We start from the raw sequence: 288,358 nt of genomic DNA, 5'->3' as shown, positions 1-288,358 counted from the left end.
TTTAGGCCGGTTTCACATGTCCGTATATTTCGGTATAAACCGGTACCAGAGATATCCGTGTCTCATGTTTCCCTGTGTGTCACATGTGGCAACCATGTGCCACCCCTGAGCAGCATCAAGATCACACGGAACGGTGCCTGGGAATCACTGTACAGTTAGCACTGTTCCCATGCGCGGGGTGCTGAACACTGCCCTCATCATGGTTCCTACCGGTGCTGCGATCAGCACCAGCAGGAGACAATGATGAGGGTAGTAGTGTCTGCTCCCGCAGTGTCCACCTGTAAAAATAAGAATAAAATAATAAAATCCTTATACTCACATGTCCTATGTGTCCCTAGCTTTAATTCTCTGACCGCTGATGCTGAGGAGCCAGGGATAATGAGCCGCACCAGCGAGCGGGCCCCGGAGCTGAGCTCAGGAGCGGTGTCCTGTCACTCAGTGAGCCCAGCTCCGGGGCCATGTGTCTATAAATTCTTAGTGGGGTTTTTCCTAAAATTGTCAGCCGTTGGACTCACTGCATACCCTATAACTGTATAGCAGACTCTCTCCTTTCTAATGGGAACATGTCGTACTTGTTACTGTGGCCCTGTTCCATGTGTCTTTAAATTCTTAGTGGGGTTTTTCCTAAAATTGTCAGCTGTTGGACTCACTGCATACCCTATAACTGTATAGCAGACTCTCTCCTTTCTAATGGGAACAAGTCGTACCTTGTTACTGTGGCCCTGCTCTGTGTGTCTTTAAATTCTTAGTGTTTTTTTTCCTAAAATTGTCAGCCATTGGACTCATTGCATACCCTATAACTGTATAGCAGACCCTCTCCTTTCTAATGGGAACATGTCGTACCTTGTTACTGTGGCCCTGCTCTATGTGTCTTTAAATTCTTAATGGGGTTTTTCCCAAATTTTGGCAGCCCTTGCAGTCACAGCATGGGCATTACCACTTATAGGAGACCCGATCCTTTATAATGGGAACATTTTTTTACTGAGACCCTCCTCTATGTCTCTTCAAAGGGGTATTGGGTTGCATCCAAATTTCTGGCAGCCCTTGCAGTCACTGGATAAGCTATAACAGTATAGGAGACCCACTTGTTAATAATGGGAACAACAAAGCATAGCCGGCTGATGGCTCTCTAACAATAGCTAGGGCCGACTGCTGGCCTTTTAAGAATAGTAAGGGCCATCTGATGTCCCTATAAAAATAGGCTTTATGACTTTCAGAGTCCCTCCATCATAAATAAAACAGGAAGTGTCTGATGATGTGTCACACACCACATTACCAGCTAAGGTTGTAAAATGTTAAAATGACATTTCCCGGTGAATGCATTTGTCTTAAAAAAATACATAAAAAAAACAAAACAATAGGATCTTTCTTTAGTATAAAAAACAGCGTCACCAATTTAGCAACAATGTAATCACATTGTTCAGCTCATGCACCTCCTCCTCCATCTCCGAAATGACCACATCAGTCACAAGCTGACAGCACTGCAGCACTGTCTTGGCCAAGCAGCAACAGGCTGTGCTGAAGATAACATGCTTAATACTTAATTGACAAACCGCCCAGCGCTGCAGAGTTGTTGAAAGCTGTAACACAGCAGTCTGATCTGTGGCTCTCACCGCTGAACATACAGCCAGGCATGGTCGTGTGTGTCAATGTCCGGAACCTGGTGACGGAGAAATGACACCCAGAATAGATATGGTTTCCCTCTATGCCAGACCTTTCGCCGAGCTAAATACAACTCTCAGCAAAAAAAGCTGTGGAGTGGCTCCATACCATCCCTGGCCACATTCACCTGTCCACGTGTTTGTGGTTAGGCGGTCCTTCCCAGTAAGTGCACTGGGGAGGGCACTGGTAATGTTGTGGGACCCATGCTTGTGGAAGGCGGAGACGACACCGGGAGAAACAGTGGCGGCTGGGGACCTAGTATGGACACCCGACCCCCGCAGGCATGAGGTTATGAAAAGCTTCCGCCTCCACGAGCCTAAAAGGCCACATTTCAAGTGCAAGCAGCTGTCAAAAATTTGGCAGTATAGTATTGCAGCCTGTGGGTGGGTGGCTGCCTGCATACTTGCGCTTGCATTCCAAGGAATGGGGTAGGGAAAACTGAATGCTGCACTGGGACAAGGACGTGGACGGTGATGTCTGCAACGACAGGTGCATGGCGGGAGGCATCTTCGCATGCGCCAAGAATCACTTATGATGGGCACACTTTTAGGCAGTGACCTGGGAGTCAGAAATGGTTCCAGAGGTCTTCCCCATGCTGGTCCCATGTCTTTTCAGCACTGTATGCATGTGTCTGATGATGTGTCACACACCACATGGCCAGATAAGGTTGTAAAATGTTAAAATGACATTTCCCAGTGTATGCATTTGTCTTTGCTGAAAGCAATGCAGAAGTGCAAAATCGCATCAAAAACTACGTGTGAACATAGCCCAAGGTGTGGAGGAGTATTTTTGGTTTTGGTTATTTATTTTGCCATATATACAAGTCATTACCCTGGAAAGGATGTTCCTTAATATATTTCCCAGGAAAATCCATTTTGGTTTTGTTTTTGTATGTTTTATTGTGAGTCCGTAAAAGTGGCGTAATACTCTGACAACGTTGTTGACAGCAGTGACTTGGGAGTCAGAAATGCTTCCAGGGGTCTTCCCCATGCTGTTCCCATGTCATTTGGGCACTGTTCCCATCGATTTGGGAAATTTTTAGGCCCTCTGCAGACCGCCGGGTGGAGCCGCCTGAAAAATGCTCGAGTTTCCCATAGACTTACATTGGGCTCGTTGCTCGGGTCGAGCACCCGAGTATTACAATGTGCTCGACCCGAGCAACGAGTACCCAAGCATTTTAGTGCTCGCTCATCACTAATAATAATGCCTACACACTGTAGTTCACTCCCAGAAGATTTAGGTCTGAGCCGAAAATACAACAAACAAGCGTTTTTAAATGAAAAAAAATTCTGTTGTTTACCCGAGAAACACTCAGGTAATCCTACCTTAAGTTCTTCATAGCATTCTGCAGGGTATTTACTCATGTACTGCTGAAGATCGGCAACCTCCAGAGTCAATCCTTTCAAGCATTGAGCAAGCTCCTGGATGGTACACATACTGAAGATAACCCAGGAAGAGGAGAGGAGAAAAAAAAAAAAAACTTTTTTTTTTTTAAACAGGGCGGGACATACTGTTATGTACTGCAACTTAGAACTAAGGAATAGGAGGGAAAAGCTGTCCCTTCACGGAGACTCAGCTTAACCCTACGCTGGAGTGGGTGCCCTATTATGAATAGCCGCACCTAAACTCCTGCACTGAACTCAAACGAAGACATGAAGGAAGGGGAAAAGGGGTCCCTAAAAGATCTAAGGACTGGGAGCAAAACTGGAGACCTCCTAACAGAAAAGTTAGTTGCAGAAACGAAGATAAAAGGGAACAAAACTGGTGGAACAAGAAGTCCCAAGCAATCAATTGTCCAAAGCACAAAGAACTTAACAAGGCTACTTAGCCAGAGCACAAGCGTAACAACACTGATGTGCAGCATGGAATGGGAGACAGGTGCTAAGTAATAAAGAGTGAAGAGATCACGTGACCAAGACACCCAGCACCAGAGGAAAAGACTAGAAGCCAGCAAACCACAACAAGATGGCCGATAGTAAAACAACATAGATTCTAACAGCCAGACTGCCAACAGCCAAGACTTCCCTTTCCTGACAAAGAGGACGACTGTCCATGCTTTCCTCCTCCTCATCCTCCACCTTTCCACCTCTTCATTCTCCCTCTCCTCACGCCATCCACGCTGACCAGGCGGTATGAATGTTGTGTGGGTAGTAACATCTGTAGCGCATGAAACCAGCTCCTGTTCCTCCTCCTGTTCCTCCTTCTCCTCATTATCACCCAACCTGCATTGAGATGAGATGAGGCTAGGCTGTGTAGCATCAACCTGTATAGTTCCTTGCTCCATATCATGCTCCGCCTGCAATGCCTCCTCTTTAATTGTGAGCAACAAGCGTTTCATTAGACAGAGAAGAAGGATGGTGACGTCATCGCCGCTCACCATCTTGATGGAGTCCTCAAAGTTTTGGAGGATGGCACAGATGTCAGACATTTATGCCCACTCATCAGCTCTTATGTGTGGAGGCTGACTTGAATACCGACAGGCGTATTGAAGCTGGTACTCAACGACTGCCCTCTGCTGCTCACAAATCCTCCCCAACATATGCAAGGTTGAGTTCTACTGTATGGTGACATCACACACCAGTTGATGAGCTGGAAGCTGCAAGCGCTGCTGAAGCACAGCGAGGGTGGTGGAAGCTGTAGCTGACTTTCCGAAATGGGCAGACTGACGGCGTACTTTGACAACCAGCTCCGGCAGATCCGGGTAAGTTTTGAAAAACCGCTGAATCACTAGGTTGAGCACATGGACCAGGCATGGTACTTGTGCGAGGTTGCCAAGCTTCAGAGCCACCACCAGGTTCTGGCCATTGTCACACACCACCATGCCTGGCTGTAGGTGCAGCGGTGACAGACAGAGTTCTGCCTGCTCTGTTAAAGCTGTCAACAACACCATAGAGGTGTGCGGTTTGTCCCATAAGCATATCAGCTTCAGCACAGCCTGTTGCCACTTGGCCGAGGCAGTACTGCAGTGCTTCCAGCTTCCTACTGATGTGGTAATTTCGGAGATGGAGGCTGAAGAGGAGGAGGAGGTGCAGGAGCTTTATAATGTAGGGGCAACCCTGATTGACCCAGGGCCCACAATCCTTAGCGTCAGGAGGATGTGTTCCGTCCGACTGGGTCCCGGCTTCCCCTATTAACCCAGTGTGCCATCAGCGAGATGTATCGTCCCTGGCCACAAGCACTTGTCCATGTGTCCGTGGTTAGGTGGACCTTCCCTGTAACTGCATTGTTGAGGGCACGGCTAATGATCTGGGACACGTGCTTGTGTAAGGCAGGGACACCACACAGGGAGAAATAGTGGCAGCTGGAAACCGAGTACTGAGGGATGGCCGCCACCATGAGGTTGAAGAAAGATTGTGTCTCCACGAGCCTAAAAGACAATATTTAAAGTGCAAGCATTTTAGAAATGTGGCAGTTTAGTGCTATGGCCTGTGAGTGGTTGGCTGCATATTTGCGCTTGCGTTCAAAGGACTGGGGCAGGGACAAATGAATGCAGCCCTGGGACAAGGATGTGCACGTGGTTGCTGATGGTGGTGGTTGTGAGTGTCAAACTACAGGTGCAGGGCGGGAGGCATCTTTGCCTGCACCATGGACAGAGGATTGGTGTGCACGCACAACAGCGGTACAGGCAGTATTGTCACCCTTAGACACTGTTTCTGGACTCTGACATTACTAGTCGGGTGCTTTGCTGTCATGTGCCTGAGCTTGCTGGTGGTGGTCAGGCTGGTAGTTTTGCTGCCCCTGATGATGCTGGCATGGCAGATTTTGCAAATAGCCTTTTTTTGGGTTAACTGGACAGTTTTTAAAAAAGAGCCAGACTCTGGAAGACCTAACAGTTGGACTGGCAACTTTCCTCGTGTTAATGTCCCGACTCGTCTTCCCCGTATGCACCCTGGGCCTCCTTCTGACTCGCTGGCAATTGTGTCTCATCATCATCATCCACCTCTTGCGACAGTAATTGCACTTTTCGACCGTCGCCTTTATGTAACCATGGCTGCTCAAATATTTGGGCATAGCTACATGTGATCTCTTCTTGCCCCACTTGAAACGGGCCAGGAGAGAGGCCCAAATCTATAAATGGGAAAGTAAACAGCTCTTCTGAGCGTTCAAGTGTGGGATCAGCTGTCTCTGGGCACTCGGCATAGTGGGAGTAAGGAGGATCAGGGTGAGGAATATGTGGTCCATACTCATGGCTACTGAGACTGGACAGTGTGAAAGACGGTGGTGGTGGTGGCAAAGTGACTGGAAGCATTATATGCTATCCAACCAACAACCTTTTCACACTGCTCTGGCTTTAAGAGTGGGGTTCCGCTGCCCCCTACAAAGTGGGACAGGAAGATAGGGTGACCATGATGTGAGTGCTTGTTGTGCTCACTCAGCAGACATAATTTCAGCTTGCCCACGGCATAGGCCTTTGCATGCACCATCACCATTACGTCCACTTCACTGTCCCTTGCCAAGCGTTTTGCCCATTTTAAATGGAGTGTAATTTTTGGCCCGCTCCAAAAAATGTCACGATTATAACTGCAGTAATATCGGATCACGTCTGATGACCAGGGTTTTAGGCAATGGCCTTATAGATGTGGTATTGGTCAGCGATCAAGTGTGAATAGGATGAACAACACACAACTGGCAGACTTTAAATGGAGGGTAATATGTAGCTTGCTCCAAAAAATGTCACGATTATCTCCTCAGTAATATCGGATAACGTCTGATGACTACGGTTTTAGGCAGTGGCCTTATAAATGTGGTATTGGTCAGCGACCAAGTGTGAATAGGATGAACAACACACAACTGGCAGACTTTAAATGGAGGGTAATATTTGGCACGCTCCAAAAAATGTCATGATTACCGCAGTAATATCAGATAACGTCTGATGACCACGGTTTTAGGCCTTATAGATGTGGTATTGGTCATAAACCAAGTGTGAATAGCATGAATAACACACAGCTGGCAGACTTTAAATGGAGGGTAAAATTTGGCATGCTCCAAAAAATGTCATGATTATTACAGCAGTAATATCGGATAATGTCTGATGACCATGGTTTTAGGCAGTGGCCTTATAGATGTGGCATTGGTCAGCGACCAAGTGTGAATATGTTGAACAACACATAACTTGCAGACTTTAAATGGAGGGTAATATTTGGCATGCTCCAAAACATGTTACGATTATTACAGAAGTAATATCATATCACGTCTGACCACGGTTTTAAGCAGTGGCATTATAGATATAAATAATCAGGATTAAGAGCAAAAAAAAATTTGGATGTGAATGTATTTTAATGCACATCTGAAACACACTTCTTTTTTGTGTAGCATCATGGGAAAGTGTAAAGAAATCAGCCAAGATATCAGGAAGAGAAATGTGGACTTTCACAAGTCTGGCTCATCCTTGGGTACAATTTCAAGATACCTGAAGGTGCCTCGCTCATCTGTACAAACAATTATACATAAGTACAAACAAGATGGGAATGTCCAGCATTCATACTGCTCAGGAAGGTAATGGGTTCTGTGTCCCAGACATGAACGTGCTTTGGTCCAACATGTGCATATAAATCCAAGGACAAAAGCAAAAGACCTTGTGAAGATGATGGCAGAAGCTGATAAGATTGTGTCAATATCCACAGTGAAACGAATACTGTATCAACATAGGCTGAAAGTCCATGCTGCCAGGAAGAAGTCATTACTCCAAAAGAAACATAAAGAAACCAGATTAATGTTTGTAAATGTACACAGGAACAAAGACCTTAATTTTTGGAAACTTGTCCTGTGGTCTAAAGAAACTAAAATTGAACTTTTTGGGCATAATGACCATCGTTAAGTTTGGAGGAAAAAGAGAGAAGATTGGAAGCCTAAGAATACCATCCCAACTGTGAAATACGGGGGTGGCATCATCATGTTGTGGGGTTGCTTTGACAACCAGCTCCGGCAGATCCGGGTAAGTTTTGAAAAACCGCTGAATCACTAGGTTGAGCACATGGAACAGGCATGGTACTTGTGCGAGGTTGCCAAGCTTCAGAGCCACCACCAGGTTCTGGCCATTGTCACACACCACCATGCCTGGCTGTAGGTGCAGCGGTGACAGCCAGAGTTCTGCCTGCTCTGTTAAAGCTGTCAACAACACCATAGAGGTGTGCGGTTTGTCCCATAAGCATATCAGCTTCAGCACAGCCTGTTGCCACTTGGCCGATGCAGTGCTGCTAATTTCGGAGATGGAGGCTGAAGAGGAGGAGGAGGTGCAGGAGCTTTATAATGTAGGGGCAACCCTGATTGACCCAGGGCCCACAATCCTTGGCGTCAGGAGGATGTGTTCCGTCCGACTGGGTCCCGGCTTCCCCTATTAACCCAGTGTGCCATCAGCGAGATGTATCGTCCCTGGCCACAAGCACTTGTCCATGTGTCCGTGGTTAGGTGGACCTTCCCTGTAACTGCATTGTTGAGGGCACGGCTAATGATCTGGGACACGTGCTTGTGTAAGGCAGGGACACCACACAGGGAGAAATAGTGGCAGCTGGAAACCGAGTACTGAGGGATGGCCGCCACCATGAGGTTGAAGAAAGATTGTGTCTCCACGAGCCTAAAAGACAATATTTAAAGTGCAAGCATTTTAGAAATGTGGCAGTTTAGTGCTATGGCCTGTGAGTGGTTGGCTGCATATTTGCGCTTGCGTTCAAAGGACTGGGGCAGGAACAAATGAATGCAGCCCTGGGACAAGGATGTGCACGTGGTTGCTGATGGTGGTGGTTGTGAGTGTCAAACTACAGGTGCAGGGCGGGAGGCATCTTTGCCTGCACCATGGACAGAGGATTGGTGTGCACGCACAACAGCGGTACAGGCAGTTTTGTCACCCTTAGACACTGTTTCTGGACTCTGGCATTACTAGTCGGGTGCTTTGCTGTCATGTGCCTGAGCTTGCTGGTGGTGGTCAGGCTGGTAGTTTTGCTGCCCCTGATGATGCTGGCATGGCAGATTTTGCAAATAGCCTTTTTTTGGGTTAACTGGACAGTTTTTAAAAAAGAGCCAGACTCTGGAAGACCTAACAGTTGGACTGGCAACTTTCCTCATGTTAATGTCCCACCTCGTCTTCCCCGTATGCACCCTGGGCCTCCTTCTGACTCGCTGGCAATTGTGTCTCATCATCATCATCCACCTCTTGCGACAGTAATTGCACTTTTCGACCGTCGCCTTTATGTAACCATGGCTGCTCAAATATTTGGGCATAGCTACATGTGATCTCTTCTTGCCCCACTTGAAACGGGCCAGGAGAGAGGCCCAAATCTATAAATGGGAAAGTAAACAGCTCTTCTGAGCGTTCAAGTGTGGGATCAGTTGTCTCTGGGCACTCGGCATAGTGGGAGTAAGGAGGATCAGGGTGAGGAATATGTAGTCCATACTCATGGCTACTGAGACTGGACAGTGTGAAAGACGGTGGTGGTGGTGGCAAAGTGACTGGAAGCATTATATGCTATCCAACCAACAACCTTTTCACACTGCTCTGGCTTTAAGAGTGGGGTTCCGCTGCCCCCTACAAAGTGGGACAGGAAGATAGGGTGACCATGATGTGGGTGCTTGTTGTGCTCACTCAGCAGACATAATTTCAGCTTGCCCACGGCATAGGCCTTTGCGTGCACCATCACCATTACGTCCACTTCACTGTCCCTTGCCAAGCGTTTTGCCCATTTTAAATGGAGTGTAATTTTTGGCCCGCTCCAAAAAAATGTCACGATTATAACTGCAGTAATATCGGATCACGTCTGATGACCAGGATTTTAGACAATGGCCTTATAGATGTGGTATTGGTCAGCGATCAAGTGTGAATAGGATGAACAACACACAACTGGCAGACTTTAAATGGAGGGTAATATGTAGCTTGCTCCAAAAAATGTCACGATTATCTCCTCAGTAATATCGGATAACGTCTGATGACTACGGTTTTAGGCAGTGGCCTTATAAATGTGGTATTGGTCAGCGACCAAGTGTGAATAGGATGAACAACACACAACTGGCAGACTTTAAATGGAGGGTAATATTTGGCACGCTCCAAAAAATGTCATGATTACTGCAGTAATATCAGATGACGTCTGATGACCACGGTTTTAGGCAGTGGCCTTATAGATGTGGTATTGGTCAGCGATCAAGTGTGAATAGGATGAACAACACACAACTGGCAGACTTTAAATGGAGGGTAATATTTGGCACGCTCCAAAAAATGTCATGATTACTGCAGTAATATCAGATGACGTCTGATGACCACGGTTTTAGGCAGTGGCCTTATAGATGTGGTATTGGTCATAGACCAAGTGTGAATAGCATGAATAACACACAGCTGGCAGACTTTAAATGGAGGGTAAAATTTGGCATGCTCCAAAAAATGTCATGATTATTACAGCAGTAATATCGGATAATGTCTGATGACCATGGTTTTAGGCAGTGGCCTTATAGATGTGGCATTGGTCAGCGACCAAGTGTGAATATGTTGAACAACACATAACTTGCAGACTTTAAATGGAGGGTAAAATTTGGCATGCTCCAAAAAATGTCACGATTATTACAGAAGTAATATCATATCACGTCTGACCACGGTTTTAAGCAGTGGCGTTATAGATATAAATAATCAGGATTAAGAGCAAAAACAATTTGGATGTGAATGTATTTTAATGCACACCTGAAACACACTTCTTTTTTGTGTAGCATCATGGGAAAGTGTAAAGAAATCAGCCAAGATATCAGAAAGAGAAATTTGGACTTTCACAAGTCTGGCTCATCCTTGGGTACAATTTCAAGATACCTGAAGGTGCCTCGCTCATCTGTACAAACAATTATACATAAGTACAAACAAGATGGGAATGTCCAGCATTCATACTGCTCAGGAAGGTAATGGGTTCTGTGTCCCAGACATGAACGTGCTTTGGTCCAACATGTGAATATAAATCCAAGGACAAAAGCAAAAGACCTTGTGAAGATGATGGCAGAAGCTGATAAGATTGTGTCAATATCCACAGTGAAACGAGTACTGTATCAACATAGGCTGAAAGTCCATGCTGCCAGGAAGAAGTCATTACTCCGAAAGAAACATAAAGAAACCAGATTAATATTTGTAAATGTACACAGGAACAAAGACCTTAATTTTTGGAAACTTGTCCTGTGGTCTGAAGAAACTAAAATTGAACTTTTTAGGCATAATGACCATCGTTAAGTTTGGAGGAAAAAGGGAGAAGCTTGGAAGCCTAAGAATACCATCCCAACTGTGAAATACGGGGGTGGCATCATCATGTTGTGGGGTTGTTTTGCTGCAGGAGGGTCTGGTGCCCTTCACAAAATAGATGGCATCATGAGAAAAGAAGATCATGTGACAATACTGAAGCAACATCTCAAGACATCAGCTAGGAAGTTAAAGCTTGGTAAGAAATGCGTCTTCCAAATGGACAATGACCTGAAACTGTAATGCACACGCCCGGGCTGAGCGGCGTGTGCGTGCGATTCCACTGGACCATGCCGGAGAGTGAATGCCTGGAGGGGCGTAACTAGGTATTCACCCGATCCGACCAGGGTCGCACGACGGCATACGATGCCAGTGCACCAAGGAGGAACCGAGCAGAGGGACCAGGTGCTACTCCAGGACAGACCCCGGACACAGCTGTTGACCCACACAGGGGAATACAGGAACAGACAGGTTAGGCTGGCACACAGACTGGTGGGTATAGGCAGGCACGACTGGTATGCAGGCAGGCGGGTATGCAGGCAGGGGGGTACAGGCAAGCACGGCTAGAGTGCAGACAGGGAGGCGCTAGCAGGTAGGAACACAGGCGGGATAGGACCCAGTACACAGTGGGACTCAGGAACAGAACCACAGATGTGGCGGACAAACACAGCAGAGTGAGGCCGCCCAGAGAGGCGAGCGAGAGCAGGGCAGGACGAGACCGCCTAAAGCGGCGAGCGAGAGCAGAGCAGGACGAGGCCGCCCGGAGCGGCGAGCAAGAGCAGAGCAGGACGAGGCCGCCTGGAGCGGCGAGCAAGAGCAGAGCAGGACAAGGCCGCCCGGAGCAGCGAGCAAGAGCAGAGCAGGACAAGGCCGCCCGGAGCAAGAGCAGAGCAGGACGAGGCCGCCCGGAGCGGTGAGCAAGAGCAGAGCAGGACGAGGCCGCCTGGAGCGGCGAGCAAGAACAGAGCAAGACAAGGCCGCCCGGAGCGGCGAGCAAGAGCAGAGCAAGACAAGGCCGCTCGGAGCAAGAGCAGAGCAGGACAAGGCCGCCTGGAGCGGCGAGCAAGAGCAGAGCAGGCTAGAACCGCCAGGAGCGGCGAGCAAGAGCAGAGCAGGCTAGAACCGCCGGAGCGGTGAGCAAGAGCAGAGCAGGCTAGAACCGCCAGAGCGGTGAGCAAAGGCAGAGCAGGCTAGAACCGCCGGAGCGGTGAGCAAAGGCAGAGCAGGCTAGAACCGCCGGAGCGGTGAGCAAAGGCAGAGCAGGCTAGATCCGCCGGAGCGGTGAGCAAAGGCAGAGCAGGCTAGAACCGCCAGAGCGGTGAGCAAAGGCAGAGCAGGCTAGAACTACCAGAGCGGTGAGCAAAGGCAGAGCAGACTAGAACCGCCGGAGCGGTGAGCAAAGGCAGAGCAGGCTAGAACCGCCAGAGCGGTGAGCAAAGGCAGAGCAGGCTAGAACCGCTGGAGCGGTGAGCAAAGGCAGAGCAGGCTAGAACCGCCGGAGCGGTGAGCAAAGGCAGAGCAGGCTAGAACCGCCGGAGCGGTGAGCAAAGGCAGAGCAGGCTAGATCCGCCGGAGCGGTGAGCAAAGGCAGAGCAGGCTAGAACCGCCAGAGCGGTGAGCAAAGGCAGAGCAGGCTAGAACTACCAGAGCGGTGAGCAAAGGCAGAGCAGACTAGAACCGCTGGAGCGGTGAGCAAAGGCAGAGCAGGCTAGAACCGCCGGAGCGGTGAGCAAAGGCAGAGCAGGCTAGAACCGCTGGAGCGGTGAGCAAAGGCAGAGCAGGCTAGAACCGCCGGAGCGGTGAGCAAAGGCAGAGCAGGCTAGAACCGCCGGAGCGGTGAGCAAAGGCAGAGCAGGCTAGAACCGCCAGAGCAGTGAGCAAAGGCAGAGCAGGCTAGAACCGCCGGAGCGGTGAGCAAAGGCAGAGCAGGCTAGAACCGCCGGAGCGGTGAGCAAAGGCAGAGCAGGCTAGAACCGCCGGAGCAGTGAGCAAAGGCAGAGCAGGCTAGAACAGGGCTCTGTTCACACGGAACAGACAGGAAGGGAAAGGCAGAACCAGATACCCACAGGGTACTTGTAGTGAAGTAGCGAGTGGACCACAAACTCACAACCGGGAGTACAGTGACAACGAGCAGGAGTTAGGTACGAGTTCAGACTGTGCAGAAAAAGGAAAGGTACGGACGTAGAGAAACACGGGAAAACAGGCTAGAAGAGTATACAGACAAGAACAGACACAGTAGCAAGATACAGGAGCGGGTCTAGGAATGCAGCCCCTAGAAGGTGGGAGGAACAGGCCAGGAGCGTGTTCAGACAGGACAGACAAGATACAGGAGCGGGTCTAGGTATGCGGCCCCTAGAAGGCGAGACGAACAGGCAAGGAACGTGTTCAGACAGGCTTGGAAATACAGCCTCCAGGATAGGCAGACAAGAGAACACAGAAGGGGACCTGGCACAATCAGAGTGAAAGACCACACTGAATGAAACACAATGCTCAGGCAGGGATTCATTGGAGTAGCTGGGTTAAATAGCAGATGACAGACAGCAATAGGCTGAGAACACACAAGGGGTGTGCCTGCAGCAGGTACAAGAAACAGGAAGTGATCGGGCGCCGCCCTTAAGCAGCAGACACAGAGGCAAGCAAACAGCATGGAGGGAAGCCAGGCTAGCAGACTGGACTGGAGATCAAGTGCGCGCTCTTGCACAGTGGGAGATGGACCACTATGCAAGGACGCCGCCAGGTATGTTACAGAAACATACTGCCAAAATGCTAACAAAGTGGCTTAAGGATAACAAAGTCAATGTTTTGAAGTGGCCATTACAGAACCCTCATCTCAATCCTATTGAAAATTTATGGGCAAAGCTGAAAACGCAGGTGTGAGCAAGGCGACCTACAAACCTGGATCAGTTACACCAGTTTTGTCAGGAGGAATGGGCCCGAATTCCGACCAACTATTGTGAGAAGCTTGTGGAAGTCAGATCCAAGTCATTCAGTTTAAGGGCAATGGCACCAAATACTAATGAAATGTATGTAAACTTTTGACTTTGTAGTAAGTAATAAAAATGCCTTAAAACATTCTCTCTCTCTCATTATTCTGGCATTTTGGCAAATATTAAAAATTATGGTAATCCTAATTGACCTAAAATGGGAAAGGTTTATTCTGATTTCAAGTTATATATTGAGAAAAACATGCATATGTGTCTTTTTATATAGTGTATGTAAACTTCTGGTGTCAACTGTATATACAACTCCAATTTATAAGGAGGTTTTTCTCTAAAATTCTGCAGGAATCAGAGTGGAAAAGATTGCATTAATTCTAGGGGAGAAAATCAACTTAAATACAACACATAACATTCATAGTACAGCAGGTCCTATTTCACAACTTCAAACTTTTACAGTCAACTTTTTACAGACTGATGATGTCATAACAGTCATGACAAATCAAAGGCTGTCCTAGAGACTCCGAATGTAAGAGATCCGCAGGCCTCCCGTCTACCTGCCAGGTGCCACTGCCCTGGAACATGAACCGGAGTCTTGCAAATCGATCCGCTCATCTCAAATTGGGACTTGGATTTATTTTTGTCATTTTTAGTTGTATCTGAAGCGCCCCCTGGGCCGTGGGGTACTCGGTAGCCGGGTCGGTCGATGCTGGGGATGTCATGGTGGCGGTGACCCGGTCCGCGACCCAGAGCGGTCAATTAAAGGAAAAGTAAAACGGGAATAAAGTTTTTGGAGAATAATATTTTGTGACGCCACCTGTGGTATGCGGCTATATAGGGCTACCGCTGCGGTGCAGATCCACTGGAGCCGATGGTGACGCAGCAAAGTTGGTTCAGTTCTCCACAGGCAGAGCTTAGCTCCAGGGCAGTGTAGATGGTGATTTTATGAGGTAGATGTTGTCGGTGCAGTGTAGTGCAGGGCAGTTGATGGCGCATCAATTATTCAAGGACACAGTGGGTCTTCAGGTTTTACTCACAGTTGTTCAAGACTCCAGGTTACAGTTACCGGTGTGTAACATCGTCCTGTGTCCTCCGGGGTAGGGGTCCAGCAAACCCTCAGGTATCTCAGGAGCACTTACACGGGACCCCGTTCTATGTACCTTTTTCGGTCGTCTCACTGCGCTGGCTCTCACCCTCCTGCCCTGCACCTCACAATCAGTGTCCCAAGCTAGTGGCCTCGGGTCTTGTCGGGCGACGTGCTCTCAGTCCCCTGGACCCTATGCGGCCACCTTTTCGGCGATGTAATTGTGGATTTTGGCTGCAACACCTTGAAAATGCTGCTGCCTCCGGTTGGCTAGCTGAGAGTGGTTGTTCTCAACTAGTTTGGGGCCGGTCCCCTTCTGCAGCCTGATCCCTCCACGTCAGCGTGAATTCGGGGTCACGGGTTGCCTCTGCACTCGCCGTGCCTCTGGGATCCCTTCTGTCTTCCTGGAACCCTCCTCACTGCTCCTCTCTTCTTTCCTCTCTCTCTCTCTCCTCCTTGCTCTCCTGAGCAGAGCTCCTCCTGAGCTCTCACAGACTCCTCTCCACTCAACTCTTTCTCCTGACTCCAAGTCTGTGCTCTACTGAACTTCTTCCTCCATCCACACAAACTACATGGTTCCCCCTCTCTTGGTTCCCCCCCTTCCAGCCAGGGACAGGGCTCCGCAGTGAACAAGTGCATATTGCACCGCCTGCTGGTCTGGCGTGGTGTAGTGTTGGATGTAGATGTGTGGGTCCTGGGTAGTACTCCATCCTTACCTAAGAGTGGGGTACCACACCTCTGGGTGAGATGCAGTACCTCTGTGGCAACTGGACCTGCAGGGACGCCACATTAGTCAGAACTCTTTCATTTTTACATAAGCATCACTATATGACATCTGGCTTTTTTGGTGTCTTTAAGGCCGAGTTCACACAGAGAGTAAATACTCATTATTGCATTTTCGCTGCCTTTTTTATGAATTTTCTCCCTTATTTGATGTGTTTTTGGTGTAGATGTTGAAGCTGTATTTTAAATGTGTTTTTATAATACAGGAAAGCTTTGATTCTGCACGTATTTGGCTGAGTGCAGGCGCCGGGCAGCATAATAACGCTGTTATCCTGCAGATTAACCCCATATGTGCAGGCTAATAGCGTTATTTCTGGTGACGGTTTCCCTTTAAGCTGTGTATCTAATCCTATCATGTGCAGTTCAATCAAATAATACAGTCTGCTGAGCTGTGTATCTCATCCTATCATGTTTAGTCCAATCAAATAATGGAGACTGCGTTCCCCTTCATCTGGTATTAACCAGAATGCCCTGGGCACATTGCCATTAGGCTGGAAAAGCTCCTCGAAAATAATAAAAACATATGAAAAAGATGACAGCACCGGGGTCTTTGAAAAATTGATACAATGTGGATTTGTTACTACCACAAAGTGCCCATATACAGATATAAATATAGGTCAAGACTACATTGATTATAGTATTTATTAGGAAAAAAGTGAACGAAGAATGAATTAATAAAGATCACAAAAAAATTATCAAACATGATTCATAATAAGGGCTGGTTCGACAGGTAGGCAGGGTAGGCACTAGCCTAGGGCGCTACCCCTTGTCTCCCCGAGGGGGCTCAGTTTAAAAAAAAAAATGACATTGTTTCGGCCCCTTCCTCCAGTCACAGGCATTCAGTGAGTCACTAACACCGCTCACCGCCTGTCGCTCCCTCTCTGCACTGAATTGTATTTGCCTCTTTAAGACAATCTGAGCGCTGCCCAGGACAAGAGCAAAAGAGCTGTAATCAGCTCCCTCCCCTGCCGGTAACTCCAACAAGACGCAGGCTACTTCCGGTGTGTTCTCTGTTACAGGATGGCGCCACACAGGAATACGGCACTAGAAACGCCATCAGTTTTGTTACAAGTTGCATCTAGAATCATAGAATCATAGAATGGTAGAGTTGGAAGGGACCTCCTGGGTCATCTGGTCCAACCCCCTGCTCAAAGCAGGATTCACTAGATCATCTCAGACAGATGTCTGTCCAGCCTCTGTTTGAAGACGTCCATTGAAGGGGAACTCACCACCTCTCGTGGCAGCCTGTTCCACTCATTAATCACCCTAACTGTCAAAAAGTTTTTTCTAATATCTAATCTGTGTCTCCTCCCATTTAGTTTCATCCCATTGCTTCTAGTCTTTCCTTGTGCAAATGAGAATAAAGATGATCCTTCAACAATGTGACAGCCCTTGACATATTTGTAGACAGCTATTAAGTCTCCTCTCAGTCTTCTTTTTTGCAAGCTAAACATTCCCAAATCCTGCAACCGTTCCTCATAGGACATGGTTTGCAGACCAGTCACCATTCTGGTCGCTCTTCTCTGAACTTGCTCCAGTTTGTCTATGTCTTTTTTAAAATGTGGTGCCCAAAACTGTACACAGTATTCCAGATGAGGTCTGACCAAAGAGGAGTAAAGACCGATAATGACTTCACGTGATCTAGACTGTATGCTTCTGTTAATACATCCCAGAATTGTATTTGCCTTTTTTGCTGCTGCATCACACTGTTGACTCATGTTCAGTCTATGATCTATTAGTATACCTAAGTCTTTTTCACATGTACTGTTGCTTAGCTCTATTCCTCCCATTCTGTATATGCTTTTTTCATTTTTATTGCCCAGATGTAGTACTTTGCATTTTTCCCTGTTAAAAACCATTCTGTTGGTTGCTGCCCACTGCTCCAGTTTATTTAGGTCTTTTTGAATCCTCTCTCTCTCTTCTCTAGTATTAGCTATCCCTCCTAGCTTTGTGTCATCAGCAAATTTAATCAGTTTACCCTCAATTCCTTCATCTAAATCATTGATAAAGATGTTGAACAATACAGGTCCCAGGACGGAGCCCTGTGGTACCCCACTTGAGACATTCATCCAGTTGGATGTGAAGCCATTTACAACCACCCTTTGAGTCCGATCACTAAGCCAGTTATGAATCCACCTAACAGTTGCCTGGTCCATTGCATACTTGGTCATTTTTTCAATAAGGATGGTGTGAGATACTTTGTCAAATGCTTTGCTGAAGTCAAGATATACTATATCTACAGCATTTCCCTGATCCACCCAGTCAGTGATTCTGTCATAGAAGGAAATTAAGTTAGTCTGACATGACTTGTTAGTTACAAACCCATGCTGACTCTGGTTAATCACTTCATTCTTTCAATTAAGGTCATCTGTCACATGACCTTAATTGAAACCCACGGCCTCCATTATACTAACAGCTATATTAGTTTCCATCACTATCCTTGGGTAGGACATTTAAAATATAGAATATCAGGGATGAATATCGCTATTTGTCCCTTGTAATGTGTAATTGGTCCACAAACAATGAACGATTCTATATAGAACTTTGACATTGCGCTCCCTTTTAAGCCTCATCCCTAAAGTACGCCACATTTTTTTTACTTGTGCTGGTATTTTTTTGGTGAGAAAAGTAATAATTTGAGTGGAAGTGGTCGTCAGAGATTATTATCGGGCTGATCGGAGGGAGGAGGTGCAGTATTAGGGGTCCTGTTACCTCAGTTTCTTGCCTATTCCTTTGGTGGGGGTCACCATAGGCTTCATTTGCCTAAGGCACCAAAATACCTTGTCCTTATCATGATATTAATAAAAATAACAAAAAGCAGGTCTGTATATGAGAAGAATTTAACCAAACGCACAAAAGACACTTAGATGTTTTATATATACATATATATATATTTGTGCAATAAAGTTGTTACAAATTTGCAATGATGATAAAAGAAAGTGTGTAGATACAGTGACTTTCTATAGAAAGGAGCAGATGATTCTGCTCCTCAGGCCTCGGCTTACACTTTTGCCGCTTTTGGACATCCAGGTCTGGATCACACATGAGAGAGGAGAAGAGCAGGAATGTGTGACTTGTGATCTGTATAGTTGGAGTTTTCCTGGATTCCTTCAGCATCGCGATTAGCCATATGGCCTTCTGTCTGACCATGGTCAGGAAGGTGAAGGAGCAGCCGCTTCCTTCTGTCTGACCATGGCCTGGTAGAGGAAGGAGCAGCCGCTTCCTTCTGTCTGTACATGGCCAAGTAGGAGAAGGAGCAGCCGCTTCCTTCTTTATGTCCATATCTTGTAGTTGTCTCCTTACCACCACATTGTAGATGAGTCGTCCAGATGGTGACATAACAAGTATGGCTGAAAGAAGTCCTTCAATTTCAGCCTTTAATTACTTGCTATGTTGATCCAGAGGAAGGCGAAAAATAACCCTGAGGACTCGTTGCTGGATCATCCTCATATCAAGGGAAAAAAATTCCTTCCTGACCCCAAATATGGCGATCGGAATAAATCCCTGGATGTTTGGTGCTCAAATCTACTTGGATGTTATGTGGTGGAAGCTTGGTAGGTTTGTCACAGACCGGTAAATAAGAAAGTCCAGTGTAATTGTCTCATCCGATTAATGTAAATCTTCATTCCTGGATGTTGCTGGAATGGGGCTGATTTTTATCAGCCTAATACTCCTGCTGGAAGAAGAGAAATATACACGTCTGAGAATCAGCCCCTCACATACAGTATATACAGTACTAGGGGGATATAGCGATAAGGTGTATAGTGGGTAAGTGTGTTACTGGGTAGTGATAACACTATGGATGTCTGTATGTGTTGTACTTACATAGCAATATGGGAATGGTGGGTCGGCTCTGCCGGACTCCACATCGCTCCAGTCTATAGAATAGAAAAACGGATGCGATCTGATGGATGATGTAATGGCAGATCGGGCAGATGGAGATTTGCAGAGAAGCTAGAAAATGATAGAGACCATTAGTCATTATATTATGTATTATTACTGACAAGTTTTTACACAATGTCTATGGACTATTCCCATCTTATCTTCTATCTCTTTTAGTAATCCCCCCATCATACTTATCCATCTGATCTTACTCACCCCTTTTATGATGTCCATGGTATGACAGCAGATCCCAGGTGGAAAATAAGGGATGTCATCACGCAGAGACTGGTGGTATTCATCCATTGTGCCTTTGCAATAGAATGGCTGTTCACCTACACTCATTACATATAAGATGACGCCGAAGGAAAAGGAGTCTGCCAGATGGTTGTAGCCTTTACTGTCCATTATCTGTGGAAACATGAGATTGGAGAGGAGCTTAATATACCGGGAAGGGGATTTACACACAGAGACTATGAGGACCGGTCTGTGATTAGATATCAGCAGGATACATTGGGATCAGATTATCCCTCAATCCTACTATTGGCATCAATCACACAGAGATGTTCCTTACCTCGGGCGCTATGTAACCCTTAGTGCCAACCTTGTTCTTCACTATGCCATCCTCAAATACATTCATGGCTGCTAAGCCAAAGTCGGAGATTTTGATGTGTCCGGTGTCTTGGAGGAGGATGTTCTCTGGCTTCAGGTCACTGCAGGGAGAAGGAGCAGACACTGATTGTGAGGACAATTCATGGAAAGAACTTTCTACAATAGATATGTAAGGAGACAACAGAGAGTCACAAGTGACAGATTTATGAAGGTGAAATGATTACCGATGTATGATGCCGCGTTCATGCAGGAACTGGAGTCCGCACACCATCTCTGCCGCAAAGAGTCTGTGGAGTAGAAAGGATGGATCAGTGGTTACATGCACAATCATACAGAGAACATGAGGAGATCACACACGTGTCCTTTTCATGTCATTATTTTCTCCTGTTGTCGTTGTCCATTGCTCTAGGACTACAGTGCGAGGGCAACGGATTATTAATATTCAGTATAAGACATTTACCTTGTTGTCCTTGTGTTAAACAGCATTGAATCTGCCATGTGGTCAAACAGGTCTCCTCCGGCCATATAGTCCATGGCTATCACATACTCCAATGGTGATTCCATAAACGCCCGCATAGTCATTAGGTAGGGGCATCCTGCTGCCATTCTCAGGACTTCTAGCTCTGTAGAGAATATGTCCTCTCTACAATAACTTCTGTCCATGATTTTAATGGCCTGAAGTCCTTCATTAACCAGATCTAATGCCAAGATGACCTGGAGAAAAATCACAACAGATCAGACCAAACTCCCATCTATTAGTGTGTAGTAGTTCACTAGTTTATCTCATATATCATTACATATGAGAATCCTGTAATGAATATGTACAACCCTCCTGTGCATCTGGTGCAGGATACATTGATGAACATGGTGGAGGATAAATTCACACTTACATTTCCGAAGCCTCCCTTTCCAAGAACTTTCTGGAAGTCAAGGCTGTCAAAGTCAATAGTATTATTAGTGTTGACCACTTCTCTCAGGGGTGAAATACAGATTCTAGCATCACCGTGGTCTTCTGCTGGCATGTCTGCTATGTCAGGGGGTATCATAAGGCCTCCATCTGCTGAGAAAATACAAGATATATTAAACCCTTTGCGAACACATAATGGAAATGTTTGTCATGTTGTGCATAAAATGTATGAAGCGGGCTCATTAGCTGAGCATGCACCATATCAGGCAGATGCTGGCTGTATTACATAGCTGACACTTGCCTATAACTGCAGCGACTGGAGCACACTCCAATTACTGTAGTTTAACCATTTCAATGCTGACAGTGATATTTAAATGAAGCTATTGCCGATTTGAGTGCACCAGCACCTATTAACCCCCCAGGACACTATTGCAGGGGGTCAATTGTTTAAAATGACTACCTGGGCCTACTGCTGAAAGCCCCAGTCTGTCACTTTTGGCCTAGTGTTAAGACCAGCCTGGCTTAATTTCATACGAGAATGTCAATTTATCTATATACAGTTCTACCACAGTATACAGTACAAGCGATCAGAAAATCACAGGTTTAAGTCCCCCAAGGAAACTAAAAAGTGAAGTAAATAAAAAAAAATAGTTTAGAAAAGAGGGAAAATGTAAAAAATATTTGAATCACCAAATTGACATAATTATAATCATATTTATAAGCACATCTTGTATCACGACATCCGCATAAGTCCGATTTACAAAAATATAAAATTAAATATTGCAAACAGTAAACACTAACATGATAAAAAAATTAAACATTAGAATTGCATTTTTGGGGGGCGCTGTATCCACCTAAAAAATTGCAATAAAAAGATATCACAATGTCCTGTCTACCCAGGAAAGGTATCAATAAAAGCTACAGTTCACCACGCAAAAAATCATCAAGCCCTCACACATCTCCATCCAGCGATCACAATCACACAGTTCCAATGTCTCAGAACATGGCCACACAAAGCATTTGTTTAAATAAAATTCTTAAGTATTTTTTAGAAACCCCTATGCAAGTTCAGCAGTATCATAGCTGTAACTGACATGGAGAATCATTTTGTCAGGTCATTTTTACCACTCAATGAACATCTAGAAAAAAACAATGTTGGAATCACTTTTTTTCCACAATTTTACCACAGATTAAATCTTTTTCCCCGTGCTCCAGAACATTGAATGGTAAAATAAATAATGTTCAAAACTACAGCTCGGCCACTAAAAAAACAAGTCCACATACAGCTACATTGCCAGAAAAATTAATAAATAAATAGTTATGGGTTTTCAAAGGAGGGGGAGAAAAAAAAAGGTTGCCTGGTCAATAAGGGGTTAACAAATGTAGCTCCAGAGAAAATATTATAATTTTAAATGGCATTATGTAAATGAGCAGGAAATGTCTAATATTTGGGCTCTCATTTATCAAAACTGTCCAATAGCAAAACTGTCCCTGTTGTCCATAGCAACGAATCACAACATAGATTCCATCTCTTAACATTCTATGGAACAATGAAAGCTGCATTGTGATTGGTTGCTATGGGCAACAAGGACAGTTTTTCTGCACTTTTGATAATTGATGCCAGTACATAATATTAGGAGTATAATCCTCCTCACCCCCAGTCTTATTACACTGAGCAGATCCATCTTACCTGGTCCATCTGTATCCAGTGATGTGTTTGGTGGAGAAACGCTCAGCTGTTTGTTCTCTGGGATGGAGATGTTTTCAGCTGATGACCTCGACCTCCGTAATGCACCATTCCCATTTATAATGGATTTAGCGTAGATGAGACGTCTTCTACATTGGACAACCCAGTCTCTGCTGTTCCTGATCCTCTTCTGGGCTGCCGCTCTTTGTAGTTTCGGTGCCTCCAGACTTTCAGATCTGGAGGATGTGACTTGTCTCGGTGTCTCTTGGAGAACCTCTTCCAGCTCTAACTCTGCGCTGATGTTTCTCCTCTTATTGAGGATGACATCTTTGTTCCTCCTCCGTATTTCAGGGACCAGATCTCCGAGTTTTTTCAAGGCGATAAGTATGGCCCTCTGAAGCTCAGCGGACGTTGCAGAGTGAGACTCCATGAGGGTCTCCATTTTCCTTCTCTCTGTAAGGATCTCATGTCTTTTGGTCTTTCTCATTTTGTCCAGAGTTTGACGTTTGGACGCCATTTCTGAGGCGTCAGTGTCCACGTCCGGTAGTATAAAGCCTTTTCGCCCAATAGCGAACAATAGTACCTGCTCTTCATTTAATCCTCTCCTCTCACTGAGAACCCGATCTCTATGGGCTCTTCTTCTCTCTTTATCCATTTTATAATCAATTTTTGCTTCGTTCGTGACGAAAAACAAAAGGGGCTGTCTCACCCTTGGGAGTCTGTAAGGCAGTGATTTCCCTTAGGCCGGAACACTGGGATATAGAATGCGGTGATGTCATCACATCACTTGTGACATCATTTTCATTCTGATCTCACCTCACAATGAGATAGATGGATAGATAGATAGATAGATAGATAGATAAGAAAAAAGATAAAAAACAGCACAAGCAAAAAGTTTAGGTGAAAAGCCCCCTGTTATATACCAGTCCTCTTATATAATCCAAAAATATGGAGGCAGCACACAGATGAAGTAGAAAAATTTATATTATGTAATAGCCCATGTAGCTTCAGAAAGGTGCACAATACTGGACCGAAACGTCGCCACATGGGCTATTAAATAATAAAAAAAAAAATTTCTTCAACTGTGTGCTGCCTCCATATTTTTGGATTAGATAGATAGATATCAAATTTGGAGGATGCTGAACCAAACTTTTGCTTATAAATAAATAAATATATATATATATGCACTGTGTGCTCAATTTGCATTTTTGATTATTCATTTTAATATTGAACAACTCCAGTGCAGTCGGTCAATTTAAAACGTTAATAAACCTGAACCCTGAATATTTAGGAAAATAAAAGTGAGGTTTTGTCTTTCTTATGAGAATATCTATGTGTGCAGAATTATTATTGTTTTTTTTAAACTCGTTTCTTGAAGAATTCTTTATAATAAATGTTACAAATATACAGCAATAAGATAGAAATCCGAATCCTGTTATAAACATCAGTAAATATCCATTTTAAAACAATGTTGCAGGTATTGTATCACACGTTTAACAATAGATAACTGCAATACAGTAAAATATTTAATATATATAATCGTCTTATCCTGTCTGTCTGTCCAGGAAATCCCACGTCGCTGATTGGGCCAATCAGCGACGCGGGATTTCAGAAAAAGATGGCGGCCGTTAGCGGCTCATCTGCCGGACGGAAGTCAGCGGCGATGCAGCCGGGAGATGAGCGGCGCTAGCTGCTCATCTCCCCGCTGCTGGCAGCACAAGTACCCCGACGGGCGGCGCCGCTGACCTCCATGCGGCTACTGTCGGGAGATCAGCTGCTTGGGCCGCTGATCTCCCGACGGCAAGTGTGAAGGGAGGGACGGCGACGCTGCCCGGTCCTCAGTAATACGGTTCGCTGATTTAAACACCGCTCTGCTGATTGGTCGCGGCCGCTACCAATCAGCGAGATTGGCGCCAAATTTAAACAACGCTCTGCTGATTGGTCGCGGCCGCCAGCAGCGAACAATCAGGGAGATTGGCGCCAAATTTAAACACCGCTCTGCTGATTGGTCGCAGTCGCCACCAATCAGCATTATTGGCGCCAAATCTAAACCCCGCTCTGCTGATTGGTCGCGACCGCTGGCCGCGACCAGTCAGCGATATTGGCGCCAAATTTAAACACCGTTTTGCTGATTGGTCTCGGTCGCGACTAATCAGCGATTTTAGCGCCAAATTTAAACAAGCTCTCCGGTCCTCACTAACACAGTTCGCTGAATGGTCGCGGCCGCCACCCGCAACCAATCACCGATATTGCTGCCAAATTTAAACACCGTTTTGCTGATTGGTCGCGGTTGCCGGCCGCGACCAATCAGCGATTTTGGCGCCAAATTTAAACAACGCTCTGCTGGATGCACCCGGTCGGCCGCGTACATATTATAGAATACCCGATGCGTTAGAATCGGGCCACCATCTAGTATTAATATATAGGACATTGAAGTATCGGAATTATGTGAATATTACAGAGATCAAAGTATTTATTATTCAAGACAGGAGGACAGTCTTCTTGATCCATTTTATATCAGGAATCTCATCATCCCATGTATTTAGGAACCTGGAGCACATCGGGCTGCTACATATTTTTTAATTTCTTTGATTATTATTATTTATTCTTTCTGAATAACCTATTATTTTTTATTCCTTATGGTTCATTTTTCATTATTTTTCTTTATTTTTCATCTTTTATCTTTATTTTTCCCCTTTTTTCATCTTTATTTTTTTATTTTATTTTATTTTTTATTAATTTTATTTTTTCCTTTATTTTTTTTCATTTTCATTTTTATTGTATTTTTCTTTCCTCTTATTCAGTCTTTTCCTATGTTTTTTTCCCTTCCTCTACACTTTTTATCTGCTCCTAGCATGGTTTCATTTTCCACCTCTTTCTCTCTTCTGTTTTTTTATGACAATAAAACTACCCCTCCTGCTTTCCCACCCATTCCTCATGTTCTGCTCCATCCGTTAGTGGCCTGACATACAGTACAGACCAAAAGTTTGGACACACCTTCTCATTTAAAGATTTTTCTGTATTTTCATGACTATGAAAATTGTACATTCACACTGAAGGCATCAAAACTTTGAATTAACACATGTGGAATTATATACTTAACAAAAAAGTGTGAAACAACTGAAAATATGTCTTATATTCTAGGTTCTTCAAAGTAGCCACCTTTTGCTTTGATGACTGCTTTGCACACTCTTGGCATTCTCTTGATGAGCTTCAAGAGGTAGTCACCGGAAATGGTTTTCACTTCACAGGTGTGCCCTGTCAGGTTTAATAAGTGGGATTTCTTGCCTTTTAAATGGCGTTGGGACCATCAGTTGTGTTGTGCAGAAGTCTGGTGGATACACAGCTGATAGTCCTACTGAATAGACTGTTAGAATTTGTATTATGGCAAGAAAAAAGCAGCTAAGCAAAGAAAAACGAGTGGCCATCATTGCTTTAAGAAATGAAGGTCAGTCAGTGCGAAAAATTAGGAAAACTTTGAAAGTGTCCCCAAGTGCAGTTGCAAAAACCATCAAACGCTACAAAGAAACTGGCTCACATGAGGACCGCCCCAGGAAAGGAAGACCAAGAGTCACCTCTGCTTCTGAGGATAAGTTTATCCGAGTCACCAGCCTCAGAAATCGCAGGTTAACAGCAGCTCAGATTAGAGACCAGGTCAATGCCACACAGAGTTCTAGCAGCAGACACATCTCTTCAACAACTGTTAAGAGGAGACTTTGTGCAGCAGGCCTTCATGGTAAAATAGCTGCTAGGAAACCACTGCTAAGGACAGGCAACAAGCAGAAGAGACTTGTTTGGGCTAAAGAACACAAGGAATGGACATTAGACCAGTGGAAATCTGTGCTTTGGTCTGATGAGTCCAAATTTGAGATCTTTGGTTCCAACCACCGTGTCTTTGTGCGACGCAGAAAAGGTGAACGGATGGACTCTACATGCCTGGTTCCCACCGTGAAGCATGAAGGAGGAGGTGTGATGGTGTGGGGGTGCTTTGCTGGTGACACTGTTGGGGATTTATTCAAAATTGAAGGCATACTGAACCAGCATGGCTACCACAGCATCTTGCAGCGGCATGCTATTCTATCCGGTTTGCGCTTAGTTGGACAATCATTTATTTTTCAACAGGACAATGACCCCAAACACACCTCCAGGCTGTGTAAGGGCTATTTGACCAAGAAGGAGAGTGAAGGGGTGCTACGCCAGATGACCTGGCCTCCACAGTCACCAGACCTGAACCCAATCAAGATGGTTTGGGGTGAGCTGGACCGCAGAGTGAAGGCAAAAGGGCCAACAAGTGCTAAGCATCTCTGGGAACTCCTTCAAGATTATTCTAAGACCATTTCCGGTGACTACCTCTTGAAGCTCATCAAGAGAATGCCAAGAATGTGCAAAGCAGTCATCAAAGCAAAAGGTGGCTACTTTGAAGAACCTAGAATATAAGACATATTTTCAGTGGTTTCACACTGTTTTGTTAAGTATATAATTCCACATGTGTTAATTCATAGTTTTGATGCCTTCAGTGTGAATGTAAAATACAGAAAAATCTTTCAATGAGAAGGTGTGTCCAAACTTTTGGTCTGTACTGTATATGATAAGGTTCCGCTTTGTATCTTATTTTACAGTTTGGGATAAATTAGTTCTAGATCAGGACTCTCCAGTGGACTTTGGACTTGGGGCTTCTTTGTGACCACCATTCAATCCCCCCACCTTCTATGTACCATCTGTTTCATTTTTTATAGTCCCATGTTAAGTATTGCTTATTTCTATTTTGCGTTGTACCCTGCATATTTATTTCCCCATAGAGACATAGTATCTTCTACACTATATATATTTTGGAGTTAGGGACCTGCCTACCTCCAACCCTGGTCTTCATGTATATTGTTTGGTGGCTCTTACAAACTGCAATACATATATATTTTTCACCATTGCTCATAGACTTGGTGTCTGTATCTGCCAGATCTTGTGGTCCTCACTTAAGCATTACGTCATATCTATCTTTATAGTTTCATGTTCTGTATTATATTTCTGATGTTAAGTCTTTTGTTTTTTTATTTGTTGTGTGGCGCCCCTGAGGGTTCAGTCGCCACAGGGGTACTGCACGTCAGATAGAGATGTGGTATCTCCTCTCCCAAGTAAGGATGGAGCATCACTCAGAACCCCACTTCGCACTCAACACTACACCACTCCTGTCCTGTAGGGGGCCTAAATGCACCAGGGTGCTGCCCTGGCCCGGGATAGAGGAGATGGGGGGTAACCAAAGATAGGGGGAACCAAGTAGTGGGTGAGGGTGGAGGAAACACTTACAGGAAGCACTTATAGAACCATATATAATAAATGGCCATCTTTAGTTCAAGGTCTTTTGATTGTGGTCTTCTGTCAGGGTCCAGCAAGAGTCTGCAGCTGGCTGAAGATTCACGGTCCTCGTTCTCTGGCCTTGAGACGAGGAGCGGGTCAGGGTTAACCAGTTTCTCTGCCCGGTCAGGGTCCTGTTCTAAGAAGGCCTTGGAGGGGAGCAGAGGAGATAGGCTCCACAGGCAAAAGGATCCCAGGGGAATACGGACGGAGCGGAGTCGCCACCTGTATTCTTCACTCTGGCTTAGCCAGGGGGATTCCTTCTGCAAGAGGGGTGACCGGCTCCCGATATCTGACTGTGTACTTCACGTCACTGTTGGAAAAGCCCGGCGGCTTAGTGGATCCCAAGGAGGAACACAAGCGGGAGGAGAGAAAAAGGAGAGGAACACACCAGCGGGGTCTTGACAGGTGCCCTTGATCTACCTGGGAAGTGCTGAACCCCCTACCCGGTGGCCGCAGTACGCCGTGTGTAGCAGAGAGAAGCTTTGCGGCTGAAAGTACATCTAAAGTGAGTAAAGACCAGGATGACTTCATCCACCGCCTCCGCTTGTTTATTCCTGCGCGGCACTGCACCCACCATACCTCCACACAGATCGTTCATTGATCACTGCCCTGAGGCCTACTCCGCCTGTGGGGAGTAGTACCAAACCGAGCTGCCATAACATCAGCCTCAGAGGACTGTTGCAGCGCTCGTGGCCTTCACCAGAAACCACAGGTGGCGAAGTCAAACAACCACTCATCCAATTGCCCATATTTTTCATGTGACAGCCCTGGGCACGGAACGGGCCAAGGCCACGACTGCATCCCCGCGACATCTGCAAGGCCCGGCTCCGAGTATCCCCCATAGCCCAGGGAGGGCGATTCAGTTACCTCTACAGTATATGTTTGACAAAGGTCTTTGATGATGGAAACGTTACATGTAATACACACTGTCCATATGGACCACTGCAATAAAAGATTCACGTTTTTCACTCTACTCACCTCAGAGTGACGGATTCTTTCTACTATTTGATTGATACAGATTGGGATCCTATCCGGGGACCTACAATTACCAGGAGTGCTGTATTTTATTGCTACTACTTAATAACATCACTGTTTTATCTGCGGCAGATCTAGCGGTTCTCTGAATGCTGAGCTCTGTATATCACCGCCCACACCACTGATTGGCAGCTTCCTGTCTACACTGTGCATAGGCAGAAAGCTGCCAATCAGTGGTGGGGGCTATGTTGGATTACCTGGCAACAGGTTTACTAGTCATCTAATGATAATTTCCTGCTGATACTATTGTAAAAAACTGGCAAGTCCTTCGGTCGACAAAATGGACCAAGGAAATAGAGGTAGAAACCACTGTAGCACATTCTATTATTATTATGATGATGATTCAAACGTGAATAACTGCATTTATAATTCTGCTGGTAAGTTTTGGAAACAATCAGAAAGCTGGATGGATTGATGGCTCCCAATCAGATGAGCTCTTGTAACGCAGAAAGGTATTTTGTTATTCCTATATCAGATGAATGTACAGAGGCTGATGACATCTCATTAATGCAAATGATCAGAGTAAGCTCCGCACAGACACTGAAGTGGCAGGGAATGCTGGGGGATTTCAGCTTTACAGAAAGACTTCAGCTTTATCTACTGTCATGTAAAGCCCTTTCCTCATTAGCCTGAACACATGAGTGAACAGAGTCACAGCCTCCAGTATCCCTGAGTGCAGTTTTTCTAGTCTGATTTTCTAGTCTGTTTTGCTTCAATTTCCTATAAAATGAAGGTCCTCTATGATCCTAACCCTATAAAAACAACCCCAATAAGGTCATAGGATTAGACCACATCCATTTTGCTGGGATATCCCAGAGTGAATACTCATTGTTGGTCTGATGTATTGACCAAGCTCTCAATATGGCTAATTTATCCTTCACCCCTGGTGAGCGGGTTCTTCAGACCTGGGTGGTGCCAATGTGATTTGGAGATCTACGCAGGGTGATGTGGATCCAAGGAGGCGTTTCAACCTATGGGTTTATCCTCTGCTTAGCCAACAGGTCTCTAAAGGCCACTTCTTACTGGCTGTATGGGGAGCTACAGCGCAACCCTGACAAATTGTTCTCATTTTGCCGCATGCACCTTGTAACCATTGATCGCCTGTTGGAGGAGCTTCATCCTGGCCTTTAGTTCCTAAACACAACAATTAGGCGCTGTATTTCGGTAGAGGAACATCTTTTTATCGCCCTCAGGTAAGTTTAAACTGTGCCATTTGATTTGATTCTAGTGGTGCTTAATTTATAAGGAGGTGCTGCCGCCCTTCCTTTGCGGAGTGCTATGGCTCCTCACAAGCTTGCCTCTGTCTTTTGGTAAAACGTTCCTGTAAGCAAACCAAGAGATTTGTGCACAATCAGCTCTGCTAGGCCACATAAATGGAGCCAGTATGGCGGGCCTTCATCTAATTTTATATATGATGGGTTCTGGCGTCCATGTCACTTGTAGATACATAAATGTGTTTTTTACATTTTAATAGCTTGTGCAAATACAGAATGATTTGACTCACATTATGAGATGTCCTTCCCCTCCTATTAATTATATACTGTGGTTACCAGGCTCCATATAATTGCCATCAGTCCACATAACAATTGTTCCACTAAACCACCCAAAAAGCAATATAATGTTCAAGCACCTTGTGATTTATAGTTGATGCCAGTGTGGCCCTAAACAGTGGTGTGATTGGAGGCAGTTGGGCCCCGGTGCAAGATTTGGATGGCCCACCATCCTGATTTTTAATATAGGTGTATATATATATATACAGTATATACTGTACATATATATACAGTATAGTGAAAAGGCAACGTTTCGTTCCAAGTGTGGAACTTTCTCAAGCAGTGCAATGGTATATATTGATATATTAAATAGGTGCAGCAATGATATCAATAAATAAACATTCCAGCACATCATAAAAATTACATATATAAAGTGCTTACATAAGATCCTTCCATTTTTGTCCCAATTCCACAAAATGCTTTCACATAGGTAAATCTAATTTCTTTTTCCTAATTGTATATCGATGGTGGTTTATTCTAGTTTTAAAATCCCAAGTTGTTTTCCCCACATATAACAGTTTACATGGGCATTGTAAAACATAGATAACATATTCAGTATCACATGCCATATAGAACTTAGTATTAAATATTGTTTGAGACATGGGATTGTTGGAAATTCTCACCCTTTAACATATACATGTTACACGCACGCCTCTAGGTTCAGGTAGGGGCGAAACAGGTTACATCCTGGGGGAACAGTTACTCAGGGAGACCATAGACCATGTGCTGCAGCTTCTCTCAGGCACACAGGGGTATTGACCCTCAGGCACAAACACGTAGGTTGTTTCACTTGGTGACCAGACACACTTGACAAGAGTCCTTATAAACGGTAGAACAGTAGCTTTTAATAAGAAACCGCACAGCCAGTGCAAGTTAAGTCTTATGAGCAACAGACTCCAGTAACAAACAATACAGTTTCCTTAGCAGCACAGCAGTGCACAGTCTTCCCAGTAGTACAGAACAGCACAGTTCTAATGCAAAGGCACATTAATGAACACAGCATTCTTTACAGCAGAGGGAGATGGAGGAGGGGGGATGGGTTTGCTGAGGGAGATGATCCCTGTGACACCATTTCTTACAGTCCTTATCTGTCTGCCTGACAATACTCTGCACTGTTAGTTCAGGAACTCTTCCTGACCTGTGCTTAGCTTCACTCCTGACTTGAATCCTTTTCACTTGCAGTGGTGCTTCTGTGAGATACAGAACACACACACCACCTTTCTCTTTGGCTCCAGCCAGACAGTACACAACTTCCCCACAATCCCCCTGGGGCTCTGCTAAAACACTCCCCTTCTCCTGTGACTGTGTTAAACCCTCTAGTTGCTGGATGCTTCTGGAGCACAACACTTCCTGTCTCATGTACCTGTGTTACTTCTAATAGTTGCTGAATGCTTTTAAAGCAACAGCCCTACTTCTGCATGCCACACATTTCCCTCCTTTTTGAATGTCGTCCTCGACATTCGTCTTAATTGATCAATCTAACCAATTCTGAGACAGTGGTGAAAGTTGAATAACTTTATATGCAAATTGGCATTGTGAAATTAGTATAACGTTCATAAACATTGATAACAACCTAATCTTATAACCTTTTTCTTGTAGGATGCCTATAAGAAATAAACAATTAACACAATTAAAACACTCAGCATCTCTTCAGCTGGAGCTTTTCGTACGTCTTCAACCAGCTCTCTCTCTCTATGCTTTAACAGTTCTTTGTTTCTACAAAGTCTTTTAAGGAAAATCAAAGCATGAAAACAAGTCTTTCCACCAGGCAACATCTTCAATACTGCCTCACGTTGGTGAATACCACTCAAGTGGGCTTACCTAGTCCACAGGCAGAGATACCTGTTTCCAGTCGACAGTCCTTGACACTTGACTCGGTTCAGCAAGTGTCTCATACGTCAGCATCATGGGCTTCCTCACTTCTCGCGTCGACATCCTCCTGGTGGGTTGTTCCTCAGAGACCACGGGTTCTTCGGTCACAGAAGTTTCTTCCGCCGCACTCATTTCCCGTGCATCCTCATGGAGCTGCCTCTGTAAGTTCCTGTACTTCTCCTGAGTCGCTTGTTTCCGCACAGTCTGGTAATTTTGCTCCTCCTGAGTCTCTATCGGTCTCTTCAGGAGCCAGTGTGCGATCATCAGATCTGAATTGGACTTCATCTATACTCTTTGGTACGAACTCTGGAGCCTCAGGGTTTAGTTAACTCTCCTGAGGATGGTACAGCCCTCTCCTTGCTGGTCCGAGAGATACAATGGTGTGTTCTTCTCCATCGGAACTTTCAAGGTCACTATTCACCTCCGGAGCTTCAGTCTGTGGTGGTCTTTTAGTCAATCTCGGACGATGTCAGTCTACTTCTGGGAAGTCTTGTTGTGGTGGGAGATAGTCACAGGGTAGTAGTAAATTCCGATGGACTATTCTGGTTTTCTTGTCTCCCATTTCCAATCGGATTTCATACACTGGGCTGTCATCAGCTTTTCTTCTTACGACCACATACACCTCGTCTTCCCAGTACGAACGTTTTCCTGGACCGCCTTTCTCACGTACTTTCTTGACTAGCACCTGGCTTCCTGGTGCCAATTCTGCTCCATAACATTTTCGATCATAGTACTCATTACTCTTGCTCAGTCCTTGCGTAACTACTTTGGGCGCTATATTGTATGCCCCTGCCATCCGTTCCTTCCATTTCCGAACGTACTCCTGATACAATCTGTAAGTCTCTGACACCGGAGTATGGAACATGATGTCGATTGGCAGTCTTGGCGACCGTCCATACAATAGGAAAAAGGGTGAGCAACCCGTTGGACTTTGCACAGTTATAGGCATGTACCACTTTTGACAGAGAACTCTTCCAGTCTTTCTTCTCATCAGCAGTTAAAGTGCGCAACATTGACAATAATGTTTGGTTAAAACATTCCACTTGTCCATTACCTTCTGAGTGATAGGGCGTTTTGTGGGATCTCTGAATTCTACAGTACTTTCCGAGCTTGGCAAAGAGCTGGTTCTCAAATTCTCTTTCTTGGCCGTGGCGTAACCTTGTAGTGAACCCAAACCTCACAGCAAAATCATTGAAGATCTTCTCTGCCGCTGTTCGACCCGATGTATTGGTGGTGGCATATGCTTGAGCAAATCGTGTAAAATGGTCCATCACCACCAAGATGTATTAGTAACCACCCTTGCACGTCTCGAGATGTAGAAAGTCTATTGAGACCATCTCAAATGGATATGTAGTTTGGATGTTTCCCATAGGTGCCCGGGTTGATGTGTTGATGCGTTTCAGACACGCACACTCCCTGGTCACGTACCTCTCAATACCTCTCTGTATGTACGGCCAGAAGAAACGTTCATGGATCAAGTTGGTTGTCCTTTCCACTCCCAGGTGTCCCATGTTTTCATGGAGTGCTTTGAAGACCAACCTATGGAATACTCTGGGTAGTACCAACTGCCGTTTTTGTCCTCCTTTACGATACAGGATACCGTCTTCAGTGAGGTAGAGCTTCGTCCACTCTTTAATTAAAACAGATACTGCTGATGACTCATTGGCTCTCTCTCGTTTACTTGGAAACCGATTTTGGTCCACATAAAGTAGTATTCTACCAATTATCTAATCTTCCCGTTGTGCTGCTGTTTTGGTAATTGTTGAATAGACCGGGGGTGATCTTGTGCTCTCGTTTTTATGGTGTTTTCCACCATCAACGGATACCATAATTGTGTGTCTTCCTCCTGATAAGCTTGTACTGCTTGGGTACTGATCTCAATTGCTTCCAGACTGACTTCCTCCGAGCATTCTTGCATGAACTCCTCAGGCTCTAGTGGCATTCTTGACAATCCGTCAGCATCCACATTGCATTTTCTTGGCCTGTACTTGATGCTGAAATTGAAGTCAGCTAGTTCAGCAACCCATTTCTGACCCGTTGCAATCAGTTTGGCTGTAGTAAGGACATAGGTCAAAGGGTTTTTGTCAGTGCATACCTCAAACTCTTTCCTCTAGTAGAACTAATCTCTAAATCGTTCTCAGATAGCCCATTTCAATGCCAGGAACTCCAATTTTCTGGAATGTAGATGGTATTTCTTCTCGACATCTGTCAACGTTCTAGAACCGTAACCGATCACTCTCATTTTTCCATCTTGATGCTGATACAGGGCAGCTCCCAGTCCAACTTGAGAAGCGTTACAATGAAGAACAAATGGTAAATTGAAATCAGGATATCCCAAGGTTTTACCAGGTAGTCTACTAGTTTTTCCAATACCTCCTGGTGGTCGGCTGTCCAGAGAATGGGCTGATGGGATGAAACAGCGTTCTTTCTTTTAAGCCATGTCCTACCCGCGTTCTTCTTTTTCTCCGTGAGTGTTGTTGTCTCTGTTATCCCCCCCAAGAGGAGGTATAGTACGGCGACAATCCTGGAGAAGTTCCGAACGTAAGTATGATAGTAGGAGAGGAATCCTAATATCTGCATCAACTCCCCGACGGTCGAGGGCTGCCTGTCTTTTAAGGTTAGTACAGGAGCGATTTCTGCTGGGTCCATGGTATATCCTTCTCTGGACACAATTTTCCCTAGAAAGCGGACTTGTCTTTTGAACAGTTCACACTTCTTTGGGGTCAACTTAACTCCATGTTGTTGATATCGTTGAAATACGGTCCTCACGTGTTCAACATGCTCCCGGAAGGTTTTGCTGTGTACCACATTGTCATCCAAGTACGGCTGGCAGATATCGTCCCTCAATCCTTCTAAACATGACTCCATGCTCATCTGAAATTATGCTGGAGCTGAACTGAGTCCAAACGGTATGCAGATCCACTCATATAATCTCCACGGTGTGATGAATGCTGTCAAAGGTCTACTGGACTCTTCGACAAACCTTTGGTGGTATGCCTTACTCTGATCGAGGACAGAGAACCAGGTGCTTCTTGATTGGCTATCCGTCATATCTTGGATCTTTGGTATCGGGTGTCGATCAGGTACTGACTTTCGGTTTAGCTCCCAGTAATCACAACAGAGTCACAACGTACCATCCTTCTTCCTAACACAGAAAATTGGAGAGGAATAAGATGACTTCGACTTTTGGACCCAACCTCTCTTGATGAGATCTTGTGAATATTCTTTCACTTCACAATGTAATGGTTTTAGCACAGACATGTCACTTCTGGTTACTGGGGTCGTGTCTTTCAAATTGATTTTCAAATGCAATGACGGGATACTGCCTATATCAGAGTCATATCAGAGTCATCTTTGGAGAACACATGACACTATTCTCTCAGCATTTGTTTTGCTACCGCTATATCTTCAGCACACAAGTGTTCCAGGGGTACTGGGGGATCCCAGGACCCCGAGGTGGGTTGCACAATTTCCTCCCCTGGGCAATATATGGGGCCATTATACTGTATGGAGCAATATATGGGGCCCATTATATACTATATGAGGCCCTTATACTGTATTGAGCAATTTATGGTGCCCAGTATATACAGTATGGAGCAAAATATGTGGCACATTATATACTATATGGGGACATTTTACTGTGCAGCAATATATGGGACCATTATACTGTATGGAGCAATATATGGGGCCTATTATACTGTATGAAGCAATATATGGGACCATTATACTGTATGGAGCAATATATGGGGCCTATTATACTGTATGAAGCAATATATGGGACAATTATACTGTATGGAGCAATATATGGGGGCCTATTATACTGTATGAAGTAATATATGGGACCATTTTACTGTATGGAGCAATATATGGGGCCTATTATATACTATATGGGGCCATTATACTGTATGGAGCAATATATGGGGCCCAGTATATACTGTATGGAGCAATATATGAGGCCCAGTATATACAGTATTGAGCAAAAAAAATGGCCATTTATATATTATAAGGGGCCATTATACTGTGGAGCAATATCTGGGGCTCAGTATATACTGTATGGAGCAATATATGGGGCCCATAATATACTATATGGGGCCATTATACTGTATGGAGCAATATATGGGGTCCAGTATATACTGTATGGAGCACTATGTGGGGCCTATTATATACTATATGTGGTCCAGTATATACTGTATGGAGCAATATATGGGGCCCAGTATATACTGTATGGAGCACTATATGGGACCTATTATATACTATATGTGGTCATTATACTGTTTGGAGCACTATATGGGTCCATTATGCTGTATGGAGCAATGTATGGGGCCCATTATATACTGTATGGAGCAATATATGGGGCCCATTATATACTATATGTGGTCATTATACTGTATGGAGCAATATATGGGGCCTATTATATACTATATGTGGTCATTATACCGTATGGAACACTATATGGGGCTATTATGCTGTAAGGAGCAATATATGGGGCCCATTATATATTATATGGGGCCATTATACTGTATTTTACAATTTATGGAGCCCATTAAATACTATATGGGGCCATTATACTGTGCAGCAATATATGGGGACCAGTAAGTACTGTATGGAGCAATATATGGGGCCCAGTATATACAGTATGGAGCAATATATGGGGCCAAGTATATACTGTATGGAGGAAAATATGGGACCCAGTATATACAGTATGGAGCCAAAAATGTGTCCCTTTATATATTATAAAGGGAAATTATACTGTGCAGCAATAAATGGGGCTCAGTATATACTGTATGGAGCAATATATGGGGCCCATTACATACTATGTGGAGCAATATATGGGGCCTATTATATGCTATATGGGGCCATAATACTGTATGGAGCAATATATGTCGGCCATTATATACTATATGGGGCCATTGTACTGTATGAAGCAATATATGGGACACAGTATATACTGTATGGAGCATTATATGAGGCCCATTATATACTCTATGGGGCCATTATACTTTATGGAGCAATATATGGGGCCCATTATATACTATATGGAGATAATATACTGTATGGAACAATTTATGGGGCCCAATATATACAGTATGGGCCAAAAATGTGTCCCTTTATATATTATAAGGGGAAATTATACTGTGCAGCAATAAATGGGACTCAGTATATACTGTATGGAGCAATATATGGGGCCCATTATATACTGTGTGGAGCAATATATGGGGCCTATTATATGCTATATGGGGCCATAATACTGTATGGAGCAATATATGTCAGCCATTATATACTATATGGGGCCATTGTACTGTATGAAGCAATATATGGGACACAGTATATACTGTATGGAGCATTATATGGGGCCCATTATATATTATATGGGGCCATTATACTGTATTTTACAATTTATGGAGCCCATTAAATACTATATGGGGCCATTATACTGTGCAGCAATATATGGGGACCAGTAAGTACTGTATGGAGCAATATATGGGGCCCAGTATATACAGTATGAAGCAATATATGAGGCCAAGTATATACTGTATGGAGCAAAATATGGGACCAGTATATACAGTATGGAGCCAAAAATGTGTCCCTTTATATATTGTAAGGGGAAATTATACTGTGCAGCAATAAATGGGGCTCAGTATATACTGTATGGAGCAATATATGGGGCCCATTATATACTGTGTGGAGCAATATATGGGGCCTATTATATGCTATATGGGGCCATAATACTGTATGGAGCAATATATGTCGGCCATTATATACTATATGGGGCCATTGTACTGTATGAAGCAATATATGGGACACAGTATATACTGCATGGAGCATTATATGAGGCCCATTATATACTCTATGGGGCTATTATACTGTATGGAGCAATACTGTATATGGGGCCCAGTATATACTATATGGAGCCATTATACTGTATGGAGCAATATATGGGGCCCATTATATACTATATGGAGATAATATACTGTATGGAACAATTTATGGGGCCCAGTATATACAGTATGGAGCCAAAAATGTGTCCCTTTATATATTATAAGGGGAAATTATACTGTGCAGCAATATATGGGGCCCAGTATATACTGTATGGAGCAATATATGGGGCCCATTATATACTGTGTGGAGCAATATATGGGGCCTATTATATGCTATATGGGGCCATAATACTGTATGGAGCAATATATGTTGGCCATTATATACTATATGGGGCCATTGTACTGTATGAAGCAATATATGGGACACAGTATATACTGTATGGAGCATTATATGAGGCCCATTATATACTCTATGGGGCCATTATACTGTATGGAGCAATACTGTGTATGGGGCCCAGTATATACTATATGGAGCCATTATACTGTATGGAGCAATATATGGGGCCCATTATATACTATATGGAGATAATATACTGTATGGAACAATTTATGGGGCCCAGTATATACTGTATAGAGCAATACATGGAGCCCATTATATACTATATGGAGCCATTATACTGTATGGAGCAATATATGGGGCCCATTATATACTATATGGAGATAATATACTGTATGGAACAATTTATGGGGCCCAGTATATACTGTGAGGAGCAATACATTGGGCCCATTATATACTACATGGGGCCTTTATATTGTTTGGAGCTATTTAGAGGACCCAGTATATACTGTGTGGAACAATATATAGGGCCCATTATATACTATATGGGGCCATTATACTGTATGGAGCAATATATGGGGCCATTATACTGTATGGAGCAATACATGGGGCCAATTATATACTATATGGGGCCATTATACTGTATAGAGCAATACATGGGGCCCATTATATACTATATAGGGCCCATTATATACTATATGGGGCCAATATACTGTATGGACAAGATATGGGGCCAATTATATACTGTATGGAGCAATATAAGGGGCCTATTATATACTATATGGGGCCATTATAGTGTATGGAGCAATAAATGGGGCTCAGTATATACTGTATGGAGCAATATATGGGGCCCATTATATACTGTATGGAGCAATATATGGGGCCCATTATATACTGTATGTAGCAATATATGAGGCCATTATACTGTATGGAGCAATATGTGGGGCCTATTATGTACTATAAGGGGCTATTATACTGTATGGAGAGATATATGTGGCCATTATACTGTATGGAACAATATATGGGGATCATTATATACTATATGGGGCCATTATACTTTATGGAGCAATATATGGATCCAGTATATACTGTATGGAGCACTATATGGGGTCCATTATATACTATATGGCACCATTATACTTTATGGAGCAATATATGAGGTCCAGTGTATGCTGTATGGAGCAATATATGGGGCCCATTATACTGTATGGAGCATTATATGGGGCCTATTATATACTATATGTGGTCATTATACTGTATGGAGCACTATATTGGGCCATTATACTGTATTTAGTAATTTATGGTGCCCAGGATATACAGTATGGAGCAAAATATGTGGCAGATTATACACTATATGGGGCCATTACACTGTATGGAGCAATATATGGGGCCATTATTTACTATATGGGGCATTATACTGTGCAGCAATATATAGGGCTCAGTATATAATGTATGGAGCAATATATGGGGCCCATTATATACTATATGGGGCCATTATACTGTATGGAGCAATAAATGGGGCCTATTATATACTATATGTGGCCATTTTACTGTATGGAGCAATATATCGGGCCCATTATATAATATATGGAGCCATTATACTGTATGCATCAATATATGGGGCCCATTATATTCTATATGGGGCCATTATACTGTGGATTAATATCTGGGCCCAGTATATACTGTATGGAGCAATATATGGGGCCCAGTATATACTGTTTGGAGCAATATATGGGGCCTATTATATACTATATGTGGTCATTATACTGTATGGAGCACTATATGTGGCCATTATGCTGTATGGAGCAATATATGGGGCCCATTATATACTGTATGGAGCAATATATGGGGCCCAATATATGCTATATGTGGCCATTATACTGTATGGAGCAATATATGGGGCCTATTATATACTATATGTGGTCATTATACTATATGGAGCACTATAAGGGGCCATTATGCTGTATGGAGCAATATATGGGGCCCATTATATATTATATGGGGCCATTTTACTGTATTTAGCAATTTATGGAGCCTATTATATACTATATGGGGCCATTATACTGTGCAGCAATATATGGGGCCCAGTATATACTATATGGAGCAATATATGGGGCCCATTATATACTATAAGTGGCCATTATACTATATGGAACAATATATCGGGCTTATTTTATACTATATGGGGCCATAATACTGTGCAGCAATATAAGGGGCACAGTAAGAAGTGTATGGAGCAATATATTGGGCCCAGTATATACATTATGGAGCAATATATGGGGCCCAGTATATACTGTATGGAGCAATTTATGGAGCCCATTATATACTATATGGAGCAATTATATTGTATATGGGGCCCAGTATATACTGTATTTAGGAATATATTGGGGCCCAGTATATACAGTATTGAGCAAAAAATGTGGCCCTTTATATATTACATGGGGCCATTATACTTTGCAGCAATATATGGGGCCCAGTATATACTGTATGGAGCAATATTTGGGGCCTATTATATACTATATGTGGCCATTACACTGTATGGAGCAATATATGGGGCCTATTATATACTATATATGGCCATTACACTGTATGGAGCAATATATGGGACCTATTATATACTATATGTGACCATTATACTGTATGGAACAGTATCTAGGGCCCAGTATATACTGTATGGAGCAATATATTGGACCCATTATATAATATATGGGGCCATTATACTGTATGGAGCAATATATGGGCCTAGTATATACTCTATGGAGCAATATATTGGGCCCATTATATAATATATGGGGCCATTATACTGTATGGAGCAATATATGGGGCACAGTATATACTCTATGGAGCAATATATGGAGCCTATCATATACTATATGAGGGGGTTATACTGTATGGAGAAATATATGTGGCCATTATACTGTATGGAACAATATATGGGGCTCATTATATACTATATGCGGCCTTTATACTTTATAGAGCAATATATGGGGTCCAGTATATACTGTATAGAGCACTATATGGGGCCATTATACTGTATGGAGCAATATGTGGGGCCCAATTATATACTATAAGGGGCTATTATACCGTATGGAGCAATATATGGGGTCCATTATATACTATATGGGGCCATTATGCTTTATGGAGCAATATATGGGGTCCAGTATATACTGTATGGAGCAATATATGGGGCCCATTATACTGTATGGAGCACTATATGGGGCCATTATACTGTATTGAGCAATTTATGGTACCCAGTATATACAGTTTGGAGCAAAATATGTGGCACAGTATACACTATATGGGGCCATTATACTGTATGGAGCAATATATGGGGCCATTATACTGTGCAGCAATATATGGGGCCCAGTAAGTACTGTATGGAGCAATATATGGGGCCCAGTATATACAGTATAGAGCAATATATGGGGCCCAGTTTGTACTGTATGGAGCAATATATGGGGCCCAGTATATACTGTATGGAGCAATATATGGGGCCCATTATATACAGTATGGAGCAAAAAATGTGGCCCTTATATATTATAAGGGGAAATTATACTGTGCAGCAATATATGGGGCTCAGTATATACTGTATGGAGCAATATATGGGGCCCTTTATATACTGTGTGGAGCAATATATGGGGCCTCTTATATGGTATATGGGGCCATGATACTGTATGGAGCAATATATGTAGGCCATTATATACTATATGGGGCCATTATACTGTATGAAGCAATATATGGGGTCCAGTATGTACTGTATGGAGCAATATATGGGGCCCATTATATACAGTATGGAGCAAATAATGTGGCCCTTATATATTATAAGGGGAAATTATACTGTGCAGCAATATATGGGGCTCAGTATATACTGTATGGAGCAATATATGGGGCCCTTTATATACTGTGTGGAGCAATATATGGGGCCTCTTATATGGTATATGGGGCCATGATACTGTATGGAGCAATATATGTAGGCCATTATATACTATATGGGGCTATTATACTGTATGGAACAATTTATGGGGCCCAGAATATTCCGCATAGAGCAAAACATGGAGCCCATTATATACTATATGGGGCAATTAAATTGTATGGAACAATTTATGGGGCCCAGTATATAATGTGTGGAGCAGTACATTGGGCCCATTATATACTACATGGGGCCTTTATATTGTTTGGAGCAATTTAGAGGACCCAGTATATACTGTATGGAACAATATATAGGGCCCATTATATACTATATGGGGCCATTATACTGTATGGAGCAATATATGGGGCCCATTATATACTATATAAGGTCATTATACTGTATGGAGCAATACATGGGGCCAATTATATACTATATGGGGCCATTATACTGTATGAAGCAAGATATGGGGCCCATTATATACTGTATGGAGCAATATAAGGGGCCTATTATATACTATATGGGGCCATTATACTGTATAGAGCAATATATGGTGCGTATTATATACTATATGAGGCCATTATAGTGTATGGATCATTAAATGGGGCTCAGTATATACTTTATGGAGCAATATATGGGGCCCATTATATACTCTATGGAGAAATATATGGGGCCCATCATATACTGTATGTAGCAATATATGGGGCTATTATACTGTATGGAGTAATATGTGGGGCCTATTATATACTATAAGGGGCTATTATACTGTATGGAGAAATATATGTGGCCAGTATACTGTATGGAACAATATATGGGGCTCATTATATACTATATGGGGCCATTATACTTTATGTAGCAATATATGGGGTCCAGTATATACTGTATGGAGCACTATATTGGGCCATTATACAGTATGGAGCAATATGTGGGGCCCATTATATACTATATGGGGCCATTATACTTAATAGAGCATTATATGGGGTCCAGTATATACTGTGTGGAGCAATGTATGGGGCCCATTCTATTGTTTGGAGCACTATATGGGGCCTATTATATACTATATGGGGCCATTATATTGTATTGAGCAATTTATGGTGCCTAGTATATACAGTATGGAGCAAAATATGTGGCACATTATACACTATATGGGGCCATTATACTGTATGGAGCAATATATGGGGCCCATTATATGCTATATGGGGCCATTATACTGTGCAGCAATACAGTTATATGAAAAAGTTTGGGCACCCCTATTAATCTTAAGCTTAATGTTTTATAAAAATTGGTGTTTTTGAAACAGCTATTTCAGTTTGATATATGTAATAACTGTTGGACACAGTAATGTTTCTACCTTGAAATGAGATTTATTATACTAACAGAAAATGTGCAATCTGCATTCAAACAAAATTTGACAGGTGCATAAGTATGGGCACCCTTATCATTTTCTTGGTTTAAATACTCCTACCTACTTTTTACTGACTTACTAAAGCACTTTTATTGGTTTTGTAACCTTATTGAGCTTTGAACTTCATAGCCAGGTGTTTGCAATCATGAGAAAAGCTACTTAAAGTGGCCACTTGCAAGTTGTTCTCCTGTTTGAATCTCCTCTGAAGAGTGGCATCATGGGCTCCTCAAAACAACTGTCAAATGATCTGAAAACAAAGATTATTCAACATAGTTGTTCAGGGGAAGGATACAAAAAGCTGTCTCAGAGATTTAACCTGTCAGTTTCCACTGTGAGGAACATAGTAAGGAAATGGAAGAACACAGGGACAGTTCTTGTTAAGGCCAGAAGTGGCAGGCCAAGAAAAACATCAGAAAGGCAGAGAAGAAGAATGGTGAGATCAGTCAAGGACAATCCTCAGACCACCTCCAGAGAGCTGCAGCATCAACTTGCTGCAGATGGTGTCACTGTGCATCGGTCAACTATACAACGCACTTTGCACAAGGAGAAGCTGTATGGGAGAGTGATGCGAAAGAAGCCATTTCTGCAAGCACACCACAAACAGTCGGCTGAGGTATGCAAAAGCACATTTGGAGAAGCCAATTTCTTTTTGGAAGAAGGTCCTTTGGACTGATGAAACCAAGATTGAGTTGTTTGGTCATACAAAAAGGCGTTATGCATGGCGGCAAAAAAACATAGCATTCCAAGAAAAACACTTGCTACCCACAGTAAAATTTGGTGGAGGTTCCATCATGCTTTGGGGCTGTGTGGCCAATGCCGGCACCGGCAATCTTGTTAAAGTTGAGGGACGCATGAATTTCACTCAGTATCAGCAGATTCTTGACAATAATGTTCAAGAATCAGTGATAAAGTTGAAGTTACGCAGGGGATGGATCTTTCAGCAAGACAATGATCCAAAACACCGCTCCAAATCTACTCAGGCATTCATGCAGAGGAACAATTACAATGTTCTGGAATGGTCATCCCAGTCCCCAGACCTGAATATCATTGAACATCTGTGGGGTCATTTGAAGAGGGCTGTCCATGCTCGGCGACCATCAAACTTAACTGAACTGGAATTGTTTTGTAAAGAGGAATGGTCAAAAATACCTTCATCCAGGATCCAGGAACTCATTAAAAGCTACAGGAAGCGACTAGAGGCTGTTATTTTTGCAAAAGGAGGATCTACTAAATATTAATGTCACTTTTCTGGTGAGGTGCCCATACTTATGCACCGGTCAAATTTTGTTTGAATGCAGATTGCACATTTTCTGTTAGTACAATAAACCTCATTTCAAGGCAGAAACATTACGGTGTCCAACAGTTATTACATATATCAAACTGAAATAGCTGTTGCAAAAACACCAATTTTTATAAAACATTAAGCTTAAGATTAATAGGGGTGCCCAAACTTTTTCATATAACTGTATATGGGGTTCAGTATATACTGTATGGGAGCAATATATGGGGCCCATTATATACTATATGGGGCCATTATACTGTATGGAGCAATATATGGGGCCTATTATATACTATACGTGGCCATTTTACTGTATGGAGCAATATATGGGGCTCAGTATATACTGTATGGAGCAATATATGGGGCCCATTATATAATATATGGAGCCATTATACTGTATGCATCAATATATGGGGCCCGTTATATTCTATATGGGGTCATTATACTGTGGATCAATATCTGGGGCCCAGTATATACTGTATGGAGCAATATATGGGGCCCAGTATATACTGTATGGAGCAATATATGGGGACCATTATACTGTATGGAGCACTATATGGGGCCTATTAGATACTATATGTGGTCATTATACTGTATGGAGCACTATATGGGGCCATTATGCTGTATGGAGCAATATATGGGGCTCATTATATACTGTATGGAGCAATATATGGGGCCCATTATATACTATATGTGGCCATTATACTGTATGGAGCAATATATGGGGCCTATTATATACTATATGTGGTCATTATACTACATGGGGCCATTATGCTGTATGGAGCAATATATGGGGCCCCTTATATATTATATTGGGGCCATTATACTGTTTAGCAATTTATGGAGCCCATTATATACTATATGGGGCCATTATACTGTGCAGCAATGTTCCCAGTATATACTGTATGGAGCAATATATAGGGCCCATTATGTACTATATGTGGCCATTATACTATATGGAGCAATATATCGGGCCTATTTTATACTATATGGGGCCATTATACTGTGCAGCAATTTATGGGGCCCAGTAAGTACTGTATGGAGCAATATATGGGGCCCAGTATATACAGTATGAAGCAAAAAATGTGGCCCTTTATATATTATAAGGGGAAATTATACTGTGCAGCAATATATGGGGCTCAGTATATACTGTATGGAGCAATATATGGGGTCCAGTATATACTGTATGGAGCAATATATGGGGCCTATTATATACTATATGGGGCCATTATACTGTGCAGCAATTTATGGGGCCCAGTAAGTACTGTATGGAGCAATATATGGGGCCCAGTATATACAGTATGGAGCAATATATGGGGCCAAGTGTATACTGTATGAAGCAATATATGGGGCCCAGTATATACAGTATGAAGCAAAAAATGTGGCCCTTTATATATTATAATAGGAAATTATACTGTGCAGCAATATATGGGGCTCAGTATATACTGTATGGAGCAATATATGGGGCCCATGATACACTGTGTGGAGCAATATATGGGGCCTATTATATACTGTATGGAGCAATATATGGGTCCCATTATATACTGTGTGGAGCAATATATGGGGCCTATTATATACTGTGTGGAGCAATATATGGGGCCCATTATATACTGTATGGAGCAATATATGGGGCCTATTATATACTATATGGGGCCATGATACTGTATAGAGCAATATATGTCTGCCATTATATACTATATGGGGCCATTATACTGTATGAAGCAATATATAGGGCCCAGAATATACTGTATGGAGCAATATATGGGGCCCAGTATATACAGTATGGAGCTAACGGCCGCCATCTTGTTCTGAAATCCCGCTTCGCTGATTGGTCCGGCCGGCAATTCCTGGACGGACAGACAGACGGGATAAGCCAATTATATAGTAGATGGGGCCATGATACTATATTGAGCAATATATGTCGGCCATTATATACTACAGTGGTGGCCAGAAGTATTGGCACCCCTGTAATTCTGTCAGATAATACTCAGTTTCTTCCTGAAAATGATTGCAATCACAAATTCTTTGGCATTATTATCTTCATTTAATTTGTCTTCAATGAAAAAACACAAAAAGAATTGTCCTAAAGCCAAATTGGATATAATTCCACACCAAACCTAAAAAAGGGGGTGGACAAAAGTATTGGCACTGTTTCAAAAATCATGTGATGCTTCTCTAATTCGTGTAATTAACAGCACCTGTAACTTACCTGTGGCACCTAACAGGTGTTGGCAATAACTAAATCACACTTGCAGCCAGTTAACATGGATTAAAGTTGACTCAACCTCTGTCCTGTGTCCTTGTGTGTACCACATTGAGCATGGAGAAAAGAAAGAAGACCAAAGAACTGTCTGAGGACTTGAGAAACCAAATTGTGAGGAAGCATGAGCAATCTCAAGGCTACAAGTCCATCTCCAAAGACCTGAATGTTCCTGTGTCTTCCGTGCGCAGTGTCATCAAGAAGTTTAAAGCCCATGGCACTGTGGCTAACCTCCCTAGATGTGGACGGAAAAGAAAAATTGACGAGAGATTTCAACGCAAGATTGTGCGGATGGTGAATAAAGAACCTCGACTGACATCCAAACAAGTTCAAGCTGCCCTGCAGTCCGAGGGTACAACAGTGTCAACACGTACTATCCGTCGGCGTCTGAATGAAAAGGGACTGTATGGTAGGATACCCAGGAAGACCCCACTTCTTACCACGAGACATAAAAAAGCCAGGCTGGAGTTTGCCAAAACTTACCTGAGAAAGCCTAAAACGTTTTGGAAGAATGTTCTCTGGTCAGATGAGACAAAAGTAGAGCTTTTTGGCAAAAAGCATCAACATAGAGTGTACAGGAAAAAAAAGAGGTATTCAAAGAAAAGAACACGGTCCCTACAGTCAAACATGGCGGAGGTTCCCTGATGTTTTGGGGTTGCTTTGCTGCCTCTGGCACTGGACTGCTTGACCGTGTGCATGTCATTATGAAGTCTGAAGACTACCAACAAATTTTGCAGCATAATGTAGCGCCCAGTGTGAGAAAGCTGGGTCTCCCTCACAGGTCATGGGTCTTCCAGCAGGACAATGACCCAAAACACACTTCCAAAAGCACTATAAAATGGTTTGAGAGAAAGCACTGGAGACTTCTAAGGTGGCCAGCAATGAGTCCAGACCTGAATCCCATAGAACACCTGTGGAGAGATCTCAAAATGGCAGTTTGGAGAAGGCACCCTTCAAATATCAGGGACCTGGAGCAGTTTGCCAAAGAAGAATGGTCTACAATTCCAGCAGAGCATTGTAAGAAACTCATTGATGGTTACCGGAAGCGGTTGTTCGCAGTTATTTTGGCTAAAGGTTGTGCAACCAAGCATTAGGCTGAGGGTGCTAATACTTTTGTCTGGCCCATTTTTGGAGTTTTGTGTGAAATGATCAATGATTTGATTTTTGCTTCATTCTCTTTTGTGTTTTTTCCTTGCAAGCAAATTAAATGAAGAGAATAATAACAAAGAATTTGTGATTGCAATCATTTTCAGGAAGAAACTGAGTATTATCTGACAGAATTGCAGGGGTGCCAATACTTTTGGCCACCACTGTATAACCTGTAATATTATACTTTTCAAGAAAGGCATCCATGCCCTTCTTAAATTTTAATAGTGAATCACTCATTACAACATCATGCGGCAGAGAGTTCCATAGTCTCTCTGCTCTTACAGTAAAGAATCCGCGTCTGTGATTATTATTAAACCTTCTTTCCTCCAGACGTAGAAGATGCCCCCTTGTCCCCGTCTCTGGTCTCAGAGTAAAAAGATCAGTAGAAAGGTCTTTGTACTGTCCCCTCATATACTTACTTGTACATAGTAATAAGATCACCCCTAAGCCTTAGTTTTTCCTCAGTAAATAACCCCAAGTGTAATAACCTGTCTTGGTATAGCAGACCCCCCAGTCCTCTAATAACCTTGGTCGCTCTTCTCTGCACCCGCTCTAGTTCAGCTATGTCTTTCTTATACACCGGAGACCAGAACTGTACACAGTATTCTAAGTGTGGTCGCACTAGTGACTTGTATAGAGGTAAAATTATGTTCTCCTCATGAGCATCTATGCCTCTTTTAATGCATCCCATTATTTTATTTGCCTTTGCAGCAGCTGCCTGACACTGGCCACTAAACGTGAGCTTGTCATCCACCAATACACCCAGGTCTTTTTCAGTTCCAGTTTTGCACAGTGTTTTTCAATTAAGCATATAATTATACAATTTATTTCCTCTGTCCCAGTGCATTACCTTACATTTATCCCCATTAAAGCTCATTTGCCATTTATCAGCCCAAGGTTCTAGTTTACACAGATCCTCCTGTAATATAAAATTACCCTCCTCTGTATTGATTACCCTGCAGAGTTTAGTGTCATCTGCAAATATTGAAATATTACTCTGTATGCCCTCTAAAAAGTCATTAATAAATATGTTAAAAAGAAGGGGGCCCAATACTGACCCCTGTGGTACCCCACTGTTAACTGAGACCCAGTCTGAGTGCGTTCCATTAATAACCACCCTTTGTTTCCTATCACTGAGCCAATTCTTAACCCACTTACATATATTTTCCCCTATCCCCATTGTTCTCATTTTATGTATCAATCTTTTGTGTGGAACTGTATCAAAAGCTTTTGAAAAGTCCATATACACAACATTCACTGCATTTCCTTGGTCCAGTCCAGAACTTGCCTCCTCATAAAAACTAATCAGATTAGTTTGACAGGAACGGTCCCTCGTAAACCCATGTTGATATTGGGTCATGAAGTTATTCCTCCTCAGATACTCTAGTATAGCATCTCTAAGGAAACCCTCCAGGATTTTACACACAATAGAGGTTAAGCTTACTGGCCTATAACTTCCAAGTTCAGTTTTTGTCCCCTTTTTGAATATTGGCACCACATTTGCTATACGCCAGTCCTGTGGTACAGACCCTGTTATTATGGAATCTTTAAAGATTAAAAATAATGGTCTATCTATGACGTTACTTAATTCCTGCAGTTCTCGTGGGTGTATCCCATCCGGGCCCGGGGATTTGTCAACTTTAGTGATTTTTAGACGCCGCCGTACTTCCTGCTGGGTTAAGCAAGTGACATTTAATGGAGAATTTTTGTTATCACTGACTTATCATGTTTTCTGTCATGCGATTTTCTTGTGTAAATATGGTTGAAAAAAATCATTTAGCATATTGGCTTTTTCCTCATCCTCATCCACCATTTCACCCAGACTATTTTTAAGGGGACCAACACTATCATTTTTTAGTTTTTTACTATTTGTGTAGTTAAAGAATATTTTGGGATTATTTTTACTTTATCTGGCAATGATTCTCTCTGTCTCAATCTTTGCTGCCTTGATTTGGTTTTTACAGAATTTATTTAATTTTCTATATTTATTTAATGCCTCATCACTACCTACTAGCTTTAGTTCTCTAAATGCTTTCTTTTTGTCACTTATTGCGCCCTTTACAGCTCTATTTAGCCATAGTGGTTTCCTCCTATTTCTAGCATGTTTATTCCCATAGGGTATACATTGTGCAACGGTCCTATTCAGGATGCTAATAAATGTCTCCCATTTGCTTTGTGTAGCTTTATGTCTCAGGATATCGTCCCAGTATATTGCACTAAGATCATCTCTCAACCGTTGGAAATTTGCCTTCCTGAAGTTTAGTGTCCTTGTAACCCCTCTACTACCCATCTTATTAAAGGTTACATGAAAACTTATTATTTTGTAATCACTATTACCCAAGTGACCCCCAACTCGTATATTTGATATGCGGTCTGGCTTGTTGGTAAATATTAGGTCTAGCAGTGCCCCCCTTCTTGTTTGTTCCTTAACCAGTTGTGAAAGGTAATTGTCTCTCATAGTAGTCAAAAACCTATTACCTTTGCTTGAACTACAGGTTTCTGTCCCCCAATGTATTTCAGGGTAGTTGAAGTCCCCCATAATAATGAGTTCTCCTTGAGTCGCTACTTCATCTATTTGCTTTACAAGGATATTCTCCACTGCTTCCATTATTTTTGGAGATTATAAGAAATATTATAAGAAATAAGTAATTTATTATTTTTTCCCCTTCCCCTTATCTCCACCCACAGGGACTCTACATTTTCATTATATTCACATATATTCTCCCGCAAGATGGGTTTTAAGGATGATTTTACATATAAACACACACCCCCCTCGCTTGTTTGTACGGTCATTTCAGAACAGACTATAGCCCTGTAAGTTAACTGCCCAGTCATGGCTCTCGTCCAGCCATGTCTCAGATATCCCCACCATGTCATAATTATTTTCCAACAAAATTAATTCTAATTCCTCCATTTTGTTGGTGAGGCTTCTGGCATTAGTGTACATGCATTTTATGTATCTCTCTGTACCTCTATTCCTTCTTACTTTATTGACTGTTCTAACCCCACCCCCAATTTCTTTATTTGTGCCCAGGTCATTCTCTGCACTATCTTCCCCAGCTATAAAATGAACACCCTCCCCCCAATCCCTAGTTTAATCACTCCTCCAACCTTCTAGCCATTTTCTCCCCAGCACAGCTGCACCCTCCCCATTGAGGTGCAGCCGTTCCCTAGCGTAGTCGGCCCAGTTCTCCAGGAACCCAAATCCCTCCTTCCTACACCAGTTCTTGAGCCACTTATTTTTCTCCCTAATCTCCCGTTGCCTCTCTGGCGTGGCACATGGTACAGGTAGTATTTCCGATAATACCACCTTGGAGGTCCTTGCTCTAAGCTTGCAGCCTAATTCCCTGAAATCATCTTTAAGGACCTTCCACCTACCTCTAACTTTGTCATTTGTGCCAATGTGCACCATGACCGCTGGGTCCTCACCAGCCCCTCCCAGTAATCTGTCAACCCGATCAGCGATGTGCCGGACTCGAGCGCCAGGTAGGCAGCACACTGTTCGACGATCCCTGTCTTTGTGACAGATTGCCCTATCTGTTCCCCTAATAATTGAGTCCCCCACTACCAGCACCTGCCTGACTTGCCCTGCTCTCCTATTTGCCCCCTTACTGGAGCTGACACTCCTCCGGCTTTCAGGGGACATGCCTTGCTGCAGCAGTGCTACCCCTGTACCGACACCCCTCTCATCTGCCTTCAGTCTTCTCTTCAATCCTGTTTAGTTGCCTTCTGTCAGATACACACCACCTCTCTCTTCGGCTTGAGCCAGACTACAATAACAAGTTCACCACAGTCCCCCTGGGGCTCTGCTAAAACACTCCCTGCCTCCTGTGACCGTGTTAAGCCCTCTAGTTGCTGGATGCTTCTGAAGCACAACACTTCCTGTCTCCTGTGCTTGTGTTATTTGTAACAGTTGCTGGATGCTTTGGAAGCAACAGCACTGCTTCTGCATGTCACAATTATCTTTCCACCATCTCATTCAACCCCTTCAGCTGACCTATCCATCAAAGTCAATGGCTACCCACTCTCCCCAGTCCTACAAACTTGACTCTGATCTTACATAGTTACATAGTTACATAGTTTATAAGGCCAAAAAAAGACAAGCGTCCATCCAGTTCAGCCTATTTCTTGTGCACTGCAGCTATTCCGCAGCGTTGATCCAGGGGAAGGCAACAAAAAACCATGAGGTATAGGCCAATTTACATCACTGAGGAAAAATTCACTTCCCGACACCAATCTGGCAGTAAGATTAAATCCCTGGATTAATTAACTAAGCATAAGATGTAATTTTATTGTTCTCAAGAAAGGCGTCCAGGCCTCTCTTGAACTCTTTAAGTGAGTTGGACATCACCACTTCCTCTCCCAGAGAGTTCCAGAGTCTCACGGCTCTGACCATAAAGAATCCCCTTCTATGCTGGTGCAGGAACCTCCTTTCCTCCAGACGCATAGTGTGCCCCCTCGTCTTTGTCACCATCCTTGGTATAAACAGGTCATGGGAGAGATCTCTGTACTGCCCCCTGATGTATTTATACATGTTTATGAGGTCTCCCCTAAGCCTTCTCTTTTCCAATGTAAATAGGCCTAATTTTGACAACCTCTCTGGGTATTCTAGTCCCTCCATTCCCTTTATTACCTTAGTCGCCCTCCTTTGTACCCTCTCTAGCTCCAATATGTCTTTCCTGAGCACCGGAGCCCAGAACTGTGCACAATATTCTAAGTGCGGCCTTACCAGCGCTTTATACAGAGGAAGAACAATGTTCTCATCATATGCCCCTATTCCTCTTCTGATGCATGCCATGACTGTATTTGCCTTCGCAGCTGCTGCCTGACACTGGGCACTCCAATTTAATTTGCTGTTAACCAAGACGCCCAGGTCCTTCTCCATGTCAGATTTCCCCAACGGTTTCCCATTTAATATGTATGGGTGACTGCTGTTTTTCTTTCCCATGTGCATGACCTTACATTTATCGGCATTGAACCCCATTTGCCATTTTTTGGCCCAACTCCCCAATTTATCTAAATCCTCCTGTAGCTGTGCCCTGTCCTCATCTGTATTAACTACTTTACAAAGTTTAGTATCATCTGCAAATATTGCTATTTTACTATGCAACCCTTCCACTAGATCATTAATAAATATATTAAATAATATAGGGCCCAAGACAGACCCTTGAGGCACCCCGCTAGTAACCCTGACACACCCTGAGCTTACTCCATTGATAACCACCCTCTGCTTTCTATCACTCAGCCAGCTATTTACCCACTTGCACACATTATCCCCCAGACCAAGCATTCTCATTTTATATACCAACCTTTTGTGTGGCACGGTATCAAACGCTTTGGAGAAGTCAAGGTATACAACATCCACTGACTCTCCCCGGTCCAGCTGTGAGCTCACCTCCTCGTAGAAGGCCATCAGGTTTGTTTGGCAGGAGCGATCCCTCATGAATCCATGTTGATATGGAGTTAGACAGTTATTATCATTAAGATATTCTACAATAGCATCTCTAAGAAATCCTTCAAACAATTTACCCACAACAGACGTTAAGCTGACTGGTCTATAGTTCCCAGGGTCACTTTTAGACCCCTTTTTGAATATTGGTACCACATTTGCTTGGCGCCAGTCTAGTGGGACAGTCCCTGTCCATAAAGAGTGCTTGAATATAAGATACAGCGGTCTGTCTATCTCATTACTTAATTCTTTTAGTACCCGGGGGTGTATGTCATCTGGGCCTGGTGACTTGTCTATTTTGATATTATTTAGGCGTTTCTGAACTTCCCCCTGGGTTAGGTGGGTGATATTTAGCGGAGGATTTACTTTATCACTCTGCATTTCCTCCGATAAATTGTTTTCTTTTGTGAAAACAGTGGAGAAGAAGCTATTGAGTAGGTTTGCTTTACCCTCATCGCCCTCTATGATTTTACCCAGGTTATTTTTCAATGGGCCAACGCCATCAGTTTTAATCCTTTTACTGTTTATATAGTTAAAGAACAGTTTGGGATTCGTTTTACTTTCCTTGGCAATTAGTCTCTCTGTCTCCTCTTTTGCTATTCTTATTTGTTTCTTACAGATTTTGTTTTTTTCCCTATAAGATATTAGCGCTTCCTCGCTGCCTTCTTGTTTAAGTTTACCGAAAGCCCTTTTTTTGTTTTTCATTGCCCTCTTGACTTCCTTATTTAGCCACATTGGCTTCCTCCTATTCCTAGCCCTTTTATTCCCATAAGGTATGTACCTTCTACAGTGACTATGTAGAACTGTTTTGAAAATGTCCCATTTTCTATCCGTGCTCCTATTACTGAAGATACTATCCCAGTCTATAAGGTGAAGGGCATCTCTTAGCTGATCAAACTTTGCCCTCCTGAAGTTCAGTGTTTTTGTGACTCCCTTGCTGGGCACCTACTGAAGCACATGTGGAATTGTATAATGTTGTGGTCACTATTTCCCAGGTGCCCCCCGACCTGCACCTCAGTTATTCTGTCTGGCCTGTTAGTTAATATTAAGTCTAAAAGGGCCGTCCCTCTAGTTGGTTCCTGCACAAGTTGTGACAAATAATTGTCTTTGATAATTGACAGAAACCTGTTTCCTTTCTGAGATCTACAGCTTTCGGTTTCCCAGTCTATATCGGGGTAGTTGAAGTCCCCCATAATAAGCACCTCATTATTTTTTGCTACTTCGTCTATTTGTCTCATTAATAGACTTTCCGTGGCTTCTGCTATATTTGGTGGTTTAAACAGACTCCTATGATAATTTTATTATTGTTTTTTGCCCCATGTATCTCCACCCATAAGGACTCGACCTCCTCATTTCCCTCCCATACATCCTCCCGTATTGTAGGCTTTAGACACGTCTTTACATATAGACAGACTCCACCCCCTTTCCGACTTCTTCGATCCCTTCTAAACAGACTGTAACCCTGTAAGTTAACTGCCCAGTCATAGCTTTCATCTAACCATGTCTCGGTTATTCCCACTATGTCATAGTTACCTGTAGATATTTCTGCTTCCAGTTCATCCATCTTGTTTGTCAGGCTCCTGGCACTTGCTAGCACGCAGTTTACACGATTTTGTTTTGTTCCAATCTTCTCCCTGTGGATTGTATTAGAAATTTTCTTACCTCCCTTCCAAGTATCTTGTCTTGGACCTTCTTTGTCGCACTTCATATCTTTCATTAGAATGTTCTCTGGTTGCATGATCGTGTCCGGCGTTTTTCTTCCCATCCCCTCTTCTTCTAGTTTAACCTGAGATCTAGTTTCAAACCTGAGATCCAAGCACTTTCCACTTCCTGCCGACTCCAACTCCAAAATATCTCTCTGATCTGCACATTTCTCAACCATGAATCTGCAAAAGCACTAGTGCACGCCCTCATTATCTCCCGCCTCGACTACTACAAGCTCCTGCTCTGTGGCCTCACTTCTAAAACTCTTGCACCCCTCCAATCTATCCTAAACTCTGCTGGCCGACTTATCCACCTGTCAATCCCTGTACTGGCTCCCTGTTGCCCAAAGACTCCAGTTCAAAACCCTAACTTTGGCTTACAAAGCCATCCAAAATCTGTCTCTTCCATACATCTCTGACCTAGTCTCCCAGTGCTTACCTGCACGCAACCTCCGTTCCTCACAGGATCTCCTTCTCTGCTCCCCTCTTATCTCCTCTTCCCACAATCGCATACAAGATTTGTCCTGTGCATCTCCGCTACTCTGCAACTCTCAACCCCAACATACATGAGACTCTCGCCTACCGTGAACACCTTCAAAAGGAACCTGAAGACTTACCTCTTCGGACAAGCGTACAACTTGCAGTAATCCTCACTCCACCATATCGCTGCACGACCATCTCTACCCTCACCTTCTGTATCCTCACCCATTCCTAGTAGATTGTTTGTGAGCCTTCGCTTGCATGGTCCGCTCTCCTCTTGTACCAGTCGGTGACTCTTTTTTTTGTTCAAGATTATTGTACTTGTTGTTTGCTATGTATAGCCCTTTTCACATGTAAAGCGCCATGGAATAAATGGCGCTGTAATAATAAATAATAATAATTATACTATTTGTACTGTGGGTCAATTGATGCCACTTTTCCTGGTGTCTGCAGCTAATTTGAGCTGTTTTGGCAGCTTTTGGGTCCCTTTGAAGGTGTTGTGTATGCTTTTGGTTTTACCTTTCATTGAATGCAATGGGATTCGGATTTGCTCGGCGAACCGTTCAGCGAACATCGGGAAGTTCGCCAAGCAGAACCGAACTTTGAAAGTTTCCTCATCTCTAGTGTCCATCTGGTGTGTTTCCTGTAGTGCAAGGGGAGTAGGTCCCCATTATACTATTTCTACTTTGGTGAAATTGATGTCACTTTGTTGGTGTCTGCCCCTATTTTTTCAAAACATGGAGACTCCAAGTTGGGTTTCCATCTGCTGGGTTTCCTGTAGTGGAAGAGGTGTCGGTCCCCATTATACTATTTTTACTCTGGTGAAATTGATGCCACTTTGGTGGTGTCTGCCTTTAATTTTTTTAAATCTGGAGACTCCTCTTTGGATCTCCTTCATGTGTGTTGCCTGTAGCGCTAGGGCTCTCAGATCGAAAGGCGTGCACTTACTTTCAGTCAACTACCTGTGTTACTATCCTTACATTTTTCTATCAATAGTAGTCTATGAAACTGATGTTTGTGCCACCTGAGTGTGGCTGACCAGAAAAGCAGGTTGAACTGTTGCATGTGGTATCAGGGCTCCCAGCACAGCAGGCCTACACCGATCCCTCACCCACCCCGTCTTAATTTGAAGTTAAATTCAAAGCTATAAATGCTGGCCCATACCCTGATACCTCATGCATGGCCCATGGCTGACTGCTGCTGTGCCATTATAAAATTTGTACTGTGGGTCAATTGATGCCACTTTTCCTGGTGTCTGCCCAAAATTTGAGCTGTTTTGGCAGCTTTTCGGTCCCTTTGAACGTGTTGTGTATGCGTTTGGTTTTGCCTCCCATTGAATGCAATGGGATTCGGATATGTTCGTCGAACCGTTCGACGAACATCGGTAAGTTCGCCGAGCAGAACCAAACCAACCCTTGAAAGGTTCGCTCAATTATGATATTATTAAACATACCAACAAGCAGTTCTGTATATAAGAATAATCTAACCAGAAACACCATAGATGTTCAATATATATATTTGTGCATATAAGTTGTTAATAATATGCAAAGATGAAAAAAGAAAGTCTGTAGATACAGTCACTTTCTATAGAAAGGAGCAGATGATGATTCCGCTCTTCAGGCCTTTGGTTGCACTTGAGCTGTTTTTGGACATTCAGGTCTGGATCACACATGACGGAGAGGAGAAGAGCAGGAATGTGTCATCTATGCAGTTGGAGTTTTCCTGGATTCCTACAGCACTGCGATCAACCATACGGCCTTCTGTTTCACCATGGCTAGGTAGATGAAGGAGCAGCCGCTTCTTCTCTCTGTCCACAGCCAGGTAGTAGAAGAAGCAGCCGCTTCATTCTGTTGCTACATGGCCAAGTATGAGAAGGAGCAGCCGCTTCCATCTCTCTTTACTTGGCCAATTATAAGAAGGAGCAGCCGCTTTCTTCTGTCTGTCCATATCCGGTAGGTGAAGGAGCAGCCGCTACCTTCTTTTTTTCCTGTCTGGTAGGAGAAGGAGCAGCGGCTGCCTTCTGTCTGTCCATATCTGATAGTCGTCTCCTTACCACCACATTGTAGATGAGTCATCCAGATGGTGACATAGCAAGTATGGCTGAAAGAAATCCTTCAATTTCAGCCTTTAATTACTTGCTATGTTGATCCAGAGGAAGGCGAAAAATAACCCTGAGGACTCGTTGTTCGATTATCCTCATATCAAGGGAAAAAAAATCCTTCCTGACCCCAAATATGGCGATCGGAATGAATCCCTGGATGTTTGGTGCTCAAATCTACGTTGATGTTATGTGGTGGAAGATCGGTAAGTTTTCACAGTCCGGTAAATAAGAAAGTCCAGTGTAATTGTCTCATCTGATTAATGGAAAGCTTCATTCCTAGATGTTACTGGAATGGGGCTGATTTATATCAGCCTAATCCTCCTGTAAGGAGAGAAATATATTCAAAATAAAGAAAGTTAGGCGATTCTGCACTATCATAAAGTCTGAGTACAATGTTGCGAGTTGCACAATTAAGAAAGGGTTCGTGGACCACAGTAGTGCTCAGCTAAATACACCCCAGACTGGGGAAACAATTGCTGTCCAAAAATAGAGAAAAGCGTCACTCACCGTATAAAATTACTTTTTCATTAATGTGCTTTAAAACATATTGTCGGGTCTGTCTGACCAGCCACACCTGCTCCTTCTCTCTCTCCCTGCTGATATGTTTTAAAGGACATTAATAAAGAAGTAATTTGATATGGTGTGCGCCGCTATTCTCCATTTTAAGACGAGAAATATACACATCTGAGAATCGTCTCCTCACATATATAATGTATACCGGGGGGATATAATGATAAGGTGTATAGTGGATATGTGTGTTACTGGGCATTGATAACACTATGGATGTCCCTATGTGCTATACTTACATCATCGCCCCATCGGAATGGTGGGTCGGCTTCGCCGGACTCCACGTCGAACCAGTATATAGGGTAGAAGAATGGGCGCTCTCGGATGAAGGATGTTATAGCATACCGGGCAGATGGAGATTTGCAAAGAAGCTGGAAAATGAGAGAGACCATTAATCATTATATTACGGATTATTACTGATACGTTATTACACAATGTCCATGGACTCTCCACATCATATCTTATAGCTTTCCTTATAGTCCTTCATCTTCCTTCTTTCTCTGATCCTACTTACGCCTTCTAGGATGTCAAGGGCATCGTTGGGCATCCAGTCTGGAATATCTGGGACGTCCTCCTGCAGAGACCGGTGGTATTCCTCCAGTGTGCCGCTGCCATAGAACGGTTGGCTCCCCACAATCATCATGTACAGGATGACACCAAATGAAAAGGAATCTGCCAGATGATTGAAGGCTTCTCCATCCATTATCTGTGGGAACATAATATAGGAGATGAGGTGAATATACCGGGGAGGGGATTTACACACAGAGGCCATGAGGACCAGTCTGTGATTAGATATGAGCAGGATACTCAGATTAATACTCAGTCCTACTATCGCCATCAATCACACTGGGATGTTTTTTACCTCAGGTGCGATGTAACCCTGAGTGCCAACTTGTTCTTCTAATAGGTCATCCTCGCCCATATTCATGACTGATAAGCCAAAGTCAGAGATTTTTATATGTCCCATGTCATCGATGAGAATGTTCTGTGGCTTGAGGTCACTGAAGGGAGAAGGAGCAGATACTGATTGTGAGGATAATTCATGAAAATAACTTTCTACAATAGATATGTAAGGAGACAACAGAGATTTATGAAGATGAACTGATTACCAATGTATCACGCCATGTTCATGGAGGAACTGGAGTCCGCAAACCATTTCTGCCGCAAAGAGTCTGTGAAGTAGAAAGTAGAGGATGGATCAGTGGTTACATATGACGCGCCCCTGGGCCTGTGTCGCGCTGCGTTGCGCACGCGGGAGCCCACCCGGAGCCGGATCAGTGGAGGGTTGTAGTCTCGTGGCGGTGACCCGGTCCGTGCCCAGGGAGTCAAAGTAGACGGCAGTCTATTAGTAGTAAATAGTTGATGACTACGCCACCCGTTGAGTGCAGCCAGGAAGCTGCTGCTGCAGGGCAGACCGCTGAGGCCGGTGGTAGGATTGTGCAGCGTGATAGTATAACCCCCAACGGGAGGGGTATGGCCTCAGGGCAGCCGACGTGGATGATGGGGGTAGCAGGAACCACTCAGAGACGGTACGGTGTAGTTCAGGGTCTTTACTGGTAACAACGACAGACCCTCCCGGAGTACTTGTTAGCAAACGGGGCCTGGTCAGTCTTTGAGCAGATGGGATCTCCCCTGGCCAGGCGTAGTTGTAGGCCTCCCAAACTGACTGTACTCTTCTGGCTACCTTGCTAGAAGCTGATGTAAGTAGCCCACGTCCCTAAGTGTACCGTGTGGTGCTCACCCGTATGGCCGGTGACTCGGGGCCTTCTAATGGCTTCCGCTCCACGATGGCGGTGCTGGTCCCACGCGTGTGACCGTGCCTTCGGGCTTCTGGGCCAGAGGACCTGAAATCCCCTGCCTGACGGATTCTGCTGCTGGGTAGGAGTTAGTCCCCACAGCCTCGGACTCCGGGTCCGGTAAAGAATCTTCTTAGTCAGGGCGAGCTCTGCAGCTGCCAGCCCCTGACTCCTTGTAACTCTGCTGTTTCCTATGCTGCTTCTTGTCTCCACTCTCCTTGTCTGACTCACCCTGCCTCAGCCCCGGGTTTATACAGGGGAAGTCCTTCCCCTCCCAAGACTGGGCAGGAGGTGTGGCATGCACAGGATCCCTGACCAAAGGACCTCCCACCTGCTCTCAGACATAACATTACATTACTGTGGAAAACCAGACCCCTGGGGTGCCACACATACACTCTAGGACTACAATGTACGGGCAGCAGATTATTAGGATTTGGCTGTTAGAAGTTTACCTTGATGTTTCCATATCAAATGAATTAGATGGAGCCAGGTGGTGAAACAGATCTCCTCCGGCCATATACTCCATGGCTAATATATATTCTAATGGTGTTTCCATAAACCCCCGCAGAGATGTTAGGAAGCGGCAGCCAGTGGCCATACAGAGGATGTCTAATTCTGTAGAGATTGTGTCCTCATCAATACGACTCTTGTCCATCATTTTAATAGCCAGCAGTTCTCCGCTGACCGGATCTGATGCCAAGAGGACCTGGAGAAAAATCAAAGGAGATCAGACCAAACTCCCATCTATTATAGGGATCTGTGTAATGGATCACTGGTTTATCCCAATCACCATTACATATGAACATCCTGTAATGAATATGTATATCCTCCTGTGTATCTGGTGCAGGATACATTGAGGAACACAGAGAAGGAGAAATTCACACTTACCTTTCCAAAGCCTCCCACTCCAAGATCTTTGTGGAATTCAAGGCTGCACAGGTCAACAGGATTTTCCATTTTAACCAGTTCTCTCTGGGGTAAAAGAAGGGATCTGGCATCAGCATGTGCTGGCATGTCTGCTATGTCAGAGGGCATCATAAGGCTTCCACCTGCTGAGATGATACAAGATTTGTTAGTCTCTTTGAGAAGACATAATGGAAATGTTTGTCATGTTGTGTGGTAAGTGTATGGAGCGGGCTCAGTCGCTGAGCCTGCATTTTACCAGGCTGATACCGGCTGTATTACATAGCTGCCACGTGCCAATAAATACAGCGACTGGAGCACACTCTGATTACTGCGGTTTAACCGTTTCAATGCTGACAGTGGTATTTAAATGAAGTGATTGCCAATTTGCTACCAGCACCCATTAGCCCCCACCAGGTCACAATTGCAAGAGGTTAATTAACTGTAATGACTATCTGGACCTACTGAAAACCCATATCTTTCACTTTTGTCCTCCTGTTTAGACCAGCCTGGTTTAATTTCTTATGATAACATATAATATAGCCATATACAGCGATACAGTTCCATTATAGCACATACAGGTGCTTCTCACTAAATTAGAATATCATCAAAAAGTTAATTTATTTCAGTTCTTCAATACAAAAATAATACCTGGTTTAAAAACAACACTATCACTGTGCTTGATTGGCCAGCAAACTTGCCTGACCTTAACCCCATAGAGAATCTATAGGGTATTGTCAAGAGGAAGATGAGAGACACCAGACCCAACAATGCAGACGAGCTGAAGGCTGCCATCAAAGCAACCTGGGCTTCCATAACACCACAGCAGTGCCACAGGCTGATCGCCTCCATGCCACGCGGCATTGATGCAGTAATTGATACAAAAGGCGCCCCGACCAAGTATTGAGTTCATTTACTGAACATACATTTCAGATTTTAAAATCATTTTTCAAACTGGTGTTATAAAGTATTCTAATTTACTGAGATAATGACTTTTGTGTTTTCATTGGCTGTAAGCCATAATCATCAACATTAACAGAAATAAACACTTGAAATAGATCACTCTGTTTGTAATGACTCTATATAATATATGAGTTTCACTTTTTGTATTGAAGAACTAAAAATAAATTTACTTTTTGATGATATTCTAATTTAGTGAGAAGCACTTGTAGTACAAGCGATCAAAAAATTGCAGGTTCAAGTCTTCTAAGGAGACTAAAAAATTAAATAAATTAAAAAAATTAATAAACCCAAAAAATTATTTAAAAATATAATTTGAATGAAACAACTTTCCTAATGAATAATAATAATAATAAAAAATGAAAAATAAGCATAACTGGGATCACGGCATTAGTATAAGTCCGTTATACAAAAATATAAAAATAATTTTCCCAAACAGTAAATACTAAAATGAGAAAAAAAAATATCTAACAATAGCAATAAAAAGATATCGTAATGTCCTGTCTACCCAAGAAAGGATCATTAAAAGCTACAGCTTCATACACAATAAAGAAGCCTTTACACTGCGCCATTGAGGTATCACAATCACAAAGTTACAATGTCTCAGAATATGGAGACACAAATCAATGTTTTTTATTACATTTTTAATTTTCTTCCACCACTTATGTAAAAAGGGAACCCATGCATGTTCAGCATTACCACAATTGTCACTGACATGGAGAATTACTTTATGAGATCATTTTTACCACACAATGAACACAATAGAAAAGAACAATGTCGGAATCCCTCCCCCCGTCCCACAATTTTACCACTCTTTGATTTTTTTCCCCTCTTTTCTAAATAATTGAAAGACAAAATAAATAGTGTTCTTCAAAACTGCAGCTCGGTCCACTAAAAAAGCAAGCTCACATGCAAATAAAAGAAAAGTTATGGCTTTTCGAAGAAGGAAGAAAAAAAGCGAAAGTTTTTCCGGTCAAAGGGGGGTTAATAGATATAGCTCCAGCGCATATATTATAATTTTAAACAAAGCTATGTAAATGAGCAGGAAATGTCTAATATTTGGTCCTTCATTTATCAAAACTCTCTAATAGCAAAACTGACCCTGTTGCCCATAGCAACGATTCACAGCACAGATTCTATTTCTCAACATTCTATAGAACACTGAAAGGTGACTGGTTGCTACGGGCAACAAGGACAGTTCTTCCATTAGTCAGCATTTATAATTGAGGCCTGTACATAATATTAGGAGTATAATCCCCCTCACCCCCAGTCTTATTATACTGAGTAAGTTTATTTCTTACCTGGTTCATCTTTATCCATTGATCTTTCTGGTGAAGAAACACTCAGATGGAACAGAAAATCCGGGATGGAGATGGTTTTGGTTGATGAGTGGGATCTCCATAGGGCACCATTCCCATTAATGATGGGTGTAGCATATCTCAGATGTCTCCTGCATTGGACAACCCAGTCTCTGCTGTTCCTCATTCTTTTCTGGGCTGCCGCTCTTTGCAGTTTCAGGGTGTCTTGGCTTTCAGCCTTGGATGAGACCTGTCTTGGAGTTTCTTGGAGAACTTCCTCCAGCTCTATCTCTGCGCTGATGTTTCTCCTCTTATTGAGGATGGCTTCTTTATTCCTCCTCCTTATTTCAGGGACCAGATCTCCGATTTTTTTCAAGGAGATAATAAAGGCCCTCTGAAGCTCAGTGGAGGCAGAAGAGTCAGACTCCATGAGGTTCTCCATGTTCCTTCTCTGTGTAAGGATCTCTTGTCTTTTGGACTTTCTCATTTTCTCTAAATGTTGTCGTTTGGACGCCATTTCTGAGGCGTCAGGGTCCATGTCCGGTAGATTAATGTCTTTTCGCCCTAAAGCGAACAACAATACCTGCTCTTCATTTATTCCTCTCCTTTCTCTCAGAACCCGATCTCTTTGGGCTCGTCTTCTCTCCATTTTAGAATAAATTTTTGCTTCGTTCGTCACGAAAAACAAAAGGTACTCCCTCACCCTTGTAAGTCTGTGAGGCAGTGATTTCCCTTGGACTGTAACACTGGGATATAGAATGTGATGATGTCATCACATCACTGTGACATACTGTAGATTTTACCCTGATGTCATAATGAGAGAGTGATAGGTAGATAGACAGACAGACAGGTGTGAGCCTCTCAAGTATTAATAAAGTGAACATAGTGAACCTTATATAGTATAACAATTACAAATAGTGTTAACAGTAATTATACAAATAGGAGCATATCATATAATGGAGATACGATATACAAGGAGTGAATGGCAATTCAAGTATATACAATCAAGTTAAAGTTCATTATAGTGCCTGTGCTGTGAAGATAACATATAAAATACATGAAAAGAGTCATTATTATTATTTAAGAACAGCTTTATATGATTGATCACTTGATGACTCACCCCATACAATTTGTGAAAAAAGCGCCAACATCGGCGTCCTGCTGGGTACAATGCGCATGTCAAAACAGAAAGGTAGTGGAAAACAACCACTTTGCGCATGCGCGAGCATGCTATGAAGCTTCCCAGCTATTAAATCACCGTCAAAGATGCAGGGAAGTAGCCTAATTGCATACAGCAATCCTTCAAACTTCACCAGCTTTTTTTTCACCAGGTTTTATTTTATTTTTGCCTGTACATTTATTCTATATGCATTCTAATAAAGGACAATTCTTATTTTCTTCCAATCCCCATATATAATGCTTAACCCCTTTACAACCTAAGGTGGTTTACACATTAATGACCGGGACAATTTTTACAAATCTGACCACTGTCACTTTATGAGGTAATTACTCTGGAACGCTTCAATGGATCCCCCTGATTCTGAGATTTTTTTTTCTTGACATATTGTACTTCATGATTGTGGTAAAATTTCTTCGATATCACTTGCGTTTATTTGTGAAAAAAAAGGAAATTTGCAAAAATTTTGAAACTTTAGCAATTTTCAAAATTTGAATTTTTATGCCCTTAAATCAGAGAGATGTCACACAAAATAGTTAATAAATAACATTTCCACATGTCTACTTTTTTTTTATTAGAGAGCTATAAGGGTTAAAATTTGACCAGCGATTTCTAATTTTTCCAACAAAATTTACAAAACCATTTTTTTAGGGACCGCATCACATTTGAAGTGACTTTAAAAGGCCTTCATGACAGAAAATACCCAAAAGTGACACCATTCTAAAAACTGCACCCCTCAAGGTACTCAAACCATATTCAAGAAGTTTATTAACCCTTCAGGTGCTTCACAGGTAGTATATAGAGGATCTGCCCGCTCTCCTGTGTGGTGTAGTATATAGAGTATCTGTCAGCTCTCCTGTGTGGGGTAGTATATAGAGGCTCTGTCAGCTCTCCTGTGTGGTGTAGTATATAGAGGATCTGTCAGCTCTCTTTGTGGTGTAGTGTATAGAGGATCTGTCAGCCCTCCTGTGTGCTGTAGTATATAGAGGATCTGTCAGCTCTCCTGTGTGGTCTAGTATATAGAGGTTCTGTCAGCTTTCCCGTGTGGTGTAGTATATAGAGGATCTGTCGGCTCTCCTGTGTGGTGTAGTATATAGAGGATCTGTCAGCTCTCCTGTGTGGTGTAGTATATAGAGGATCTGTCAGCACTCCTGTGTGGTGTAGTATATAGTGGATCTGTCAGCTCTACTGTGTGGTGTAGTATATAGAGGATCTGTCAGCTCTCCTGTGTGGTGTAGTATATAGAGTATCTGTCAGCTCTCCTGTGTGGTGTAGTATATAGAGGATCTGTTGGCTCTCCTGTGTGGTGTAGTATATAGAGGATCTGTCAGCTCTCCTGTGTGGTGTAGTATATAGAGGTTCTGTCAGCTTTCCCGTGTGGTGTAGTATATAGAGGATCTGTCAGCTCTCCTGTGTGGTGTAGTATATAGAGGATCTGTCAGCTCTCCTGTGTGGTGTAGTATATAGAGGATCTGTCAGCTCTCCTGTGTGGTGTAGTATATAGTGGATCTGTCAGCTCTCCTGTGTGGTGTAGTATATAGAGGATCTGTCAGCTCTCCTGTGTGGTGTAGTATATAGAGGATCTGTTGGCTCTCCTGTGTGTTGTAGTATATAGAGGATCTGTCAGCTCTCCTGTGTGGTGTAATATATAGAGGATCTGCCAGCTCTCCTATGTGGTGTAGTGTATAGAGGATCTGTCGGCTCTCCTGTGTGGTGTAGCATATAGAGGATCTGTCAGCTCTCCTGTGTGGTGTAGTATATAGAGGATCTGTCAGCTCTCCTGTGTGGTGTAGTTTATAGAGTATCTGTCAGCTCTCCTGTGTGGTGTAGTATATAGAGGATCTGTCAGCTCTCCTGTGTGGTGTAGTATATGGTGGATCTGTCAGCTTTCCTGTGTGGTGTAGTATATTGAGGATCTGTCGGCTCTCCTGTGTGGTGTAGTATATAGTGGATCTGTCAGCTTTTCTGTGTGATGTAGTATATAGCGGATCTGTCAGCTCTCCTGTGTGGTGTAGTATATAGTGGATCTGTCAGCTCTCCTGTGTGGTGTAGTATATAGAGGATCTGTCAGCTCTCCTGTGTGGTGTAGTATATAGTGGATCTGTCGGCTCTCCTGTGTGGTGTAGTATATAGAGGATCTGTCAGCTCTCCTGTGTGGTGTAGTATATAGTGGATCTGTCAGCTCTCCTGTGTGGTGGAGTATATAGAGGATCTGTCAGCTATCCTGTGTGGTGTAGTATATAGAGGATCTGTCAGCTCTCCTGTGGGGTGTAGTATACAGATGATCTGTCAGCTCTCCTGTGTGGTGTAGTATATAGAGTATCTGTCAGCTCTCCTGTATGGTGTAGTATATAGAGGATCTGTCAGCTCTCCTGTGTGGTGTAGTATATAGTGGATCTGTCAGCTCTCCTGTGTGGTGTAGTATATAGAGGATCTGTCAGCTCTCCTGTGTGGTGTAGTATATAGAGGATGTGTCAGCTCTCCTGTGTAGTGTAGTATATAGAGGATCTGTCAGCTCTCCTGTGTGGTGTAGTATATAGATGATCTGTCAGCTCTCCTGTGTGGTGTAGTATATAGAGGATCTGTCAGCTCTCCTGTGTGGTGTAGTATATAGAGGATCTGTCAGCTATCCTGTGTGGTGTAGTATATAGAGGATCTGTCAGCTCTCCTGTGGGGTGTAGTATACAGATGATCTGTCAGCTCTCCTGTGTGGTGTAGTATATAGAGGATCTGTCAGCTCTCCTGTGTGGTGTAGTATATAGAGGATCTGTCAGCTCTCCTGTGTGGTGTAGTATATAGAGGATCTGTCAGCTCTCCTGTGTGGTGTAGTATAAAGAGGATCTGTCAGCTCTCCTGTGTGGTGTAGTATATAGAGGATCTGTCAGCTCTCCTGTGTGGTGTAGTATATAGAGGATCTGTCGGCTCTCCTGTGTGGTGTAGCATATAGAGGATCTGTCAGCTCTCCTGTGTGGTGTAGTATATAGAGGATCTGTCAGCTCTCCTGTGTGGTGTAGTATATAGAGGATCTGTCAGCTCTCCTGTGTGGTGTAGTATATAGAGGATCTGTCAGCTCTCCTGTGTGGTGTAGTATATAGAGGATCTGTCAGCTCTCCTGTGTGGTGTAGTATATAGAGGATCTGTCAGCTCTCCTGTGTGGTGTAGTATATAGAGGATCTGTCGGCTCTCCTGTGTGGTGTAGTATATAGAGGATCTGTCAGCTCTCCTGTGTGGTGTAGTATATAGAGGTTCTGTCAGCTCTCCTGTGTGGTGTATTATATAGAGGATCTCTCAGCTCTCCTGTGTGGTGTAGTATAGAGAGGATCTGTCAGCTCTCCTGTGTGGTGTAGTATATAGAGGATCTGTCCTGTGTGGTGTAATATATAGAGGATCTGTCAGCTCTCCTGTATGGTGTAGTATATAGAGGATCTGTCGGCTCTCCTGTGTGGTGTAGTATATTGAGGATCTGTCAGCTCTCCTGTGTGGTGTAGTATATAGAGGATCTGTCAGCTCTCCCGTGTGGTGTAGTATATAGAGGATCTGTCCTGTGTGGTGTAATATATAGAGTATCTGTCAGCTCTCCTGTGTGGTGTAGTATATAGAGGATCTGTCGGCTCTCCTGTGTGGTGTAGTATATAGAGTATCTGTCAGCTCTCCTGTGTGGTGTAGTATATAGAGGATCTGTCAGCTCTCCTGTGTGGTGTAGTATATAGAGGATGTGTCAGCTCTCCTGTGTGGTGTAGTATATAGAGGATCTGTCAGCTCTCCTGTGTGGTGTAGTATATAGAGGATCTGTTAGCTCTCCTGTGTGGTGTAGTATATAGAGTATCTGTCAGCTCTCCTGTGTGGTGTAATATATAGAGGATCTGTCAGCTCTCCTGTGTGGTGTAGTATATAGAGGATCTGACAGTTCTCCTTTGTGGTGTAGTATATAGTGGATCTGTCATCTCTCCTGTGTGGTGTAGTATATAGAGGATCTGTCAGCTCTCCTGTGTGGTGTAGTATATAGAGTATCTGTTGGCTCTCCTGTGTGATGTAATATATAGATGATCTATTAGCTTTCCTGTGTGGTGTAGTGTATAGAGGATCTGTCAGCTCTCCTGTGTGGTGTAGTATATAGAGGATCTGTCAGCTCTCCTGTGTGGTGTAGTATATAGAGGATCTGTCAGCTGTCCTGTGTGGTGTAGTATATAGTGGCTCTGTCGGCTCTCCTGTGTGGTGTAATATATAGAGGATCTGCCAGCTCTCTTATGTGGTGTAGTGTATAGAGGATCTGTCAGCTCTCCTGTGTGGTGTAGTATATAGAGTATCTGTTGGCTCTCCTGTGTGATGTAATATATAGATGATCTATTAGCTTTCCTGTGTGGTGTAGTGTATAGAGGATCTGTCAGCTCTCCTGTGTGGTGTAGTATATAGAGGATCTGTCAGCTCTCCTGTGTGGTGTAGTATATAGAGGATCTGTCAGCTCTCCTGTGTTGTGTAGTATATAGAGGATCTGTCAGCTCTCCTGTGTGGTGTAGTATATAGTCGATCTGTCAGCTCTCCTGTGTTGTGTAGTATATAGAGGATCTGTCAGCTCTCCTGTATGGTGTAGTATGTAGAGGATCTCTCGGCTCTCCTGTGTGGTGTAGTATATAGTGGATCTGTCAGCTCTCCTGTGTTGTGTAGTATATAGAGGATCTGTCAGCTCTCCTGTGTGGTGTAGTATATAGAGGATCTGTCAGCTCTCCTGTGTGGTGTAGTGTATAGAGGATCTGTCAGCTCTCCTGTGTGGTGTAGTATATAGAGGATCTGTCAGCTCTCCTGTGTGGTGTAGTATATAGAGGATCTGTCACCTCTCCTGTCTGGTGTAGTATATAGAGGATCTGTCAGCTCTCCTGTGTGGTGTAGTATATAGAGGATCTGTCAGCTCTCCTGTGTGGTGTAGTATATAGAGGATCTGTCAGCTCTCCTGTGTGATGTACTATATTGAGGATCTGTCAGCTCTCCTATGTGATGTAGCATATAGAGGATCTGTCAGCTTTCCTGTGTGGTGTAGTGTATAGAGGATCTGTCAGCTCTCCTGTGTGGTGTAGTATATAGAGGATCTGTCAGCTCTCCTGTGTGGTGTAGTATATAGAGGATCTGTCACCTCTCCTGTCTGGTGTAGTATATAGAGGATCTGTCAGCTCTCCTGTGTGGTGTAGTATATAGAGGATCTGTCAGCTCTCCTGTGTGGTGTAGTATATAGAGGATCTGTCAGCTCTCCTGTGTGGTGTAGTATATAGTGGATCTGTCAGCTCTCCTGTGTGGTGTAGTATATAGATGATCTGTCAGCTCTCCTGTGTGGTGTAGTATATAGAGGATCTGTCAGCTCTCCTGTGTGTTGTAGTATATAGAGGATCTGTCAGCTCTCCTGTGTGGTGTAGTACATAGAGGATCTGTCAGCTCTCCTGTGTGGTGTAGTGTATAGAGGATGTGTCCTGTGTGGTGTAGTATATAGAGGATCTGTCCTGTGTGGTGTAGTATATAGAGGATCTGTCAGCTCTCCTGTGTGGTGTAGTATATAGAGGATCTGTCAGCTCTCCTGTGTGGTGTAGTATATAGAGGATCTGTCAGCTCTTCTGTGTGGTGTAGTATATAGAGGATCTGTCAGCTCTCCTGTGTGTTGTAGTATATAGAGGATCTGTCAGCTCTCCTGTGTGGTGTAGTATATAGAGGATCTGTCAGCTCTCCTGTGTGGTGTAGTATATAGTGGATCTGTCAGCTCTCCTGTGTGGTGTAGTATATAGAGGATGTGTCAGCTCTCCTGTGTGGTGTAGTATATAGAGGATGTGTCCTCTCTCCTGTGTGGTGTAGTATATAGAGGATGTGTCAGCTCTCCTGTGTGGTGTAGTATATAGAGGATCTGTCAGCTCTCCTGTGTGGTGTAGTGTATAGAGGATGTGTCCTGTGTGGTGTAGTATATAGAGGATCTGTCAGCTCTCCTGTGTGTTGTAGTATATAGAGGATCTGTCAGCTCTCCTGTGTGGTGTAGTACATAGAGGATCTGTCAGCTCTCCTGTGTGGTGTAGTATATAGTGGATCTGTCAGCTCTCCTGTATTGTGTAGTATATAGAGGATGTGTCAGCTCTCCTGTGTGGTGTAGTATATAGAGGATCTGTCGGCTCTCCTGTGTGGTGTAGTATATAGAGGATGTGTCAGCTCTCCTGTGTGGTGTAGTATATAGAGGATCTGTCAGCTCTCCTGTATTGTGTAGTATATAGAGGATTTGTCATCTCTCCTGTATTGTGTAGTATATAGAGGATGTGTCAGCTCTCCTGTTTGGTGTAGTATATAGAGGATGTGTCAGCTCTCCTGTGTGATGTAATATATAGAGGATCTGTCAGCTCTCCTGTGTGGTGTAGTATATAGAGGATCTGTCAGCTCTCCTGTGTGGTGTAGTATATAGTGGATCTGTCAGCTCTCCTGTGTGATGTAGTATATAGAGGATGTGTCAGCTCTCCTGTGTGGTGTAGTATATAGTGGATCTGTCAGCTCTCCTGTGTGGTGTAGTATATAGAGGATGTGTCAGCTCTCCTGTGTGGTGTAGTATATAGAGGATCTGTCAGCTCTCCTGTTTGGTGTAGTATATAGAGGATCTGTCAGCTCTCTTGTGTGGTGTAGTATATAGAGGATCTGTCAGCCCTCCTGTGTGGTGTAGTATATAGAGGATCTGTCAGCTCTCCTGTGTGGTGTAGTATATAGAGGTTCTGTCAGCTTTCCCCTGTGGTGTAGTATATAGAGGATCTGTCAGCTCTCCTGTGTGGTGTAGTATATAGAGGATCTGTCAGCTCTCCTGTGTGGTGTAGTTTATAGAGGATCTGTCAGCTCTCCTGTGTGGTGCAGTATATAGAGGATGTGTCAGCTCTCCTGTGTGGTGTAGTATATAGAGGATCTGTCGGCTCTCCTGTGTGGTGTAGTATATAGAGGATGTGTCAGCTCTCCTGTGTGGTGTAGTATATAGAGGATCTGTCAGCTCTCCTGTATTGTGTAGTATATAGAGGATCTGTCCTGTGTGGTGTAGTATATAGAGGATCTGTCGGCTCTCCTGTGTGGTGTAGTATATAGAGGATCTGTCAGCTCTCCTGTGTGGTGTAGTATATAGAGGATCTGTCGGCTCTCCTGTGTGGTGTAGTATATAGAGGATCTGTCAGCTCTCCTGTGTGGTGTAGTATATAGAGGATCTGTCAGCTCTCCTGTGTGGTGTAGTATATAGAGGATCTGTCAGCTCTCCTGTGTGGTGTAGGATATAGAGGATGTGTCAGCTCTCCTGTGTGGTGTAGTATATAGAGGATCTGTCAGCTCTCCTGTGTGGTGTAGTATATAGAGGATGTGTCAGCTCTCCTCTATTGTGTAATGTATAGAGGATCTGTCAGCTCTCCTGTGTGGTGTAGTATATAGAGGATCTGTCAGCTCTCCTGTATTGTGTAGTATATAGAGGATGTGTCAGCTCTCCTCTATTGTGTAGTGTATAGAGGATCTGTCAGCTCTCCTGTGTGGTGTAGTATATAGAGGATCTGTCCTGTGTGGTGTAGTATATAGAGGATCTGTCGGCTCTCCTGTGTGGTGTAGTATATAGAGGATCTGTCAGCTCTCCTGTGTGGTGTAGTATATAGAGGATCTGTCAGCTCTCCTGTGTGGTGTAGTATATAGTGGATCTGTCAGCTCTCCTGTATTGTGTAGTATATAGAGGATGTGTCTGCTCTCCTGTGTGGTGTAGTATATAGAGGATCTGTCCTGTGTGGTGTAGTATATAGAGGATCTGTCAGCTCTCCTGTGTGGTGTAGTATATAGAGGATCTGTCGGCTCTCCTGTGTGGTGTAGTATATAGAGGATCTGTCAGCTCTCCTGTGTGGTGTAGTATATAGAGGATCTGTCAGCTCTCCTGTGTGGTGTAGTATATAGAGGATCTGTCGGCTCTCCTGTGTGGTGTAATATATAGTGGATCTGTCAGCTCTCCTGTGTGATGTAGTATATAGAGGATGTGTCAGCTCTCCTGTGTGGTGTAGTATATAGAGGATCTGTCAGCTCTCCTGTGTGGTGTAGTATATAGTGGATCTGTCAGCTCTCCTGTATTGTGTAGTATATAGAGGATCTGTCAGCTCTCCTGTGTGGTGTAGTATATAGAGGATCTGTCAGCTCTCCTGTGTGGTGTAGTATATAGAGGATCTGTCGGCTCTCCTGTGTGGTGTAGTATATAGAGGATCTGTCCTGTATGGTGTAGTATATAGAGGATCTGTCAGCTCTCCTGTGTGGTGTAGTATATAGAGGATCTGTCAGCTCTCCTGTGTGGTGTAGTATATAGAGGATGTGTCAGCTCTCCTGTATTGTGTAGTATATAGAGGATGTGTCAGCTCTCCTGTGTGGTGTAGTATATAGAGGATGTGTCAGCTCTCCTGTGTGGTGTAGTATATAGAGGATCTGTCAGCTCTCCTGTGTGGTGTAGTATATAGAGGATGTGTCAGCTCTCCTGTGTGATGTAGTATATAGAGGATGTGTCAGCTCTCCTGTGTGGTGTAGTATATAGAGGATCTGTCAGCTCTCCTGTGTGGTGTAGTATATAGAGGATCTGTCAGCTCTCCTGTGTGGTGTAGTATATAGAGGATCTGTCAGCTCTCCTGTGTGGTGTAGTATATAGAGGATGTGTCAGCTCTCCTGTGTGGTGTAGTATATAGATGATGTGTCAGCTCTCCTGTATTGTGTAGTATATAGAGGATGTGTCAGCTCTCCTGTGTGGTGTAGTATATAGAGGATCTGTCAGCTCTCCTGTGTGGTGTAGTATATAGAGGATCTGTCAGCTCTCCTGTGTGGTGTAGTATATAGAGGATCTGTCGGCTCTCCTGTGTGGTGTAGTATATAGTGGATCTGTCAGCCCTCCTGTGTGGTGTAGTATATAGAGGATCTGTCAGCTCTCCTGTGTGGTGTAGTATATAGAGGATCTGTCAGCTCTCCTGTGTGGTGTAGTATATAGAGGATCTGTCAGCTCTCCTGTATTGTGTAGTATATAGAGGATGTGTCAGCTCTCCTGTGTGATGTAGTATATAGAGCAGGGGTCTCAAACTCGGCTGGGTATATGGGCCGCACATGGAAAAAATTTGAATTTGGGGGGCCGCATTCTTTGTTCAATGTGACATTTTTAGTGATACCATTTTTTTTGTATACACCTTTTGAACATTTTTTCCGTGTTTATTTTTTTATGGCTTGGGTCGTTATGGATGTGGCGATAATAAACGTGCACTTTTTTGTGTTTACTTTAGTTTACATATAAAACAGCATTTTTAGCGCCCAATATTTTTTCATGCTTTATTTTTATTTTTTTGATTTTTACAATTTTGTTTCCCCCAATTGGCCACATTCAGTAATATTGTCTTACAATTAGCATCATATAGTAATAATGGCAAACATCTTGTAGTAATGTTCCCCATCCAAGTCCCCATCTTGTACTAATGTGCCCCATCCAGGTCCCCATCCTGTGGCTATGTGCCTCATCCAGGTCCCCATCTTGTGGCTATGTGCCCCATCCAGGTCCCCATCCTGTGACTATGTGCCCCATCCAGATCCCCATCTTGTGGCTATGTGCCCCATCCAGGTCCCCATCCTGTGGCTATGTGCCCCATCCAGGTCCCCATCCTGTGGCTATGTGCCCCATCCAGGTCCCCATCCTGTGGCTATGTGTCCCATCCAGGTCCCCATCTTGTGGCTATGTGCCCCATCCAGGTCCCCATCTTGTGGCTATGTGCCCCATCCAGGTCCCCTCTTGTGGCTATGTACCCCATCCAGGTCCCCTCTTGTGGCTATGTGCCCCATCCAGGTCCCCTCTTGTGGCTATGTGCCCCATCCAGGTCCCCTCTTGTGGCTATGTGCCCCATCCAGGTCCCCTCTTGTGGCTATGTACCCCATCCAGGTCCCCTCTTGTGGCTATGTGCCCCATCCAGGTCCCCTCTTGTGGCTATGTGCCCCATCCAGGTCCCCTCTTGTGGCTATGTGCCCCATCCAGGTCCCCTCTTGTGGCTCTGTGCCCCATCCAGGTCCCCATCCTGTGGCTATGTTTTCCCTGTGCTGTTCTTCACACACATAAAAAAAAAAAAAAGATGATTCTCACCTGTCCTCCGTTCCCTCGGCGGCCTTCCTGCAGATGTGGCCCGCAGGCACCACAGAGTCCGACCCCTTGACGATCCCGACCTGGTCCAGGAGGAGCCGCCGACAGCAGCGCTGCATTGCCGCACAGAGACTGTCTCCCAGCACTGCATTTTCAATGTCAGCCGCCGGCCAATCAGAGGCCAGCAGCTGACATCTGCATATGGCAATGACGTCATACTCGCTGCGCCGACACGCAGATATCAGCTGCTGGCCTCTGATTGGCCGGCGGCTGGCATTGGAAATGCAGTGCTGGGAAACAGTCTCTGTGCGGCAATTCAGCGCTGCTGTCGGCGGCTCCTCCTGGACAAGGTCGGGATCATCAAGGGGTCTGTGCCTGCGGGCCGCATAAAGCAGCCTCAGGGGCCGCATGCGGCCCGCGGGCCGCGTGTTTGAGACCCCTGATATAGAGGATCTGTCAGCTCTCCTGTGTGGTGTAGTATATAGAGGATCTGTCAGCTCTCCTGTATTGTGTAGTATATAGAGGATGTGTCAGCTCTCCTGTGTGGTGTAGTATATTGAGGATCTGTCAGCTCTCCTGTGTGGTGTAGTATATAGAGGATCTGTCAGCTCTCCTGTATGGTGTAGTATATAGAGGATCTGTCCTGTGTGGTGTAGTATATAGAGGATGTGTCAGCTCTCCTGTGTGGTGTAGTACATAGAGGATGTGTCAGCTCTCCTGTATGGTGTAGTATATAGAGGATCTGTCAGCTCTCCTGTGTGGTGTAGTATATAGAGGATGTGTCAGCTCTCCTCTGTGGTGTAGTATATAGAGGATGTGTCAGCTCTCCTGTATTGTGTAGTATATAGAGGATCTGTCAGCTCTCCTGTGTGGTGTAGTATATAGAGGATCTGTCAGCTCTCCTGTATTGTGTAGTATATAGAGGATGTGTCAGCTCTCCTGTGTGGTGTAGTATATAGAGGATCTGTCGGCTCTCCTGTGTGGTGTAGTATGACTCGCCCAGGGGGAATATGGGTGACTCGGTACCCGGGCCTTTACCTTCTTCGGATGTCACGGGCCCGTACCCTGGGGTCACTCTTTAAAAAAAAAGGGTTTGTTAACAGTTTTGTCTCGTGACGCCACCTGTGGTTCCCGGTAATGAGTACCGGCGCTGCTGCAGACCTCTGAAGCAGATGTTAGGGCAGCTGGGTTGGCATGGCTCTCCACAGGCAGAGCACAGCTCCAGGGCAGTGTAGATGCAGATGGTGATGCTGGGCGTTGTAGTGCAGGAGCGATAGCGTTGTAGAAATAACTGACAGAAACAGTGGGGTGCAGTCATCCGAGTTTACTCACAGTTCTTTAGCTTCCTCAGGTGCACTGTACAGGTGTCAGCCTCCCATGTCGCGCTGCGTTTACCAGGCAGGGGCTCAGCACTCTCCCACGTACTTCAAGAGCACTTAATGGGACCCCCTTTCTGTATGTTCCTTTCTTAGCTGACTTCCCGCGGTGGGTCTTCTCCCTCCTGCCATGCGCCCCGCCACACAAAGTGCAGATCTGTTACCTTGAGATCCCTCTGGGCAACTTGAAGTTCCCGGACCTTGCTTGGTGCCCTTCACGGCGGCTTAGGTGAGGTTGTGGCAACTGCACAATGAAAGTTTTCCAGCCGAGACCTGAAGTAACTCGGCTAGTCCAGGGACCGGTTCCCTTCTTGCAGCCTGATCCCTCTGACACCTGGCAGATTCGGGCGTACGGGTGCCGTCCTGCACTCACCGTACCCCCTGGGATCCCTTAAGTTACTGGAGCCTTCCTCCCTAGCTCCCACTCCTCTCTCCTTCTTGGGCATGACAGGCCGAGCCTGCCTGCCGAGCAGAGCTCCTGCAGAGCCCCTGCTCCTCTCACTTCTCCTCACTGAATCCACCCCTACACATGGTGATGTGACGCTCTCAGCCCTGCCCTGGGAAGATGGGGGTACTCGGAGTCGGGTCAGATGTTGAGAACGGGGGTGCAGTCGTGGCCTGGACCCGTTCCTTGCCCAGGGCCGTCACATTGAAAATGATGCTAGGGCTTTCCGGGTTGAGTGGTAATTGTCGACTACGCCACCTGTGGTGTCTGGTGATGCGCCACCAGCGCAACTACAGTCCGCTGAGGCCTGGAGTCATGGCGGCTAAAGTTCTCGCCGCTCCCCACAGGCGGAGCGCGGCCTCAGGGCCGGTAAAGCAGGATAAAGGGGGGGTAGTAGTGCGGGAGTAGGGACGCGGCGTCGCACGGAATGGCGCGTAATGAACAGTCCGGAGGCCATAGGGATGAATTTCCAAGGCTTTACTCACATTAGAGATGGTAGAAGGAAGGCGACTCCCTGCTCCCCACGGAGTCCTGCGGTCACCAGGGACCGGGGTCCGACAACCTCCGAGCAAGTCCAGCATTCAATCGGGACCCGGCACCTGAGTGTTCCTGAACTACAGACCGTATCCTCTCCTGTCTGTGTGTGTGTAGATAGGCCGGATCTCCCTCTGAACTCCTCTCAGAACAAGGGCACGGGTGGCAGCTCCGCTCCTTCCTATACCCGATGGGATCCTCTGGGCCTACCGGGCTTTACCAACCAGGACATGGAGTAGCAAGGTCGGGTGTCGGGGGCCGGTACCCCTCTTGCAGCTGGACTCCCTCTGAATATATCAGGTGGTGAGGACAGGTGGCGTACACTGCTCCGTCTGCATCCTCCCCGGGATCCATTTGCTGTGGAGCTACACTCTTTAGCTCCGGGCCTTCTTGGTCGTGGTCCTTGACCGGGTTGAGACATTCCTTGTCTGCAACCTGCCCCTCGTTCCAAGGCTGGGGTATGAGGGCTGTGTCTCCATCCACTGCAGGTCCACACAGGATCCACGTTCAGGGTGGGAGATCACAATACCTCACAGTAATTAACAGCACAAAGACCAAAACCAAAGATGGCTTTTTATTAAATATGAAATTTAAAGTGTCACTAAATTGTAAGTCCTCCACCCTCACCCACTAACTGGTTCCCCTCACTCTTGGTTCCCCAGTCTCCCTGTAACCAGGAGGGCAGCACCTGGTGCATACTAGCCCCCTCTGGTGGAGAAATGTGGTGTTGGATGCAAAGGTTGAGTCCCGACCATCGCGCTGTTCTTACCTCGGAGGAGGAACACTACACTCCATTACAGAAGTGCAGCATCCCTGTGGCGGTCGAACCTTCAGGGGCGCCACAGTTCTACAGTGGGATGAGCTACATAATGAAGTTTCTCTTAAGGGGCACTTGGAAGGGAAGATGTCCTTATCACCCCGGTCAGTAAAATCTTTATAGTGGTGGCAGGATGAGCCTAACCTATCTCGAGGGGTTCCCTGGGTACTTAGGGTCACTAGAACAATTACCACAGATGCGAGTCCGAGAGGGTGGGGAGCCCATCTGGGAGATATGGTAGCCCAGGGGACCTGGTCAGATATCGAAAAGGGTCTCTCCTCCAATGCAAAAGAACTTCTGGCGGTAGACAAGGCGGTGAATAATTTCTTACCTTTCCTTCAGGGCCAGAATGTAAAGATCCTCTTGGATAATCTAGTTGCGGTAGCATATGTGAACCACCAGGGGGATACATGGTCAAGATCGCTGATGAGAGTGACAGATCATCTCTTCCAGATTACAGAAAGTCACCTCCTTTCCCTGATGGCCCTCTATATAAGGGAAAAAGAAAACATGAGAGCAGATTTCCCAAGCTGCTATCCTCTGATGCAAGGGGAATGGGAACTAAATCAAGGAATTTTTACCCAAATAGCCGAAGATGGGGGGGGCCTCCGGTCAGGTAGATCCGTTTGCCACAAAACTAAATCGGAAGACAAAGATCTTGTGTTCCCTAAATCCCCTAGCTGTGGACGCTTTCCTGATACGTTGGTATTTCAGGATGGCGTATGACTCCTCCCCCCCTGGTTTTCTGTTCTTCTCATGGTAATAAGAAAGATCAGGGAGGACAAGGCCAGGGTTCTGCTGATCGCACCCTTTTGGCCAAGGAGGCCCTGGTTCTCATGCCTGAGGAACATGTCCATCTCCGATCCTTGGGTTCTTCCAGAGATTCCATATCTCCTTCTCCGGGGTCCGATATTCCATCCTCAAGCAACTGGCCTCCACTTGACGGTGTGGAACTTGAAAGGACACTGCCAAATCAGAAAGGTTTTTCCAAAGGTCTAGTAACCATCCTGCACAGGAGAAAACCTGTTACAACCCAGATTTATGCCACAAGTTGGAGAAAGTTTTTGTCTTTCTCTGGTTCTGGGGTTCATGGGGAGGGGGTGCCAATAGAACAAATCTTTGGAGTTTTTACAAAAAGGTCTTGAACTAGGGTTATCCACCAGCACCCTTAAAGTACAGATTTCTGCCTTGGGTGCCCTATATAGCTGTGATGTAGCTTGTAACTACTGGGTTTCTCGGTTCATTAAGGCAGCTTTTAGATCTAGACTCATTATTAAAAGCAGCTTGGTTCCCTGGTATTTAAATTTGGTTCTAAAGGCCTTGACTATCTCGCTGTTTGAGCTAATAGTCAGCAACCCTTAAATCCCTCTCTCTTAAGACCGCTTTAATATCTTTAACCTCGGCCAGGAGCATTAGTGACATCCAGGCCCTGTCTATGGCCTCGCCGTTTACTCAAATTCTGGATGATAGGCAGGATCTGGTCTAAAAATCACTCTCTCTCCCTAAGGTAGCCACTCGTTTCAACAGACTTCAGGAAGTCCTCCTACCCTCCTTTTGTCCACATCCTAGTAACCAGAAAGAGGTGGAGTTACATACGTTAGAAGTGAGGAGATGTCTGGTTAGGTAACATTCAGTTACCAAAAGCTTTAGGAAAGATAACTCGTTGTTTATATCCTACCAAGGGGCTAGGAACGGTCTAAGGTCACGAAGTCCACCATAGCTAGATGGAATTGGGAGGCCATTTCTCTATCATATACAGTATAGACCAAAAGTTTGGACACACCTTCGCATTTAAAGATTTTTCTGTATTTTCTTGACTATGGAAATTGTACATTCACACTGAAGGCATCAAAACTATGAATTAACACATGTGGAATTATATACTTAACAAAAAAGTGTGAAACAACTGAAAATATGTCTTATATTCTAGGTTCTTCAAAGTAGCCACCTTTTGCTTTAATGATTGCTTTGCACACTCTTGGCATTCTCTTGATGAGCTTCAAGAGGTAGTCACCGGAAATGGTCTTCCAACAATCTTGAAGGAGTTCCCAGAGATGCTTAGCACTTGTTGGCCCTTTTGCCTTCACTCTGCGGTCCAGCTCACCCCAAACCATCTCGATTGGGTTCAGGTCTGGTGACTGTGGAGGCCAGGTTATCTGGCGTAGTCCCCCATCACTCTCCTTCTTGGTCAAATAGCCCTTACACAGCCTGGAGGTGTGTTTGGGGTCATTGTCCTGTTGAAAAATAAATGATGGTCCAACTAAATACAAAGCGGATGGAATAGCATGCTGCTGCAAGATGCTGTGGTAGCCATGCTGGTTCAGTATGCCTTCAATTTTGAATAAATCCCCAACAGTGTCACCAGCAAAGCACCCCCACACCATCACACCTCCTCCTCCATGCTTCACGGTGGGAACCAAGCATGTAGAGTCCATCCGTTCACCTTTTCTGCGTCGCACAAAGACACGGTGGTTGGAACCAAAGATCTCAAATTTGGACTCATCAGACCAAAGCACAGATTTCCACTGGTCTAATGTCCATTCCTTGTGTTCTTTACCCCAAACAAGTCTCTTCTGCTTGTTACCTGTCCTTAGCAGTGGTTTCTTAGCAGCTATTTTACCATGAAGGCCTGCTGTACAAAGTCTCCTCTTAACAGTTGTTGAAGAGATGTGTCTGCTGCTAGAACTCTGTGTGGCATTGACCTGGTCTCTAATCTGAGCTGCTGTTAAACTGCGATTTCTGAGGCTGGTGACGCGGATAAACTTATCCTCAGAAGCAGAGGTGACTCTTGGTCTTCCTTTCCTGGGGCGGTCCTGATGTGAGCCAGTTTCTTTGTAGCGCTTGATGGTTTTTGCAACTGCACTTGGGGACACTTTCAAAGTTTTCCCAATTTTTCGGACTGACTGACCTTCATTTCTTAAAGTAATGATGGACACTCGTTTTTCTTTACTTAGCTGCTTTTTTCTTGCCATAATACAAATTCTAACAGTCTGTTCAGTAGGACTATCAGCTGTGTATCCACCAGACTTCTGCACAACACAACTGATGGTCCCAACCCCATTTATAAGGCAAGAAATCACACTTATTAAACCTGACAAGACATAACTGTGAAGTGAAAACCATTTCCAGTGACTATCTCTTGAAGCTCATCAAGAGAATGCCAAGAGTGTGCAAAGCAGTCATCAAAGCAAAAGGTGGCTATTTTGAAGAACCTAGAGTATAAGACATATTTTCAGCTGTTTCACACTTTTTTGTTAAGTATATAATTCCACATGTGTTAATTCATAGTTTTGATGCCTTCAGTGTGAATGTACAATTTTCATAGTCATGAAAATACAGAAAAATCTTTAAATGAGAAGGTGTGTCCAAACTTTTGGTCTGTACATCTAGCGGCGAGGAAGGGCCAGAAGGGCTGAAGGCTCATTCCACCCGGGCTGTGGCGACCTCCTGGGCTGAGAAGACAGGTGTCTCGATAGAAGACATATTTAAGGCTGCTACCTGGTCCTGTCCCTCTACATTCCATAGACACGATAGGTTAGATATAGGTGTATCGGCTGACCTCACCTTTGGGAGAAGAGTGTTCCAGGCTGTGGTCCTTCAATAGATTACTTCATCTCTGTAATTCTCTCGTGGTGCTGTCATGGTCGACCGATAAAATATTAAATTACATACCGGTAATGGGATTTTTCGGAGACCATGACAGCACCCTTATATTCCCTCCTTTCACGTTTGTGGGAACACTCCCGTTTTATTAATTATAATCTCACACTCAGTAGGTGTCGTCTGGTATGGCAATTTTGTGATTGTTTGCTGTGTTTATTAACCTGGCGGTCCTCTCAATGCTCTGTAATCCAAACTGAGGCGGGAGAGAGGTGGCGCCCTTTTATGTCTGTAGGTTTCCTCTCCTTGGTGGGCGGATCCCCTCTCTCGTGGTGCTGTCATGGTCTCTGAAAAATTCTGTTACCGGTAAGTAACTTACGACTATTCATTTGATGGAGCAATCAAAAAGTTGTACCCCAAAATGGTATTAAAAACGGTCTTAGAAAATTGGAACACAAGCCAAACAATTTGTTTGCAAAGTTTAGAATTTTTTAAAAGCAGTAAAATGTTTTTGTTTTCTTCTGCACCATTTCACTTTATTTGGAATTCATTGCCCTTTTTTTTCTATATGTTGCACAGTAAAGTGAATCGCGTCTTTCAAAAATGCTGTAATTTTGTCCCACAAAGTACACCTCAACCCTGCTGTATTGAATAGTGTCTGTGTTATTCACTATGTGATATGTGTTTTTTTATTGTATACTAATGTATAGTGACTAGTGATGATCGAGCGTGTTCTATGAACCCATTCAGCGAGCACGCTAACAGCCGTGACACTTGCAGGCACGGCGACCTTAAAAGAAATGCCGAGCATGCCAAAATACTCGGCGAGCACCCGAGCGTGCTTGCCGAAGGGGTTGATAGAACACGCTCGATCATCACTAATAGTGACCAGATGCCTCTAAGGAATCTTTTTTGGCCTCTGTTTTACTGGTGCTTGAAGTGCAATTTTTTGTAGCTCTAATGATTAAGTAATATGCAACTATGTGAACTGCAATTGCCAATTAACAATTTAAGGGAATCCATCAGATATACCCCTCCCTCCAATTCCCATTCATGACCATGCAGGATTTGGAAAGCTAAATCCATAGACACCTCTATATCTTTTATCTGTTGCTGCATTTCTGAGTGCTCTGGGTGTAACGGAGCACTAACCAAGCCTCAGCCTTCCAAGGTTGCTTCCCTGCCCAGCACCAGCCTCTGTATCTTGATTGATAGCTCACTGTCAGCTTTTTGGGACGTCAGGCACCAAGCAAGGAAAATCAGTGAGCTAGACACTAGCACTGGGAACTTTCCCTCCGTACATAAACAAAACAAACCAAAAAAAAAGCAATTTGGCACGTTACTTAATTTATGTAGATTTATAGAATGAAATGTTGGATTTCGTACGAGCTCGATCCTTGTTTTTCACAGAACTCATATCTATTATAGTCTAGGGCTCTTCACATATTTCTGCGGACCGCGTATTTTTCACTGAAACACGTTGACCTGTCGGATTTTGATCCAAATCAAAGTTTAGAGCTTCTCGGATGCAAAACAAAGCTGATGAAAGTCTGAATGAGGCCTTACTCTATTATTTATTTTTTAAGCAGCGTTCATTCCAGGCTGCTGTACACATGAAGAGGGTTTACACACCTAAAATACATATATAAAACACAGAAACAAGCTACCATTGACAGACTAGTATGGAGGGGGACACTGCCACTACGAGCTAACAGTGTGGATTCTGGTGTCTCGCTCCTTCCCTCAGGGTGTATTCCAAAAGCCTCCTCCAATAAGCAAGTTCTGGACAAGCTGCAGGTGGAGAGGGAGCGCGGGATTACGGTGAAGGCCCAGACTGCGTCTCTGTTTTACACTTACGAGGGAAAGAAGTATCTCCTGAACCTGATCAACACTCCAGTGAGTGTGACGTTTCTTCTTGATTTGTTTCTCTGTGGTCTTGTTGCGGATGTTCAACAGGTCACGGCGGTCGCATGACCTGTCACATGACTAAATTACGTCATGGAAGATCCTTTCACTCCACCGCAAGCCATACAAGAGATCGGACGCAGTGGAGAAAAGACCGGGGGCCATCAGAAGGTAAGTATAATGTTATTTTCTCCAATCCCCTCCATGACAGCACACCTGGAGGTAGCATCCCCATCCTAATTAGGGACAGGAAAACAAGAGGTTAAATAGCCCCTTCCCCCAACAATCCCCAGTGTTTTCCTGTCCCTATGGGATGAAGAGGTTACCTGGGGTGCCTGCGGCCGGCAAGCAGGGCCCTATTAAATTTACCTGCCGGGCTGCAGGGAGCGATCGCCTCCGACCTTCCTTCCTTTGCAGCTCCCGTGTCTCCTTGAGAGCGGGACCCCCCACACACACACTCGCCTGCGTGTAAAGCCGAGTAGGGTTTTGGGGGCTGGGGGCCTCCTGTTGCTCCCCGGCCGGAGTCTCCTCTGTCCTCCATGGCGGCGTGCCGAAAGTCAGGCTTTTGGCCAGCGGGACGTCACTTCTGGTGCGTTCCACCGTGGAACGCATGGGGCTGCGGCGGGAAATTCAAAAAGTGAAGCCGCGGTTTGCCCTGAAAATGAGGATCCTTCACTAGATAGGTGAAAATTTGGCACTGGATCTCGGTCTCCCCTATAAAAGACCCAGATGAGAAGACTCCATTAAGGTAGGACAGAATATTCTGCTACTATGGAGGGTGCTGTTCCAAAGCCTGCGTCTGCAGAGCCCAGCACTAACCCAGCCCCAGTAAGTACTAGGTCCTAGGTTATTCCCCATTCTCTTTTGAGCAGGATCCTAAATATATTTTAAATCTCCCCTTTTTTTATTTTTAATTTAGGGAGACAAGGATCCTGCACCGACAGTGGGAGAAAGCACTACAGTTCGCAAATGTGCCATCTGTATAAAAAAAGCTAGCTTCAGGGCATAAGAAACCCCTCTGCTGGAAATGCACTGACAACATTGTGAAGGAAGAACAGCCTTCCCTTATGGAAGAAGTCAGGGGAATGGTTCGGCAGGAAATACAATCTTCCCTAGCCTCCTTCTCACAAGCCAGAGCTGAAGGTCCATCTCCCCCCAAAAGGAGAAAATATACGGTTAGGGAGACCTCTGATTCAGAATTAGGGTCTATGGAGGAACCGGAAGAAGGGGTCCTAAGTGAAGATCATGAGGAAGATAGGAAATATTACTTTTCGTCTGAGAATATGGAGGAATTGTTGTCGCAGGTGAGAGACACGATGCAGGTGGAAGAGGAGAAGGAAACCAGTACAGTTCAGGATGAAATGTTTGGCGGTCTGAAATCCAAGAAGAAGGTAGTGTTCCCTGTGCATGACAACATTTGGAGTCTTATTTTGGATGAATGAGAGTCACCTGAGAAAAGGCTTAGTATGGCAGGAGAAATGAAGGATAGATTCCCTCTAGATGAAAAGGCGGCTAAGCTATGGATGGAAGTCCCGAAGGTTGATGTACAGGTGACAAGGGTTGCGAAGAAAACAACCCTTCCCTTTGAAGACTCGTCACAGCTCAAAGATCCTATGGATAGGAAGATGGAAAGCCTTCTAAGGAAGGCATGGGAAACATCGGCGGCTTCACTGAAGACTAATATCGCTTCAACTTGTGTAGCTCTTTCCATGTTCCTCTGGCTCCAACAACTAGAGGAACATCTCTGGAAAGGTACCACTCAAGAGGACCTCCTAGCATCTCTTCCTTTTCTGCAGAAGGCCACTGGATTCCTAGCGGATGCCTTGGCGGAGTCGGTCAAGATTGCGGCAAGATTGGCAGCATTATCAAATTCTACAAGAAGAGCTTTGTGGTTGAAGATGTGGAGTGGGGACAACGCATCAAAATCTAAGCTTTGTTCCATTCCATTTAAAGGAGAGTATATGTTTGGGGCGGTCCTAGACGAGTTGTTGGAGAAAGCATCCGACAAGAAGAAGTCTCTGCCAGAGCCAAAGAATCCAAAAAGTTTCAGAAAGAGACCATTTCTTCTCCCTCAACAACAACAGCAGCAAGCATTTCAGTACAGAGGCAAGGGTAAAACTGGTCGCTGGAGTTACACAAAAGGGGGAAGAGGTAGGAATATCTTTCAAGGTTCTAGGCAGGACAGACAATGACGCCAAGAAGGTAGGAGGCAGAATTGCGAGCTTCCTTCCTCAATGCCAGCTTATTGATTGGAAAAGGATTTGTCGTGGCAACAGTAGACCAGCCAGAGGCTTACTACCACGTGCCAATTCATCCGGATTACAGAAAATTTCTCAGATTTGCTGTAACTCAGAACCGAGAGGTACTTCATTTTCAATTCAATGTACTCCCCTTCGGCATTTCGTCAGCACCCCGCCTGTTTACAAAGATCATGGCAGAGGTAGTAGGTTTATCTAAGGAAACTGAATAGCTGCATCGTCCCATATTTAGACAATTTTTTGGTGATGGTTCCCTCGGTTTCAAGTTTGGAAAGAGACCTCCAGATGACCCTCCAGATCCTGGAATCCTTGGGATGGTTGATAAACTACCAAAAGTCAGATCTGATTCCCTCCACCAGGAAGACCTCCTTGGGAATTCTCCTGGATTCTCAGCAACAAGCCTCTTTTCTGCCAAAAGAGAAGCAGATTCAGTTGAGGTCGAAAGTTTATGCACTAAAGAACCAGAGCGGAGTGTCATTAAGATTCGCCATGTCCGTCCTCGGGTCCATGACCTCATCTATTCAGGCGGTACCTTGGGCTCAAGCGCATTCAAGGGTCCTTCAAAACTACATCCTTTCCTGTTGGGACAGATCTCCAAGTTCCCTCTCCAACAGAATTCATCTGCAAGAGAAGGTGAAAGCATCTTTAAATTGGTGGCTCTGTCCAGGAAATCTGGAGAAAAGTTCAGCATGGATTCAACTTCCTTTGTTATCCGTCAAAACAGACGCAAGCAAAAGGGGATGGGAGCAGTAGTCTCCCACGTGGCCTTCCAAGGGGTCTGGTCGCAAGAAATAGCAGAGCAGTACTCAAACTTAAGAGAAATGAAAGTGGTGGAAGAAACCCTATGGGCAGCCACTACTGTGCTTCAGGGGTCGCATGTCAGAGTCTACTCGGAAAATATGACAACTGTAGCCCACTTGAGACATCAGGAAAGTACAAGAAACAGGAGGTTACAGATGAGATCCGAAAGAATCTTCCAGTGGGCGGAGCATAATCTACTATCCTTATCGGCTCTGCATCTGAGGGGCTCCGACAACTATCATGCAGATCTTCTGAGCAGAAAAGACATTCATCCAGGGGAGTGGAGCATGAACTCGAAGATATTTCAGATGATTGTTCAAAAGTGGGAATACCCAGATGTGGACCTGTTTGCGAACCAGGAAAACGCAAAAGTAAGAGCCTTTTTCTCTTTGAAACCCGAGGATTCAGCAACAGGGATAGATGCATTCGCTCACCCTTGGAAAGTTGGGCTCGCTAATGCTTTTCCCCTGATTCTGTTAATACCAAGGACTTTACAAAAAATCAGGTCGGAAGGGGTCAAGACTATCCTAATAGCTCCAATGTGGCCAAAAAGAGCATGGTTCGGAACATTGAGCAGTCTAAGAATGGATGATCCATTGATGCTTCCTCGAATCCACGATCTGCTGCATTAGGGCCAGATTTTCCATCCGGCCCCTCAGAATTTGGCTCTAGCTGCTTGGCTTCTGAGACCGCCCTCTGAAAAGCCAGAGGCTTCTCAGTACAGGTGATCCAAATGTGGCACCCTGCTGTGCATTGGTGCCACAGAACCCAGAAGGGTGCATGGATGGATTTCTCCACAAGAGGCCCTCACTACATACAAACACCTCTACCTTCCAACTCATACCAGCAGAGGGAGCCCAGATAGAGAGAGAGCCTGAGAACGTGCCGACGCTCAGATAGCGGTGAAGACGCAGCACGTCAGCTGCCTAGTAGTGAGGGCCCCGAGTGTGGCCGACGGCAAGGAGAAAAAGGGGAGTGAAACCAAGGTGGCAGAGGAGCACAATAAGCTCACCCCGTTATATCTACCGGACACCGGGTCCGCGCCTACAGGGACCCTTTACACCCAGTGGGGATAACCGGAATCCCAGGAGGACTACAAGTCCCTGGCAAACCTGAAGGCTAGACACACACAGGATCAGGAACCACGAAGGCCCCAACGTCCAGGGAAAGTGGTTACCAACCAGAGGTCCTGTTTCTGAGCATCTGGTGAAGTAAAAGCAGGACAGATAAGCTATGCCCAGTTGCAGGCTGGCCAGGAGCATACATAGGGACAGACACGGATCAGGAGGCCCTATACCCGCTCCCTGGGGAGAAGTCCAAAAGTGCGCCCTTCATCTGGAGTACCCTGGACCGTACCTAACAGCTGTACCAGTAAAGGTAATGAAGCAAATCCCCTGTCTCTGTCCGTTACTCCTGCTGTGCCATCGCTTTCCCTGCACCACAACGCTCAGCGCAACCTGCATCATTTATACTGCCCTGAGGCCTGCTCCACCTGTGGGGAGCCGTTCCATCTCAAGCTGTCCTGACATCTGCCTCAGAGGACTGTTGCAGCGCTGGTGATCCTCACCAGACACCACACGTGGCGTCACGACAAATTCCCTACAAATAATTCCTTTTGGCACTGACCGCCCTGGGCCAGCCACTGCGATAATCCCCGCAGGCAGTCTTAGGCCCGGCTGCCGGGTGCCCCGCGACACCCCTGGGGGCGAGTCACATACACTGCAGAAAAGCAGAAAACCACCTATTTTGATGCTGATTTGGCCCAAAACAGACAGATGGATTAAGAGGTTCATGATAGCTGCTTCTCGGATTAATCCAACAAGAGCTAAAATAGTTCCACCTTGGGATCTCAACGTAGTTCTTAGAGGTCTAACTATGCATCCTTTCGAGCCAATAGCCGAGGCACACATAGACAAATTGTCTTGGAAAGCGGCATTGCTTGTAGCTCTGACTACAGCCAGAAGAGTGAGTGAAATCCAAGCCCTGTCTATCAGAGAGACTTATTGTCGTATTTTGGAGGACAGGATCATCCTCCAGTTGGATCCTTCTTTTCTACCTAAAGTGTCGTCTAATTTTCATATGTCTCAGCCCATAATTCTTCCGTCATTCTGTCAAAATCCATCAAATAGCAAGGAAGAAGAATTCCACGCGTTGGATGTAAGAAGGACTATAATCCGCTATTTGAGGCAGACTGAAAGCTGGAGGAAGGATCAGAACCTATTTGTCCAATATGGAGGCCCCAATAAAGGAAAGAAAATTGCAAAAATACGCTAGCAAATTGGATTAAGAAAGCAATTTGTGAAACATACATAGTTCAAGATTTGCCTCCTCTGGAATCCTTGAAAGCTCTTTCTACTAGTGCTATGTCGGTCTCCTGGGCGGAAAAAGCTAGTGCATCCATTGAGCAGATTTGCCGGGCAGCTACATGGTCGTCTGTCCATACCTTTGCTAAACATTATAGACTAGATGTAATATCTAATAGAGACTTAGCATTTGGAAGGAAAGTCCTTCAGGCTGTTGTCGCTCCCTAAAATTCATTCTTTGGTATTACTCCAGGTGTGCTGTCATGGAGGGGATTGGAGAAAATAGAATTAGACTTACCAGTAATTCGGTTTCTAAGACCCTCCACAACAGCATGGGTAGTTCCCTCCATTTCTTTATTGATTGGAAAAATCCTTAGTGTTAATAAATATTTAGAGCATTCATACTGTGTGGTCCTTTGAAAACACTGGGGATTGTAGCAGGGAGGGGCTATTTAACATCTTGTTTTCCTGTCCCTAATTAGGATGGGGAGGCTACCTCCAGGTGTGCTGTCGTGGAGGGTCTTAGAAACAGAATTACCGGTAAGTCTAATTCTATTTTTCTTTTTTTACCATTTTTATTCTTTTTTTCAACTATTAACTTGGTCACACTATATAAATACATGCCGGTTGCAAGGATTTATATAGCGTGACCAAGTTGTCAAGCACTTTCCAAGTGATGCTAAAATCGCTTGGAAAGCAGTTGACAACCCGCATGCGGACATGCATGTGAAAAACGCTTCACTTACGTTTGTCCCTGGCAGGAAAAAAGCATGTAAAATCTGCATGTGTTTTTTCTGCCAGGGAGATGCAGAAACACTCAGGAAAATCCGGAGCATTTCTGCATCGTGGGCATGTGGCGCCCCTGAGGGTTCAGTCGCCACAGAGGTATTGCACCTCACCCAGAGGTGTGGTGTCTCCCTTCACTCAGGTAAGATGGGAGTGCTGCAGAGAACCCCCCAAAACACCTGCATCCAACATTACACTGCTTCAGACCGGCTGGAAGGGCAACATGCGGAGCGCAGCTGCTGAGCCCTGTCCCTGGCTGGAGTGGGGGAAACCCAAAGGTAGGGGGAACCAGTAGTGGGTGTGGGTGGAGGAAGCAGTTAGAAGGAGCACACAGTAGGTATATAATGGGAAGCAATCTTAGGGTGGCAGTTCAGAACAGAATGGTCAGTCAGTACAGTACAGACGGTCAGTGAGGACTGTCTGGGAGCAGAGGCTCAGCAGGAGCTCTGCTCCACAAGAAGGGCCCGGGATAGAGGCCCCGGAGGGGAGCAGGGAGTAGGCTCCATTCTAAGAAGGGATCCCAGGGGTACGGCGCGTGCAGGACAGCACCCGTACACCCCGCATCTGTCAGAAGACAGAGGGATCGGTTGCTGCATTCTAATCTCCAGGGGGTGAGGTTGGTCCCGGATCCGACGTATAGGAAGGACTTCAGCATACCCGAGCGGGATTGAGAGTGGGCAGCGCAGGGCAGCAGGGAGAAGGACCTAGTGTGAAGACGGTCAAAGTAGGAACACGAGAAAGTGGGGTTCTGCCAAGCATTCCTAAACTTCCTGAGGAAGGATTGAACCCCTGCCAGGGTGACCACGGCGCAACGTGGGAGGTCTTCACCTGTAACGTGCACTTGTGTGTTTCCTGAAGAACTGTGAATAAAAATCTTGGACGACTGCACTGAGTTGCCTCCGTCTATTCCTTCACTGGTGCCATTTCCCTCCCTGCACTACAACGCCCAGCGCACCCTCCATCAATTTACACTGCCCTGAGGCCCGCTCCACCTGTGGGGAGCCGTTCCATCTCTAGCTGCCCTAACATCTGCCTCAGAGGACTGTTGCAGCACTGGTGATCCTCACCAGACACCACAGGTGGCTTCACGACAAATCCTATAAATAATCCCTTTTGAACTGACCGCCCCGGGGAAGCCACCGTGATATTCCCCAAAGCAGCCATAAGGCCCGGCTGCCGTGTGCCCCGCGGCCCAGGGGGCAGCGAGTCACCACTTGGCGTCACGAACAGGAAACGTGACCAGCCCGCCATCTGCGGGTAATGTGCGCCTAAAGAAGTGTTTTCTGCCTTGAATGTGGCGCCCGCCCCAGAAGAACGGGCACCATTATGTGCGTGCTAAAGAACAACAGAATGGAACCTCCCGTCGTGGGCCGAGTCCCAGAATGGCGCCAAAAGCAGGCCCTGCCCCTTGCAACAGTGACTGTCCGCATAGATGTGTCCGTCAAAGCGGGGAGGCCGACACAGGGAGTGACCGACAGCAAAGTGCCATGGGACCGCCCCCGAAAGAGGAGAGGAGGTGGAGAGAAGCTGCGTAAAGACCGGGAGGTGTCAGGCCGAGCTGACGCAGTCGCGGGAGCAGGTAGGAGTGATGTCCCTTTCCCAAATGGGGCTGGCGCTGCTCCATCCCTGGTCCCCCTGCAGCCTGAGGCTGATGACCAGGCTGGGTCAGCCTGCAGAAACCAGGGGTTCCCCCGGAGGGGGCCCCACTGTTAAACTGTTTTAGTTAACTGGACTGTACATAAGTTGCCCGGAAGGGTGCAGTTGACTTCATGTTTGCTACCCAGTTACCCGTCAGGGTACAGAGACTGACAGGCTGAGGACTGTGAGAAGCCGGACGTTGACATTGTACATAGTTTAGCACTTCTTAAAGTGCATCCTATTGGTTTTATAATTACAAATATACCTCAGAACAAAAACCCGTTTGGCGTGGCGGAAGACGAGGTCCAGGATTGGATTGTCTATGCCCTGCAGCCATGCCCAGGGCCTACATTGAGGGTTTGTGGACGGGTCCCTCATGCTGCTACTGTTGCACCCTGGTGCTGGAACTGTCTTGAAAATTGTTTTATATGACAATGCTCTTATGATGTTTTATAATGTAACCAGTAACGTTAAAAGAAATGTGCCTCCCATAAAGGGAAGAAATGTTGTTTTATGGTCTTATATGCGGATGCATCTTAAAAATTTTGCATGTCAGTTATGCCTGGTTTTGCTCTGTTCCAGCCCGCGGACGTGCTGTGTTTTACCGGGGGGGGGGGAATGTGGCACCCCTGAGTGTTCAGTCGCCACAGCGGTACTGCACCTCACCCAGAGGTGTGGTGTCTCCCTTCACTCAGGTAAGATGGGAGTGCTGAACGGAACCCCCCAAAACACCTGCATCCAACATGCAGAGTGCAGCTGCTGAGCCCTGTCCCTGGCTGGAGTGGGGGGAACCCAAAGGTAGGGGGAACCAGTAGTGGGTGTGGGTGGAGGAAGCCGTTAGAGGGAGCACTTATACAGTAAGTATATAATGGGAAGCCATCTTAGGGTGGCAGTTCAGAACAGCATGGTCAGTCAGTCTACCATTGGGCCATATAAGACGTTCTTCATCTCCCGTTGCAGTGGGGTTTTTATTTGTCAAAAAAAAGACTGGAGGTTGCGCCCCCGCCTTGATTTTCGCGAGTTTAATCGGATCACGGTCTGGGATGCATATCCTCTCCCTCTCATCCCCGACCTCTTTAGAAAAAAATTTGGCTCCTACGATTTGATTAAACTAGACCTCAGGGGGGCTTATAATCTCATTCACATTGAGGAGATGAGTGGAAGATGGCCTTCAATACTCCTGAGGGGCACTATGAAAAACTTGTGATGGCATTTGGGTTGACTAATGCTCCCGCTTTCTTTCAACACTGTTAGTGACATTTTTAGTCATCTGGCAGGTAGATCACAACAAACCAATCTTGATTACATATTAATTTATTTACCTCCAGTCACATCAGGTACATGTCAGGCAGGTCTTACAGATACTCAAAGATAATAAATTATTTGTCAAACCAGAGAAATGTATGTTCTCCATTCAGGGTTAGTTCTTATCATTCACCGTTTTTGCATGGATCTGGCCAAAGTCCGGACGGTACTGGATTGGTATTATATTCAAGACTTAAAGGCGTTACAAAGTTTTTTGGGTTTCGCCAGCTACTACTGTAAGTTCATCAAAAACTTTTCGGTAGTGGCCAAACCTCTGATGGACGATTTTGCCAAATAGAAAAAAAAAATTAAGATTTTATTATTTTACTTTCCATTCTTGTAGCAAAACACAATCCAGCTAAGTTTAAAATTCAAATGAAGCCCCTGTACCCCCCTCTCTAGGTGCTTCTGTACCAACTCCTCCCTGGTCCAGGATGGTCTCTATATCACGGCCTCCAGCAAAAACCTATTGACACATGATTGTGGCAGCCCTCACGTGCTGATATATCACACTGCCAATAGAAGTGGGAAGCGGCACAGAAATCACAAAATAAAGGCAGTGTTTGTGGTAATGCAAGAATCCAACAAGCAGAGTAATCCACACGTCATACAACAGCCCAACATGGATGATGAAAAGCTGCGAACGTCGCGTCTTCAGGCGTCTGTGTAAGAACATCACATTTTTGTTTTCCTTCCAGAATAAGCACCAAATGGAATAGCTGAATGCCAGGATACAGAGACCGGCGGGGGGCAGGGAAGCGCTGTCCGCTGGATTTTGTGTTGGTTTCACAAGCGGTCACCCTGCAGTTTTCTCCGGATAATGCTGTGGAGACTTTTCACAACACATCTAATAATTGTGAACCTTCCACTCACATGTTTATTATCTTGTCCGCTGGTCAGACTGGGGGGGATGAAAGCTGGACAAGGGATGAAGAATGATCCTTATTACATATAATGGGGGCACTGAGCGATTGTGAAAAGTTGCAGAGGACTGAGAGCAGAAGGGCAGAGGGTTTCCTCTTCCTCACAGGGACCAGCACAGAAGCCGGAGCTGAAGGGCAGAGGGTTTCCTCTTCCTCACAGGGACCAGCACAGAAGCCGGAGCTGAAGGGCAGAGGGTTTCCTCTTCCTCACAAGGACCAGCACAGAAGCCGGAGCAGAAGGGGAGACAAGGGCTGAGCCACTTACACAGACAGAAAGCTGAGGAGAGGAGGACATGTTATTACTCCAGGATCCGCTCCATTCATTTCCTATGTGGCATTCAAGCGCTGAGCTCGGCTTTTCCGGAGCCCCATAGAGAATGAATGGAGCTGCAGTTGATCCCTGACTTTCCACTCCTTCCCGATCAGACGATGGCTCGCAGCGGTCAGACCCCACGATCAGTAAGTGATCACCGAGCCTGTGGATAAGAGATAACTTGTTTTCTTCAGACATCCCCTTTAAGTAATGGAGCATGCCAGCAGAGAAGGTGGGAGGAGGCGCTGGTTACACAGGAGACTTTACCTCTGGAGGCCGCATATAGGGCATGTGAGGGGAGGACACTTCCCATATTCATCATTACTGAACCCCCGCTCTGTGCGGCTCTTATCTGAGCTGCAGGAGACGCAGCAGTTACTAATCAGCCGCTCTCCGTTCACTTGCAGCCGTCCGAGCTCTGCTGTGCCTGTTAGGGGTGAAGTTCGGGTCCTTCGAGGCATCTACTATGCAGCCTGCACAGCAGATCACGGCCCGAGCACAGCGTCTCCGGGTAAATCTCCACCTTGTGAGTTGCTTCTTGTGCAGCAGCCCCATGCAAGTTGCTCTGCTCTCCTCGGCCAGCTCCTGCTGAATACTGAGCTCCTCTGCCCAATCTAGGAGCTCAATAGCCCTGATCACGTCAGTGGTAGCCCAGCGCTGCTGAATCAGATTTACAAATGGCAAACTAATCAGCCCTAGGTATTTCTAATATGTGCAGAGCAGGCGACATAAGTCTGACCGGTGTCCTCATAGACCTTTCCTCAGCCGGGGTCTAATAGGAGCAGTAAGATGGCCGTTATGGGGTCCATTGTTAGATCTCAGCTGCCATAGAAACTCATTGGCACCATGATCATGCCTCCCTCTCCTGTCTAAAGTGCCTAAATGCTGTGGAAGCCCCCTACTGTGTCATACAATGGATTAAGCTGCCAGGATCAAGGTTGGCTCCACTGTGGGCAGCTGAGGCAGGAGCAGGACTGTGTTACACAGCCACACTTCTGCCGCAGATCTTGTAAGGACCTGCCTGATGATAATGTGTCCTATAGAGCAGGTCTTGGTACCGGACTGCCCTGTACATATTTACCACTAGCTGGGAACCAGTTACTTACAAGGTCTAGTTTCGGATGTGTTTCCAGGATCTGTAGTTATCAGCATTTTATCCTTAAGGCCGAGTTATAATATCACTGTAACACTCTCGCCCTGTACCTGTATGCCTGCCCTGTGTGCTGCACAAAAGTATATAACAAAATGTGTGTACACAGATATCTATCTCCTGAATGGTATTACTGCTAGATCTCCTGTACATAGAAATATGAGGTTCTTAGCGCACATTTTGAGCAAATTGTGCGACCCCATCTGCCAACGTCAAGGCGACCTCTTCAGATGGGTCCCTACACTAACATTACACTAACTTACTAACTGGGACTAGTTTTTTGTATTATTATTATTACCACCATTTTTACTATTTATTATTATTGCATTAATGCAATTAATTGTAACTGTTATAAAACTAATTAAAAAAATGTAATTCTAATTTTTTTTTATTAATCTTGTGATTCTAATAATGGTATTACTAAAATCCCTATGCCTAAAGCTGTTGATCCAGAAGAAGGCAAAAACCCCAGGACACCTTCAGCCAATTTGTGTCATAGGGGAAAAATTCCTTCTTGACCCCGGGAAAAGGCGATCAGTCCTAGGACCCTGGATCAAACCTAATAATGTTATTACAAGTTATATAATATTACACTAATTATTGTACTACTGGAGTTATTTTAATTTGTTTTTATAAATCTATTTGATATGGTTATTATTACATTGTGCTATCTTATTACAGTATTATTCTTCTTTCCTATCACTATTAATACTGCCCTATACCTACAGTGTTGATCCAGAAGAAGGCAAAAACCCCAGGACACCTTCAGCCAATTTGTGTCATGGGGAAAAATTCCTTCTTGACCCCGGCAAAAGGCGATCAGTCCTAGGACCCTGGATCAAACCTAATAATGTTATTAGAAGTTATATAATATTACACTAATTATTGTACTACTGGAGTTATTTTAATTTGTTTTTATAAATCTATTTGATATGGTTATTATTACATTGTGCTATCTTATTACAGTATTATTCTTCTTTCCTATCACTACTAATACTGCCCTATACCTACAGTGTTGATCCAGAAGAAGGCAAAAACCCCAGGACACCTTCAGCCAATTTGTGTCACAGGGGAAAAATTCCTTCTTGACCCCGAGAAAAGGCGATCAGTCCTAGGACCCTGGATCACACTGCTATTCTACCTACTACTATTACTACTGTTATTTTATTACTTTCTTACTATTATCACTAGTATTATTACTCATATTACACTAATATGGATATACTACCACTATATTACTACCATCCCTTTCCCCCTAGGGATCTTAAGGTGCAGTTCTGTCCTCCTCCTCCTATTCTGTCCTCCTCCTCTTCCATCCTCCTCCACTTCCGTCCTCCTCCTCTTCCGTCCTCTTCCTCTTACGTCCTCCTCCTCTTCCGTCCTCCTCCTCTTCCATCCTCCTCCTCTTCCGTCCTCCTTCTCTTCCGTCCTCCTCCTCTTCTGTGCTCCGCCTCTTCCGTCCTCCGCCTCTTCTGTCCTCCGCCTCTTCCTTCCTCCGCCTTTTCTGTCCTCCGCCTCTTCCGTCCTCCTCCTCTTCCGTCCTCTTCCTCTTATGTCCTCCTCCTCTTCCGTCCTCCTCATCTTCTGTCCTCCTCCTCTTCGGTCCTCCTTCTCTTCCGTCCTCCCCCTCTTCCGTCCTCCGCCTCTTTTGTCCTCCGCCTCTTCCATCCTCCGCCTCTTCCATCCTCCGCCTCTTCCGTCCTCCTTCTCTTCCATCCTCCTCCTCTTCCGTCCTCCTCCTTTTCCGTCCTCCTCCTCTTCTGTCCTCCTCCTCTTCCATCCTCCGCCTCTTCCGTCCTCCATCTCTTCCGTCCTCCGCCTCTTCCGTCCTCTTCCTCTTCCGTCCTCCTCCTGAGACGTAATAAATAGCATTAAAGCTGCAGTAATTGTTTATATTATATATACACACTGCTCAAAAAAATAAAGGGAACACTCAAATAACACATCCTAGATCTGAATGAATGAAATATTCTCATTGAATACTTTGTTCTGTACAAAGTTGAATGTGCTGACAACAAAATCACACAAAAATCATCAATAGAAATCAAATGTATTAACCAATGGAGGCCTGGATTTGGAGTCACCCCCAAAATTAAAGTGGAAAAACACACTACAGGCTGATCCAATTTTGATGTAATGTCCTTAAAACAAGTCAAAATGAGGCTCAGTATTGTGTGTGGCCTCCACGTGCCTGTATAACCTCCCTACAACGCCTGGACATGCTTCTGATGAGGTTGCGGATGGTCTCCTGTGGGATCTCCTCCCAGACCTGGACTAAAGCATCCACCAACTCCTGGACAGTCTGTGGTGCAACGTGACGTTGGTGGATGGAGTGAGACATGATGTCCCAGATGTGCTCAATGGGATTCAGGTCTGGGGAACGGGCGGGCCAGTCCATAGCTTCAATGCCTTCATCTTGCAGGAACTGCTGACACTCTCCAGCCACATGAGGTCTGGCATTGGGCACAACCCCCATCTGTGGACGTCTGGCCCTCATCCCACTCTCATGGAGTCGGTTTCTAACAGTTTATGCAGACACATGCACATTTGTGGCCTGCTGGAGGTCATTTTGCATGGCTCTGGAAGTGCTCCTCCTGTTCCTCCTTGCACAAAGGCGAAGGTAGGGGTCCTGCTGCTGGGTTGTTGCCCTCCTATGGCTCCCTCCACGTCTCCTGGTGTACTGGCATGTCTACTGGTAGCGCCTCCAGCCTCTGGAACTACGCTGACAGACGCAGCAAACCTTCTTGCCACAGCTCGCATTGATGTGCCATCCTGGATGAGCTGCACTACCTGAGCAACTTCTGTGGGTTGTAGAGTCCGTTTCATGCTACCACGAGTGTGAAAGCACAACCAACATTCAAAAGTGACCAAAACATCAGCCAGAAAGCATTGGTACTGAGATATGGTCTGTGGTCTCCACCTGCAGAACCACTCCTTTATTGAGTGTGTCTTGATAATTGCCAATAATTTCCATCTATTGTCTTCCATTTGCACAACAGCATGTGAAATTGATTGTCAATCAGTGTTGCTTCCTAAGTGGACAGTTTGATTTCACAGAAGTTTGATTTACTTGGAGTTATATTCTGTTGTTTAAGTGCTCCCTTTATTTTTTTGAGCAGTGTATATTTTCTCATGTCCATGTATTTACTACTAAAAGTAATTTTTTACATTTAGGTTTCATTAAGTGTTTTTCACCGGCTATTACAGACTTATTGTTTCCCTGCACATTCAAGTTTTGTGTTTTCTTTGGGCATAGATCAGCTAATAGGCACTCAGGAAAAAAAAACAGATGAAAGATCTACAAACTCTCCCTTAAGACTAAGGAGCTCACTGATAGATTCTCAGTTAGCTAATTTTGCAGCCAGCAATAGACAGTGCAGCACAGATGCTACAGAAGGCAACATTTTTAATGAAACTCAATTACAGAAATCAATTTTAGCCCCAAATACTTGCATTAAAGTAAAAAAAATGGCCCCAAAGTTGGACAACCGCTTTAACTCCTTACCAACATCTGCCGTACATGTATAGTATAAGTCAGTAGCGGGTGTATGGAGCAGGGTCAGCTCGCCCCGTACATGGCAGATAATGGCTGTGACAAACAACCAGGACCTGCCTCTAACAGCTGCGAGTGGAGCGAAGATCTGCCCACCACTGTTAACCTGTTCAGTACTGCTGTCAATCTCTAACAGCAGCATTAACAGTGCGCCAGCATTGGGACGCGTCGTTCCATACGCCCACCGGCGCTCCTGTGACGCGATCATAGGGCGCCGATGGACTGCTATGACATCCGGGGGTCTGCTGAAGCCTCCGTGCCTGTCATCATAAAGCTTCATTTGGGCTGTAAAGAAGACCGTGGTTTTGCTATATGGAGCATTACTGTGGTATCGCTGTATATAGCACAAGCAATCAGATGATGTATACAAATACAGTGAAAAAAAGTATATATATATTTATTAAAACCCCACACGTTCAACTCACCTCCCACTAAAAATAAAGATAATAAAAATATACACATTTTGTGGTATGGTCTCTTTCAGAGAAATACAATCTATCAAAATATAAAAAAACAAAACAATCAGTGAACACAGAAAAAAATTCAAAAATACAAAATTGCATTTTTTCGTTCGCCTCAATACTGCAGAAAATCCTGTAAGAAGCGATGACCATGACATATGTGTCCCAAAATGTTATCAATAAAGTCCTCTTGCCCTTCAAAAAATAAGCCCCCACACAGCTCCATCAACCCGGAAACTGAAAATGTTACGGGTCTCAGAAAAAATGGTGACAGCATCAAAAAAAAGTTTTTTTCTTTTGCCAAAACTATTGGAGAAGTTTGGTCTTGCTGTAATCACACTGAGGAGTAGGATCCTATTACCAGGTCATTTTTACCACACAATGTGCGCCGTTAAAACCGTTCCCAGAAAAACAATGTCAGGCTTTTTTTTCCGCACTTTTACTGCACTTGGAATGTTTTTCCCGTTTTCTAGGACTATGTGGTAAATGAATGGTGTCATTTATAAGGACAGCTCATCCTACAAAATAACAAGACCTCACACTATGTGGACAGATATCAAAAAGTTATAGCCCTTGGAAAAAGCGGAGGAAAAAACAGAAAAAAAACATAAATTGGTTATGTCGGGAAGGGGTAAAGCTGAAGAAACGCATGTAAGAGCAGAATATGGAGGAAGGTCAGATATCACAGACTGGTGGATACTACCTGCTCCATCGCTGGCAGAATACTCCACCCCCATGGTGTCCGCTGATATCTTCTCTTGTAGCAACGTCTCCAAACTCTATAAAACATCGGGAACAGTCAGCAGAGGGTTTGATGATTGGCTCATATTGGCGATATACTCAGGGGCATTACTGGGGCCAGGGAAGATTGGGAATGAATAGCGTATTCACTGTTAGAGATGTGATCTCTTCCATTAAAGGGGATGTCTAGTTGGAACAAGTTATCACTGATCTCTGGATAGGTGATGACCTGTCCCAGTGGGAGCACCCCTTTATTATGTGGTATATATGGAGGATGTGATATCATGCAGAGTTCTAGCAGTATTACACTTCGGTCCGTTCTGCGTGCATCTGGGCCATTCCCTATGGAGGAGCGGAGCTGGGGGGAAATATCAGGATCTCGTCGCTGGATCCATCCAGATGGGAGATGTAACGAGTGCGGCGCCCCCCACTGGTGTCTCAGCGTATCATGTGTTGGGGAATAATAACTTATTGTCTGGTAAATGTGCTGATTCCTGTGAGTTGTGGTCGCTGAGTGCGTGTGATGGGATGTGGCTCCGTCCGTTATATTATATCACGTCTTATACCTATAATCTCTCGCTGATCGCAGGTGTCTGTCTTCACACTCAGATGAGAAGGAACAAACTGACGATATAGGACTTTTTTTTTTTTTTCAAAATTCAAACCGAGCAATCCTATTGGCTGAGTATGAATGCAGTTACCATGGTGACAGAAGTAGCAGCAGATTTAAAGGGACAAAACACTAATATTGTACTAAAGTATATTTTATTATATATTTCACATAACTGACTGGGTACACCTTGGTGTGGGTGGGATGGCTTTTTTTAAATTAAAAACCATGTTTACTAAGTACCCTATATTATATATATTCACTATTGCTTTTTACTTACTTATAGCAGGGTATGTGCTCATATTGTTTCTATCCTAAGTTTGTCTATTTTCTAATAGAGACATGACCAGTACTCTTTAGAATTTTATAGTGACCCCATTGAGGTCATGGACTGATATTGGGGATTGCAGAGTTGGGGCAAGGTGACAGGTGACAGTAAGTGACATCAAATGAAGGCTATGGTGCATACACAGTAAATCAGTCGTGTTATTCCACAGAAATGCTGTTCTATAAAACACAAAATATCTTCATATGGTGAGGAGTTGTGTTGTGTTTTCATCATTTACATTCTAGCGTGGTGATCACATAAAATGTAAAATTCCTATTAAATAATTACTGAATGACAGTAGCCTGTATCCCTGGAGGACAAGTCATTTACCGCTTCACCAGGTTTGATGTTCTAATGCATTTAGATGTTTCAGTATTTGTATATATGTATATATATATTTTTTCCCCTCTTAAGGGTATTCAAGCGCAGACGGTGACCAACTTCTTCCTCGCCTTTGAAGCACAGCTTTCAATTATTCCTGTCGTAAACAAGGTAAAAAGCTTAGAGCCGAACACTATCAGACTCCTTCAGTCCCGCAGCAGGTAAATCTGTGAACATCGCCGGCACTCCTGCTGTTCCTAGTACCGATCCCTCTATGAGCGGCTGTGCAGTAATGAAGGCAGGATTCACCCCAAACTTGCTCGTTGTTTTTTTCGATTTCCAGTTCTGGTAATTAGTTATACACATGTATATATCCAGTGGTCAACTCACAACCTGTGTATGGAAAATGAATTGTTTGCTGTATGCATCGCATTTGTAGCATGCACACTGTTCATTTCATTATGGAGCGGAGTAGGAGGAGACTTTCATTACTGTTCCCTTTACTTCCTCCCTGCTGATAGGAAATGCCATGCTGTTTGCTTGTGTCCTGTGATTACAGCAGCCTGCAACAGTTTTCAAGCGTGCACTTCCCAGCTCAGGCATCAAGCAGTAAATGATAAAATTAAAACGCTGCTATCCCTTTGTTAGTCACTTTTTTATCTTCTTCCCCCTTCTACGAATGCTGTAGTCCGTTATTCTAGAACTGCTCTGAAAATGGTTCTCTCTGGAGTGTTGGGATTTGGGTTTAGGGTGGGTTAGGGAATTGAAGTTCAGATACTTTGTTCATGTTTTATACTATGGAATTACTATGTCATGTATGTTATTTGAAAGATGGAAAATTTGTATTTGGAGTTTTTCAATAAAAATGATTTGATTAAAAAAATTATGAAATTAAAATTCCTCCCGTTCTTGAGAAAGAATAGGATTTTTACTAAGAGGTAAATTGCACGTTCCTTGTTTTACAGGCACTTTACATTTTTGCTAGTTTTGTTCGATTACACAATCCCTTCTAAAGGCCAGTGCCAGTTGTACATCTCTCCCTAAACTCTTGCTCAGCACTATATTTTATGCCAGTTTTATTATATGGTTTCTAGATTTTGTCCAGCTTTGATAAATAATTAGTATTTATACTTTTGCTTTTAGATAGACTTGAAGAATGCAGATTCGGAGAGGGTGGAGAAACAAATTGAGAAGATGTTTGACATTCCCGCTAGTGACTGTATCCGGGTACAATGCGCTCCAGATCAAAATCATTCCTGTAGGCAAATTTAACTTCGCTGTCTGTACCTTGTCTTTTATTTTTTTTTTCTACAAAATTTGGCTGGAAAAGGGGCAATGTAGCGAGGAATTTACATCAATTTTTGATGTTAAAAAAACACGAAACTCTTTTGTGATGCATCATTTTTGCGCAAAAATGTGCAGCTTCCTATTTTACAGCACTCTTGCAACTTTTAGAAACTTGGCTTGGTAAGCTACACAGGTCTAAGAATGACTGGTGACGTTAAAAGTGGATAAAGATACTCGGTGGCTCAGTGGATAAAGATACACGGTGGCTCAGTGGTTAGCATTGTTGCTTTGCAGCACTGGGATCCTGGGTTCAAATCCCACCAAGGATGACATCTGCAAGAAGTTTGTTTGTTCTCCCTGTGTTTGTGTGGGTTTTCTCCAGGTTCTAGGGTTTCCTCCCCCACTCCAAAGACATACTGATAGGGAATGTAGATTGTGAGCCCCAATGGGGACAGCGATGATAATGTCTGTAAAGCGCTGCGGAATAGGATGGTGCTATGTAAGTGAGTAAAATAAATAAATAAAGATGGAAGTGCTACATAAACATTTATCAAACATCGTGCAACTCTTTGATACATTTGGCACAAATAATGGTAACACAACCACAAGCAAAACTGACCTGAGGAAGTCGCTTTATGATACATTTTTCGGAAAGAATTTGAAAGATTTAAAGCGTTAGAAATGAACAAGATTATCCAATATCACAGAAAAAGGAAAAGTCTCCAGATGTTTTTATGCCGGATGCCGCTCTGTGTCCATACCTAAAGAAGAGCTGTCAGAAGAATGGGTAAGGAATCCTTTAGTAAACATAAATATCCATAGGGGTTTTGAGTGTTAAAAAAAAGATCATATAAAAGATTTTGTGATCTGCGTTTACATGATTGTAATAACATTACAGCCCCATTCAGACTTACAGGTTTTATCCATGAGAAACTGATTAGAACGATATATAGGTTTGTGGGAGAAGATTCAGTATAAATTGTAATTCATTCATTAGATTTGAGAGTCCTCAGTGGTTGATACCTTTAATGGCTAACTGAAAAGATGGTAACAAATTGCAAGCTTTCCAAACTGCTCAGGCCTCTTCATCAGGCAGACCTGAGACCTGAGTAGTCTGGAAAGCTTGCAATTTGTTACCATCTTTTCCGTTAGCCATTAAAAGGTATCAACCACTGAGGACTCTCAAATCTAAATACTCTTCTATCTACTGGCTAACACAGTACAAAGATAGATATTTTTCCTGTATCAATTTATTCAGTGGAATCCTGCTGTTTGTATAGATGAGTCCAGTGGGCGGTCATGCTAGTGATTGACAGCTATCTTTGCCTGCATGGTCATACAGGGAACTGTCAATCACTTAGGACCGCCCACTGGACTAGTGTAAATACGGCAGGACTTTCTCTGCATAAAATGCAAGTCTTACTGACTCTCTTCCCACAGATATGTCTATCAGTCTGATCAACTTCTCTGCTCTACAACATCCCCCTACAGATCTTATACCATTTCAACATGACAGGTTCCTTTAATCACCTGCAGATGACATAAGTAGCCATGTTCTGTGTGGCTTACGGAGGGGCTTGATTGCTTGTCAGCTTCAAACAGGTTTCATTTCTTGTGATTCATTGGAGCCGAGTTCTAAACTGTATTAAGAAATTAATTTCTCTGTTTATTGCTATTAGATCTCGGCGAAGCTTGGAACAAATGTGGAAAGTGTTCTTCAAGAAGTTGTCAGGAGGCTTCCACCGTGAGTATGGACTAATGCGGCTCTATCCATCTTCTCTTTATTAAAGGGAACCTGTCACCTTGAAAAATGCTATGTACCTGCAGGTATAGGGTTAATCTACAGATAAATATTGTTACAATGTTGCCCGGCCGCCTTATTGATAGTGCAGGTATCGGGAGAAAATTAACTTCTTTCCTGCCTGCAGCTGCCGGCCTTCACTCATCGTTGTGCACGGAGCGGCTACAGTCTTGGATCACAGCACCGCTCACTATATCGGAGGTGACGGCTGTAAACCTGGCCCGGATTTTGATTGACAGCTTGCTCTGCACAGATGCGCTGCAGAACCACTTAGAATCTGAGTGAAGGAGTAGTATGTTCACAGATAGAGAATATGGCTCATCCACGTGCGGATCTGCTCCACGTCCGATTACATATTTGTGGGAGAAACCCTAGTGGCAGCCTCATATTTCTGACATGGATCCTCTAGCACTATTTGTGAAACTGCGGCTCCCAGCATAACTTGATGAGAGACCGTCAGCCTGCTGGGATCTGTAGTTTCACAAGCTGCGGACCTCACTCCAGCACTGGTTGTCATTTTCAGCACGTGAACGTACGCCATGCTTTCCGGAGACACAAGGGTGTAGATAACTTTATCAAACCCTTGACTGTAAGTTTGCTGAACCCTAAGTGGATTCGATTGTTCCCACAGTTTCATTTTTGGACCATTTAAGGGGAATTTACAGGGTTCTGGCCACTGACCAGGGGGATCAGTATCCCTGTATGTCTTTGTATATACTTGATAAAGACCTATAACAGGTCGAAACGTTATGGGATGGCAGAATAAACTTTGTCTATTGGAATTCATCACCCCGGACTGAACGCGGTTTACTTACCTTTATACCCCTTAACAGGATGTCTTATTTTTGTGTTTTAGTCCCAAGATTGAAAAGGGCAGCCCTCTTAAAGCCCTGCTGTTTGACTCAACGTTTGATCACTACAGAGGCGTCGTAGCCAGCATCGCCCTGTGTGGAGGTGACGTGTGTAAAGGCAATAAATCGTGTCTGCCCACTCTGGCAAGTGCTATGAAGTCAATGAGGTTGGTATACTGACCCCAGAGGAAGTACCAGCTGAAAAACTAAGTTTTTTTTAATAATCTTATTAGCCTTTCCCTCTGTCTTCACCAATCAGCCCTCTGTATTGATGATCAGATCAAAGATCTAGACAGGGAAGGTCTCACGCTGCATCTCCTTCTTGATTGTATCACTGAGAAGACAGAAGCTGCCCCATCCCATTCTCAAAGAAATGCAGAACCCAATGCATCTGCTGTCCGTGATCCACTTATTGTCAGAGGACATCATTAGGGACTGCATTTTCTCATTGCTTAAGAAATTGTTGGGGGATCCTGCTAATCGCTGAATAATAAAACTGCAGCAACGCTCCATTTAAGGCAGTGTTTCCCAAACTCCAGTCCTCATCGCCCCCAACAGGTCAGGTTTTCCCCCCAACAGGTCATGTTTTCAGGATTTCCTCAGTATTACACATGTGATGAAAGTATCATCAAGGAATCAGGAATTCTCTCACCTGTGCAATACTATAGAAATCCTGAAGACATGACCTGTGGGGGGCCGTGGGGACTGGAGTTTGGGAAACACTGATTTTAAAGGGACTGTCAGCACAGAATGACTGTTGAAATCAAGTACAAACGCTTCATGGATCACGGCGTGGGCCAATCATTTATATACACCTTCCAGCCTGCTTGTTTTACCTCTGTCTCCTTCCTTCTATGGTTCTATGAAGTCAGAGCTGTCAAGCAAAGAAGAGGAGGGTGTGGATATAGGGAAAACAAGCATGTGGGAAGGTGTATATAAATGATTGGCCGCGTCATGAAGCACCGAGAGTTGGGACTTAGTTTGAACAGTCATTCTGTGCTGACAGTCCCTTTAGGTGGACGAGATCCAGATGCAGCTCATTTCACCGCGTAAGGTTGTTTGCCCACTATGCGCTCTCCACGGAGTCTCCAGACTCTGTTACGTCTGTCGCATGAGCTCAGTGTGATCCTGCTTTCATCTATGAAGAGCACAGGGCGCCAGTGGCGACTTTGCCAATCCTGGTGTTCTGTGGAAAATGCCAAGTGTCCTGCACGGTGTTGGGCTGTGAGCACAACCCCCATCTGTGGACGTCAGGCCCTCATACCACCCTCATGGAGTCGGTTTCTAACTGTTTGTGCAGACACATGCACATTTGTGGCCTGCTGGGCTCTGGCAGTGCTCCTCCTGTTCCTCCTTGCACAAAGGCGGAGGTAGCGGTCCTGCTGCTGGGTTGTTGCCCTCCTACGGCCCCCTCCACGTCTCCTGGTGTACTGGCCTGTCTCCTGGTAGCGCCTCCAGCCTCTGGACACTACGCTGACAGATGCAGCCAACATTCTTGCCACAGCTTGCATTGATGTGCCATCCTGGATGAGCTGCACTACCTGAGCAACTTCTGTGGGTTGTAGAGTCCGTCTCATGCTACCACGAGTGTGAAAGCACAGCCAACATTCAAAAGTGACCAAAACATCAGCCAGAAAGCATTGGTACTGAGATGTGATCTGTAGTCCCCACCTACAGAACCACTCCTTTATTGAGGGTGTCTTGATAATTGCCAATAATTTCCATCTATTGACTATTCCATTTGCACAACAGCATGTGAAATTGATTGTCAATCAGTGTTGCTTCCTAAGTGGACAGTTTGATTTCACAGAAGTTTGATTTACTTGGAGTTATATTCTGTTGTTTAAGTGTTCCCTTTATTTTTTTGAGTAGTTTACTTTTTTCCTCATTGTATTTAGAGAAGATGCACAGCCCAAAAAGGGTGTTCTGTGTACCTATGTTCCCTGGAACTTGTAGGGTCTTATCTGTGGACCTAGGAAGGGGAATATATTAAAAAATCCCCAAATCACCTCCCAAGTGACCTCTTATACTCATTGTTGTGTATCCCGCCATTATTCTGACATCAACATCTGGCAGGGGTGTCATGCGAGCACTACTTCTTCTGGCTTAGATGAAATATGAATGCTGCAACCAATCAGAAGCTGCAACACTCATGCGTTGCCCCCACCGGTTGTTAACCTCATGTAACCAGTGGGGTATGCAGCGCTGGACTGGAGATATCAATTTCTTTTAGTTTTCTCACCTCCCTTGGCCCATCAATAGTTGGTGTCTAGTAGTGGATAACCCAATTAAAGGGTTATTTCCCTCTCAGATATATCCACCAAATAAGCCATAAATGGCTAATAGATGTTGGCTCCACCTCTGTAGCCCCCCGCAGCTATCGAGATAAGGCTATATCTCTAGTTAATATGAACATAGAAGTGGCTGTGCATGATAGGCTTTCTCCATTCACTTCTATGGAGGTTCAGAATAAAACAAAGGGTTGTAGATGTGTTAATAAAGACTACAATGGAAGTCTACTAACAATACACGGGCACTGATTCCCTGTGGGCACCTGAGATCAGCCACTGAAGCTGTAGGGGGCAGTGTTAGCTTATATATGCACATTTATATGGAGGGTGTTTGTACATATCCCTATGGACCTGTCCCACATCTATGGATTATTTTACATACAGTACAGACCAAAAGTTTGGACACATCTTCTCATTTAAAGATTTTTCTGTATTTTCATGACTATGAAAATTGTACATTCACACTGAAGGCATCAAAACTATGAATTAACACATGTGGAATTATATACTTAACAAAAAAGTGTGAAACAGCTGAAAATATGTCTTATAGTCTAGGTTCTTCAAAGTAGCCACCTTTTGCTTTGATGACTGCTTTGCACACTCTTGGCATTCTCTTGATGAGCTTCAAGAGGTAGTCACCGAAAATGGTCTTCCAACAATCTTGAAGGAGTTCCCAGAGATGCTTAGCATTTGTTGGCCCTTTTGCCTTCACTCTGCGGTCCAGCTCACCCCAAACCATCTCGATTGGGTTCAGGTCTGGTGACTGTGGACGCCAGGTCATCTGGCGTAGCACCCCATCACTCTCCTTCTTGGTCAAATAGCCCTTACACAGCCTGGAGGAGTGTTTGGGGTCATTGTCCTGTTGAAAAATAAATGATGGTCCAACTAAACGCAAACCGGATGGAATAGCATGTCGCTGCAAGATGCTGTGGTAGCCATGCTGGTTCAGTATGCCTTCAATTTTGAATAAATCCCCAACAGTGTCACCAGCAAAGCACCCCCACACCATCACACCTCCTCCTCCATGCTTCACGGTGGGAACCAGGCATGTAGAGTCCATCCGTTCACCTTTTCTGCGTCGCACAAAGACACGGTGCTTGGAACCAAAGATCTCAAATTTGGACTCATTAGACCAAAGCACAGATTTCCACTGGTCTAATGTCCATTCTTGTGTTCTTTAGCCCAAACAAGTCTCTTCTGCTTGTTGCCTGTCCTTAGCAGTGGTTTCCTAGCAGCTATTTTACCATGAAGGCCTGCTGCACAAAGTCTCCTCTTAACAGTTGTTGTAGAGATGTGTCTGCTGCTAGAACTCTGTGTGGCATTGACCTGGTCTCTAATCTGAGCTGCTGTTAACCTGCGATTTCTGAGGCTGGTGACTCTGATAAACTTATCCTCAGAAGCAGAGGTGACTCTTGGTCTTCCTTTCCTGGGGCGGTCCTCATGTGAGCCAGTTTCTTTGTAGCACTTGATGGTTTTTGCAACTGCACTTGGGGACACTTTCAAAGTTTGCCCATTTTTTCGGACTGACTGACCTTTATTTCTTAAAGTAATGATGGCCACTCATTTTTTCTTTACTTAGCTGCTTTTTTCTTGCCATAATACAAATTCTAACAGTCTATTCAGTAGGACTATCAGCTGTGTATCCACCTGACTTCTGCACAACACAACTGATGGTCCCAACCCCATTTATAAGGCAAGAAATCCCACTTATTAAACCATACAGGGCACACCTGTGAAGTGAAAACCATTTCCGGTGATTACCTCTTGAAGCTCATCAAGAGAATGCCAAGAGTGTGCAAAGCAGTCATCAAAGCAAAAGGTGGCTACTTTGAAGAACCTAGAATATAAGACATATTTTCAGTTGTTTCACGCTTTTTTGTTAAGTATATAATTCTACATGTGTTAATTCATAGTTTTGATGCCTTCAGTGTGAATGTACAATTTTCATAGTCATGAAAATACAGAAAAATCTTTAAATGAGAAGGTGTGTCCAAACTTTTGGACTGTACTGTAAATGAACACTGTCCCATTGTGCAGCAAAGGTCTATACAATAAGCTGTGTACACCGCTGTCTAATGAGGATAATAGAACTGTACTGGTTATTGTATCATTATGGGATCTAATTGATGGCTGTCGTAGCGCAGTGTTTTAATAATTAATTTACTACATCTTTTTACAGAAAACCACATTGGCAGTATGGAATATACAGTAAAATGTTACATGCATATCACATCAAGTGAAAAATCCCCATGGAAATGCCTCTACTAAAGCACGCTGCTATAAAAAACACTCTGTAAAGTAAGTCCACGCTGCAGCATGAATATAACGGGCCAACTAGAAAACAGGTTTGGCAAAAAAATGTATCCATCAGATAGATGTCAACTGTATACTTTTATAATATAGATCTGGACAAGGGTATATATAGCATAGACAGGATTGGGTTTATTAAGGATTGCATTCATACGACAACCCTACAAGGGAACCAGTCACGTGAAAGAAAGGCTATTAACCTGCAGATATGCAGTTAATCTGCAGGTTAATGGTCAAATGTATATAGAGGTCTCAAAAAGTCAGAAATCATAAAGGGATCTAATAATAAAATGTAACCTTTATTTATACAATGCTAAAAAGACATAAATATGATCTAGGACATAAACAAAAACTGCACCCAAAACGTGAAAACATATGAAAGAAAAATATTATTTTTAAAACCAATTCAAATAGCTGTATGTGAACCTCTCTGATGACCCTCAAATGCTCCCATGAAGGGAGGAAAAAAAGCCCCATGTTTAGGAAGTTGGTGAAATGACGTTGAAGGGAAAGGATCTAGGCTGAGGTCCTGGACCCATGGATGAATGGCCTATGGAGTTTGAAGATCGGTTGATCACTGGGCTGGATAAATGTGCTACAGTTGTGGAATCTGTCGTCTGGATTTGATGAACTTTCTTAAGGACTGTTGCTACTGGATACCTGTGTCTCTATTGTTTTATCTTGTCGTCTGGAGGAGCGAGGAATGTGAATACAAACTATACTGGTTGGCGATACGAAATCTGTGAGCCAACCAAAAGTTGGGAAACAGTGAGTATCGCCTGGTACAAAGGCAGTTGAACTACCGCCCCAGGAAGGGTATCTTGTGCACTGGGGGCAATGTATTTTGGCCATTTACCTAGAGTTGTAGTAAAACCTTGGATGTAAGAGATAAACTATTGTTGCATCGTTAACTTGTCTAGGTGATTATTGCAACCCACAACCTCAGATCTTCACATACAGGATTAGAAAAACATTATTGTTTTCTTTCAAAACCCAATATCACATCTGTCTATAGATTGTGACTGGCATTGGACTTCAGCTCTACTGAAATAAATGGAGCTGAGCTGCAATACCACACAGAACCTGTAGACAGGTTGTGGTGCTGTTTTTAGACAAAAAACACAAGTTTCTAATCATGGACAACACCTTTGAAGATTTAGGCTGCGTGTTCACTATGCGTTTTTCAAGTGTTTTTGCCGCCGAATTTCCGCAGCGAAAACACTTAAAAAAACGCTTGGTAATACGTGCCGCATGGTCCCCAATGATAATCCGCATGTGCTGTGCAAATGCTGCGGAAATTTCCACTGCGGATTATCATTGCTGAAAAATACGCAGCATGTCCATTAATTTTGCGGACACGCAGCGTAATTGCCGCCATTGACTTGCATTGAATCGCTTAATATCTGCATGACTACATGTGCACATGCGGATATTAAGCGATTCAATGTGCGGATGGTACCCGGGTCTGGAGAAGAGGGGACTCGGGTACCATAGAACGTCGCGTGACCTGTCACATGACTAAATGACATCATGAAAGGTCCTTTCACACCACCGCGAGCCGCACAAGAGACCGGACGCAGCGGAGAAATGACCGGGGGTCATCAGAAGGTGAGTATAATGTTTTGTTTTTTTTACCATTGTTATTCTTTTTTTTTAACTATTAACTTGGTCACACTATATAAATCCATGCCGGTTGCATGGATTTATATAGTGTGACCAAAATGTCAAGCACTTTTATAAGCAATACTAAAATCGCTTGGAAAAGCGCTTGATAACCTGCATGCAGAAATGCATGCAAAAACGCTTGACAAACGCTGCTACCTGGCAAGAAAAACGCATGTAAAATCCGCATGCGTTCTTCCTGCCAGGGAGATGCAGCATTTCTGCATCGTGGGCACTTAGCCTTATGCAGTACTTCTCTCTTTTGTCAGATATTCAGGTGTAAAGAAACACTGCTGTACTCCCAGGAATAGCATTCACATTTTTACATCAGGTTCCCAGGGTCCGCCCGTGGTGTAGAGCTCCAGAGACATTTTTTTCTCTCTATTATTAATTAACGCTTACAATATTCTAAATCCAGATGTAGCAGCCACTAATAAGACAGCTGTAGTCCACTACTAGCGCACAGTGATGTGGTGCGCTCCACTATTAACATAGCACAGCATATGGCGGCTGCTATATCAGTACTCTAGAATATAAAAAATTATTTCCATATTCTAAATATACATGAGTGCAAATAATAATTATATTATAGCGCCAACATATTCCGCAGCAATTTACAATACTTGTAAAAACAATATCAGACATTACATTGTAACACATAATTCAACAAAAACTAAAAGGAGTGAGGGCCCTGCTCGCAAGAGCTTACAATCTATTAGAAAATAGCGGGATGAGCAAAAGGGGCTTGTATTGTATAGTCCAGTCGCCATTGTAATAAATAGGGGTATTCACATAACGCTTCATAAACCAGTCATCAGCCAGTACCTGTATAAGGACAGATACAAAGTGCTACTGAGTGCACGGATTGTTGAGAATAGATGACAGAAGGTACAAGATTCTAAGAATTTAAGAAGAGAGAACGGGCAATGATTAGATTAGTGAGGTACTGTGATAGGCTAGTCTAAAGAAATGTGGTTTTGGAGCACACTTAAAACTGTAGATACTGGGAATTAACCAGATTGTTTGGGGTAATGCATTTCAGAGAACTGGAGCAGCATGAGAGAAGTTTTTGAGTGGGAGGTTTGGATTATAGAGAATGTCAGGATACAGTCATTAGCAGAACAGAAAACGGAGATAGGGTGGTAGACAGAGGTGAGGGAGGAGATGCAGGGTGGTACAGAACTGTGGAGAATGTTGTGGGTGATATTGATAAGTTTATATTGTACTCTTTAGCAGATGCAACCAGTGCAATGACTGGAACAGGGTGGAAGCATCGGTGTAACAGCTGGACAGAAATATGAGCTCCTCTGACGCATTTAGGATGGATTGGAGAGGAGAGTTTAGTAAGAGAGAGAATATTTAGTAGAGTTGCAGTAGTCCAGATGAGAATGAATCAGAGCAAGGGTTTGAGCATATAAACTATTATATCGGACGAGTGTTATCCTTGATTTTCACGGATAGCCCTAGTATCCATGTTATTATATGGGGCTGTGCACTTGACCCAGTCATCCGAGGGGAAAAAAAAAAAAAAATTGGTGACGTCATATTTTCATCCGAGTGTTGGATCAAAATTGGCAATGCAAGTCTATGGGTCCGTGGAAAACATCTTACCTCACTCGGTAGACATCCGAGTGCAGTCCGATGTCCATGGACTGCCATAAATCGAGAAGGGTGAACAACATATTTTTTCCCACCTCTTAATGTGACTGGAAAGCCTAAATGGCAGTGGATCAGGCCTTCCCTTGGCCTCCGGCAGCTTATTGGTACCCCACAATCGCCTTAGCAGGAACTGCTCCATTTAAATGCCGCTGTCAGAAATTGACAGCAGAATCTAAATGGTTAACAGCTGCATTTGATGCTTAGCTCCGGCAATTGCTGTTTGAGACAGATGCCAGCTGTGTTACAGTCAGCGTTTACTGTGTGTGAACCAGGCACAGCTCCTGATCCCGCTTCATACACTCGGTCCCATTCTAAGGCAGAATTTTTAGGCGGGCATCTCACAGGGCAATATTTTGCCACCCATTGAGATAAACTTCTGACCGTCACCTGAAGCGAGATGCTAATCTGCAGTATATGTATAGAACCAGCGACGGACAAATGATTGGTGCAACCTGTGCAGCTGCACAGGAGCCCAAATGATAAGGGGGCCACTACCACCTCCAAAGCAGCTTCTGTCAGGCACATTGAGCCATATACCTTTTGTTTGTGTTTGTGTGACAGTAATGGGGCATTGCCTCGCACCACTATCAGAGGAGAGATGGTCGCACATGTGCAACTCACTCTCTTGTCTGCTATGACCTATGGAATCTGATTGGGCAACTGCTCCACTATTCCATGGCACTGGGTGTGACGAGTCACCCTAAGGGTGTGTGCACACATCATCATTTTCGGGTGGAAACTAGAAAGTATTGGCTCCTTCCAGGTCCTGACTGCAGGACCTGGGAGGAGCCCATGCATTCTAGCGTCTTTACTAGTGAGCCAGCTAGAATGTATGGGCTGTAGTCAGGACCTGGAAGGAGCCCATACAGTCTGGAAGATAGCAGAATCTATGGGGTCCTATCAGGTTTATATTATTGGAGGCAGCAGAATGTATGGGCTCCTGTTGGGTATATATTATTGGAGGCAGCAGAATGTATGGGCTCCTGTCAGGTATATATTATTGGAGGCAGCAGAATCTATGGGGTCCTATCAGGTTTATATTATTGGAGGCAGCAGAATCTATGGGCTCCTGTCAGGTTTATATTATTGGAGGCAGCAGAATGTATGGGCTCCTGTCAGGTATATATTATTGGAGGTAGGAGAATGTATGGGCTCCTGTCGGGTATATATTATTGGAGGCAGGGGAATATATGGGCTCCTGTCAGGTATATATTATTGGAGGCAGCAGAATGTATGGGCTCCTGTCGGGTATATATTATTGGAGGCAGCAGAATGTATGGGCTCCTGTCGGGTATATATTATTGGAGGCAGCAGAATGTATGGGCTCCTGTCGGGTATATTTTATTGGAGGCAGCAGAATGTATGGGCTCCTGTCGGGTTTATATTATTGGAGGTAGTAGAATGTATGGGCTCCTGTCAGGTATATATTATTGGAGGCAGCAGAATGTATGGGCTCCTGTCGGGTATATATTATTGGAGGCAGCAGAATGTATGAGCTCCTGTCAGGTTTATATTATTGGAGGCAGCAGAATGTATGGGCTCCTGTCAGGTATATATTATTGGAGGCAGCAGAATGTATGGGCTCCTGTCGGGTATATATTATTGGAGGCAGCAGAATGTATGGGCTCCTGTCGGGTTTATATTATTGGAGGCAGCAGAATGTATGGGCTCCTGTCGGGTATATATTATTGGAGGCAGCAGAATGTATGGGCTCCTGTCGGGTATATATTATTGGAGGCAGCAGAATGTATGGGCTCCTGTCAGGTTTATATTATTGGAGGCAGCAGAATGTATGAGCTCCTGTCGGGTATATATTATTGGAGGCAGCAGAATGTATGGGCTCCTGTCGGGTATATATTATTGGAGGCAGCAGAATGTATGGGCTCCTGTCAGGTTTATATTATTGGAGGCAGCAGAATGTATGGGCTCCTGTCGGGTATATATTATTGGAGGCAGCAGAATGTATGGGCTCCTGTCAGGTATATATTATTGGAGGCAGCAGAATGTATGGGCTCCTGTCGGGTATATATTATTGGAGGCAGCAGAATGTATGGGCTCCTGTCGGGTATATATTATTGGAGGCAGCGGAATGTATGGGCTCCTGTCGGGTATATGTAGCGCCCCGAGGGTTCGGCCGCTACAGGGGTATTGCACCTCAGACTGGAGGTGTGATGTTCCACTCCCAGGTAAGAATGGAGTATGGACCAGGGCTCAGTTAGCTGCATGCAGCACACACACCCCATTTCCGAGGGACAGCTCAACGGTGCTCCCACTAGACATAAGTGCAGGCACGACCGACCATGTCCCTGCTGGAGTGGGGAGGGAGGGGTGGAACAACCAGTGCTGTAGGGGCAGATAGGGGGCGGTTCCTGAGCGTAGGAAGGAGCCCATTGGTTGCTGGTCACCTGGGCTCATGGCTAGAGGGAGGTATAAAAGGTGGGCACCATCTTAGCTCTAGGAGAAGTTCGTTCTGTGGAGAGGAGAAGACAGGGAGCAGCAGCTCAGGCTGAGTGCTGCTCCAGAGGCAGGCCTCGGAAAGAGGCCGGGGCCTGAGAGGAGAAGGAGAAGTGGGCCTGGAGAAGAGGCCGAGGAGGAGGTGAAGGGGAGCTGAGATTCTGGCTCATCTCAGCTCCAAGAGAAAGGAACAGAAACAGAAAGGAACTGCAAAGAAGGAGAGACAGAGAAACAGAAGGGCTCAGGAACAAGAAGGTGGAAGGGACCCTAAGAACCCACGAGAATCCAGGGTGCAGGGTCAGGCAGATTAAGGGTACCGGATCCCAAGTTGGTGGAGGAGAAACTACCCTCAGCCAAAGACCGGTCGTCGTGATCATTTATTGGTGCGACACCTCATCAAACCTGCTAGGAAGGCACCATATAGGACAGCGGAGGACGGGGCCCACGTTTAACCGCACAGGTCCGCGGCAGCTGGACAAAAGTGGGTCACTGGTGAGGCAGGCCAGAGAAAGGATAAAAGGGGGTCCTGTGCCATGCTCCTGAACTGCCTGGGAGTTGACCGAGCCCCTCACCTGGTGGACGCAGCACGGCTCGGGCGGTCACTGCTGGCCGAAGTGACCTGGAACAAACGAACTGTGAGTAAAGACCCTGGACTGTAACTTGTTGTCTGTGTGCTCCTTCGCGCCTCCAGCACTATCAGCACCGGGACTCGCACTACCATCACTCCCAACATCAACTACACTGCCCTGGGGCTGCACTCTTCCCGTGGGGAGTCACATCACCTCAGCTGCACCCATTATCAGCCCCAGCGGACTGCCTTGCAGCGTCGGTTCCTAATAACCGCAATCCACGGGTGGCGTAGTCGGACATTATTTGGAGCGCATAGCAGACTACCATTGACCTGACCACCCTGAGCCGCGGGACCGGGCCGCCACTACTACTACCCCCATCGTTCCCCTATCGCCCGGATCCGCGTGTCCCACGGCCCAGGGGACGAGTCATATATATTATTGGAGGCAGCAGAGTGTATGGGCTCCTGTCGGGTATATATTATTGGAGGCAGCAGAATGTATGGGCTCCTGTCGGGTTTATATTATTGGAGGCAGCAGAATGTATGGGCTCCTGTCGGGTATATATTATTGGAGGCAGCAGAATGTATGGGCTCCTGTCGGGTATATATTATTGGAGGCAGCAGAATGTATGGGCTCCTGTCAGGTATATATTATTGGAGGCAGCAGAATGTATGGGCTCCTGTCTGGTATATATTATTGGAGGCAGCAGAATGTATGGGCTCCTTTCGTGTATATATTATTGGAGGCAGCAGAGTGTATGTGCTCCTGTCGGGTATATATTATTGGAGGCAGCAGAATGTATAGGCTCCTGTCGGGTGTATATTATTGGAGGCAGCAGAATGTATGGGCTCCAGTCAGGTATATATTATTGGAGGCAGCAGAATGTATGGGCTCCTGGCGGGTATATATTATTGGAGGCAGCAGAATATATGGGCTCCTTTCGGGTATATATTATTGGAGGCAGCAGAATGTATGGGCTCCTACCAGGTCCTGACTACAGCCCATATGTGGCGCCCTGCTACGCCTAGGTGCCACAGAACCCAGTAGGGTGCATGGATGGACTTCTCCACAAGAGGCCCTCATTACATTCATACACCTCCACCCTTCCACCTCACACCAACAGAGGGAGCCCGTTAGGGACATATATATAGGGAAGGTGGAGCCAGGAGCTGAGTTAGTTCGGAGTTGTGAGAGAGTGTGCTGGCACTTAGACCAGTGAAGAGTAGAGTTGAGCCACCCCCGTAGAGTTCGGGTTCGGTTTGGTTCATCGAACACCAGTATTTTCGCCGAACTGTTCGTCAAATTCCGTCGAACACCATTAAAACCAATGGCAGGCATACAAAAACACGTAGAAACACGTAGAAAACACCTTCAAAGGTGTCAAAAATCTGACAAACTGCTCAGAAGACACAACTAACACATAGGAAAGTGACAAGTACTTATAGTCATGCGAAAAGAAAAGAGGTGGAGGAGTAAAAGGAGGGGGAGACACAGATATCGGCATGTCATGCCCTTCTAAAATCAAGAAAGGCTGGAGTAAAAATCTAAAATCAGCCTACCAACACCCAGACGTCGTGACAAGAAAATTAAAAAAAGAAATATTTTTAGGTAAAATGGCTGTTCCATTCAGAACACTTTCCTTACAAGACGTAGTGGTATCCTCGTTGTGAGATGTGCCAAAAACGGAACCCAATACATTTGGACTAATCCACCATTTGTCATATCCAAGGGGCAGGTCAGTAAACGACAACATCGACGCGGATCCAAGTACAGTAGTATATACTGTACATCCTTTGACAAGGCAATCAGGCGGATTAAGAAGTTGGGAAGGGTCACCCTAATGGCCAAAATAGACATTGATGCGGCGTTCCGGTTACATACTTCCTGTGCCTCCGAATAGTGTCCACCTATTGGGCTGCTTCTGGGAAGGAGCATACTATATAGATCGCTGTTTTGCCCATGGGGTGGTCCAGATCCTGCTCACTTTTTGAGGCGTTTAGTTGCTTCCTCGAATGGGTTGTAATGAACGTTTCTAAGGGGGCACATATTATCCATTACCTCGACAACTTCTTATCCCTGGGCCCAAAAGATTCGCTACAGTGTGAATACACGCGGTAGTCCGTCTGTGAGAAGGAGAGAGCTGGAGGGAGAGCGGACACCACAGAGCCGAGGGGTTAGATGGAGAACGGAAGAAGGAAAGAGGGCGAGGGAGGTAAGGGAGTACAGTGGAAGGCCGACCTGAGCTCCCCCACGTTCCTGCTGGGTGGGGAACAGCCCTGGGAAGAAAAGCCGCTTGCGCATCCCTTTGAGGTTACGGGCGCGAGCGGGCAGAGGGTCTACGCTGGAGTGCGAAGCCGACACGGCCAGTCCGTTCCTGCCCGTGCGACCTCCGTGTCTCCGGGTTTGTGCCAGAGCAGCCGTGGACCCTGACGGCCAGCCCCCCCTCTCCCAATACTGGTGCCTGTCCGCTGGTGGGTCGAGCCCCCCTTCGGTGGGGGGGGGAGTAACATCTGCAGAAGAAAGACCATCTTCCAGCCAAACTAAGATGTCTACTTCTTTTCGTGGACAATGTGATACGATCCCTTTCTTACGGACACGCCCATCGCTACAAATTCCAGATGAGGCACAAAAACAGCAGGTGCTTCAACGGATATCAAGTGCTCCTTCATGTGGGCTCTCCTCCACCTCAACTTCAACATCACAAATACTCGAGTCCTCAGAGGTGTCACCCCAATCACACTTGCTTCCTCACAGCTCCCAAGTCTCCAGCTGCCGGTCTGAGTATGGGGTAACACAGATGGTTGAGTCTGCAGATCTGTTTACTCATACTATAGCCTGGGAAACAGAGGTCTGCTCCAGAGCTTCTGTTAATCCAGATGAGGAATTGATCTGCACTGATGCCCAGAATCTTTATGAGTCAGATCCAGGACCAGATGAAGAAGGTTCTGAGCATAATGTAGACCCTCGTTCCCAAACTGTAGCTCCTGTTGGTGGAGACAATGATGAAGACGATGATGAGACTCAAATACCTGATTGGAGCGACAACTTGACTTTTTGGTCAGGGCAGGAAGAGGTTGGCTCTGAGGACGACGGGTGTGAGAACACACAGGGTGATTATGACGAGGTTGGAGATCCCACTTACTGTCAACCCACAGTCAGCCAGTCGATGAGGTCAGCAGAGGAGGTGGAGAAGGATGCTATTGATGACGAGGTTAGGTTGCGCCTTCCTGGACAGAGATGGAGTACTGGAAGCACGTCAACAACTGCATCCTCAACCACAACTCTGCCTCTGACCACGAGTCGTGGTGGTTCTTCAGGTCACATGGGCTCTAAGCCTTGCATAGCCTGGGCATTTTTTCAGATCGATAAGGATGACCCAACTCGTGTTATCTGTAATATTTGTCACCAAAAGCTAAGTAGAGGCCAAAAAATCCATAGTTTGAGTACTTCATGCATGAACCGTCACATAGATATGAAGCATAAGTTGCAGTGGGAAGCTCACTGTGCTACAATGTGGCCTAGCGGGCCGGGGCAACCACCGTCTGCCCCATCTTGTCCATCCACGGCCTCTTCATCCTCTGTGGCTGGGGGGACAGCAGTCACACATGTTTTTGGACACAGACCTGCCACCTCTTTACCCGCAACAGCCAGTGTGATTGGCAGCTCATCATTTCATTTGGAAGTGGAAACACCAGCTGGTGTTGAGCGCTCTCCGACATCGAGAGCACCACCTTTGGATCAAGGCAACATAACTTTTCTGCCTGCATCTTCCTCACAGACAGGCAGTTTGCCGGGGCACCCTACTCAACCCCGTCTAAGCACAACAGCCAGCCCTCGGTCCCTCAGATGTGGACAAGTAAAAGACCATTTCCTCCTAGCCGTGACAAAGCTAAGAGGTTGAATTTCACCATCTGCAAGCTTTTGGCTACAGAAATGCTGCCTTTCCGCCTGGTGGACACAGAGGATTTTCGAGAACTTATGTCCGTCGCAGTGCTCCAGTACCAGATGCCCAGTCGGCACTACTTCTCAAAGAAAGGTGTGCCTGCGCTCCACCAGCATGTCGCACACAACATCACCGCTTCTTTGAGAAACTCTGTGTGTGACAGGGTGCATTTCACCAAAGACACTTGGACGAGTAGGCATGGACAGGGGCATTACATGTCGCTGACTGGGCACTGGGTAACTATGGTGACAGCAGGACAAGGGGCTGCTGTGCAAGTCTTGCTATCCCCACGAGTTGTGCATCAATCCTCTTTATCTAGAAGTTCCTCCACTGCTTCTGCCTCCTCAACCTCCTCTCGGTCCTCCACCTGCACCCAAATCCTGTCTGGTAATGCCACCCGCTTTCTAACTGCGCAGAAGGGATCCTGCACACCTCCTTACTATGCTGGCAGCAGGGTTCAATGGCAACAGGCGGTGTTTACTTTGAAATGTCTGGGAAATGTGAGTCACACAGCTGAGGAGTTGTGGTCAGCTCTGGATACCCAGTTTCATGAATGGTTGTCTCCACTGGACCTGCAACCAGGGAAGGCCATGTGCGACAATGCTGCAAACTTGGATGCGGCCCTTCGCCGGGGCAATGTCACACACGTGCTTTGTATGGCTCACGTGTTGAACCTGGTTGTCCTGCAATTTTTAGCCCACTATCCTGGACTAGATGGCCTTCTGCAGAGGGCACGGTCGCTGTGTGCTCACTTCCGCCGTTCGCATTCCGCAACTCAACGACTTACATCTCTACAGAAGTCGTTGGGCCTGCCAGTTCACTGGCTGAAATGCGATGTGCCGACACGGAGGAATTCAACTCTGCACATGTTGCAGCGACTGTGGCAGCACCGACAAGCCCTGGTGCAATACGTTCTGACGTATAGCCTGGGCCAACGAGATCCAGAGGTGGGGAAAATCACGCTGCAGGAGTGGTCTCAGATCAGGGACCTATGCACCCTTCTGCACAGTTTTGAAACGGCGACGAAGATGTTTAGTGCTGACGATGCCATTATCAGCATGACTATTCCGGTGATTTACATGCTGGAGCACATGTTAAACAGAATTCGGAGTCAGGTGGTGGGACAAGAGGAGGTGGAGGAAGTAGAGGAGGAGTCATATGCGGAAGGGATAACATCTCCAAGGTCCAGACTGCCGGCAGCACAAAGGCGGCAGGCATGGGAGGGTGGGGGAGAGGGATTAACCAGGGCGCATGGTAGCAGCCAAACAGTTGAGGAAGGTGCAGGAGCCGAGGAAGAAGTGGAGGACGAACTGGCGATGGGCATGGAAGACTCATCAGATGAGGGAGACCTTGATCACATTTCTGTTGTGCGAGGTTGGGGGGAGAGGGCAGAGGAAGGAAGCATGATTCTTACCTCGCTACCAACACAACAAGGACTTGGTCCTCCTGGATGCGCAAGACACATGAGGGCCTTCTTGCTGCACTACCTGCAACATGACCCTCGGATTGTCAGAATTCTAAGTAATCCCGACTACTGGGTTGCCACACTCTTAGATCCCCGATACAAAAGTAAATTTGCCGAAATAATTCCTGCCATAGAAAGGGATTCACGCATGCAGGAGTATCAGCAGAGGCTGTTGCAGAATCTTACATGTGCTTTTCCACAAAACACCATTGGTGCATGTAGTGAATCTCACAGTTCTAACTTGCCAACCGTGGGACTGTCGAGTCTTCATCTCTCAAACCGTAACAGTAACACAGTATCTGCTGGTAACAGCAATTTTGTGGAATCGTTTCACCACTTTTTTAGACCATCCTTTGCAAGGCCACAGGAGACAAGAAGTCTGACACATAGTCAATGCCTAGAGAGGATGGTACAGGAGTATTTCCAAGTGAACATCGAAGCCATGACTGTGTCACTGGACCCTTGCTCATTTTGGGCTTCCAATCTGGAAAAATGGCCGGAGCTCGCCACTCACGCTTTGGAGATCTTGTCATGCCTTGCAGCCAGCGTTCTCTCTGAACGTGTGTTCAGCGCTGCTGGTGGTGTGCTGACAGATAAGCGCACGCGGCTGTCCACTGAGAATGTTGACAGACTGACGTTCATAAACATGAACAAATCATGGATCCGCAAGGACTTTTCTACCCCTGTGTCATCCTGGGGAGACTAAAAGCTTGAGGATTTGGTAAAATCACCTCACCAACCATTTTAAGCAACTCTGGGGCAATTGATGCCACTTAAGTGGTGTCTGTGCCACAATTTTTGGAAAAAATGGAGACCCTTTTTGGAGTCCCCTTGCTGTGTTTTACGTGACGTTGGCATCGTCAATTCCAGGTGGGTTGGGTCGCTCCCCCCCCCTTTTAACCGTAAGAAACTACATACACTATGGCTTGGGGTAACACAGATGGTTGAGTCTGAAGAGCTGTTTACTCAGAGGTCTGCTCCAAAGCTTCAGTGTCTGCTAGTCAGCGTAGTAGCCCAGCTCTGAAGCAAGCTACACCGCCTGTGTATCTAATAAGAATTTTTAACTGCATCTAGCCTAGACAATACTTTCAGCGTAGTAGCCCAGCTGTGAAGCAAGCTGCACCGCCTGTGTATCTAATAAGAATTTTTAACTGCATCTAGCTTGGGCAGACTGTGGGGACCCCCAACCAAACCCAGATGCTCAGCCCCCCTACCGCCCTCCTTTCCTTGACAATACAATAATGTAACTCTTACAACTGGATGGGTGAGGATCGGTCACAGCTTTACTAACTCTTTATACTCATTCCATTAGAAAGGCATTTTATTTCTAAAATAATTCAGCTTGTTGCAGCATGCCCTGTGTCTCCACACCGGCAAGTTGGCCAACACGTGTAACTCTCCAACATGTCCTTTCTATTTCCAGGCCACGGAGGATCATGCGTACTCATATGCAGGACTCTGACCCCCATCCATTACTCTTAACGCTTGTTCCACTCCATCCTGGAGTCCTGACAGGAATATGTCCAGTCCAATATCCATTAAGTGAACACCGTCGGGCTTTATCTCCTTCCAGTTGTCGGTGTCGTATCACTACACCGCCTCTGTCTCTTCTAAATTTTGCCATCCAAATATTTATTACCCACCTTGTCCATTCGATGGCCGTGATATCTCGCGCACCTTGCCATACCGCTATCGGCACAATCTCTAACCATACTATAGTTAGTTTTGTGAAAAATTCTCTGAAGCGCTCAGTGTCTAGTTTCATTATTGCCATTAGTTATGCGCTCTTATGATGACCTGGGTAGTTTCCCCCGGCATGTATAACTAAGATGACCGGACCTCTTGCCTCTCTCCCTACCTTGATTACTTTCATTAGTACCTGTGGCCATTGCAGGCCTCTAATACCTCTCCAGTTGAAATATGTGTTATGAAGCTCTAATTTCCTCCCGCCTGGGTGGACTTTCACCCTTTTTTCTGCCCAATATGTATACGAGTGGGCTATCACCCACACTGTTGGCTTAGCGTCACCTGTAAAAGAAACAAACCACGTTAGGATAACAAGTTGGGTCTTATGTATCTCGCCAAACACGTGGATCGCTATCTCCCTATCCTCTGAACTTCCGTTTCTGACAGTCCTGCTCTTGCTGCTTCCGTGGCCGCGCCTATGCGGAATGAGTGTGTCCCGTAATCTTTGGGGTGGTTCCCTGCCAATATTAGGCATTTATTAAATATAGCTTGGAACTGGTATCTTGATAATGGCGTTCCATCAATGTGTGATAGGAAGAAATTACTTTGTGATCTGATGGTTATATATGTTTTTACTATTGTTACCCGACTCAGTGTACCGTTTGTGGGTTGTAGAAGTACCCAAGTGCCCCTGCCCGCTGGAACCGTTTTCGATTTGTGTATGCGTAGACGTATTGTATTATTGGCTATGACTACGTCCTGGTGTAATAAGCCTCCACTGGTGGTAATTTTGAATTGAGGGACTAATTCGCTTATGCATAGCGCCCCGAAGAAAGTGATCGCAAATGCAGTAGACAGTAGTGTTGCTTCAAATTGTGAGTGCCATGTTAATGGTGTTAGGGATATGATGTGAGAAATCAGTTTTAGTGACACGGGACGAGACATCTACACTCCTGACTTGGCTGACCCCTTTTCCACCCTTTTATGGATTGTCTGATGATGAATCTCTTTGTCACATCTTCCCAATTCAGTAGTTGGAAGTGAAATGCTACTCCGGTCAGACACCGTAGCACTGACGCCCCTGATATGCCCCTCATCATTAGCTGGTGGAGAAATTCTATGGTGACTTGTAATCTGGCTTGTTCACATTGGTCAACCCGTCTGCCTGCTACTAGTCGTGTCCACTCTTCCCATGCCTTACCATATGCTTGCCACGTCGATGCTCTGATTAATGGCATCAACTATTCGCCACTAGATCCCATAGGGAGGGTGGGCAACTGTTGCCCGATGTGTGGGAGTTGGGGAGGAGCTCTGTGAAAATCTGCCAATTGAATTGTGATAAAGCGTTAGCAGCAGTGTTAGACCCCTCAGCATCGTGGCTAGTGCGGACCCATGCATTGTGTTTTAGGCACAGGAATGCTAGCCGGCGTAGTAGGCCTAGCACTGGGAGAGACGATGATGCCATCTTACTAATGCAGTGCGCTAGGCTGGTGTTTTTTGTTATGAAGCGTATATTTTTGTTAGCCAGGTGCGCGCCCCATATTTCTATTGCTGCCACTATTGGGAAGAGTTCCAAGAGTGTCTGTTTTTTTGTCAGCACTTGTTCTGCCCAATACGGAGGTTATAAGCTTGTGCACCATTGGTTATTTAGTATCGCTGCATATCCGTACAGATGGGCTACTCCAATGAGTAACAGACACTGCTACAGGCCCAAAAGGTTTTACTTGGCTAGATGCAGTAAAAAATTGTTATTAAATACAAAGGTGGTGTAGCTTGGTACAGATGGGCTACTCCAATGAGTAACAGACACTGCTACTATGCCCAAAAGATTTTACTTGGCTAGATGCAGTAAAAAATTGTTATTAAATACAAAGGTGGTGTAGCTTGGTACAGATGGGCTACTCCAATGAGTAACAGACACTGCTACAGTCCCAAAATTATTTACTTGGCTAGATGCAGTAAAAAATTGTTATTAAATTCAAAGGTGGCGTAGCTTGGTACAGATGGGCTACTACAATGAGTAGCAGACACTGCTACAGGCCCAAAATTATTTACTGGGCTAGATGCAGTAAAAAAATGTTATTAAATGTTATTAAATTCCCTAGAGCCCCCACAGGTGTGCACCATCACCCCCCCCCCTTCCCAAGAGCCCCCACAGGCGTGCACCATCATCCCCCCCTTCCCCAGAGCCTCCACAGGCATGCACCATCATCCCCCCTTCCCCAGAGCCCCCACAGGTGTGCACCATCACCCCCCTTCTCTAGAGCCCCCACAGGCGTGCACCATAATCCCCCCCTTCCCTAGAGCCCCACAGGTATGCAGCATCACCCCCCTTCCCCAGAGCCCCCACAGGCGTGCACCATCACCCCCCCCTTCCCCAGAGCCCCCACAGGCATGCACCATCATACCCCCCTCTTCCCCAGAGCCCCCACAGGCATGCACCATCACCCCTCCTTCCCCAGAGCCCCCACAGGTGTGCACCATCATCCCCCCCTTCCCTAGAGCCTCACAGACTTGCACCATCACCCCCCCTTCCCCAGAGCCACCACCGGTCCGCAGCATCCCCCCAGAGCCCCCACAATCCCTCCAGAGCCACCACAAGCCCGCAGCATCCCCCCAGAGCCCCCACAATCCCTCCAGAGCCACCACCATCCCACAGCATCCCCCCAGAGCCCCCACAAACCCACAGCATCCCCCCCAGAGCACCCACAAACCTCGCAGCACGTCCCCAGAGCACCTACAAACCTCGCAACATGCACCCAGAGCCCCTACAAACATCGCAGCATGCCCCCAGTGCCCCCACAAACCTCGCAGCATGCCCCCAGAGCACCCACAAGCCTGCAGTGTCCCCACCAGCATCCCCCCAGAGTCACCACCAGCCCACAGCATCCCTCCAGAGCATGCACATACCAGCAGCATCCCCCCCCAGAGCACCCACAAACCTCGCAACATGCACCCAGAGCCCCTACAAACCTCGCAGCATGCCCCCAGTGCCCCCACAAACCTCGCAGCATGCCCCCAGAGCACCCACAAGCCTGCAGCGTCCCCACCATCCCCCCAGAGCCACTACCAGCCTGCAGCATCCCCCTAGAGCCCCCACAAACCCGCAGAATCCCCCCAGAGCCCCCACAAACCTCGCAGCTTCCCACCAGAGCCCCCAAAAGCCCCACAGCGTCCCCTCAGGCCCCGCAGCATCCCCCCAGAGCCCCCACAAACCTTCAGCATGACCCCAGAGCCCACAGCATGACCCCACAAACTTTGCAGCATGGCCCCAGAGCCCTCACAAACCTCGCAGCTTCCAGTCAGAGCCCCCACAAACCCTACAGCGTCCCCACAAGCCCCGCAGCGTCCCCCCAGAGCCCCCACAAACCTGCAGCATCACCCCAGAGCCCACAGGATGCCCCCACAAACTTTGCAGCATGGCCCCAGAGCCCCCACAAACCCGCAGCATCACCTCAAAGCCCGCAGCATCACCTTAAAGCCCACAGCATGCCCCCAGAATCTCTCCAGAGCCACCACCAGCCCGCAGCTTGCCCCCACAAACCTTGCAGAATCCCCCCAGAGCCCCCACCAGCCTGCAGCATCACCTCAGAGCCCCCACAAACCTGTAGCATGCCTCTAGAGCCCCCACAAGCCCACAGCGTGCCCCCCCAGAGCGACCACCAGCCCACAACATCCCCCCAGAGCCCCCACAAACCCACAGCATGCCTCCAGAGCCCCCAAACCTCACAGCGTCCCCCTAGAGTGCCCACAGTCCCGCAGCATGTGTCCCCCTAGAGTGCATGCAAACCTCGGAACCCCCCCTAGAGTGCCCACAGTCCCCCCCAGAGCCCCCACAAGCCCGCAGCATCCACCAAAGCCCCCACAAGCCCACAGCATCCCCCCAAAGCCCGAAGCATCCCCCCAGAGCACCCACAAGCCAGCAGTGTCCCCCCCTGAGCCACCACAAGCCCCGCAGCATCCTCCACAAGCCCACAGCATCCCCCCAAAGCCCGAAGCATCCCCCCAGAGCACCCACAAGCCAGCAGTGTCCCCCCCTGAGCCACCACAAGCCCCGCAGCATCCCCCAAAACCCCCACAAGCCCACAGCATCCCCCCAAAGCCCGAAGCATCCCCCCAGAGCCACCACAAGCCTGCAGCATCCGCCAGACCCCCACTATCCCCCCAGAGCCCCCACTAGCCCGCAGCATCCCCCCAGAGCCCCCACAAACCCGCAGCATGCCTCCAGAGCCCCCACAAGCCCACAGCATGCCCCCCAGAGCCACCACCAACCCGCAACATCCCCCCAGAGCCCCCACAAGCCTGTAGCATGCCTCCAGAGCCCCCAAACCTCACAGCATCCCCCTAGAGTGCCCACAGTCCCGCAGCATGCGTTCTCCTAGAGTGCATGCAAACCTCGCAGCGCCCCCCTAGAGTGCCCACAGTCCCCCCAGAGCCCCCACAAGCCCGTAGCATCCCTCCAGAGCCCCTACAAGCCTTGCAGTATCCCCCCAGAGTGCCCACAGTCTCCCCCAGCATCCCCACAGAGCCCGCAGCATGCCCCCACAGAGCCCGCAGCATGCCCCCCCAGAGAGCCCCAAGCGTGCATAATCCCCCCCTCCAAAACCCGCAGCATGCCTCCACAGAGCCTGCTGCATGCCCACAGAGCCCCAACAAACCACAGCATGCCCTCACAAGCCCCGCAGGCGTCACCCCAGAGCCCCCACAAGCCCCGCAGTGTTACGCACGCGCCCGGACTGACTGGCGTGAGTGTGATTAGTGATCCCACTGTACCATGAACCGAGGAGTGCCTGGAGGGGCGTAACTAAATATCAACCCGATCCGACCAAGGTCGCACGGTGTCACGGGTGTGTCGCCACGAAGATCGTCACGATTACACAGCCTGACTTCTCGCAGCTGACTTTTTGGTGCTTTGTGTTTTTCGGAAGTGAAGGAGTTAATTCTCTCTCTCTCTGTGCTAGACGAGGTCCAGCCTCGCCCAGCTGCAATCAATGCTGCTGTAGTGAGACTCCTTCAAATGCCTGCTGGTCTGTTAGGGAAGTGTCGGTGAAAGCATTTCATGCAGACTAACAGAGCGTATCGTGGTATTTGGAGTTTCAGAGATAAGTGTATTCGGAGAGTTTTTTCCCTTCCTCGCTTTATCATTTATCTCCTTTCCCGTTGGTGTTCCCTCTGTTGTAGTTGTGTAGTTTTTGTATGCAAGGTGGTTTTGGTTTTTCCCTTGTACTGTCTCGTTCGTCTAAGCACTGTGTGTGGGCATATTATTACTTGTCCCCTTTTGTTGTGATCGGGGTCCTTCTCAGGACTAGATTACTTAGGTGCAGGGATCCTCAGGAGGTAGGGGTTACGCTGGCGGCCTGGACCTCTGTACCTTTAACAGTATCTCCAGGTTGAGGGATTAGTCAGGGCCCCAGCTTAGGGTCAGCTTATTCCCCCTACCTCCAGTATACAGAGACAGCGTGACACACGGTGGCTAACGACTCCGTGAACCAGGGAGGAACCGAACAGAGGGACCAGGGGCTACTCCAGGTCAGACCCTGGTCACAGCTGTTGACCCACACCGGGGAATGCAGGAACAGGCAGGTAAGACTGGCGTACAGACAGCAGCTATAAGAATTAGGAAGTAACCGGGCCCCCGCCCTAAGCAGTCAGTCAAGAGACATGCACACAGCATGAACTCACAACATGAACTGGAGCTCGGTTTGCAGGCTGTACTGATGGGTAAGATTGCGGTCTTGCATGGTGGGAGGTGGTGCACCATGCAAGCACACCGCCAGGGATGTTACAGTACCCCCCCCTTTACACCCCCTCTTCTTCAGTCCTGCAAGGGTCTTCTGCAGAGAATTTGGAGGCCAATCCTTCTCTTCAAGAGGATTACTTCTTCTGTCCACTAGAGGAAGCGAAGCTGGTCTCATCATCTTGGTGACTAGGATGCTTCCTCCTATCAAGCCATCCTCAGCAACAGATGAAGAGGGTGAAGTACCGGGAATAGCACACAGAAAAGTCTCTCTCCATTTGTTATCAGGTAGCACCCTGGTGGATTCAGGAGACAACTGGAGGTCCTCCGCCTGGTTGGAGAGGTGCAGATGTGACGCTCACAGCCCTCCCTGGGAAATGGGGTACTCGGAGCCGGGTTAGGTGTTGGGGAGGCAGTCGTGGCCAGGACCCGCTCCGTGCCCAGGGCCGTCACATAAAAGTTAATGGGTGTAGCGCTGGCGTCCCTGCCCTCTGCTAGGCAGGGACGCTGCTCCCCTCACCGCTCTGCTCCGTGCCCGGCGTCCTCTCCCCGCTCTGCTGTCAGCGCGCGCTCCTTCCCGGCGTCCTCCTCCCGCTCTGCTCTCAGCGCGCGCTCCTTCCCGGCCCCTGTGCTTAGGGCGCGCGCGCGCGCTCCCCTCCTCTTAAAGGGGCCGCGCGCGCCGTCCTAAGGAGTCCCCGGCCAATGGCCGGAGGACTTCATCATATATAAGGCACCTCCTCCAAAATGGAGGTGCCCGAGCAATGTTGTTTGCACCTGTGTCTCACCTGTGCTTCAGCCCTCAGGTCCCGTTGCCAGTTACCTGCCAGTTACCTGCCAGTTTCCTGCCAGTTTCCTGCTAGTTACCTGCCTGATTCCTGCCTGAATACTTGTTACCTGTCTGCCAGCCTGAGGTCCGACGGTCTGCCTTACTACTCCTGTCAGTCTGTCTAAAGGACCAGCCTGCCCGCTCACCTGGGAGCGCATATCAGCTACCTGCCTGCTTGCCTGAGGTCCGACGGTCTGCCTTACTACTCCGGTCAGTCTGTCTATGGACCAGCTTGCCCGCTCACCTGGGAGCGCTTCTCCGTTATCTGCCTGCTTGCCAGCCCGGAGGCTCCGTTGTCACGTGCTGTGACCACCAGCTATCTCAGAGACTCTTGCCCGCTCACCTGGGAGCGCATCTCCGTTACCTGCCTGCTTGCCAGCCCGGAGGTCCCGTTGTCACGTGCGGTGACCACCAGCTATTCCAGAGACTCTTGCCCGCTCACCTGGGAGCGCTTCTCCGTTACCTACCTGCCTGCCAGCCCGGAGGTTCCGCCGTCACGTGCCGTGACCACCTGCTATTCCAGAGACTCTCGCTTGCTCACCTGGGAGCACACATCTACCATCTGCCTGCTAGCATACCCGGAGGCTCTGCCATCACAGGTCGTACCTACCCCTTACCCAGAGACTGCCCTGATCACTTGCCGTAACTCCCTGTCCGTTCACCCAGAGACTGCCACCCGCTCCCTTACAAGGGCCGCCCCCTTGTATAGTAGCTCAGAGGTTCCGCCTCCCGGACCCGTTACAGTTTGCTCGGGCCATGGAACCCGGTGGCACCCAAGCTCCCTCGCTCTCGGACCTCTGTCTTGAACTGTCCCGTCAGAGGTCCCAACAGGAGGCCATCCTGGGTCACCTGCGGAATGTTAATACTCGCCTGAACACTCTGTCTGATCCACCAACAACCTCCGCCAGTGCCATATCTTGCAATCCGGCAGCTCCGCTGCCCACTAATACTATGGTATCCTACCCCGGACCCCGGCTTTCTGCACCTCCTCGCTTCGGAGGCGACCCCGTCCAGGCTCGGGGCTTCATAAATCAGTGCACCCTGCACTTTGAACTTTTGTCCCATCAGTTTAATTCCGACCGGGCCAAAATTGCCTTTATCATGTCCCATCTCACCGGGGAGGCCCTGGCCTGGCTAAATCCTCTATGGGAGAGAGGAGACCCCCTGGTGTCCAACTTGCCTGCTTTTCTCTCGGCTTTCCGGAAAGTCTTCGACGAACCCGGACGGAAGACCTCATCCGCATCCTCTCTGCTACGCCTCCGTCAGGAGGGTCTCACCGTGGGCCAATATGCCATACGGTTCCGCACCCTTGCCTCGGAGCTGGCCTGGGATAACGACGCTCTGGTATCCGTCTTCTGGGAGGGTCTGTCCGGTCGTATTAAAGATGAACTTGCTGGTCGGGACATTCCTACCTCTCTCGATGATCTAATAACCCTTGCCACCCGGATTGACCTACGGTTCCAGGAGCGTGCCAAAGAGGTCACCCGTGAGAGAAGGATTCCACGTTTAGCTCCTACTTTCCAGAAACCCGTCATTCCCTCCATCTCTCCCCAGGTACACTCTCCTGAGCCTATGCAGGTCGACCAGACCAAGATGGTCAAAACCCGTCAGGACTCACGCCGTGCCGAGGGGAGCTGCTTCTACTGTGGCAGTAAGGAGCACCGGATCCGTGCCTGCCCGGAGAGGTCGGGAAACGCCTGTGTCTAGGTTCGCTCAGAGAGGTTCACCTAGACAAGAATAAATCCTCTCCATCCCTGCTGTTGTCAGTTTCGATCATCTACGGGGAGAACCGTTATTTCGAACTAGCCCAACTTGACTCTGGAGCAGCCGGGAACCTTATTTCACAGTCCCTGGTTGAGAAATACCGCATCCCCACCAAACCTTTGGCTGTACCCTTGTCTGTCGCTGCCGTGGATGGGGGCCTCTTACCTCGCCCCATTCAACTCATCACCGAATCCATTACCCTGCAGGTGGGAATGCTGCATTCTGAAAGTATCTCCTTTCATGTTCTGCCTGGACTCTCTCACGCTCTCTTGCTAGGTCTGCCCTGGCTCCAGAGACATGCACCCGTGCTAGACTGGCAAACCGGAGAGGTCCTTCGCTGGGGACAAGACTGTCATAAAACCTGCCTGGTTCCCGTCCATCCCGTCCGTCCCTCTCCTACCCCAGCTAATCTACCTGGACTTCCGATTCCTTATTGGTCTTATGCAGATGTCTTTAATAAAAAGGAGGCAGAGACATTACCACCACATAGACCATACGACTGTCCCATCGATCTGCTACCCGGTACTACTCCTCCCCGTGGGCGTATCTATCCTTTATCCGCTGCTGAGACCCGGTCAATGTCCGAATATATTGAGGAGAATCTGGCCAGAGGATTCATCCGGAAATCTACCTCCCCGGCGGGAGCAGGCTTCTTTTTCGTCAAAAAGAAGGACGGCTCTCTCCGTCCCTGTATAGACTATAGAGGCCTAAACCTGATCACGGTGAAGAATAAGTACCCCCTTCCGCTCATTCCAGAATTATTTGATCGCCTGAGGGGGGCTAGGATCTTCACCAAACTGGACCTTCGTGGGGCGTACAACCTGGTTCGTATTCGTCAGGGGGATGAATGGAAGACGGCATTCAACACCCGGGACGGCCACTATGAATACCTGGTAATGCCCTTTGGTCTCTGTAACGCTCCTGCCGTCTTTCAAGAGTTGGTCAATGACATCTTCCGGGACCTTCTCTACTCCTGCGTAGTGGTGTACCTGGACGACATCTTGGTCTTCTCTCCGGATCTCCAGACTCACCGGAGGGACGTTCGTCAGGTCCTGCTCAGGCTAAGGCAGAACCATCTCTACGCTAAATTTGAGAAGTGCCTCTTTGAGCAGACCTCGCTTCCGTTTCTGGGCTACATTATCTCTCAGACCGGCCTACAAATGGATCCTGAGAAACTGTCTGCCATCGAGAAATGGCCCCGACCGGAGGGGTTGAAGGCCATTCAGCGATTCCTGGGCTTCGCCAACTACTACCGCCTCTTCATACCACACTTCTCTTCCCGGACGGTCCCAATTTCTGCGCTCACCCGTAAAGGTACTAATCCCAAAGAGTGGCCACCCGAAGCAGAGGAGGCCTTTCTTTCCCTTAAACAGGCCTTCTCTTCCGCCCCGGTGCTGCATCGCCCAGATGGCAACAAACAGTTCTTCCTGGAAGTTGACGCCTCCTCCTCTGGAGCCGGAGCGGTACTTACTCAAAAATCATCTTCTGGGAGGATGGTAACTTGTGGCTTCTTCTCTAAACTCTTCTCCTCCTCTGAGCGCAACTATTCCATAGGAGACCGAGAGTTATTGGCCATCAAACTGGCATTGGAGGAGTGGCGTTACCTGCTCGAGGGGGCTCTTCACCCGGTAATAATTTACACTGACCACAAGAACTTGGCTTACCTCCAGCATGCCCAGAGACTTAACCCGCGCCAAGCCCGGTGGTCCTTGTTTTTTGCTCGTTTTGATTTTGTCCTTCATTTTCGCCCGGCTGACAAAAACGTCAAGGCGGACGCCTTGTCTCGGTCCTTTCTGGTGTCTGATCTCGAGGAGGATCCGAAACATATCATCGATCCCGCCAGAGTAATGCAGGTGGCTCCCGTGAGTCTAAATCGTCTTCCTCCTGGTAAGACGTTCGTACCAGTACCTGATCGGGAGAAGATCCTACACTGGGGTCATTCTTCTAAACTAGCTGGCCACGCCGGTCAGAAAAAGACCCTCCAGCTTATTACCCGGCACTACTGGTGGCCTAACCTGCACAAGGATGTAATAGACTTTGTTTCTGCCTGTGTGTCCTGCGCCCGCAACAAAGTTTCGAGACACCTGCCGGCCGGCCGCCTCCTACCTCTGCCAGTACCTGCTGCCCCCTGGCAGCATATAGCGATGAACTTCATTACTGATCTACCCGTCTCTGCCGGTTGTACGGTCATTTGGGTGGTCGCTGACCGCTTCTCCAAGATGGCTCACTTCATTCCACTGCCAGGTCTTCCGTCTGCACCCGAGCTGGCTAAAGACTTTATCCGCCACATCTTCCGTCTTCATGGCCTGCCCCGTCACATCGTGTCGGATCGTGGGGTACAGTTCACTTCCCGTTTCTGGAGAGCCACTTGTAAATTGCTGGACGTCACCCTGGACTTCTCCTCCGCTTACCACCCACAGTCTAATGGTCAAGTGGAGCGGATCAATCAGAACCTGACCAGTTACCTTCGGCACTTCGTTAATGCCCACCATTCTGACTGGGTGGATCTCCTGCCATGGGCCGAATTCTCGTACAACAATCACGAGAGCGAGTCTTCCTCCAAATCCCCGTTTTTTGTAGTCTACGGTCAGCATCCTCGGATCCCGTTTCCCGTCTCCACCTCGGCGGACAATCCGGCTGCGGAATCTCTTGTTAACAAATTTTCCTCCATATGGGAGAGTACCCGGTCCGCACTCCTTCTGTCATCCGAGCGTATGAAAAGACACGCTGACAAAAAACGTCTGGACCCTCCTCAATTCCGCCCTGGGGATAAAGTCTGGCTCTCGTCCAAATATGTCCGGCTCAAGATCCCTTCCTATAAGTTAGGGCCTCGGTTCATCGGCCCACTGGAGGTCATCAGTCAGATCAACCCGGTGGCCTATAAATTGAAACTCCCGGCCAACTTACGGATCCCTAACTCCTTCCATGTGTCTCTCCTCAAACCTGTGGTGCTTAACTCTTTTTCCAAGTCTACAGGTACGCCTCCTGCTCCGGTTTCTGCTGAGGACGAGTTTGAGGTAGAGAACATTCTTGCCACCAAAAGGGTAAGAGGAAAGACCTTTTTTCTGGTAGATTGGAAGGGGTTTGGTCCTGAGGAGAGAACGTGGGAGCCCCGGGAGAACATCCATGCCCCTCTCATCCTAGCTAAATTTCTGTCTGGCCTAAAAAAGGGGGGGCCTAAAGGGGGGGGTACTGTAGCGCTGGCGTCCCTGCCCTCTGCTAGGCAGGGACGCTGCTCCCCTCACCGCTCTGCTCCGTGCCCGGCGTCCTCTCCCCGCTCTGCTGTCAGCGCGCGCTCCTTCCCGGCGTCCTCCTCCCGCTCTGCTCTCAGCGCGCGCTCCTTCCCGGCCCCTGTGCTTAGGGCGCGCGCGCGCGCGCTCCCCTCCTCTTAAAGGGGCCGCGCGCGCCGTCCTAAGGAGTCCCCGGCCAATGGCCGGAGGACTTCATCATATATAAGGCACCTCCTCCAAAATGGAGGTGCCCGAGCAATGTTGTTTGCACCTGTGTCTCACCTGTGCTTCAGCCCTCAGGTCCCGTTGCCAGTTACCTGCCAGTTACCTGCCAGTTTCCTGCCAGTTTCCTGCTAGTTACCTGCCTGATTCCTGCCTGAATACTTGTTACCTGTCTGCCAGCCTGAGGTCCGACGGTCTGCCTTACTACTCCTGTCAGTCTGTCTAAAGGACCAGCCTGCCCGCTCACCTGGGAGCGCATATCAGCTACCTGCCTGCTTGCCTGAGGTCCGACGGTCTGCCTTACTACTCCGGTCAGTCTGTCTATGGACCAGCTTGCCCGCTCACCTGGGAGCGCTTCTCCGTTATCTGCCTGCTTGCCAGCCCGGAGGCTCCGTTGTCACGTGCTGTGACCACCAGCTATCTCAGAGACTCTTGCCCGCTCACCTGGGAGCGCATCTCCGTTACCTGCCTGCTTGCCAGCCCGGAGGTCCCGTTGTCACGTGCGGTGACCACCAGCTATTCCAGAGACTCTTGCCCGCTCACCTGGGAGCGCTTCTCCGTTACCTACCTGCCTGCCAGCCCGGAGGTTCCGCCGTCACGTGCCGTGACCACCTGCTATTCCAGAGACTCTCGCTTGCTCACCTGGGAGCACACATCTACCATCTGCCTGCTAGCCTACCCGGAGGCTCTGCCATCACAGGTCGTACCTACCCCTTACCCAGAGACTGCCCTGATCACTTGCCGTAACTCCCTGTCCGTTCACCCAGAGACTGCCACCCGCTCCCTTACAAGGGCCGCCCCCTTGTATAGTAGCTCAGAGGTTCCGCCTCCCGGACCCGTTACAATGGGCTATCAGGGTTGAGTGTTTTCTATCGACTACGCCACCTGTGATATCTGGTGATGGCCACCAGTGCTGCTGCAGTCCTCTGAGGTGGGGTGTTGTGGCAGCCGTAGTTGATACTACTCCCCACAGGCGGAGCAGGGCCTCAGGGCAGAGAGGCAGATGGAGGGAGTTGTAGTGGAGGAGTTCTGGTGCCGTGCGGTGCGGTGCAGAAATAAAGAGACCGGAGGCCATAGGGGTAGACTTCCAGGGTTTTTACTCATGGTAGAGCATGCAGCTGCAAGGCTTCTCCCTGCTCCTCACGGGGGCTCTGCGGCCACCAGGACTGGGTGTCCGACAACCTCCGAGTAGTTCAGGTGCTTTAGTTAGGACCCCGCACAAGAGTGTTCCTAGACTTCAAACCAAGTCCCCTCCTGTCCGTGTGTGTGTAGAAAGGCCGGGTCTCCCTCTGGACTATGCACAGAACAAGGGTAGGGGTGGCAACTCCGCTCCGTCCGTTACCCGGTGGGATCCACTGAGCCTTCCGGGCTTTCCTGACTAGGACGTAGAGTAGCAAAGTCAGGTGTCGGGGACCGATACCCCTCTTGCAGCCGGAATCCCTCTGACTAGGCCAGAATAGCGAGGACAGGTGGCGTATACCGCTCCGTCTGCATCCCCCTGGGATCCTTTTGCGGTGGAGCTAGACTCCTCAGCTCCAGGCCTTCTTGGGTAGGGACCTTGACTGGGTAGAGACATCCGTTAACTCTAACCCGCTCCTCGACTCAAGGCCAGAGTACGGGAACCGTGTCCCCATCAACTGCAGGTTCACACAGAAAGCCACGTTCAGTGATGAAGATCACAATCAAAAGACCATAAGCCCAAGATGGCTGGTTATTAAATATGAATTATTAAGTATAACCTACATGTGCGTCCTCCACCCTCACCCACTACATGGTTCCCCCCTAACTTTTGGTTCCCCAATCTCCTCTTATCCCGGCTGGGGCAGCACACTGGTGCCTATTAGCCCCCCCTACAGGTGGGAGAAGTGTGGTGTTGGATGTAGAGGTGGGGTCCTGACAGTTGCACCATCCTTACCTTGAAGGAGAGATACCACACCCCATTAAAGAGGTGCAGTATCCCTGTTGCTATCGAACCACCAGGGGCGCCACACAGAGACTCAGGGGTAATCACTGCTTCAAAGTTCACCTTGCCAGGCTTACAGGATGAAGTGGGCGAAGTACCAGGTACAAGGATGTAGGAAAGTTTCTCTCCGTTTATCAGGTAGCACCCCGGGGAATTCAGAAGACAACTGGAGGTCCTCTGCCTGGTTGGAGGGGTGCAGAGACTCTGGGGTAATCACTGCTTCAAAGTTCACTTTGCCAGGCTTACTAGATGAAGTGGGCAAAGTACCAGGTACAGGGTGCAGAAAAGTCTCTCTCCATTTATTATCAGATAGCACCCCGGAGGATTCTGGAGGCAACTGGGGTTCCTCCGCCTGGTTGGAGGGCGGCAGAGACTTGGAGGTAGCCACCGCCTTTATGGAATTGAGACCAGATTTATTAGAGATGGAGGGTCCTTGCTTTGGGACCATCTTCAATCTGGTTTCAGAGATGACATGTCTGTGAGGCGGGTCGGTACCTGAAGCCAGATCATTGGTACAATCGTCGAGACTGTGTGGGGACATCGCCTCCGTTTCTCTTCCTTCGGAGACTTCAGCGCACAGCGAGTGAGCGACTAGCAGATCTGGTGAAGAAGAAGAAGAAACTGCTAACTGTCCTGCAGATATGGGGACTGGACACCCCTTGTACCTTAGCAGTCCCCCAGGATACACCATACAGGATCTCCAGACCTGAGCGGGCACTAGATGTCTCGGCTCAGGACGACCTGTGGGTAAGCCAGTCAGCACCTGGAATGTGAACTTCTTCATGTGTAATGCTCCAATCTGGAGCTTAATTTGTACAGACATATTTTGACTGTTTCTGAGTAGGGCTCGTCCTTCTGCTAACAATGCCCAAACCGGCTTCTGAAGTTGTCGGACAGGAATCAGACACCGACTCTTCAAGGCTTTAAGCCCGAAACTTCCGGTTAATCCGAGGCCTTCACTTGCCACGGAGACAGTCATGGTCATCTGTGGAGAGGAAACACTAACGCCAAGGGCAGCCTCTCCTGCAGGCCTAATGTCTTGGGATTCTCCAACCTTCGCTGGACAAAGACCATGAGAGGGTCCCAAGCAATCGCAGCGGGACCGCAATCCAATTTTGTGACTGAGTTCTGGCCTCTGCTTTGCCTGAAGAACATAGTCATCCTTTATGGATTCAGTGTGGATAGTTACCTTTACAGGCTGGTGAACAGGAGGTCTTTGGGAGGACAGAACCTGGCGTGATGGTTTACCTCTACGCCTTGCACGTCTGGACTGCCTCTTGAGGTTGGGAAGAGAAGTATTCTGTGGAGCATAGTCATCCTGTGAGGATTCAGGGTGGGCAGTAGTCTCTTCAGGCTGGAGAACTGGTAGGCTACCTACACACACTACCCATCGGGGCTGCTCCGGGATATTGGGAAGGGAAGCTTTAGCAGAGGCTTCAGGATTAGGGTCATCGAAGACCATTAGAAAGGCCACCAGGAAGGCCTGCAGGTCAAAGATGATAGGATCCCATGCTTCCCATAGGGAAGTGATCCATTTCAAGGCATCACCCGCTAGGTAGGACATCAAGAATGCTACTTTAACCTGATCAGTAGGAAAATAGTGAGCATAGAACTTGAAATGCAGCATGCATTGCTCCACAAATGCACGGCTTCGTTTTGGATCCCCATAGTATCGTGGTGGATCCACAGGAACGAGTGCTGGTACAGTAGATCCATTTGGGCTGGTGCATAAACCGCCTGGGCCATAGCTTGAGGAAAAATTTTTTCTTGGTGCACGTATTCGCCAGACAAGGATTCAAAATGTCTTTGAGAGCGAAAGGCCGTGGGGCTCAACGGGAACCATGGCCTGAGCAAACTGTTACGCTCGCGCCCGGACTGACTGGCGTGAGCATGATTAGTGATCCCACAGTACCATGAACCGAGGAGTGCCTGGAGGGGCGTAACCAAGTATCAACCCGATCCGACCAAGGTCGCACGGCGGCTAACGACTCCGTGAACCAGGGAGGAACCGATAAGAGGGACCAGGGGCTACTCCAGGTCAGACCCCGGTCACAGCTGTTGACCCACAGCGGGGAATGCAGGAACAGGCAGGTAAGACTGGCGTACAGACAGGTGGTTATTGACAGGCACGGCTGATATGCAGACAGGTGGGTACTGGTAAGCACGACTGGTATGCAGACAGGTGGGTGCTGGCAAGCACGGCTGGTATGCAGACAGTGGGGTATTGACAAGCACGGCTGGTATGCAGACAAGGGGTTACTAGCAGATAGGAGTGCAGGCTGGATAGGGTCCAGTACAGACTGGGAGACAAGAACAGAGCCGCAGATGCGGTAGACAAGCAGAGTAAAGCAAAACAGCCGGTGCGGTGGATAAGGCAGAGCAGAGAGGACCCGCCGGAGCGGTGAGCAAGGCAGAGCAGAGGGAAACCGCCAGAGCAGTGAGCAAGCAGAGCAGAACTAAACCGCAGGTGCGGAGAACAAGGCAGAGCACAGAGTAACCGCCGGAGCGGTGAGCTAGGCAGAGTAGAGTGGAACCGCTGGAGCGGTGAGCAAGCAGAGTAGAACTAAACCGCAGGTGCGGTGAACAAGGCAAAGCAGAGAGGAGCCGCCGGAGCGGTGAGCAAGGCAGAGCAGAGGGGAACCGCCGGAGCGGTGAGCAAGGCAGAGCAGAACTAGACCGCAGGTGCGGTGAACAAGGCAGAGCAGAGGGGAACCGCCGGAGCGGTGAGCAAGGCAGAGCAGAGGGGTACCGCCGCAGCGGTGAGCAAGCAGAGAAGAAGGGAACCGCCGGAGCGGTGAGCAAGGCAGAGCAGAACAGGGCTGACGGTGCAGGCAGAGAGGACAGGGCTCTGTTCACATGGAACAGACTGAAAGATACAGGAAGATGGCTAGAACACAGGAGGTAGATACGGAGGAAGGGAAAAGGGACAAGCAGAACCAGATACACACAAGGTACTGACAATTAAGTAGCGAGTGGACTCAAAACTCACAAACAGAAGTACAGAAACAACGAGTAGGAGTTAGGTGCTGGTTCAGACACTGCAGGAAAAGGGAAGGTACGAACATAGAGACAAACAGATAACAGGCTAGGATACAGTTCAGACAAGAACTGATACTGCAAGAGATACAAGAACAGGCCTGGGTATACAGCCCCCAGGGATGGCGGGAACGGACAAGATGGCACAGAAAACAGGTCTGGGAATGCTGCCCCAGAGATAGCGGAACAAAGAAGACACAGAACTGGACTTGGCAACTTCAGAGTCAAGGAGCACACTGAATGTTAGTGTTGCTCAGGCACCTCCTACTGGGTGGAGGGGGTTTAAATATCCAGTGACTCACAGAAATAGGCTGGAGACGCATTAGAGGTGCGCCCACAGCAGCTATAAGAATCAGGAAGTAACCGGGCCGCCGCCCTAAGCAGTCAGTCAAGAGACATGCACACAGCATGAACTGGAACACGGTTTGCAGGCTGCACTGATGGGTAAGATTGCGGTCTTGCATGGTGGGAGGTGGTGCACCATGCAAGCACACCGCCAGGGATGTTACACGCAGCATCCCCCAAGAGCCCCCACAAGCACTGCAGCGTCCCCCCCATTGCCCACACAAGCCCGCAGCATCCCCCCAGAGCCCCCACAAGCCCCGCAGCATTCCTCCAGAGCCCCCACAAGCCCACAGCATCCCCCAGAGCCCCCATCATTCCCACAGAGCCCCCACAAACATGCAGCATCCCCCAGAGCCCCCACAAACCCCCAGCATCCCCCCAGAGCCCCCACAAACCCGCAGTATCCCCCCAGAGCCCCCACAAACCTTGCAGCATGCCTCCAGAGCCCCCACAAACCTCGCAGCATGCCTCCAGAGCCCACAAAAACCTCGCAGCATCCCCCCAGCATCCCCCCAGCCCGCAGCATCCCCCCCAGAGCACGCACAAACCCGCAGCATCCCCCCAGAGCCCCGACAAACCCGCAGCATCCCCCCAGAGTGCCCACAGTCCCCACAGAGCCCCCGCAAGCCCGCAGCATGACCTCAGAGCCCCCACAAGCCCGCAGCATCCCCACCATCCCGAAACATGCGTCCCCCTAGAGTGCATGCAAACCTTGCTGCATCCCACAAGAGTGCCCGCAGCGTCCCCCCAGAGCCACCACAAGCCCCGCAGCGTCCCCCTAAGCCCCGCAGTGTCCCCCCAGAGGCCCCCCAAGCCTTGCAGCGTCCCCCCAAGCCCTGCAGCGTCGCTCCAAGCACCACAGCATTGCCCCAGAGCCCCCAGCAGGCCCCTAGAGCCCCCACAAACCTGCATCACCCCAGAGCCCACAGCATGCCCCCACAAACCTCGCAGCATGGCACCAGAGCCCCCACAAACCCGCAGCATGCCCCCACAAATCCACAGCATCACCCTAAATCCCGAAGCATGCCCCCAGAGCCACCACCAGCCCACAGCATGCCCCAACAAACCTTGCAGCATGCACCCAGAGCCCTCACCAGCCCGCAGCATCCCCCCAGAGCCCCCAGAAACCCACAGCATGCCTCCAGAGACCCCACAAGGCTGCAGCATGCACCCCAGCATCCCCCCAGAGCCACCACCAGCCCGCAACATCTCCCAGAGCCCCCACTAACCCGCAGCATCCCCCCCAGAGCCCCCACGGACCTGCAGCATGCCTCCAGAGCCCGCACAAACCTCGCAGCTTTACTCCAGAGCCCCCACAAACCCGCAGCATGCCCCCCAGAGCCACCACCAGCCCGCTACATCCCCCAGATCCCCCACAATCCCGCAGCTTGCCTCCAGATCCCCCACTAACCTCACAGCATCCCCCTAGAGTGCCCACAGTCCCGCAGCATGCGTCCCCCTAGAGTGCATGCAAACCTCGCAGCGTCCCCCTAGAGTGCCCACAGTTCCCCCCCAGAGGCCCCACAAGCCCGCAGCATCACCCCAGAGCCCACAGAATCCCCCCACAAACCTCGCAACATGGCCCCAGAGCCCCCACAAACCCGCAGCATGGCCCCAGAGCCCCCACAAACCTGCAGCATGCCCCCACAAACCCTCAGCATCACCCCAGAATCCCCACAAAGCCACCACCAGCCCGCAGCATGCACCCACATACCTTGCAGCGTACCACCAGAGCCCCCACAAGCTTCACAGCATGCCCCCAGAGTCCCCACAAACCTTGCAGTTTCCCTCTAGAGTGCCCGCTGCATCCCCCCAGAGCCCCCACAAACCTCACAGCGTCCCCCTAGAGTGCCCACAGTCCCGCACCATGCGTCCCCCTTGAGTGCATGCAAGCCTCACAGCATCCCCCTAGAGTGCCTACAGTCCCCCCAGAGCCCCCACAAGCCCGCAGCATCCCCCCAGAGCCCCCACAAGCCCCGCAGCGCCCCCCCAGAGTCCCCACAAGCCCCAAGCATGCATCTTTCCCCCCCGAACCCCCACCATCCCCCAGAGCCTCCTCAAACCTGCAGCATCCCCACCACAGAGCCGCCACCACCACCAGCCCGCAGCATCCCCACAGAGCCCCCACACACCTAGCAGCGTGCCCCCAGAGCCGCCGCCGCCACCAGCCCCGCAGCACTGACCTCCTCCTGCAGCTTCACTGGCAGCTGTGTCACTCTCTGCATTAGACTATGACGCCTGGTGCTAAACTAGAACACGCCCATAATGCACAGTCAGGACACGCCCCCGTAAATGACATCATACGTGGAAGGAGCCCTTACTTTCTTGCTTTTACCGTGGTGGGTGGTGAGGCTGCTGAGTACTGGGGAGACATGGCGGATGACTGCGCATCACACACTGAGCTCCCGGGCAGCCTCAGTCCCGGGGGGCAGCCTCAGTCCCGGGGGGAAGCCTGGCTTCCAGTGGATGTGGTTAGTCCCCTGCACTATAGAGAGTGGCTCATAGACTGCTGTATAGCAGCAATGGTCGTGACGGGTCAGAGTCAGTGATTACAGGGAGCCGCAGCCTCTCACCTGTCAGCAGTTGGACTATAAACCAGGTTTCCATTCACTGACAGTATGGCTGGAGCTGTGCCCATTATGCACTGTTAGAACTTGGCGATTTCTGCAATGTTTGTAGGTTCCCGGATTCTGTATTTTTATACACAGTGTTTGTCAAGGAGGAAAAGGAACACAGAGCGCCAGTCCTGGCCACAGGTTGTGTCTGGTACTACAGCTCCGGTCTAGTGACGTGACAGGTGCTGAGCTGTAATGCCACACACAGCCTGTGCCCTGGGGTGGCGTTGTAATCCATCAGCTCTGGCTTTCTACTCTGGAAAAACTTCTGTAAGGCTGAATTCACACATCTGTGCTCCACTGACCGAGCTCAGATCTGACAACTGCTGGGTCACCAGTGCTGATCTGTGATTACCTACTGGGAATAGATGAGGCATTGATCAGGTCCAGAGAGCCGGGCCGGGTGCTCGATCCCACCACGGATGTGTGAATTCGTCCTTAAGTTAATATCCATTTTTCACGGATTGACGTAATGGAGAAGATGGAGAATTTTTTTTTGACCTATGTCTTGTATCTTGTTTTGTGTCACTTTATGTACAGTCGTGGCCAAGTCTTGTGACTGATACAAATTTTGGTGTTCACTTCAGTGTTTTTAGATCTTTGTCAGATGTTTCTGTGGTTACTGTACTACAATTATCAGCATTTTATAAGTTTTACACTTTTATTGACAAATACATTAAGTTTATGGAAAGATTCAATATTCACAGTGTTGACCCTTATTTTTCAAGACTCGCTCCCTTCGCCCTGGCAGCTGGACATTGGCTGCTGGGCCAAATCCTGACTGACTACGGACAATTTTTGTCTAATCACTGCTTGGAGCTGACTACATACATTTCTGTTTGTCCACCCACTTTTTGAGGATTGACCACAATCAAATTGAGATCTGGAGAGTTTACTGGCGATGAACCCAAAATGTCAATGTTACCCAGACACTTAGTTGTCACTTTTGCCTTGTGACATATTCTCCGGCATGCTGGTAAATGCATTGTTAATCACCAAAAATGCTCCTGCTGTGTTCTTAGGCAAAATTGTGAGTGAGCCCACTCCCTTTTGATGATGAATAACTCCACACATGACTCGTCTCGGGGTGCTTTACTGTTGGCATAACACTGGACTCAAAGTAGCGCTCAGCTTTTCTTCTCCGGACATTCATTCTTCCATATGTCCCTAACAGCACTGGCGCCTGCCTGCTGCCATTCTTGAGCAAGCTCTGCACTGGTGTTGAACCAATTCAATAGCTGAATCCTATGTAGGAGGTGATACTGGGACTTGCTGGAACCTCCCCCTATTAAGTTACTATTTTAGTGCCATTTATTACATGGAGCTTTACATGTGAAAAGGGATATGTGGCACCCCAGGGGGTCTGGTTGCCACAGTGGTAGAAATACCATGTCTGAGAGCGAGCATGGGTTTTCCTGGTCAGGATCATTATTGCATGCCACACCTCCTGCCCCAGTCCAGGCAGGGGAGGATCCTGCCCTTTATAAACTGGATCTGGGGCGGGGTTAGCAGAGAAGAGTCTAGTTCCAGAGAAGGGACAGAGCAGCAGCAAGGAGCTCTGTAGGAGCCAGGAGCTGAAGACCAGGGACTGGAGCAGAGCTCGTCCTGGCAGAAGACGCAGAGAACCGGACACCGGAGTCCGAGGCTGTGGGGATATCTACATCCAGCAGCAGAAACCACCTGGCAGGGGATTTCAGGTCCCCTGGCCATAGAAAGCCCGGAGGCTCAGTCACACGCAAGAGACCGGTACCGCCATCGAGGAGCGGAAGGAACCAAAGGCCCCAAATCACCAGCCATACGGGTGAGCATCACACGGTACACTCAGGGACGTGGGCTACTACACGACTACAGCAGGGTAGCCAGGAAGAGTGCAGTCAGACGGGAAGGCCTACACCTCCACCTGGCCAGGGGGACTCTTGTTCGTTCACAGACTGACCAGGCCTCTAATGTTAACCAGTACTCCCGGCAGGGCCTTCTTCATTACCAACAGTAAAGACCCTGAACTGCACTGCACGGACTCTGAGTCATTTCTGCTGTGCCCCTGCACTACAACTCTCACCATCTACATACGCTGCCCTGAGGCTATATTCCTCCCGTGGGGAGTTATACTACTCTATGCTGCGCACCCAACATCAGCCTTAGCGGTCTGCCCCGCAGCAGCGGTTCTCAGTGACCGCAATCCACGGGTGGCGTAGTCGGACATTCAAACATTAAAAACCAGATAAACAGACCCGCCACTGGTTTGACCACCCTGAGCCACGGGACCGGGTCGCTGCCACGGAGATACAACCTCCAACATTATACAGAGTCCCGGCTCCGGGTATTCCCACACACACGGCCCAGGGGGCGCGTCAGATATACATAGCAAAAAACAAGTACAATAATCTTGAGCAAAAACAAATCACCGACTGGTACAGGAGGAGCGAGGACCCTGCCCGTGAGGGCTCAGTCTACAATGGATGGGTGAGGATACAGTAGGTGAGGGTACAGCTGGTCGTGGAGCGGTGGTTACTGCAGGTTGTAGGCTTGTCGGAAGAGGTGGGTCTTCAGCTTCCTTTTGAAGGTTTCCACGGTAGGCGACAGTCTGATATGTTGGGGTAGAGAGTTCTAGAGTGAGGGGATGCACGGGAGAAATCTTGCGTGCGATTGTGGGAAAAGAAGATAAGAGGGGAGTAGAGAAGATCTTGTGAAGATCGGAGGTTGCGTGCAGGTAAGTACCGGGACGCTAGGTCACAGTTAGATGGAGGAGACCGGCTGTGGATGGCTTTGTATGCCATGGTTAGGGTTTTCAACTGGAATCTCTGGATAATGGGGAGCTAGTGAAGGGATTGACAGAGGGGAGAGGCCAGGGAATAGCGGGGGGGACAGGTGGATTAGTCGGGCAGCAGAGTAGAGTTATCTGACAGGAGAAAACCAACTCCTTTGCCATGCTTGCCGATGGGGTGAGGGGTGTGGGAAAGGTGGAATCCAATGTATGAAAGTGCAGCTGGAGAGGCCATGTCAGAGGGGATGAGTCAGATACCATTGATGCCAAGGAAGGAAAGTTTGTTAGTAATGAAAAGGTCATGGATGTAGGAAAGTTTGTTGCAGACGGAGAGAGCGTTCCATAGAGCTCCTGTTGGTGGGATTGGTGAAGGGGGGGGGGGGCAATGGGTATAGGTTAGACAGGTTGCGGAAATTTGATAGATTGTGGATGAGAGGTCGAAGTGACTGTGGGGATGTGATGAGGAGGGCCATGATTTGGAGAGATATTGCCAGCAGTGTGGAGTAGCAGAGAAAGTGATATTAATGGGAGCAGGAGAGAGCATGAGGTGGCTGTCTGTGTTTGGAGACAGAGGATTGTATGTTAGGGAACAGATCTGAGGAGGAGGTGAGACGGAGGGAGAGATGACCACTTCATTATTATATGTAGGGATGAGAAGGGTTAGTAGAACATGTAGGACTATAGGGGTGAGAGTGAAAACAAAGAGAATTTTATTTACTATGGCTGTGCAGTTACCTTCTGTTATCTTCTGGTTCAATTCTGGTCTTACTCAGTGCAGCACACTGTAAGGTTGCTCCCAGATAGGTTGTTGACAGAAGGTATGCGTCCCTGAAGTACCAAGCTTCTGTAGGACACAGAGAAACAGGCTCCAGCACACATAGTGCTGAGAGGGAGTTAAAGGGCTGGGTTTTACAAGCAGCTGAAAGAGCTGGGGGGGAACAGCTGCTCACTTACCTCCAGTCCAGGTCTTGGAAGGCCTGATTTAAGACAGCTGCGCCTGTCTCAGTGGTGCTGTGTGTTGTGCAAGGTGAGCAAACCTTGCATGTGCTGCTCAGTCTGCAGAAGGCAGAGAAAAGTGTGGCGCCCTGCTGTGCATTGGTGCCACAGAACCCAGAAGGGTGCATGGATGGATTTCTCCACAAGAGGCCCTCGCTACATTCACACACCTCCACCTTCCACCTCATACCAGCAGATGGAGCCCGGATAGGGATATATATATGGAAGGTGGAGCCAGGCAGCTCAGTGAGAGTTGAGTGTGCAGTGTGCTCAGGAGGGAGCAGCACGCAGGCTGCTGTGTGAGGCAAGCTAGGCCTCCAGCAGCCCTGAAGCCTAGAGAGGGCCCCGAGCGTGGCCGAAGGCGAGAGGAAGGAAGGAGTAACAAAGGTGGCAGAGGAGCATAGTAAGCTCACCCCGTTATACAAACCGGACACCGGGTCCGCGCCTACAGGGACTCATTATACCCAGCAGGAATTACCGGAATCCCTGGAGAACTACAGGTCCCAGGTTCACCAAAAGCTGACTGCAGTACCATGGCTAGGAGTCACGGAGGCCCCAGCGACCAGGGAGAGTGACTCCAAAGAGAATGACCTACCACCAGATCAGCAGGTGCAAAGACAGACAATAACCAAGCTAGGCCTAGATTCAGGCAGGTCAGAGCTTATCAAGTGGAGGTGTGACACCCCAGGGGTCTGGTTGCCACAGTGATAGAGATATTATGTCTGAGAGCAGGTGGGAGGTCCTTTGGTCAGGGATCCTGTGCATGCCACACCTCCTGCCCAGTCTTGGGAGGGGAAGAACTTCCCCTATATAAACCCGGGGCTGAAGCAGGGTTAGCAGTCAAGGAGAGTAGAGACAAGAAACAGTCACAGGAAGAAACAGCAGAAGCTCAGTGGGAGCAATACTACTACAAGTCAGGGGCTGGCAGCTGCAGAGCTCGCCCTGACTGAGAAGCTTTCTTACCGGACCCGGCGTCCGAGGCTGTGGGGACTAACTCTTACCCAGCAGCAGAAGCCGACCGGCAGGGGATTTCAGGTCCTCAGGCCCAGAAACCCGAAGGCACGGTCACACGCGTGGGACCAGCACCGCCATCGTGGAGCGGAAGCCATTAGAAGGCCCCGAGTCACCGGCCATACGGGTGAGCACCACACGGCACACTCAGGGACGTGGGCTACTTATATCCGCTTCTAGCAAGGTAGCCAGAAGAGTACAGTCAGTTTGGGAGGCCTACAACTCCGCCTGGCCAGGGGAGATCCCATCTGCTCAAGGACTGACCAGGCCCCGTTCACTAGCAAGTACTCCGGGAGGGTCTATCGTTGTTACCAGTAAAGACCCTGAATTACACCGCACCGTCTCTGAGTGGTTCCTGCTACCCCCATCATCCACATCTGCTGCCCTGAGGCCATACCCCTCCCGTTGGGGGTTATACCATCTACGCTGCACCATCCATCCACCGGCCTCAGCGGACTGTCCTGCAGCGGCAGCTCCATAGCTGCATTCAACGGGTGGCGTAGTCGTCCTACATCTACCGCTGTTACATCGCCGCTCAGTTTGACTCCCTGGGCACGGACCGGGTCACCGCCACGAGACTACAACCCTCAAGAGATCCGGCTCCGGGTAAGCTCCCGCGTGCGCAACGCAGCGCGACACAGGCCCAGGGGCGCGTCAACTTTGGCGTAGTCGGCAGGATTTCGTGCCCGCAACCACCGGGTACTGCGTGCCTGAAAAAGAGACTTTTCAAACTTACCTGTGGTGAAGATTCCCGCCATCCGGCGCCATCTTCAGCCTTCTTCCCGCCATCGGTGAAGTTTCCCGCCATCCGGCGCCATCTTCTGCCTTCTTCCCGCCATCCGTGGAGTTTTCCCGCCATTGGACGCCATCTTGAGGACGCCGCGCGAAGAAGAGGGGCGTGGACTCCGAAAGCGCGCGAGAACTGAAGCCCCGCCTCACATCCGGACGTTGCGTAAGGTCCTGGAAGGAGCCCAGCAGACGCCGACGTCACAGGAGCGCGACGGAAGGTCCTCAACCCTGACGATCCACTGCGGAGCCGCGGCCTACGGAAGAGGATCATCGCAAGGTAGGCCACGGTCCACTAGGGGGGAGGAAGATGTCGGATACGGAGGAGAGCTTCACTGCCTCAATCCCCGCCAGCGCTACCGCTGCTGTAGTTATGCCCTTCACCATGCCCTATATCCCGGGAGCAGCTTGGCTACCCCAGTACTCAGGGGAGTCACATACCCTGCATGACTTTAGAGAAAAGCTGGATAGCCTCTTCCAGGTGTACCCCCTCACAGAAGAGCAAAAAGTGAGCATCCTGGTGGCCCAACTAACCGGGGCAGCCAAAAGGGAAGTAAAATCCTGGCCACCTGGGAGGAAGACTGTCGCAGGGATACTAACCCGGCTGAAGGACACCTTTGATACCCGCACCTCAGCCGAGATTAAGCTTAGATTCTACGGGTGCAAGCAGCGAGCGCATGAGAGTATAAGGGACTATGCAATAAACCTACAAGAGGCCCTGAGGGCCATTAAGCAGACCGACCCTGATGGAGTGGGAAACGAGGACAGGCTGTTGACCGAACAGTTTATAGAGGGACTGTATTGTAATACCCACCGAACCCAGTTGCGGGCAATGGCCTTACAGGATCCCCATCTGGGCTTTGCACAGTTCAAGGACAGAGCCATCCGGGTGCTCCGAGAACCGGCACCGGGTGGCGTTGTGACCCACAAGCGCTCTGCTATCACTTACCACCAGGAGGCGGCGCCCTTGTCGGCAGGGCCTGTGGGAGCTGATGCGCAGGCTTTGGACAATGACCCGGCTCCAGACCTACACCATCAGGTCCAAGAGCTAGCTAAGAGCGTTGCTGCGCTAACCCGAACTGTGCAGTCTTTACAGGCTTCCACCCCAGGGAAGGTCCAGCTGGCATCCGGACCGGAGGACATCCCGTGGCGTCGACCAAGGAGGACCCCACCGGCCAGAGGAAGACCCAGTGACCGATACAGCGAGGACGGACGACCCATCTGCCGCCGCTGCAATCAACCTGGACATATGGCAAGGTACTGTTCTTTAAACGGGCACAACCTAGGGTAGAGGGCCAACCCCCAGGAAAAAGATCACCAGGCCCATCGAACTGGCGCGACAGATATGTGGGAGGACGTCCAGTCTTGCCTGTGGTACTGGATGGCATTCCCATGAGTGCCCTACTGGACACCGGGTCACAGGTCACCACCATCCCGTACGTGCTCTTTAAGCAGTACTGGAATGACTCGGATATTACCCGTTACCCTGACGACGACTTGAGTATCATCGCCAGCAATGGCCAGCCCGTGCCACAGATCGGATTTAAAGAGGTGACCATCAAAATCGGTAGAGTCGAACTGGCAGCACAGGGACTGATCATTGTAGATATTGACAAACATGAGAGTCACCCAAAAATAACTCTAGGAACTAATGTAATTGAAAATTGTCTTGCAGAGGTGATTTTCCTTTTACAGCAGGTTGCCAAGAACGCCAGCTCCGGCGAGCAGCGGGTGCTCCAGAAAGAGATCCGGGCACTGATGCGACGGCAACAGGTGGAACTCTCCGGCGGTGAGATTGGTAGCGTAAGAATGTGTGACCCTTTTCCTATTGCCATGCCCCCAAAAAGTGAAATGATGATTTGGTGCCGGGCAGCTATTGGTCTGAGAGGTAGAGATTACCAGGCAATGGTAGAACCAGTTTACTCAGACAGTAGGCCCACCATTTTGACAGCACGGGGGGTGGTCAATGTACGCCATGGGAGGGTGCCTGTTCGCATAATCAATATCGGGGAGAGGGAAGTGTACCTGCCCCGGTATGCCACGCTAGCCAAATTATATACCATTAACCAAAATGCTATACAATCTGTGGAACCCTTGCCTCCATCTCACCCGGAGGAAGGTAACGGCTCTAAGAAAACAAAGGAGGACTGGTGTCAGCAACTACATTTGGGTACTGACTCCACTCCCTCACATCAGAAACAGGGAGTCTATCGGGTGGTTCAAGAGTACGAGAGAGTGTTTAGTAAACACCCGTTAGACTTTGGGCGAGTCAAGGGGGTAGAACACCACATCCCCACGGGAGACCATCCTCCCATAAAAGAGAGGTATCGACCCGTACCCCCTGCACACTACCAACACGCCAAGGGGATGCTTAGAGACATGAAGGAGGCTGGGGTGATCAGGGATAGCTGTAGCCCCTGGGCAGCTCCACTAGTCTTAGTCCGAAAGAAAGACAACACCATGAGGATGTGTGTAGATTACCGGAAAATCAATCGTATCACACACAAGGATGCGTACCCCTTACCAAGGATAGAGGAGTCATTGGCTGCTTTAAGATCTGCTAACTTCTTCTCTACCTTGGATCTCACTAGCGGGTACTGGCAGGTTCCTGTAGCAGAGGCGGACCGGGAGAAGACCGCATTCACCACCCCGATGGGACTTAGCGAGTTCACCTGCATGCTGTTCGGACTCTGCAACGCACCGGGAACCTTCCAACGACTAATGGAGTGTTGTCTGGGCCACAGAAACTTCGAGACGGTCCTGTTGTACCTGGACGATGTCATCGTATATTCCAAGACGTATGAGGACCACCTGAAACACCTGGCGGAAGTGTTCGAAGCTCTGGCAAGTTACGGCCTAAAGGTGAAACCCTCCAAGTGTCACCTCCTGAAACCAAAGGTGCAGTACCTGGGACACGTGGTGAGCGCTGACGGAGTGGCTCCCGACCCTGATAAGATCACCGCAATTAAGGAATGGCCAAGCCCCTCCAGCGTAAAAGAAGTGCGGCAGTTCCTCGGGTTGGTAGGCTACTACCGAAGGTTTATTCCCGGTTTCACCAAAAAGGCAGCACCTATGCAGGACCTCCTGATAGGCCAGTCCCGGAAGGCCAAGAACCAGAAGCCGCCCTTCAAATGGGAGGAGCTGGAAGAAGAGTCCTTCCGCCAGCTGAAGATGGCCCTCACGGGGGACGAAATCCTGGCGTACCCGGATTATAGCCAGCCCTTTATCCTCTACACCGACGCCAGTAACATCGGGCTAGGAGCCGTACTGTCCCAGATCCAGCAGGGGAAGGAACGAGTAATCGCCTACGCCAGCCGAAAACTGCAACCCACCGAAAGGAACCCCGAGAATTACAGCTCATTTAAGCTAGAGTTCCTGGCCGTAGTATGGGCAGTCACCGAGCGCTTTAAGCATTACCTCGCTTCTTCCCGGTTCACCGTGTACACGGATAACAACCCGTTGACACACCTGGACACGGCAAGACTCGGTGCCCTGGAGCAGAGGTGGATGGCCCCTCTGTCCAACTACGAGTTCACAATCAAATACCGGGCAGGACGCTCCAATACCAACGCGGACGCCCTGTCCAGGATGCCCAACCTGCCGGACGGAGGAGAAGATCCGGAGGGACTGGAAGAAGTTGAACTCCCTGCGTTCCACCGTCATGGGACTATTCAGTATTCCCACCAGGTAAGGAGTAAGCAGACTGCTACATTGAACCCCTTACCCCACTACAACTGGGCGGAAACGCAAGACAGCGACCCTGCCGTCCGACTGGTGAAGGAGATGCTGACTCGGCCGGAGGCTCGCCTTGAACCAGACGCTCCGGAGGAAGCCAAACAACTATGGGCAGAGAAGAGTCGACTGTTCCTTTACAAAGGGAAGTTGTGCCGCAGAATGGTTAACTCTCGGATGCATGAATTACTCTGGCAAGTAGTGGTGCCACGAAGGGACGCAGCCATGGTGATGGAGGCATACCACGACGGAGCTGGGCACTTCGGGTGGAAGAAGCTGGAGTTCCTGCTGCGCGAGCGGTTCCACTGGGTAGGCATGAGGGGAACCATTGAGAAGTGGTGCAGAGACTGTGGCCCGTGCAACCTGAGAAGGAAGGACCGTGCCAGCCAGAAGACTCCCCTGCAGTCCATCGTCACCCGGCAACCGTTGGAACTGGTAGCCTTGGATCATGTAAAACTGACCCCAAGCAGAAGTGGCTACGTCTATGCGTTAACCATCGTGGATCATTACTCCCGGTTTCTGGTTGTCGTCCCCGTCAAGGACTTAACGGCTCAAACAGCAGCTAGAGCCTTCCAGCAGCACTTTTGCCGTCCACACGGGTACCCGGACCAAGTGCTGACGGACCAGGGACCTGCCTTTGAAGCGGAGGTCTTCCAGGAATTCTGCAATCTGTATGGCTGCCGGAAGATAAGGACGACACCCTACCATCCGCAAACTAATGGACTTTGTGAGAAAATGAACCAGGTGGTAATGGATCTTCTAAAAACGTTGCCCCTGGAAGAACGCAGTCTGTGGCCTGAGAAGTTGCCCGATCTGGTGGACCTATACAACCACATCCCGGTAGGTTCCACCAACTGTACCCTGGCTTACCTAATGAGGGCAAGACCTGGTAAGTTACCTGTTGACCTGGAAATGGGAGTCCTGACACCCGAGGACACTTCACCAGAAACAGACTGGGACACAGAGAGGCAGCAGCAGTACCGGAGAGTACAGGAGAGCGTGGAGCGAAGTCTCTGTCAGGCTAGGGAAAGACAAGAGAAAACTTACAACCAGTATCCTCCCGCTGTTCCCCTGGTACCCGGAGAGCAGGTCTTGAAGAGGAAGAGACGGCTCCACAAGTTGGATGACCAGTGGGAGAAGGACCCGTACACCGTACTGCCCTCAAGCCACGAGAACCCGAAGGTTTGTACCATCAGTAAAGACGGAGGGGAAACTACCGCCATTGTATACCGGGACCACCTGAAGAAGTGTCCCGAACAACTGAGGAACCCTGAAGAGGAACAAGAAGACCATCGACCCGTAGAGGAAAGGGAAGATATGGTTAGTACTGTGCTCGGGGACTTCCCTCGGTCTTGGACTCAAGTCAATGGTGCAGTTGTGGTACCCGTACTCACCTTCCTCCAACCAGCATCCCAAGCACCTACGGAGCAACAGGTAGAGCTGGAAGAACAGCCGGTCCAGGAGGCAGAAGACTCCACACAAGCAGAACAGGAGGATCAACCCTCTGCTTATAGTGAGCCTGCCGTACCCCTAGTGAGACAAAGAGCCGGTAGACAGCTGCCCAGTTTACCCTTGACAGCTCCTACACCCTGTAGTTCAGGGCCAGACAGTCAGCTCCGTAGGTCCACTAGGGCCACTAGAGGCCAGTTATCCGCACGCTGGAGGATTTGAAGTGTATAAATTGTTTTATTTATGTTTATCTGTATATTGTTGCTTGTGTATAATTTTGTGTTTCCAGTTATTTTTAGGAATCCTTGGTGGATTTACCGGGAATCCTTGTACATAGTTGGAGCGTAACCCAGGATGGACTAGAGACTGTTAAGGACTCGGGGTAGGACAGACCCCTACCTGGTTACGTCTCCCTGTTTTGGTGAAATGGACACCTTGCTTTCTTCAAAGACTGCACCCGGTTACGGACATGCCGTGACCACCTTTATGTGTTTCTTATTGTATTGTTATTGTTATATCTTGTTATGTTTTTCTAAAATATGTTTAGTCCCGGAGTACTAAATTTCACTAGGGGGGAATGTGACACCCCAGGGGTCTGGTTGCCACAGTGATAGAGATATTATGTCTGAGAGCAGGTGGGAGGTCCTTTGGTCAGGGATCCTGTGCATGCCACACCTCCTGCCCAGTCTTGGGAGGGGAAGAACTTCCCCTATATAAACCCGGGGCTGAAGCAGGGTTAGCAGTCAAGGAGAGTAGAGACAAGAAACAGTCACAGGAAGAAACAGCAGAAGCTCAGTGGGAGCAATACTACTACAAGTCAGGGGCTGGCAGCTGCAGAGCTCGCCCTGACTGAGAAGCTTTCTTACCGGACCCGGCGTCCGAGGCTGTGGGGACTAACTCTTACCCAGCAGCAGAAGCCGACCGGCAGGGGATTTCAGGTCCTCAGGCCCAGAAACCCGAAGGCACGGTCACACGCGTGGGACCAGCACCGCCATCGTGGAGCGGAAGCCATTAGAAGGCCCCGAGTCACCGGCCATACGGGTGAGCACCACACGGCACACTCAGGGACGTGGGCTACTTGTATCCGCTTCTAGCAAGGTAGCCAGAAGAGTACAGTCAGTTTGGGAGGCCTACAACTCCGCCTGGCCAGGGGAGATCCCATCTGCTCAAGGACTGACCAGGCCCCGTTCACTAGCAAGTACTCCGGGAGGGTCTATCGTTGTTACCAGTAAAGACCCTGAATTACACCGCACCGTCTCTGAGTGGTTCCTGCTACCCCCATCATCCACATCTGCTGCCCTGAGGCCATACCCCTCCCGTTGGGGGTTATACCATCTACGCTGCACCATCCATCCACCGGCCTCAGCGGACTGTCCTGCAGCGGCAGCTCCATAGCTGCATTCAACGGGTGGCGTAGTCGTCCTACATCTACCGCTGTTACATCGCCGCTCAGTTTGACTCCCTGGGCACGGACCGGGTCACCGCCACGAGACTACAACCCTCAAGAGATCCGGCTCCGGGTAAGCTCCCGCGTGCGCAACGCAGCGCGACACAGGCCCAGGGGCGCGTCAGAGGCAGACGATCAGTCCACCCGCTCACTGGGGAGAAGTCCAAAAGTGCGCCCTTCACCTGGAGTACCCTGGACTGTGCCTGCATCATCATCAGTAAAGGTACTGAAGCGCACCCCCGTGTGAGTGTCTGTCTTTCCTCTGGGACTGTCCTGCCGTCTCTCCCCTGCACCACCATCCATCTACCCCTACACTGCCCTGAGGCCTGCTCCACCTGTGGGGGGCCATTCCATCTCCAGCTGCCCTAACACCTGCCTCAGAGGACTGTTGCAGCACTGGTGATCCTCACCAGACACCACAGGTGGCATCACGACAAATCCCCTACAAATATTCCCCCCTCTTTTTTACTGACCGCCCTGGGTCACGGACCGGGCCCGCCACCGTGATATTCCCTGCAAGCAGCCATAGGCCCGGCTGCCGAGTACCCCACGGCCCAGGGGGCGCATCAAAAGCACTACATTTAAACGGCTGATGCCGTGCTGTATGGACTGGTTATTTTGAGTTTTGTTCTGTTATACCTTTTGTGTATCTAATGTATGGTGGCAGAAGGTGCCAAGCCCCCCGGCTTTGGGCAGAGGGAGGGTATGTAAGGTTGCTGCCGGACAGGTTGTGGATGGGAAGTATGTGTCACCGAAGTACCAAACTTTGGTGATGTAGGACCGGAAGAAGCAGGCTCCAGCACACATAGTGTAGGGAGTTAATGGGCCTGGATTAAAGGGCCGAGTTTTACAAGCAGCTGAAAGAGCTGTTATGTTTTGTTTTCCTGGTTGGTTTATGGACATTTAATAAACCACCAGTTTGTTTTGAAACCTGCATTCCTGTGTGAACCTGCGCCTACCCAAGAGCTGATCTGTCACAACACGTATATGATGCACCGCAGACTAAATTCCTAATGATCCGATAAATGGTTGATCTAGGGGCAATCTTACAAGCAGCAATGTCCTTGCCTGCAAAGCAATGATGACTGCACACATTTCCTTGAAGGTAATCAGAAGACAATGATTTGAAGCACCAGCCTGCTCTTGTAATTCAGTAAGCATGACTGAGTGCTATCAGCTGCCTTGTCCTCTTTTACACTTTGTCCTGAGCTAATGAGAAGATCACTGAAATGATGTATGCAGATCATTTTGTGGTAGGGCAGAAATTCAGTGGAAATGGGGGTTTTGTGGTTAAGTAATTTCGTTGTGACGACATTAATATGCATTTTTTTTTAACAATTCATCTGATCATTCTTCATAACAATCTACAGTTAATGCAAATTGACACAATAAAAACTGAAGCAGCCAACTTTCTGAAAGCCAGAATGTGTTTCAGTCTCCAAACTTGCCGACTGTGTATTATTGTGTTACCTCTTTTGTATATTATTCTGTCACCTCTTATATTGTGTATCTCCTCTCTTTTCAGATTGTTAGCCACATGCTGCCAGGACAGAGCTTGTGGTCACAATCATGAGGCTGGTGATTCTTGATGACTATGCCCTGGCCAGCGAATAGGCAGCAAAATACATAAGTAATTGCATCGCCCGGGTTCAATCCTGGACCCGACAATTACTTCACACTTGGACTACCCACAGGTAATGTGCCTTTTATCTATCTTTATCCAGTTTTCCACGGGTTGGTTCAAGCGTTTTAGTTGTGGATTGAACTATTTTTGCACATGTGAATTATGAGAAGTCCTCACGAGTAAGTCAGATGTGTACGACAAAGTTTCGTAGAGGAGGGAGACTTCAAGTTCACTGCTGAACATCTGCTCTCCATGTTTCGTTGCGATCTACAAGTGTATCCGTAAGATTTGGCCGCTCTCTACTGTTATATGCAAGAATGTGCCAATTTTCCAAAGGAACAAGGAGATTGAGTAGTTCAACAGCCTCTTGCCACTGATCGGCAAACAAATTTGGAGAAAATAATTGGACAAAGCCTGAAGGACACTGTAATGCAGGGCTGTGTTCTGGGGGATCGATGAAGACATAAGAAGCATGATCTGTGCCCAACAGTATGGATGGTAATCCAAAGCCTCCATAACCAAGCTTGGCATGGAAGGCACTCGGGAAATAGGAGTGTGAGTTGGGGGTCTCCCAGTGGTAATACAGTTGGAATCACTGCCTTATTAATACAACGGGGAACTGTTTTATTTCAATTAACAATTTAAAGCGGTTGTCCAAAACAACACTGAGTTAATCCTAAATCTCTACTTAATGTAATAATCTAATTGCTTTTGTAATATACTTTAATTAAAAGTTAATCTAAATTGATCTAACTGGGGTGTGTTTGTATGTGTGTGTGTGTGTGTATATATTTGTTTTTTTACCAACTTCCTGTTTGATAATATTTAGTTTGAAAATCCCCAGTGCATCCTGGGATATGAAGACGGACGTGATCAGGGAGCAGAGGCTGCGGTCCCTGCTGCTGCCTCTTTCCCCACCCTGAATGAAGTGTCATCAGTGATGCCTGTTTCAGGGGCTGGGCTAGTCCTTGCTACTCTACGCACGTGTCGGTTGTCAATTCTAACACTCAGTTGCTCAGCAGGATCTTGTCACTGTGCAATATTCTTTTTAATGCGCAGCGTCAGGGATTCCTCAGAGACGGCACCGTGGAGATCACGCAATATCTCACCCTGCCGTCACTGTGTCACAGATTTTGTCCGGAACCGCGAGCACATGATCCAGATTACTCGACAGTTCAGCAGTTTTTAGGGATTATGAATCTCAAGAATGCTACCTCCCGGAAGTTAAAATACAATAAATGAGGGGCCAGGTGAAGAAAGCCATAGCAAATTTCGGTCAGGTCCCTTAGAGGTGCAATGTACCTGTTGGGTACCCTGACATCGTGCTTCCCAGGGGTTCTGTGAGCACAATACCATTCCAGGGTTCTGTGACGTCTCTACTCGATAGCCCTTTTGTTTACCCTGGGAGATGGGGGACTCGGAGTCGGGTCCTGAGATGGAAAGATGGGGTGCAGCCATCCATGGCCCGGACCCGACCCGTGCTCAGGGCCGTCACATTAAAAGGATGGTGTGGGCTTATCCGGGTTGAGTGGCTGATTCCGACTACGCCACCTGTGGCACCTGGTGAATGCCACCAGCGCTGCTGCAATCCGCTGAGGCCTGGTGTTAGGGCAGCCATGGTTGTTACTACTCCCCACAGGCGGAGCAGGGCCTCAGGGCAGGTAGAGACAGGATGGAGGGGGTAGTAGTAGAGGAGTACGAGTGCCGCATCGTGCGGTGTAGCGCAGAATAAACAGTCCGGAGGCCATAGGGGTGAACTTCCAAGGCTTTATTCACATTAGAGATTGCAGAAGGAAGGCGACTCCCTGCTCCCCGTTGAGTCCTGCGGTCACTAGGGACGGGGATCCGACAACCTCCGAGCAAGTCCAGCATTCAATCGGGACCCCGCACCTGAGTGTTCCTGAACTACAGACCGTATCCTCTCCTGTCTGTGTGTATGTAGATAGGCCGGGTCTCCCTCTGAACTCCTGTCAGAACAAGGGCACGGGTGGCAGCTCCGCTCCTTCCGATACCCGATGGGATCCTCTGGGCCTACCGGGCTTTCCCAACCAGGACATGGAGTAGCAAGGTCGGGTGTCGGGGGCCGGTACCCCTCTTGCAGCCGGACTCCCTCTGAATATATCAGGTGGTGAGGACAGGTGGCATACACTGCTCCGTCTGCATTGTCCCCGGGATCCATTTGCTGTGGAGCTACACTCTTAACCTCTGGGCCTTCTAGGTCGTGGTCCTTGACCGGGTTGAGACATTCCTCATCTGCAACCTGCCCCTCGTCCCAAGGCCAGGGTACGAGGGCTGTGTCTCCATCCACTGCAGGTCCACACAGGATCCACGTTCAGGGTGGGAGATCACAGTACCTCACAGTAATTAACAGCACAAAGACCAAAACCAAAGATGGCTTTTAATTAAATATGAAATTTAAAGTGTCACTAAATTGTAAGTCCTCCACCCTCACCCACTAACTGGTTCCCCTCACTCTTGGTTCCCCAGTCTTCCTGTAACCAGGAGGGCAGCACCTGGTGCATACTAGCCCCCTCTGGTGGAGAAATGTGGTGTTGGATGCAAAGGTTGGGTCCCGACCATCACGCTGTTCTTACCTCGGAGGAGGAACACTACACTCCATTACAGAAGTGCAGCATCCCTGTGGCGGTCGAAACCTCAGGGGCACCACATTCCCCCCTGTTGAAACACAGCACATCCACGGGCTGCAATAGAATAACACCTAGGAAATTTTCTTTTTATATAACAAAATCATCTTCCCTTTATGGGAGGCACATCTTCTTAAACGTTGCAAAAATAACAATACCTTATAAAAGTACAAAAATATAAAATTATAATAGTGCTAGTATTTTTCCAGAGACATTTTTGGTAAGACAGACAGGTTAAGGTGAAAAGGCGCAGAGTCAGTTCAGAAGTGCGAGGGACCTGTCCCAAACCCTCAACGTGGGCCCTGGGGTGGCTGTGGGGCATGAAGATCCCGAGTTGGACCTCCCAGAGAGCCACCCTGACAGGTTTTCCTTCTGAGGTCTTGAGGTAGAAGTGTCCACGGTTTTGTATAAAACCAATATGGAGCACCTAAAAAGATGCAAACTATATACAAGAAAGGAGTCTGTCTGCAGCCAGTCCGCAGGGACACATGTCTCTAGAAACCGGGGTTAGAAGAAAATCAAAATATAAATGTCAACATTTGAACTATAAACAAGTTGCAACAGCCGGGGCTGGCTAAACCTCGGGTTCCCTCCTGGGAAAAGGCTCGTTCCTCCCGATGGAGGCTGACCGGTCCCCTGAGGCTGGGCGCGAGGGGGCGTCGCTCCCGGACACCTTGTGTACATCCAGGGCGTACCACCCCCGCACCCCTTGGTGGCGAGAGTAAGTTACTACATCGCCCGGGAAGAGGTTCCGGCCAGGGTGTCCCTTCTTCAAACGCGGCTCGACGTCCCGCCGGCTGACAAACACGTCGTCCTCGTACGGGGGCTTCTGATGAACCCCCACCCCGCCTCATGGTGGAAGCGGACGACTTGCCCTTCCACTCGTGGACTGGGACGAGTGGCCTCCTCCTGACGAGCCCGGGATTTACCAGCTTTGGCCCGTACCTCGAGGCGTTCGCAGCGGAGCTCCCGTTGACGTTGCTCCCGAGTGAGCTGGAGTATCTGCTCCCTGAACCGCTGGCTCCTCCTCTGCACTTCAGCCCGGGTCTCCCGGGGGAAGCCCATCAGATCCCCCCCCTGGTTGTCCCAGGCCCACTCCTCAGCCTCCAGCCAGGTGACTGTTGTTGCGGGTAGCGGTGTCATTAAAGGCTGCTGCGGGTCCTCTGCAAGCGCGGACCAATCCGGCTTGGAGCCGGTGGACACCTCTGCAGCTTCAGGCACTTCGGGTTCGGGAGTAGGGCGGCATCGCAGGTCCCCACCTATAGCTGCCGCTTGTGACTCGCCCCTTGGGCCGTGGGGCACTCTGATCCGGGCAATAGGGAAACGATGGGGGTAGTGGTGGCACCCCGGTTCCGTGGCTCAGGGTGCTCAGACCGGTGGTAGTCTGCTATGCGCTGTTGGTATGTCTGACTATGCCACCCGTGGATTGCGGTCAGTGCGAACCGCCGCTGCCAGGCAGACCGCTGGGGCTGATGATGTATGCAGCTGGGGTAGTGTGACTCTCCACGGGAAGAGTGCGGCCCCAGGGCAGTATAACGGAAGATGGGGGTGATGGTGTAGGGCGTCCCAGTACCGTTAGTGCTGGAGGAGCAAGGAGCACACAGACAACAGGTTGCAGTCCAGGGTCTTTACTAGAACAGGTGAACTGACCCACAAACAGTCCCGGCTAAGAGGGGACCTGGATGTCTGAGAGCAAATGGGAAGTTGGCCCTGGTCAGGGTGAGGGTGTAGGCCTACCGTGCTCTCTGCGCTCCTTCTGGCTATCTCCTCCTTATAGGGTAACAGCCCACGTTCCCGAGCTCACCGTGTCCTCTCGCCCGTATGGTTTGCAACGTGGGTCCCTTTCTACTCTCGGCCTGGTACGGCTTTGCTGGTCCCTTCTGCTGTGGCGGAGCCTCCGGGCTTCTTAAGCCAAGGAACATACAGTCCCCTGTGGACTGGTTATCTGCTGCAGGACGTGGAATCCTCACAGCCTCAAACTCCAAAGTCTGGTAAATTTGGTTCTTTGTCTGCCAGGACAGGCGTACTTCACCTCTTGTCCCTGGCTTGTGGCTCTCCTACTGCCACACGTCCTCTTAGGCTGCAACACAACTGTTTCTCTCTTCTCTGGGACACCTCTCAGTCCTGAGACAGGTCGTCCAGTTCTCTCTAACCCTGCCCCCAGTTCCAGCTTTTATAGGGGCAGCCTGCTCCCCCTTCTGGCCTGAGACAGGAGGTATTGCATGCTAATGTTCTCCTGACTAGAGAACCTCCCCCTTGCTCTCAGACACAGCTTTATTATATTTGTGGCATCCAGGCCAGGGTGACACATACCCCCCTAGTAGAATTTAGTACTCCGAGACTAAACAGTAAACAAAGATAATATACATGACTATAAAACATTAGTAGACAAACGACGCACAGGTTGAGTTCTTAAGGTCACAGTGTGGTCTGTGACCGGGTGTCCATATCACCAACACAACGGGGAGCCTTAACCAGGTGGGGGTCTGTCCTAGCCCAAGTCCTTTACAGTCTTGGTTCATTCCTTGGTCAGGCTCCGTACGCAGTCCATGCAAAGTCCCGGTTATTAAAAGTCCATAACCTTTGAGTCCGTACGGTAACTGCAAGAAACTGAAATACACTATTAATAATCATGCAGGTAACTTGCCAAACATTTCAACATATGGCAACAGGGTTATTTACAGTTCTAGTGCATTCTATATTCTCCCGCGAGCGGGTATCTGCCCCTTTGTGCTCCTGGTTGACCTCCTTAACCCACTGTCTGGTGGTGGACCGACCTGGCTTTCCCCACTAGCGTTAGGGGTACAGCTACCAGCTGGGTGTACAGGTAGGGCAGGCAGCTGTCTGCGGGTCCTTTGGCTTACCCCAGGCATGGCAGGCTCACTGTCAGCAGAGGGTTGATTCTCCTGGGCTGCTGGTACCGGCTCTTCTGCCTCTGGAACTGCTTGCTCTTCTTCACCTTCCGGCTCTGGTGTAGGTTGTTGCTGAGCCGGTTGCAGGAAATGCAGGACGGGTACCACTATGGCATCGTTTATTCGAGTCCAGGACTGAGGGAACTCTCCGAGAACGGTGCTGATCATTTCTTCCTTGTCCTCTGTGGGTTCAAGGTCACTTTGATCCTCTTCTGCACTACGGAGTTGCTTGGGGCACCTTTTTAGGTGGTCTCTGGAGACGGTACTAGTGGTTTCTCCTCCATCCTTGGTGATCACGCACACCTTCGGGTTGTCGTGATCAGACTGCAGTACGGTGTAGGGTTCCCTTTCCCACTGGTCGTCCAACTTATGTAGCCTTCTCTTTCGCTTCAGGACCTGCTCACCAGGTTCCAGGGGCCCAGCAGGGGCGTGTTGGTTGAAGAGTTTTTCTTGCCTCTCTCTCACCTGGGCCAGGCTTTCTCCACACTCTCCTGTACCTTCTTGTACTGCAGTTGCCTTTCCGTATCCCAGTCCGCATTCGGGGAGGTGTCCTCAGATGTTAGGACTCCCATCTCCAGGTCTACGGGCAGCTTACCTGGTCTGGCTCGCATCAGGTAAGCCGGGGTGCAGTTTGTAGCATTCACCGGGATATGGTTGTATAAGTCTATTAGATCCAGCAGTTTTTCTGACCACAGGCTGCGTTCCTCCAGGGGCAACGTCTTCAGGAGATCAATGACTATATTGTTCATTTTCTCACACATCCCGTTGGTTTGTGGGTGGTAAGGCGTTGTCCGAATCTTCTTACAGCCATAGAGGTTGCAGAACTCTTGGAAGATTTCAGCTTCGAACGCTGGACCCTGGTCTGTCAGGACCTGTTCCGGATACCGGAGTGGATGGCAGAAGTATTGCTGGAAGGCTCTGGCCTCCGTTTGGGCTGTCAAGTCTTTAACCGGGACCACCACTAGAAAACGGGAATAATGGTCTACGATTGTCAGGGCATAGATGTATCCTGACCGGCTTGGAGCCAATTTGACGTGGTCCAGAGCTACCAGCTCAAGAGGCTGCGTGGTGACGATGGGCCTCAAGGGTGTCTTCTGGCTGGTGCGGTCCTTCCTCCTTAGGTTACAAGGGTCACAGTCCCTTCACCACTTCTCTACATCCCCTCTCATGCCGACCCAAAAGAACCGTCCTCTCAGCAGGAACTCCAGTTTCTTCCAACCGAAGTGCCCCGCTCTGTCATGGTAAGCCCCCAGGACCATAGCTGCATCCCGCCTTGGGACCACGACTTGCCAGTCAGCTCGTGTGTCTGGTGGTTGACAAGCCTTCTGCACAGCTTGCCTTCATAGAGGAACAGCTTGCTCTTCTCTTTCCATAGCTGCTTGGCTTCCTCTGGGACATCCGGATCTAAGCGGGCGTCTTCCCGGGTCAGCAGATCTTTCACCAGGCGGATTGCAGGGTCACTATCTTGGGTCTCTGCCCAGCTGTGGTGAGGTAGGGGATTAATCATAACGGTGGTTAAATCTTCCTCCTTCACACGGTGGGAGTATTGAGCTGCTCCGTACCAGTGAAACGCGGGGAGTTCTACCTCCTCCAGCTCTTCTGGGTCTTCGTCACCTTCGGATAAATGAGGCATTCTTGATAGGGCATCAGCGTTGGCATTGGTTTTGCCTGCCCGGTACTTGATCACGAAGTCATAATTGGAGAGATGGGCCATCCACCGCTGTTCCAGGGCACCAAGTCTTGCATTGTCTAGGTGTGTTAACGGGTTGTTGTCCGTGTACACCGTGAACTTTGCGGAGGCCAGGTAATGCTTGAAGCGTTCCGTCACGGCCCACACCACCGCCAAGAATTCTAGCTTGAAGGAGCTGTAATTCTCAGGGTTCCTCTCGGTGGGCCTCAGCTTCCGGCTGGCGTACGTGATCACCCTTTCTCTGCCCTGTTGGTTTTGTGACAGTACGGCTTCCAGTCCCACATTACTGGCGTCTGTGTGGAGAATAAAAGGCTGGCCATAATCAGAGTAGGCCAGGATCTCATCCCCTGTGAGGGCCATCTTCAACTGGCGGAAGGACTCCTCTTCCGGTTTATCCCACTTGAAGGGTGGCTTTTGACTTCTGGACTTAGACTGTCCTATCAAGAGGTCCTGCATAGGAGCTGCCATCTTAGTGAACCCGGGGATGAACCTTCGGTAGTAGCCTACCAACCCGAGGAACTGCCTCACTTCTTTGATGTTTGAGGGGCTTGGCCAGCTCTTGATTGCCGTGACCTTGTCAGGGTCGGGGGCCACTCCTTCCGCGCTTACCACGTGCCCTAGGTACTGGACCTTCGGTTTCAACAGGTGACACTTCGATGGTTTCACCTTCAGGCCATAGCCTGCCACGGCTTCGAACACCTCGGCCAGGTGCTTTAGATGGTCCTCGTAGGTCTTCGAATAGACGATCACATCGTCCAGGTAAAGGAGGACCTTCTCAAAGTTTCGGTGCCCTAGACAGCATTCCATCAGCCGCTGGAAGGTCCCCGGTGCGTTGCAGAGCCCGAAAGGCATACAGTTGAACTCGCTCAGTCCCATCGGGGTGGTGAAGGCGGTCTTCTCCTTGTCAGCCTCTGCCACAGGAACCTGCCAGTACCCGCTAGTAAGGTCCAAAGTAGAAAAGAAGTTAGCTGATTTTAGTGCGGCTAAAGACTCCTCTATTCTAGGCAGCGGGTATGTGTCTTTATGGGTGATACGGTTGATTTGCCTATAGTCCACGCACATTCTCATGGTGCCGTCTTTCTTTTGCACCAGAACCAAGGGGGCTGCCCAGGGGCTACAGCTATCTCTAATGACCCCAGCTTCTTTCATTTCTCTTAGCATTCCCTTTGCGTTCTGATAATGTGCAGGGGGTACAGGTCTGTGTCTCTCTTTTATTGGTGGGTGGCTCCCTGTGGGGATGTGGTGTTCTATCCCTTTTATTCTGCCGAAGTCTAGCGGGTGCTTACTAAAGACTCTCTCGTACTCTTGTACCACCCGGTAGACTCCTTGTTTTTGGTGCAGGGGAGTGGAGTCAGCACCCACGTGGAGTTTCTGGCACCAGTCCTCCTTTTGTTTCTGGAAGCCATTACCCTCCGCCTGTGGAGATGGAGGCAAAGGTTCCACGGCCCTGATAGCTTTGTGTTCGACAGCAAACAGTTTGGCAAGTGTAGCGTACCTGGGTAAGTGTACCTCCCTCTCTCCAATGTTGAGAATGCGGACGGGCACCCTCCCATGACGGACATCAACCACCCCCCGGGCTGTCAAAATGGTGTGCCTGCTGTCTGAGTACACGGGTTCTACCATGGCTTGGTAGTCTCTACCTCTCAACCCGATTGCAGTCCGACACCAGATCATCATTTCACTTTTGGGAGGCATGGAAATGGGGAATGGGTCACTCAGTCTTACGCTACCGATCTCACCACCAGACAATTCTACCTGCTGCCGTCTCATCAGGGCTTTTATCTCCTTGTTGATGACTCTCTGTTGGCTGGAACTAGCATTCACCGCCACCTGTTGTAGAATTACAATTACCTCTGAAAGACAATTTTCAATCACGTTAGTACCCACAGTTATTTTAGGGTGACTTTCACGACGGTCAATGTCCACAATAATTACTCCCTGTGCCGGTAGTTCAACTTTACCAATTTTAATGGTCATCTCCTTGAACCCCATCTGTGGCACGGGCAAGCCATTACTGGCGATGATGCTCAAGTCACTGTCTGGATACCGTGTTATATCAGCATCAGTCCAATACTGCTTAAAAAGTACATAAGGGATAGTAGTTACTTGCGACCCTGTATCCAGCAAGGCGCTCATGGGGATGCCGTCCGGCACCACGGGTAAAACTGGGCGCCCCCCAACGTACTTATTACGCCAATTGTAAGGGCCTGGTGATCTTATGCCTGGGGGTGGGCCCTCTGCCCCAGGTTGGACCCGTTTAAATTACAGTATCTGGAAATGTGTCTGGGCTGGTTGCATCGACGGCAAATGGGCTGTCCATCCTCTGAGTAGCGGTCTGTGGGCCTCCCTCGGAACAACGGGATCCTCCTCTGTCGACGCCACTGGACATCCTCCGGACTTGAAGCCAACTCGATAGGTCTTGACGGGTCCACTTGTAACGCCTGAACGGTCCTGGTCAACGCCGCGACGCTCCTGGTCAGCTCCTGGACTTAGAATCATAGAATCATAGAATGGTAGAGTTGGAAGGGACCTCCTGGGTCATCTGGTCCAACCCCCTGCTCAAAGCAGGATTCACTAGATCATCTCAGACAGATGTCTGTACAGCCTCTGTTTGAAGACGTCCATTGAAGGGGAACTCACCACCTCTCGTGGCAGCCTGTTCCACTCATTAATCACCCTAACTGTCAAAAAGTTTTTTCTAATATCTAATCTGTGTCTCCTCCCATTTAGTTTCATCCCATTGCTTCTAGTCTTTCCTTGTGCAAATGAGAATAAAGATGATCCTTCTACAATGTGACAGCCCTTGACATATTTGTAGACAGTTATTAAGTCTCCTCTCAGTCTTCTTTTTTGCAAGCTAAACATTCCCAAATTGTGCAACCGTTCCTCATAGGACATGGTTTGCAGACCAGTCACCATTCTGGTCGCTCTTCTCTGAACTTGCTCCAGTTTGTCTATGTCTTTTTTAAAATGTGGTGCCCAAAACTGTACACAGTATTCCAGATGAGGTCTGACCGAAGAGGAGTAAAGACCGATAATGACTTCACGTGATCTAGACTGTATGCTTCTGTTAATACATCCCAGAATTGTATTTGCCTTTTTTGCTGCTGCATCACACTGTTGACTCATGTTCAGTCTATGATCTATTAGTATACCTAAGTCTTTTTCACATGTACTGTTGCTTAGCTCTATTCCTCCCATTCTGTATATGCTTTTTTCATTTTTATTGCCCAGATGTAGTACTTTGCATTTTTCCCTGTTAAAAACCATTCTGTTGGTTGCTGCCCACTGCTCCAGTTTATTTATATCTTTTTGAATCCTCTCTCTCTCTTCTCTAGTATTAGCTATCCCTCCTAGCTTTGTGTCATCAGCAAATTTAATCAGTTTACCCTCAATTCCTTCATCTAAATCATTGATAAAGATGTTGAACAATACAGGTCCCAGGACGGAGCCCTGTTGTACCCCACTTGAGACATTCATCCAGCTGGATGTGAAGCCATTTACAACCACCCTTTGAGTCCGATCACTAAGCCAGTTATGAATCCACCTAACAGTTGCCTGGTCCATTGCATACTTGGTCATTTTTTCAATAATGATGGTGGTGGTGCAGATCTTTCGACGGGGCTTGGTTCAGGGCCTGTGCATCAGCCCCCACGGAGTCCATAGAGGAGGGCGCCGCCTCCTGGTGGTAGGTGAGAGCAGGGCACCGGGGGTTTATAGCGCCACTGGTTGCGGGTTCACGCAGCACCCTTATGGCCCTGTCTTTGAATTGGGAAAAGGTCAGATCAGGGTTCTGAAAGAACATGAGGCGCAGCTGGGTCCTGTGGGCGCTAGACAGCAGACCTTCTATGAACTGTTCTGTTAGTAGCTTATCCGTATCCTGCACGCTGCCAGGATCAGCTTGTTTGATGGCTCTCAAGGCTTCCTGCAAATTTAGGGCATAGTCTCTGATGCTGTCCTGTGCCCGCTGCTTACACCCGTAGAACCGCATTTTAATTTCAGCGGAGGTACGTGTATCAAAGGTACCCCGCAGCCGGGCCAGAATGTCCTTTACAGTTCTTTTCTCCTCAGCGGGCCATGACTTTACCTCCCGCTGGGATGCGCAGCTTAGCTGCCTTGTCAGTATGCTAATCTTCTGTTCCTCTGTCAGGGGGTAAACTTGGAACAAACAGTACAGCCTTTCCTTAAAGTCAGTTAGGGCATGGGGCGCCCCTGAATACTTAGGCAGCCAGGCCTCTCCAGGGATGTAGGGCAGGGAAAATGGCATCGCCGCTGCTGCAGCTGCGCTGGTGGTAGTGGGCGCCTCCGTGTCTGACATCTTCCTCCCCCCTAATTAAGCGTGGCCTACCTTCCGACGATCCTCTTCTGTAGGCCGCGGCTCCGCTGGTGCTGCTCTGGACGAGGACCTTGCGTCGCGTCCTGGTGACGTCAGCGTCGCTCTCTCTCCCTTCCAGGACCTTGCGCAGAGTCGGTGCGTGGGGCGGAGCTTCGGGTCTCGCACGGTTTGGACGTCCACGCCCCTCTTCTTCCCGCGCGGCGTCCTGAAGATGGCGTCCGATGGCGGGAAAACGGCTGAAGACGGCGGGAACCGACGGAAGATGGCGGGAGATGGCTGAAAATGGCGGGAAACGGCTCCGAATGGCGGGAAACCTCTTCTTCAGGTACGTGTACAGTCTTTTTCAGGCACGCAATACCCGTTTGTGGCGGGTTGGTTACAATCCTGCCGACTACCCCAAAGCTGACTCGCCCCCTGGGCCGTGGGGCACTCGGATCCGGGCAATAGGGAAACGATGGGGGTAGTGGTGGCACCCCGGTTCCGTGGCTCAGGGTGCTCAGACCGGTGGTAGTCTGCTATGCGCTGTTGGTATGTCCGACTACGCCACCCGTGGATTGCGGTCAGTGCGAACCGCAGCTGCCAGGCAGACCGCTGGGGCTGATAATGTATGCAGCTGGGGTAGTGTGACTCTCCACGGGAAGAGTGCGGCCCCAGGGCAGTAAAATGGAAGATGGGGGTGATGGTGTAGGGCGTCCCAGTACCGTTAGTGCTGGAGGAGCAAGGAGCACACAGACAACAGGTTGCAGTCCAGGGTCTTTACTAGAACAGGTGAACTGACCCACAAACAGTCCTGGCTAAGAGGGGACCTGGATGTCTGAGAGCAAATGGGAAGTTGGCCCTGGTCAGGGTTAGGGTGTAGGCCTACCGTGCTCTCTGCGCTCCTTCTGGCTATCTCCTCCTTATAGGGTAACAGCCCACGTTCCCGAGCTCACCGTGTCCTCTCGCCCGTATGGTTTGCAACGTGGGTCCCTTTCTACTATCGGCCTGGTACGGCTTTGCTGGTCCCTTCTGCTGTGGCGGAGCCTCCGGGCTTCTTAGGCCAAGGAACATACAGTCCCCTGCGGACTGGTTATCTGCTGCAGGACGTGGAATCCTCACAGCCTCAGACACCAAAGTCAGGTAAATTTGCTTCTTTGTCTGCCAGGACAGGCGTACTTCACCTCTTGTCCCTGGCTTGTGGCTCTCCTACTGCCACACGTCCTCTTAGGCTGCAACACAACTGTTTCTCTCTGCTCTGGGACACCTCTCAGTCCTGAGACAAGTCGTCCAGTTCTCTCTAACCCTGCCCCCAGTTCCAGCTTTTATAGGGGCAGCCTGCTCCCCCTACTGGCCTGAGACAGGAGGTATTGCATGCTAATGTTCCCCTGACTAGAGAACCTCCTTCTTGCTCTCAGACACAGCTTTATTATATTTGTGGCATCCAGGCCAGGGTGACACATTTGCAGCTCCGGAGCCAAGACCTGCTCCCAGGTGGCCGCGCCGGGTATGAGATATTCGGCCATGAGGTCCAGGATTGGAAAGGTAGGCTCTGCAGCCGGGGCAGGGATAGCACACTCACCTGCCGTTGGGCCGCTCACGACCTCTGTCACTGTAGCTCCTTGGGCTTCAACTCCTTGGCCGCGGGCCCGGTTACGTAGCAACATCTCTTCCCGCCACGCAGCCGTCGCCGCCTCTTGGGCCTCTCTCTGTCTCCGCATGAGACCCGGGGCTTCCTGTTGGAGAAATTCCAAATCTCCCTCTGTTCACACTCTGCCGCCTCGTTCCCTGCCGGGTGAAGGGCCTGAACCGGGTTCAGAAGGTTCGGTGGGTTGCGCTCCAGAAGCGTCCATGTCTGCCTCTGAAGAATGCCAACCTCCGACTGCAATGGCCGCACCTTGTTGCTTTTCTTCTTCCTCCTCTTTCGGGGCGGAGCCTGGGCGGCATGCTGACAGGCCCGCCTTCGTTCAGCCCATCCAGTTTGACAGGCATTACCCCGCGGACAGTCTCTGATGGAAGGGGCAGTCCACATTTTTGGCGCCAAGCAGGAGCCCAGCCCATGATGGGAGGCGTTTGAAGACCGTCTTTTCACAGCATTATGGCGCCTGTTCTTCTTTGGCGGGCGCCATTTTAGGTGTGAAACGAAAGTTCAAGGTGTAAGGCACACAGTACCTGGAAGCAATGGGTAATTCCTTCCTTTGCTGCGGGCACGCGATCCTGCCGACTACGCCTGGTTGTGACGTCTCTACTCGATAGCCCTTTTGTTTACCCTGGGAGATGGGGACTCGGAGTCGGGTCCTGAGATGGAGAGATGGGGTGCAGCCGTGGCACAGACCCGACCCGTGCTCAGGGCCGTCACATTAAAAGGATGGTGTGGACTTATCCGGGTTGAGTGGCTGATTCCGACTACGCCACCTGTGGCACCTGGTGAATGCCACCAGCGCTGCTGCAGTCCGCTGAGGCCTGGTGTAAGGGAAGCCATGGTTGTTACTACTCCCCACAGGCGGATTAGGGCCTCAGGGCAGGTAGAGACAGGATGGAGGGGATAGTAGTAGAGGAGTACTGGTGCCGCGTCGTGCGGTGTAGCGCAGAATAAACAGTCCGGAGGCCATAGGAGTGAACTTCCAAGGCTTTGCTCACATTAGAGATGGCAGAAGGAAGGCGACTCCCTGCTCCCCACGGATTCCTGCGGTCACCAGGGACGGGGGTCCGACAACCTCCGAGCAAGTCCAGCATTCAATCGGGACCCCGCACCAGAGTGTTCCTGAACTACAGACCGTATCCTCTCCTGTATGTGTGTGTGTAGATAGGCCGGGTCTCCCTCTGAACTCCTCTCAGAACAAGGGCACGGGTGGCAGCTCCGCTGCTTCTGATACCCGATAAGATCCTCTGGGCCTACCGGGCTTTCCCAACCGGGACATGGAGTAGCAAGGTCGGGTGTCGGGGGCCGGTACCCCTCTTGCAGCCGGACTCCCTCTGAATATATCAGGTGGTGAGGACAGGTGGCGTACACTGCTCCGTCTGCATCCTCCCCGGGATCCATTTGCTGTGGAGCTACACTCTTAAGCTCCGGGCCTTCTTGGTCGTGGTCCTTGACCGGGTTGAGACATTCCTCGTCTGCAACCTGCCCCTCGTCCCAAGGCTGGGGTATGAGGGCTGTGTCTCCTTCCACAGCTGGTCCACACAGGATCCACGTTCAGGGTGGGAGATCACAATACCTCACGGTAATTAACAGCACAAAGACCAAAACCAAAGATGGCTTTTTATTAAATATGAAATTTAAAGTGTCACTAAATTGTAAGTCCTCTACCCTCACCCACTAACTGGTTCCCCTCACTCTTGGTTCCCCAGTCTCCCTGTAACCAGGAGGGCAGCACCTGGTGCATACTAGCCCCCTCTGGTGGAGAAATGTGGTGTTGGATGCAAAGGTTGGGTCCCGACCATCACACTGTTCTTACCTCGGAGGAGGAACACTACACTCCATTACAGAAGTGCAGCATCCCTGTGGCGGTCGAACCCTCAGGGGCACCACATTCCCCCCTGGTGAAACACAGCACGTCCACGGGCTGCAATAGAATAACACCTAGGAAATTTTCTTTTTATATAACAAAACCATCTTCCCTTTATGGGAGGCACATCTTCTTAAACGTTGCAAAAATAACAATACCTTATAAAAGTACAAAAATATAAATTTATAAAAGTGCTAGCATTTTTCCAGAGACATTTTTGTGCAGACAGACGGGTTAAAGTGCAAAGGCGCAGAGTCAGTTCAGAAGTGCGAGGGACCTGCTCCAAACCCTCAACGTCGGTCCTGGGGTGGCTGCGGGGCATGAAGATCCCGAGTTGGATCTCCCAGAGAGCCACCCTGACAGGTTTTCCTTCTGAGGTCTTGAGGTAGAAGTGTCCGCGGTTTTGTATAAAACCAATATGGAGCACCTAAAAAGACTAAACTATATACAAGAAAGGAGTCTGTCTGCTGCCAGTCCGCAGGGACACATGTCTCTAGAAACCGGGGTTAGAAGAAAATCAAAATATAAATGTCAACATTTGAACTATAAACAAGTTGCAACAGCCGGGGCTGCCTAAACCTCGGGTTCCCTCCTGGTAAAAGGCTCGTTCCTCCCGACGGAGGCTGACCGGTCCCCTGAGGCTGGGCGCGAGGGGGCGTCGCTCCCGGACACCTTGTGTACATCCAGGGCGTACCACACCCCGCACCCCTTGGTGGCGAGAGTAAGTTACTACATCGCCCGGGAAGAGGTTCCGGCCAGGGTGTCCCTTCTTCAAACGCGGCTCGACGTCCCGCCGGCTGACAAACACGTCGTCCTCGTACTGGGGACTTCTGATGAACCCCTGTGACGCCCAGCTGTGCTTGGTATCACAACTCCTAGAAGGGTGTATCGATGGATTCCTCCACAAGAGGCCCCCATAACCATTCACACATCTCCACCTTCCACCTCAGACCACCAGAGGGAGCCCGTTAGGGATATAAAATGGAAGGTGGAGCCAGACAGCTGAGACTGTTGGTGAGTTCCTGCAGAGTGAGACGCAGAAACAATTCAGTCTAAGTCAGAGTCTAGTTCAGTCTGGTTTAGCAGTGAGTCCAGTACAGCCTGAGAGGAGTTACCTCAGAGGACAAAAGCCTGTTCCAGCTCCTGCAATTGCTAGCCTGCAGTGGAGCTTATTCAGATAAAGACTCCATGTAGCTCAGAGAGGTGAGCCTTAGGTGTGCCGGCACCATAAGATCGGTGAAGCGCGGCAAGCTGCTGTTAGTGTGAGTAGTCTATTGAGGGCCCGAGTAGGCCGAAGGCGAGTAGAGAGTTAGTTCATAGGGGGCAGAGGAGCTTAACTAGCTCACCCCGAAGAAGCAGTTACCGGACACCGGGTCCGAAGTTTACCGGGATCTCCAAGACCCAGTAAGATAAACCGGAATCCCTGGAGAACTACAAGTCCCAGGATCGCTAAAGTGCTGATACGTAACAGAGCCAGGAGACACATAAGCCCCGTAAATCGGGAGCGTGTAATCCAACAGAAGGCCCTACCACAAGTTCAGCCAGCGCAGGACAGAGACAAAGTTAGGCCTAGCTCCAGGCAGGTCAGAAACTTACTACGCAGAATCAAGAAACAGGAGGCCCAAAACCCACTCATTGGGGAGGATCTGGACATACACCCTTCACCCTACAGTGCTCTGGGGAGTGCCTGAATTTCCATCAGTAAAAGGTACTGAAGTGACCATCATGTCTGTCCCTGTTCTTGCTCTGACCCGGCGGGGTCTCTTCGTCCTGCTTTCCCCATTCATACACTGCCCTGAGGCCTAGCTCCACCTGTGGGGAGCTTTACCATCCAGCTGCCTTATCACCGGCCTCAGTGGACTGCGCAGCGCTGGTGAATATCATCAGGAACCATAGGTGGCGTCACAAACTTTTATAAACTTGATATCTATCAACGCCTTTTTAAAGAGAGACCCCAGAGTACGGGCCCGGGAGCCGACCACCGCGACCTCCTTAAGACTAAAGGCCCGGGTAACCGAGTCATTCCCCATCCCCTGGGCTAGTCATCTCACTTGGCGTCACGAACAGGATTGCGTGCCCGCTGCAGCGACGCCGTGTTTTGCCAGGTTGCCACCGGGTAGTGTGCGCCTTTATTCTGAACTGTGTACGTAAAGTTGTGGTGAAGGTTGCTCCCATTGTTGGGCCGCTGAGTGAGAAGAAGGGCGTAACCGCGGGAAAATAAGGGGCATATCTGCAAAAGAGCGCGAAGTCGAGGACATGCCCCATGCTACAACGTCAGACCAAGAAGCGCCAGGTCCTGTACGGAGCGTCGCTGAACGCTCTGACGTAGGACGCAAGCGACGCAAGGACCTGAAGATAACCATCACCTGCGGAGCTGCGGCCTACCGGAAGAAAAACCAGAAGGTAGGCCACGGTTAACTAGGGGGGCACTAAGATGTCCGACGAGCAGCAGAACGCCGACCTGCCGGTCAACGTCCCTGAGGTTCAACCCGCGCCCGATGATGAGCAGGCCGAAGCCGCCGCTCCACCAGCAGCGCCTGTAACAGCCGTCATTCCTATGACTTTACCGTACATTCCTGGAGCAAAGTGGCTCCCCCAGTACAGCGGCAAACCAGATACCCTGTCTGGATTCAAACGGAAGATATGTGGTATCTTGGACATGTACTCTATGACCGGGAAACAAAGAGCTGCCGTTGTATTAGGACAACTGACCGGTGCTGTGGAGGGGGAAGTGGAAACATGGTCGGCCGCAGACCAAGAGTCAGTGTCCGCAATATTCCAAAAACTACAGACTGTATTTGAGGACCTTACTGAGGCGGACCTTTGGATGAGGTTCTACAGCTGCTCCCAACAACCAGAGGACAATGTTCGGGACTATGCCTGGCATCTCCAAGGTGCCCTGCGGGCTCTGAACCAGGTTAGTCCAACCAGCATTGAGAATGAGAACAAAATGCTGAAGGAACAGTTTGTCCGGGGACTGAGGTCTCCAGATGAGAGCAGGACTGTGCATTGGTGGTCCCTGGATCATCCAGATGCCACCTTTGACAATCTCAAGGACATGGCTATAAAAGGACTGCAGCCCCTGGAAACAAATGCCATCCAACGTTACCAGGGTGGGGTTACTCCAGTGCCTGCTGCACCCACCTTATCCCCAGTGGCTGCTGAAGTTAAAGTCCCAGCAACGTCCCCTAAAGAACTGGACAGTCTGCGCTCTGAGGTGCGTCAGTTGAGCAAAACTCTGACCACCGTGCTGAGTGCTCTGCAGCTGCGGACGGAGCCCGAGGAAGGAGGGAAGATCCTGCTAGCCGATAGCCCTGAGGATGACCCCTGGATGTGCAGGAGGAGGAGGCCAACACCGCCCTCGCCGAGGACCAGTGACCAGCGTCGTCCACCGAGGGACCCGACCTGCTACCGCTGCCGCAAGACCGGACACCTCGCCCAGAAGTGTCCTTTAAACGAGAAAACTCTGGGTCCGAGGGCCGACACCCAGGAGTAGACTCACCAGGCCCATCAGACTGGTACAACAGGTTCGTCAGAGGAAGACCTTTCCTGTCCATTGTACTGGACGGGATCCCGACGCATGCCCTGCTGGACACGGGATCTCAGGTAACCATCATGCCTGATGTCTACAAGAGGTTCTGGTCCATGGACGACCTACATCCGCCAGCTCCAGATTTGACTGTATATGCCTCAAATGGACTCCCCCTTAACCTACTCGGGGTTAAGAATGTGACTGTAAAGGTGGGGAGAGTGGAGCTGAAGGACCAGGGACTAATTGTAGCAGAGACCAATCCTGATGACACTAACCCGTACATGGTACTTGGCACTAACATTGTTAGTAACTGTTTGGGAGAGGTTGTGTTCTTACTCCAACAGATAGCTGACATTGCCAAACCAGGACAGAGGAGGGCGCTACAGAAGGAGATCTGAGTCCTGATGTATCAACAGCAAGTAAGGCTAACACACGATGAAATCGGTAACGTGAGGGTAACAGACCCCATACCCATTGTCATCCCCCCAATGAGTGAAATTCTCATCTGGTGTAGAGCTGCCATAGGTGTTAGAGGACAGAGCTACCAGGCGGTAGTAGAACCCTTTTGCTCCGAGCATACACCTACGCTCTTAACCGCCAGGGGAGTGGTAGATGTACGTAATGGGGGAGTGCCCGTCCGTCTTCTCAATTTAGGGGAAGATGAGGTCAGACTGCCACGTTATGCCACTGTTGCCAAATTACATGCTGTCAATAATAACTGCATCCATGAGGCGGAGTCCTTAACCTCACCAGACGAAGTAGAGGATAATGACCCTGCAACCCAGGTGGAGGATTGGTGTCAACAGCTCCATGTTGGGACAGACACCACTCCTGCCCATCAAAAACAGGGTGTACACCGGGTGGTTCAGGAATACTCGCAGGTGTTCAGTAAACATCCACTTGACTTTGGGAGGGTTAAGGGGGTTCAACATCATATCCCCACAGGCAACCATTCCCCAATCAAAGAACGTTATAGGCCTATATCCCCAGCTCACTACCAGAAGGCAAAAGAAATGCTGCATGACATGAGGAAGGCGGGAGTGTTAAAGGATAGTTGTAGTCCCTGGGCGGCTCCCCTAGTGCTGGTTAGGAAAAAGGACGGGAGCATGAGAATGTGTGTAGATTACCGTCAAGTAAATCGCATTACACATAAAGATGCATACCCTTTACCACGCATAGAGGTGTCCCTAGCTGCCTTGAAGTCTGCAAATTACTTTTCCACCCTTGACCTCACTAGTGGGTACTGGCAAGTAGCTGTGGCTGAGGAGGATCGGGAGAAGACGGCCTTCACCACCCCGATGGGACTCTGCGAGTTCAACAGCATGCCGTTTGGACTCTGCAATGCCCCCGGAACGTTCCAGAGATTGATGGAGTGCTGCCTGGGACACCGCAACTTTGAGACTGTGTTACTTTACCTGGATGACGTAATTGTGTACTCCAGAACGTACGAGGACCACTTGAAACACCTGGCAGAGGTATTTGAGTCACTGTCCCGGTACGGGATGAAGTTGAAACCCTCAAAGTGCCATCTGCTCAAGAAGAAGGTACAGTACCTGGGACACATTGTCAGTCCGGAAGGTGTAGCACCAGACCCGGAGAAAGTCACAGCCATCCAGAAGTGGCCGGAGCCGAAGAACCTAAAGGAGGTGCGTCAGTTCTTGGGACTAGTAGGATACTACCGGAGGTTCGTGAAGGACTACACAAAGAAAGCAGCTCCTCTGCAAGACCTCCTGGTAGGGCAGTCCCCCAAAGGCAAAAACCCTCCATTCCACTGGGGTAAGGAGCAAGCAGAGTCGTTTCAGCAGATGAAGGAGATCCTGACAGGTGATGAGATCCTAGCCTACCCTGACTACAGCCAACCGTTCCTGCGGTATACAGATGCCAGCAACGAAGGCTTGGGCGCTGTCCTAAGTCAGAAGCAGAATGGGCAAGAGAAAGTCATCGCATGCGCAAGCAGGAAGCTCCGTCCAACTGAGAGGAACCCAGAGAACTATAGCAGCTTCAAGTTGGAGTTCCTGGCCTTGGTCTGGGCCATCACTGAACGGTTCAAGCACTATCTGGCCTCCAGCAAGTTCACTGCCTTTACTGATAACAACCCCTTGACCCATCTTGAAACAGCTAAGTTGGGGGCACTGGAACAACGATGGATGACTCGGCTGTCAAACTACCAATTTACAATCAAATACCGGGCGGGCCGCAAGAACGCCAACGCCCTGTCTAGGATGCCTCACCAGTCAGACACAGAAGAAGAAGTGGATGACCTGGAAGAGATTGAGCTACCTGCCTTTCACCGGAATGGGATGATCCATGAGCAGAGAGCCTCGAGGAAGCAGCGTGGAAAGACGTTAAACCCCCTTCCTCACCACAGCTGGAAAGAGACCCAGGACAGCGACCCGGTTGTCAGCCGCATTAAACAGCTGATAACCCAAGAAGGTGCCTCCCTGGAGAAGGAAGCGTCTCTGCAAGCAAAGCAGCTGTGGAACGAGAGAAGCCGGCTGTTTATTTACCGTGAGAAGCTGTGCCGGAGGTACGTCAATCCAAAAACTCATGAGATGGTATGGCAGATAGCAGTCCCTAAGACAGACATCCAGATGGTATTGGAAGCTTACCACGATCAGGCGGGGCACTTTGGCTGGAAAAAGCTAGAGACCCTGTTGAAGTGTCGATTCTACTGGGTAGGAATGCGCAGCTCCATTGAAAGGTGGTGCCGGGACTGTGGACCCTGCGGCCTAAGAAGGAAAGACTTCAGCAACCAGAAGGCACCCCTGCAGCCCATCAAGACGACTCGGCCCCTGGAGATCGTGGCCCTGGACCATGTCAAGCTCTCCCCCAGCCGGTCAGGGTACTCCTATGCTCTGACCATGGTGGATCACTACTCACGTTTCCTGGTGGTCGCCCCCGTCAAAGACCTGACGGCAGAAACAGCAGCAAAAATGTTCCAAGCATATTTCTGCAGACCCCAAGGCTACCCTGAGCAGGTGCTGACGGACCAGGGCCCGGCCTTTGAGGCTGAGTTGTTCAAGGAGTTCTGCCATCTCTACGGGTGTAGAAAGATAAGAACTACACCTTACCACCCACAAACAAAGCGTCTCTGCAAAAAGATGAACAACATCATCATCGACCTGCTAAGGACCATACCACTTGAGGAGAGAAACCAGTGGCCAGACCTACTACCAGACCTAGTGGATCTGTACAATCATATACCAGTCAGTTCCACCAATTGCACTCCGGCATATCTCATGCGGGCAAGGCCAGGAAAGCTGCCCATGGATCTGGAGCTTGGTGTTGTTGAACCTGAAGCTGATATGACCACTGAGGACTGGGACACGACCAGACAAGAGCAGTACAGAAGGGTACAAGCCTGGGTCGAGGACAGTCTCACTCAAGCAAGGGACAAACAGGAAGCCAACTACAACAAAAACGTACCCGCAGAACCTTTCACACCAGGTGAAACAGTACTAAAAAGGAAAAGACGCAACCACAAACTGGATGACCAGTGGGAAAAAGACCCCTACACTGTGTTACCGTCAAGATTTGACAACAAAAAGACTTGTATAATCAGTCGAGATGGAGGAAAAACATCTACAGTGTCCAGGGACCATCTAAAATTGTGTCCAGATTTACTGAAACCCCAAGAAAAAGTGCCTCTCACAATCCAGGAAGAACCTGAAGAAGCGGTGATACACACTGACCTTGGAGACTTCCCAGCTGATTGGCCTCAGATAGGAGGTGCAGTAATAATTCCAGTACTCCAATTCTATGAACAACCAGAAAACCCTCTACACCAAGTTGTACCTGTAAGTGCTGCAGAAGAGCCAGCTCAAGAAGTATCCCCGGATGAAGGATCCCCGGCAGGAGCAGAGCAAGAGGGCCCAGCCAATGGTAGACTTGCCAGTACAAGAGAGAGGTTAAGGCAGTTTTACAGCATGCTTACACGTAGAACTGATAGAATAACTGGGGATACAGACACTGACACTCCACCAACCACAGCATTACGCAGATTAGTACGCAGCACAAGAGGTAAACCTCCTGCTAGGTACACACAGTAGATGATCACAATTGCTGAAAGTGTAGATAGTTACCCCTGGGGTATTGTGTATTAACTTGAAATGTACTGTATAATTGTGTATTTTCATGCATATGTCCTTATTAATTTGTGCTTAACCTCATTAATTTCCTTTATTCTTGGCATAAAGAACTGTGTGACTGAGGACTGTGTGCAGCCCAAAAACTTTTATTGTATATAATTGCGCTCCCTGGAGTGCCCTTTAGGTGAGCTCAGAAGGAAAACCTGTCTGGAGTGGCTCTCTTGGAGGTCCAACGCGGGATCTTCATGCCCTGCAGCCACCCCAGGGCCTATGTAGAGGGTTTAAGACAGGTCCCTCAAAAAACACCAAGTACTCTACCTTGTGAGATGGACATCCTTTTTGGGAACCTCACCATAGGAGACTCGAATTCTGAGGGCACTCTGCTTTGTTTAATTGTTATGCAATGTTTAAGATTGGTGCCTCCCATAATGGGAAGATTGTTCATGTATTGCTTATGTTTCCTATTGTTATTGTTTTATAAAATGTACTTCATCCCGGGAGTGCTGAGCTTAACTAGGGGGGAATGTGAAGCCCAGCTGTGCTTGGTATCACAACTCCTAGAAGGGTGTATCGCTGGATTCCTCACAAGAGGCCCCCATAACCATTCACACATCTCCACCTTCCAGCTCAGACCACCAGAGGGAGCCCGTTAGGGATATAAAATGGAAGGTGGAGCCAGGCAGCTGAGGCTGTTGGTGAGTTCCTGCAGAGTGAGACACAGAAACAATTCAGTCTAAGTCAGAGTCTAGTTCAGTCTGGTTTAGCAGTGAGTCCAGTACAGCCTTAGAGGAGTTACCTCAGAGAACAAAAGCCTGTTCCAGCTCCTGCAATTGCTAGCTTGCAGTGGAGCTTATCCAGATCAAGACTCCGAGTAGCTCAGAGAGGTGAGCCTTAGGTGTGTCGGCGCCATAAGAACGGTGAAGCGCGGCAAGCTGCCGTTAGTGTGAGTAGCCTATTGAGGGCCCGAGTAGGCCGAAGGCGAGTAGAGAGTTAGTTCATAGGGGGCAGAGGAGCTTAACTAGCTCACCCCAAAGAAGCAATTACCGGACACCGGGTCCGAAACTTACCGGGATCTCCAAGACCCAGTAAGATAAACCGGAATCCCTGGAGAACTACAAGTCCCAGGATCGCTAAAGTGCTGATACGTAACAGAGCCAGGAGACACATAGGCCCCGTAAGTCAGGAGTGTGTAATCCGACAGAAGGCCCTACCACAAGGTCAGCCAGCGCAGGACAGAGACAAAGTTAGGCCTAGCTCCAGGCAGGTCAAAAACTTACTACGCAGAATCAAGAAACAGGAGGCCCAAAACCCGCTCATTGAGGAGGATCCGGACATACACCCTTCACCCTACAGTGCTCTGGGGAGTGCCTGAATTTCCATCAGTAAAAGGTACTGAAGTGACCATTGTGTCTGTCCCTGTTCTTGCTCTGACCCGGCGGGGTCTCTTCGTCCTGCTTTCCCCATTCATACACTGCCCTGAGGACTAGCTCCACCTGTGGGGAGATTTACCATCCAGCTGCCTTATCAACTGCGCAGCGCTGGTGAATATCATCAGAAACCATAGGTGGCGTCACAAACTTTTATAAACTTAATATCTATCAATGCCTTTTTAAAGAGAGACCCCAGAGTATGGGCCCGGGAGCCGACCACCGCGACCTCCTTAAGGCTAAAGGCATGGGTAACGGAGTCATTCCCCATCCCCTGGGCTAGTCACCCCCACCCCTTCTCATGGTGGAAGCGGACGACTTGCCCTTCCACTCGGGGAATGGGACAAGTGGCCTCCTCCTGACGAGCCCGGGATTTAGCAGCTTTGGCCCGTACCTCGAGGCGTTCGCAGCGGAGCTCCCGTTGACGTTGCTCCCGAGCAAGCTGGAGTATCTGCTTGCTGCACCGCTGGCTCCTCCTCTGCGCTTCAGCCCGGGGCTCCCGGGGGAAGCCCATCAGATACCCCCCTGGTTGTCCCAGGCCCACTCCTCAGCCTCCGGCCAGGTGACTGTTGGTGCGGGTAGCGGTGTCATTAAAGGCTGCTGCGGGTCCTCTGCAAGCGCGGACCAATCCGGGTTGGAGCCGGTGGGCATCTCTGCAGCTTCAGGCACTTCCGGTTCAGGAGTAGGGCGGCATCGCAGGTCCCCACCTATAGCTGCCGCTTGCAGCTCCGGAGCCAAGACCTGCTCCCAGGTGGCCGCGCCGGGTATGAGATATTCGGCCATGAGGTCCAGGATTGGAACGGTAGGCTCTGCAGCCAGGGCAGGGGTAGCACACTCACCTGCCGCTGGGCCGCTCACGACCTCTGTCACCGTAGCTCCTTGGGCTTCAACTCCTTGGCGGCGGGCCCGGATACGTAGCAACATCTCTTCCCGCCACAGAGCCGTCGCCACCTCTTGGGCCTCTCTCTGTCTCCGCATGAGACCCGGGGCTTCCTGTTGGAGAAATTCCAAATCTCCCGCTGTTCACACTCTGCCGCCTTGCTCCCTGCCGGGTGAAGGGCCTGAACCGGGTTCAGAAGGTTCGGTGGGTTGCGCTCCAGAAGCGTCCATGTCTGACTCTGAAGAATGCCAACCTCCGACTGCAATGGCCGCACCTTGTTGCTTTTCTTCTTCCTCCTCTTTCGGGGCGGTTCCTGGGCAGAATGCTGACAGGTCCGCCTTCGTTCAGCCCATCCGGTTTGACGGGCATTACCCCGCGGACAGTCTCTGATGGAAGGGGCAGTCCACATTTTTGGCGCCAAGCAGGAGCCCAGCCCATGATGGGAGGTGTTTGAAGACCATCTTTTCAAAGCATTGTGGCGCCTGTTCTTCTTGGGCGGGCGCCATTTTAGGTGTAAAACGAAAGTTCAAGGTGTAAGGCACACAGTACCCGGAAGCAATGGGTAATTCCTTAATTTGCTGCGGGCACGCGATCCTGCCAACTACGCCTGGTTGTGACGCCTCTACTCGATAGCCCTTTTGTTTACCCTGGGAGATGGGGACTCGGAGGCGGGTCCTGAGATGGAGAGATGGGGTGCAGCCGTGGCCCTGACCCGACCCGTGCTCAGGGCCGTCACATTAAAAGGATGGTGTGGGCTTATCCGGGTTGAGTGGCTGATTCCGACTACGCCACCTGTGGCACCTGGTGAATCCCACCAGCGCTGCTGCAGTCCGCTGAGGCCTGGTGTTAGGGAAGCCATGGTTGTTACTACTCCCCACAGGCGGATCAGGGCCTCAGGGCAGGTAGAGACAGGATGGAGGGGGTAGTAGTAGAGGAGTACGGGTGCCGCGTCGTGCGGTGTAGCGCAGAATAAACAGTCCGGAGGCCATAGGGGTGAACTTCCAAGGCTTTGCTCACATTAGAGATGGCAGAAGGAAGGCGACTCCCTGCTCCACGCGGAGTCCTGCAGTCACCAGGGACTGGGGTCCGACAACCTCCGAGCAAGTCCAGCATTCAATTGGGACCCCGCACCAGAGTGTTCCTGAACTACAGACCGTATCCTCTCCTGTCTGTGTGTGTAGATAGGCCGGGTCTCCCTCTGAACTCCTCTCAGAACAAGGGCACGGGTGGCAGCTCCGCTCCTTCTGATACTCGATGGGATCCTCTGGGCCTACCGGGCTTTCCCAACCAGGACATGGAGTAGCAAGGTCGGGTGTCGAGGGCCGGTACTCCACTTGCAGCCGGACTCCCTCTGAATATATCAGGTGGTGAGAACAGGTGGCGTACACTGCTCCGTCTGCATCCTCCCCGGGATCCATTTGCTGTGGAGCTACACTCTTAAGCTCCGGGCCTTCTTGGTCGTGGTCCTTGACCGGGTTGAGACATTCCTCGTCTGCAACCTGCCCCTCGTCCCAAGGCCGGGATATGAGGGCTGTGTCTCCTTCCACTGCAGGTCCACACAGCATCCACATTCAGGGTGGGAGATCACAATACCTCACAGTAATTAACAGCACAAAGACCAAAACCAAAGATGGCTTTTTATTAAATATGAAATTTAAAGTGTCACTAAATTGTAAGTCTTCCACCCTCACCCACTAACTGGTTCCCCTCACTCTTGGTTCCCCAGTCTCCCTGTAACCTGGAGGGCAGCACCTGGTGCATACTAGCCCCGTCTGGTGGAGAAATGTGGTGTTGGATGCAAAGGTTGGGTCCCGACCATCACGCTGTTCTTACCTCGGAGGAGGAACACTACACTCCATTACAGAAGTGCAGCGTCCCCGTGGCAGTCGAACCCTCAGGGGCACCACAGTTCTACAGTGGGATGTGCTACATAATGAAGTTTCTCTTAAGGGGCACTTGGAAGGGAAGATGTCCTTATCACCCCGGTCAGTAAAATCTTTATAGTGGTGGCAGGATGAGCCTAACCTATCTCGAGGGGTTCCCTGGGTACTTAGGGTCACTAGAACAATTACCACAGATGCGAGTCCGAGAGGGTGGGGCGCCCGTCTGGGAGATATGGTAGCCCAGGGGACCTGGTCAGATATCGAAAAGGGTCTCTCCTCCAATGCAAAAGAACTTCTGGCGGTAGACAAGGCGGTGAATAATTTCTTACCTTTCCTTCAGGGCCAGAATGTAAAGATCCTCTTGGATAATCTAGTTGCGGTAGCATATGTGAACCACCAGGGGGATACATGGTCAAGATCGCTGATGAGAGTGACAGATCATCTCTTCCAGATTACAGAAAGTCACCTCCTTTCCCTGATGGCCCTCCATATAAGGGAAAAAGAAAACATGAGAGCAGATTTCCTAAGCTGCTATCCTCTGATGCAAGGGGAATGGGAACTAAATCAAGGAATTTTTACCCAAATAGCCGAAGATGGGGGGGACCTCCGGTCAGGTAGATCCGTTTGCCACAAAACTAAATCGGAAGACAAAGATCTTGTGTTCCCTAAATCCCCTAGCTGTGGACGCTCTCCTGATACGTTGGGATTTCAGCCTGGCGTATGACTCCTCCCCCCCGGTTGGCTGTTCTTCTCATAGTCATAAGAAAGATCCGGGAGGACAAGGCCAGGGTTCTGCTGATCGCACCGTTTTGGCCCAGGAGGCCCTGGTTCTCATGCCTGAGGAACATGTCCATCTCCGATCCTTGGGTTCTTCCAGAGATTCCATATCTCCTTCTCCGGGGTCTGATATTCCATCCTCAAGCAACTGGCCTCCACTTGACGGTGTGGAACTTGAAAGGACACTGCCAAATCAGAAAGGTTTTTCCCAAGGTCTAGTATCCATCCTGATGCACAGCAGAAAACCTGTTACAACCCAGATTTATGCCACAAGTTGGAGAAAGTTTTTGTCTTTCTCTGGTTCTGGGGTTGATGGGGAGGGGGTGCCAATAGGACAAATCTTTGGAGTTTTTACAAAAAGGTCTTGAACTAGGGTTATCCACCAGCACCCTTAAAGTACAGATTTCTGCCTTGGGTGCCCTATATAGCTGTGATGTAGCTTGTAGCTACTGGGTTTCTCGGTTCATTAAGGCAGCTTTTAGATCTAGACTCATTATTAAAAGCAGCTTGGTTCCCTGGGATTTAAATTTGGTTCTAAAGGCCTTGACTAGCTCGCCGTTTGTGCTAATAGTCAGCAACCCTTAAATCCCTCTCTCTTAAGACCGCTTTAATATCTTTAACCTCGGCCAGGAGCATTAGTGACATCCAGGCCCTGTCTATGGCCTCGCAGTTTACTCAAATTCTGGATGAAAGGCAGGATCTGGTTTAAAAATCACTCTCTCTCCCTAAGGTAGCTACTCGTTTCCACAGACTTCAGGAAGTCCTCCTACCCTCCTTTTGTCCACATCCTAGTAACCAGAAAGAGGTAGAGTTACATACGTTAGAAGTGAGGAGATGTCTGGTTAGGTACCATTCAGTTACCAAAAGCTTTAGGAAAGATAAGTCGTTGTTTATATCCTACCAAGGGACAAGGAACGGTCTAAGGTCATGAAGTCCACCATAGCTAGATGGAATTGGGAGGCCATTTCTCTATCATATACAGTATAGACCAAAAGTTTGGACACACCTTCGCATTTAAAGATTTTTCTGTATTTTCTTGACTATGGAAATTGTACATTCACACTGAAGGCATCAAAACTATGAATTAACACATGTGGAATTATATACTTAACAAAAAAGTGTGAAACAACTTAAAATATGTCTTATATTCTAGGTTCTTCAAAGTAGCCACCTTTTGCTTTAATGATTGCTTTGCACACTCTTGGCATTCTCTTGATGAGCTTCAAGAGGTAGTCACCGGAAATGGTCTTCCAACAATCTTGAATGAGTTCCCAGAGATGCTTAGCACTTGTTGGCCCTTTTGCCTTCACTCTGCGGTCCAGCTCACCCCAAACCATCTCGATTGGTTCAGGTCTGGTGACTGTGGAGGCCAGGTTATCTGGCGTAGACCCCATCACTCTCCTTCTTGGTCAAATAGCCCTTACACAGCCTGGAGGTGTGTTTGGGGTCATTGTCCTGTTGAAAAATAAATGATGGTCCAACTAAACGCAAAGCGGATGGAATAGCATGCTGCTGCAAGATGCTGTGGTAGCCATGCTGGTTCAGCATGCCTTCAATTTTGAATAAATCCCCAACAGTGTCACCAGCAAAGCACCCCCACACCATCACACCTCCTCCTCCATGCTTCACGGTGGGAACCAGGCATGTAGAGTCCATCCATTCACCTTTTCTGCGTCGCACAAAGACACGGTGGTTGGAACCAAAGATCTCAAATTTGGACTCATCAGACCAAAGCACAGATTTCCACTGGTCTAATGTCCGTTCCTTGTGTTCTTTACCCCAAACAAGTCTCTTCTGCTTGTTGCCTGTCCTTAGCAGTGGTTTCCTAGCAGCTATTTTACCATGAAGGCCTGCTGTACAAAGTCTCCTCTTAACAGTTGTTGAAGAGATGTGTCTGCTGCTAGAACTCTGTGTGGCATTGACCTGGTCTCTAATCTGAGCTGCTGTTAAACTGTGATTTCTGAGGCTGGTGACTCGGATAAACTTATCCTCAGAAGCAGAGGTGACTCTTGGTCTTCCTTTCCTGGGGCCGTCCTGATGTGAGCCAGTTTCTTTGTAGTGCTTGATGGTTTTTGCAACTGCACTTGGGGACACTTTCAAAGTTTTCCCAATTTTTCGGACTGACTGACCTTCATTTCTTAAAGTAATGATGGCCACTCGTTTTTCTTTACTTAGCTGCTTTTTTCTTGCCATAATACAAATTCTAACAGTCTGTTCAGTAGGACTATCAGCTGTGTATCCACCAGACTTCTGCACAACACAACTGATGGTCCCAACAACATTTATAAGGCAAGAAATCCCACTTATTAAACCTGACAAGGCATACATGTGAAGTGAAAACCATTTCCAGTGACTATCTCTTGAAGCTCATCAAGAGAATGCCAAGAGTGTGCAAAGCAGTCATCAAAGCAAAAGGTGGCTACTTTGAAGAACCTAGAATATAAGACATATTTTCAGCTGTTTCACACTTTTTTGTTAAGTATATAATTCCACATGTGTTAATTCATAGTTTTGATGCCTTCAGTGTGAATGTACAATTTTCATAGTCATGAAAATACAGAAAAATCTTTAAATGAGGTGTGTCCAAACTTTTGGTCTGTACATCTAGCGGCAAGGAAGGGCCAGAAGGGCTGAAGGCTCATTCCACCCGGGCTGTGGCGTCCTCCTGGGCTGAGAAGACAGGTGTCTCGATAGAAGACATATGTAAGGCTGCTACCTGGTCCTGTCCCTCTACATTCCATAGACACGATAGGTTAGATATAGGTGTATCGGCTGACCTCACCTTTGGGAGAAGAGTGTTCCAGGCTGTGGTCCTTCAATAGATTACTTCATCTCTGTAATTCTCTCATGGTGCTGTCATGGTCGACCGATAAAATCTTAAATTACATACCGGTAATGGGATTTTTCGGAGACCATGACAGCACCCTTATATTCCCTCCTTTCACGTTTGTGGGAACATTCCCGTTTTATTAATTATAATCTCACACTCAGTAGGTTTCGTCTGGTATGGCAATTTTGTGATTGTTTGCTGTGTTTATTAACCTGGCGGTCCTCTCAATGCTCTGTAATCCAAACTGAGGCGGGAGAGAGGTGGCGCCCTTTTAAGCCTGTATGTTTCTGACTCGCCCCCTGGGCCGTGGGGCACTCGGATCCGGGCAATAGGGGACGATGGGGGTAGTAGTGGCAACCCGGTTCCGTGGCTCAGGGTGGTCAGGCCAGTGGTAGTCCGTTATATTGATTATGTCCGACTACGCCACCTGTGGATTTGCGGTTATTAGGAACCGCCGCTGCATGCAGACCGCTGGGGCTGATGAGATGTGCAGCTATGGTAGTGTGACTCCCCACGGGAAGAGTGCGGCCCCAGGGCAGTATAGTGGATGGTGGGAGTGATGGTAGTGAGAGTCCCAGTGATGATAGTGCTGGAGGAGCAAGGAGCACACAGACAACAGGTTGCAGTCCAGGGTCTTTACTTGAACAGGTAAACTGACCCACAAACAGTCCCAGCTAGGAGGGGACCTGGATGTCTGAGAGCAACGGGGAAATTGGCCCTGGTCAGGGTGAGGGTGTAGGCCTACCGTGCTTTCTGCGCTCCTTCTGACTATCTCCTCCTGATAGGATAACAGCCCACGTTTCCGAGCTTTCCGTGCTTTCTCGCCTGTATGGCCTGCGACGTGGGTTCCTTTCTGCTCCCAGCCTTGTACGGCTTTACTGGTCCCTTCGGTTGTGGCAGGGCCTCCAGGCTTCTTAGGCCAAGGAATGTACAGTCCCTTGCGGGCTGGTTCTCTGCTGGGGGATGTGGAATCCTTCCAGCCTCAGACACCAAAGTCTGGTAAAGTTAAGTCTTTTCTCTGCCAAGACAGGCTCTCTTCGCCTCTTGTCTCTGGCTTGTGGCTCTCTCCTACTGCCACACTTCCTCTTAGGTGCAATCAACTTTCTGTCCCTGCTCCACTCTGGGACACGTCTCAAAGCTGAGACAGGCAATCCAGTTCTCTCTAACCCTGTCCCCAGTACCAGCTTTTATAGGGGCAGCCTGCTCCCCCTACTGGCCTGAGACAGGAGGCATTGCATGCTAATGTTCCCCTGACCAGAGAACCTCCCCCTTGCTCTCAGACACAGCTTTATTACACTTGTGGCATCCAGGCCAGGGTGACACATTTCCTCTCCTTGGTGGGCGGATCCCCTCTCTCGTGGTGCTGTCATGGTCTCTGAAAAATCCCGTTACCGGTAAGTAACTTACGACTATTCATTTGATGGAGCAATCAAAAAGTTGTACCCCAAAATGGTATTAAAAACGGTCTTAGAAAATTGGAACACAAGCCAAACAATTTGTTTGCAAAGTTTAGAATTTTTTAAAAGCAGTAAAATGTTTTTGTTTTCTTCTGCACCATTTCACTTTATTTGGAATTCATTGCCCTTTGTTTTCTATATGTTGCACAGTAAAGTGAATGGCGTCTTTCAAAAATACTGTAATTTTGTCCCACAAAGTACACCTCAACCCTGCTGTATTGAATAGTGTCTGTGTTATTCACTATGTAATATGTGTTTTTTTTATTGTATACTAATGTATAGTGACTAGTGATGATCGAGCGTGTTCTATGAACCCATTCAGCGAGCACGCTAACAGCCGTGACACTTGCAGGCACGGCGACCTTAAAAGAAATGCCGAGCATGCCAAAATACTCGGCGAGCACCCGAGCGTGCTTGCCGAAGGGGTTGATAGAACACGCTCGATCATCACTAATAGTGACCAGATGCCTCTAAGGAATCTTTTTTGGCATCTGTTTTACTGGTGCTTGAAGTGCAATTTTTTGTAGCTCTAATGATTAAGTAATATGCAACTATGTGAACTGCAATTGCCAATTAACAATTTAAGGGAATCCATCAGATATACCCCTCCCTTCAATTCCCATTCATGACCATGCAGGATTTGGAAAGATAAATCCATAGACACCTCTATATCTTTTATCTGTTGCTGCATTTCTGAGTGCTCTGGGTGTAACGGAGCACTAACCAAGCCTCAGCCTTCCAAGGTTGCTTCCCTGCCCAGCACCAGCCTCTTTATCTTGATTGATAGCTCACTGTCAGTTTTTTGGGACGTCAGGCACCAAACAAGGAAAATCAGTGAGCTAGACACTAGCACTGGGAACTTTCCCTCCGTACACGCAAAACATAAACCCAAAAAAAAGCAATTTGGCACGTTACTTAATTTATGTAGATTTATAGAATGAAATGTTGGATTTCGTACGAGCTCGATCCTTGTTTTTCACAGAACTCATATCTATTATAGTCTAGGGCTGTTCACATATTTCTGTGGACCGCGTATTTTTCACTGAAACACGTTGACCTGTCGGATTTTGATCCAAATCAAAGTTTAGAGCTTCTCGGATGCAAAACAAAGCTGATGAAAGTCTGAATGAGGCCTTACTCTATTATTTATTTTTTAAGCAGCGTTCATTCCAGGCTGCTGTACACATGAAGAGGGTTTACACACCTAAAATACATATATAAAACAAAGAAATAAGCTACCATTGACAGACTAGTATGGAGGGAGACACTGCCACTACGAGCTAACAGTGTGGATTCTGGTGTCTCGCTCCTTCCCTCAGGTTGTATGCCAAAAGCCTCCTCCAATAAGCAAGTTCTGGACAAGCTGCAGGTGGAGAGGGAGCGCGGGATTACGGTGAAGGCCCTGACTGCGTCTCTGTTTTACACTTACGAGGGAAAGAAGTATCTCCTGAACCTGATCAACACTCCGGTGAATGTGACGTTTCTTCTTGATTTGTTTCTCTGTGGTCTTGTTGCGGATGTTCAACAGGTCACGGCAGTCTCGTGACCTGTCCAATGACTAAATGACGTCATGGAAGATCCTTTCACTCCACCGCGAGCCATACAAGAGACCAGACGCAGTGGAGAAAAGACCGGGGGCCATCAGAAGGTAAGTATAATGTTATTTTCTCCAATCCCCTCCATGACAGCACACCTGGAGGTAGCCTCCCCATCCTAATTAGGGACAGGAAAACAAGAGGTTAAATAGCCCCTTCCCGCTACAATCCCCAGTGTTTTCCTGTCCCTATGGGATGAAGAGGTTACCTGGGGTGCCTGCGGCCGGCAAGCAGGGCCCTATTAAATTTACCTGCCGGGCTGCAGGGAGCGATCGCCTCCGACCTTCCTTCCTTTGCAGCTCCCGTGTCTCCTTGAGAGCGGGACCCCCCACACACACACTCGCCTGCGTGTAAAGCCGAGTAGGGTTTTGGGGGCTGGGGGCCTCCTGTAGCTCCCCGGCCGGAGTCTCCTCTGTCCTCCATGGCGGCGTGCCGGAAGTCAGGCTTTTGGCCAGCGGGACGTCACTTCTGGTGCGTTCCACTGTGGAACGCATGGGGCCGCGGCGGGAAATTCAAAAGGAGAAGCCGCGGTTTGCCCTGAAAATGAGGATCCTTCACCAGATAGGTGAAAATTTGGCACTGGATCTCGGTCTCCCCTATAAAAGACCCAGATGAGAAGACTCCATTAAGGTAGGACAGAATATTCTGCTACTATGGAGGGTGCTGTTCCAAAGCCTGCGTCTGCAGAGCCCAGCGCTAACCCGGCCCCAGTAAGTACTAGGTCCTAGGTTATTCCCCACTCTCTTTTGAGCAGGATCCTAAATATATTTTAAATCTCCCCTTTTTTTATTTTTAATTTAGGGAGACAAGGATCCGGCACCGACAGTGGGAGAAAGCACTACAGTTCGCAAATGTGCCATCTGTATAAAAAAGCTGGCTTCAGGGCATAAGAAACCCCTATGCTGGAAATGCACTGACAACATTGTGAAGGAAGAACAGCCTTCCCTTATGGAAGAAGTCAGGGGAATGGTTCGGCAGGAAATACAATCTTCCCTAGCCTCCTTCTCACAAGCCAGAGCTGAAGGTCCATCTCCCCCCAAAAGGAGAAAATATACGGTTAGGGAGACCTCTGATTCAGAATTAGGGTCTATGGAGGAACCGGAAGAAGGGGTCCTAAGTGAAGATCATGAGGAAGATAGGAAATATTACTTTTCGTCTGAGAATATGGAGGAATTGTTGTCGCAGGTGAGAGACACGATGCAGGTGGAAGAGGAGAAGGAAACCCGTACAGTTCAGGATGAAATGTTTGGCGGTCTGAAATCCAAGAAGAAGGTAGTGTTCCCTGTGCATGACAACATTTGGAGTCTTATTTTGGATGAATGGGAGTCACCTGAGAAAAGGCTTAGTATGGCAGGAGAAATGAAGGATAGATTCCCTCTAGATGAAAAGGCGGCTAAGCTATGGATGGAAGTCCCGAAGGTTGATGTACAGGTGGCAAGGGTTGCGAAGAAAACAACCATTCCCTTTGAAGACTCGTCACAGCTCAAAAATCCTATGGATAGGAAGATGGACAGCCTTCTAAGGAAGGCATGGGAAACATCGGCGGCTTCACTGAAGACTAATATCGCTTCAACTTGTGTAGCTCGTTCCATGTTCCTCTGGCTCCAACAACTAGAGGAACATCTCTGGAAAGGTACCACTCAAGAGGACCTCCTAGCATCTCTTCCTTTTCTGCAGAAGGCCACTGGATTCCTAGCGGATGCCTTGGCGGAGTCGGTCAAGATTGCGGCAAGATCGGCAGCATTATCAAATTCTATGAGAAGAGATCTGTGGTTGAAGATGTGGAGTGGGGACAACGCATCAAAATCTAAGCTTTGTTCCATTCCATTTAAAGGAGAGTATATGTTTGGGGCGGTGCTAGACGAGTTGTTGGAGAAAGCATCCGACAAGAAGAAGTCTCTGCCAGAGCCAAAGAATCCAAAAAGTTTCAGAAAGAGACCATTTCTTCTCCCTTAACAACAACAGCAGCAAGCATTTCAGTACAGAGGCAAGGGTAAAACTGGTCGCTGGAGTTACACAAAAGGGGGAAGAGGTAGCAATATCTTTCAAGGTTCTAGGCAGGACAGACAATGACGCCAAGAAGGTAGGAGGCAGAATTGCGAGCTTCCTTCCTCAATGGCAGCTTATTGATTGGAAAAGGATTTGTCGTGGCAACAGTAGACCAGCCAGAGGCTTACTACCACGTGCCAATTCATCCGGATTGCAGAAAATTTCTCAGATTTGCTGTAACTCAGAACCGAGAGGTACTTCATTTTCAATTCAATGTACTCCCCTTCGGCATTTCGTCAGCACCCCGCCTGTTTACAAAGATCATGGCAGAGGTAGTAGGTTTATCTAAGGAAACTGAATATCTGCATCGTCCCATATTTAGACAATTTTTTGGTGATGGTTCCCTCGGTTTCAAGTTTGGAAAGAGACCTCCAGATGACCCTCCAGATCCTGGAATCCTTGGGATGGTTGATAAACTACCAAAAGTCAGATTTGATTCCCTCCACCAGGAAGACCTCCTTGGGAATTCTCCTGGATTCTCAGCAACAAGCCTCTTTACTGCCAAAAGAGAAGCAGATTCAGTTGAGGTCGAAAGTTTATGCACTAAAGAACCAGAGAGGAGTGTCATTAAGATTCGCCATGTCCGTCCTCGGGTCCATGACCTCATTTATTTAGGCGGTACCTTGGGCTCAAGCGCATTCAAGGGTCCTTCAAAACTACATCCTTTCCTGTTGGGACAGATCTCCAAGTTCCCTCTCCAACAGAATTCATCTGCCAGAGAAGGTGAAAGCATCTTTAAATTGGTGGCTCTGTCCAGGAAATCTGGAGAAAAGTTCAGCATGGATTCAACTTCCCTTGTTATCCGTCAAAACAGACGCAAGCAAAAGAGGATGGGGAGCAGTAGTCTCCCACGTGGCCTTCCAAGGGGTCTGGTCGCAAGAAATAGCAGAGCAGTACTCAAACTTAAGAGAAATGAAAGTGGTGGAAGAAACCCTATGGGCAGCCACTACTGTGCTTCAGGGGTCGAATGTCAGAGTCTACTCGGACAATATGACAACTATAGCCCACTTGAGACATCAGGGAAGTACAAGAAACAGGAAGTTACAGATGATCTCCGAAAGGATCTTCCTCTGGGCGGAGCATAATCTACTATCCTTATCGGCTCTGCATCTGAGGGGCTCCGACAACTATCATGCAGATCTTCTGAGCAGAAAATACATTCATCCAGGGGAGTGGAGCATGAACTCGAAGATATTTCAGATGATTGTTCAAAAGTGGGAATACCCAGATGTGGACCTGTTTGCGAACCAGGAAAACGCAAAAGTAAGAGCCTTTTTCTCTTTGAAACCCGAGGATTCAGCAACAGGGATAGATGCATTCGCTCACCCTTGGAAAGTTGGGCTCGCTAATGCTTTTCCCCTGATTCTGTTAATACCAAGGACTTTACAAAAAATCAGGTCGGAAGGGCTCAAGACTATCCTAATAGCTCCAATGTGGCCAAAAAGAGCATGGTTCGGAACATTGAGCAGTCTAAGAATGGATGATCCATTGATGCTTCCTCGAATCCACGATCTGCTGCATTAGGGCCAGATTTTCCATCCGGCCCCTCAGAATTTGGCTCTAGCAGCTTGGCTTCTGAGACCGCCCTCTGAAAAGCCAGAGGCTTCTCAGTACAGGTGATCCAAATGTGGCGCCCTGCTGTGCATTGGTGCCACAGAACCCAGAAGGGTGCATGGATGGATTTCTCCACCAGAGGCCCTCACTAGATACAAACACCTCTACCTTCCAACTCATACCAGCAGAGGGAGCCCAGATAGGGATATATATAGGGAAGGTGGAGCCAGGCAGCTCAGTTGATTAGTGAGTGCTCAGAGTCAGAGCAGAGCAGGCAGGCTGAGAGAGAGCCTGAGAGCGTGCCGACACTCAGATAGCGGTGAAGACGCAGCACGTCAGCTGCCTAGTAGTGAGGGCCCCGAGTGTGGCCGACGGCAAGGAGAAAAAGGGGAGTGAAACCAAGGGGGCAGAGGAGCACAATAAGCTCACCCCATTATATCTACCGGACACCGGATCCACGCCTACAGCGACCCTTTACACCCAGTGGGGATAACCGGAATCCCAGGAGGACTACAAGTCCCTGCCAAACCTGAAGGCTAGACACACACAGGATCAGGAACCACAAAGGCCCCGACGTCCAGGGAAAGTGGTTACCAACCAGAGGTCCTATTTCTGAGCATCTGGTGAAGTAAAAGCAGGACACATAAGCTAGGCCCAGTTGCAGGCTGGCCAGGAGCATACATAGGGACAGACACGGATCAGGAGGCCCTATACCTGCTCCCTGGGGAGAAGTCCAAAAGTGCGCCCTTCATCTGGAGTACCCTGGACCGTACCTAACAGCTGTACCAGTAAAGGAAATGAAGCAAATCCCCTGTCTCTGTCCGTTACTCCTGCTGTGCCATCGCTTTCCCTGCACCACAATGCTCAGCGCAACCTGCATCATTTATACTGCCCTGAGGCCTGCTCCACCTGTGGGGAGCCGTTCCATCTCAAGCTGTCCTGACATCTGCCTCAGAGGACTGTTGCAGCGCTGGTGATCCTCACCAGACACCACAGGTAGCGTCACAACAAATTCCCTACAAATAATTCCTTTTGGCACTGACCGCCCTGGGCCAGCCACCGCGATAATCCCCGCAGGCAGTCTTAGGCCCGGCTGCCGGGTGCCCCACGACACCCCTGGGGGCGAGTCACATACACTGCAGAAAAGCAGAAAACCAGTCACAATTTCCATCTATGGAAAAATCTAGAAAGCTTTCAAGCTATGGTATGAGCCTCGTCCATTAGATCCCTTTTGGCCTGACGTGGCCAGAATCTTGGATTTCCTACAGAACGGTCTGTCTAAAGGATTAAGACCAAGCACGCTGAAGGTCCAAGTCTCGCCTTTAAGTTCCTATTTTGATGCTGATTTGGCCCAAAACAGATGGATTAAGAGGTTCATGATAGCTGCTTCTCGGATTAATCCAACAAGAGCTAAAATAGTTCCACCTTGGGATCTCAACGTAGTTCTTAGAGGCCTAACTATGCATCCTTTCGAGCCAATAGCCGAGGCACACATAGACAAATTGTCTTGGAAAGCGGCATTGCTTATAGCTCTGACTACAGCCAGAAGAGTGAGTGAAATCCAAGCCCTGTCTATCAGAGAGACTTATTGTCGTATTTTGGAGGACAGGATCATCCTCCAGTTGGATCCTTCTTTTCTACCTAAAGTGTCGTCTAATTTTCATATGTCTCAGCCAATAATTCTTCCGTCATTCTGTCAAAATCCATCAAATAGCAAGGAAGAAGAATTCCACGCGTTGGATGTAAGAAGGACTATAATCCGCTATTTGAGGCAGACTGAAACCTGGAGGAAGGATCAGAACCTATTTGTCCAATATGGAAGCCCCAATAAAGGAAAGAAAATTGCAAAAATACGCTAGCAAATTGGATTAAGAAAGCAATTTGTGAAACATACATAGTTCAAGATTTGCCTCCTCTGAAATCCTTGAAAGCTCTTTCTACTAGAGCTATGTGGGTCTCCTGGGCGGAAAAAGCTAGTGCATCCATTGAGCAGATTTGCAGGGCAGCTACATGGTCGTCTGTCCATACCTTTGCTAAACATTATAGACTAGATGTAATATCTAATAGAGATAGCATTTGGAAGGAAAGTCCTTCAGGCTGTTGTCGCTCCCTAAAATTCATTCTTTGGTATTACTCCAGGTGTGCTGTCATGGAGGGGATTGGAGAAAATAGAATTAGACTTACCAGTAATTCGGTTTCTAAGACCCTCCACAACAGCATGGGTAGTTCCCTCCATTTCTTTGATTGGAAAAATCCTTAGTGTTAATAAATATTTAGAGCATTCATACTGTGTGGTCCTTTGAAAACACTGGGGATTGTAGCAAGGAGGGGCTATTTAACATCTTGTTTTCCTGTCCCTAATTAGGATGGGGAGGCTACCTCCAGGTGTGCTGTCGTGGAGGGTCTTAGAAACAGAATTACCGGTAAGTCTAATTCTATTTTTTTTTTTTTTTATCATTTTTATTCTTTTTTTTAACTATTAACTGGGTCACACTATATAAATACATGCTGGTTGCAAGGATTTATATAGTGTGACCAAGTTGTCAAGCACTTTCCAAGTGATGCTAAAATCGCTTGGAAAGCGGTTGACAACCCGCATGCGGACATGCATGTGAAAAATGCTTCACTTACGTTTGTCCCTGGCAGGAAAAACGCATGTAAAATCTGCATGCGTTTTTTCTGCCAGCGAGATGCAGAAACACTCAGGAAAAATCCGGAGCATTTCTGCATCGTGGGCATGTGGCGCCCCTGAGGGTTCAGTCGCCACAGAGGTACTGCACCTCACCCAGAGGTGTGGTGTCTCCCTTCACTCAGGTAAGATGGGAGTGCTGCAGAGAACCCCCCAAAACACCTGCATCCAACATTACACTGCTTCAGACCGGCTGGAAGGGCAACATGCAGAGCGCAGCTGCTGAGCCCTGTCCCTGGCTGGAGTGGGGGAAACCAAAGGTAGGGGGAACCAGTAGTGGGTGTGGGTGGAGGAAGCAGTTAGAAGGAGCACACAGTAGGTATATAATGGGAAGCAATCTTAGGGTGGCAGTTCAGAACAGAATGGTCAGTCAGTACAGTACAGACGGTCAGTGAGGACTGTCTGGGAGCAGAGGCTCAGCAGGAGCTCTGCTCCACAAGAAGGGCCCGGGATAGAGGCCCCGGAGTGGAGAAGGGAGTAGGCTCCATTCTAAGAAGGGATCCCAGGGGTACGGCGCGTGCAGGACAGCACCCGTACGCCCCGCATCTGTCAGAAGACAGAGGGATCGGTTGCCCCATTCTAATCTCCAGGGGGTCAGGTTGGTCCCGGATCCGACGTACAGGAAGGACTTCAGCATACCCGAGCGGGATTGAGAGTGGGCAGCGCAGGGCAGCAGGGAGAAGGACCTAGTGTGAAGACGGTCAAAGTAGGAACACGAGAAAGTGGGGTTCTGCCAAGCATTCCTAAACTTCCTGAGGAAGGATTGAACCCCTGCCAGGGTGAACACGGCGCAACGTGGGAGGCCTTCACCTGTAACTTGCACTTGTGTGTTTCCTGAAGAACTGTGAATTAAAATCTTGGACGACTGCACTGAGTTGCCTCCGTCTATTCCTTCACTGGTGCCATTTCCCTCCCTGCACTATAACGCCCAGCGCACCCTCCATCTATTTACACTGCCCTGAGGCCCGCTCCACCTGTGGGGAGCCGTTCCATCTCTAGCTGCCCTAACATCTGCCTCAGAGGACTGTTGCAGCGCTGGTGATCCTCACCAGACACCACAGGTGGCTTCACGACAAATCCTATAAATAATCCCTTTTGCACTGACCGCCCCGGGCCAGCCACCGTGATATTCCCCAAAGCAGCCATAAGGCCCGGCTGCCGTTTGCCCCACGGCCCAGGGGGCAGCGAGTCACCACTTGGCGTCACGAACAGGATACGTGACCAGCCTGCCATCTGCGGGTAATGTGCGCCTAAAGAAGTGTTTTCTGCCTTGAATGTGGCGCCCGCCCCAGAAGAACGGGTGCCATTATGTGTGTGCTAAAGAACAACAGAATGGAACCTCCCGTCGTGGGCCGGGTCCCAGAATGGCTCCAAAAGCAGGCCCTGCCCCTTGCAACAGTGACTGTCCGCATAGATGTGTCCGTCAAAGCGGGGAGGCCGACACAGGGAGTGACCGACAGCAAAGTGCCATGGGACCGCCCCCGAAAAAGGAGAGGCGGTGGAGAGAAGCTGCGTAAAGACCGGGAGGTGTCAGGCCGAGCTGACGCAGTCGCGGGAGCAGGTCGGAGTGATGTCCCTGTCCCAAATGCGGCTGGCGCTGCTCCATCCCTGGTCCCCCTGCAGCCTGAGGCTGATGACCAGGCTGGGTCAGCCTGCAGAAACCAGGGGTTCCCCCGGAGGGGGCCCCACTGTTAAACTGTTTTAGTTAACTGGACTGTACATAAGTTGCCCGGAAGGGTGCAGATGACTTCATGTTTGCTACCCAGTTACCCGTCAGGGTACAGAGACTGACAGGCTGAGGACTGTGAGAAGCCGGACGTTGACATTGTACATAGTTTAGCACTTCTTAAAGTGCATCCTATTGGTTTTATAATTACAAATATACCTCAGAACAAAAACCCGTTTGGCGTGGCGGAAGACGAGGTCCAGGATTGGATCGTCTATGTCCTGCAGCCATGCCCAGGGCCTACGTTGAGGGTTTGTGGACGGGTCCCTCATGCTGCTACTGTTGCACCCTGGTGCTGGAACTGTCTTGAAAATTGTTTTATATGACAATACTCTTATGATGTTTTATAATGTAACCAGTAACGTTAAAAGAAATGTGCCTCCCATAAAGGGAAGAAATGTTGTTTTATGGTCAAATATGCTGATGCATCTTAAAAATTTTGCATGTCAGTTATGCCTGGTTTTGCTCTGTTCCAGCCCGCGGACGTGCTGTGTTTTACCGGGGGGGGAATGTGGCGCCCCTGAGTGTTCAGTCGCCACAGCGGTACTGCACCTCACCCAGAGGTGTGGTGTCTCCCTTCACTCAGGTAAGATGGGAGTGCTGCACAGAACCCCCCAAAACACCTGCATCCAACATGCAGAGTGTAGCTGCTGAGCCCTGTCCCTGGCTGGAGTGGGGGGAACCCAAAGGTAGGGGGAACCAGTAGTGGGTGTGGGTGGAGGAAGCCGTTAGAGGGAGCACTTATACAGTAGGTATATAATGGGAAGCCATCTTAGGGTGGCAGTTCAGAACAGAATGGTCAGTCAGTCTACCATTGGGCCCTATAAGACGTTCTTCATCTCCCGTTGCAGTGGGGTTTTTATTTGTCCAAAAAAAAGACTGGGGGTTGCGCCCCCGCCTTGATTTTCGCGAGTTTAATCGGATCACGGTCTGGGATGCATATCCTCTCCCTCTCATCCCCGACCTCTTTAGAAAAAAATTTGGCTCCTACGATTTGATTAAACTAGACCTCAGGGGGGCTTATAATCTCATTCACATTGAGGAGATGAGTGGAAGATGGCCTTCAATACTCCTGAGGGGCACTATGAAAAGCTTGTGATGGCATTTGGGTTGACTAATGCTCCCGCTTTCTTTCAACACTGTTAGTGACATTTTTAGTCATATGGCAGGTAGATCACAACAAACCAATCTTGATGACATATTAATTTACTTACCTCCAGTCACATCAGGTACATATCAGGCAGGTCTTACAGATACTCAAAGATAATAAATTATTTGTCAAACCAGAGAAATGTATGTTCTCCATTCAGGGTTAGTTCTTATCATTCACCGTTTTTGCATGGATCTGGCCAAAGTCCGGACGGTACTGGATTGGTATTATATTCAAGACTTAAAGGCGTTACAAAGTTTTTTGGGTTTCGCCAGCTACTACTGTAAGTTCATCAGAAACTTTTCGGTAGTGGCCAAACCTCTGATGGACGATTTTGCCAAATAGAAAAAAAAATTAAGATTTTATTATTTTACTTTCCATTCTTGTAGCTAAACACAATCCAGCTAAGTTTAAAATTGAAATGAAGCCCCTGTACCCCCCTCTCTAGGTGCTTCTGTACCAAGTCTTCCCTGGTCCAGGATGGTCTCTATATCACAGGCTCCAGCAATAACCTATTGACACATGATTGTGGCAGCCCTCACGTGCTGATATATCACAGTGCCAATAGAAGTGGGAAGCGGCACAGAAATCACAAAATAAAGGCAGTGTTTGTGGTAATGCAAGAATCCAGCAAGCAGAGTAATCCACACGTCATACAACAGCCCAACATGGATGATGAAAAGCTGCGTCTTCAGGCGTCTGTGTAAGAACATCACATTTTTGTTTTCCTTCCAGAATAAGCACCAAATGGAATAGCTGAATGCCAGGATACAGAGACCGGCGGGGGGCAGGGAAGCGCTGTCCGCTGGATTTTGTGCTGGTTTCACAAGCGGTCACCCTGCAGTTTTCTCCGGATAATGCTGTGGAGACTTTTCACAACACATCTAATAATTGTGAACCTTCCACTCACATGTTTATTATCTTGTCCGCTGGTCAGACTGGGGGGGATGAAAGCTGGACAAGGGATGAAGAATGATCCTTATTACATATAATGGGTGCACTGAGCGATTGTGAAAAGTCGCAGAGGACTGAGAGCAGAAGGGCAGAAGGTTTCCTCTTCCTCACAGGGACCAGCACAGAAGCCGGAGCAGAAGGGGAGACAAGGGCTGAGCCACTTACACAGACAGAAAGCTGAGGAGAGGAGGGCATGTTATTACTCCAGGATCCGCTCCATTCATTCCCTATGTGGCATTCAAGCGCTGAGCTCGGCTTTTCCGGAGCCCCATAGAGAATGAATGGAGCTGCAGTTGATCCCTGACTTTCCACTCCTTCCCGATCAGACGATGGCTCGCAGCGGTCAGACCCCACAATCAGTAAGTGATCACCGAGCCTGTGGATAAGTGATAACTTGTTTTCTTCAGACATCCCCTTTAAGTAATGGAGCATGCCAGCAGAGAAGGTGGGAGGAGGCGCTGGTTACAGGGGAGACTTTACCTCTGGAGGCCGCATATAGGGCATGTGAGGGGCGGACACTTCCCATATTCATCATTACTGAACCCCCGCTCTGTGCGGCTCTTATCTGAGCTGCAGGGGACACAGCAGTTACTAATCAGCCGCTCTCTGTTCACTTGCAGCCGTCCGAGCTCTGCTGTGCCTGTTAGGGGTGAAGTTAGGGTCCTTCGAGGCATCTACTATGCAGCCTGCACAGCAGATCACAGCCCGAGCACAGCGTCTCCGGGTAAATCTCCACCTTGTGAGTTGCTTCTTGTGCAGCAGCCCCATGCAAGTTGCTCTGCTCTCCTCGGCCAGCTCCTGCTGAATACTGAGCTCCTCTGCCCAATCTAGGAGCTCAATAGCCCTGATCACGTCAGTGGTAGCCCAGCGCTGCTGGATCAGATTTACAAATGGCAAACTAATCAGCCCTAGGTATTTCTAATATGTGCAGAGCAGGCGACATAAGTCTGACCGGTGTCCTCATAGACCTTTCCTCAGCCGGGGTCTAATAGGAGCAGTAAAATGGCCATCATGGGGTCCATTGTTAGATCTCAGCTGCCATAGAAACTCATTGGCACCATGATCATGCCTCCCTCTCCTGTCTAAAGTGCCTAAATGCTGTGGAAGCCCCCTACTGTGTCATTCAATGGATTAAGCTGCCAGGATCAAGGTTGGCTCCACTGTGGGCAGCTGAGGCAGGAGCAGGACTGTGTTATACAGCCACACTTCTGCCGCAGATCTTGTAAGGACCTGCCTGATGATAATGTGTCCTATAGAGCAGGTCTTGGTACCGGACTGCCCTGTACATATTTACCACTAGCTGGGAACCAGTTACTTACAAGGTCTAGTTTCGAATGTGTTTCCAGGATCTGTAGTTATCAGCATTTTATCCTTAAGGCCGAGTTATAATATCACTGTAACACTCTCGCCCTGTACCTGTATACCTGCCCTGTGTGCTGCACAAAAGTATATAACAAAATGTGTGTACACAGATATCTATCTCCTGAATGGTATTACTGCTAGATCTCCTGTACATAGAAATATGAGGTTCTTAGCGCACATTTTGAGCAAATTGTGCGAGCCCATCTGCCAACGTCAAGGCGACCTCTTCAGATGGGTCCCTACACTAACATTACACTAACTTACTAACTGGGACTAGTTTTTTGTATTATTATTATTACCACCATTTTTACTATTTATTATTATTGCATTAATGCAATTAATTGTAACTGTTATAAAACGAATTAAAAAAATGTAATTCTAATTTTTTTTTATTAATCTTGTGATTCTAATAATGGTATTACTAAAATCCCTATGCCTAAAGCTGTTGATCCAGAAGAAGGCAAAAACCCCAGGACACCTTTAGCCAATTTGTGTCACAGGGGAAAAATTCCTTCTTGACCCCGGGAAAAGGCGACCAGTCTTAGGACCCTGGATCAAACCTAATAATGTTATTACAAGTTATATAATATTACACTAATTATTGTACTACTGGAGTTATTTTAATTTGTTTTTACAAATCTATTTGATATGGTTATTATTACATTGTGCTATCTTATTACAGTATTATTCTTCTTTCCTTTCACTACTAATACTGCCCTATACCTACAGTGTTGATCCAGAAGAAGGCAAAAACCCCAGGACACCTTCAGCCAATTTGTGTCACAGGGGAAAAATTCCTTCTTGACCCCGGGAAAAGGCGATCAGTCCTAGGACCCTGGATCAAACCTATTAATGTTATTACAAGTTATATAATATTACACTAATTACTGTACTACTGTCACGGGTGTGTTGCCACGAAGATCGTCACGAGTACACAGCCTGACTTCTCGCAGCTGACTTGTTGGTGCTTTGTGTCTCTCGGCAGTGAGGGAGTTAATTCTCTCTCTCTCTGGGCTAGATGAGGTCCAGCCTCGCCCAGCTGCAATCAATACTTCTGTAGTGAGACTCCTTCATATACCTGCTGGTCTGTTTGGGAGGTGTCGGTGAAAGCATTTCATTCAGACTGACAGAGCGGATCGTGGTGTTTGGAGTTGCTGAGATAAGTGTATTTGGAAGTGTTTTTCCCTTTCCTCGCTTTATCATTTATCTCCTTTCCCGTTGGTTTTCCCTCTGTTGTAGTTGAGTAGTTGTTTGTATGCAAGGTGGTTTTGGTTTGTTCCTTGTACTGTCTCGTTCGTCTAAGTATTGTGTTTGGGCATATTATGTCTTGTTCCCTTTGGTTGTGATCGGGGTCCTTCTCAGGACTAGATTACTGTGGTGCAGGGATCTTCAGGAGGTAGGGGTTACGCTGGCGGCCTGGACCTCTGTACCTTTAACAGTACCTCCAGGTTGAGGGATTAGTCAGGGCCCCAGCTTAGGGTCAGCTTAGGCCCCCTACCTCCAGTATACGGAGACAGCGTGACATTTTCACCGACCCAACTTAGTTTTTCTCCAGCTACCATGGATCCAGTAGCCGGTCTAGCTCGGCAATTGCAGAGTTTGTCCATGGAGCTGGCGGACGTTAGGTCCAAGGTTTGGCATCCTCAGGAGCAAGCCGGACCAGAACCTAAAGTAGCTCTCCCTGATAGGTTCACTGGGGGGCGGGACAAGTTTTTTGTTTTCCGGGAGGCATGCAAATTGTACTTTCGGCTGCGGCCTCGGTCATCGGGGAGTGAAGAACAAAGGGTGGGAATTGTCATCTCGCTCCTACAAGGGGACCCACAATCCTGGGCGTTCTCTCTTCCCCCGGGTTCCCCGGCTCTCCAGTCAGTGGATAGGTTTTTCGCTGCTCTGGGACTCGTATATGATGACCCAGATCGGATCTCCCTTGCTGAGTCTAAGTTACGTAGGATCCAGCAGGGAGATCGTCCGGCGGAGGAATTCTGTTCGGAGTTCCGTAGGTGGGCCACGGACACCCAGTGGAATGACCCGTTTTGTCATGGTTTATCCGACAAATTACAGGATGTGTTGGCACAGTATGACTCTCCCGTGTCACTGGAAGCCGCTATGGCCCTTGCTATTCGCGTGGACAGACGGCTTCGGGAGAGGTGCGGGATAATTCTACCCCCTGTGATGACTCCACCTCCTACAAGGTCCCCTCATATGGTGGTTCCCCTGGTCAGTCCAGAGGAGCCTATGCAATTAGGAGGGACATCATTTCGGGGGAGGGGACCGGTGGTGCGCCATAAGGCAGGAAGGTGTTTCTTCTGCGGGAGAAAGGGACATTTTATTGGGGGGTGTCCATCCCGTCCCTTGCAGAGTGAAGAGTCGTCGGAAAACTGTTAATCCCAGGTTGTGTGGTGGACGGCAATCTGGGAGTAGGTATTTCGTCCCTAGGTTCGTCTCAGTTTCTCGTACCGGCGGAGGTGGTGGTGGGTACGAGAACTGAGAGGATATCTGTTCTTCTGGATAGTGGGGCCGGGGCTAATCTGGTTGATGCTCGGTTTGCCCGGGTTCAAGGTATGCGGTTGAGTGAGTTGGCTAAACCCATCCCCATATTCTCGATCGATGCCAGGCCTCTCGGGCAGGGAAGTTTTTTGCAAGTTGTGCATGACGTAAAACTTCAAGTGGGGGCAATACATAAAGAACTGTTGTCTTGCTACGTGTTGGAGGGTCTTCCCACTCCTATTGTGTTGGGCCTTCCTTGGTTAGCTAAGCATAACCCAGTTATTAATTGGCAAACCAGGGAGATAAGCCAATGGAGTAAATTCTGTAATAAAAACTGCATGAACACGGTCATTGGTGCGGTTACTCCTTGGGTCTTACCTCCATTTCTGGCGGACTTTAAGGATGTATTCTCGGAGAAAGGGTGTCAGGAACTACCTCCTCATCGCGTGTATGACTGTTCTGTAAAACTGCTCCCTGAGGCCAAGTTACCTAAAGCTAGGTTGTATAACCTTTCTGGTCCTGAGAGGCAGGCCATGAAGGATTATATCTCAGAAAGTCTGGCTAAGGGGCATATTAGACCTTCATCTTCACCGGTGGCTGCGGGGTTCTTCTTTGTTAAGAAGAAAGATGGAGGCCTACGCCCTTGCCTGGATTTCCGTGAACTTAATCGGATTACGGTCCGAGATCCGTATCCGCTCCCACTTATTCCCGATCTCTTTAATCAGATCGTGGGCGCCAAATGGTTCTCTAAGTTGGATCTCAGGGGGGCGTACAATCTGATTAGGATGAAAGAGGGGGATGAGTGGAAGACGGCGTTTAACACTCCGGAGGGGCATTATGAGAACCTTGTCATGCCATTCGGTCTGACTAATGCCCCGGCGGTGTTTCAACACTTTGTTAATGACATCTTTCGCCGCCTGGTGGGACAGTTTGTTGTCATATATCTGGATGATATCTTAATTTACTCGCCGGATCTGGTGTCTCATCAGGAGCACGTTAGGCAGGTGTTACAGATCTTGCGGGATAATAAACTGTATGCCAAGTGGGAAAAGTGTGTGTTCGCCGTACAGGAACTCCAGTTTTTAGGCTTCCTGGTTTCAGCGTCCGGTTTTCGTATGGACCCTGGGAAAGTGCGGGCAGTTCTTGAGTGGGATCGGCCAGAGAACCTTAAGGCACTACAACGTTTCCTGGGGTTTGCTAATTATTACCGGAAGTTCATTCGTAATTAGTTCGGGCCTTCCACACGACTCACCCGGATAAACCTGGCCCTGAGGGTCCGGAGGCCCCTCGTAGAAGGGGGGGTACTGTCACGGGTGTGTTGCCACGAAGATCGTCACGAGTACACAGCCTGACTTCTCGCAGCTGACTTGTTGGTGCTTTGTGTCTCTCGGCAGTGAGGGAGTTAATTCTCTCTCTCTCTGGGCTAGATGAGGTCCAGCCTCGCCCAGCTGCAATCAATACTTCTGTAGTGAGACTCCTTCATATACCTGCTGGTCTGTTTGGGAGGTGTCGGTGAAAGCATTTCATTCAGACTGACAGAGCGGATCGTGGTGTTTGGAGTTGCTGAGATAAGTGTATTTGGAAGTGTTTTTCCCTTTCCTCGCTTTATCATTTATCTCCTTTCCCGTTGGTTTTCCCTCTGTTGTAGTTGAGTAGTTGTTTGTATGCAAGGTGGTTTTGGTTTGTTCCTTGTACTGTCTCGTTCGTCTAAGTATTGTGTTTGGGCATATTATGTCTTGTTCCCTTTGGTTGTGATCGGGGTCCTTCTCAGGACTAGATTACTGTGGTGCAGGGATCTTCAGGAGGTAGGGGTTACGCTGGCGGCCTGGACCTCTGTACCTTTAACAGTACCTCCAGGTTGAGGGATTAGTCAGGGCCCCAGCTTAGGGTCAGCTTAGGCCCCCTACCTCCAGTATACGGAGACAGCGTGACAACTACGGAGTTATTTTAATTTGTTTTTATAAATCTATTTGATATGGTTATTATTACATTGTGCTATCTTATTACAGTATTATTCTTCTTTCCTATCACTACTAATACTGCCCTATACCTACAGTGTTGATCCAGAAGAAGGCAAAAACCCCAGGACACCTTCAGCCAATTTGTGTCACAGGGGAAAAATTCCTTCTTGACCCCGAGAAAAGGCGATCAGTCCTAGGACCCTGGATCACACTGCTATTCTACCTACTACTATTACTACTGTTATTTTATTACTTTCTTACTATTATCACTAGTATTATTACTCATATTACACTAATACGGATATACTACCACTATATTACTACCATCCCTTTCCCCCTAGGGATCTTAAGGTGCAGTTCTGTCCTCCTCCTCCTATTCTGTCCTCCTCCTCTTCCATCCTCCTCCACTTTCGTCCTCCTCCTCTTCCGTCCTCTTCCTCTTCCGTCCTCCTCCTCTTCTGTCCTCCTCCTCTTCCGTCCTCCTCCTCTTCCGTCCTCCTTCTCTTCCGTCCTCCTCCTCTTCCGTCCTCCGCCTCTTCCGTCCTCTGCCTCTTCCGTCCTCCGCCTCTTCTGTCCTCCGCCTCTTCCGTCCTCCGCCTTTTCTGTCCTCCGCCTCTTTCGTCCTCTTCCTCTTCCGTCCTCTTCCTCTTACGTCCTCCTCCTCTTCGGTCCTCCTCATCTTCCGTCCTCCTCCTCTTCCGTCCTCCTTCTCTTCCGTCCTCCGCCTCTTCCGTCCTCCTTCTCTTCCGTCCTCCTCCTCTTCCGTCCTCCTCCTTTTCCGTCCTCCTCCTCTTCTGTCCTCCTCCTCTTCCGTCCTCCGCCTCTTCCGTCCTCCGCCTCTTCCGTCCTCCATCTCTTCCGTCCTCCGCCTCTTCCGTCCTCTTCCTCTTCCGTCCTCCTCCTGAGACGTAATAAATAGCATTAAAGCTGCAGTAATTATTTATATTATATATACACACTGCTCAAAAAAATAAAGGGAACACTCAAATAACACATCCTAGATCTGAATGAATGAAATACTCTCATTGAATACTTTGTTCTGTACAAAGTTGAATGTGTTGACAACAAAATCACACAAAAATCATCAATGGAAATCAAATTTATTAACCAATGGAGGCCTGGATTCGGAGTCACCCCCAAAATTAAAGTGGAAAAACACACTACAGGCTGATCCAACTTTGATGTAATGTCCTTAAAACAAGTCAAAATGAGGCTCAGTATTGTGTGTGGCCTCCACGTGCCTGTATAACCTCCCTACAACGCCTGGACATGCTCCTGATGAGGTTGCGGATGGTCTCCTGTGGGATCTCCTCCCAGACCTGGACTAAAGCATCCACCAACTCCTGGACAGTCTGTGGTGCAACGTGACGTTGGTGGATGGAGTGAGACATGATGTCCCAGATGTGCTCAATGGGATTCAGGTCTGGGGAACGGGCGGGCTAGTCCATAGCTTCAATGCCTTCATCTTGCAGGAACTGCTGACATACTCCAGCCACATGAGGTCTGGCATTGGGCACAACCCCCATCTGTGGACGTCTGGCCCTCATCCCACTCTCATGGAGTCGGTTTCTAACCGTTTATGCAGACACATGCACATTTGTGGCCTGCTGGAGGTCATTTTGCATGGCTCTGGAAGTGCTCCTCCTGTTCCTCCTTGCACAAAGGCAGAGGTAGGGGTCCTGCTGCTGGGTTGTTGCCCTCCTATGGCCCCCTCCACGTCTCCTGGTGTACTGGCCTGTCTCCTGGTAGCGCCTCCAGCCTCTGGACACTACGCTGACAGACGCAGCAAACCTTCTTGCCACAGCTCGCAATGATGTGCCATCCTGGATGAGCTGCACTACCTGAGCAACTTCTGTGGGTTGTAGAGTCCGTCTCATGCTACCACGAGTGTGAAAGCACAACCAACATTCAAAAGTGACCAAAACATCAGCCAGAAAGCATTGGTACTGAGATGTGGTCTGTGGTCTCCACCTGCAGAACCACTCCTTTATTGAGTGTGTCTTGATAATTGCCAATAATTTCCATCTATTGTCTTCCATTTGCACAACAGCATGTGAAATTGATTGTCAATCAGTGTTGCTTCCTAAGTGGACAGTTTGATTTCACAGAAGTTTGATTTACTTGGAGTTATATTCTGTTGTTTAAGTGTTCCCTTTATTTTTTTGAGCAGTGTATATTTTCTCATGTCATGTATTTACTACTAAAAGTAATTTTTTACATTTAGGTTTCATTAAGTGTTTTTCACCGACTATTACAGACTTATTGTTTCCCTGCACATTCAAGTTTTGTGTTTTCTTTGGGCATAGATCAGCTAATAGGCACTCAGGAAAAAAAAACAGATTAAAGATCTACAAACTCTCCCTTAAGACTAAGGAGCTCACTGATAGATTCTCAGTTAGCTAATTTTGCAGCCAGCAATAGACAGTGCAGCACAGATGCTACAGAAGGCAACATTTTTAATGAAACTCAATTACAGAAATCGATTTTAGCCCCAAATACTTGCATTAAAGTAAAAAAAATGGCCCCAAAGCTGGACAACCGCTTTAACTCCTTACCAACATCTGCCGTACATGTATGGTATAAGTCAGTAGCGGGTGTATGGAGCAGGGTCAGCTCGCCGCGTACATGGCAGATAATGGCTGTGACAAACAACCAGGACCTGCCTCTAACAGCTGCGAGTGGAGCGAAGATCTGCCCACCACTGTTAACCTGTTCAGTGCTGCTGTCAATCTCTAACAGCAGCATTAACAGCGCGCCAGCATTGGGACGCGTCGTTCCATACGCCCACCGGCGCACCTGTGACGCGATCATAGGGCGCCGATGGACTGCTATGACATCCGGGGGTCTGCTGAAGCCTCCGTGTCTGTCATCATAACGCTTCATTTGGGCTGTAAAGAAGACCGTGGTTTTGCTATATGGAGCATTACTGTGGTATCGCTGTATATAGCACAAGCAATCAGATGATGTATACAAATACAGTGAAAAAAAGTATATATATATTTATTAAAACCCCACACGTTCAACTCACCTCCCACTAAAAATAAAGATAATAAAAATATACACATTTTGTGGTATGGTCTCTTTCAGAGAAATACAATCTATCAAAATATAAAAAAACAAAACAATCAGTGAACACAGAAAAAAATTCAAAAAGACAAAATTGCATTTTTTCGTTCGCCTCAATACTGCAGAAAATCCTGTAAGAAGCGATGACCATGACATATGTGTCCCAAAATGTTATCAATAAAGTCCTCTTGCCCTTCAAAAAATAAGCCCCCACACAGCTCCATCAACCCGGAAACTGAAAATGTTTCGGGTCTCAGAAAAAATGGTGACAGCATCAAAAAAAAGTTTTTTTCTTTTGCCAAAACTATTGGAGAAGTTTGGTCTTGCTGTAATCACACTGAGGAGTAGGATCCTATTACCAGGTCATTTTTACCACACAAAGTGCGCCGTTAAAACCGTTCCCAGAAAAACAATGTCAGGCTTTTTTTTTCGCACTTTTACTGCACTTGAAATGTTTTTCCCGTTTTCTAGTACTATGTGGTAAATGAATGGTGTCATTTATAAGGACAGCTCATCCTACAAAATAACAAGACCTCACACTATGTGGACAGATATCAAAAAGTTATAGCCCTTGGAAAAAGCGGAGGAAAAAACAGAAAAAAAACATAAATTGGTTATGTCGGGAAGGGGTAAAGCTGAAGAAACGCATGTAAGAGCAGAATATGGAGGAAGGTCAGATATCACAGACTGGTGGATACTACCTGCTCCATCGCTGGCAGAATACTCCACCCCCATGGTGTCCGCTGATATCTTCTCTTGTAGCAACGTCTCCAAACTCTATAAAACATCGGGAACAGTCAGCAGAGGGTTTGATGATTGGCTCATATTGGCGATATACTCAGGGGCATTACTGGGGCCAGGGAAGATTGGGAATGAATAGCGTATTGACTGTTAGAGATGTGATCTCTTCCATTAAAGGGGATGTCTAGTTGGAACAAGTTATCACTGATCTCTGGATAGGTGATGACCTGTCCCAGTGGGAGCACCCCTTTATTATGTGGTATATATGGAGGATGTGATATCATGCAGAGTTCTAGCAGTATTACACTTCGGTCCGTTCTGCGTGCATCTGGGCCATTCCCTATGGAGGAGCGGAGCTGGGGGGAAATATCAGGATCTCGTCGCTGGATCCATCCAGATGGGAGATGTAACGAGTGCGGCGCCCCCCACTGGTGTCTCAGCGTATTATGTGTTGGGGAATAATAACTTATTGTCTGGTAAATGTGCTGATTCCTGTGAGTTGTGGTCGCTGAGTGCGTGTGATGGGATGTGGCTCCGTCGTTATATTATATCACGTCTTATACCTATAATCTCTCGCTGATCGCAGGTGTCTGTCTTCACACTCAGATGAGAAGGAACAAACTGACGATATAGGACTTTTTTTTTTTTCCAAATTCAAACCGAGCAATCCTATTGGCTGAGTATGAATGCAGTTACCATGGTGACAGAAGTAGCAGCAGATTTAAAGGGACAAAACACTAATATTGTACTAAAGTGTATTTTATTATATATTTCACATAACTGACTGGGTACACCTTGGTGTGGGTGGGATGGCTTTTTTTAAATCAAAAACCATGTTTACTAAGTACCCTATATTATATATATTCACTATTGCTTTTTACTTACTTATAGCAGGGTATATGCTCATATTGTTTCTATCCTAAGTTTGTCTATTTTCTAATAGAGACATGACCAGTCCTCTTTAGAATTTTATAGTGACCCCATTGAGGTCATGGACTGATATTGGGGATTGCAGAGTTGGGGCAAGGTGACAGGTGACAGTAAGTGACATCAAATGAAGGCTATGGTGCATACACAGTAAATCAGTCGTGTTATTCCACAGAAATGCTGTTCTATAAGGCTGTGTGCCCACGTAGCGTTTTTCAAGCGTTTATGCTGCGGAATTTCCGCAGCGGAAACGCTTGTAAAACGCTAGGTAATCCGCACCCCATGGTCCCCAAGGGGATTCCGCATGTTCTATGCACATGCTGCGGATTTTTCCGCAGCGTTTATGCTGCGTACAAAAATCCGCAGCATGTCATTTAATTTTGCGGAAGCGCAGCGGAACTCCCGCCATTGACTTGCATTGAGACGCACAGAAACCGTGACTGTACATTTTTACAAGCGGCTTCTATGCGTCTCTATGTGCGGATGGTACCCAGTTCTGGAGGAGAGGAGACTCTGATCCAGACCTGGGTACCATTGTACCTGTAAAAAAAAGAATAAAATAACAAATAAAGTTTATATTCACCTGTCCGGCGTCTTCTCTCTGAATGCCAGCAGCGCTGAAGGACCTTCGGTGACGTCACAGTCATGTGACCGCAGGCCCTTCACCGCTCTGTCTCGCGATATGCCGGCAGCCGGGAACCAGCCAGGAAGCAGCGCTGCAGCCACGCCGGGGCCTCGGGGGTGAGTATAGCTTTATTTGTTTTAATTTTTACGGTTCACACTGTATAAATCCATGCTGTTTCCATGGATTTATACAGTGTGACCTAGTTGTCAAGCACTTTCCAAGTGATGCTAATCGCCTGGAAAGTGCTTGTCAATCTGCATGCAGAAATGCATGTGAATCCGCATGTGGATCCGCATGTATTCTGCAGGAAAAACGCATGCACAATCTGCATGCGTTTTTTTCTGCCAGGGAGATGCAGAAATGCTGCAGAAATTTTCTGCTTCATTTCTGCATCGTGGGCACATAGCCTAAAACACAAAATATCTTCATATGGTGAGTAGTTGTCATTTACATTCTAGCGTGGTGATCACATAAAATGTAAAATTCCTATTAAATAATTACTGAATGACAGTAGCCTGTATCCCTGGAGGACAAGTCATTTACCGCTTCACCAGGTTTGATGTTCTAATGCATTTAGATGTTTCAGTATTTGTATATATGTATATTTTTTTTTTTCCCCCCTTAAGGGTATTCAAGCGCAGACAGTGACCGACTTCTTCCTCGCCTTTGAAGCACAGCTTTCAATTATTCCTGTCGTAAACAAGGTAAAAAGCTTAGAGCCGAACACTATCAGACTCCTTCAGTCCCGCAGCAGGTAAATCTGTGAACATCGCCGGCACTCCTGCTGTTCCTAGCACCGATCCCTCTATGTACGGCTGTGCAGTAATGAAGGCAGGATTCACCCCAAACTTGCTCGTCGTTTTTTTCGATTTCCAGTTCTGGTAATTAGTTATACATATGTATATATCCAGTGGTCAACTCACAACCTGTGTATGGAAAATGAATTGTTTGCTGTATGCATCGCATTTGTAGCATGCACACTGTTCATTTCATTATGGAGCGGAGTAGGAGGAGACTTTCATTACTGTTCCCTTTACTTCCTCCCTGCTGATAGGAAATGCCATGCTATTTGCTTGTGTCCTGTGATTACAGCAGCCTGCAACAGTTTTCAAGCGTGCTCTTCCCAGCTCAGGCATCAAGCAGTAAATGATAAAATTAAAACGCTGCTATCCCTTTGTTAGTCACTTTTTTATCTTCTTCCCCCTTCTACGAATGCTGTAGTCCGTTATTCTAGAACTGCTCTGAAAATGGTTCTCTCTGGAGTGTTGGGATTTGGGTTTAGGGTGGGTTAGGGAATTGAAGTTCAGATACTTTGTTCATGTTTTATACTATGGAATTACTATGTCATGTATGTTATTTGAAAGATGGAAAATTTGTATTTGGAGTTTTTCAATAAAAATTATTTGATTAAAAAAAAATCATGAAATTAAAATTCCTCCCGTTCTTGAGAAAGAATAGGATTTTTACTAAGAGGTAAATTGCACGTTCCTTGTTTTACAGGCACTTTACATTTTTGCTAGTTTTGTGCGATTACACAATTCCTTTTAAAGGCCAGTGCCAGTTGTACATCTCTCCCTAAACTCTTGCTCAGCACTATATTTTATGCCAGTTTTATTATATGGTTTCTAGATTTTGTCCAGCTTTGATAAATAATTAGTATTTATACTTTTGCTTTTAGGCTGCGTGCCCACGTTGCAGATTACAAGCGTTTTTGATGCGGAATTTCCGCAGCGGAAATGCTTGTAAAACGCTTGGTAATCCGCACCCCATGGTCCCCAAGGGGATTCCGCAAGTTCTATGCACATGCTGCGGATTTTTCCGCAGCTTTTATGCTGCGTTCAAAAATCCGCAGCATGTCAATTAATTTTGCGTTTCCGCAAGCGGAATTGCCTTGTGCAATGCATTAAAAACGCAAGGCAATTCCGCATGTGGAATACGCGAGATAAACGCACGAAAAACGCGCGATAAATGCGTGCGGAATTCCGCATGCGTTTTTCCGGGAGAGGACTTGCAGAAATGAAGCAGAAATTTTCTGCTTCATTTCTGCAACGTGGGCACATAGCCTGAGGCTGAGTTCACACGATGCGTTTTTCATGCGTTTCCGCGGCGTTTTTGCAGTTGCGTAAACGCTGCGGAAACGCATGAAAAAAGCATGGTAGGGCAGCAATGTTCCCCAATTGAAATCCGCATGTGCAGGTTTGCCTTGGTTAAAACTGCACAATCCTTTACTGGACTGGTCTACTAATGAGATTAAGTCTTGGAGTCCTAAGTGCTATGATAAATGTTGTAATGGTCGCATTGCAGCTGTGGAAAAAGGGGAATTATCTGTACCTATTCAGGATTTTTGGAAGGTTTTTTCAGAGGAGGAGTCGCAAGTTTTACCTCCTCATAGGGACTATGATTGCACCATTGAGTTTGTTTCTGGAGCTACTCTTCCCAAGAGTCGCTTATTAAATCTGACTATCCCTGAAAGAAAGGCCTTGGAGGAATACACACAGACGAGCTTGGCTGCTGGTCACATTAGACCTTCTAAGTCGCCTGTGGCCGTTGGATTTTTCTTTGTTAAAAAAAAATATGGTGGTTTACGTCCATGTCTGGACTTTCGTGAAATTAATAAGATTACCGTACGCAATTCCTACCCATTGCCGTTAATTCCAGACCAAGTGGTTCTATAAAATTGATCTCCGGGGGGCATACAATTTGTTACGAATGAAGGAGGGTGATGAATGGAAAACTGCTTTTAACACTCCGGTAGGTCATTTTGTGAATCTGGTGATGCCCTTCGGTCTTACCAATGCACCCGCGTTTTTTCAGAACCTTATTAATGACATCCTGAGACCTTTGATTGGCAAGAATGTGGTTGTGTATTTGGATGACATTCTGATTTATTCACCAGATCTGGATTCCCATTGGCAGAGCGTACGTGAGGTGTTGCAGTTATTGAGTGATAATTCCCTTTTTGCTAAGCTGGAGAAATGTGAGTTCGCTGTGCAGAGAATTAGTTTTTTGGGCTACATTATCTCTAGCGAGGGCTTTGAGATGGACCCGGTGAAAGTTCAGACTGTGCAGGAATGGCCTAGGCCTATTGGTTTGAAATCGATACAGAGATTTTTGGGTTTCGCCAATTATTACAGGAAATTCATTAAGAATTTTTCTATAATTGTTAAGCCACTGACTGATCTCACCAGGAAAGGTGCGAATACGGTCCAGTGGACTACTGAGGCCATTGAAGCTTTTGTGTATCTCAAGGAGAGGTTCAGTTCTGCCCCTATCCTTATGCAGCCTGATGAGACCAAGCCTTTTTTGGTCGAGGTTGATGCTTCTTCGGTGGGCGTCGGTGCAGTTTTGTCTCAGGAGAACAAGGATGGAGTACATCCCTGTGATTTTTTTTCAAAAAAATTTTCAGAAACCGAACTTAATTACGATGTTGGTAATCGGGAATTGTTGGCTATTAAACTTGCGTTTGAACATTGGCATCATTTCTTGGAAAGTGCTAAATTTCCTGTTCAGGTTTTCACAGATCATAAGAATTTGATCTATCTGGATGCTGCCAAACGCTTGAATGCCCGTCAAGTTAGGTGGGCACTTTTTTTTTCTCGGTTTAATTTTTCTGTTACCTATATCCCTGGTACTAGGAATGTTAAAGCCGATGCTTTATCTCGCAGCTTTTCCCCCATGGTTGGTACCGAGGAGGAGGAGAGCATTTTACAGGAAGGAGTTGTGGTAGCAGCATTAGACTCTGTTTTGGAAGAAGGGATTCTGAAAGCCCAAGAGGATGCCCCATCTAACACTCCTCATGGGAGATTGTTTGTGCCTAGAACCTCTAGGAGAGATTTGCTTGTGGGGTATCATGAGTCTCGGTTGGCAGGTCATCCAGGAATTTCTGGGACTAAGAGACTTATCAGTCGCAGTTTTTGGTGGCCTGGGTGGCAGAAGGAAGTCATCAAGTGGGTGCGTCAGTGTACGGTGTGTGCTAGGTCAAAGGCTTCCCATACCCCTGCTGCGGGGTTGCTTTGACCTCTGGAGGTTCCTAGTGCGCCTTGGACGCATTTGGCAATGGATTTTATTACTGACCTTCCTGTGTCCGAGGGTTTCACTGACATCTGGGTGGTCATGGACCGTTCTAGCAAGATGTGTCATTTGGTTCAATTCATTAAGCTACCCTGCGCTAAGACACTCGCTAAGGCGTTTGTTAAGGAAATTGTCAGGCACCATGGCGTTCCCACCGACATTGTTTCTGATAGGAGACCTCAGTTTGTGGCTCGCTTTTGGCGTGCTTTTTGTGACAGGTTGGGAGTCCATTTGTCATTTTCGTCTGGTTATCATCCTGAGTCTAATGGACAGACTGAAAGAAAGAACCAGGATGTGGAACAGTTTTTGCGTTGATTTGTGGCAGACAATCAAGAGAGGTGGTCTGAGTTTCTGCCACTCGCAGAATTTGCTCTTAACAACCATACATCCTCCTCTGCTGGGTGTTCTTTTTTTGTTGTACTGGGAGACATCCGTCTTTTGGTTCGTTCTCCAAATTGCGGTCGGCGGTGCCGGAGGAGGAGAATTTTTCCGGTGATTTGGAGAGAGTTTGGACTAATGTACGTTGTAACCTTCAAGAGGCTAACAAAAAGTCCAAGAAGTATTTTAACAGGAAATGTAAAGAGGTTTTGTTTACTGTGGGTGACATGGTTTGGTTGTCCTCAAAGAATCTGCGATTGAGGATTTCCTCTAAAAAATTGGGTCCGAAGTTTGTGGGGCCTTTTAAGGTGCTTCAGGTGGTTAACCAGTCTGCTGTTAGGTTGGAGGTTCCCTCCTCCTGGAAGATTAATCCTGTGTTTCATGTTTCCTTGTTGAAAAAGTCTGATGTATCGGATAGGGAGGCCACTGTCACAGTTCCTCCGGTGGTGGAAGACGGCGAATATGAAATTTCTCGTATCCTGAATTCCAGAGAGCATAGAGGGAGATTGCAGTATCTCGTCGCTTGGAAAGGTTTCGGTCCCGAGGAATAACTCCTGGGTTAAGGCGGATGATGTCTCTGCCCCTAGACTTGTCAGAGCTTTCCACAGGAGATTTCCAGATAGGCCTGGGCCTGGAGGATCCGGAGGATCCTCATAAAAGAGGGGGTACTGTTAGAACCCTCCTGTTTGTTTTTGTTTCTATCTTGTGTTTTGCGGTCACGTGACCATCTTCCTATTTATTCCAGCTCCGCCCTTCTGGCCTTGCTAGACTTCAGTGTTGTTTAGACTGTCTTTCTAGCCAGGTGCTTTTGTGCCTATCTATCTCTAGTTTGCTTGGTCCTCTGGACCTCTAGTACTTTTGTCAGTTTTTCTTTTGCTCTGCAACAACTTCTGTTAGGAGGTGTCCCATTTTTGTCCCAGTCCTTAGTTCTTTTAGGGACCCTTCCTTTCTCTATAGGTCTCCGTTCAGACTAGCCGAGGACGAAGGCGGGTCTGTTCACAAGGAACAGGTTGCCTGCTACAACGTAGGGACTCAGCTTAGTCTTACTGTGGGGACAGCTCTCCCCTTCTTTCCCTAGTTTATGTTGCAGATCATAATAATCTTGGATCTACTCATACTTAACAGACAGAACCTTCAGGGTTTCTCACTCACACACCACCTCCTCATCTCGCATCCTATCTGTCAGTGTTCCCCAAGGTTAAGTCATAGGACCCCTGCTCTTCTCCATCTACACCTTCGGCCTGGGACAGCTCATAGAGTCCCACGGCTTTCAGTATCATCTCTATGCTAACGACACACAGATTTACCTCTCTGGACCTGATATCACCTCCTTACTAACCAGAACCCCAAAATGTCTGTTCGCTATCTCATCCTTCTTCTCTGCTAGATTTCTAAAACTTAACATGGATAAAACAGAATTCATCATCTTTCCCCCATTTCACTCAGCCTCCCCATCTGACCTATCCATCAAAATCAATGGCTGTCCACTTTCCCCAGTCCCACAAGCTCGCTGCATCAGAGTAACCCTGGACTCTAACCTCTCCTTCAAGCCACATATCAAAGCCCTTTCCTCCTCCTGCCGACTCCAACTCAAAAACATGGATCCGCATATTCCTCAACCATGAATCTGCAAAAACACTAGTGCACGCCCTCATCATCTCCCGCCTCGACTACTACAACCTCCTGCTCTGTGGCCTCCCCGCTAACACTCCCGTACCCCTCCAATCTATCCTAAACTCTGCTGCCCGACTAATCCACCTGCCTTCCGCCTACTCCCCGGCCTCTCCTCTCTGTCAAATGGTTCACCGACTCCCCATTGCCCAGAGACTCCAGTTCAAAACCCTAACCGTGGCATACCAAGCCATCCACTACCTGTCTCCTCCATACATGTGACCTAGTCTCCCGGTACACACCTACACGCAACCTATGATCCTCACAAGATCTCCTTCTCTACTCCCCTCTTATCGTTTCTTCTCACAATTGCATACAAGATTTCTCCCGTGCATCCCCCCTACTCTAGAACTCTCTACCCCAAAACATCAGACTCTCGCCTACCGTGGAAACCTTCTAAAGGAACCTGAAAACCCACCTCTTCCGAAAAGCCTACAACCTGCAGTAATCATTGCTCCACCACACCGCTGCATGACCAGCTCTACCCTCACCTACTGTATCCTCACCCATCCCTTGAAGATTGTGAGACATCGCAGGTAGGGTTCTCTCTCCTCCAGTACCAGTTTGCCATTGCGTTTTTGTTCAAGATTTTTGCAATTGTGTTTGCTATGTATACCCCCTTTTTCACATGTAAAGCACCATGGAATAAATGGAGCTAGAATAATAAATAATAATAATAATAATAATAAAGTGCCACACACAGTGTCCTGGTATCTCATCCATGCTCTTTCTATTTTATCTTTCATTTGCAGAGATATTAGCAATGAAAGTATTTGGCGCCTAATGAGTTAAAAAAAATTACGTCCAAGTAGATGTTATCAGAGTTTTCACTGGGGGTGCGAAATTCTTCTCCCTGCATGATGCTGACCAATTATAAGCAGACGACAACACTGAAAAGAAAGATGATCACATCCCCACCATAGCTTAGAGCAGATTTCTCAGTGTCTAAGATGTAAGGATACAGACCTGGTCTCCTGGGCTAACCTCCTGCATGATTAGAGCACACAACCGACTAATACCTTTCAGTTAAGGTCTCTGTGGGTGAAGGGGCAGCACAAGAGAGTTTAGTTGTGCAACATTACAAACCTTTCTAACAGCTTTCCTCCTCTTATGGCACTCTCACCTGCTGTTCTGCGCCTATCCCAAACTGCCTGTCCAGAAATGAGAGCACAGTGTCAGTATCACACTTAGATCCGTTGTGCTCAACTTGTACTCATTCTGCAGTGAGATTAGAGCAGACTGTCATTGCATTTCACCATAGAAGTAACCCAGAACACACTGCTCCTGTGTGAGGTGTAATAACAGCCTAATATCACTGCAGAAAGAATACAAGTTGCTTGAGCACAGAAGACATAAGTGTGATACTGGCACACTCCATAATCAGGAGAGTCAATAAAAGGGTTTGCAATGTGACACAGAGAAACTCAGCTGTGCGGCTCCTTCCTTGTCTAAGAGCTGTTACCTCTGCTTTCTAATCATGCAGAAGGTTAGACCAGGAGATCAGGACTCTCCATCATTACACATCTTAGGCTAGGTTCCCACGATGAGCTTTTGGTGAGTTTTTGATGTTGCAGAATTTCTGCACCTATTAAGATAGGTTACTTGCATTATTTCTAAAATATGCAGCGTAAAAACTCACTAAAAACTCATAGTGAGAACGTAGCTTTATACCCTAAGAAACCCGCTTTGAGCTATGGTGGGGGCGTGTTCTTCTTTTCTTTGAGTGTTGCTGCTTGCTTATGATTGGTCAGCATCATACAGGAGAAATCTGCAGCATATTTAAGGATTTCTCACAAGCCTCATTCGGGTAAGGCTGAGTGCCCACGTAGCGTTTTTCAAGCGTTTATGCTGCGGAATTTCCGCAGCATAAACGCTTGTGAAATGCTAGGTAATCCGCACCCCATGGTCCCCAAGGGGATTCCGCATGTTCTATGCACATGCTGCGGATTTTTCCGCAGCGTTTATGCTGCGTACAAAAATCTGCAGCATGTCATTTAATTTTGCAGAAGCGCAGCGGAAGCCCCGCCATTGACTTGCATTGAGACGCATAGAAACCGCGACTGTACATTTTTACAAGCCGCTTCTATGCGTCTCTATGTGCGGAGGGTACCCAGTTCTGGAGGAGAGGAGACTCTCATCCAGACCTGGGTACCATTGTACCTGTAAAAAAAGAATAAAAAAACAAATAAAGTTTATATTCACCTGTCCGGCGGCTTCTCTCTGAATGCCGGCATCGCTTGAGGACCTGCGGTGACGTCACAGTCATGTGACCGCAGGCCCTTCACCGCTCTGTCTCGCGATATGCCGGCATCCAGGAACCAGACAGGAAGCAGCGCTGCAGCCACGTCGGGCATCAGGGGTGAGTATAGCTTTATTTGTTTTCATTTTTACGGTTCACACTATATAAATCCATGCTGTTTCCATGGATTTATACAGTGTGACCTAGTTGTCAAGCACTTTCCAAGTGATGCTAAAATCGCCTGGAAAGCGCTTGTCAATCTGCATGCGTTTTTTCTGCCAGGGAGATGCAGAAATGCTGCAGAAATTTTCTGCTTCATTTCTGCATCGTGGGCACATAGCCTAAATGCAAAAAGGTAAATAAAATTACCAAAATTTCCACAACAAAAGTGTAGCTCTACCTACAGCGTATTCACACCCAGACTATAAGATTATGGCCGGTCTCTGGGTTGGTGTTTTTTTACACAGTAGTCAGAACCTACAACATTGTGGTGCCGTGCATTACATGAGCTATACTAAGGGAGTGCCTGTCAGCATAGAGCGAATACGTCCATATACCGACCAGCAGAAAGTGTAAGAGAAGAACTATAGAAGGATGGACCATAGTGGAGCATTCCGGACTGGTGCAACATAAGGAGCCAAAAGGCTTCCCCCCGGTATTCCATGCTATGTGCTTCTTATAAAGTGACATCTCTCCATAGACCCCTCTGTGAAGACCACCCCCTTATCCAGATGATAGATTCTCACTTCCACCATATATAATGCAGACTGGCCATTTTTTATTTTTTTTTTCAGAATATCCCCAATTTTGGGTCGTCAGCTGTAAAAGAAGAAATGCTTTACACAAGTTCTGGGAACCTATGGCAGCGTGCAGAGGGGGAAGCAGAGCCCTCCTGGGGGGCACCATGGCCGCAGCACTAGCGCTACTGGATCGGGCCGGCGGGGGAGAACTCTGAGCCGCCGAGTGCCGGCACCAGCTCCACTACTGCAGCTAGATGTGCGATCTCTCTCGGACGGAAACACATCGAGCTGGAGTGTATTGCAGCGCATGAACTAGCCAGGCCCGTGCGCTGCAAAACACGCTGCCGGCCAATCAGAGGCCAGCGGCTGCCGGCCAATCAGAGGCCAGCATGACGTCGGCCGGTCAATCAGAGGCCAGCGGCTTCCGGTCAATCAGAGGCCAGCATGAATTCGGCCGGACAATCAGAGGCTAGCGGCTTCCGGACAATCAGAAGCGGCTGCCGGCCAATCAGAGGCCAGCATGACGTCGACCGGTCAATCAGAGGCCAGCGTCTGCCGGCCAATCAGAGGCCAGCATGACGTCGACCGGCCAATCAGAGGCCAGCGGCTTCCTTCCAATCAGAGGCCAGCATGAATTCGGCCAGCCAATCAGAGGCCTGCGGCTTCTGGCCAATCAGAGACCAGCATGACGTTGGTGTTATGTTCTGCTACCAGAGCTAAGGAAAGAGAGGAGATCTGTCCCTACGATAGAACTCAGCTGAATCCCTACGATGTAACAGGGAACCTGATCCTGCGATCAGACCTGCTAAAGTCCTAAGCTAGTCTGTACGAAGACCTATAGATGTGGGGGAGGAATCCCTACAAGTACTAAGGACTGGGAGGAATATGGGACACCTCCTAACAGAAATAGTAGCAGACAGACGAACAAACAAAATATAAAGAACATAGAGGTCAGTAAACCAAGCAAACTAACAGAGCAAGACACAGAGCACAGGCTAGCTAGAAAGTAGATATACAATGAAGTCCAGCAAAGCCAGAAGGGCGGAGCAGGATTAAATAGGCCAACAAGGTCATGTGACCAGCAAAGGAAAAAACCTAAGAGCAAGGTTCTAACAGTACCCCCCCTTCTAAGAGGATCCTCCGGATCCCCTAGGACCAGGCTTATCAGGAAATCTCCTGTGAAACGCTCTGATAAGTCTGGACGCGGAAACATCATCTGACCTCACCCAAGAGTTATCCTCGGGTCCGAAACCTTTCCAGGCCACAAGATACTGCAAACTACCTCTATACCGTCTAGAGTCAAGGATGCGAGAAATTTCATATTCCCCGTCCTCCACCACCGGAGGAACAGAGGCAGAGGCGTCACCATCCGACACAACAGCTTTTTTTAACAGAGAGACATGAAAGACCGGATTAATTCTCCAGGAGGTAGGAACCTCCAACCTAACAGCAGATTGGTTGACAACCTGAAGCACCTTAAAGGGCCCTACAAACTTGGGACCCAATTTCTTAGAAGGAATCCTCAACCGCAGATTCCTAGAGGACAACCAAACCATGTCACCAACAGCGAACAAAACCTCCTGTCGTTTCCTATCAAAGTAGTCTTTAGATTTTCTGTTGGCCTCCTGAAGATTACCACGCACATCCGTCCAAACTCTTTCCAAATCACCGGAAAAATTCTCCTCCTCAGGCACGGCAGATCCCAACTTGGAGAACGACCCAAACGACGGATGTCTCCCAGAACAACAAAAAAAAGGCGAACAACCAGCAGAAGAAGATGTATGATTGTTCAGAGCAAATTCGGCAAGTGGCAGAAACTCAGACCACCCCTCTTGATTGTCTGCCACAAAACAACGCAAGAACTGCTCAACATCCTGGTTTTTCCTTTCTGTCTGGCCATTAGATTCAGGATGATATCCGGACGAAAACGACAAATGAATTCCCAACCTGTCACAAAAGGCACGCCAAAAACGAGCCACGAACTGAGGACCCCTATCAGAAACAATGTCAGTAGGAACGCCATGAAGTCTGACAATTTCCTTGACAAAGGCCTTAGCGAGAGTTTTAGCGCAGGGCAGTTTGATGAAGGGAACCAAGTGACACATCTTACTAAAACGGTCCACGACCACCCAGATGACAGTAAAACCCTCAGAGGGGGGAAGGTCAGTTATAAAGTCCATAGCCAAATGTGTCCAAGGAGCACTGGGGACCTCCAAAGGACAAAGCAACCCCGCAGCAGGAGTATGTGAGGACTTAGATCTAGCACATACAGTACATTGGCGTACCCACTTAATGACTTCCTTCTGCCATCCAGGCCACCAAAAACTGCGACCCACCAGTCTCTTGGTCTCAGAGATTCCGGGATGACCTGCCAACCGAGATTCGTGACACTCAACAAACAAATCTCTCCTAAAGGTCCCAGGCACAAACAACCTCCCATGAGGAGTGTTAGATGGGGCATTCTCCTGAGCTTTAAGAATCTCATCTTCCAAAACGGAGTCTAAAGCAGCTATCACAACACCTTCTTGTAAAATGTTTTCCTCTTTCTCAGCACCGACTATGGGAGAAAAACTGCGAGACAAGGCATCCGCCTTAACATTCTTAGTACCAGGGATGTAAGTAACGGAGAAATTAAACCGCGAGAAAAACAGTGCCCACCTAGCCTGACGGGCATTCAGGCGCTTGGCAGCGTCAAGATATATCAGATTTTTATGATCCGTAAGAACCTGAACGGGAAATTCCGCACCTTCCAAGAAGTGGCGCCAGTGTTCAAATGCGAGTTTAATAGCCAATAATTCCCGATTACCAATATCGTAATTCAATTCAGTCTCCGAAAATTTTTTTGAAAAAAAGGCACAGGGATGTAATCCATCCCCGTTATCCTGAGACAATACTGCGCCAACCCCCACAGAGGAAGCATCAACCTCAACCAAAAACGGCCTAGTAACATCAGGCTGCATAAGGATGGGAGCAGAGGTGAACCTCTCCTTGAGATACACAAAAGCTTCAATGGCCTCAGAAGACCACTGAACCGCATCAGCACCTTTCCTGGTGAGATCAGTCAGAGGTTTGACAATACTAGAAAATTTTTTTATGAATTTTCTATAGTAATTGGCGAAACCCAAAAACCTCTGTATCGATTTCAAACCAATAGGCCTAGGCCATTCCTGCACAGCCTGAACCTTAACCGGATCCATCTCAAAACCTTTGCTGGAGATAATGTAGCCCAAAAAACTAATTCTCTGTACAGCGAACTCACATTTCTCCAGCTTAGCAAAAAGCGAATTGTCCATTAATAACTGTAATACCTCACGCACGCTCCGCCAATGAGACTCCAGATCTGGCGAATAAATCAAAATGTCATCCAAATACACAACCACATTTTTACCGATCAAAGGTCTAAGGATGTCATTAATCAGATTCTGAAAAAATGCAGGAGCATTAGTAAGACCAAAAGGCATAACCAGATTCTCAAAATGACCCACAGGAGTGTTAAAAGCAGTCTTCCATTCATCACCCTCCTTCATGCGCAACAGATTGTATGCCCCCTTAAGGTCAATTTTAGAGAACCACTTGGCCCCCAATAACTGGTTAAACAGATCAGGAATCAATGGCAGTGGGTAAGGATTGCGTACCGTAATTTTGTTAATCTCACGAAAATCCAGACAAGGACGTAAACCGCCGTCCTTTTTTTTTACAAAAAAAAACCCAACCGCCACAGGAGACTTAGAGGGCCTAATGTGACCGGCGGCCAAACTTGTCTGTATGTATTCCTCCAAAGCCTTCCTCTCAGGAATAGTAAGGTTAAATAAACGACTTTTAGGAAGAGTCGCTCCAGGGACAAATTCAATAGAACAATCATAGTCTCTATGGGGAGGCAAAACCTGCGATTCCTTCTCAGAAAAAACTCTCCAAAAATCCTGAATAGGAACAGGCAATTCTCCCCTATCCAAAGCTGCAATACGCCCGTTACAACACTTGTCATAACATTTATGGCTCCAGGATTTAATTTCACTGGTAGACCAATCCAGTACAGGATTGTGACATTTTAACCAGGGCAATCCCAATATTACTGGAGAAGGCAAGTTATTCAACACTACCAAATCCAATTTCTCATGGTGAACACCATTAATAGTGAGAGGAAATTCACAGACCTTGAGAGTAATATTCTTCAAAGGGGAGCCATCCACAGAAACCACAGCAATGGGGGATGATAAAGGTTCAGGTTTTAAATTGAGTTTTTCCACGAATCCCCCATCAATTACATTCAGTGTAGACCCGCAATCAACAAACACCCGAAATTCCATTAATTTTTCCTGAGCAATCGTGGAAGCAGCTAAAAATACACCCTTGGAATTTAAACAGGCAATACGGGCGTGACTGACCATTTTTTTTTCTTTCTTCATACGAAGCTCACAGCCTTTAATCAAATGACCAGATTTCCCGCAATAGAAACACAAGCTTTTCGAAAAACGACGGTCTTTTTCTTGAGAGCGAGGTGCCACCGATCCAATCTCCATCGGTTCACCACTGTTAGTACACACATTATCATAACCAGAAACTGACATAGCAGAGGATTTGCTCTCATTAACCCTTGCACGCAGTCTCCTATCCACCCGTATAGCTAATTGCATAGCCTGTTGCAAATCCTCAGGTGTAGGATAAGCAATTAGCAGGTCTTTAACCCTTTCACTGAGCCCAGCAAGAAATAGACTTTTCAGAGCAGAATCGTTCCACCCTGTTTGAGTGGACCAACGACGAAAATGTGTACAATATTTTTCGACATTACCTGATCCTTGTTTTAAACGTCTCAACTCAGTCTCAGCTGATGCGACACGGTCAGGATCATCATATAATAGTCCTAAAGCAGAAAAAAAACTATCCACTGATCTGAAGCATGTATCACTAGGTTGCAAAGAAAAGGCCCACTCCTGAGGCTCTTTGCGCAAAAGTGACATTATGAACCCTACGCGCTGGGATTCATCCCCAGAGGACTTGGGTCTCAAACGAAAATACAATAAGCAAGCATTTTTAAATGAAAAAAAATTCTCGATGTTCACCAAAAAATAAATCCGGCAAACATACCTTAGGCTCCAAGAAATGTGCTCCAGAACAGTTACTCACGTGCTGACGGAGCTCGGCCACTTCCAGAGAGAGTCCCTGCAGGCGATGAGCCAAATCCTGAACCGACACCATGATGGAACAGAAAAATCTTTCCTTAGAGAATTTGCTGGCTGGACTTACTGTTATGTTCTGCTACCAGAGCTAAGGAAAGAGAGGAGATCTGTCCCTACGATAGAACTCAGCTGAATCCCTACGATGTAACAGGGAACCTGATCCTGCGATCAGACCTGCTAAAGTCCTAAGCTAGTCTGTACGAAGACCTATAGATGTGGGGGAGGAATCCCTACAAGTACTAAGGACTGGGAGGAATATGGGACACCTCCTAACAGAAATAGTAGCAGACAGACGAACAAACAAAATATAAAGAACATAGAGGTCAGTAAACCAAGCAAACTAACAGAGCAAGACACAGAGCACAGGCTAGCTAGAAAGTAGATATACAATGAAGTCCAGCAAAGCCAGAAGGGCGGAGCAGGATTAAATAGGCCAACAAGGTCATGTGACCAGCAAAGGAAAAAACCTAAGAGCAAGGTTCTAACACTTGATTATTGCAGGTCCTATGATACTCAGTCCACAAATCTCCGTTCATCATTGGGGGGAGGGTAAGGAAGAAAGAAACAATGCAGTTAATAATGATGCGCAAAGATGATTTTTTGCAGACACAGGTACATGCATGCACAGGCAAATGCATGCACACCCACCTTCTGTGCTGGACCTTCAAATGTTTTCTCACTTGATAATTGCAGTTCCTATGATACTTCACAACTTTCAGTACAGCATTGAGGCAGGATCAGGAAGAAAGAAAAAATGATTTTTGCAGACACAGGCACACGTATACAAAGGCAAAACGATGTACACCCACCTTCTGTGATGGATCTTAAAAGGTTTTCTCACTTGATGATTGCAGGTCCCATGAAATTTACGCCACAAATTTCAGTGCAGCATTGGGGGATGGCATGGAAGAAAGAAACAATGCAGTTAATAATCATCAGCAAAAATTATTTATTGCAGACACAGGCACATACAGACACAGGCAAATGCATGCACACCCACCTTCTGTGCTGAACCTTGCAATGGTTTCTCACTTGATAATTGCAGGTCCTATGATACTTATGCGACAAATCTCAGTGCAGCATTGGGAGATGGTCAGGAAGAAAGAAACAATGCAGTTAATATTCATCAACAAAACTGATTTTTTGCAGACACAGGCACATGCATACATAGGCAAATGCACGCATGCACACCCACCTTCTGTGCTAGACCTTGAAAGGGTTTTTCACTTCATGATTGCGGGTCCTATGATACTTACTCCACAAATCTCAGTGCAGCACTGGGGGAGGGATAAGAAGAAAGAAACAATGCAGTTAATAATCAATTGAAAAGCTGATTTTTTGCAGACACAGGCACATGCACGCACGCACACAAACCTTCTGTGCTGGACCCTGAAAAGTTTTCTAATTTGATAATTGCATGTCCTATGATACTTACTCCACAAATATCAGTGCAGCATTCAGGGATGGTCAGGAAGAAAAAAAAATGCAGCTAATAATCATCCGCAAAAATGATTTCTTGCAAACACATGCATACACAGGCAAATGCATACACACCCACCTTCTCTGCTGGACCTTGAAATTTTTTTCACTTGATAATTGCGGGTCCTATGATACTTACTCCACCAATCTCAGTGCAGCAATAGGAGAGGGTCAGGAAGAAAGAAATAATGCAGGTAATGATTATCTGTGAAAATAATATTTTGCAGACACAGGCACATGTACGCACACCCACCTTTTGTGCTAGAATTTAATGTTTTCTTACTTGATTATTGCAGGTCCTATGATACTTACTCCACAAATCTGAGTGCAGGATTGGGGGAGGGTCAGGAAGAAAGAAACAATGCAGTTAATAGTCATCAGCAAAAATTATTTTATGCAGACACAGGCACACGTATGCACACCCACCTACTATGCTGGACCTTGAAAGGTTTTCTCACTTGATAATTGCAGGTCCTATGATACTTACTCCACAAATCTCAGTGCAGCATTGGGGGATGGCCAGGAAGAAAGAAACAATGCAGTTAATAGTCATCAGCAAAAATTATTTTTTGAAGTCACAGGCACATGTATAGACAGGCAAATGCATGCACACCCACCTCCTGTGCTGGACCTTGAAAGGTTTTCTCACTTGATAATTGCAGGTCCTATGATACTTACTCCACAAATCTCAGTGCAGCAATAGGAGAGGGTCAGGAAGAAAGAAATAATACAGTTAATAATTATCTGTGAAAATAATATTTTGCAGACACAGGCACACGCATGCACACCCACCTACTATGCTGGACCTTGAACGGTTTTCTCACTTGATAATTGCAGGTCCTATGATACTTACTCCACAAATCTCCATGCAGCATTGGGGGAGGGTCAGGAAGGAAAAAATAATGGAGTTAATAATCATGCGCAAAATTGATTTTTTGCAGACAGAGGCACATGCATACACAGGCAAATGCATGCACACCCACCTTCTGTGCTGGACTGGGAAAGGTTTTCTCACCTGATAATTGCAGGTTCTATGATACTTCTTCCACAAATCTCTGTGCAGCATTGGGGGATGGTCAGGAAGAAATAAACAAAGCAGTTAATAATCATGCGAAAAATGATTTTGTCACATGGTTACCACGACAGTTTGGAGCAAGGAGACCTAAGCATCATATTGCTCCTACTCCGGCTCTGAGACAAAGCACTTCTCTGTCATTTTAATTGTGTGTATTTATTCTGGCAGAACAGGGGTTAAGCGGCCATGTTGGATTTCCCTGTGCTCACAGCTGAGCTCGGTTAGCCACTCCTTTTCCCTTTATAATCTGGGCTCTGATACTAATCTATGTCAGAGGAGGGAGAGGAGTTTCTTATGAGAAGGAGTGTTGGAGGAATTACTTGTGACTGGTGTCTGGTTTGTATGCGTGTAATTCCTTATCCTTCTCCATTTTGGTTTATTCCCCCTACCTTCACACCCTGGTGTTTCCCTCTGTAATATGTGAGTGAATATTTCGTATGCCTGGAGTTTTCTATTAACCCCTGTCTTTGTAGCCCTGTTTGTCGGGTTGGTGTACTACAGTGCACAGTAGCGCCACCCAGGTGGCGGAGAACAGAAGGAGGGCTAAGGCAGGAGTTAGGGAGAAGGCGGAGGCCAGCGCCGGACTGGGGTGTCTGGGGCCCACCAGGGAAATTGACCCACCCACCCAGGCCAACCCACCCTTCAGCTATTTGCAAATACCGGTTAGCCGTTATACCCATTATATTGGCGGCTCCTGCCCATCACTGTGCCCTCACCAGAACTGCGATGTTCAATTACTGTAGTTTGCATTAAAGGGTTTTTATTGGTGAAAACAAGTTATCAGCGATGCACAGGTTGGGAAGGTGATCACTTATTTATTGGTGGAATCCGCACTGTCAGAAGATTGTGGCACTTTTAGTATTTGGTGAGATTTTTACCTCAGTATTTATAAGACAAAACCAGGCGTGGAGCAATCCGAGGTAATGTTTTATGCATTTCTCACCCACTTCTGTTTTTTTCTTATAAATACAGAGGTGAAAATCTCACCAAATGCCAACTTGCTTTCTCTGGTGAACCTCTGTAACTGCATCTCTGCTGCTGTGTAATAGTTACAGGACAGGGAGGGGTTAAACATCCAAGTATTTAATATCTGTTGGAAATAAAGAGGTTTCCCCTAATTGATATCAGATAAAACAAATGACCAACCACAATCCACTCTACCAAGACCAATATTACCAGATAGAAGGCAGAAATACTACCACACCGTGACCAGATCACATATTACCACCACATAGTGCCCAAATAATGCCACATACAAGGCACAAATACCGCCACACCATGACCAAAGCACATAATGCCACCACATAGTGACAAATAATACTAAAATAATAAAAATGTAAAAAAGCTCTGTATATTGGGTCAGTGTACAGGTTATACAGTGATCACCAGTGACATTATACACAGGAGCTCTGTATATAGTGTACAGGTTATACAGTCATCACCAGTGACATTACACACAGGAGCTCTGTATATAGTGTCAGTGTGTGTGTATAGGTAATACAGTGATCACCAGTGACATTATACACAGGAGCTCTGTATATAGTGTCAGTGTGCGTGTATAGGTAATACACATACTCACCAGTGACATTACACACAGGATCTCTGTATATAGTGTCAGTGTGTGTGTATAGGTAATACAGTGATCACCAGTGACATTACACCCAGGAGTTCTGTATATAGTGTCAGTGTGTGTGTATAGGTAATACACATACTCACAAGTTCTTTATCTGCCGCAGACCAATATATCACATCTTCTGTGCAGGACTTATCTCTGCAGAAAATAACTATAGCTATAACTGATCACTTCCAGAGCACAATCCACACTTTTCCCAAGATTTCTACACTGCATGAAATGACAAAAAAGCAACCTAGTGCCGCACTACACAGTAACAGAGCTCCAGTGTCATTCTGTGCCTGCTCATCTCTGTCAGCAGACATATTTGTCTGATGGCAAAGATGTAGCAGAGCTGAAGACAGAAGACCTATGGATTACGTTGGAGTGAGGATTTTTCTTTATTAAAGATGGAGTCCCTAAACGTGTTTTATTTTTAATAAAAAAAAAATTCTGTCTTTTTTTTTTCTGTTTACTAGAAATTCATGGTGGCTATGTCTAATTTGGCGTGACACCATGAATTTTGGGCTTAGTACCAGCTGATAATACAAAGCTGGCCTGGTACTAACCCTATTATTACCCAGGGTGCCACTCACCACCAGGGCCGCTGGAATAGCCAGGTAAAGCACCTGGAAATGGTGCTAGGATGAATGCGCCATTTTCAGGGGTGGCTGCGGGCTGCGATTTTCAGCGTGGGGGGCCAAGAACGCTTGGGCCTTACCATGCCATGCTGCGAATCCCAGCCCCCAGCTGCCTTGTTTTATCTGGCTGGCGATCAACATATGGCGGGAGCCCACGCATTTTTATTAAATGTTAAATACGTTTAAAACAAATATTCGGCTTCTCTGTCTTTTGATCGCCAGCCAAGGTAAAGCCAGGCAGCTGGGGGTGGCAGGCCGTAGTTGTCTGCTTTATCTGCGGTGAGAATCAAAAATTCTGCAGGGCGATACATCGTTTTTAAAAATTTCTTTTCACACTTCTATATGTGACAGACCCAACAGCCAATCGCAGATGCTGTCAAAGAGGATGGGCGTCTGTGATTGACTGTTCGACTAATGTACAATTAGCCCATATATTCTAGTATGGTACTATGTATGGGCTGCTTTCAGGTTACTCAAGCAACCAATCAAGATGCCCATTCTCTGTGTCAGCGTCTGTGATTGGCTGTTGGGACTGTCACACATATAGAAGTGTGAAAATAAATAAATAATAAAACAAAAATGACATAGCGTTCCGCAGAATTTTTGATTCTCAGCGCAGATAAAGCAGACAGCTAAGGGCTGCCACCTCTGACTGCCTGGCTTTACCGTGGCTGCTGATCAAAAGTCTGGAAAGGCCAATGTTTTTTTTTTTGATTATTTAAAAAAATAACAATAAAAAAAATGCGTGGGCGCCCACCATATTTTGATCGCCAGCCAGGTAAAACCAGGCAGCTGGGGGCTGGGATTCTCAGCATGGTAAGGCTCAAGCATTCTGGGCCTCCATGCTGAAAACGGCAGCCCGCAGCCACCCCTGGAATTGGCGCATTCATCGTAGCGCCATTTCCAGGCGCTTTATCCGGCTCTTCCAACAGCCTGAAATTCATGGCGTCAAGCCAAATTAGACATGGCCACAATGAATTTCTAGTAAACAGAAAAAAAACACAACACAGAGAAAAAAATGTTTTAATAAAAATAAAACACAAAACACATGTAGGGACTCCATCTTTAATAAAAAAACAAAATGGGCAATGGGCATGCATGATGGTACCACCAGTGGCTGGCAGGACATGCTGGGCATGACAGTACCACAGAGGCTGACAGGACATACTAGGCATGATTCATGCCTTGTATGTCGTGCCAGCATCTGTGGTATTATCATGCCCACCCAGCATGTCCTGCCAGCCAGCCACAGGTGGTAGTAGTACTAGCATGATAGTACCACACCACCACCAGTGGCTGGCAGGACATGCCAGGTGGGCATGATAGTACCACAGAGGCTGGCAAGACATACTAGGCAGGCATGATTCATGGCTAGTATGTCCTGTCAGCCTCCGTGGTACTATCATGCTCACCCAGCATGTTCTGCCAGCCACTGGTGGGAGTACATGCTGCTGGACATAGTACCAGTAACCAGAGGCTGGCAGCAGGACATGCTGGGCAATGGGCATGATGATAATCATGCCCATTGCCCAGTAGTAATTACTGCCAGCCTCGGCCAGGGGTCCTCGGCCAGGGGTTCTCCCCCCCCCCCGCGTTTCATACTCATGCGCCGAGTTGCCTGGGGCGACGCCGGGTCCGTCCTCCACAGCGCGCACAGGAAGCAGTCCCAGGGCGATGACATCATCGCACAGGAAGCAGTCCCAGGGCGATGACGTCATCGCCCTGAGACTGACCTCCTGTGCACGCGCTGGCAATGTCGCGCTGCGCAGAGGAGGCAGAGGGGCACTGCGGCAGCAGGCAGAGCAGGGAGATCGCTCTCCCTGCTTTACCGCTGTAGAGAGCCCATCACTAATCATATCGGCAGTGCTATCGATATGATTAGCGAACCGGGGGGGCCCTCTGTTCTCTGTACAGGGCCCATGAAGGGTAGGGGGTGGAGCTTGGGGGCGTGGCCATCGGGACTCGGGGCCCACCGGGGGTTTTCCCGATCCTCCGGTGGGCCAGTCCGCCCCTGGCATCCTCACCTTCAGAGGTATCCCGGGGAATAGGGTGAGCTAGAGCACCCTGTAGTGTTAGGGTCAGGGTAGGAGCCCCTGATCTCTAGTCACCCGACAGCTGTGTTGTGACATTATCTCTGACTATAACCGTTTTTTCTGCTCCATTATGGATCCTTTTACGGCTCTGACGGGGCAATTGCAGCAGCTCAGTCTGGAGGTGGCGGATTTAAGCACAGTGGTTTTGCGGTCCCTTAATACATCGGGTGTGGGTGTCTCGTCTCTCAGACAAACCATAGTGGAGCCCAAGGTTGCATTGCCTGACAGGTTCTCTGGGGGGCGGGACAACTTTGTGGTCTTTAGAGAGGCCTGTGAACTGTACTTCAGGCTACATTCCGTTTCCTCAGATTCAGAGGAGCAACATGTGGGCATAATAATCTCGCTCCTGATTCACAGTAGCTCCAGACGGTGGAGTGGTTTTTGCGGACTCTAGGCCATATATATTATGACCCCGATCGTGTCTCCTTAGCGGAGTCCACACTGCACCAACTTCAGCAAGGAGATCGGCCGGCGGAGGAATATTGCTCCAAGTTTCGGAAGTGGGCCACGGATACCATGTGGAACGACCCCCACTTGGTAGTCTCTTTTGTGAGGGGCTTTCAGTAAGTGTGAAGGATGCCTTGGCCCTGTATGAGACTCCAGACTTCCTTGAGACAGCCATGTCTCTGGCGATCCGGGTTGACTGCCGTCTTCGCCAGAGACATAGGGAGTCTGTGTGTGGAGGATCTGGGGTCAAGGGAAGTCATCGTTGAGCCAACTGTGAATCTCAGGTGGGAGCGGCATCCTCCGCTGGCAAATTGACTGTAGTCCGTCGTAAGGAGGAGAGTGTTCCTTTTGTGGGAAAAGGGGACATTTCGTAGGCATGTGTCCTTCCCAGTGTAAGCAACCACCGGAGAAGCCGGATAGCCCAGGTTGCTGGGAGGTTAGCAACCTGGGTGTATTCATCACCTCCATGGGTAAGACACAATTTTTTCTACCAGCCGTGGTTCATGTGGGTGGAGTTAAGGCAGAGGTGTTGGCCTTTCTGGACAGTGGGGCCGTGTTAAATTTGATCAACTCTAGGTTCGTCCAGGTCCAAGTCCCCGTCCCACATCCACTGTCCAGACCCATTCACATTGTCGCCATCGACTCCACCCCCTTGAGACAAGGGCACTTTACTCAAGTCATCTGTGACGTGTGGCTTCAGGTGGGGGCTATGCACACTGACGTGTTAGACTACTATGTGCTAGAGGGTCTGCCCTCACTTGTAGTACTGGGACTCCCTTGGCTCACCGTGCACAAACCTGTTGTCGATTGGCAGACTCAGGAGATTGTTAAATGGAGTGGGTATTGTCAAGAGCACTGCTTGGGTACCCGGTTGGCAAGGGTGGATACCCGGTCTGTGCCTAATTACCTGTCAGATTTTGGGGAAGAGTTCTCGGAGCAGGGGTGCCAAAAACTCCCTCCCCATCGTCCTTATTATAGCACTATAAATCTCATTCCGGGGGCCAAGCTGCCAAAGAGCAGACTCTATAATATATCTGGTTCGGAGAGGCAGGCCATGAAAAACTAAATCACGGAAAGCCTGACTAAAGGTCATATCAGACCATCCTCTTCCCCATTGCGCTGGTTTCTTTTTTGTAAAGAAAAAAGATGGGGGGGTTACGCCCTTACCTGGATTTCCTTGAACTTGTCAGTGATCCTTATCCGCTTCCTCTCATTCCTGACCTCTTCAATCAAATTGAAGGGGCAAAATGGTTCTCTAATCTTGTCCGAATTAAAGAGGGGGATGAGTGGAAAAAAGTGTTTAATACGCCTGAGGGACACTATGAGAATCTGGTGATGCCCTTTGGGTTGACAAAGGCACAAGCTGTCGTTCAAAACTTCATAAACTACATTTTTTTTAGTCATCTGATAGATAACCACGAATCTGCCTATCTGGATGACATACTAATTTATTCTCCTGACCTTGAGTCGCACCAGGTTCACGTCAGGCAGGTTTTACATATTCTTCGAGACAAAAAATTATATATTAAGCCTGAGAAGTGTAAGTGCTCAGTTGAGGAGGTGCCTTTTCTAGGATATGTGTTGTCCTCCACCGGTTTTCGCATGGATCCAGCAAAAGTCCGGGCGGTATTGGAATGGGATCATCTGGAGGATTTGAAGGCATTACAAAAGGCACTACATAAGTACATGCACACCTCCAATAGAAAAATCGCAAAAAGTTTATTGAACATAAGCACATTATTAAAAGCATTTAAAAACCATAGACATGGTATACAACTGTTTCCCACATGACAGTAGTCATCAATAATAGTAAATAATAAGCATACAGACCCTAAGATGCACAATCTATAGCCAAATCCACACTAGCAATGGTAAATCCCAAATACAATACAGAAACCCAGACAGTTAATGAACAAGGGAAAGAAGGCCATCATAAAAGTGGGAAGATACTACACAAGGTAGTGTCATCATATACAGTTCCCAATACGTACAAATATCTATTGTATGTAGAATAAAGTCAGTACATACAAATATAACAAAAAGGCGTCCTAAATATATTCCTAGCAGATAACCAAAGGCAGGAGGCAATAGCATACATGAACATGCAAAAATGGGTTGCTCTGGGAGAGGTATATAGAAATGCCTATCATGTCAAACACTTTACACAGTTGAATGTAGCTGTTCTAGTGGGTCATAATAAAAAAAGAACGGTAAAATCCAAGCATAGAGCCATCTCACGCCAGAGACTGCATGAAAAGGTGCATGTAATGAGGTGGTAGAATATTACCCATTGCTGTCAGTATGTGCAAAGAGGGGTTGTGGTGTCAGAGGGGATGCAGGGAGAACCCTACGCGTATTGCCGTGACCCACAAGACTTCGTGGGGAATATGTTTCTCCATGAATGTTCAATGTATTTTATCATAACCAGAATTAGAGGTAAACGCTTGCCGGTGATGATCAGTGTTCCACAGCCAGTCCGGACCGGAAGTCATGAGACCAGAAATGACGATGTAAGTGATGTATCAGTGTGTTATACCCATACACGGGGAGAGGAGGAGAGGGACGTGTGTATCGCATGAGTTGTATCCCGAGGGCGGATACATACACGCCCACATAGGACCGCACCACAACCGATAGAGAGTGGCAAGGTAATGTAGAATGGCGATGTGTGTAGCACATTGAGAGGTGGAACCCATATACAGAAGAAAGAAGAAGGGGGTGTGTACCTCACATGGATTATTTCCCATAGGCAGATATATAAATGTCCACATAGGACCGCACCACAACCGATTCTTCTACGTCCTGAAAACGCTTTCCCTTTAGGTTTTTCTTCATTCTTCAGAATAAGAAGTCACTGAAGGGGGCTAGGTCGGGCAAGTAAGGAAGGGTGACCCTGATTTTTTGTCAAAAGTCATTAAAGGGGATGAATTTTTGTATTACGCCTATGATCCTGAAACAAAACAGTTGTCCAGCCAGCGGAAGACCGCTTCATCGGCAAGTGAAATCAAATTTGGTCCATGATGGTTTGTTTTTTCTACATCAAAGGAGTCGTTCACGTTGAATTTGTTCCTCAGGGCACCACAGTGACCCAACATTATTATCTGCAGGTGCTGAAGCGATTGAGAGAGGCAGTGAGAAAAAAAACTACCTGAACTGTGGCGATCGGGGGACTGGCATCATCATGATAACGCGCCTTCCCACACAGCGCAGAAAATCAACCAGGATTTAGCAAAAAAGGCATGACAACGATTTCTCACCCGACATACCCCCCTGCGACTTCTTCTTATTCCCAAAGATGAAGAAAAACTAAAAGGGAAGCGTTTTCAGGACAAAAAAGAGGTTAACAGAAAATAGCTGGAGGCATTTAACAGCATTAGTTCAGAAGAAGATAAAAAATGTTTCGAACTCTGGAAAACCCGTTGGAACAAGTGAAAATCATCTAATGGACAGGATTTTTGAAGAGGACTAATGTTTTCAAGATGTTATGTTAAATAAAAAATAAATAATTCTCATTTTTTGGGGTACCTATATATATATATATATATATATATATATATATATATATATATATATATATATATACAGTACAGACCAAAAGTTTGGACACACCTTCTCATTTAAAGATTTTTCTGTATTTTCTTGACTATGAAAATTGTACATTCACACTGAAGGCATCAAAACTATGAATTAACACATGTGGAATTATATACTTAACAAAAAAGTGTGAAACAACTGAAAATATGTCTTATATTCTAGGTTCTTCAAAGTAGCCACCATTTGCTTTGATGACTGCTTTGCACACTCTTGGCATTCTCTTGATGAGCTTCAAGAGGTAGTCACCGGAAATGGTTTTCACTTCACAGGTGTGCCCTGTCAGGTTTAATAAGTGGGATTTCTTGCCTTATAAATGGGATTGGGACCATCAGTTGTGTTGTGCAGAAGTCTGGTGGATACACAGCTGATAGTCCTACTGAATAGACTGTTCTATGGCAAGAAAAAAGCAGCTAAGTAGAGAAAAACGAGTGGCCATAATTACTTTAAGAAATGAAGGTCAGTCAGTGCGAAAAATTGGGAAAACTTTGAAAGTGTCCCCAAGTGCAGTTGCAAAAACCATCAAGCACTACAAAGAAACTGGCTCACATGAGGACCGCCCCAGGAAAGGAAGACCAAGAGCCACCTCTGCTTCTGAAGATAAGTTTATCCGAGTCACCACCCTCAGAAATCGCAGGTTAAAAGCAGCTCAGATTATAGACTAGGTCAATGCCACACAGAGTTCTAGCAGCAGACACATCTCTTCAACAACTGTTAAGAGGAGACTTTGTGCAGCAGGCCTTCATGGTAAAATAGCTGCTAGGAAACCACTGCTAAGGACAGGCAACAAGCAGAAGAGACTTGTTTGGGCTAAAGAACACAAGGAATGGACATTAGACCAGTGGAAATCTGTGCTTTGGTCTGATGAGTCCAAATTTGAGATCTTTGGTTCCAACCACCGTGTATTTGTGCGACGCAGAAAAGGTGACCGGATGGACTCTACATGCCTGGTTCCCACCGTGAAGCATGGAGGAGGAGGTGTGATGGTGTGGGGGTGCTTTGCTGGTGACACTGTTGGGGATTTATTCAAAACTGAAGGCATACTGAACCAGCATGGCTACCACAGCATCTTACAGCGGCATGCTATTCCATCCGGTTTGCGTTTAGTTGGACCATCATTTATTTTTCAACAGGACAATGACCCCAAACACACCTCCAGGCTGTGTAAGGGCTATTTGACCAAGAGGGAGAGTGATGGGGTGCTACGCCAGATGACCTGGCCTCCACAGTCACCAGACCTGAACCCAATCGAGATGGTTTGGGGTGAGCTGGACCGCAGAGTGAAGGCAAAAGGGCCAACAAGTGCTAAGCATCTCTGGGAACTCCTTCAAGATTGTTGGAAGACCATTTCCGGTGACTACCTCTTGAAGCTCATCAAGAGAATGCCAAGAGTGTGCAAAGCAGTCATCAAAGCAAAAGGTGGCTACTTTGAAGAACCTAGAATATAAGACATATTTTCTGTTGTTTCACACTTTTTTGTTAAGTATATAATTCCACGTGTGTTAATTCACAGTTTTGATGCCTTCAGTGTGAATGTACAATTTTCATAGTCATGAAAATACAGAAAAATCTTTAACTGAGAAGGTGTGTCCAAACTTTTGGTCTGTACTGTATATCTGATTTAAGAGCATGGAAATTAAAATTTTGAAAATTGTGACATTTTCAAAATTTTCATCAAATTTCTGATTTTTTTCACAAATAAATGCAAGTGATATCGAAGAAATTTTATCACTAACATGGAGTGCAATATGTCACGAAAGGACAGTCTCAGAATCAGGGGGATCCGTTGAAGCGTTCCAGAGTTATTACCTCATAAAGTGACAGTGGACAGAATTGTAAAAATTGGCCTGATCATTAAGGGCATAATTGTCTCCGTCCTTAAGGGGTTAATGTAGTTTTGAAAAAAATACTGTTTTATTAGCAGCAGATTATCAGGACTACTTGGCCTGATGCTAGGTAGTCCAACCCCGCCTCCATCACTGATTGGCAGCTCAGTGGTATGAGGGCGGAGCTATCTAGATCTCAGAATTCAGAGATCTCTTAGATCTGTGGCAGATAAAACAGTTTTTAATCAATACTGCAGCACCCAGTAAAGTAAGTGATACATCGCTGTAATCATGGTCTCTGCCTCTACATCATGCTGGTGGTTACAGATTCTCTTTAATAAATTTTAGTGTGATTAATATAACTCAACTAAAAATAGCAATAAAATACCGCAGTAATATACAACCATGATGAATGCAAGCAGAAAGAACTTCAATACTACTCCTTTTTGTAAGGTAATAACATTATTCCAGCCATTAATTCACTGAGAGAAAATCTAATAACGCTCAGTTTCCAGCCTATCGAGAAATTTCAAAAACACAAGTCTCTAAGTAAAAAGGATTATACATTCAGATAACTCCTACTCCTCCATTCTCATCAGTCAGACTGATGAGCAGAAATTGTCAAGAACTCGAAGTATGGCTCACTGCGCTTTTATTTCGTGTCTGCTTTGAAGTTATCTATTACTTGCAGCCCACCCCCTTGGGGAACCTGAATATATATTTTATTCCATCTGCTCCAAACTCAGAATTCAGTAGAAGAAATAAACTGCAACACAGGAGACAATGAGAAGCAATGAGCCAATGCATCGGGAAATAGCGAGATTCCAAGCTGCGCGAAAAGATTTTATGATAAAGGTAAATTATCAACATTATAGATGATGAGCCCAGATGGGGGCTGGAAAAAAAAGATTCCTGGAGCAGGCATTTATGAAGACTCTGAACTGACATGTTGTCATGTTAAAGGGAAGCTGTCACATCCTAGTTACTATGTAAACTGCCCTCATAGCGTTGGTAGTGATGCAATGTACATCACTAACACTTTTTTCATTATAATTGGTGCAACTATAATGAGTGTATAGCACTTTATATACTTATACCCTACCTACTCGTTCAGTCATAGGGGTGTGATCCTCACATTCAGCCATAGGTGGCGCCGCCCAGGTGTTTGAATTTTGCTCCCGGTGAGCGTTGAAGTTATGGGACGCTTGTGCAGTATGACACAGCTGACAGCAAAGCTTGTAGCGCTGGGAGCCGCGCATGCGCTGTGACGATTGGGGGTGAGGGGTACCACGCATACCAGGATTGAGGGATGAGGGGTACCACGCATACCAGGATTGGGGGTGAGGGGTACCACGCATACCAGGATTGGGGGGTGAGGGGTGCCACGCATACCGGGATTGGGGGTGAGGGGTGCCAGGCATACTGGGATTGGGGATGAGGGGTGCCATGCATACCGGGATTGGGGATGAGGGGTGCCACGCATACCGGGATTGGGAATGAGGGATGGGGTGCCATGCATACCAGGATGAGGGATACCATACACACCAGGATAGGGATGGGGTACCATGCATACCAGGATGAGGGATACCATACACACCAGGATAAGGATGAGGGGTGCCATGAATACCGGGATTGGGGGTGAGGGGTTCCACGCATACCGGGATTGGGGGTGAGGGGAGCCACGCATACCAGGATGAAGGGTGCCATGCATAACGGGAATGGGGGTGAGGGGAGCCACGCATACCGGGATGAGGGGTGCCACGCATAACGGGAATGGGGGTGAGGGGTGCCACGCATACCGGATTGGGAGTGAGGGATAGGGTGCCATGCATACCAGGATGAGGGATACCATACACACCAGGATAGGGATGAGGAGTGCCACGCATACCGGGATTGGGGGGATGAGGGGTGCCAGGCATACTAGGATTGGGGGTGAGGGGTGCCACGCATACCAGGATTGGGAGTGAGGGATAGGGTGCCATGCATACCAGGATGAGGGATACCATACACACCAGGATAGGGGTGAGGGGTGCCACGCATACCAGGATTGGGGGTGAGGGGTGCCATGCATACCAGGATTGGGGGTGAGGGGTACCACGCATACCAGGATTGGGGGTGAGGGGTGCCACGCATACCAGGATTGGGGGTGAGGGGGGCCACGCATACCAGGATTGGATGGTGGGGACAGGATGGGGGCAGCACAAATACAAGGAGGGGGGCAGCACATACCAGCATGGGAGACCATATACCAATAAAAATGCTCGCCACCTGGACGTAGAACGGGTTCAATAGCTAGTAAGTATGTAAAGTGCTATACACTCATTATAGTTGCACCAATTATAATGAAAAAAGTGTGTTAGTGATGTACATTGCATCACTACCAACGCTATAGGGGCAGTTTACATAGCAGCTAGGACGTTTCCCTTTAAGGAAATAGATGGCATTTAGATGAGTTTAATGATGCTTGGACACATCGCACAATATTGATCTGTGCTCTCCATTCATCTCCACCTTTTATCGCACAGCTGGGAAGTTAGAATGACAGGGGGCAATGCTCTTTCCAGGATTAATCTGTTTTTTTTTCTAGGCTTTAACATCAAAATGACACTGAAAAAAATCACATTGAGATATCTAAACTAAGGTGGGGGCATAGACCGAGGGTGGGGTAGAGGTGGGGGCATGGACCGGTAGTGGGGTGGAGGTGGGGGCATGCCCGGGGTGCGGGGTGGAGGTGGGGGCATGGACCGGGGGTGGGGTAGAGGTGGGGGCATGGACCGGGGGTGGGGTAGAGGTGGGGGCATGGACCGGTAGTGGGGTGGAGGTGGGGGCATGGCCGGGGTGCGGGGTGGAGGTGGGGGCATGGACCGGGGATGGGGTAGAGGTGGGGGCATGGACCGGTAGTGGGGTGGAGGTGGGGGCATGGCCGGGGTGCGGGGTGGAGGTGGGGGCATGGACCGGAAGTGGGGTGGAGGTGGGGGCATGGCCGGGGTGCGGGGTGGAGGTGGGGGCATAGACCGAGGGTGGGGTAGAGGTGGGGGCATGGACCGGTAGTGGGGTGGAGGTGGGGGCATGGCCGGGGTGCGGGGTGGAGGTGGGGGCATGGACCGGGGGTGGGGTAGAGGTGGGGGCATGGACCGGTAGTGGGGTGGAGGTGGGGGCATGGCCGGGGTGCGGGGTGGAGGTGGGGGCATGGACCGGGGGTGGGGTAGAGGTGGGGGCATGGACCGGGGGTGGGGGCATGGACCGGGGGGTGGGGTAGAGGTGGGGCATGGACCGGGAGTGGGGTAGAGGTGGGGGCATGGACCAGGGATGGGGCAGAGGTGGAGCATGGACCGGGGGTGGGGCAGAGGTGGGGCATGGACCGGGGGTGGGGCATGGACCGGGGGTGGGGCAGAGGTAGGGCATGGACCGGGGGTGGGGCATGGACCGGGGGTGGGGCATGGACCGGGGGTGGGGCAGAGGTGGGGCATGGACCGGGGGTGGGGCAGAGGTAGGGCATGGACCGGGGGTGGGGCAGAGGTGGGGCATGGACCGGGGGTGGGGTATGGACCGGGGCAGAGGTGGGGCATGTGCCTTGAGCACTGTTAGCCGGGAGAGCTGTCACTGTGTGGTCAGTGTTGTGGCACCAGTCACCTGCCATCACCTTCCCCAGCAGCTCACCCATCACACCTGTCCCTGTGCTGTAGCTGCTCTGTGTCCAGCTGACAATCCTCTCCTGCTCCTCACAGACCTGTATAATGGAGCAGCTCTTCTGAGGGATAACGTCACCAGGCGGCAGAGCTTCCCACAGTGCGGAGCTCATACACGGAGGCCGCAGCACAGTCCGCAGGTCACTACGAGGAGCCCGGTCCTGCAGGCTGAAGTGATGTAGTAGTGCAGCTACCGGGGGCAAAGACTGTGACCGCCCCGGGCCCCGCGCTCTGAGGGGCCACCCGGAGCTGAAAAGGTTAAACTGTGCGGCTTTGCCTCTATTGGGCCCTTTGAGCTGGGGGCCCCTCCGCAGGGTCACTGTATAGGCGACATCTGCAGATACACTTGAAAGCGATGGAGGACGAAACGTCACAGCTGACGCTCCCTCTCCCATCGTTCTATCTCAGCGTCTAACGTCTCAGCACGATGACGTCACTACGTAGCGTCCTCTACGCTGGGAGGTGCGACGCATAAAACACAAGCTGCGGCGACCGCGGAGGAGAGGTGAGTATTGTATTTTAATTTTTTAGAACATTGTTGTGGCCATTAAATTACATTTAAGACTATGGGGCTGCATTATACTATATTGAGGGCTTTACACTGAATGGTCAATAGGGGTGCATTATACTATATGGGGCTGCATTATACAGAGCTATATAGAGGGTCTGAGAGGGGGGATATACTGCAGGATGGGACGGTATATAGATGAGAGGTGGGATATACTGCAGGATGGGACGGTATATAGATGAGAGGTGGGATATACTACAGGCTGGGGCTGTATATAGATGAGAGGAGGGATATACTGCAGGATGGGGTTGTATATAGATGAGAGGGGGGATATACTGCAGGATGGGACGGTATCTAGATGAGAGGTGGGATATACTACAGGATGGGACGGTATATAGATGAGAGGGGGGATATACTGCAGGATGGGACTGTATATAGATGAGAGGTGGGATATACTGCAGGATGGGACGGTATATAGATGAGAGGTGGGATATACTACAGGATGGGACGGTATATAGATGAGAGGGGGGATATACTGCAGGATGGGACTGTATATAGATGAGAGGTGGGATATACTGCAGGATGGGACGGTATATAGATGAGAGGTGGGATATACTACAGGATGGGGCTGTATATAGATGAGAGGTGGGATATACTACAGGATGGGGCTGTATATAGGTGAGAGGTGGGATATACTGCAGGATGGGGCTGTATATAGGTGAGAGGTGAGATATACTGCAGGATGGGGCTGTATATAGGTGAGAGGTGGGATATACTACAGGATGGGGCTGTATATAGGTGAGAGGTGGGATATACTACAGGATGGGGCTGTATATAGGTGAGAGGTGGGATATACTGCAGGATGGGGCTGTATATAGGTGAGAGGTGGGATATACTCCAGGATGGGGCTGTATATAGGTGAGAGGTGGGATATACTGCAGGATGGGGCGGTATATAGGTGAGAGGTGGGATATACTGCAGGATGGGGCGGTATATAGGTGAGAGGTGGGATATACTGCAGGATGGGGCGGTATATAGGTGAGAGGGGGGATATACTGCAGGATGGAGCTGTATATAGGTGAGAGGTGGGATATACTGCAGGATGGGGCTGTAAATAGGTGAGAGGTGGGATATACTGCAGGATGGGGCTGTATATAGGTGAGAGGTGAGATATACTGCAGGATGGAACGGTATATAGGTGAGACGTGGGATATACTACAGGCTGGGGCTGTATATAGGTGAGAGGTGGGATATACTGCAGGATGGAGCTGTATATAAGTGAGAGGTGGGATATACTACAGGATGGGGCTGTATATAGGTGAGAGGTGGGATATACTGCAGGATGGGGCTGTATATAGGTGAGAGGAGGCATATACTACAGGATGGGGCTGTATATAGGTGAGAGGTGTGATATACTGCAGGATAGGGCTGTATATAGGTGAGAGGTGGGATATACTACAGGATGGGACGGTATATAGGTGAGAGGTGGGATATACTACAGGATGGGGCTGTATATAGGTGAGAGGTGGGATATACTGCAGGATGGGGCTGTATATAGGTGAGAGGTGGGATATACTGCAGGATGGGGCTGTATATAGGTGAGAGGTGGGATATACTACAGGATGGGGCTGTATATAGGTGAGAGGTGGGATATACTGCAGGATGGGGCTGTATATAGGTGAGAGGTGGGATATACTACAGGATGGGGCTGTATATAGGTGAGAGGTGGGATATACTACAGGATGGGGCTGTATATAGGTGGGAGGTGAGATATACTGCAGGATGGGGCTGTATCACTATTCTGCTGTTACATCGTGTCTTATCCTCCATTCACCTCCAGAGCTGCACTCACTATTCTGCTGTTACATCGTGTCTTATCCTCCAGTAAACTCCAGAGCTGCAGTCACTATTCTGCTGTTACATCGTGTCTTATCCTCCAGTCACCTCCAGAGCTGCAGTCCCTATTCTGCTGTTAAATCAGGTCTTATCCTCCAGTCACCTCCAGAGCTGCACTCACTATTCTGCTGTTACATCGTGTCTTATCCTCCAGTCACCTCCAGAGCTGCACTCACTATTCTGCTGTTACATCGTGTCTTATCCTCCAGTCACCTCCAGAGCTGTAGTCACTATTTTGCTGTTACATCATGTCTTACACTCCAGCCACCTCCAGAGCTGCAGTCACTATTCTGCTGTTACATCATGTCTTATCCTGCAGTCACCTCCAGAGCTGCAGTCACTCTTCTGCTGTTACATTATGACCTATCTTCTAGTCACCTCCACAGCTGCAGTCATTATTCTGCTGTTACATCATGTCTTATCCTCCAGTCACCTCCAGAGCTGCAATCACTATTCTGCTGTTACATCATGTCCTATCTTCCAGTCACCTCCAGAGCTGCAGTCACTATTCTGGTGTTACATCAAGTCTTATCCTCCAGTCATTTCCAGAGCTGCAGTCACTATTCTGCTGTAATATCGTGTCTTATCCTCAAGAGCTGCACTCACTATTCTGCTGTTACATCATGTCTTATCCTCCAGTCTCCTCCAGAGCTGCAATCACTATTCTGCTGTTACATCGTTTCTTATCCTCCAGTCACCTCCCAAGCTGTAGTCACTATTCTGCCGTTACATCGTGTCTTATCCTCCTGTCACCTCCAGAGCTGCAGTCAATATTCTGCTGTTACATCGTGTCTTATCCTCCAGTCACCTCAAGAGCTGCAGTCACTATTCTGCTATTACATCGTGTCTTATCCTCCAGTCACCTCAAGAGCTGCAGTCAATATTCTGCTGTTACATCGTGTCTTGTCCTCCTGTCACCTCCAGAGCTGCACTCACTATTATGCTATTGCTTCATGTCTTATCCTCCAGTCACCTCCAGAGCTGCAGTCACTATTCTGCTGTTACATCGTGTCTTATCCTCCATTAAACTCCAGAGCTGCAGTCACTATTCTGCTGTTACATCGTGTCTTATCCTACAGTCACCTCCAGAGCTGCAGTCACTATTCTGCTGTTACATCAGGTCTTATCCTCCAATCACCTCCAGAGCTGCACTCACTATTCTGCTGTTACATCGTGTCTTATCCTCCAGTCACCTCCAAAGCTGCACTCACCATTCTGCTGTTACACTGTGTCTTATCCTCCGGTCACCTCCAGAGCTGTAGTCACTATTCTGCTGTTAGATCATGTCTTATCCTCCAGCCACCTCCCGAGCTCCAGTCAATATTCTGCTGTTACATCATGTCTTATCCTCAAGTCACCTCCAGAGCTGCAGTCACTATTCTGCTGTAATATCGTGTCTTATCCTCCAGTGACCTCAAGAGCTGCACTCACTATTCTGCTGTTACATCGTGTCTTATCCTCCAGTCACCTCCAGAGCTGCACTCACTATTCTGCTGTTACATCGTGTCTTATCCTCCAGACACCTCCAGAGCTGCAGACACTATTCTGCTGTTACATCGTGTCTTATCCTCCAGTCACCTCCAGAGCTGCGTCTCTATTCTGCTGTTACATCAGGTATTATCCTCCAGTCACCTCCAGATCTGCACTCACTATTCTGCTGTTACATCGTGTCTTATCCTCCAGACACCTCCAGAGCTGCACTCACTATTCTGCTGTTACATCGTGTCTTATCCTCCAGTCACCTCAAGAGCTGCACTCACTATTATTTTGTTACATCGTATCTTATCCTCCAGACACCTCCAGAGCTGCAGACACTATTCTGCTGTTACATCGTGTCTTATCCTCCAGTCACCTCATGAGCTGCAGTCACTATTCTGCTGTTACATCGTGTCTTGTCCTCCAGTCACTTCCAGAGCTGCACTCACTATTATGCTGTTACTTCATGTCTTATCCTCCAGTCACCTCCAGAGCTGCAGTCACTATTCTGCTGTTACATCAGGTCTTATCTTCCAGTCACCTCCAGAGCTGCAATCATTATTCTGCTGTTACATCGTGTCTTATCCTCCTGTCACCTCCAGAGCTGCAATCACTATTCCACTGTTACATCATGTCTTATCCTCCAGTCACTTCCAGAGCTGCACTCACTATTCTGCTGTTACATCGTATCTTATCCTCCAGTCAACTCCAGAGCTGCACTCACTATTCTGCTGTTAAATCATGTCTTATCCTCCAGCCATCTCCAGAGCTGAATTTACCATTCTGCTGTTACATCATGTCTTATCTTCCTGTCACCTCCAGAGTTGCAGTCACTATTCTGCTGTTACATCAGGTCTTATCCTCCAGTCACCTCCAGAGCTGCAATCATTATTCTGCTGTTACATGGTGTCTTATCCTCCAGTCACCTCCAGAGCTGCAGTCACTATTCTGCTGTTACATCGTGTTTTGTCCTCCAGTCACCTCCAGAGCTGCACTCACTATTATGCTGTTACTTCATGTCTTATCCTCTAGTCACATCAAGAGCTGCACTCACTTTTCTGCTGTTACATCTTGTCTTATTCTCCAGTTACCTCCAGAGCTGCAGTCACTATTCTGCTGTTTCATCGTGTCTTATCCTCCAGTTATCTCCAGAGCTGCAGTCACTATTCTGCTGTTACATCATGTCTTATCCTCCAGTCACCTCCAGAGCTGCACTCACTATTCTGCTGTTACATCATGTCCTATCTACCAGTCCCCTCCAGAGCTGCAGTCACTATTCTTATGTTACATCAGGTCTTATCCTCCAGTCACCTCCAGAGCTGCAGTCACTATTCTGCTGTTACATCGTGTCTTATTCTCCAGTTACCTCCAGAGCTGCAGTCACTATTCTGCTGTTACATCATGTCTTATCCTCCAGTCACCTCCAGAACTGCACTCACTATTCTGTTGTTACATCATGTCCTATCTACCACTCACCTCCAGAGCTGCACTCACTATTCTGATGTTACATCAGGTCTTATCCTCCAGTCACCTCCAGAGCTGCAATCATTATTCTGCTGTTACATTGTGTCTTATCCTCCTGTCACCTCCAGAGCTGCAATCACTATTCTACTGTTACATTATGTCTTATCCTCCAGTCACCTCCAGAGCTGCAGTCACTATTCTGCTGTTACATTATCTATTATCCTCCAGTCACCTCCAGAGCTGCACTCACTATTCTGCTGTTACATCGTGTCTTATCCTCCAGTCACCTCCAGAGCTGCTGTCACTATTCTGCCGTTACATCGTGTCTTATCCTCCAGTCACCTCCAGAGCTGCAGTCACTATTCTACTGTTACATGGTGTCTTATCCTCCAGTCACCTCCAGAGCTGCACTCACTATTCTGCTGTTTCATCGTGTCTTATCCTCCAGCCACCTCCAGAGCTGCACTCACTATTCTGCTGTTACATCATGTGTTATCTTCCTGTCACCTCCAGAGCTGCAGTCACTATTCTGCTGTTACATCAGGTCTTATCCTCCAGTCACCTCCAGAGCTGCAATCATTATTCTGCTGTTACATCGTGTCTTATCCTCCTGTCACCTCCAGAGCTGCAATCACTATTCTATTGTTACATCCTGTCTTATCCTCCAGTCACCTCCAGAGCTGCAGTCACTATTCTGCTGTTACATCATCTATATTCCTCCAATCACCTCAAGAGCTGCACTCACTATTCTGCTGTTACATCATGTCTTATCCTCCAGTCACCTCCAGAGCTGCACTCACCATTCTGCTGTTAAATCATGTCTTATCTTCCAGTCACCTCCAGAGCTGCAGTCACTATTCTGCTGTTACGTCATGTCTTATCCTCCAGTCTCCTCCAGAGCTGCAGTCACTATTCTGCCGTTACATCGAGTCTTATCCTCCAGTCACCTCCAGAGCTGCAGTCACTATTCTGCTGTTACATCGTGTCTTATCCTCCAGCCACCTCCAGAGCTGCAGTCTCTATTCTGCTGTTACATCAGGTCTTATCCTCCACTCACCTCCAGAGCTGCAGTCACTATTCTGATGTTACATCAGGTCTTATCCTCCAGTCACCTCCAGAGCTGCTGTCACTATTCTGTTGTTACATCAGGTCTTATCCTCCGTTCACCTCCAGAGATGCACTCACTATTCTGCTGTTACATCGTGTCTTATCCTCCAGTCACCTCAAGAGATGCAGTCACTATTCTGCTGTTACATCATGTCTTATCCTCCAGTCACCTCATGAGCTGCAGTCACTATTCTCCTGTTACATCGTGTCTTGTCCTCCAGTCACCTCCAGAGCTGCACTCACTATTATGCTGTTACTTCATGTCTTATCCTCCACTCATCTCCAGAGCTGCAGTCACTATTCTGCTGTTACATCCTGTCTTATCCTCCAGTCACCTCCAGAGCTGCACTCACTATTCTGCTGTTACATCGTGTCCTATCCTCCAGTCACTTCCAGAGCTGCAGTCACTATTCTGCTGTTACATCATGTCTTATCCTCCAGTCACCTCCAGAGCTGCTGTCACTATTCTGTTGTTACATCGTTTCTTATCCTCCAGTCACCTCCAGAGCTGCACTCACTATTATGCTGTTACTTCATGCCTTATCCTCCAGTCACCTCAAGAGCTGCACTCACTTTTCTGCTGTTACATTGTGTCTTATCCTCCAGTCACCTCCAGAGCTGCACTCACTATTCTGCTGTTACATCATGTCTTATCCTCCAGTCACCTCCAGAGCTGCACTCACTATTCTGCTGTTACCTCATGTTCTATCTACCAGTCACCTCCAGAGCTGCACTGACTATTCTGCTGTTACATCGTGTCTTATCCTCCAGTCACCTCCAGAGCTGCACTCACTATTCGGCTGTTACATCGTGTCTTATACTCCAGTTACCTCCAGACCTGCTGTCACTATTCTGCTGTTACATCAGGTCTCATCCTCCAGTCACCTCCAGAACTGCAATCATTATTCTGCTGTTACATCATGTCTTATCCTCCTGTCACCTCCAGAGCTGCAATCACTATTCTACTGTTACATTATGTCTTATCCTCCAGTCACCTCCAGAGCTCCAGTCACTATTCTGCTGTTACATCGTGTCTTATCCTCCAGTCACCTCCAGAGCTGCAGTCACTATTCGGGTGTTACATCGTGTCTTATCCTCCAGTCACCTCCAGAGCTGCACTCACTATTCGGCTGTTACATCGTGTCTTATACTCCAGTTACCTCCAGAGCTGCACTCACTATTCTGCTGTTACATCATGTCTTATCCTCCAGTCTCCTCCAGAGCTGCAGTCACTATTCTGCCGTTACATCGTGTCTTATCCTCCAGTCACCTCCAGAGCTGCAGTCACTATTCTGCTGTTACATCGTGTCTTATCCTCCAGCCACCTCCAGAGCTCCAGTCACTATTCTGCTGTTACATCGTGTCTTATCCTCCAGCCACCTCCAGAGCTCCAGTCACTATTCTGCTGTTACATCAGGTCTTATCCTCCACTCACCTCCAGAGCTGCAGTCACTATTCTGCTGTTACATCGTGTCCTATCCTCCTGTCACCTCCAGAGCTGCAGTCACTATTCTGCTGTTACATCATGTCTTATCCTCCAGTCACCTCCAGAGCTGCTGTCACTATTCTGTTGTTACATCGTTTCTTATCCTCCATTCACCTCCAGAGATGCAATCACTGTTCTGCTGTTACATGGTGTTTTGTCCTCCAGTCACCTCCAGAGCTGCAGTCACTATACTGCTGTTACATCGTGTCTTGTCCTCCAGTCACCTCCAGAGCTGCACTCACTATTATGCTGCTACTTCATGTCTTATCCTCCAGTCACCTCAAGAGCTGCACTCACTTTTCTGCTGTTACATTGTGTCTTATCCTCCAGTCACCTCAAGAACTGCACTCACTATTCTGCTGTTACATCATGTCTTATCCTCCAGTCACCTCCAGAGCTGCACTCACTATTCTGCTGTTACCTCATGTCCTATCTACCAGTCACCTCCAGAGCTGCACTGACTATTCTGCTGTTACATCGTGTCTTATCCTCCAGTCACCTCCAGAGCTGCACTCACTATTCTGCTGTTACATCGTGTCTTATACTCCAGTTACCTCCAGAGCTGCTGTCACTATTCTGCTGTTACATCATGTCTTATCCTCCAGTCACCTCCAGAGCTGCACTCACTATTCTGCTGTTACATCATGTCTTATCCTCCAGTCACCTCCACAGCTGCAGTCACTATTCTGCTGTTACATCATCTATTATCCTCCAGTCACCTCCAGAGCTACAGACACTATTCTACTGTTACATCGTGTATTATCCTCCAGTTACCTCCAGAGCTGAATTCACCATTCTGCTGTTACATCATGTCTTATCTTCCTGTCACCTCCAGAGTTGCAGTCACTATTCTGCTGTTACATCAGGTCTTATCCTCCAGTCACCTCCAGAGCTGCAATCATTATTCTGCTGTTACATGGTGTCTTATCCTCCAGTCACCTCCAGAGCTGCAGTCACTATTCTGCTGTTACATCTTGTTTTGTCCTCCAGTCACCTCCAGAGCTGCACTCACTATTATGCTGTTACTTCATGTCTTATCCTCTAGTCACCTCAAGAGCTGCACTCACTTTTCTGCTGTTACATCGTGTCTTATCCTCCAGTTACCTCCAGAGCTGCAGTCACTATTCTGCTGTTTCATCGTGTCTTATCCTCCAGTTATCTCCAGAGCTGCAGTCACTATTCTGCTGTTACATCATGTCTTATCCTCCAGTCACCTCCAGAGCTGCACTCACTATTCTGCTGTTACATCATGTCCTATCTACCAGTCCCCTCCAGAGCTGCAGTCACTATTCTTATGTTACATCAGGTCTTATCCTCCAGTCACCTCCAGAGCTGCACTCACTATTCTGCTGTTACATCATGTCTTATCCTCCAGTCACCTCCAGAGCTGCACTCACTATTCTGCTGTTACCTCATGTCCTATCTACCAGTCACCTCCAGAGCTGCACTGACTATTCTGCTGTTACATCGTGTCTTATCCTCCAGTCACCTCCAGAGCTGCACTCACTATTCTGCTGTTACATCGTGTCTTATACTCCAGTTACCTCCAGAGCTGCTGTCACTTTTCTGCTGTTACATCATGTCTTATCCTCCAGTCACCTCCAGAGCTGCACTCACTATTCTGCTGTTACATCATGTCTTATCCTCCAGTCACCTCCACAGCTGCAGTCACTATTCTGCTGTTACATCATCTATTATCCTCCAGTCACCTCCAGAGCTACAGTCACTATTCTACTGTTACATCGTGTATTATCCTCCAGTTACCTCCAGAGCTGAATTCACCATTCTGCTGTTACATCATGTCTTATCTTCCTGTCACCTCCAGAGTTGCAGTCACTATTCTGCTGTTACATCAGGTCTTATCCTCCAGTCACCTCCAGAGCTGCAATCATTATTCTGCTGTTACATGGTGTCTTATCCTCCAGTCACCTCCAGAGCTGCAGTCACTATTCTGCTGTTACATCTTGTTTTGTCCTCCAGTCACCTCCAGAGCTGCACTCACTATTATGCTGTTACTTCATGTCTTATCCTCTAGTCACCTCAAGAGCTGCACTCACTTTTCTGCTGTTACATCGTGTCTTATCCTCCAGTTACCTCCAGAGCTGCAGTCACTATTCTGCTGTTTCATCGTGTCTTATCCTCCAGTTATCTCCAGAGCTGCAGTCACTATTCTGCTGTTACATCATGTCTTATCCTCCAGTCACCTCCAGAGCTGCACTCACTATTCTGCTGTTACATCATGTCCTATCTACCAGTCCCCTCCAGAGCTGCAGTCACTATTCTTATGTTACATCAGGTCTTATCCTCCAGTCACCTCCAGAGCTGCACTCACTATTCTGCTGTTACATCATGTCTTATCCTCCAGTCACCTCCAGAGCTGCACTCACTATTCTGCTGTTACCTCATGTCCTATCTACCAGACACCTCCAGAGCTGCACTGACTATTCTGCTGTTACATCGTGTCTTATCCTCCAGTCACCTCCAGAGCTGCACTCACTATTCTGCTGTTACATCGTGTCTTATACTCCAGTTACCTCCAGAGCTGCTGTCACTATTCTGCTGTTACATCATGTCTTATCCTCCAGTCACCTCCAGAGCTGCACTCACTATTCTGCTTTTACATCATGTCTTATCCTCCAGTCACCTCCAGAGCTGCAGTCACTATTCTGCTTTTACATCATCTATTATCCTCCAGTCACCTCCAGAGCTACAGTCACTATTCTACTGTTACATCGTTTATTATCCTCCAGTTACCTCCAGAGCTGAATTCACCATTCTGCTGTTACATCATGTCTTATCTTCCTGTCACCTCCAGAGTTGCAGTCACTATTCTGCTGTTACATCAGGTCTTATCCTCCAGTCACCTCCAGAGCTGCAATCATTATTCTGCTGTTACATGGTGTCTTATCCTCCAGTCACCTCCAGAGCTGCAGTCACTATTCTGCTGTTACATCTTGTTTTGTCCTCCAGTCACCTCCAGAGCTGCACTCACTATTATGCTGTTACTTCATGTCTTATCCTCTAGTCACCTCAAGAGCTGCACTCACTTTTCTGCTGTTACATCGTGTCTTATCCTCCAGTTACCTCCAGAGCTGCAGTCACTATTCTGCTGTTTCATCGTGTCTTATCCTCCAGTTATCTCCAGAGCTGCAGTCACTATTCTGCTGTTACATCATGTCTTATCCTCCAGTCACCTCCAGAACTGCACTCACTATTCTGTTGTTACATCAGGTCTTATCCTCCAGTCACCTCCAGAACTGCAATCATTATTCTGCTGTTACATCGTGTCTTATCCTCCTGTCACCTCCAGAGCTGCAATCACTATTCTACTGTTACATTATGTCTTATCCTCCAGTCACCTCCAGAGCTGCAGTCACTATTCTGCTGTTACATCGTGTCTTATCCTCCAGTCACCTCCAGAGCTGCAGTCACTATTCGGGTGTTACATCGTGTCTTATCCTCCAGTCACCTCCAGAGCTGCACTCACTATTCGGCTGTTACATCGTGTCTTATACTCCAGTTACCTCCAGAGCTGCACTCACTATTCTGCTGTTACATCATGTCTTATCCTCCAGTCTCCTCCAGAGCTGCAGTCACTATTCTGCTGTTACATCGTGTCTTGTCCTCCAGTCACCTCCAGAGCTGCAGTCACTATACTGCTGTTACATCGTGTCTTGTCCTCCAGTCACCTCCAGAGCTGCACTCACTATTATGCTGCTACTTCATGTCTTATCCTCCAGTCACCTCAAGAGCTGCACTCACTTTTCTGCTGTTACATTGTGTCTTATCCTCCAGTCACCTCAAGAACTGCACTCACTATTCTGCTGTTACATCATGTCTTATCCTCCAGTCACCTCCAGAGCTGCACTCACTATTCTGCTGTTACCTCATGTCCTATCTACCAGTCACCTCCAGAGCTGCACTGACTATTCTGCTGTTACATCGTGTCTTATCCTCCAGTCACCTCCAGAGCTGCACTCACTATTCTGCTGTTACATCGTGTCTTATACTCCAGTTACCTCCAGAGCTGCTGTCACTATTCTGCTGTTACATTATGTCTTATCCTCCAGTCACCTCCAGAGCTGCACTCACTATTCTGCTGTTACATCATGTCTTATCCTCCAGTCACCTCCACAGCTGCAGTCACTATTCTGCTGTTACATCATCTATTATCCTCCAGTCACCTCCAGAGCTACAGACACTATTCTACTGTTACATCGTGTATTATCCTCCAGTTACCTCCAGAGCTGAATTCACCATTCTGCTGTTACATCATGTCTTATCTTCCTGTCACCTCCAGAGTTGCAGTCACTATTCTGCTGTTACATCAGGTCTTATCCTCCAGTCACCTCCAGAGCTGCAATCATTATTCTGCTGTTACATGGTGTCTTATCCTCCAGTCACCTCCAGAGCTGCAGTCACTATTCTGCTGTTACATCTTGTTTTGTCCTCCAGTCACCTCCAGAGCTGCACTCACTATTATGCTGTTACTTCATGTCTTATCCTCTAGTCACCTCAAGAGCTGCACTCACTTTTCTGCTGTTACATCGTGTCTTATCCTCCAGTTACCTCCAGAGCTGCAGTCACTATTCTGCTGTTTCATCGTGTCTTATCCTCCAGTTATCTCCAGAGCTGCAGTCACTATTCTGCTGTTACATCATGTCTTATCCTCCAGTCACCTCCAGAGCTGCACTCACTATTCTGCTGTTACATCATGTCCTATCTACCAGTCCCCTCCAGAGCTGCAGTCACTATTCTTATGTTACATCAGGTCTTATCCTCCAGTCACCTCCAGAGCTGCACTCACTATTCTGCTGTTACATCATGTCTTATCCTCCAGTCACCTCCAGAGCTGCACTCACTATTCTGCTGTTACCTCATGTCCTATCTACCAGTCACCTCCAGAGCTGCACTGACTATTCTGCTGTTACATCGTGTCTTATCCTCCAGTCACCTCCAGAGCTGCACTCACTATTCTGCTGTTACATCGTGTCTTATACTCCAGTTACCTCCAGAGCTGCTGTCACTTTTCTGCTGTTACATCATGTCTTATCCTCCAGTCACCTCCAGAGCTGCACTCACTATTCTGCTGTTACATCATGTCTTATCCTCCAGTCACCTCCACAGCTGCAGTCACTATTCTGCTGTTACATCATCTATTATCCTCCAGTCACCTCCAGAGCTACAGTCACTATTCTACTGTTACATCGTGTATTATCCTCCAGTTACCTCCAGAGCTGAATTCACCATTCTGCTGTTACATCATGTCTTATCTTCCTGTCACCTCCAGAGTTGCAGTCACTATTCTGCTGTTACATCAGGTCTTATCCTCCAGTCACCTCCAGAGCTGCAATCATTATTCTGCTGTTACATGGTGTCTTATCCTCCAGTCACCTCCAGAGCTGCAGTCACTATTCTGCTGTTACATCTTGTTTTGTCCTCCAGTCACCTCCAGAGCTGCACTCACTATTATGCTGTTACTTCATGTCTTATCCTCTAGTCACCTCAAGAGCTGCACTCACTTTTCTGCTGTTACATCGTGTCTTATCCTCCAGTTACCTCCAGAGCTGCAGTCACTATTCTGCTGTTTCATCGTGTCTTATCCTCCAGTTATCTCCAGAGCTGCAGTCACTATTCTGCTGTTACATCATGTCTTATCCTCCAGTCACCTCCAGAGCTGCACTCACTATTCTGCTGTTACATCATGTCCTATCTACCAGTCCCCTCCAGAGCTGCAGTCACTATTCTTATGTTACATCAGGTCTTATCCTCCAGTCACCTCCAGAGCTGCACTCACTATTCTGCTGTTACATCATGTCTTATCCTCCAGTCACCTCCAGAGCTGCACTCACTATTCTGCTGTTACCTCATGTCCTATCTACCAGACACCTCCAGAGCTGCACTGACTATTCTGCTGTTACATCGTGTCTTATCCTCCAGTCACCTCCAGAGCTGCACTCACTATTCTGCTGTTACATCGTGTCTTATACTCCAGTTACCTCCAGAGCTGCTGTCACTATTCTGCTGTTACATCATGTCTTATCCTCCAGTCACCTCCAGAGCTGCACTCACTATTCTGCTTTTACATCATGTCTTATCCTCCAGTCACCTCCAGAGCTGCAGTCACTATTCTGCTTTTACATCATCTATTATCCTCCAGTCACCTCCAGAGCTACAGTCACTATTCTACTGTTACATCGTTTATTATCCTCCAGTTACCTCCAGAGCTGAATTCACCATTCTGCTGTTACATCATGTCTTATCTTCCTGTCACCTCCAGAGTTGCAGTCACTATTCTGCTGTTACATCAGGTCTTATCCTCCAGTCACCTCCAGAGCTGCAATCATTATTCTGCTGTTACATGGTGTCTTATCCTCCAGTCACCTCCAGAGCTGCAGTCACTATTCTGCTGTTACATCTTGTTTTGTCCTCCAGTCACCTCCAGAGCTGCACTCACTATTATGCTGTTACTTCATGTCTTATCCTCTAGTCACCTCAAGAGCTGCACTCACTTTTCTGCTGTTACATCGTGTCTTATCCTCCAGTTACCTCCAGAGCTGCAGTCACTATTCTGCTGTTTCATCGTGTCTTATCCTCCAGTTATCTCCAGAGCTGCAGTCACTATTCTGCTGTTACATCATGTCTTATCCTCCAGTCACCTCCAGAACTGCACTCACTATTCTGTTGTTACATCAGGTCTTATCCTCCAGTCACCTCCAGAACTGCAATCATTATTCTGCTGTTACATCGTGTCTTATCCTCCTGTCACCTCCAGAGCTGCAATCACTATTCTACTGTTACATTATGTCTTATCCTCCAGTCACCTCCAGAGCTGCAGTCACTATTCTGCTGTTACATCGTGTCTTATCCTCCAGTCACCTCCAGAGCTGCAGTCACTATTCGGGTGTTACATCGTGTCTTATCCTCCAGTCACCTCCAGAGCTGCACTCACTATTCGGCTGTTACATCGTGTCTTATACTCCAGTTACCTCCAGAGCTGCACTCACTATTCTGCTGTTACATCATGTCTTATCCTCCAGTCTCCTCCAGAGCTGCAGTCACTATTCTGCTGTTACATCGTGTCTTATCCTCCAGCCACCTCCAGAGCTCCAGTCACTATTATGCTGTTACATCTTGTCTTATCCTCCAGCCACCTCCAGAGCTCCAGTCACTATTCTGCTGTTACATCAGGTCTTATCCTCCACTCACCTCCAGAGCTGCAGTCACTATTCTGCTGTTACATCGTGTCCTATCCTCCTGTCACCTCCAGAGCTGCAGTCACTATTCTGCTGTTACATCATGTCTTATCCTCCAGTCACCTCCAGAGCTGCTGTCACTATTCTGTTGTTACATCGTTTCTTATCCTCCATTCACCTCCAGAGATGCAATCACTGTTCTGCTGTTACATGGTGTTTTGTCCTCCAGTCACCTCCAGAGCTGCAGTCACTATTCTGCTGTTACATCGTGTCTTGTCCTCCAGTCACCTCCAGAGCTGCACTCACTATTATGCTGCTACTTCATGTCTTATCCTCCAGTCACCTCAAGAGCTGCACTCACTTTTCTGCTGTTACATTGTGTCTTATCCTCCAGTCACCTCAAGAACTGCACTCACTATTCTGCTGTTACATCATGTCTTATCCTCCAGTCACCTCCAGAGCTGCACTCACTATTCTGCTGTTACCTCATGTCCTATCTACCAGTCACCTCCAGAGCTGCACTGACTATTCTGCTGTTACATCGTGTCTTATCCTCCAGTCACCTCCAGAGCTGCACTCACTATTCTGCTGTTACATCGTGTCTTATACTCCAGTTACCTCCAGAGCTGCTGTCACTATTCTGCTGTTACATCATGTCTTATCCTCCAGTCACCTCCAGAGCTGCACTCACTATTCTGCTGTTACATCAGGTCTTATCCTCCACAGTCACCTCCAGAGCTGCAGTCACTATTCTGCTGTTACATCATCTATTATCCTCCAGTCACCTCCAGAGCTACAGTCACTATTCTACTGTTACATCGTGTATTATCCTCCAGTTACCTCCAGAGCTGAATTTACCATTCTGCTGTTACATCATGTCTTATCTTCCTGTCACCTCCAGAGTTGCAGTCACTATTCTGCTGTTACATCAGGTCTTATCCTCCAGTCACCTCCAGAGCTGCAATCATTATTCTGCTGTTACATGGTGTCTTATCCTCCAGTCACCTCCAGAGCTGCAGTCACTATTCTGCTGTTACATCGTGTTTTGTCCTCCAGTCACCTCCAGAGCTGCACTCACTATTATGCTGTTACTTCATGTCTTATCCTCTAGTCACCTCAAGAGCTGCACTCACTTTTCTGCTGTTACATCGTGTCTTATTCTCCAGTTACCTCCAGAGCTGCAGTCACTATTCTGCTGTTTCATCGTGTCTTATCCTCCAGTTATCTCCAGAGCTGCAGTCACTATTCTGCTGTTACATCATGTCTTATCCTCCAGTCACCTCCAGAGCTGCACTCACTATTCTGCTGTTACATCATGTCCTATCTACCAGTCCCCTCCAGAGCTGCAGTCACTATTCTTATGTTACATCAGGTCTTATCCTCCAGTCACCTCAGAGCTGCAGTCACTATTCTGCTGTTACATCGTGTCTTATTCTCCAGTTACCTCCAGAGCTGCAGTCACTATTCTGCTGTTACATCATGTCTTATCCTCCAGTCACCTCCAGAACTGCACTCACTATTCTGTTGTTACATCATGTCCTATCTACCACTCACCTCCAGAGCTGCAGTCACTATTCTGCTGTTACATTGTGTCTTATCCTCCTGTCACCTCCAGAGCTGCACTCACTATTCTGATGTTACATCAGGTCTTATCCTCCAGTCACCTCCAGAGCTGCAATCATTATTCTGCTGTTACATCGTGTCTTATCCTCCTGTCACCTCCAGAGCTGCAATCACTATTCTACTGTTACATTATGTCTTATCCTCCAGTCACCTCCAGAGCTGCAGTCACTATTCTGCTGTTACATTATCTATTATCCTCCAGTCACCTCCAGAGCTGCACTCACTATTCTGCTGTTACATCGTGTCTTATCCTCCAGTCACCTCCAGAGCTGCTGTCACTATTCTGCCGTTACATCGTGTCTTATCCTCCAGTCACCTCCAGAGCTGCAGTCACTATTCTACTTGTACATGGTGTCTTATCCTCCAGTCACCTCCAGAGCTGCAATCATTATTCTGCTGTTACATCGTGTCTTATCCTCCAGTCACCTCCAGAGCTGCAGTCACTATTCTACTTGTACATGGTGTCTTATCCTCCAGTCACCTCCAGAGCTGCAATCATTATTCTGCTGTTACATCGTGTCTTATCCTCCTGTCACCTCCAGAGCTGCAATCACTATTCTACTGTTACATTATGTCTTATCCTCCAGTCACCTCCAGAGCTGCAGTCACTATTATGCTGTTACATCAGGTCTTATCCTCCAGTCACCTCCAGAGCTGCAATCATTATTCTGCTGTTACATCGTGTCTTATCCTCCTGTCACCTCCAGAGCTGCAATCACTATTCTATTGTTACATCCTGTCTTATCCTCCAGTCACCTCCAGAGCTGCAGTCACTATTCTGCTGTTACATCATCTATATTCCTCCAATCACCTCAAGAGCTGCACTCTCTATTCTGTTGTTACTTCGTATGTTATCGTCCAGTCAACTCCAGAGCTGCACTCTCTATTCTGCTGTTACTTAATGTCTTATCCTTCAGTCACCTCCAGAGCTGCAGTCACTGTTCTGCTGTTACATCATGTCTTATCCTCCAGCCACCTCCAGAGCTGCACTCACTATTCTGCTGTTACATCATGTCTTATCCTCCAGTCACCTCCAGAGCTGCACTCACTATTCTGCTGTTACCTCATGTTCTATCTACCAGTCACCTCCAGAGCTGCACTGACTATTCAGCTGTTACATCGTGTCTTATCCTCCAGTCACCTCCAGAGCTGCACTCACTATTCGGCTGTTACATCGTGTCTTATACTCCAGTTACCTCCAGAGCTGCTGTCACTATTCTGCTGTTACATCAGGTCTTATCCTCCAGTCACCTCCAGAGCTGCAATCATTATTCTGCTGTTACATCGTGTCTTATCCTCCTGTCACCTCCAGAGCTGCAGTCACTATTCTGTTGTTACATCATCTATATTCCTCCAATCACCTCAAGAGCTGCACTCTCTATTCTGCTGTTACATCGTATCTTATTGTCCAGTCAACTCCAGAGCTGTACTCACTATTCTGCTGTTAATCATGTCTTATCCTTCAGTCACCTCCAGAGCTGCAGTCACTGTTTTGCTGTTACATCATGTCTTATCCTCCAGTCACCTCCAGAGCTGCAGTCACTATTCTGCCGTTACATCGTGTCTTATCCTCCAGTCACCTCCAGAGCTGCAGTCACTATTCTGCTGTTACATCGTGTCTTATCCTCCATTCACCTCCAGAGATGCAATCACTGTTCTGCTGTTACATGGTGTCTTATCCTCCAGTCACCTCCAGAGCTGCAGTCACTATTCTGCAGTTACATCGTGTTTTGTCCTCCTGTCACCTCCAGAGCTGCACTCACTATTATGCTGTTACTTCATGTCTTATCCTCCAGTCACCTCAAGAGCTGCACTCCCTTTTCTGCTGTTACATCGTGTCTTATCCTCCAGTCACCTCAAGAGCTGCACTCACTATTCTGCTGTTACATCATGTCTTATCCTCCAGTCACCTCCAGAGCTGCACTCACTATTCTGCTGTTACCGCATGTCCTATCTACCAGTCACCTCCAGAGCTGCACTGACTATTCTGCTGTTACATCGTGTCTTATCCTCCAGTCACCTCCAGCGCTGCACTCACTATTCTGCTGTTTCATCGTGTCTTATCCTCCAGTTACCTCCAGAGCTGCAGTCACTATTCTGCTGTTACATCATGTCTTATCCTCCAGTCACCTCCAGAGCTGCACTGACTATTCTGCTGTTACATCGTGTCTTATCCTCCAGTCACCTCCAGAGCTGCAGTCACTATTCTGCTGTTACATCGTGTCTTATTCTCCAGTTACCTCCAGAGCTGCAGTCACTATTCTGCTGTTATGTAGCACCCTGAGGATTCGGCTGCTACAGGGGTATTGCACCTCAACCCAGAGGTGTGATATTCCACTCCCGGGTAAGGAAGGAGTGTGGAACTGAGCTCGGTAGGCTGCATGCACTACACACATCCCATTTCCGAGGAGCAGACCGACGGTACTCCCACTTAGAAATGTGCAGGTACGACCGAGTCTGTTCCTGGCTGGAGTGGGAGGGGGGTGGTACATCCCAAGTAGTGTAGGGGCAGATAGGGGGAGCAGCCTGGGTAAAGATAGGAGCTCATTGGGTGCTGGTCACCTGAGCTCACACATAGAGGGTGTATATAAGGTGGGCACCAACTAAGATCAGGGTCAGATGCAGAGAACAAGTCAGCAAGCAGAGGAAGAGAGACCCAGAGTGAGAGAGGAGAAGAAAGACCCAGAGGGGGAAACAGAAAAGAGGACTCCAAGAACCCAAATTAAATCCACGGGTGAAGAGTCGGCACAGGGTACCGGATCCCAAACTGGCGGGGGCAGAAAACACACCCTAGCCAGAGACCGGAGGCCGTGGGCAGCATCTGTCACGGTCACCCATCATATCCACCCCGAAGGCACACCACATGAAGGGTCAGGGAACCCAGGGCCAAGGGTGTCCCAACAGAAGGCCCGAGGGAGCTGGACCTAGGTGGATCACTGGTGGGGACGGCCAGAGAACGGGACAGAAGGAGAGCTCAGGGCCACGCTCCGGACTTGTTTGGGGGTTGGCTGGATCCAGGACCTGGTGGACGCAGCACGGCTCGGGTGGTCACTCGAAGCTGGAGTGACCAGTACAACATCTGCAGTAAGTAAACACCCTTAACTGCACAACCCGACTCTATCTTCATTGCCGTCTGCACTGCACCACCACAACCCCCATCCTCTGCACCTGTCCCCCCTGAGGCTATACCCCTCCCGTTGGGGGTTATCCCACCAAGCTGCGCACCCACCATCAGCCTCAGCGGACCCTGCTGCAGCGGCGGCCACAGTGACCGCATCACAACGGGTGGCGTAGTCGACACAAAAGAACTCTTAATAACATCTGTAGGACTGCCACATAACACTGAGCTTGACGCCCTGGGCACGGGCCGGGTCACAGCCGCTCGGAGACTACAACCCCCCCATCTGATCCGGTGCCGGGTATTCCCCTCAAAAAGGAATATGTCCCAGGGGGCGCGTCAACTTTGGCGTAGTCGGCAGGATTACGTGCCCGCAACACCCGGGTACTGCGTGCCTGAAGAAAAGTGCAAGTTTACCTCAGAAAGAAGTCTCCCGCCGGTTCCGGAGGGTCCACGCCATCGGGCACCATCACAGGTCGTTTCCCGCCGATTGTCCGCCATTTCCAGCTTGTTCCCGCCATCTGCAGAGTTTCCCGCCACTGGGCGACGCTTCCCGCCAAATCCGCAGATTTCCCGCCTTGGAAGAGCAGCGGACGCCATTATGGGCGTGCCAAAGGAGGGCAGGAGGCCGCCTCCCATCGTGGGCCAGGACAGAAAATGGCGCCAAAAGTGGAAACCGCCCCCACCAACAGAGACTGTGATGCTGGAGGTGTCTGTCAGCGTGAAAGAACTGCCCCTGGAGCTGACAGTCACCGAGTTGCCCCGGGACCGCCCTCGAAGTGGGAGGAGACGAAAGAAAAGAACGAAGATGGGTGTCGCTTGGAGCAGCCTGGAGCGAGCGCACCCGGAGGCAAGAAGTCTAACGAGGAGTAGCGGAGGAGCTTACCCGGATATGGAGAGAAAGCAGAATAGCACCGGCCCGCTGGCCAGGAGCCTGCTGGAAGAAGAGCAGAGCAGCACCGACCCGTTGGTCAGGAGCCTGCTAGACACCACGACCCCACTAGGCCTAGTGGAGGTCCTAGCACAGCTCCCCCGAGACCGGGAGTGTGCACAGACTGCCCTGGAGGGCCTCGCACGGAGGATTGCCCGGGTACAGCGCGAGATATTGGCGGAATGGAGCCGGGAGATGGCCCAGCAAGCTGAGACCAGTCAACGGAGCACGCTACCCTGGAAGAGGAAGCAGACCGCCTCTGAGGATGGCGCGGGAGGACCAAAGGCTGAAGACGGCGCCGAGAAGGGAGCCGAACGCATGGAGGCAGGTAAAGGGGACGCCTATACCCCAAGCCGGGAAACCGCCCACCTGCCCCAGCTCCCCGTCGCAGAGCCCGAAAGTCCCCCTGCTGTGCCCGTAGCCGCCATGTCACCGCTATGGACTAAGCCCCGACCGGAAGCCGCCGCAGCGACCCCTGTGACGTCACGCGCCTCGACCCGGAGCGTGACAAAGCAGGAAATACCACCAGCCTGGTCGCAAGACCTAGTACCCCCGGGCGCCGCATCACCAACAGCGCCCCCTACCTCCGCGGAGCCTCCGGCCTGGCCGCAAGGCCAGGTAGCCCAGGGCGCCGCCGTCCTAACGGTGCCCTTCACCTTCCAGGTGCCCCAGGCCTGGCCGCAAGGCCTGGGCAACCCGGGCGCCACCACCACCGCGCCCGCACCCGTAAAACCAAGGGTGCCACACCTGGGGGAGGACTTGTTCAGCCAGCTCACATGGCCTTACGGGCGGCCCTTCATCTGGCCCGAAGAATACCATGAGCTGGAACGGCAGCAGAGACTAAGACCCCTGGATGAACCCCTGATTCCGGCTCCGAAGCCCGTGGCACGGATCTCGCCCCCGCTAGCGGAAGCACAGTTTGAGTGGGACCCCACCGGAGAAGATCTAATGGGGTTCACTCAGGAAACCAGGGCAGCTGCAGCGGAGCGTGCTGAGTGTTGCCGACAGCAGCTCGAAGAGTTCGCGAGGGAGCGGAGAGAGAGGCGGGTCCGGGAACAACAGGCCCAAATAAGGAGCGCCGAGCAGAAGAGCCGGACCAGGAGGGACCCCCGTGCAGCGCATTGTCCCCGCACCATCGGGACAGTGATCAAGTTCAACCAGCAGCATGGGTGGGGCTTCATCCGAGACAACAACACCCCCGGCGACGTCTTTGTCACGCGCAGAGACGTGGAGTCCCATCTGCCGGAGGGACACAGAGGTCGTGACCTCTACATCGGAGACGAGGTCACCTTCACCCGGCACAAGTGTGCCAAAGGACCTTATGCCCTCCACGTACACCGCCTGACGGAGGAGGAGTTGCAGTGCGAGGAGGAGGAGCAAGAGGACCCGGACGGGTCTGAAGTTACAACCAGCTACAAGCAAAGAGCAGGAGGAAGACGCCGTTGAGTGCGGCAGAGCAGTGGATGTAAATAGTTACCCGACCGGGTACCAAAGAAACTGTTGCTACATATATATAGTCCCCGTTGGGACCAGCATGAGTGAACTGTTCACCCGTAATTCCGTAATCCATACCAGGCTGAGGACTGTGAGCAGCCATTCCCTTCCCTTTACCTGGCCGAGGACTGAGAGCGGCCAACTTCCCCTGTATATAGTTGCGCTTCCTCAAGCGCCCCCTACTGGTTTTATAGGAAAACCAGTTTTCCAGAGAGACTGTCGCACTTTACCCGGTCACACGTTGCACAGTGACCGGAGGAGGAGCCAGAGGCGACAAGAATGTTTCATTTGCTAATATATGTTGTTTTATATGTTTATGAAAAAAAAAAAAAATGTATGTTTTGGTGTTATTTATGTCTTACAGCCCGAGGACGTGCTGTGATTTACCAGGGGGGAATGTAGCACCCTGAGGATTCGGCTGCTACAGGGGTATTGCACCTCAACCCAGAGGTGTGATATTCCACTCCCGGGTAAGGAAGGAGTGTGGAACTGAGCTCGGTAGGCTGCATGCACTACACACATCCCATTTCCGAGGAGCAGACCGACGGTACTCCCACTTAGAAATGTGCAGGTACGACCGAGTCTGTTCCTGGCTGGAGTGGGAGGGGGGTGGTACATCCCAAGTAGTGTAGGGGCAGATAGGGGGAGCAGCCTGGGTAAAGATAGGAGCTCATTGGGTGCTGGTCACCTGAGCTCACACATAGAGGGTGTATATAAGGTGGGCACCAACTAAGATCAGGGTCAGATGCAGAGAACAAGTCAGCAAGCAGAGGAAGAGAGACCCAGAGTGAGAGAGGAGAAGAAAGACCCAGAGGGGGAAACAGAAAAGAGGACTCCAAGAACCCAAATTAAATCCACGGGTGAAGAGTCGGCACAGGGTACCGGATCCCAAACTGGCGGGGGCAGAAAACACACCCTAGCCAGAGACCGGAGGCCGTGGGCAGCATCTGTCACGGTCACCCATCATATCCACCCCGAAGGCACACCACATGAAGGGTCAGGGAACCCAGGGCCAAGGGTGTCCCAACAGAAGGCCCGAGGGAGCTGGACCTAGGTGGATCACTGGTGGGGACGGCCAGAGAACGGGACAGAAGGAGAGCTCAGGGCCACGCTCCGGACTTGTTTGGGGGTTGGCTGGATCCAGGACCTGGTGGACGCAGCACGGCTCGGGTGGTCACTCGAAGCTGGAGTGACCAGTACAACATCTGCAGTAAGTAAACACCCTTAACTGCACAACCCGACTCTATCTTCATTGCCGTCTGCACTGCACCACCACAACCCCCATCCTCTGCACCTGTCCCCCCTGAGGCTATACCCCTCCCGTTGGGGGTTATCCCACCAAGCTGCGCACCCACCATCAGCCTCAGCGGACCCTGCTGCAGCGGCGGCCACAGTGACCGCATCACAACGGGTGGCGTAGTCGACACAAAAGAACTCTTAATAACATCTGTAGGACTGCCACATAACACTGAGCTTGACGCCCTGGGCACGGGCCGGGTCACAGCCGCTCGGAGACTACAACCCCCCCATCTGATCCGGTGCCGGGTATTCCCCTCAAAAAGGAATATGTCCCAGGGGGCGCGTCAACTTCATCATGTCTTATCCTCCAGTCACCTCCAGCGCTGCACTCACTATTCTGTTGTTACATCATGTCCTATCTACCAGTCACCTCCAGAGCTGCACTCACTATTCTGATGTTACATCAGGTCTTATCCTCCAGTCACCTCCAGAGCTGCAATCATTATTTGCTGTTACATCGTGTCTTATCCTCCTGTCACCTCCAGAGCTGCAATCACTATTCTACTGTTACATTATGTCTTATCCTCCAGTCACCTCCAGAGCTGCAGTCACTATTCTGCTGTTACATTATCCATTATCCTCCAGTCACCTCCAGAGCTGCACTCACTATTCTGCTTTTACATCGTGTCTTATCCTCCAGTCACCTCCAGAGCTGCACTCACTATTCTACTTTTACTTCATGTCTTATCTTTCAGTCACCTCCAGAGCTGCAGTCACTATTCTGCTGTTACTTCATGTCTTATCCTCCAGCCACCTCCAGAGCTGCACTCACTATTCTGCTGTTACTTCAAGTCTTATCCTCCAGTCACCTCCAGAGCGGCAGTCACTCTTCTGCTGTTACATCGTGTCTTATCCTCCAGTCACCTCCAGAGCTGCTGTCACTATTCTGCCTTTACATCGTGTCTTATCCTCCAGTCACCTCCAGAGCTGCAGTCACTATTCTACTGTTACATGGTGTCTTATCCTCCAGTCACCTCCAGAGCTGCACTCACTATTCTGCTGTTTCATCGTGTCTTATCCTCCAGTCACCTCCAGAGCTGCTGTCACTATTCTGCCGTTACATCGTGTCTTATCCTCCAGTCACCTCCAGAGCTGCAGTCTTTTATCTACTGTTACATCCTGTCTTATCCTCCAGTCACCTCCAGAGCTGCAGTCACTATTCTGCTGTTACATCATGTCTTATCCTCCAGTCACCTCCAGAGCTGCAGTCACTATTCTGCTGTTACATCATGTCCTATCTACCAGTCACCTCCAGAGCTGCACTCACTATTCTGCTGTTACATCCAGGGCTGTGGAGTCGGAGTCGTGGAGTCAGAGTTAGTTTTGGTTGGAGTCGGAGTCGGTAGAAATGTACCGACTCCAGCTTTAAAAAAATATATTAATATTTCATAATTGAACTTTCATATGAATTTTATAAATGTTACTCAAATATATATGCTCTATCAAACTATGAACAACAGTGATAAGCAGTTCTGCTGGAGATAGAGACATTTCTTACTTCTTGTGTGTCACTGTTCTCCACTGCCCTTATCTAATCTTATACTTGGTTAACCTCATGCTGCCCCAACCCCCCTACTTACAATGTATGAAACTGAAAGTGAAAATGTGTTGCAAATTCTTAGTAGTAAAGCTCCTCCTCTAGACTAGATGTTTACTAGGTGTGTGTCTTCCAAGCATCTCACAGCTGCTACTCAGAAGAGGAAGACTGTAAGAAGTATAATCCTTTCAACAAACTTTGCATCAGTTAACTGTGAGTACATGAGGAATAACAGTATTACTGACCACTATATCAGTTGTACGACCTGGCAATAATTTTGTACAATTGTTTTTAGGAAAAACAATTGTCATTTGGATTGTGAAACGCAGAATTAAAAACCTGAGAATGTCAAAGAAGCATCACATTAAATCAGCTGTATTTGAACATTTCACCATCACTCAAGATAGAAAACATTATGTCTGTCAGTGTATGACAAATGATCCAGACGAAAACAAATGCTGTGAAGCCAAGATCAGTGCATATTCAGACAAAGATAAAAATGCTCCTACCAGAGCTTCTAATCTAAAGAGACATTTACAGTACTTTCATCCAGAAGTACTAAAAGCAGTGGATGAGAAAGACTGCATCCAAACCAATGAACCAGTGCTCAGCTCTTCCAGCCAAACAAAGGAGCAGAGAACTTTGCAGCCATCAGTTGCAAGATATTTTGTCAGTGACAAAGTTACTGTGACAATGACAGTAGATACATTTAAAAAACAAATCATAGAGCTAGTTGTAAAGGATAGTGTGCCTATTTCATTATTTTCACGACCAGCTTTTATGTGTCTGAAAGGGGAAATGGCCCGCAAGCTTGGTGTTTCTCTGGAGAGAGAGAGTATTAGAAAATTAGTAATCGAAGAAGCTTTTAAACAAAAGGAAGAACTTAAAAAAACTCTCAAGGGACGCTTTCTGTTTCTTAAAATGGATGCCTGCACACGTCACAGAGTGAACTATTTTGCCATCAATGTCCGATTTGTTTGTGACAAAAATGAAATAGTTACCAAGACATTGGCAGTAAAAGACACCAAAGCTCATCACACCAGTGAGTTTCTCCAGGTCTTGGTGGAAAAGGTTCTGCAAGACTATGAACTTAAAAAAGAGCAAGTTCAATGCTTCAAATATGATAAGTACGATTAAGCTAATGAATGAGAGTAATGATGGTGACCAGCAGCTAGAAGAACATTCTGGGTCCACAGACACAGAAATGTTTGAAATAGAGGAACACAGTATTGTAACTGAGGAGCAAACTGAAGTTGCTTCAGATGAACAGCAGCATGATAGTTTAGATGATCTTGTTGAAACTGTGACAATCCGTTCTTTCATTCATCACATGCGCTGTGTTGTGCATACGCTACAGCTGGCTATAAGAGACAGTCTGCAAGAAGGACATGCTGCTGCACTGATTGGCAAGGGGAGAAAATTGGCTACTGTTGCCAGAACCCCTAAAGTTGACTCAATTTTGAAGAGACGTGCTGGAAAAGGGGCAATTATTGATCAAGCCACACGATGGGGCAGTACTTACTTAATGATTCAGCGCTTGGTTGAACTGAAAACCTTTCTTGTAGACATGGCTAACCCTCAACTGACGCTAAATGAAAGTCAGTGGAATCAGGTGACTGAGCTGGAAAAATTGCTAGAGCACCCATTTACAGTGATTAAAAAATTACAAGCAGAGGACTTAACTCCAGGTATTTTCTTAAAGGAGTGGAAGAACCTGATGTTTCGCCTGTCCCAAAGAGGAGGGTTAATTGCAAGTGGCATTGCTACATCAATGAAACGGAGAGAGGAGCTACTATTACATTGCCATTCTTTTGGCAGCTGTTTATGTAGACCCAATGCATCGGATTCTTCTAGATGATCAACAGCTAACTAAAGGAAAAGAAGCTCTGTTTGAAATAGCAGTAAGGATGAAAGGGTTGCAGAACAGTCAGGAGGAACAAGAAGAGTTTGGTCGTCCTGCCACATCTTCACCCTCATCATCAACTGATGAAGAATTTAATTTCAAAAAATATTTGGATCACAAGGACCGTGCAAAGCGTTCCCGCATAGAAGAAGAGTCATCCCCATCAAAGAACACAGCCAGTACATTTCAGCAGAATTTTTCATGTGCACTAAAAGAAATTGAGAAATTTGACCGTTCATCAAAAATAACAGTGAAACAAGCGATTCCTCTGTATCCTGACATTGTCAGAGATGTTGCCCGAGTGGTCACTGCTTTGCCACCAACCCAAGTTAGTGTAGAGAGGTTGTTCTCAGCTCTCAAAATAATTAGATCAGATTTGAGGGCATCCATGAAGGAGGATCTGACAGAGGCAATACTTTTTCTGAGGACAAATTTATAGATTTCTTCTTATTAACTGCATAACAGTGTTTATTGCATATTTACTTACAAGAGTTTAGAAAAGTTTATAAAAGTTATTTGCTATATTCTAATTGTATTCTAATAAATATAGTTTTTGCTCTAAGTGGTCTGATTACTTATATGATGGTGAGAAACTGAATAAGCACGATGTTAATATTTTACAACAGTAAATTTATTGTTACGAATTGGCCATTTATGAAGGAGTCGGAACCTGATAAAATCCAGGAGTCGGAGTCGCAACTGTGGCTTACCGACTCCACAGCCCTGGTGAGCACGCAGCCTAAGTCTTCAAAGGTGTTGTCCATGATTAGAAACTTGTGTTTTTTTGTCTAAAAACAGCACCACAACCTGTCTACAGGTTCAGTGTGGTATTGCAGCTCAGCTCCATTTATTTCAGTAGAGCTGAAGTCCAGTGCCAGTCACAATCTATGGACAGATGTGATATTGCTTTTGAAAGAAAACAATAATGTTTTTCTAATCCTGTATGTGAAGATCTGAGGTTGTGGGTTGCAATAATCACCTAGACAAGTTAACGATGCAACAATAGTTTATCTCTTACATCCAAGGTTTTACTACAACTCTAGGTAAATGGCCAAAATACATTGCCCCCAGTGCACAAGATACCCTTCCTGGGGCGGTAGTTCAACTGCCTTTGTACCAGGCGATACTCACTATTTCACCACTTTTGGTTGGCTCACAGATTTCGTATCGCCAACCAGTATAGTTTGTATTCACATTCCTCGCTCCTCCAGACGACAAGATAAAACAATAGAGACACAGGTATCCAGTAGCAACAGTCCTTAAGAAAGTTCATCAAATCCAGACGACAGATTCCACAACTGTAGCATATTTATCCAGCCTAGTGATCAACCGATCTTCAAACTCCATAGGCCATTCATCCATGGGTCCAGGACCTCAGCCTAGATCCTTTCCCTTCAACGTCATTTCACCAACTTCCTAAACATGGGGCTTTTTTTCCTCCCTTCATGGGAGCATTTGAGGGTCATCAGAGAGGTTCACATACAGCAATTTGAATTGGTTTTAAAAATAATATTTTTCTTTCATATATTTTCACGTTTTGGGTGCAGTTTTTGTTTATGTCCTAGATCATATTTATGTCTTTTTAGCATTGTATAAATAAAGGTTACATTTTATTATTAGATCCCTTTATGATTTCTGACTTTTTGAGACCTCTATATACATTTGACCATTAACCTGCAGATTAACTGCATATCTGCAGGTTAATAGCCTTTCTTTCACGTGACTGGTTCCCTTGTAGGGTTGTCGTATGAATGCAATCCTTAATAAACCCAATCCTGTCTATGCTGTATATACCCCTGTCCAGATCTATATTATAAAAGTATACAGTTGACATCTATCTGATGGATACATTTTTTTGCCAAACCTGTTTTCTAGTTGGCCCGTTATATTCATGCTGCAGCGTGGACTTACTTTACAGAGTGTTTTTTATAGCAGCGTGCTTTAGTAGAGGCATTTCCATGGGGATTTTTCACTTGATGTGATATGCATGTGACATTTTACTGTATATGCCGTGCTGCCAATGTGGTTTTCTGTAAAAAGATGTAGTAAATTAATTATTAAAACACTGCGCTACGACAGCCATCAATTAGATCCCATAATGATACAATAACCAGTACAGTTCTATTATCCTCATTAGACAGCGGTGGACACAGTTTATTGTATAGACCTTTGCTGCACAATGGGACAGTGTTCATTTATGTAAAATAATCCATAGATGTGGGACAGGTCCATAGGGATATGTACAAACACCCTCCATATAAATGTGCACATATAAGCTAACACTGCCCCCTACAGCTTCAGTGGCTGATCTCAGGTGCCCACAGGGAATCAGTGCCCGTGTATTGTTAGTAGACTTCCATTGTAGTCTTTATTAACACATCTACAACCCTTTGTATTATTCTGAACCTCCATAGAAGTGAATGGAGAAAGCCTATCATGCACAGCCACTTCTATGTTCATATTAACTAGAGATACAGCCTTATCTCGATAGCTGCGGGGGGCTACAGAGGTGGAGCCAACATCTATTAACCATTTATGGCTTATTCGGTGGATATATCTGAGAGGGAAATAACCCTTTAATTGGGTTATCCACTACTAGACACCAACTATTGATGGGCCAAGGGAGGTGAGAAAACTAAAAGAAATTGATATCTCCAGACCAGCGCTGCATACCCCACTGGTTACCTGAGGTTAACAACCGGTGGGGGCAACGCATGAGTGTTGCAGCTTCTGATTGGTTGCAGCATTCATATTTCATCTAAGCCAGAAGAAGTAGTGCTCACATGACACCCCTGCCAGATGTTGATGTCAGAATAATGGCGGGATACACAACAATGAGTATAAGAGGGCACTGGTTTGGGAGGTGATTTGGGGATTTTTTAATATTTTCCCCTTCCTAGGTCCACAAATAAGACCCTACAAGTTCCAGGGAACATAGGTACACAGAACACCCTTTTTGGGCTGTGCATCTTCTCTATATACAGTGGGGAAAAAAGTAAACTGCTCAAAAATATAAAGGGAGCACTTAAACAACAGAATATAACTCCAAGTAAATCAAACTTCTGTGAAATCAAACTGTCCACTTAGGAAGCAACACTGATTGACAATCAATTTCACATGCTGTTGTGCAAATGGAATAGTCAATAGATGGAAATTATTGGCAATTATTAAGACACCCTCAATAAAGGAGTGGTTCTGCAGGTGGGGACCACAGACAACATCTCAGTACCAATGCTTTCTGGCTGCTGTTTTGGTCACTTTTGAATGTTGGTTGTGCTTTCACACTCGTGGTAGCATGAGACGGACTCTACAACCCACAGAAGTTGCACAGGTAGTGCAGCTCATCCAACATGGCACATCAATACAAGCTGTGGCAAGAAGGTTTGCTGCATCTGTCAGCGTAGTGTCCAGAGCCTGGAGGCGCTGCCAGGAGACAGGCCAGTACACCAGGAGACGTGGAGGGGGCCGTAGGAGGGCAACAACCCAGCAGCATGACCGCTACCTCCGCCTTTGTGCAAGGAGGAACAGGAGGAGCACTGCCAGAGTCCTTCAAAATGACCTCCAGCAGGCCACAAATGTGCATGTGTCTGCACCAACGGTTTGAAACAGACTCCATGAGGGTGGTATGAGGGCCCGACGTCCACAGATGGGGGTGGTGCTCACAGCCCAACACCGTGAAGGACACTTGGCATTTTCCACAGAACACCAGGATTGGCAAAGTCGCCACTGGCGCCCTGTGCTCTTCATAGATGAAAGCAGGTTCACACTGAGCTCATGCGACAGACGAGACAGAGTCTGGAGACGCCGTGGAGAGCGCATAGTGGGTAAACAACCTTACGCGGTGAAATGAGCTGCATCTGGATCTCGTCCACCTAAAGGGACTGTCAGCACAGAATGACTGTTCAAACTAAGTCCCAACTCTCGGTGCTTCGGGGCCAATCATTTATATACACCTTCCCACCTGCTTGTTTTCCCTCTATCCACACCCTCCTCTTCTTTGATTGACAGCTCTGGCTTCATAGAACCAGAGAAGGAAGGAGACAGAGGTAAAACAAGCAGGTTGGAAGGTGTATATAAATGATTGGCCCACGCCGTGATCCATGGAGCGCTTGTACTTGGTTTCAACAGTCATTCTGTGCTGACAGTCCCTTTAAAATCAGTGTTTCCCAAACTCCAGTCCCCACGGCCCCCCACAGGTCATGTCTTCAGGATTTCTATAGTATTGCACAGGTTAGAGAATTCCTGATTCCTTGATGATACTTTCATCACATGTGTAATACTGAGGTAATCCTGAAAACCTGACCTGTTGGGGGGAAAACCTGACCTGTTGGGGGCCATGAGGACTGGAGTTTGGGAAACACTGCCTTAAATGGAGCGGTGCTGCAGTTTTATTATTCAGCAATTAGCAGGATCCCCCCAACAATTTCTTAAGCAATGAGAAAATGCAGTCCCTAATGATGTCCTCTGACAATAAGCGGATCACGGACAGCAGATGCATTGGGTTCTGCATTTCTTGGAGAATGGGATGGGGCAGCTTCTGTCTTCTCAGTGATACAATCAGGAAGGAGATGCAGCGTGAGACAATCCCTGTCTAGATCTTTGATCTGATCATCAATACAGAGGGCTGATTGGTGAAGACAGAGGGAAAGGCTAATAAGATTATTAAAAAAAACTTAGTTTTTCAGCTGGTACTTCCTCTGGGGTCAGTATGCCAACCTCATTGACTTCATAGCACTTGCCAGAGTGAGCAGACACGATTTATTGCCTTTACACACGTCACCTCCACACAGGGCGATGCTGGCTACCACGTCTCTGTAGTGATCAAACGTTGAGTCAAACAGCAGGGCTTTAAGAGGGCTGCCCTTTTCAATCTTGGGACTAAAACACAAAAATAAGACATCCTGTTAAGGGGTATAAAGGTAAGTAAACCGCGTTCAGTCCGGGGTGATGAATTCCAAAAGACAAAGTTTATTCTGCCATCACATAACGTTTCGACCTGTTATAGGTCTTTATCAAGTATATACAAAGACATACAGGGATACTGATCCCCCTGGTCAGTGGCCAGAACCCGGTAAATTCCCCTTAAATGGTCCAAAACTGAAACTGTGGGAACAATCAAATCCACTTAGGGTTCAGCAAACTTACAGTCAAGGGTTTGATAAAGTTATCTACACCCTTGTGTCTCCGGAAAGCATGGCGTACGTTCACGTGCTGAAAATGCCGACCAGTGCTGGAGTGAGCGGAGGTCTGCAGCTTGTGAAACTACAGATCCCAGCAGGCTGACGGTCTCTCATCAAGTTATGCTGGGAGTCGCAGTTTCACAAATAGTGCTAGAGGATCCATGTCAGAAATATGAGGCTGCCACTAGGGTTTCTCCCACAAATATGTAATTGGACGTGGAGCAGATCCACACGTGGATGAGCCATATTCTCTATCTGTGAACATACTACTCTCCTTCACTCAGATTGTAAGTGGTTCTGCAGCGCATCTGTGCAGAGCAAGCTGTCAATCAAAATCCGGGCCAGGTTTACAGCCGTCACCTCCGATATAGTGAGCGGTGCTGTGATCCAAGACTGTAGCCGCTCCGTGCACAACGATGAGTGAAGGCCGGCGGCTGCAGGGAGGAAAGAAGTTAATTTTCTCCCGGTACCTGCATTATCAATAAGGTGGCCGGGCAACATTGTAACAATATTTATCTGCAGATTAACCCTATACCTGCAGGTACATAGCATTTTTCAAGGTGACAGGTTCCCTTTAATAAAGAGAAGATGGATAGAGCCGCATTAGTCCATACTCACGGTGGAAGCCTCCTGACAACTTCTTGAAGAACACTTTCCACATTTGTTCCAAGCTTCGCTGAGATCTAATAGAAATAAACAGAGAAATGAATTTCTTAATACAGTTTAGACCTCGGCTCCAATGAATCACAAGAAATGAAACCTGTTTGAAGCTGACAAGCAATCAAGCCCCTCCGTAAGCCACACAGAACATGGCTACTTATGTCATCTGCAGGTGATTAAAGGAACCTGTCATGTTGAAATGGTATAAGATCTGTAGGGGGATGTTGTAGAGCAGAGAAGTTGATCAGACTGATAGACATATCTGTGGGAAGAGAGTCAGTAAGACTTGCATTTTATGCAGAGAAAGTCCTGCAGTATGTATACTAGTCCAGTGGGCGGTCCTAAGTGATTGACAGTTCCCTGTATGACCATGCAGGCAAAGATAGCTGTCAATCACTAGCATGACCGCCCACTGGACTCATCTATACAAACAGCAGGATTCCACTGAATAAATTGATACAGGAAAAATAGCTATCTTTGTACTGTGTTAGCCAGTAGATAGAAGAGTATTTAGATTTGAGAGTCCTCAGTGGTTGATACCTTTAATGGCTAACGGAAAAGATGGTAACAAATTGCAAGCTTTCCAGACTACTCAGGTCTCAGGTCTGCCTGATGAAGAGGCCTGAGCAGTTTGGAAAGCTTGCAATTTGTTACCATCTTTTCAGTTAGCCATTAAAGGTATCAACCACTGAGGACTCTCAAATCTAATGAATGAATTACAATTTATACTGAATCTTCTCCCACAAACCTATATATCGTTCTGCTCAGTTTCTCATGGATAAAACCTGTAAGTCTGAATGGGGCTGTAATGTTATTACAATCATGTTGTAATGGGGTTTGGGAGGTGGAACCTCTGAGCAACTATACAAGGGGGCGGTCCTTGTAAGGAAGCGGGTGGCTCCCAGGGAAGACGGGCAGGTAGTCACAGCAAGTGACAGGGACAGTCTCTGGGTAGAAGGGCAGGTAGTCACGGCAAGTGACAGGGACAGTCTCTGGGTAGAAGGGCAGGTAGTCACGGCAAGTGACAGGGACAGTCTCTGGGTAGAAGGGCAGGTAGTCACGGCAAGTGACAGGGACAGTCTCTGGGTAGAAGGACAGCAGGCAGGTGGCTGGTGAGCGCTCCCAGGTGAGCAGGCGAGAGTCTCTGGACAGGCAGGTGGTCACGGCAAGTGACGGCAGAACCTCCAGGTAGACTAGCAGACAGGTGGCTGGTGAGCGCTCCCAGGTGAACGGGCAAGAGTCTCTGGACAGACAGGTGGTCACGGCAAGTGACGGCAGAGCCTCCAGGTAGACTAGCAGACAGGTAGCAGGTGGACGCTCCCAGTTGAGCGGGCAAGAGTCTCTGGACAGGCAGGTGGTCACGGCAAGTGACGGCAGAGCCTCCAGGTAGACTAGCAGACAGGTAGCAGGTGGACGCTCCCAGTTGAGCGGGCAAGAGTCTCTGGACGGGCAGGTGGTCACGGCAAGTGACGGCAGAGCCTCCAGGTAGACTAGCAGACAGGAAGCAGGTGGACGCTCCCAGTTGAGCGGGCAAGAGTCTCTGGACAGGCAGGTGGTCACGGCAAGTGACGGCAGAGCCTCCAGGTAGACTAGCAGACAGGTAGCAGGTGGACGCTCCCAGTTGAGCGGGCAAGAGTCTCTGGACCGGCAGGTGGTCACGGCAAGTGACGGCAGAGCCTCCAGGTAGGCTAGCAGGCAGGTAGCAGGTGAGCGCTCCCAGGTGAGCGGGCAAGAGTCTCTGGACAGGCAGGTGGTCACGGCAAGTGACGGCAGAGCCTCCAGGTAGGCTAGCAGGCAGGTAGCAGGTGAGCGCTCCCAGGTGAGCGGGCAGGCTGGTCCATAGACAGACTGACAGCTGTCGGAAGGCAGACCGTCGGACCGCAGTCTTGCAAGCAGGTAAGCGGATGTCAGGCAGGTATCAAGCAGGAATCTGGCAGGTGACTGGCAGGTAACAAGCAGGAATCTGGCAGGTGACTGGCAGGTAACAAGCAGGAATCTGGCAGGTAACTGGTAACGGGACCTGAGGGCTGAAGCAGAGTGAAGGCTTTGCAACAACATTGCTCGGGCACCTCCATTTTGGAGGAGGTACCTTATATATGGTGAAGTCCTCCGGCCATTGGCCGGGGACTCCTTAGGACGACGCACGCGGCCCCTTTAAGAGAGGGGGAGCGCGCCCGCGCGCGCCCTAAGCACCGTGGCCGGGAAGCAGCGCGCGCTGCCAGCAGAGCGGGAGGAAGACGCCGGGCACGGAGCGGAGAGGTGAGGGGAACAGCGTCCCTGCCTAGCAGGAGGCAGGGACGCCGACGCTACACATGTAAACGCAGATCACAAAATCTTTCAGATGATCTTTTTTTTTTAACACTCAAATCCCCTATGGATATTTATGTTTACTAAAGGATTCCTTACCCATTCTTCTGACAGCTCTTCTTTAGGTATGGACACATACCGGCATCCGGCATAAAGACATCTGGAGACTTTTCCTTTTTCTGTGATATTGGATAATCTTGTTCATTTCTAACGCTTTAAATCTTTCAAATTCTTTCCGAAAAATGTATCATAAAGCGACTTCCTCAGGTCAGTTTTGCTTGTGGTTGTGTTACCATTATTTGTGCCAAATGTATCAAAGAGTTGCACGATGTTTGATAAATGTTTATGCAGCACTTCCATCTTTATTTATTCATTTTACTCACTTATATAGCATCAACCTATTCCGATGCGCTTTACAGACATTATCATAGCTGTCCCCATTGGGGCTCACAATCTACATTCCCTATCAGTATGTCTTTGGAGTGTGGGAGGAAACCGACGCAAACATGGGGAGAACATACAAACTTCTTGCAGATGTTATCCTTGGTGGGATTTGAAACCAGGATCCCAGTGCTGCAAAGCAACAATGCTAACCACTGAGCCACCGTGTATCTTTATCCACTGAGCCACCGTGTATCTTTATCCACTGAGCCACTGTGTATCTTTATCCACTGAGCCACCGTGTATCTTTATCCACTGAGCCACCGTGTATCTTTATCCACTTTTAATGTCACCAGTCATTCTTAGACCTGTGTAGCTTTCCAAGCCCAATTTCTAAAAGTTGCAAGAGTGCTGTAAAATAGGAAGCTGCACATTTTTGCGCAAAAATGATGCGTCACAAAATAGTTTCGTGTTTTTTTAACACCAAAAATTGATGTAAATTCCTCGCTACATTGCCCCTTTTCCAGCCAAATTTTGTAGAAAAAAAAAAAAAAGACAAGGTACAGACAGCGAAGTTAAATTTGCGTACAGGAATGATTTTGATCTGGAGCGCATTGTACCCGGATACAGTCACTAGCGGGAATGTCAACCATCTTCTCAATTTGTTTCTCCACCCTCTCCGAATCTGCATTCTTCAAGTCTATCTAAAAGCAAAAGTATAAATACTAATTATTTATCAAAGCTGGACAAAATCTAGAAACCATATAATAAAACTGGCATAAAATATAGTGCTGAGCAAGAGTTTAGGGAGAGATGTACAACTGGCACTGGCCTTTAGAAGGGATTGTGTAATCGAACAAAACTAGCAAAAATGTAAAGTGCCTGTAAAACAAGGAACGTGCAATTTACCTCTTAGTAAAAATCCTATTCTTTCTCAAGAACGGGAGGAATTTTAATTTCATAATTTTTTTAATCAAATCATTTTTATTGAAAAACTCCAAATACAAATTTTCCATCTTTCAAATAACATACATGACATAGTAATTCCATAGTATAAAACATGAACAAAGTATCTGAACTTCAATTCCCTAACCCACCCTAAACCCAAATCCCAACACTCCAGAGAGAACCATTTTCAGAGCAGTTCTAGAATAACGGACTACAGCATTCGTAGAAGGGGGAAGAAGATAAAAAAGTGACTAACAAAGGGATAGCAGCGTTTTAATTTTATCATTTACTGCTTGATGCCTGAGCCGGGAAGTGCACGCTTGAAAACTGTTGCAGGCTGCTGTAATCACAGGACACAAGCAAACAGCATGGCATTTCCTATCAGCAGGGAGGAAGTAAAGGGAACAGTAATGAAAGTCTCCTCCTACTCCGCTCCATAATGAAATGAACAGTGTGCATCCTACAAATGCGATGCCTACAGCAAACAATTCATTTTCCATACACAGGTTTTGAGTTGACCACTGGATATACACATGTGTATAACTAATTACCAGAACTGGAAATCGAAAAAAAAAGACGAGCAAGTTTGGGGTGAATCCTGCCTTCATTACTGCACAGCCGCTCATAGAGGGATCGGTACTAGGAACAGCAGCAGTGCCGGCGATGTTCACAGATTTACCTGCTGCGGGACTGAAGGAGTCTGATAGTGTTCGGCTCTAAGCTTTTTACCTTGTTTACGACAGGAATAATTGAAAGCTGTGCTTCAAAGGCGAGGAAGAAGTTGGTCACCGTCTGCGCTTGAATACCCTTAAGGGGGGAAAAAATATATATATACATATATACAAATACTGAAACATCTAAATGCATTAGAACATCAAACCTGGTGAAGCGGTAAATGACTTGTCCTCCAGGGATACAGGCTACTGTCATTCAGTAATTATTTCATAGGAATTTTACATTTTATGTGATCACCACGCTAGAATGTAAATGATGAAAACACAACACAACTCCTCACCATATGAAGATATTTTGTGTTTTATAGAACAGCATTTCTGTGGAATAACACGACTGATTTACTGTGTATGTGTAGCACCCTGAGGGCTCGGCTGCTACAGGGGTATTGCACCTCAACCCAGAGGTGTGGTATTCCACTCCCGGGTAAGGATGGAGTATGGAACTGAGCTAGTAGGCTGCATGCACTACATACATCCCATTTCCGGGGGACAGAACAACGGTACTCCCACCAGATATATGTGCAGGTACGACAGCGTCTGTCCCTGGCTGGAGTGGGAGGGGGGGTGGAACATCCCAGTAGTGTAGGGGCAGATAGGGGGAGCAGCCTGGGTAAAGCTAGGAGCTCATTGGGTGCTGGTCACCTGAGCTCACACATAGAGGGAGTATATAAGGTGGGCACCATCTTAGATCAGGGTCAGTCGTCAGTCAGCCAGTCAGTTGTCAGTCAGACAGTCTGTCTGAGAGCCTGAGAAGCAGAGCAGAGGAGAAGGAAGAGAGACCCAGAGGCGCAGAGGGGACCCCAAGATCCCAGAATAAGGACAAAAGGGTGAAGGGTCGGCAAGAGGGTACCGGATCCCAAGCTGGCGGAGGCTACAGCACACCTTAGCCAGGAACCGGAGGTCGTGGGCAGGATCTGCCACGACCCTCACCAAATCCACTAGAAAGGCATACCAAGCATAGGGTCAGGGAGCCCAGAGGAGGCTTGACCACCAAGAGACCCGAGGGAGCCGGCCAAAAGTGGATCCCTGGTGGGAACGGCCAGAAGAAGGGAGAGTCAGAAAGGAGCTCAGGACCATACTCAAGAATTGCCCGGGAGTTGACCGAGTCCAGGACCTGGTGGACGCAGCACGGCTTGGGTGGTCACTGCTGTACACAGTGACCCGAGCAACACCAGTAAGTAAAACCCTGAACTGCATTTCATGCCTCTGAGTCTCCTTGCTGCACCTTCACAACCACCATCCTCCACGTCTGACCCCCTGAGGCTATACCCCTCCCGTTGGGGGTTATACTACCACAGCTGCACACACACCACCAGCCTCAGCGGACCATCCTGCAGCGGCGGCCTTTTGACCGCAAATCAACGGGTGGCGTAGTCGACACTAAAACATCTACAAGGACTGCCGCACACTGAGTTTGACACCCTGGGCACGGACCGGGTCACAGCCACTCGGAGACTACAACCCCCATCTGATCCGGCTCCGGGTATCCCCCAAACAACACTGGCCCAGGGGGCGCGTCATATGCACCATAGCCTTCATTTGATGTCACTTACTGTCACCTGTCACCTTGCCCCAACTCTGCAATCCCCAATATCAGTCCATGACCTCAATGGGGTCACTATAAAATTCTAAAGGGGACTGGTCATGTCTTTATTAGAAAATAGATAAACTTAGGATAGAAACAATATGAGCATATACCCTGCTATAAGTAAGTAAAAAGCAATAGTGAATATATATAATATAGGGTACTTAGTAAACATGGTTTTTGATTTAAAAAAAGCCATCCCACCCGCACCAAGGTGTACCCAGTCAGTTATGTGAAATATATAATAAAATACACTTTAGTACAATATTAGTGTTTTGTCCCTTTAAATCTGCTGCTACTTCTGTCACCATGGTAACTGCATTCATACTCAGCCAATAGGATTGCTCGGTTTGAATTTGGGAAAAAAAAAAAAGTCCTATATCGTCAGTTTGTTCCTTCTCATCTGAGTGTGAAGACAGACACCTGCGATCAGCGAGAGATTATAGGTATAAGACGTGATATAATATAACGGACGGAGCCACATCCCATCACACGCACTCAGCGACCACAACTCACAGGAATCAGCACATTTACCAGACAATAAGTTATTATTCCCCAACACATAATACGCTGAGACACCAGTGGGGGGCGCCGCACTCGTTACATCTCCCATCTGGATGGATCCAGCGACGAGATCCTGATATTTCCCCCCAGCTCCGCTCCTCCATAGGGAATGGCCCAGATGCACGCAGAACGGACCGAAGTGTAATACTGCTAGAACTCTGCATGATATCACATCCTCCATATATACCACATAATAAAGGGGTGCTCCCACTGGGACAGGTCATCACCTATCCAGAGATCAGTGATAACTTGTTCCAACTAGACATCCCCTTTAATGGAAGAGATCACATCTCTAACAGTCAATACGCTATTCATTCCCAATCTCCCCTGGCCCCAGTAATGCCCCTGAGTATATCGCCAATATGAGCCAATCATCAAACCCTCTGCTGACTGTTCCCGATGTTTTATAGAGTTTGGAGACGTTTCTACAAGAGAAGATATCAGCGGACACCATGGGGGTGGAGTATTCTGCCAGCGATGGAGCAGGTAGTATCCACCAGTCTGTGATATCTGACCTTCCTCCATATTCTGCTCTTACATGCGTTTCTTCAGCTTTACCCCTTCCCGACATAACCAATTTATGTTTTTTTTCTGTTTTTTCCTCCGCTTTTTCCAAGGGCTATAACTTTTTGATATCTGTCCACATAGTGTGAGGTCTTGTTATTTTGTAGGATGAGCTGTCCTTATAAATGACACCATTCATTTACCACATAGTGCTAGAAAACGGGAAAAACATTCCAAGTGCAGTAAAAGTGCGAAAAAAAAAGCCTGACATTGTTTTTCTGGGAACGGTTTTAACGGCGCACATTGTGTGATAAAAATGACCTGGTAATAGGATCCTACTCCTCAGTGTGATTACAGCAAGACCAAACTTCTCCAATAGTTTTGGCAAAAGAAAAAAACTTTTTTTTGATGCTGTCACCATTTTTTCTGAGACCCGTAACATTTTCAGTTTTCGGGTTGATGGAGCTGTGTGGGGGCTTATTTTTTGAAGGGCAAGAGGACTTTATTGATAACATTTTGGGGCACATATGTCATGGTCATCGCTTCTTACAGGATTTTCTGCAGTATTGAGGCGAACGAAAAAATGCAATTTTGTCTTTTTGAATTTTTTTCTGTGTTCACTGATCGTTTTTTTTTTATATTTTGATAGATTGTATTTCTCTGAAAGAGACCAAACCACAAAATGTGTATATTTTTATTATCTTTATTTTTAGTGGGAGGTGAGTTGAACGTGTGGGGTTTTAATAAATATATATATACTTTTTTTCACTGTATTTGTATACATCATCTGATTGCTTGTGCTATATACAGCGATACCACAGTAATGCTCCATATAGCAAAACCACGGTCTTCTTTACAGCCCAAATGAAGCGTTATGATGACAGACACGGAGGCTTCAGCAGACCCCCGGATGTCATAGCAGTCCATCGGCGCCCTATGATCGCGTCACAGGTGCGCCGGTGGGCGTATGGAACGACGCGTCCCAATGCTGGCGCGCTGTTAATGCTGCTGTTAGAGATTGACAGCAGCACTGAACAGGTTAACAGTGGTGGGCAGATCTTCGCTCCACTCGCAGCTGTTAGAGGCAGGTCCTGGTTGTTTGTCACAGCCATTATCTGCCATGTACGGGGCGAGCTGACCCTGCTCAATACACCCGCTACTGACTTATACCATACATGTACGGCAGATGTTGGTAAGGAGTTAAAGCGGTTGTCCAGCTTTGGGGCCATTTTTTTTTACTTTAATGCAAGTATTTGGGGCTAAAATTGATTTCTGTAATTGAGTTTCATTAAAAATGTTGCCTTCTGTAGCATCTGTGCTGCACTGTCTATTGCTGGCTGCAAAATTAGCTAACTGAGAATCTATCAGTGAGCTCCTTAGTCTTAAGGGAGAGTTTGTAGATCTTTCATCTGTTTTTTTTTCCTGAGTGCCTATTAGCTGATCTATGCCCAAAGAAAACACAAAACTTGAATGTGCAGGGAAACAATAAGTCTGTAATAGCCGGTGAAAAACACTTAATGAAACCTAAATGTAAAAAATTACTTTTAGTAGTAAATACATGACATGAGAAAATATACACTGCTCAAAAAAATAAAGGGAACACTTAAACAACAGAATATAACTCCAAGTAAATCAAACTTCTGTGAAATCAAACTGTCCACTTAGGAAGCAACACAAATTGACAATCAATTTCACATGCTGTTGTGCAAATGGAAGACAATAGAGGGAAATTATTGGCAATTATCAAGACACACTCAATAAAAGAGTGGTTCTGCAGGTGGAGACCACAGACCATATCTCAGTACCAATGCTTTCTGGCTGATGTTTTGGTCACTTTTGAATGTTGGTTGTGCTTTCACACTCGTGGTAGCATGAAACGGACTCTACAACCCACAGAAGTTGCTCAGGTAGTGCAGCTCATCCAGGATGGCACATCAATGCGAGCTGTGGCAAGAAGGTTTGCTGCGTCTGTCAGCGTAGTTCCAGAGGCTGGAGGCGCTACCAGTAAACATGCCAGTACACCAGGAGACGTGGAGGGAGCCATAGGAGGGCAACAACCCAGCAGCAGGACCCCTACCTCCGCCTTTGTGCAAGGAAGAACAGGAGGAGCACTTCCAGAGCCATGCAAAATGACCTACAGCAGGCCACAAATGTGCATGTGTCTGCATAAACTGTTAGAAACCGACTCCATGAGAGTGGGATGAGGGCCAGACGTCCACAGATGGGGGTTGTGCCCAATGCCAGACCTCATGTGGCTGGAGAGTGTCAGCAGTTCCTGCAAGATGAAGGCATTGAAGCTATGGACTGGCCCGCCCGTTCCCCAGACCTGAATCCCATTGAGCACATCTGGGACATCATGTCTCACTCCATCCACCAATGTCACGTTGCACCACAGACTGTCCAGGAGTTGGTGGATGCTTTAGTCCAGGTCTGGGAGGAGATCCCACAGGAGACCATCCGCAACCTCATCAGAAGCATGTCCAGGCATTGTAGGGAGGTTATACAGGCACGTGGAGGCCACACACAATACTGAGCCTCATTTTGACTTGTTTTAAGGACATTACATCAAAATTGGATCAGCCTGTAGTGTGTTTTTCCACTTTAATTTTGGGGGTGACTCCAAATCCAGGCCTCCATTGGTTAATACATTTGATTTCTATTGATGATTTTTGTGTGATTTTGCTGTCAGCACATTCAACTTTGTACAGAACAAAGTATTCAATGAGAATATTTCATTCATTCAGATCTAGGATGTGTTATTTGAGTGTTCCCTTTATTTTTTTGAGCAGTGTGTATATATAATATAAACAATTACTGCAGCTTTAATGCTATTTATTACGTCTCAGGAGGAGGACGGAAGAGGAAGAGGACGGAAGAGGCGGAGGACAGAAGAGATGGAGGACGGAAGAGGCGGAGGATGGAAGAGGAGGAGGACAGAAGAGGAGGAGGACGGAAAAGGAGGAGGACGGAAGAGGAGGAGGATGGAAGAGAAGGAGGACGGAAGAGGCGGAGAATGGAAGAGGCGGAGGATGGAAGAGGCGGAGGACAAAAGAGGCGGAGGACGGAAGAGGGGGAGGACGGAAGAGAAGGAGGACCGAAGAGGAGGAGGACGGAAGATGAGGAGGACGGAAGAGGAGGAGGACGTAAGAGGAAGAGGACGGAAGAGGAGGAGGATGGAAGAGGCGGAGGACAGAAAAGGCGGAGGAAGGAAGAGGCGGAGGACAGAAGAGGCGGAGGACGGAAGAGGCGGAGGACAGAAGAGGAGGAGGACGGAAGAGAAGGAGGACGGAAGAGGAGGAGGATGGAAGAGGAGGAGGACGGAAGAGGAGGAGGACGTAAGAGGAAGAGGACGGAAGAGGAGGAGGACGGAAGTGGAGGAGGATGGAAGAGGAGGAGGACAGAATAGGAGGAGGAGGACAGAACTGCACCTTAAGATCCCTAGGGGGAAAGGGATGGTAGTAATATAGTGGTAGTATATCCATATTAGTGTAATATGAGTAATAATACTAGTGATAATAGTAAGAAAGTAATAAAATAACAGTAGTAATAGTAGTAGGTAGAATAGCAGTGTGATCCAGGGTCCTAGGACTGATCGCCTTTTCTCGGGGTCAAGAAGGAATTTTTCCCCTGTGACACAAATTGGCTGAAGGTGTCCTGGGGTTTTTGCCTTCTTCTGGATCAACACTGTAGGTATAGGGCAGTATTAGTAGTGATAGGAAAGAAGAATAATACTGTAATAAGATAGCACAATGTAATAATAACCATATCAAATAGATTTATAAAAACAAATTAAAATAACTCCAGTAGTACAATAATTAGTGTAATATTATATAACTTCTAATAACATTATTAGGTTTGATCCAGGGTCCTAGGACTGATCGCCTTTTGCCGGGGTCAAGAAGGAATTTTTCCCCTGTGACACAAATTGGCTGAAGGTGTCCTGGGGTTTTTGCCTTCTTCTGGATCAACACTGTAGGTTTAGGGCAGTATTAGTAGTGAAAGGAAAGAAGAATAATACTGTAATAAGATAGCACAATGTAATAATAACCATATCAAATAGATTTATAAAAACAAATTAAAATAACTCCAGTAGTACAATAATTAGTGTAATATTATATAACTTGTAATAACATTATTAGGTTTGATCCAGGGTCCTAGGACTGATCGCCTTTTGCCGGGGTCAAGAAGGAATTTTTCTCCTATGACACAAATTGGCTGAAGGTGTCCTGGGGTTTTTGCCTTCTTCTGGATCAACAGCTTTAGGCATAGGGATTTTAGTAATACCATTATTAGAATCACAAGATTAATAAAAAAAATTTAGAATTACATTTTTTTAATTAGTTTTATAACAGTTACAATTAATTGCATTAATGCAATAATAATAAATAGTAAAAATGGTGGTAATAATAATAATACAAAAAACTAGTCCCAGTTAGTAAGTTAGTGTAATGTTAGTGTAGGGACCCATCTGAAGAGGTCGCCTTGACGTTGGCAGATGGGGTCGCACAATTTGCTCAAAATGTGCGCTAAGAACCTCATATTTCTATGTACAGGAGATCTAGCAGTAATACCATTCAGGAGATAGATATCTGTGTACACACATTTTGTTATATACTTTTGTGCAGCACACAGGGCAGGCATACAGGTACAGGGCGAGAGTGTTACAGTGATATTATAACTCGGCCTTAAGGATAAAATGCTGATAACTACAGATCCTGGAAACACATCCGAAACTAGACCTTGTAAGTAACTGGTTCCCAGCTAGTGGTAAATATGTACAGGGCAGTCCGGTACCAAGACCTGCTCTATAGGACACATTATCATCAGGCAGGTCCTTACAAGATCTGCGGCAGAAGTGTGGCTGTGTAACACAGTCCTGCTCCTGCCTCAGCTGCCCACAGTGGAGCCAACCTTGATCCTGGCAGCTTAATCCATTGTATGACACAGTAGGGGGCTTCCACAGCATTTAGGCACTTTAGACAGGAGAGGGAGGCATGATCATGGTGCCAATGAGTTTCTATGGCAGCTGAGATCTAACAATGGACCCCATGACGGCCATCTTACTGCTCCTATTAGACCCCGGCTGAGGAAAGGTCTATGAGGACACCGGTCAGACTTATGTCGCCTGCTCTGCACATATTAGAAATACCTAGGGCTGATTAGTTTGCCATTTGTAAATCTGATCCAGCAGCGCTGGGCTACCACTGACGTGATCAGGGCTATTGAGCTCCTAGATTGGGCAGAGGAGCTCAGTATTCAGCAGGAGCTGGCCGAGGAGAGCAGAGCAACTTGCATGGGGCTGCTGCACAAGAAGCAACTCACAAGGTGGAGATTTACCCGGAGACGCTGTGCTCGGGCTGTGATCTGCTGTGCAGGCTGCATAGTAGATGCCTCGAAGGACCCTAACTTCACCCCTAACAGGCACAGCAGAGCTCGGACGGCTGCAAGTGAACGGAGAGCGGCTGATTAGTAACTGCTGCATCTCCTGCAGCTCAGATAAGAGCCGCACAGAGCGGGGGTTCAGTAATGATGAATATGGGAAGTGTCCGCCCCTCACATGCCCTATATGCGGCCTCCAGAGGTAAAGTCTCCCCTGTAACCAGCGCCTCCTCCCACCTTCTCTGCTGGCATGCTCCATTACTTAAAGGGGATGTCTGAAGAAAACAAGTTATCACTTATCCACAGGCTCGGTGATCACTTACTGATCGTGGGGTCTGACCGCTGCGAGCCATCGTCTGATCGGGAAGGAGTGGAAAGTCAGGGATCAACTGCAGCTCCATTCATTCTCTATGGGGCTCCGGAAAAGCCGAGCTCAGCGCTTGAATGCCACATAGGGAATGAATGGAGCGGATCCTGGAGTAATAACATGTCCTCCTCTCCTCAGCTTTCTGTCTGTGTAAGTGGCTCAGCCCTTGTCTCCCCTTCTGCTCCGGCTTCTG

Source organism: Phyllobates terribilis, unplaced genomic scaffold (genome assembly GCF_046119375.1).
Source record: "Phyllobates terribilis strain yellow unplaced genomic scaffold, ASM4611937v1 Scaffold_158__1_contigs__length_4374303, whole genome shotgun sequence".
NCBI classification, from domain to species: Eukaryota; Metazoa; Chordata; class Amphibia; order Anura; family Dendrobatidae; genus Phyllobates; species Phyllobates terribilis.
This window is presented reverse-complemented; position numbering follows the sequence as displayed.